The 288358-nt window shown below is 35.5% G+C and overlaps 6 protein-coding genes and 1 long non-coding RNA gene across 10 annotated transcripts in view; 2 read left to right on the top strand and 5 right to left on the bottom strand.

The window, feature by feature from the left end:
* Positions 1–392: 392 nt before the first annotated feature.
* On the top strand, positions 393–15340 carry LOC129259212 (E3 ubiquitin-protein ligase XIAP-like). Of its 2 annotated transcripts, XM_064098033.1 has the most exons (7): positions 393–1944; positions 4521–4699; positions 6403–6474; positions 7600–7903; positions 9347–9636; positions 10267–10384; positions 11235–15340. In XM_064098033.1, the coding sequence occupies exons 1-7, from the start codon at positions 717–719 to the stop codon at positions 11420–11422; spliced, it is 2379 nt and encodes a 792-aa protein (XP_063954103.1). In that variant the 5' UTR covers positions 393–716; the 3' UTR covers positions 11423–15340. The 2 variants fall into 2 exon arrangements, with proteins under 2 accessions (XP_063954103.1, XP_063954104.1); XM_064098034.1 differs by lacking the exon at positions 6403–6474.
* Positions 15341–19417: 4077 nt separating this feature from the next.
* Positions 19418–40564, bottom strand: LOC129259213 (cilia- and flagella-associated protein 298-like). 3 transcript variants are annotated; one of them, XM_064098036.1, is made up of 8 exons: positions 40498–40564; positions 31989–32161; positions 30442–30609; positions 29126–29193; positions 27509–27667; positions 26071–26202; positions 23611–23706; positions 19418–23124 (listed from the first exon to the last, which is right to left on the bottom strand). In XM_064098036.1, exons 2-8 carry the CDS (start codon positions 32125–32127, stop codon positions 23014–23016), a joined length of 873 nt encoding a protein of 290 aa, XP_063954106.1. In that variant the 5' UTR covers positions 32128–32161; positions 40498–40564; the 3' UTR covers positions 19418–23013. The 3 variants fall into 3 exon arrangements, with proteins under 3 accessions (XP_063954106.1, XP_063954108.1, XP_063954107.1); XM_064098038.1 differs by having other exon boundaries at positions 40322–40501; XM_064098037.1 differs by having other exon boundaries at positions 40440–40501.
* A 35416-nt stretch (positions 40565–75980) lies between these two features.
* LOC129259214 (WD repeat-containing protein 3-like) lies at positions 75981–100168 on the top strand. Its single transcript, XM_054897518.2, has 24 exons — positions 75981–76280; positions 77144–77353; positions 77828–77946; positions 79216–79294; positions 80299–80394; positions 80939–81058; positions 82532–82633; positions 83209–83306; positions 83962–84060; positions 85019–85249; positions 86449–86542; positions 86978–87079; positions 88296–88384; positions 89069–89210; positions 90319–90375; positions 90916–91128; positions 91611–91664; positions 92229–92357; positions 93069–93230; positions 93583–93633; positions 94110–94153; positions 94483–94611; positions 95791–95884; positions 96340–100168. Exons 1-24 carry the CDS (start codon positions 76122–76124, stop codon positions 96493–96495), a joined length of 2829 nt encoding a protein of 942 aa, XP_054753493.2. The 5' UTR covers positions 75981–76121; the 3' UTR covers positions 96496–100168.
* Positions 100169–105264: 5096 nt separating this feature from the next.
* On the bottom strand, positions 105265–215448 carry LOC129259215 (metabotropic glutamate receptor 1-like). Its single transcript, XM_054897519.2, has 8 exons — positions 214758–215448; positions 140386–140632; positions 139131–139384; positions 120705–120954; positions 119171–119348; positions 111925–112048; positions 108765–109683; positions 105265–108127 (listed from the first exon to the last, which is right to left on the bottom strand). Exons 1-8 carry the CDS (start codon positions 215446–215448, stop codon positions 106975–106977), a joined length of 3816 nt encoding a protein of 1271 aa, XP_054753494.2. The 3' UTR covers positions 105265–106974.
* A 5909-nt stretch (positions 215449–221357) lies between these two features.
* On the bottom strand, positions 221358–228985 carry LOC129259217 (uncharacterized). Its single transcript, XR_008584351.2, has 2 exons — positions 228847–228985; positions 221358–223881 (listed from the first exon to the last, which is right to left on the bottom strand). It is a non-coding gene; the product is annotated as an uncharacterized LOC129259217 (long non-coding RNA).
* Positions 228986–242407: 13422 nt separating this feature from the next.
* LOC129259745 (uncharacterized) lies at positions 242408–263600 on the bottom strand. Its single transcript, XM_064098032.1, has 5 exons — positions 263436–263600; positions 253484–253578; positions 249687–249804; positions 248287–248368; positions 242408–245355 (listed from the first exon to the last, which is right to left on the bottom strand). The coding sequence occupies exons 1-5, from the start codon at positions 263558–263560 to the stop codon at positions 243451–243453; spliced, it is 2325 nt and encodes a 774-aa protein (XP_063954102.1). The 5' UTR covers positions 263561–263600; the 3' UTR covers positions 242408–243450.
* Positions 263601–270204: 6604 nt separating this feature from the next.
* LOC129259746 (dnaJ homolog subfamily B member 13-like) overlaps positions 270205–288358 on the bottom strand; it is a 29528-nt gene continuing 11374 nt past the window's right edge. Inside the window, exons 2-6 of the mRNA XM_054898006.2 lie at positions 280961–281064; positions 279350–279514; positions 278348–278505; positions 272585–272889; positions 270205–272083 (exon numbers count right to left, since the gene is read on the bottom strand). Of these exons, the coding sequence (XP_054753981.2) occupies positions 271933–272083; positions 272585–272889; positions 278348–278505; positions 279350–279514; positions 280961–281064 (883 nt within the window). The 3' untranslated portion in view covers positions 270205–271932. The remainder of the gene's footprint in view (positions 272084–272584; positions 272890–278347; positions 278506–279349; positions 279515–280960; positions 281065–288358) is intronic.

The following is a 288358-nucleotide window of genomic DNA, read 5'->3' as shown; positions in this document are numbered from 1 at the left end:
TTTTAATGTTGACCAAAAACATCTGATGACGTTAACTTTCTCTTCTGTAGAACTACCGGTATACGAAACAGGATTAGGTTCCAGGAAGAAGATATTTCCTTTTAGGCTGTAAAAAATGAATACCACGGGAAAACATCAGTGGGAGTTGTGCAAATTACAAGGGTTAATAAAGTTTCACTGTCACTTTCATTCAATTTTACTCAAGAATGTTTTTATATTCTGTTTCAGTATTGTTCAGAGAGTTATGAGTGACTTTTAAAAGACAAGACCTTGAGATTTCCCTCTCATAAAGGTGAATGCAGTATGCAGTTTGAGATAACACTTCTATCACAGAAAGTAAGTTGTATTCAGTTTCATGACTCCCTTTTCTCTGTGTTTTTTATTCCACCCAGGATTCAGAGCCAAATGACACTTCCAGTTGTAGATGATCAGATACAGTATTGCCAGAACAACATTTAAGCAACCAAAGGTAACAATAATAATAATCGCAAATTTAGTCAGTGAAAAGAAACAGCCAGTTCATCATCTTACTGTAGAACACAAATTTTATTCAAGTTCTTTATTAGAAAACAATAAATGTTCATAGTCAATTGTCTGGAGACTCTAGAAATTTCAGGATCACATCTCAACATCCATCGGTATCTTATCTTGGGTGTTTCTTAAATTAAGAAGTGGATCATTACATGTAGATATGAACATACACATAGCATTGGAACATGTCAGCTGCTGTGTGTCTACAGTTTAATGGCCAGAGACAGTCATTGAAGTCTATCCTCTGTGAAATTAAATCTGATTTATACACCATGAAAGAGGGTGTGGAAATCATGGAACTTCATAAAAAGTTTTATGATGAAGCTGACTGTCACGGACCTGCGTCTATGCATTCTAGTGAACCTAGGACTCTTCCGGACGGAAGGATTTGCATAGACAAATTGGGAAGTAGAGGCTCTAGAAGTGGAATGAACAAAGAAGTCAATAGGCTGGCAACGTTTCAGAACTGGCCAGAAAACTCTCCAGTGAATTATTCACATCTTGCAAGGGCAGGGTTTTACTTTACTGGTTTGAGGGATGTAGTGAAATGCTTCTTTTGTGGAGGTGAAGTAGAAGGATGGGAATATGGGGACACAGCTATGGGGGAACATAAAAAACACTTTCCGGATTGTGAATTTGTAAATGGAAGGACTACTAGCAACATATCGCTGTTGGAGTTGAATGAGAGACCGGAGTTAGAAAGGAAACTGAGCAGTAAGATTGAACAGTCACAAAGAGATATTGAAAGACGAGCAAAGGAAAAAGAAGCAATGTTAGAAAGAAGTGACCCTAGTGAAATGAAGAAAGATTTAGTAAGGCCTAATTCTGCAGGCAGTAGTTTTTCAGCAATGAGTGAACAAATGGAAGAGGAGGAAGAATCATCAGCTACATTGTTTGGAAAATACAACCAGGAACATGTTCGTTTGCAGTCATTTAAAAATTGGCCTAGGACGAGTCCCATAGAGCCAAGAGATTTAGCCAAGGCTGGATTTTACTATGTTGGGCAGGACGATTCTGTTCAATGTTTTGCTTGTTTTGGTCAAATAAGTAGATGGAAACCATGTGATGTACCCGCAGTAGAACACAAAACACATTTCCCAAACTGCCCTTTTGTGCAAGGTTTGGATGTAGGGAATTTACCTATTTCAACTCCACCAGTGATGCATGTGGGTATGGCGCCGCCAATCCGAAGTTACTCAACGCCTGGACCCAGTCCAGATCAGTTAAGAGCTGGTCAATTTCTGCAGCAGCAGAGGAACCTGAGGGCGTCTATGGGACCATTGAATAATTGCAAACATCCTAATTTTGTGCAGGAAGATGCAAGGTTAGGAACCTTTAGGAATTGGCCGGGAAAGCTTGGCTATCATCATGTGACTCCGCGTGTTCTTGCCAAGGCTGGGTTCTATTACTCAGGTAAGAATCACTCTGAATCTCCAGGCCCATTTACTAATGTTTGCACTTGATCTTATTAACCATGGAAAGACGAGAGCCCAACAAACTCATCTAGGATTTATGTCCCTTGGACACCATTATAAATATTTTCCTGTAGATTTGTTTACAAAATAATGATGCTGGCTTTCCATAAGTTTAGAACTCTAGATCGATTGGATCAGTCATGTTCATTTTTCAGACAAGCCCTGGGTAGGGTTTTCTTAAAGGTCAAGTCCACCCCAGAAAAATGTAGATTTGAATAAATTAGAGAAAAATCAAACTAGCATAACGCTGAAAATTTCATTTAAATCGGATGTAAAATAAGAAAGTTATAACATTTTAAAGTTTCATTTATTTTTCACAAAACAGTGATATGCACAACTAAGTGACATGCAAATGAGACAGTCGATGATGTCTACATATACTATTTGTGCAGGATCTATCTGCTGATCTCCGAAGCTAACGGAGGAAGAAGAAGAAGATGTCCCTCACTCACTATTTCTTTTGTTTTTTATTGTTGGAAAATACAATATTTCATTTTTTTACAGATTTGACAACAAGGACCAACTTGACTGAACCATATAATATTTATAAACAGTGCTAATTCCACACGTTCAGGGAGGAATTAATCTTTTTTTCACTTGACAATGGGGAGAAAATTAGAATATTTCGTATTTCACATAATAAAACACAAAAGAAATAGTGAGTGGATGACGTCATCAGTCTCCTCATTTGCATACCGACCAGGATGTGCTTTAATATAACTACATGTATTATGTGAAATTAAATGAAACTTTAGAATGTCATAACTTTCTTATTTTACATCCGATTTTGATGAAATTTTCTGTGTTTTGTTTGTTGGATATTTCTCTTTTTATTCAAATCAACTGTTTGTTGGGGTGGACTTGTCCTTTAATATTTCCCATCCGACAAGTTGTCAGATCTGATAATATTCCTTGATTTTGATTGGTTTAGAAGCACTGTTACTATGGTAACTGTCTGATATTAAAACAAGACTTGTTGGATAAAATGTTGGATAATCCTTTCATGAAACTTTCCCCATTTGGTCTCTGTTTTATAAAGAATAGTCATTCAGGGATTTAACAAGGGGATGTTTCATAACACAATTCTTAAGTTAAGAGTGACTTTAAAGAATGACTGGTGAACCTTTCTTAGAGGCTGTTCTCACTACGTTCCTAAAACTAGTTTACTGGAAACTAGTTTAGTGGAAACTAGTTTATCGCGTAGTGAGAACGGTCGAAGCGGTCTTGGAAGCGATCTTCCAAACCAGTTTGGAAAACCACCTCGCGATGTAGTTTTCAAGATCGCTTTGCCTCGTTAAACTGTTTTTAGCGTAAGTGACGACACAACCGTTCTTCGGGAAGCGATCTTCGCACATTTTGAGCGCGCTACTCCACACGACAGGTGTAGAATGCCTATGCTGCGGTTTCGAATTTTGCGCGAAACTGTGTCACCCCACTGAGAGCGTTTCCACAGCAACAAGAGCGCTTTACGTGAAGTGATTTTGAAAACCACTTTCGTGTGATGAAGTGGGAACGCTAGCAAAGCGATCTTCCAAAGTGGTTTCCTGAATCGGTTTCCAGTAAACTAGTTTTAGAAAGCGTAATGAGAACGGCCTCTTCGTGCTATTAAAAATTGACAATGAATATTTTGTTATACCATTTAGCACAAGAATGGAACACTGGTCAGTTCTTAAAGTACTGTACATGTAGCTCTGTACAATAACTTTGATATATATATATCATGAAAGGCCTTGAAAAATACCCACCTGGTGTGTTCACTCAGTTTGGTATCAATTGGGCAAAATTAATTTTTGGATGATATCTATTTTTCAATCTGATTTTAATTTTGAACAATTATATATATGGATTTTATTTGATTCGAAGGCTAAAATGGATAATTACGTTTATATCAGACCACAAACATGTACTGTACAGCCTACATGTACATCCAATAGAGTTTCATTTTGAATATTGTTCATACATATTCCAAATGCAGTGTGTGAAAATTTTTACTATAGAAATTCCCTTTTTGAAAGTGCAACAAGGAGGATCCTGTCTTGTGTGGGTAGTCCAAGCAATTATTCAATAAGTACTATTAAAGCTTCCGTGTTGAATATGAAACTGAGAATTTAAGTTTTTCACACATGCACTGTCTGGTTTTCTGACGTATTATCATCTATTTTCCCAAGATTTCCTTCCATCAAGTACAACCTAATTGCTGGTCAATTTGAAAAATTGCATTAATTGGGGAAAAAAAAACATTTAGAAGGTTTGAAGGGTGAAAGTGCTTGGGTACTATTGTCACTAGATACATGTGTAGTTACACATGTATTTTTATATTCATTGCTTGAATTAAAGTTGTTTGGTTATTTCAGTACTTACATGTACATGTATATTCAAGATAAGCTCTTTGTAAACCATTGTAAATGGCAAACAGGTTTGTGCAAAGCCTGTAGATGGAATTTGAGGTACAGTATTGTATGAGGGGTGTGTTTACAAAGTTCTTCATTTTATAGGATTTTATTTATGATTTAGGATTAGTTGATGAGTGTAAATGCTTCTATTGCGATGGAGGACTTAAGAACTGGGAACCTACAGATGAACCATGGACGGAACATGCCAAATGGTTTCCAAGATGTGAATGGCTTATTCAACAACGAGGGCAGGCTTTTATTACTCACGTGCAGCAGGTCAACCCTCCACCTATCAGCTCAGTGAGTGGTCACTTTAATATTTGAAGGAGTTTTTTTTTCTCATAATGCTCAATGCATAATAATTTTTGTTTGTTTTGTTTTTAATGGGCCAATATTAAAACCTTGTCAGAACACATACGTGTACTACACTCTGCTGTACTGTTCATTTGATTATATTCCTCTTGATTATGACAAAACATTCTTCATGATTTTATGAAGAATGTTTTTTCATAATCAGGGGGAATATGATAGGGATGCATGCGGTTTTCATTTTGGGTAGTCATTAGAGATCTGCCAGATTTCAATAAAAAGGGTCAAAATAAACTGGGTTTTTTTATTCATTCTCCAATAATTTTAATTTAATTGCCATGACTACATAGCTGTACATGTGTTTTCACTGATTGAACCAGTTTTTGTCTCACCTGCATAGCAGAGTGAGACTATAGGCGCCGCTTTTCCGACGGCGGCGGCGGCGGCGTCAACACCAAATCTTAACCTGAGGTTAAGTTTTTGAAATGACAGCATAACTTAGAAAGTATATGGACCTAGTTCATGAAACTTGGCCATAAGGTTAATCAAGTATTACTGAACATCCTGCCTGAGTTTCATGTCACATGACCAAGGTCAAAGGTCATTTAGGGTCAATGAACTTAGACCATGTTGGGGGAATCAACATCAAAATCTTAACCTAAGGTTAAGTTTTTGAAATGTCATCATAACTTAGAAAATATATGGACCTAGTTCATGAAACTTATACATAAGGTTAATCAAGTATCACTGAACATCCTGCATGAGTTTCACATCACATGACCAAGGTCAAAGGTCATTTAGGGTCAATGAACTTTGGCCGAATTGGGGGTATCTGTTGAATTACCATCATAACTTTGAAAGTTTATGGATCTGATTCATGAAACTAGGACATAATAGTAATCAAGTATTACTAAACATCCTGTGCAAGTTTCAGGTCACATGATCAAGGTCAAAGGTCATTTAGGGTCAATGAACTTTGGCCAAATTGGGGTATTTGTTGAATTACAGCCATAAATTTGAAAGTGTGTTGGTCTAGTTCATAAAACTTGGACATAATAGTAATCAAGTATCACTGAACATCCTGTGCGAGTTTCAGGTCACATGATCAAGGTCAAAGGTCATGTAAGGTCAAAGAACTTTGGCCACGTTGGGGGTATTTGTTGAATTGCCATCATATCTCTATAAGTGTATTGGTCTAGTTCATAAAACGTGGAAATAAGAGTAACCAAGTATCACTGAACATCTTGTGCGAGTTATAGTAGTTTTCAAAATCAGCACTGCTGCTATATTGAATCGCGTGATGCAGGTGAGACGGCCAGAGGCATTCCACTTGTTTCCTTGTAGTTTTACATGTACATGAGAACTACTGTAAAATAGCAACTTGATGACAAAACTAATTTTAGAGATAGTTGGTTTTAATAGTCTCTTCACTCACAAACAAATTTATCTCAATGTGCAAAAATATCTCGGGCTGTGGAGTGTTTGTTTTACAATGTACATGGTTATGGTAGAAACGAGCTGCTGTACTTTAATGAGATACTTTCAATTCATGTTTCCAGAACCAGCATGTTACAGGTACTATTTCCCTCTTTAGTTTCCTTCATTACCGTATTTCAGAAAATTGTAAACAAATGTAGATAGCGTTCAAGTTCCTCTTTCTACATGTAACTGGGGACTTTTTGGAATTCTTGTAGGGAAATAAAACTACAACCCAAGTCAAGAATGAGCCGGATTACGCTGAGACAGATCATCATTATTATGTTAAGGTATGTCTTTGGGTGCCTGCTGTGAAATAAATCCATTGATTATGATCACCCCTTGCGATAGAAACAAGAAATTGAAACAAAATTATAAAAATTATTTGAAAGAGGGAAATATTACATGTACCTGTAGCATGTCACATTGTGTGTAATAATTGATGCCTTTTAAAGTTACATGTATCTTTATGACGTTAAGAATTGCTCTCCTAATGCTGTACTGTACATGTATGTGTTAACTTGGGCCCCATCTTACAAAGAGTTACAATTGATCCGTTCAATTAAAACTGTGGATGGCTAGCAACATCTACCTAAAATGCCAATTTTGTCCAAGTTATTTATAGGTACTGGTATGATTTACATGTATATTCATCATTCTCTTGAAGATTCAGTGCGATTCTCTTTTATATACTAAGGAGTAAAAAAAATGATATGGATGGATTTCCGTACAGTTGAGATTGATCAGATTAATTTCAGGTATATTCAAATCCATCAACTTCATAATTTTCTTTCATGAAATTTGCACAAAAATCTTTGTAAACAAAGAGAAGGACACTGAGTTTTCAAGAGAACTATGAATGTATAAATGTACATGGTTGTACATCATCATGTACATCATATCTAAACAAATATTTTGAACAAAACATGCATTTTTTTATGTTGATGTTGCTGGCTTTCCATAGTCCGGGTTGATTGGATCAATTGTAACTCTTAGACAGGGCCCAGGTGGAAACTGATGTTCATCCCAAACTACACTTTTACTCTTTGTTCTTCTACAGGGTAATCCCTTCTCATGAATCAATTTTTACATGTAGTTTCATTCAGAGGAGAAAAATATTATTTCTTCTAAGAAGGATGATACATCCTGTTGGGTATTCTTACATACATGTACAGTGTATGGCTCACATATGAGTTTCAATGAATCAATCCCAGAACCACCTATGAAGTTGTAAAAAAAAAATCTTCATGGTATGAAAAAAAATATAATTTTAATCTCATCTTTTGTAGGTCTACATTTATATAGTGCTATATATACAAAGTAAATAGACTCCATTGGAAGAGAATCAAAGTCACAAAGAGCTCTATAAAGTGACAATGTACATGTATTGTATTTTTCTTGCTCGTATCTTACAGCCTCTATCGTTCAGTGATCCTCCTATTGGAAGAGAAGAGCCATACTCTCAGGTCCAACCACCACACAGCTTCCACACTTCATACCAAGAAAGACAACCTCTACCCTCTCCACCCTTGAACTGGTCAAACAAAGAGATGACCATTGAGGAAGAGAAAGAAGCAGCTTTGAGGGAGTATGAATCCAGGCACAGGGAACCAGAAGCTGCAGCTGAATTCAACTTCAGACAGAAGACAAAGAAGCTTGAGGAAGCAGAACCATCTGATTTGAAATCAAAGCTTGCAGATGAGATGAGTAATACTGCTTGTAAGTAATGCCTCCTTGCGTAAAATAATTACACACTCAGGAGGCATTCTTGAACAATAGTTTATGCTTGACTTAACACTCAGTCACTTGCTAGAACAAAATAAGTAGTCCAAGTGTGCCCATTTTTCTCGCTCTGAGCATAAAGCAAAGTTAAACTATTCAATGGATGCCGCCTGCCCATATAATAATTATGGCCTGTATATAGCATATGAGACAGAACAGCTTCTTATACAGATAGTCCTATAATTCTGGCTAGCCCACAGGTGAATAAATGGACTGTCATATTATCTGTATTAATTATAGCAGAGGAAGTGGAACACTCCTGATAGCATGATCATTATAAAAAAAGGAAGGAATGGATTAATTCATAACAATTTCAAATTGGATCTGTATTAAAGCAAGTTTTTAGGGCTCTGATTGTGTTTGCATCATTTTATTTGTAAGATCTTTATGTTCATAACTTCTTTAGAAGTACATGTATATTATTGGGGAATGGTGATATTAATAAAATCCATCGCATTTCAACAAAAACCCTCATTTCTATTCACAGATTATCTTTGTGGTATGATTTCCTGCTGACTTATATTTTCATGAGATTAAATAAGATTTACTGTATCTTGCATTGATTAGCAAAAGTCAACAGTATCATAATTTTGAGATCAGTGATCAAGCTTTATGCAATGTCACAGTTCACCATCTTTTTAACCTATTCCATGCTACTTTTTTTCTGAATTTAACATCTACATGTAATTAATTTACAAAGACTATGCAATTCCATTTGCTTTGCTGTACACGTAGTTTTACCCACTCTTTCACTATCAAGTTCTGTGGGTTTATTTTAAGAAAAGAAATATGATTGATACTGTATAATTGAATGTAATGTCTTATATATGGGTTATTATATAGACTTACAATTATGCTCAATTGTAATTTTATTGTACATGTAGGTGATATGTTACAGGGCCCCAGTACGATATGTAATAATGATAATAGATGGGATTTGTAACGTGCCAGGCGGAGGTTTCGTAAAGCTTTTCGTAAAGAGCAACTATAAGAATGAGTCACTGAACTTTACATGCATGTACTCACTAAATAATCACCAATGAACATTTAATGGTGAATATCATTTACTACAAGAAAGGATCACCAGTCGTTGTTAAAGTCACTCTTAACTTACACACAGCTTTATGAAACGGCCCCCACATCCACAAGGCACAGTGAAAGAATGAAAAGAGAGAGAAAAGTTCATATAGTGATAAATTAAGGAACTGACAATTGAGAATAGGAAACAATGAATAGACGCATTTTACGGTAATATTTGAAATTAAATGTGTCAATGGAAGTGCATTTACAGATACACAGGGGACGATATATGTTCTAAATTTTGCAATTAATGTGCATAATATATTTGATAAAAGAGAATCTTTTGATTTGCCCCTCAAGCGTCCATTGATAATTTCATGGAGAGCCCTACCGCTCAGATGGCTGTTGAGATGGGTTACCACACTGATCTGATCCGCTATGTCGTAACCAAACACTTCAAGAAGACTGGTAAAGAATTCTCATCAGCTGATGATCTTCTTGAATCAATCTGGGAAGCACAAGGTCAAGGGATTGATCCTACTCTATCTGTAGGCAAGGCTGTAGGAGGTCAGGATCTAGATTATCTTAGGAAACCACCCAAGGACCTGGAGAGTGCCGCAGCAATGCCATCAAGCATTGTCGAAATTCAGGTAATCTTTGCTTTCAAATAGGCCAGGGTCATAACGAGTCCTAGTAGGGTTTGGGATGAATTAAATTGTTTCCCTGGCAGTGAAAATCTAATTGAGATGCAGTAATGATTTTGATCGTCCAATGGCATGTAGTGATTGTTATATTACAGATTCCTGATATATTGTAATGTGCATATGAATTTTTTTTGTAAAGGAAAAGTTTTTAAAATCAACGATATGTCACACAATGTACATGATGATACAGATACAATGATCATGATAATAATGTAGTATTCAAGCACACACAAATAGTTGATGTAATGAATGATGATCACAATCGATTATTCCTTCGTGCACTGTGCAGGGGGCCGTTTCATAAAGCTGTTCGTAAGTTAAGAGCGACTTTAAGAACGACTAGTGAACCTAATAACAATGAACATTAATGGTGAATTACCATAAGAAAGGATCACCAGTCTTTCTTAAAGTCACTCTTAACTTACGAACAGCTTTATGAAACACATACCAGGTTTCTTAAGTTTTTCTTTTTCATTTCATATTCATATGTGACCTATGAAAAGGTCAGAATCATTACCTATTGTGTGAAAACAACTATAGCAGATATTTTAATGTCATTCTCATTTTCATTTGTAGGCATTGAAGCTTGCCGGATTGAGCATCCATGATGATGATGAGCCGGCTCCAAGAAGAAACCAATCTCTTAAAACTGTTGCACCAGTCACTCATATTGGGAGCCTGAAACCACAAACTTGTAAGTATTTTATCTGGTACTTCCCTTTGTATTTCACATCCCTTCCTTTCTCAGGGAAGAAACCAATCTCCTAAAACTGTTGCACCGGTTACTCCTATTGGGAGCCTGAAACCTCAAACATGTATGTATTTATATTAGGCCCATCTCAAAAAGAGTTGTGAATAACCTTATCAATTACAACTATGGAAAGCCAGCAATGTCCATTCAAATTATTTACTGAATTATGATGTTTAATCGTTCATGCATCGCTATGCTGACAATGCAATGCGATCCCTTTGCTGTATGGAGGATTATGACGGTGACAGCTTTCTGTCTATGCCGAGATTGAAAAGGTCGATCAAGATCAGTTGGGATTGTTATAGGCTTTATACTTAAATCTGTTTTTCTTTGCCTGTATTATTGGCTAGTGGGAGCCTGGTTGAACGATGCTGGAATCAGAGAATTTTGTATTCTTTTCACATTGTTAATTACAGAAAGATTTGATTTAGAGATTGTGCTTTGTAGTGTTGATAATATAAACCTAGATGGGTTTAACCCTAATACCGCCGGGGGGGACGGGGGTTGAATCACCCCCTCCCTCAACATTTGATTGATTCAGCCCCAGTCATATAACACAAAAAATGCCCGGTTTGGTAAGGGTTAAAATTAATTTTTATCAAGCGTAAGTCCTCAGCTTGAGTTTCAATTGGTTGAAAATCCAGTTGTGATTGATTTTTGAAGTTGGTTTGGTTGCAACTCATTATTACTGTTCTCTGAATCTCATCAGTGTTATCACAGTTATATCAAATTTAATCGTCTTAATAGATAACTTACCTTTTTATGATTCCTTTTTGCATTTCTTTATCTGTAGCTGTATCCAGTTCTGAGTCGAGTGTTCTTGATAAGCAGCTTTGCAAGATCTGTTTGGATAATGAACTCAGTACGGTATTTCTACCATGTAAACATCTTGCTACATGTAGTGAGTGTGCAGCTAGGGTTACTGAGTGCCCTATGTGTAGACAACCAATCATTGATTCATTAACAGTTTACATGCCATGAATGTATCGCATCATTGCAAAATGTACAATACTATTTTAAAGAGAAATATGTGTATAGACTTTCATTTAATTTATTGTCTCACCCACCAGAGGTGAAGGCGAGACTTTATAGGGATCCATATGTTGTCCGTCGGTCACAAACCTGTAATGACACATACATGTAACTCCACAACCGTAAGTCGCTTTTCAACCAAACTTGGATGGTAGATGGACTTGTGGGACCTGCATGTTATGCTGCAGTCTGAGGTCACATGGTAAGGTCAAAGGCCATTTTAGGTCAACATTAAAGTTTACATGCAAGACTCTTATGACACCCAACTCCGCAACCGTAAGTCACTTGTCAACCAAACTTGGATGGTAGATGGACTTGGGGGACCTGCATGTTATGCTGCAGTTGGAGGTCACATGGTTAGGTCAAAGGTCATTTTGAGGTCAACGTTAAAGTTTACATGCAAGACTCTCTTATGACACCTAACTCCGCAACCGTAATTTACTTTTTAACAAAACTTGGATGGTAGATCTACTTAGGCGACCTGCATGTTATGCTGCAGTCGGAGGTCACATGGTAAGGTCAAAGGTCATTTTCAGGTCAACATTAAAGTTTATGTGCAAGACTCTTATGACAAGTGTTATTCCATCCCAGTCATTTCACAATGAAGTTTTGATATAATTCTCTTGCGTGCCCTCGCAAATCATGATATTTCTGGTTATTTTCATAAGTGGGCGAGACACAAAATTACTTTTCCCTTGTTGATTTAGTCATGATTGTTTTACAAATTTTGCAAGTAATGAACAATGTACATATGATATGTCAGTTATAACACATAATGTTTATATAACAAAAATATAGAAGGAAAAATAATTCACTGTACGCTTCCATGCCTTTTCTATTATTAACTTTTCTTACATGTATTTTATTATACCCACCAAATGAAGTTTGAAGGGGGTATATGTAGGAATCAGCGTAAGGTCGGTCCATTGCAAATCTTGCGCATCGAACTACTTTAACTCAGTTTTAACCGATATTCATGAAATTGATGATTGGTATTGATGTAAAGATGTGCAAGACATGTTTTGCGTGTGTCAGAAATCATGCTGCCTTGGTAACGGCATATTATGACAAAAATTAGTATAAAGATTTCAGTTTCAATTACTTCATCAATTTTCAACCAATTCTTATGAAATTTGGCTCACACATTTTGAGGGAAAGGTGTGAGAGACACATATTTTGTATGTGTTGGGAATTGTGTTGCCATGGTAACAATATATTATAGGCCCCAAATTAGGTAAGAATTTATTGGTTCGAACCACTTGATTAGTTTTTAACCAATTCTCATGAAATTTGGTCTCTAGGTGAAGATGTACAGGACATATTATTGCATGTGTCGGAAACCGTGTTGGCAAAAATACGTCATCAGTAAATCTCATATTTTGCTCACACATATGTCTGTAGGTACTAAAGCTGGGCAAACATATTTTTGTATGTGTTGGGAACTGTTGCCATGGTAACGGCGTAGGGTGGGGGTATTAATCACCTTCAGTGATAGATCTAGTTATCTACATGTATTTACAGTGTACAACATCATGCATGGATATCTGTATTATTTTATTAAAGACAAACTAAACCTACATGATAATGCACACACACTATGTTTAGTATTGAAAATAGATATACATATATATATATATACCTGTGCATATAATCCTGATAAAGTTATATCTTTATCTTTCTTGATGAGTGTGAAATTTGTTATTTGGTAGTAATTTTCTGCCCAATATTTTAAGATAAATTTGTTTTCATCAGGTTATATACTTGGATTAAACATAAAATCTTGGGAGTATTTCATGAAAGGACTTTTGAGACGTGTTATCCGACTAGTATTGTTTTATCGGACTGTTACTATGGTAACAGTGACTCTCGGCCAATCATCATCAAGGAAAGTTGTCAGACCTGACAACTGGTTGGACGAAAATGTTGGCGAAAGGCTCTCCAGTATACATTATATTTCACATACTAAAGACCATACAGTGTTTATTATAAATTTAGTCAAGTATACTACCTTTGTACTTCATGTGTAGTATTATTTACCAAGTAGAAAAAAAGCATGTACTTGAACTTAAAACTTTAGGAGACTAGAATTACAACCTCTATGTGTAACCAAGTTATTATCAGTTTCTTTTATTGATATAATATGATCTCTTTATTGATTTAAGATGCATTTTATTTGTATGTATTGGCGTTGGTGTGATGAGCTAGATGTTCAATGCATAAAGTACTTGTAATACAATGTATGTACATGTATCATCATGATTATATTCTATACTGTATATGTATCACATCTCTCAAATAGATCTTTATGTTTTTATATTTGAATAAATACACCTGATAATAGTATTGACAAATAAGTTGAAGTTTATATAAGTGATATACTGTACTGTAATATCCATGGCCGTATTCAGATTCGTTTTGCTGGGTAGGCAGGACGCATAAACTTTTTCGAAAAAACTTGAAAGCAAGGGAGCATTTTGTAATTGGTGAATTTTGTGAAATTTTTCAGTAAGAAATGTAAGTTTTCACAAATTTCTAGGAGGGCAACTCCCCCCCCCCCCTTGCTGCATATCACCATGGTAATATCAATAAAGTTTTGTTTTTTAGTATTTAGGGTATGTGAGTCTAAGCTTAGAAGGTAGAATAAATTCTCAAAATGTCTTTTTATAACCTACAATTCATTCAGTTTTGGGTTTGTTAGTTTCAGTTTTGAACAGATATAGGCCTACTTGTTTTCATGCATAGTTAATTTTTAGTTTGATATGTTTTATATTACGCTGTATGCTCATAATATTCACTGATGTCCAATAGAGACATAGTTGAATACATTGTGCATTGTTAATACAACCTGGTGGGTGTTTCATAAAGCTGTTCGTAATTTGAGAGCATCATTTAATGGTGAATATCATTTACCACAAGAAAGGATCACCAGTCGTTCTTAAAGTTGTTCAACTGACAAACGGCTTTATGAAACACCAACCATGGTTGAAATATTTCATTATTAGATTTTGCAGACAGATGATGAGTTTTAAAATAATTAGGGTACTTATGACTTATATGACTGTAAATAATGGTCCTTACATTTTTCTGCAGTGTTAATATTCTGAGCCTTCAGGCTATTTCATATCTATGCAAAGATCTTAACAGGAAATATCAATCCCACCAATTCATTAGTGTAGTTAACCTGATAGTAAATATCAATGCCACTGATTGATTCATTAGTGTAGTTTACTTGATAGTAAATATCAATGCCACTGATTGATTCATTAGTGTAGTTTACTTGATAGTAAATATCAATGCCATTGATTGATTCATTAGTGTAGTTTACCTGATAGTAAATATCAATGCCACTGATTCATTAGTGTAGTTTACCTGATAGTAAATATCAATGCCACTGATTGATTCATTAGTGTAGTTAACCTGATAGTAAATATCAATGCCACTGATTCATTAGTGTAGTTTACCTGATAGTAAATATCAATGCCACTGATTCATTAGTGTAGTTTACCTGATAGTAAATATCAATGCCACTGATTGATTCATTAGTGTAGTTAACCTGATAGTAAATATCAATGCCACTGATTCATTAGTGTAGTTTACCTGATAGTAAATATCAATGCCACTGATTCATTAGTGTAGTTTACCTGATAGTAAATATCAATGCCACTGATTCATTAGTGTAGTTTACCTGATAGTAAATATCTATGCCACTGATTCATTAGTGTAGTTTACCTGATAGTAAATATCAATGCCACTGATTGATTCATTCATTAGTGTAGTTTATCTGATAGAGATATGTGTATGCCTAGGTTTATAAAAAAATAATAATTGGGTTATAAATGACTGAGGGTGACTTGAATAGTACCCCCCAAAAAAAAAAATAATAATAATAAATGAAAAAATAATAAATGAAAAAAAAATAAATAAAAAAATAAAAATATATATATATATACACATCACGGTGTATTTACTCTTCATGCATCAAAATAGCCAAGCTGTTTATTTTCATTCAATTTCATAAAAAGATGATTTATAATATCTGCCCTACTTCTACTAATAAAGAAGGAAGCAAGTAGAAAGAGTGCAATATCCTGTAAAATATAAAAATATGACTGATTGTATGACCCTTAGCAGCATCAAATTTTTTTCTATGAAAGATTGACCTAAAGAAGAAATAATTAAGAACTGATTTTTGGTTAATGCAAAGCCTACTTCCTTTTTGTAATATTGGTGCATAGCAGAAAATGCATATGTCAAAACTTAAAAATCTTAGTACTCGCTCTTCACACTAAAATTTATATATATTATATGAAGTTATAAATATATGGATAGGGTTGAACATATTGATTATAGGAATAGGATTGCATTATTTTGTGCATCAAGGATGTATATTGTACACAAGCACTTGTCCTTGTTGTCCTTGTTCTGTATGATACAGTGTTTTCATTTAAGATTCATGCTTTGGATGAGGATGGGGTTTATTTGTATGACCAGTGTTAAAACATCCAATACAGTATGTAACTTTACATGTAATTATTTTTTCATGAATACTCATGTTTTTGTTTCCAGTTGCTTTTGAATAGGAGAGTGACATTAAACCTTATTGGTAGTAGTACATGTTGAATAGATTATTTAACAAGATAAATGTCACTCTATAAATGCCCATTTCTACTGTTTCAGCATAATGTCTTTCCTTTTAGTATTTGAAATGAGTGTTATCTTAAGAATTTTGTGTTGTTACAATTACATGCATGTACAAGTGTTGATATTCATGCCAGAAAGCCTAGTACAGATATACTGACCGACAACATGTTCTTTGCAGAGTTTATTGTAGCAGGTGTGTGTAGTACATAAGGAAGTTCTTTGCTTGTTTAACTTTTTTCATGAATATTTTTTTATTCAATGTGTATCCCTTCAATTAAATATTGATAGAATATGCCTGTCCATATGTACAGTGTATAAAATATATTTAATTATATGAAAAGCTTCAAATTTAATTTGATCTGGGCTCCGTAACACAAAGATTAGTGATCAATCGCTAAATGAATTGACCAATCAAGATCAATGTTACACGCGCATTTGTCGCAAAATACTGACTAGGAACCAATCAGAAGTGCTCTTTCATATTTGCTATTCATCGCAAACCTTTGTGTTACGGAGCCCTGCACTTGATGCAGTGTTGCTGAGAGCATAGTTTGGGGTCAACCAAAAGCATGCTAGAAACAGTGATATGACATTTGCTCCTGCAACAATTTCTTCAGGCTTAATTTCATGTAAGATGTAGGGTTAGGGTTGCAATGGGGTTTCATGTTAGGTTTCGGGTGGTGTATGGTATAGTGTTAAACGTTTATTGGAATTTAGTCATTTTATTAGTGTGTGGAATTTAGAGCGGAGCAATTGTTGCCAGAGAAAATGATCTGGAACCACTCGAAACAGATCAATTTTTATGTCATCTATTGTATATTGCTTGACTACTGAGTATTCACATTTCTTTTGTAGATAGATTATTCATTCTGAAACTGAAAGATCAAGGCAGTGCCAATTTGTATTAAAAGTAATTGTTCTTACATTTATTTGCTTTTAATACTCAGCGGTGGTGGATATTGATTTATTTCGTGCATATTGATATATACATGTTGAGCTAGCAATTGTGATCTCTAGACCTGTATTACAATATGATCTTCTATTAACTTTGTAAAAACACTTTAAATAAATTAATCCAAAGGTTTGAATGTAGAATAATAATCAGAGAAAGCAAACTATGTGACCTGCCACCCCAAAACCTTCTTCTGTGTTGAATTCCTCTGTTCACCGGAGAACTGCAAGCCTTTGGTTGCAGAACAGCAAGGTAAAATAAAATAATGAGCTATTAGTCACTGTTTGCAGCAGCTTGATCAACAAGGCACTGTCTTGAGAAATGTATATTAAGCACAAATTGGAGAGTAACCGGATGAAAATCAGGAAACTGACAACGAGACATTGCCAATTACCCCAAGGAGGATAAGTGTACAATAAATCACCCAAAATGAATATTGAGATTTTTATTGAGCTTGAAAGAGTACGTCCTAAGCATCTGAAATTACATATAGCTTGTCAAGATCTATCAACAATAACCCTCACAAGTACTTGATTAAATGCAGATGAAATTCAGCAAGTTTCAAAAATATGGAGAAAACAAGGTTTGAAGTTTGGGGTCCACTCAAGGAAGAGGTGTGCTCACTGGTCAATCTCAGTGAAACTTCCAAGCAGTCTACCAAAATGGTTTCAAAGATGCTCTTGTATCTTTTTTTTAATATTCATCTTTACAACTTTTAATTATGAAGAAGAAATATTTCAATAAAGCAAATTTTCTTATTTTTGCCTTTTGAGACTTTCATTTAATCTCTATTTAGGCTATTTACAGAGAACCCTCCCTTGCGACTTAGTGTTGTTTTTGTGGCTACTTGCATGTCTTCTTTTTAACGCAAAAGAGATGGTTTTGAAAGGGGGGGGGTTGTGAAACAGAGAGAGGAAGAGAAAGGGGATGGCGAGTGTTTGTCTGTCATGAAATAAAATGAAATGGGAATTTAGCCCAAATGCGAGTTGTTTTGCACTATCAATAAGGAGCAATGGATCATTTCTCAGCTAACCATAGGCAAGGATTTAAATGAAATTGGTGTAAGTTCAAAAAAAAAAATCTAACAAGTGATGTGAATTTATTAAATTTGTAATAAATTGTGGAAGATGTTCATGATACACCATGTGGTGATACCTAGATTGACTTAAGAAAAAGTGGAGAGGTAGATGTGACAAGGAGGGGGTCGAAAAAGTCAAAGGATGAAAGGTAGAGTATTCTTTTTTGGAGATGAGTAGTCTTTGAAAGGATTGTAAACCAGAAAATGTGAGAGGCTTGAGTAGTCGGAGAGATGAGAGTAGGTTGGCTTGAGTCAACAAGTAGAGTTGTATAGCACTAGAGAAGACTCAATGTTTCAGGCAGATTGACTTTCCCTGGGAGTATTAGGGATAAACGGGTACTCCCAAGCTGAATAGAATACCTAGATAATGTTCAAAGAGTAAAATTCTAAAAATTTCACCAAAGTCTGATAGAAAATAATGAAGCTATGGAATTCTAATGTTTGGCTATATTTTGTGAAAATAGTTAATGCATGACGTCATAGACTTGTTTCATAAACGTGATAAAAATTGATTTGCCATAATTTTCTGTTTCCTGGTTCAATTTTAAAGGGATACTCCAGACTGGAGATATTTATATCTCAATAAATAAAGAAAATTCACAAAGCAAAATGCTGAAATTTCATCAAAATCGGATAACAAATAACAGTAATTAAATTTAAAGATTTGCATTATTCCGTTGAAACAGTTCTAGGCATGTCTTTATGAATATCCATTAGATGGGCTGCTGATTTCATATCCCCACTTGTTCTTTTGTATTTTATTATATGAAATTAGGTTTATTCCAAACTTTTTCTACCAAGAACTATAACAATTGGATTGACAACTTATTAAGTGCAATAGTTATTTAAATTATTGCCGCAACTTATTTCATTATAATGGAGACACATCACTTGCACATGTATGAAATAATGAAACATTTATGATTTCATGTACCTGTAAATTACAAAGGAAAGTGGGGATGTGACATCAGCAGCCCACCTAATGAATATTCAGGATGAGTGCATATAACTGTTTTCACAGAATACTGATATACTTTAAGATTCAATAACTTTGTTATTTGTTATCCAATTTTGATGAAATTTCAGCATTTTGCTCTGTAAATTTTACTCTATTTATTTAGGTATAAATATTTTCAGCCCAGACCATCCCTTTAATGAATTTTTCTGTTTTGTTTGATTTTACCCTTTCTCTTCATATCAAATCACCCTGCAGTACCTCTCGACCTTTACCCTACTGAATAGTACTGATGATAGTAACTACAGACAAAATATGTGAAAAGTACATGAATATTTAATAAAGACACACTTAATAAAGATTTGAGGCAATTATTACTCAGAACACATTCACAGTGCATCTTAGATTAACAGTAGGATGGCATTCATAAACAGGATGAAATAAATATACAGGGGTGTAAGTGGTCACAAATAAAAAGATCTGAAAAAAGCTGAAGAGTGTTGAAAAAGTCTGAAATAGAAAGAGCTCCCATACTTTTTGTACAGAGGAAAGCCAAAAATAAGTTGAAATTAAGCTGAAAATCAAAACAAAAAAATCTGAACTCTCACACCCCTGAATATAACAATCAGAGCTTAGATATACATGTTAACACCAAGTCTAGTTTTATAGTGGGGTATTGGAATGATGTGAAATCACGACCAAAATGATAACAAGGTTTGCAGGCTCTTCTAACAACTGAATGCCATACTTAGCTTATAATGGTAAACCCAAGCACATACTTTGTCACTGCCTACAAGAACTAACCCGAGAGGTTAAATTTAATCAGAGATAATTAAACAAGTGGAACGCCTCTGGCAGTCTCGCCTGCATTACGCAATTTAATATAGCAGCAGTGCTAACTTTGAAAACTACTATAAAATAATCATTCACAAAAACACCATTCATATGGTCAAATACACCCATGTCCACATTTCATTCACTCTATCCATAAACTTTCAAAGTTATGATGGCAATTCAACAATTACCCCAACATGGCCTAAGTTTATTGACCTTAACTGACCTTTGACCTTGGTTTTGTGACCTGAAACTCACAGGGGATGTTTAGTGATACTTGATTACTCTTATATCCCAAGTTTTATGAAATAGATCCATAAACTTCAGAGTTAGGATGGTAATTCAACAAATACCCCCAACACGGCCAAAGTTCATTGACCTTAAATGACCTTTGACCATGGTCATGTGACCTGAAACTCGTACAAGATGTTCAGTGATACTCGATTACTCTTATGTCCAAGTTTTATGAACTAGATCCATAAACCTTCAGAGTTAGGATGGTAATTTAACAAAGACTCCCAACACGGCTAAAGTTCATTGACCTTAAATGACCATTGACCATTGACCATGGTCATGTGACCTGAAACTTGCACAGGATATTCAGTGGTACTTGATTAACCTAATGTCCAAGTTTCATGAACTAGATCCATAAATATTCAAAGTTATGATAGTAATTCAACAAATACCCCCAACTTGACCAAAGTTCATTGACCTTAAATGACCTTTGACCTTGGTCATGTGACCTGAAACTCAAGCAGGATGTTCACTAATACTTGATTAACCTTATGCCAAAGTTTCATGAACTAGGTCCATATACTTTCTAAGTTATGATGTCATTTCAAAAACTTAACCTTCGGTTAAGATTTTGAAAATAATTCTCCCAACATGGTCTAAGTTCATTGACCCTAAATGACCTTTGACCTTAGTCATGTGACCTGAAACTCAAGCAGGATGTTCAGTAATACTTGATTAACCTTATGTTTAAGTTTCATGAACTAGGTCCATATACTTTCTAAGTTATGATGTCATTTCAAAAACTTAACCTTAGGTTAAGATTTGATGTTGACGCCGCCGCCGTCGCCCTCGGAAAAGCGGCGCCTATAGTCTCGCTCTGCTATGCAGGCGAGACAAAAAAGTGAACCTATTTTTATATTCTAATTGGACTTGAGTATCTACAAATCTTGAAATATTCAATTGTATTAAATTGATTAGATAATGAACTATCATGGTACAAAAAGAAAGATTTAAACATATCAAATTCAATCACTTATTTCAGTGCTCCCCATAGCCTTTAAACATATTCCCGTCATCTGAAATTCTATTGGGACTGTTGATAAATTGGTGACAAGTTGTTGAAAATCACAAAAGAATACGAGGCTATGTTACCATGGCAACACAATTTCTGACACACGCACACAAAATGGATCTTGCACATCTTTACCCCAAGACCAATGTGTGTGCCAACTTTCAAGAGAATTCCTTAAAAACTGATGAAGTAGTTTAAACCACAAGACTTTTACCTAATTTTTGCAAGGGCAGCACAATTTCTGACAAATGCAAAAATGTGTGTTCCACATTTCATGAAAATTGGTTAAAAACTGACAAAGCAGTTTGATGCACAATATTTGGAATGGACTGCCCATACACTTATTCCTATATATGTACCACCTTCAACTTTGTAAGGGGAAGGTATAATACTGAGCAATACCATGGAATAAGGCTTGACAATTATTAAACAAACAGCAGAAGGGGGGGGGTATAAATTGACCCTCCCTTGTATAAAATTAAGCTATTTTCTTTGTGATAATGTACAGCTTTAGGTGCAATCATTGACTTTAAAATAATTGAAAAAGGAATGTTGGGGTCACTAAACATTATTCAATGTTTAGCAATTCAGTAAAGAAAAAAAAAACCTGCTGCAATTGCATAGCTTTGTGTACAAACTGATATGAAAACATGCAAAATAATCATCAATACAAATTCATATCAAATACATGATACCAAGATAGATCCTTGTCATTTGATTGGTTGTTTGATATCGATCATTTAGCCCATTTTACAATGACATCATCATTCATGCAATTTTGGATCCATTCATTGTGCAATTTTGGATCCATACGATTCTGTCCATTGCATGTCCGCCGAGACCTCAAGCACTGCACATAAAACATTTTGTTTACATTGAGTATGATACACAGACCAAATGTAATTACCTTCACTCTCATTTCAAAATTCATATTGCTAAATGACAAAGATTTATTTTTGTGGCATATAATGTTTTTTCATTTGTGCAATGAAAGATTACTTCATTCAAAGAGACAAGAAATATTCTGTCCATTGCACTCATAGACATTCATTATTTGTATAATAGTATAAACTTTCTCTTCATGACAGATAAAATTTCTAATATATCTCCAGAGATAACTAACGTAGGAACTCGCCACGACAACATTTTGCTGGTAAACGCCAAGCTGGTATGTAACCAATTAATTACCTGGGGAACATTTAATGCTAGGTTTATCTGTCATAGTGGCTGACCTTATAGTCGACAGATGTTACTCTCTGGCCTTTTTATAAAAGTGGAGACAATGGCAGAGTGGGGATTTGAACCCACAACCTTGCGATTATGAGTCCAATGCTCTCACCACTGGACCACACGACCCCATAGATCATTGTATACATGTACATCACAAGACGGCCCCAAGACTGCTTTTGTTTCCATTCCATCAATGATCAGTATCATTGGGAATGCTTCAAGAAAGGACTTGTCAGATATTTTATCTGAACGACAGTTACTGTAGTAACAGAGCTTCTAAGCTGATCAATCAAGGAAAGTTGTCAGATCTAACAACTTTTTGGACAAAAATGTTGATGAAACATTCCCCTGGTCATCAATCAGTAAACAGGTCCAAATACTTCCATGAGCTTTTGGTTCTACATTCACACTACCTCCAAACTTTATAGTTCCAAATCAATGGTCTGCAAAGTTAGTGCTCTTAGTAAAGATCTGCCTTGAAAGGACATTGACATTCCGGATTCTTCAGGTCATGTGGGAGAGTTCAGGTGAGGTCAGGTCAATCTCATCGAGGACCCCATTTGACGATATTGATCCCTTGCAGTTGACTTTTAAGCTGATTGGAATCTGCCCATGATGAATTCAGGTAAGCATCTTCACTTTCTTCTTGCATTTTCTGTAAATAAAAACGAAGTTCAAATAAATGTATTAAATTCCAAATAAAGTTGATTGCAGAATACAATGAGTTAACTCAGACATCTCTCTTTACATGTCATAGAGTTACATGTAAATAAGACATTCAACGAATAAAAAAATATGATAGTGGACAAGTCCATTGTTTTATAAATTCCTTTCGATAGCTTGAGCAAATCATAGAGTGAAACATACAACATGTACTTCTGTGTGAAATGAATCAAAATCAGAGACAAAAATTATAAAATTATGAAGTGATTCATTCTCTTCCCTTGTAACCACATATTGCACTCACAAAACTGCAATAATAACTGGCATTCTTCTTATGAAATCAATCCATTAGTATTGCAAACTTCATCCACTCAAAACTTCTATCTCTATAAATCTTCGACTAAGTAATCTCAAGAAAAGTCAAATAATTTCACCCTCCCCTTTCCCCTCTGGAATTAAGTCAAGTTTTTATTTTCACCTTCCATTCTTCTTGTTTTTTGTATGCATGTAACATCATCTGTTTTCTCTCGTCTTCACTGAATACAGCTTCTCTTGCTGGCGCTCCTTGTCCTTTCTATGAATATTACAAAAATATAATATAAGGAATGAAAGCCAGAGCCAAACCTTTCAGGATGGAATCTAGCAAGCATTGTTAATCTTCACAATTTGGTGGATTCACAATACTGTGTGCCAGCTATAGGTTGCAGCAGACAGGTCAAAATTCACAATGCTTTATGACAGCGGCGTAACAGGGGTCGGTGGCCAGGGGGGGCAAGAGTCAAAAATTTCCCGGTCATATCATGGAACAGGCAATGGCGTCATAAGGCAAAAATTTTGAGGGGGTGATATGGCGTATCGGGCAAATATATATATATATATATAAGCGAGCGAGCGAGCAAATTTTTTTTGACATTTTTTTTGCAAAAATCCAATTTTGTGATAGATTTTGACATAATGTTAAAAAGATGATACCATATTCACCCTCCTCTCTTTCCTTTTTTGTACGCCACAGTGAACAGGATTTTTGTTATGATTGTGAGCATCAGGGCGAAGCTCTATATGCTCGAGGGGGCCGAGTATGGCGCTCCTGGCAAGAAGTAGCTTAATATAGGTCCCGAGCGAGCGAAGCGAGCGAGATAAAAAATCACCTTTTCATGAGAATCTAACATGAAGATAGATTTTAACGTGATATTCAGAAAATATTCAGAACTTTTGGGGGACATGGTTCAAACTCATCCATATAACAGTGCTTTATGGGTGGGGTCCACGGCAGAGCCCCGGAACCTCTTGATATCAAAGCCATTTTAAACCTTACAGATGGCCACTTATTTTAATCAAATTGCGTGTATATTTTTATATAGCTTTAACACAACACATAAATTCAATGCAGTTGTGTATCGTAATCATCCAAATATTGTGAGGGGCACACCATAGCAAATGTGGGAAAATTTGTAAAAAGTCGCCAGCGAGCGAAGCGAGCCAGAAAAAAAAAGGCCTGTTAAAATTAAATTCTAATTATGTGATAGATTTTTACATCATTATAGCAAATATCATGTCATATATTTTTTTTCATTCATCTCATTTCGCTGCCTCCTTTATTTTCTTTTATTTCCCCTTGGCTGTGGAACCATCCCCCGGTACGCCAGTGCTTCAACGTAAAGCTTAATGCAGGAAGGGTCCATATAGGGGCCCGTTATAGAACCCATTAAAGGTTACAGAGGAAGAGCCCCCACTGCACGGGGTCTTGACTCTTGGACAGAGCCTTTGGAGATTTAGCAAGTTTATGATAGACTTTCATACGACATTATGCTATATACCATCCATTTTTCTTCCCGCTCGTTATCTCAATCCTCGGCAGCCCGGTAGTGTACGTTATCTTGTCCCTATTCTTTATTTTCCAATTTAGATTTTGGCTAATTCCATTCTGCCTTTATTTCCCGCTTTTGTTTGCCTTTTTGTCATCTTTAATTTATTTCCCTGTCTTACTAATCATGCTAACGTATTTGTATATCGGGCGAACTTTTCTTTCTCACTTGTTGTTTTTTCCTTCCTTTTCGCGTTATCTTTCCGTTTTCCCTTTTTTAATGTTTTTTCTTAGTTTTCTTTTCCCTTTCCCTTTACCCTTTCCCTTTTTTTCTTTCCTTTCCCTTTCCCTTTTTTTCTTTCCTTTCCCTTTCCCCCCTCTTTTTATTTTTCCAGTTTTTTATTTATTTTCCCGGTGAGCTCCGCCAGGGGGGGCAGCTTGCCCCCCTGCCCCCCTGCCCCCCCGCCTGTTACGCCACTGCTTTATGAGTAAAAGTCAACATCTGTTGCATGCTATGCATGCATGCCATACGATATGCTGTTTACCAGGGTCCAGGAGAGCTTGGAGAGAAATTTATTTGCGAAATTTAGACCATTTTCAATGAGTTTTTCCTCCGCTTTTGACTTATGGTTTTCATTATATCATAGTCACAGTGTGCGCTGCCTGCACCTGCTTGCGATGTCGACCCGAAGTTAGATATTAGCCTGTCCACTGCAACCGATAGATGGTACACCGTATTGTGAATCCACCGAATTGCAAGAGTCAATATGGGGAGTGTGGGAAGGCTGCCAAGAAAGAGACATGGTGCCTTATAGTAGGATTCCTGCTAAAAGATGAAAAATGGAATTATGCTAAGGTGCTTTACAAACATCAATTCAGTCAAAATAAAACAGATACACAGACACGCAATTAAAAAAAAAATATATAAAAGTAAGATATGTTAAGGAGATGCTTTGTACAAGATAAAATAGGAAATAAAACTAGAAAATTATGCTATTTTTGATTAAAATATACATGCTTGACATTAATTACTCTCTTGTATCCAAGCGCATAAATATAGAACTGCAAAGAGGCTAGATACTGTATGGTTTGAAAAATAAAATGTTACACTATGATTACAAGTACAATACATACCTTTTGCAATTTAGCAATGATCTTTGTCTTTTCATTCTTTCCAATATAATCACAAAGTTTTTTCCCTCTGTGCATCTCTTTACCAGAAAACCAGAGTGATGTGCTGTCTTCCTCAAGGATTGATAAAGATGCCTGAAAAAAAGTCACATAACAAAATTGGTTCAGCATCTTTATAAATAGTCAGAGCTCTATCTTTTCTGCAGGAATCCTATAGGTGTCTTTCAATCTTATTTTATCCTCATTTTTCACCATAAAAAAACAATGGGCGTCTGGCAAAGTTGGGCAGAGGCTCATCACAGGAAAACAGTTTCAAAAGCCTCAAAAGGCTTTCAAAGAACCCAATTGCCTTGTTTATAATAAAAGTCTGAGGATCAGCGACAGAAAGGTTCTTGGGGGATTCCTGCAAGAAAGATGTTTGGTAAAGTACCTTATGATATAATGTATACCAGTATGTAAACGTAATGCAAACTATCAAAGGACTGCCAACATTGTAAGCCTACAGACAGGGACAAAGGATTACAAAAACATTTTTAAAATAAGGGCATTTTTCTATGGACAAACTCACAAAAATATGGACAAAAGTAGATTACTATTTATAGTCCCTATTAAAAAGGGGTAATTGAGAAGTATGATATGCCCATGTTTCTGTACAAGATGGAAAGTATGAAAATAATCTTTCATATTCATTATTTCATGTTTAATACCGACATCAGTAACATACTGTACTGATCATTATTTGTATTACAAACTCGAACATAACAAGTTTCAGTATAAAGTTAATATGTACACATGTACATGTATGCTACATCTGTGACCAACTTGAATGACTGTTTTGTTTAAGTTTGTAGATTTATTCAATTTATTGATTTATTTAATTTATTTACCACTTGTGGGATGGAACCCCCTATCAGCACATGCTGTTTTTCGTAGGGGTCCATACACACAACAATAAAAATGTACAATATACAATCAAACATGGTAATGACAAAAACACAAAATCATATGACATAAATCATAAGAACATACAATAATGGTGAAAGAAAACAAAAAAAAAACAATATGATAATAAAAGCAAAATGTAATATATTCAACACAATAAATGTACATGTACACTCAAAGTAAAGGAAGCTGGTTATAACAAAATTCATATTGTTTTGGTTACATCTTTTATACATATGAATCAGTGTCATCCTGTGTCTTTGACTATTGGATAGCTTGGACTTTGCCTTGGCATTGAGGCTAGGTCCTCGGACGTTACCGCAAAATATTGACCTTGGTATCAGCTATCTGGCTTTACACACAACACTGAAAAAGAATTTACAGAATAGAAGTGATATGCAATTGTTATGTGGATGACAGATAATACACAGAATGTTCTGCTTCTTGTAGCTTTTACACACAGGAATCACATCAGATATTAAAAAGGCATGATACAAACCTGAGTTCCATCCAGTTCTTCACTGCCTTCAAACTCCATCCTAATAGGATCATGAGGGGGTAATCCCATGGGGTAAACAATGGTAACTGCACCCCTTAACTGGTCTAAAGCATCCTTTATCATTGGTTGTGTTACACACACATTAGCAGATGCTTGGTTCTATATTGTGAGAAAAGTATTTAAAAAACATGCAAAGATGTTCTGACAATAGTTGAATCTGAAATTGTATAAAAAAATTTCAAGGAGTGTTTACACATGGCCATACCATCCCAAATATATGTGACTCTGGTAACAATTGTTTATAAACTCAAATTACATATTATTGTCACCATTTTAGTGTCCCAAAAGCCCAAAATATGAAAGTCTTTTTTTTTTAAATCTCCAATGCAGGGTTCCCATAGAAATTTGAAAACAGAATTTCATGACTTTTTCATGAATAAATAGCTTCTTTCCATGACTTCCTTTCTGGCACGGTTTTCAAAATCACACATGTTATGATGGCCTCCACCTCTCCTCACAGCCATCTGTTCCACATCTTACTCATGCCATGTATGTACATCTATTATCATTTGTATATGGGCTGTTTTTGACCAGGATACCATTTTAGTTTTACCAACACCCAAAATTTAAAATTCTCTAGAAATGAAAATGAAAATGACTTTTCACAAACTATCCAAATTCCCTGACTTTCCATGACCACAAATTTTTCCAGGATTTTCCATGACTGGTTACCCTGCAATGGTTACACCCGACTCCTTATGTATTGTACTACCAATGTACAGGAATCAACAATTAAATTAACTCAAATATCTATGGGCCCCGTCTTACAAAGATTTAACGAATGATCTGATCAACCACAAATATGGAAAGCCAGCAACGTCAACATCTAAAATGCATATTTGTTCAAAACATTTTCTAGCTATGATGGTAAGTCATACATGTATATTAATTGCTTTCTAGAAAATACAGTGTGCTTTTCATTGCTTACAAAGGACGTTGTGCAAATTTCCTGGAGAAAAATTATGACATTGTTGGATTTCCATGTAATTTTGGTTGATCGAATCAATCGTAACTCTTTGTAAGAACCGTCTTACAAAGAACGCTAAACTTCAAACACATTTATCTCAATATTTGATTCTCTGTCTCTTGAGTCAGTATGTGGAAATGGTGATCAATTATATTATTTAGATACCAGTGAGAGATTGATAAGAGGTACTGAAACTTATCACAACTATTATGTATTAGCTTATTTCAACTTTGAGTTCAATTAGCTGCTGAAAAACTACTGCATGACAGACATATGGGATAGGAATGTCTAATATGAGTCTCTTATAGGAAAATGAAATGCAAACCAAACCTATGTATAAATAAAAGGCACAAGTACATGTACTGTACATACAGTTTGTATACTCTGTATACTCTTTGGTATACTCTGATCATGAGAGAGATATTGGATCTCAAAGCTCAGCTTACATGTACTTCCCACCATGTGTGAACTACTGTAAGAACCTCTAATATTACTTCATTTTCAGTATACAACTGATTCAAGGCTCTTGCACAAATGATTTATCATTGCACTCTGTTAACATAATGATAAAGACAATAAAAGGATCTTACTTTTGAAATGATTTTCTTGGCTTCACTGACTGTCTTTGTCAAAACTTCTTTCATTTTCTCATTTGGAGCTGAAAAAAAGAAAACATTCCAAAATAGATTAAGCACATTCTAGTGTCAACCTGTATCCGAGAACAGAAACAATCAACTTAAATACTATTTTCGGATTGAAAACATTTTCTATATCAATACTATACATGTATGTCAACCAATGAAATATCAGAAGCAGATATGATAGCAATGTTAGACTCCCAACTGAGTGGAGAAAGTGCATAACACTGAATAACCAGAAAGGAATTATCCTTTATACTACATGTAGAACTAACCAGAAAATTTTATCAGAGTGAATTTGAGACAGCAAGAACCAGACATAGAAATAAATAACACATGAGCAATACCCAAGTTTAACAGTTGACAATATCAGGACTATGGGGTCAGATATGGGGAGGAATATTGACAGATTATTGGATTAACTCTGCATCTGGATAACCTGACCTTGATATGCACCTGCTATTTCTGTTTGTAAATAATGTATTAAAAACAATAGTCGTGTAGTACATGTAGTAGTAGTAGTAGTAGTAGTAATAAAATTTACAATAATATTAAAGGGGAATGAAACATTTGGAAGAAGTAGGCTTGTGTCGAAACACAAAAGTCAGAGAATAAGAACAAAGAAAGTTTGAGAAAAATCAGACAAATAATGAGAAAGTTATTAGAGCATTTGAATATTGCAATCACTAATGCTATAGAGATCCTCCCATTGTCAATGCGACAAGGATGTGTGATGTCACATGTGAACAACTTTCCCTTTGATGGACTAAAAAATACCCCCAAAATGTCAATTTTTTCCTTTTTCTTATGGTGATACAAACTCTTTATCCATGATGTATTTAAAAATCTGCATTACATGCCCTCCTATGGAAAGAACACATGATCTACTGATAGATGTGATAAAAGAGGCAGATATAAGGTAATGGGGAGAGTTGTTCACAAGTGACATCACACATCTTTGTTGCATTGCCAATGTGAGGATCTCCATAGCATTAGTGATCGCAATATTCAAATGCTCATAACTTTCTCATTATTTGTTAGATTTTTCTCAAATTTTCGTTGATCTGTTTCTTTGATTTTTCTGTTTTCACACAAACTATCTTGTTCTATAGGTTTCATTCTCCTTTAACAATAATCTTTTTACAAAATACCATACCAATTCCATTGACATGACTGTCAATCATGAATTTAGTAACAAGAACTTGAGGAGAATAAAAGAAAGAGACAGACACAAAGCAGAGAGGAGGTTGTGTGAGGGGATGGTTTACCTTTGCCGTTTCTCCTGCCAATAGGATCCTTACATTCAACTGAACCTCCACTTGGTTCACACTTCTGTCCCCATTCATCAACTAGCTTGAGATCAATGATCTGATCATCAGTCAAACCTTGCATGTTAGGAGGTAGTGTAGTACCATGCTCAGACAATTCATTGATTTCTACAATCACACAAAAAAATTAGAAATACATATTCAATATCACACAGTATCAATACAGTCTGCTGTGCAAACTCTAGTTTAGGGTCTGAATGTGCAGTCTATAATGCCTTGTACAGTATACTGAATGCCCTCTTAGCAAGTTTTGTATGTGCTAGTCTTTGCACGGAGACCCACTTGTTGATTAAAGTTTCAATCAGGGTCTGTGCCTGCAGACTAGTATTAACATCAAAGTCTACCTCCACAGCATATAACCATTTGGTCTACATCATACTTTCCATTTGGTATCATCAAAGTGGGTCTGTTTAAATCAAGACCATACCAATTAACCTGACATGGAATCTGTAACACGGAGCTTACCAATCATCGTAGAACATTTTTTTCTATGATAAATTCCATTGACTATGTATGCGCAATCAATCATAGATATCAAGCGGACAATCAATCTCTAAACTTTGTGAGGAACATTACGGGACCCTGGTCTGACACCACTTCATCTCTATGATTAGATGAACTGCTTATGAATAAAATATTAATATGATTATTAAGGACTAAATGGATAAAGTGGAAAAGGATCATAGACCATCTGAGCATTTATAGGCTAAATGACAGTTAGCCCAAGTGATAAGTAATACATGAATTTGTAAAAATTAAACAAGCAGGGCAAATTGCACAAACAGCGATGCGAAACAATAATTATTCAATGGTTCATGAAAATTTTTTGGAAAAAAGAATGGCTCTTGAAAATTGAAAATGGCTCTGGTGATTTTCTTCAAAAGGCTACCTAAAAAATGGAATTTCAACACTGATAAGATCAAATCATGGTTGGACCAAACACTGATTGATTGTTATACAAAATTGGTTTAACCATTGTAATAGAGATGACATGAGAAATAGACTTTTAGAACAAGAGTCATATAACCACCTCCAACGCATATCCATGCAAATTGATTATCTTTATTAGAACATCACTCATTTTGAATCATTGGATAGATATATTTATCTTTAAGTTTTGTATGCCAATAGTTTCCTGAAACGAGAAACAAGAATGTTAGGGCATCGTTGGGGTGCAAATGAGATGGTAAATAATGTCATACACATATCACCAGTACATCTTTATTCAAATTTCTTGTTAAACCAATCTACATATATGCACAACATTGCTTCACTACCAACAGTGTTATTAAAATCAAAAAGGCTAAACTGAAACCCTAACCCAACATTCAGACTATGAATTGCAAACTTGATCAGAATTTTAGTGCCATCTGACGAGTCTACATGCAACTGACACATCAATAAGTATCCAAGATCATATGCCACCTCAATACCCTTCTGCTGCAGTACTAAAATAGGTTTTAGTAAAGAGTGCACTGTGAACTCACCCGAACATATTCTCTCCACTTTGAGTCTACCATTATGAATGAGGATAAGTTGTTTGATCAGATCATCCAATGGCTGCTGAACTGTTGTCTCAAACAAGAACTGGCTCTCATCGCCTCTCTTGATGTGTAACTTAACCATAGTGCCCTGGTAATCTAGAATCGAACATAAACACCTAAGAAAAAAAATGAAGTCAATACAAATTTGAAAGAGCATCCATGAAGTATACTTTGAACGTGCATAATTTTTAATGCCACTTTGCAGGTATAACCTTGTACTGAGTGACGCCTGTGTGATGAAATAATGTTACCCTTGACATGTACTCTTTTCAGTGCGAAATCTTTTTCCTTTTTTTAGCTTTTATGAGTTCAACAAAGTCAACCTGGCAACATATGTATATAGCATAGAAAGACTCTTGTAACATAATGAACTTGTAATGGCAGCACTTATCTGTTTTCTATAGAAAGACTTCTTGTCATAAAATAGCAGGTCAAAGATACTTAAAGGTCAAGTCCACCCCAGGAAAATGCTGACATGAATGAATAGAGAAAAATCAACCTAGCATATTGCTGAAAATTTCATCAAAATCGGATGTAAAATAAGAAAGTTATGACATTTTAAAGTTTCGCTTATTTTTCACAAAACAGCGTTACACAACTAGGTGAGTCAGTCGATGATGTCCATCACTCACTATTTCTTTTGTTTTTTATTGTGTAAATTATACAATATTTCATTTTTTTTTACAGATTTGACAATAAGGACCAACTTCACTAAACCATATAGTATTAAACAATGCTAATTCCATATGTTCAGGGAGGAATTGCTGTATCGCTTGATAATAAGGAGAAAATTAGAACATTTCATATTTCATATTTCATATAATAAAATACAAAATAAATAGTGAGTGGATGACATCATAGTCTCCTCATTTGCATACCAGCAAGGATGTGCATATAACTGTTTTGTGAAAATAAGCGAATCTTTAAAATGTCATAGCTTTCTTATTTTACATCCGATTTTGATGAAATTTTCAGTGTTATGCTTGTTGGATTTTTCTCTTTTTATTTAAATCAACTTTTTGTTGGGGTGGACTTGTCCTTTAATTGTATTAGTCTGGAAGATATGATCAAAATTATGGCATGACCATCAAGTTGGGTACGTGTGCAATTTTTTGTTGTTGAAAGTTGTAGTATAGGGTGTCTACTTCAAGAATCCGATGGGTGCCACCTGGGCACCCTTGGACAAATTTTTTTATTGACGTCATAGGCCACGCCCACTTTTACACATACCTCTTAAATATGAATTTGATATTTTACGGAATAAACAAGTCTGGTATCAAATTAAAGCTAATGAAAAATCAAATGCAAATCTGTGGATAACTGGGCATTTGAATTATTAAAGCATAGGTTAGCTGAAGGTCATAAAAGGTCAAACTGCATGACAAATATTAGACAGCTGGCAGCCGTCTGTTTCGAGCGTTTTTTTAACACTTTTTAAAAATTTGTATTTCTTCGCGTACACAACGGCTCACGATCGTGATTCGTTCAATGGTGTTTGATCGTGACAGATCGAAAAAGAAAAAAATATCACGAAATCATAGAGGTTCATCCACCCAGATGGATGAAACACTACTTGTGATGCATTCTGGTAAACACGATAGCCTCGCCAGATTGGCAATTTTGTTTCGTGTAGATAAACGTGTACAAGGAATTAAAAAGTCCAAATGGCTATTTTTTTTTTGCTTATCTATAAATCTAGTATGAGTATCCAGAGCATCATTTATCTGCTTTCCACTTCCCTTACCCTTTCTCTTTCTTTTTTTTCTTCCTTGCGAAATTGAGTTTCTTTTGATTTTTTTATTTCTTCCTTTTTCCTCAGTCTTGGTTCTTTTATTCTTATTTCTTTAGGGGAACACTCCCATCCTCCTGAAATGTAAGGGGTATTGTACGCCACATGTGACAACAATAATTCTAGTGTAAGAAAAAAATAGTGAACAAAATGTTAAGTGTCAGCTGAGAAAAAGACTACAGTCGCTGGATCACGGAGCTTCTTAATATTATGCTTCACCGGAAACAGGTAGAAGCTTTTTTTATCCAGCTCTGTGGTCGCCATGCCACTGTTCAGTGGGTAGCTTTCTTTTATTCAGCACACGAAGGCGTGTTACGGTCCTTACGTAGGAGACTATGGGCCAGACAAGAATAATGAAAAATTTCCTGATGATTATACACGATTTTGAAAACAATCTTACAATCAAGGACGATATTTCACTCATTGGAAATTGAAATCCTGTTAAATAAAAGTACACCAAATCTACGTTTGGGTCAACACAAAAATTGGTATGAGTCAGACTCTTTTACTTCGTGCGTTGCTATTAAAAAAAGAGACTGGAAGCGGCACTGGTCTAAGAACAGTCCCACCCTGTACCTTTCCCTGTATGGCGAATGGTCGGGGCCGGGGTGTACAAGTGGCTCACGTTAGTGAATGATTTTTACTCTCTAGGAGCCTTCTGGCTAGTCAACCTAAAACCCAGGATTAAAGTTGTAGAAACTTTGCACGCAAATATTTCAAATGGCTGTTTCAGTGTTTGAAAGCGATTGTCGGATACCTGTCCGGACAACTATACAAATTACGACAATGGCTTGCCATGCCCATGCCCACCATTTTTTTCAATTCGGGTACCTCAAGCGAATAATGTTCGTGCAGGCTCCACTCCACTTCACTACCGCTACACTACGCTCCACCTACCCGAACATCAAGACCCAAGTCTCGCTCTGACACTCCGAGTGACAAGAAAAGAAGTGAAATTACTTTGTGTAAAGTAAGAATATTACTAGTTTTAATTATTTTTAAAGATTGTGATGTTGCATGAATTTTATATTCCCCCCCCCCCCCTAAAATCCCATCTTTGTCACTCGGGAGTATCAGAGCGAGTTTTGGGTCTCGATGTTAGGTGGAGCGTAGTGTAGCGGAAGTGAAGTGGAATGGAGCCTGGAATGGAGCCTGCACGGGGTCTGGGGGTGCACGAACATCGCTTGAGGTATGATGGGGTGTCCAAACTTTGAGGACTTTTCAAAATTATTCATCAGGCTTAAATCTGTTCACAAAATATTAACAATTTATACAAAACCAATTCAAGTAATAGTTACATTGACAGCAAGATGGTAAACTATAAAATCTTTAATGAAAATGTGAAGTAGGTCAAGGGGTTTCGCCAGTATTGCGATCTCAAAATTCTATTCCGATGGACGAATCGGGCTGTGCTGGAAAACAGTTCTGAAAAAGTGTGACCCAACACTTCGCAGACCAAAGTTTGTGTGGAGATTTAAACAAAAACTCGAGCTCAAAAGGTGAGATATTTATATCAGATTGACGACAAAATGCTATAAAATCAGTTGGTACCACATTGAAGTCACATTTTTTATGATGTCTGCTTGCAAAATGAGAATATCAGATTTCTTCGAAACGGGCACTAACGGTGACAAATTTGCCGATCTTTTGTCAATATTTTCATGACTACTGAACTCATCCTAAAGAAACTTACATGGAAGGGTATTTTTAGGTCGCTTTTCATGTTGACGTCAGATTTTAAGGATATTGGCTAGATTTTGAGATAATGACCGTCCGCGAAGTATGGACACACACGAAATTTGGACTCACTGACACTGCCACTGGGACACTGCCATGACTGCCATACAATTCGGGTAGCCATCACAAAGCCAGGGAATTCTTCCTATCGGCATTGTTTGTTTCTAGATCTAAATCTATCTATTCCTTTCAAATTCTATATCATATTCTTCTCTCTCTCTCTCACTCACTTTTATTTAAAGGGAAATCCAACCCAAATAAAAACTTGTTTTTATAAGGAAAAGAAAAATCAGACAAGTTGATAGGTGAAAGTTTGAACAATATTGGACAAACAACAAGAAAGTTATGAATTTTTTAAAGTTGTAAATATTGGTAATCACTATACCCATGGAGACTTCAAATTGGCCCCATATGGGATGTCATAGTGATGTAAGGCAAGGACTACTCTTCCATGTACTCCAATACATATATTATTGTGGCTTTAATGTCATTTTTCCAAGAAGTTCTATTTCAAATTATATTCTTCTTTCATAAGGACATAAAACAATAAAAGTCAATGTACTAGTATACCTGGGTTATATTTAGATTACTGCCCCAGGGGAATGGGTACTTAGGACTAGGAGAAAACCACAAATCCCTGATAATAAAGTACATGGCCTATGCTATGGGAAAGTTGTCCTTGCCCCACCCACGGCTACATCTCAGCCGCAGAATACAGAATAATTGAAGGCACGGCGCATTCAACAAATAACGTTAATTTACGAAAAATTAATACGAGGACTTACAGAATGAAGTCCTCCTACGAAACTTACGAAACGATGTGAAGTCAATTCCTCATAATTTGATGAATATCCCTCAAAATGCGTCATTTAAGCGTTGATTTTTCTTCTCGTTGACAAAATACGCAAGCTACCTTTCTAGCTCTCAAATTTTTCGTCTAATGAGCAAAAAAGGGCGCGCGATTTATCTTCATATCAAAGACACTACAATTGAAAGACTAGACACAGAAATTATCTTACACGTAAATCGATGCAAAGCGTTACGCGAAGTCGGCAAAGTGTTCAATCTTTTTACTGCAAAGACTTTGGTGGAACGTTAATTGACAAACGAACGGTAGCACTTGCGGGGCTTTGTTCAAGGTACATAGAATTTTCTATATTTTATGTTTAATTTGTCATCGTTTTGAATATTTTCCAAATAGTATTATCGTCAGCAAAAATAATAAAAAAGTACGTTTTTTAAGTTATTGCATTTATTGGGGTCTCTTTTTTATCAAACAATTATTGGAATTGCGCATACAATGAATCATGAATCTAGTTTAAAAAATACCACCAAGCTGAATTAAGGTTGCGAACTGTATTAGCGCCACCAACGACCTTCCTTTTATTTCCGTGGAAGAGACGTGCGAAGCCACTTTCCAGGCGGAGGTAAGCGATTTTGCTCTTTTTTGTGTCCTTTTTAAATTAAAAAAATATGTTAAAAATTTATAATGGAACGCTTTCTACCAGAAAAAGCCCTGGTGAGTAGCGGAATGGGTTTCAGCTAAGATCATTCACGTTATGAAGCGATGTTAACGACAACTCTAAAATCGACTACAAAAACATGTTGGTTGTGCGAGGTCCGTATAGCATACATATACTAACCTCGCAATAGTGTGAGTGTCCTTGCCCCTTGTCATAATTTACTTACCTAATTGCCAATTTGAAATCTACATAACATAGCGATCTCAATTTTAAAGCAGCTATAACTATTATAAGTATGGTGAGACTACCACATATCGACCACCTCTTTTGAAACCGACCACCTTGCGTGCTTTAAAATTATTGCGTATTACAAACAATACGCGCGGGAGAGTAGGCGCAGTGTCCATAGAAACGGTAAGAATCGATTTTATGAGAAAAAAAAATCAACAAAAAGTAAAAATTTGGTAGAATTAATCAAAATTGTATTGACCAGACCCAAACCCCGCTGAAAAACCAAGAAAGCCGATAGGAAACGGCTTTAGAACAAATATCCGTCGTCAATCGTCGAATCATGTGCCGGAGCTCGCAGTGGAAGTAGTGAGACGATCATTTAGCATGTTGATATCATAGAACTGATTTGGAAGAGTAAAAATATTTCGCCATCGCGACAAGAATCGGCCGTAAACTTAGTGTATCGCTGGTGGTCGGTTTCAAAAGACAGGTGCAAATGAGCAAATGTAAAATCGTTGTATTCGTTGTTCGTCGATATATACGCGGATTAAATCGGAGTCGCCGAGCGAAACATGGGAATCTGATCTGCTCAATTTTCTGCACAAATGAGACGAAAACTGGGTAAAATTGATGAACATTTTCGCAGATACGATGCTTAACGTTAGAAGATTAGGTGGTCGATAAGGGGTAGTTCCAACCATAATAAAAATTATAACTTTCTTATTAATTATTGGCTATTGCTTGTCCGATTTCTTTCAAACTTTCACTATTCTGTTTAATTTATTTTTCTCCTTCCCAACACAACATTCTATGGCCAAGGCTGGATTCCCCTTTGAAACAGTGCTCACTGCACTGTCCCTCAGGCTCAGGCCTCACACCACAGTCACAGTACAGACTACAGCCTTAAAGTACAGCCAAGCCCCACTCTAGGCGACACCCCAATACTTACCCGCGTTAATAAACTGGGACTCCACTCACGCGCATTTGGGCCGCCCTAGCTTAGAACTAAGCAATATTATCTAGAAATTGTTAAACTCTAGTCATAAAATATGTTCTATTAAATAAATTGATAATGTTTAATCGGTACTCACCGGTTCTTTTGTTGCATTTTCAGACCATTTCTCACAATTCTTCGTAAATATTTGCGGCAAATTTTGTCGCCATAGACAGCTATACGTCCATCTTTATTAATAAATGGAGCGCCCTTTAAGATAGTTGTTAATGCCGCGGAGAAATCGTTAGGCATTTTGGCCTGTGTTCAAGGCGTTCTTTCTGTTTTATTTTTTATATTGAAGATTGTGCATTTGTTGAATAGCGCCGTCTACGTCAGGTATGAGATCGAGTGTATAAATACACTCTTCCAAAATAATTATGATTCCGACCTGGCGCTGTTTAACTTCAATCTCTTTCACCTAAATTAGCGATGAATACTAGCATTATAAAATATATATTATTAACGTCTGACAAAAAGAATAATCAACCGATCAGCTGACAAGAACGCGAATCACGTGATCTTCATATCAGCTTCGATCGCGAGTCAGAAGTGAAGAGCAACTGCCCAGAAAATCAGGAAAAAGCCGTGAAAATGTAAGTTCCCCTTCATTTCTTTCATTTTTTTGTTGTTGCTAACAATGCATTTACACTATAAAATTATAATTTAAATAAGAGAGAGAAATTTAGCTTGTACTTGTGATATAATATAGAAATATCCTGTTCTCAGAGATTTCTAACCAAAAATACTAGTGATGTCGCCTATGAGGTCCATACATGTAATGTTTGGACCTCATTGGTACTAGGAGTGCCAAGCCCAAGGCCACTCCTAGTACCAATGAGGTCCAAACATTACATGTATGGACCTCATAGGCGACATCACTAGTATTTTTGGTTAGAAATCTCTGAGAACAGGATATTTCTATATTATATCACAAGTACAAGCTATATTCCTTTCTCTTATTTAAATTATAATTTTATAGTGTAAATGCATCGTTAGCAACAACAAAAAAATGAAAGAAATGAAGGGGAACTTACATTTTCACGGCTTTTTCCTGATTTTCTGGGCAGTTGCTCTTCACTTCTGACTCGCGATCGAAGCTGATATGAAGATCACGTGATTCGCGTTCTCGTCAGCTGATCGGTTGATTATTCTTTTCGTCAGACGTTAATAATATATATTTTATAATCAGGGCTCGACATTAGCAGTGGCCCGGTGGCCCGGGGCAACCAAAAACGAGAGTCGGGCCACCAAAATTCTGTAAAAGCCAACACTTGGTGGCCCAGTCGGGCTACCAAAGTTTTGATAAATTGTAATGTTTCCTATTGTTTTAGGGCCACCAAATTCACTTTGCGGGCCACCAAAAATATGAAATTGATGATTTTGGTGGACTGATCGGGCCACCAAGAAAAAAAGTTAGTGTGGAGCCTTGTTATAATGCTAGCATTCATCGCTAATTTAGGTGAAAGAGATTGAAGTTAAACAGCGCCAGGTCGGAATCATAATTATTTTGGAAGAGTGTATTTATACACTCGATCTCATACCCGACGTAGACGGCGCTATTCAACAAATGCACAATCTTCAATATAAAAAATAAAACAGAAAGAACGCCTTGAACACAGGCCAAAATGCCTAACGATTTCTCCGCGGCATTAACAACTATCGTAAAGGGCGCTCCATTTATTAATAAAGATGGACGTATAGCTGTCTATGACTATGACTATGCCTATGGCGACAAAATTTGCCGCAAATATTTACGAAGAATTGTGAGAAATGGTCTGAAAATGCAACAAAAGAACCGGTGAGTACCGATTAAACATTATCAATTTATTTAATAGAACATATTTTATGACTAGAGTTTAACAATTTCTAGATAATATTGCTTAGTTCTAAGCTAGGGCGGCCCAAATGCGCGTGAGTGGAGTCCCAGTTTATTAACGCGGCTAAGTATTGGGGTGTCGCCTAGAGTGGCCCATGGCCCAAGAAAGGCCAGGGGCATGCACAGGCACAGCGCGCTCCAATTCCAAAATCAAGAAGGAAAAACATGACAACTTTTTCAACACACGGGACTTATCATCGAGAAATCACTGAAGTTATTCAGACAAGATGGAACACGGCATGAGCAAAATAGTGACTTGAAAATCAAAAATATGTGTGAATTGTGATATTTTAAACTGAAATACCACAGCTAAATGAATAATAAAACACCAAGTTCCTAAAATATTCAATTTCAATGCTTACCGGCGCGGCGGCGGCCTGTGTAACCACGGAAGCGAAAACCAAAATAGAAGCCTTGCGCATGCGTGATCGCGGCTCTTATATCTTTTTTTTTTTAATAAAGTAATTCACGGAGCAAAATACTAAAAATTTCATCAAAATCGTATAACAAATAACGAAGTTATTGATTTTCAAAGATTTGCATTATTCGGGTGAAACAGTTCTGGGCATATCTTCATGAATATTCATTAGGTGGGCTGATGTTGTCACATCCCCACTTTCATTTTTTAATGTTATTACATGAAATCATAATTGTTTTATTTTTTCATAAATGTCATGAATGTGTAAATGATGTGCATCCATCATGACGAAATAAGTTGCAGCAATAAATAACAAATGCACTTAATCAGTTGTCAAACAAATTGTTTTACTTCTTGGTAGAAAAATTTTGAATTAACCTAATTTCATATAATAAAATACAAAAGAACAAGTGGGGATATATGTGCAGTCCACTTGATTAATATTCATAAAGACATGCCCAGACCTGTTTGCTCTGTTAATTAATTATACTCTATATATTGAGATATAATGCAATGTATCTTCAGCCTGGAGCATCCCTTTAAAATTTAAAAAGAGAGTGAAGTTAGCATGGTTATTTATTGTACGATACAATACAAACAAAATAAGTTAAATTGCCATATAGGAAAATAAACAATAATAAACGAAATATCGCCCTTTTCTTTTATTTTCTATTTTTGTTCAAAAATTGTGGTTTGTTAAATGGAAGTTGATTTGAAATAGGCGCAGCGGAACCGCGGGGGGATGTTGCACTGAGCAAATGTATAGGGTAACGTTCATTTTTTTCAAAATGAAATGTGCCCTTAGTAAGGTAACACTTTTTTTTATTCACAGTTTCGTCCCTTAAGATTGAATTTCTTTTATTTGTAATATATTTCATATTGTGAAATACTAGCTTCCTTCTTATTTCATTCATTTTTTTTTCCTTTCTTTTGTCCCTGAAGGGGCAGTGATATGATTGTTTGATTGCATGATTGCATTTATCTTTTTTTTTTCATTCCAAAATTCAATGAAAGTTACATGTATAAAGGCAATGTAGTGTAGAGAAGACATTGCGAACATTAACTTGCCCAAAAAGGCCTATCATCTGCCGCTTTCGGGGAGGCAAAAAAACTCTCCACCATTTTCCATGATAAGATGACCTTTTGTTCCGTCCGCTTCAAGCGATAAAAATGGTCTGTCTTGAGAAAATTTCACGACCATTTTCTCGATCTTCTACAAACAAAGTCATTTGACACATTACACAATAATTCAGAGTAAAGAAAAAAATCAGGGCCTATACGTTGTAGGGCCTAGGTCTACATCATTAGCGCCAGTATAGAAAAAGGCCTATGTGTTTTTGCACTTAATTTCACTTTTGTAATGTCTTTTTTGGGGGGGTTAATCTCCCACCCCACCCCCGTTATTATTTTTGTTGTTTATAAATGATATTATTGAATCTTCAAAGAAATTACATTATATATTATATGCTGACGACACGAACATATTTTATTCAAATAAAAATTTGAAAAACTTGATTTCTGAAGCAAATGATGAACTGCAGAAGGTTGCTAATTGGTTTTCTGCAAATAAATTGAAAATTAATGAAACAAAAACCAAATACATGATTTTTAATTCCATAATGGTTAGTTTCGGTCATGTTCGCTCATTATTTTGGTTTACGTAGCAGACGATGCTAGCCTGCTAGTATATATAGCAGGGACCGCGGAACGGTTTTCAAAGTGGGGGGGGGGGCTGACCATGCAAACAATCACAATCGTATGGTAATTTTTGCGTTTTTGTATACATGGTTTTGGAAAAAAGTGGGGGGCTGAAGCCCCCCCCCCCCCCCCGCTTCCGCGGCCCCTGTATAGTATACATACGCAGACCCCCGGGGGGGGGGGCACTCTACCAAAAAAGTAGTGGGTATATATGTGCCGCGGATGAGACAAAAAGCGGGGGCCTTGGAGCGGGCTTATTGTAAAAAGGAGGCCCGGGGGGGCCACTTCCATTCACGAGTGGATACCATGGGGTCTCGAAAAGCACCCTAAACACGTAATTTCCATATTCTGAAAATGCACCCCTTAACAAGTATTGGCGCGTGAAACCCTACCCTTAACAAGTGTTGGAAACAAAACGATACTCTTGGCAAATATTCCCTGAAATGAACCCCTAAACAAGTACAGGAATGTTTTATTGTTATGGGTCCTTCGGTCGTCGGCTTTACCTTATTTGGTTTAGTACGACCCCACTTTCTACACCTCGCGCAAATCGGACTCTAAACACGAAGTGTTGGGGCAAAATGGACATCCTTTATAAAACAATTTAATTTTGTTTTATCATTCCCGCAAATTCGACCCTAAACACGTAATTTTCCTAGCGAAATAGACACCCTTTTTTCATTATTTTTGTGTTTTTGACACCCTTATCACGTTACGTACGTAACGTGCCCTATCGTGAAAAGGACATCCTTTTTACGTGTTTTTTTGGTCGCGCATGGTATCCACTCGTCAATGTAAGTGGCCCCCCCGGGAAAGGAGGGTCCTCGGAACGGGCTTCGGAACGACAAATGTTTGTGAAAACGGGGGTCCTTGGAACGGGTCGCCTGCGTGTGTGATTGCGTATTCATCCCTATATGGAACGGGCATATACGTCCATGCAGCTATAGCCCGGCGGCACGGGCGCCGGGTGCGCTAGCGCAGATGCGATGGTCGGACAGCGCTCTGCGACCGCTTTTCACCAAAACTGCGGCTCAGAACGGCAAAACGGAAAATATGCGAAGCTTTGGAGCGGATTTCTTTCTTCTTTTTTTCTCGATAAGAAGAAAATGCTATGCTTTGGAGCGGCTTTCTTTGTTCTTTTTCTCAATAAGACAAAAATGCTATGCCTTGGAACGAAAATTTGAGTGTAAAAATGGGGGTCCCCTCCGCGGCACATACCCACTATGCATTATATACTGAGTGCCCCCCCCCCCCCGGGCGCAGACCCTATTGCAAATCAAAATCAATTCCGGACTCGATATTTGCTTCCTCAAACTGTAGCTATATTATAAATATCAGTAGGCAAAGCTATTATGTTCCAAGAACATTGTTACTTCCAACATTAAATGCGTTAATTAAGTTTGTTTGGACTGTATTGATTGTTTCAAATAAAAAGGGTCTAGGAACGGAAACTATCATATGTTAGTCACGTGACATTATACACAGAAATATGCCATGTTCTGCCTGCCCGATCTCAAAGTTTGGGAGAAAATGAGATGTAACCATTATACCAGTTATAAATATCATACATCAAACTGTAGGTAATCTATTCAGCATTGAGATGACAATCAATCTCGATCTTTCTGACCCTTAGGGATATTCCAGGGGGAACACAGGTGCCAGTCAGTCTCGAAAATATGGATTATTTCAGACCGTTTGCCATTGCAAGAGTTGTGAATTGGTCGAAATAGCTTTGTCTAGTTTTGCCTATAATAAATTCAAGACCCGGGGGGGGGGCACTTACACTCGTGACGAGTGGATACCATGCACGACCAAAAAAACACGTAAAAAAGGATGTATTTTTCAAGATAGGGCACGTTACGTACGTAACGTATATTAAGGGTGTCAAAAACACTAAAATAATGAAAAAAGGGTATCCATTTTTGATAGGAAAGCTATGTGTTTAGGGTCAAATTTGCGAGGGTATAACAAATAAGACTAAAATGTTTTTATAAAGGATGTACTTGCCCAAAGAGTCAACACTCATACCCTTTTTACACAGGATTTTCTTAGCCCCGGACTATCGCTAATAACCCCGTACTATCCTTAACCACGTACTATTTGTTTTCCTTTTCACACATGCCAAATTGTTATTGCTAACCCCGGATAAGAAATGCTTGCTTTTCACACACGAAACTCGCTAACCCCGGACTAGTGGTAGCTCATGAATATTCACGAGCGCACTGAGGGGTCATTCGGGTCATATCTAAAATCGCGCGCGCTTTAAATACATTTGTCGATCATTCGTAGTACAAGTACCGGTACTTCACTCGGAATTGTTTACCGGCTATTATATACGATGTAATTACGTTATTTGCTTGATTCAGTTGTTCATGAATATTCATTATGCTTACCTCTGATTGGACAACAGGGCCGGCTTTGTTGCGGGGCATGAAGCACTTAACCCACTTTCGTTTTACACTAGCGATCTTAACCCCGTACTATCGCTCTTAGCACCGCAATTGCTGGGATAACCCTGCTTTTTTGCAGGGCCAAATAATCCCGTACTAAAGGTGGGGCTAAATGGCAATTTAGCCCCACCTATAGTACGGGGTTAAGGAGATTTTAGCGTGTGTAAAAAGGGTATCAGTGGCGTAACAGGCGGGGGGGGGGGCAGGCTGCCCCCCTGGCGGATTTCACCGGGAAAATAAAAAAAAAACGGGAAAAAGATAAAAGGGATGGAGAATTAAGAAAGGGAAAGGGGAAGGGAAGGGGAAAAGGAAAGGAGGAAATGGAAAGGCAAAGGGAAAAGTGAAAAGAAAACGAAGAAAAAATATTCTTTTTAAATGGAAAAGGAAGGAAAGCGGGAAAAGGAACCCGAAGAAGAACATTTGAGAAAGAACAAATCATTCCGAAATAGGCCTATGTAATGCAATAGCATGATGGGAAATAAATCAAAAGATGACAAAGTGGCAAACAATAGCGGGAAACAAAGGTAGAATGGAATTAGTCAAAAGCTTAATTGGTAAATAAAGAAAAGGGACAAATAAAAAAAACCTCAGTAACACGACCGGGCTGCCGAAGATAAAAGATGAAAATAAAGAGCGGGAAGAAAGATGGAGAGCATATACAACATTGTGCTATAAGCTTGCTAAATTTTATGCAGATAAATATACCGTGGGGCTTTGCCCCCTGATACCCCCACGCAGTAGGGGCTCTTCATCTATAACCTCCAAATGGCTCTATAACGCCCCCCTGTACTCGGACCCTTCCTACATTTAGCTTTACGTTCAATCACTGGCGTACAGGCGGGGGGGGGGGGGTCTTGGTTCCACACCCAAGAGGAAATAAAAATAGGAGACAGCGTATAATGAAATGAACGGAAACAATGAAATGTGTTATTTGCTGAATATAATGGAAAAATATATCGCATAATTAGAATTTTAATTTCAATAGGCAATATTTTTTCCTGCTCGCTGGCGATTTTTTTATCAAATTTCCCATATTCCTATGTTTTAGTGCCCCCTAAAAATATTTGGTTCATTACGCAACTGGGTTGAATAAATGTGTTATGTAAATTAACTAGCTATATTATGTATATATCCGCGATTTGATTAAAAATAGCGGCAATCTGCAATTGTTTAATGGCATTGATATCAAGAAGTCCCGGACCCCAACCGCATAGCACTGCCGTATAATAGTGAGTATGGAAGGGTTGGGCCATGGCCCCAAAAGTTCTACAACCAAGAACAAAAAAAAAAGGAGGAAGGAAAAGCAAAGGAAAAGTGTGGGATATGATTTTATTTACTGAATGTAATGTCAAAAAATATCTCAAAGTAATATTCTCATAAAAAGGTGATTTTTTCTCGCTCGCTCGGGACTTTACATCAAGCAGCTTTTTAGCACATGCGCCATATGCTGCGCCCTTCGTTTTTTTTAATCTTCACGCTACTGCCGCAAAGAATCCTGTTCACAGTGGCGTGCAGACCACAAGAAAGGAATGGAAAGAGAGAAGAGTGAAATATATTATTCTCTGGATATCATGTTAAAATCTATCACAAAATTTGATTTTTTATTAAAAAAGTCGAATTTTTTGCTTGCTCGCTTGCAACTTTTTTTTAAAAGATGAATTATGTCCGATACACAATATCTGGCCCTCTCAAAAGAGTCGCACCATTACGCCTTTTCATACCATGATATGACCGGGAAATGTTAGGTTCTTGCCCCCCCCCCCGGCCACCGACCCCTGTTACGCCGACGACATTACGTGTTTAGAGCCCTTATAATATGCTTTTCACACTGCACTTATTGTCCTTAACCCCGGGAAATTGGTGGGGCTAAGGGGGGGGGGGGGGTCTTAGCCCCATCAATTTCCCGGGGTTAAGCTTAGCCCACTTCGTTTTTACACTACGTTTTAGCAAAGTGGGCTAGCACGGTAAATAGTACGGTACTATTATGCTTTTCACACTGCATTTCCTTAACCCCATACTATCCTTAACCCCGTACTATTTGCTTAGCTGGGGTTAACGCCTAACCCCGGGCAATCACACAGCTCATAAATATTAATGATTTTACCATACAGAGCGCGATTAACGTGCAATTTCGACTTATGTGATTGGCTAATGCTTAGCCCCACTTTTGCTTAGCCCTGTTTCGTTTCACACTGCATCTCTTATCTCTTTAAGGGGCTTACAATTACAAGCTTCGCTTTTTAATAAGTCCCTCATTTTCATTTTCACATGCTAACTGTAATCTATAATTTGTCTAATCATCAAATTGTATCTTGAACAAAAATTGTATACATTTCATCTTTTTCCTACGAATTTGTTAATTGATTATTGAAGTATTCTTATGACACTCTGTTTTGTACATTTATACATATGTATATATATGTTTGTTATGTTTATTATCAGAAAATGGAAGTGAAATAAACTAAACTGAAACTTATAGCACCGCAATTGTGGTGCTAGCACCACAATAAGCCGGCTATAACCTGTAACCCCGGGAAATTGGTGGGGCTATAAGACCCCCCCCCCCTTAGCCCCACCAATTTCCTGGGGTTAAGGGAAAAAAAGTGCAGTGTGTAAAGCATATATCTGGCCCTGCAAAAAGGCAGGGTTAGCCGGCTTATTGCGGTGCTAGCACCACAATTGCGGTGCTAAGAGATGCAGTGTGAAACGAAACAGGGCTAAGCAAAAGTGGGGCTAAGCATTAGCCAATCACAGAAGTCGAAATTGCACGTTAATCGCACTCTGTATGGTAAAATAATCTGAGCTGTGTGATTGCCCGGGGTTTTAACCCCGGCTAAGCAAATAGTACGGGGTTAAGAAAGACAGTGTGAATCGAAAAAAAGATAGTATGGGGTTAAAGGGATGGTCCGGGCTGACAGTATTTATAGTTTAAAAAATAGAGTAGAATTCACTGAGCAAAATGCTGAAAATTTCATCAAAATCGGATAACAAATAACAAAGTTATTGAATTTTAAAGTTTAGCAATATTTTGTGAAAACAGTATATAGTCATGAATATTCATTAGGTGGGCTGATGATGTCACATCTCCACTTGTTCTTTTGTTATTTATTATATGAAATTAGGTTTATTCAAATTTTTTCCTCCAAGAACTAGAAAAATTGGATTGACATCTGATTTAGTGCATTAGATATTTATTGCTGCAACTTATTTCATTATAAGGGATCGAGACAGATTATTCACACAAGTATGAAATAATGAAAAAAATATGATTTTATGTAATAACATAAGAAAACGGAAAGTGGGGATGTGACATCATCAGCCCACCTAATGAATATTCATGACGACTGTTTTCACAAAATATTGCTAAATTCTAAACTTCAATAACTTTATTATTTGTTATCCGATTTTGATGAAATTTTCAGTATTTTGCTTAGTGAATTCTACTCTATGTATTAAGATATATATATTTTCACCGGGATATTTTCAGCCCGGACCATCCCTTTAAGGATAGTATGGGATTAAGGATAGTGTAAGAGTTGAATTTTGCCTTATTTAATATAATTGTTTATTTCACACTTTGCTTTCCATACTTCTCTTCACAACCATTTCTATGCCGCTGTCACACACCTGTTTCTCTCATTCCTTAGTTTCTTCATCACATCATTCCATTGCCATTCCAACTCCATACAGCTTCACATGTTTCTATTGTTATTTTCTCATTTACATTCAGAACATTCTTCTTCATTCATATCATCTTACCTCATCCTCATTGGTTCACCTTTCACCCTTGGTTCCTCCACTTTTCTGGGTTCTCCCATTCTCTGTTTCTCTATTGGTTGAATTTATCATGTGACATTATTTTTGAATATATTTGAATGTATTATTTGTGAAGGCAATGCCTAGTGAGGTCTGCATTGCAGACCAATAAAGCAGAGCACTACTAGACTTCATTTTGGTCAACATCTTTATTTTTGAGTTTAGTTCATTATAATATGAGTTTGCTTGTTTCTGACTGATTTGTGAGGTAGACATGATAGAACACTCGGCCACACTACAAACTGGTAGCAGCGGTGTCTCCCTAACTTCAGGCAGAGTTTGCAGCCAGTGATAGCCCTACCAAGCTAATTTCTCCCTGCTTCAACTGACATGTTAGCTCTTCCTCCTTCAGTAAAGCTATTTGCCTCCTACTTCATGTGCATAGACTTCAATATACTACTCATCGTGGGTTTAGTACTTCAAGCATTTTGCAACCTGCTTCAAGTCTTGATTTCTCCCTTCATCTTGAATTTTAGCGGAGTAAATTTGTCTACATATTTGAGTAAGTCTACCACCATTTTGTCAGATATCATATATATTTGATGTCATCCTTCATCATTTATTCTCCAGTTATTTATTAGTATGCAACTTATGAGATAGTATTTTCATCCTTTGCATGATTAGTAAGCTCCCTCCTTCATTAAGACACTTTTATGCTGTTAATGAAAGTTGATCACCCTTCTTCATTTACATGAACTTGTACAGCATTGTCTGGTAGTCTTAATTCATCATGGCAATGTTTCGCCTTGAATTACCAGAGACTTTCACTGGAGAAGGTCAAGATTTTCACCAATGGGTGAAAAGATTTGAAGTAGCAGTTGACTCAGTAGGCAGTAGTAATGCCCAGAAACATAGCTTACTTCCTTCCAGACTTTCAGGTTCAGCATTTACTGTCTGGGAAAATATTCCTGATTCTGATAAGAAAGACTTTGAGAAAGTAAAGACAATTCTTTCAGAAATATTTGGCAGAAAAACATACCTAACAAACTTCCGTTCTTGTGTTACTGCACGGACTAGACAGCCCCTAGAACCTATTGAAGTATTTGCAGCAGCTATTTCAACGTTAGTTGGTGAAGCTTTTCCCAAGTACGATGAGGAAGCTCAAGATGGAGAGAAGTTTCGTCGCTTCATGGCAGGCTTAGACTTACAGCTGAGGAGAAAGCTATATGAACACGGTGTCGAATCTTTCAAGCAAGCCGTTAATACTGCAGTTCGCATAGAACAAGCAACACTTTTGGGTCAGTCTGATAGTACTCAGATTCAAGTGGCTGCTACATCCAAGTCTGAGAACTCAAACGATGCACTCATGCAGCGTATTGCCTCCCTAGAGGAAAAGATTGAAACACTCACGATGTCAGGTCGCTCAAGATCTCCTTCCTCCTTCGAGAAAAGACCACATGACAGAAATTATCATCGGTCACCATACTCAAGTCCAAATAGGTACTCACATGGTGATGATAGATCATACCATCGTCAGTCAGCATACTCAAGTCCGACTAGATACTCCCGTCGTGATGAAAGGCCATATCATGGACATCGTTCACCCTCATCTAGTCCGACAAGATATGGGTACTACCACGATAAGCATACTTACCAGCAAGAGAGATCACGACATAGATCATATCCCCATTCTTATCATGATTCCTCCCTACATCGATCAGACTCACCTAGAAGGAATTTCTCGTCGCCCTCATCCAGTCCGACAAGATACTCGTCGCACTCACAGTCATCCTCCTTCAGACCAGATATGCTGAGTAGACGTCCCCCTACTCCGCCCAGAAGGCAACGGAATGTTCGCTTCAACGAACAAGCTGATAGAACTTACCAGGGAAACTACCTCTAGTTGGTGATGCGGGTCACTCATCAACTCCCACAACTACGGCCCAAGTAAACAAAGAAAATGGATCTGAGTGTTTGCCGCAACAACCACCCTTCATCCCTGTAATCCTAGACAACACATATGTCTTGGCGTATTTAGACTGCGGATCATACACCTCCCTTGTCAGCAGTGATTTCTATGACTCAATACCAAAGTCTCAGAGAAGCCCTCTAGTGAAATCCACTATTGCAGCAACGTCTGTCACCAAACAGCTTCTAGACATCATCGGTACCATTGACATCATCCTACATCTTGGTAATACTTCACGACGACATACGTTCATGGTCGCCAGAGGAATAAGCCACCCTGTCATCATAGGTTGGGATTTCTTTTGGAGAAACGACGCAGTACTCTCCACTACTACGTTCACCATGCCAGGTGTAACGATACCTCTAGTCGACAAGCACCGTTACCAAGCCCCTTTCAAGTGCAATGTTACACTGGTAGGACAAGTCTCTATACCAGCAATGAGTGAGATACATGTCCAAGGCAGACTAGAACCTCAACAACCAGACCTTATCCCGCAAGGATATGATGGTATCTTTGAGCCAACATTACAAGAATATCATCCTGTAGCTGGTGCCAGATCAGTGAACACAGCCCAAGACGGTCTCATCCTTGTTAGACTGGTCAATACATCTCAAGAAAAGGTTGATCTCACAGTGAACACCACCCTTGGTCACTTCCACTCACTGACCAGTGATCCAGAAGAAGAATACAAGATCTTCGATAAGGTGATTGCAGCTACCCAAGAGGCAAAACCAATCTTGCCAGTAGATGACATGCTTTCCAAATCAGACCTTACCAAGGAACAGTATGACAAGACCAAGCAAGTTCTAAATTCCTATGCTGATGTGTTTAGCTCATCTCAGGACGATATAGGACAGGCTGATGTCTACCACAAGATAACCACAACGAGTGACACACCCATCCGTCAAAGAGCTTATCGCACATCACCTACCATGCGATGTGAAATTCAGAGACAGGTCGATAATCTTCTTGAACGTGGAATTATCGAAGAAAGCCACAGTCCTTGGTCGAGTCCTATAGTGATGGTAAAGAAAAAGGACAACACATACAGATTCTGTGTCGATTACAGAGCTCTCAATGCCGTCACCATCAGAGACTCTCACCCGATACCTCGTCAAGATGATTCTGTTGACGCCCTCTCTTCGTCATCCTACTTCAGTGTCATGGATCTTTCAAGCGGGTATTGGCAGATTAGACTTGACCCAGAAAGTAAAGAGAAGACAGCCTTTACCACCGGTACTGGCTTATATCATTTTAATGTCATGCCATTCGGCTTAGTAAATGCACCAATGACATTTCAGCGTCTTATGGAATCTGTCTTACATGGTCTGCATTGGTCGACTTGTCTCATATACCTCGACGACTGTATTGTGATGGGTAGAAGCTTTGAAGAACATCTCCAAAACCTCCAAGAAGTCCTCCAGCGCTTCAAAGACGCCGGATTGAAGTTGAAACCTACCAAATGCCAATTTCTACAGAAGAAAGTCACCTATCTAGGCTATGTAATTGGTACACAAGGAGTGCTTCCAGATCCAAACAACACAGCCAAGGTTGCAGCATGGCCAAGACCCAAGAATCCTTCACAAATCAGATCGTTCTTAGGCCTTGCTTCATTCTATCGTCGATTTATTCCAGGCTTTGCCCAAGTTTCCACACCTCTTACCAATCTGACGCACAAAGGAACGCAATTCGTCTGGAATGCCGACTGTGAAAACGCCTTCATCAAACTGAAAATGGCACTTACCAATCCACCCATACTAGCATTTCCTAACTTCAACAAGACATTCAACATAGCCACAGATGCTTCTAGTGATGCTGTTGGAGCCATTCTCTCCCAAGTCCAAGATGGAAGAGAACACGTCATAGCCTACTACAGCCACAAACTATCAGAAAGTCAGAAGAGATGGTCTACATACGATCGAGAATTGTGGGCCATTGTCGCAGCTGTACGACACTTCCGCCACTATCTTAGAGGCCAGCCTTTCTCAGTATACACAGACCACCAACCACTTCTAGGATACATGAAAGTGCCAATCCAAGATGATGCAACTGGTAGACGTGCACGCTGGATAGTAGAATTGGATGCCTATTCCTTCAAGATCATACATCGCAAGGGACGCTCCAATCAGAATGCTGACGCACTCTCTCGACGTCCACACAACCACTCAAGAGATAACCAAACCAATCTCCTACATCAATACCAAACCAGTTGTAATGTAGTTCACACAAGGTCTACTATGAAGTCTTACACTACTCAAGGATCGACTGAACACAAGTCCCAAAGTACTTACCAGACGCAACCAGAAAATTTCATTCTAGCCGATCAGCAATCTGAGTTGCAAGAAAGCCAAGAACAAGACCCAGACATCAACCAAGTCATGGAGTATGTCAAGTTGGGATATCGACCATCTGTCAGAGAAATACGTCGCTTCAATCCCCGTACGAGACGACTACTCTGGGAATACCCTCGTCTGACAATTAAGGGAAACATACTCTATCGTATGAAATATGATAGACTTGGCACAACAATACTTCAGCCAGTCATACCTCAAAAGCTCATTCCTAAAGTACTTGAAGAACTCCATGGACATCCTTCATCAGGCCATTTCGGAATTCAGCGCACACTTCATCGAGCAGAAGCAACATGTTATTGGCCATTCATGAGACGAGATATTACCAACCATTGTTCTACTTGTATGGCATGCGAGTCGTTCAGGTCACCAAATCCAAAACACCAAGCCCCATTACGAAGTATCACGACTGATCACCCTTTTCAGATGATCTTCGCCGACATCGCTGAACTCCCTATTTCTCGCCGTGGATATCGCTACATACTAGTCATCATCGACCACTTCACAAAATATGTCAACATCTACCCTATGAGGAACCAAACTGCCGAGACGGTCGCCAAGCACATCTTCGAAGACTACGTCACAGAGCATGGTGTGCCAGAAACTCTGCACACTGACCAAGGTCGACAGTTTGAGTCAAGGCTCGTACAACAACTTTGCGAGAAACTTGGAATTCGCAAATCCAGATCTTCGCCTTACCATCCTCAAGGTGCTGGAATGGTCGAACGAGCAAATCGTGTGATCAAAGAACAATTAGCACGATATGTCGCTGACAAACGTGGAGATTGGGATTCTCACCTCCCTCAACTACAACTTGCATACAACTCAAGTGTCCACTCCACAACAGGACTTAGTCCCTACTTCCTTCTTCATGGAAGAGAAGCTCGAGTTCCAGTGAACATAACATGTCCAGTTCCAGCACAGCAACATACTACTTCACCAGAACAGTATGTTATGGATCTCCAACAACGTCTTAAGAAAGCATTTCATTATGCCAAGCAGAAATCTGAACTTGCCCAAAAGCAGCAGAAAGTAGGTTACGACATGAAGACTCGTACCATCAAGTACTCTGTTGGAGACTTAGTTTGGCTTCATGACCCAGCAAATGCCAGACACAAGCTACAACCAAACTGGACCGGACCATTTTCCATTATGTCTTCCTCAGAAGATGGTTTGAACTATCGTATTGAAGACATCCATAATCAGAGAATACAGAAGGTAGTACATCATAACAGACTGAAGCTCTTCAGATCGAAACTACCTCAACAACCTGAGTCTAGGAAAGAAGGTGGAACTCAACCAACCATCCCTCCTTCAAATTCAAAACCTTCAAACTCACAACCTCCTTCAAGTTCTCTATCTCATCCTCAAACTTCCTTCATCGAATGGTCAACTACCAAACCACAACTGACGACAGATACTGACCAACCATCATGGTCAGGGCAGTCTGTCTCTACACCTGATGCCCAACGTCCTCCTTCATCTGACCAACCTTCATGGTCAGGACAGTCTCGCTCCACACTAGATGTAAAACGTCCTCCTTCATCTGACCAACCTTCATGGTCAGGGCAGTCTCGCTCTACACCTGATGCCCAACGTCCTCCTTCATCTGACCAACCTTCATGGTCAGAATTGTCATCGCCAGATGTTCACCCCCAGTCTACATCTGACCAACCATCAAGGTCAGAGCCCATCCAGCCGAGGCGAGAAGTTCGTAGAACTGACCGGAATCAGTCAGATGACCAACTACTACCAAACCCCTCTGATGAGCGCACACCAGGTCTTCCTAACCAAACCCCAGGTCCATCCGATGTCAGACACCATAATGCCCCTCAAACTCAACCCCATGGACGTCCACCAGATGAGAACATCACAACTACGCGTTATGGACGAAGAGTAAAAATACCAACAAGATTTCGCGACGTTGAAAAATGATAATTGTGAATTTATTGATTTCAGCTTTTACATTTACAATTTTAACCATTCAAAGAAATAGCAACAATGAGAGTAAATTCAGCGAAATCTTCCAAAATTTAATGATTCCCATGCTTCAATCTTCGAACTGGTACATTTTAAACTTTTTTGAAGAAATATCAAGCATCAAAATATTAAAGAGACTGAACTTATTTGAAAACGTAATCTTCAACAGTCGACGTCGTGATGATATAGAACTTTTTCCAAGAAGAAAGAAGATAGTGAAATGTTGTAACAAGAATCAACAAATATATTCTATTTCTAGAACGACATTTAAAAGTGATATAATTTTAATAGAAAATAATCATCAATTAAAATCAACTACTAAATGAGCAAATATCTCAACCGAACTGTAAGAACATTTGAAGAAAATGAACATTTGGAACGTTGAATATTTTAAAACATTTTGATCGAGCAATCGTTTGAAATTTGTGCTATTTTTCATGTTATATTATGTGACATTTGAATTAATTGCATGTGTATCATGTATTTTCATAAATGCCTCAATATTTTCATATTATTACAAAACCATTGTATGCTCTTGTTACATAACGGGATATTTTTTTTCCCTGCAGTGCGAAAATTAGATATTTTGCTTGTATACATTGTACCAAGTCATCTGGTACATGTACAAAAATATTGGACGATTTTGATATACAAGGTTTTAACAAAAATTTTTTTTTTTTTTCACTTTTATACTAGGTTACCAATTACAGATTGTACAAGTTGATGCAGTTCAATACCTTTAGTAGTTAGTGTTTTTAAAGAACCAAGTTATTCAACTTGTAATTTTCAAATCAAATCAAATCATTTATTTCCACAATAATATAAAAACATTGGAAATATGTACAAAAATAGGAAACAAACAAACATAACTGAAAAAAGGAAAGTGAACCGAGTTGTTTAAAAGTAATACAAAGAAATGTATATTACTGTGGGGGAGCCAAAGAAGACAAGATAAAGTCTTAAAGTCAGGCACCCAACATAAAATAAACAGATAAGTGCTATTAAAATATACATTTCTTAACAATATGTAGCATGTAAATATGGCTCTCATTCATAACTTTCAAGATAATAGTTAAGAAAAATTAACACATTCATAAAACAAAATCAAATAACGTTACGTATGGGAAAAGAATTTAGAATAATAACTTTGATAATGACATAAACAATACAAAAAAAGAAAGGATAAGTTTGATTTTTAAGCTCTACTGTTATTTTTTTAATTTGTATCAATCAGGTACTTTTTGAAATTACGTTTAAAGGAATGGAGTGATACTGAGTTTTTTATTTCTTTTGGTAAGGAACTCCACAGTTTAGGGCCAGTGAATAAAAGAGTGGATTTAGCATATGATGTTCGAACCTTTGGAAAATGAAAGTCATTGGCAGAACGGGTTTCATAAGAATGTAAATCTAGATTAAGGGGAAATAAATCAGAGATATGAGGAGGGTGTAGACGATGTTTGCATTTATACATAAAAATTCCGATTTGTAAATTCTTGATATCATATAAAGTTAATAGTTTGAGTTTATGAAATAATGGAGCAGAGTGGGAATAATATGAAGAATTGGAAATAAGGCGAACCGCTCTTTTTTGCAATTTGAATACTCTATCAGATAGATATTTTGGACAACAAGCCCAGATAATGTTACAATATGAGATATGTGGGAGAAACAAGGTATTATAAATGGAAAGAAGTATTTTAGGCGGGAGAACGTGACGTAAGCGATACAATACACCGACAACTTGAGATATTTTAACACAGACATCTTCGATATGATATTTCCATGACATGAGTTCATCAATATGGATACCTAGAAATTTTGAATGATTTGTATGTAATAATTCAGATCCATTCATGTGTAATTTAATATCCTTAATATCATAATTAATGTTACTAAATACCATAAAATTTGTTTTAGACATATTTATAACTAATTTATTACATTTTAACCAATTGCTTAAATTTTGAAGTTCATTGTTTAAAGTATAGGTTATAAAGGAAATATCATTATGAGTAAAAAAAATACTAGTATCATCTGCAAATTGTATAAAATTTAAAATATTTGAGGAGCATTGAATATCATTTATGTAAATAAGAAATAACAATGGGCCCAATATGGATCCTTGTGGAATCCCACAAACAATATTTAACATAACTGAATTAATTGAATCAACAGAGACAAATTGTTTTCTATTTGTTAGATAATTCACAATCCACTGGTAGGGCGTTCCCCGTATACCACAGTGATAAAGTTTTTGTTTTAGAATATGATGATCTATGGTGTCGAATGCTTTGGACAAGTCGATGAAAATTCCTACGGTTGTTTTTTTATTTTCAATGGAATTTGTAATATCTTTAGTAAATTTATTTAGAGCCAATGACGTTGAGAGACCCTCCCTAAATCCATATTGTGTACTATTGAGAATGTTATGAGACGATAAAAAATGGGATACCCTGGTATATACACATTTTTCAATTATTTTTGAGAAGACAGTAAGAACAGATATTGGTCTATAATTCGTTACAGTTTCTTTTGATCCTGACTTGAATACAGGTATCACTTTTGCTATCTTAAGTTTATCAGGTACGATTCCTGTAGAAATTGATTCATTAAAAATATAGCATAGTTGTTTACATATAAATGGAATAACTTTCTTAATAACTTGTATGTCTACGTTGTCGAACCCAGAAGAAGTATTATGTTTCAATTTATCTACAACAGATATGATTTCACTTTCAGATATTGGTTGAAAATATATTGAAAAAGGACATCGATTTAAAAGGTATTTTGAAGGAGGTTCGTTAGTTACATCACTTGTGTTTTTTATTTCTTCCTGCAAATTTGGACCAATAGAAGTAAAAAAGTTATTGAATTCGTTGGCTATTTCTTTTTGATCCGTAATAATGTTATTATTGTCGACAATTTTTGAAATTTTATTATGATTCTTTTTTCTGTTTAGTACAAAATTTATTTCTTTCCATGTTGCTTTGGTATTCCCTTTTAAAGAAGTAAATTTAGAATAAAAATATTGCTGTTTAGTTTTTTTAATGGCCTTAGTACATTTATTACGGAAAATTTTATAATTTCTTTCATTAACTGCTGTTCTGTTAACAATATACTTTTTATAAAGATTTTGTCTCTTTCTGCACATTTTTTTAAGGTCTTGTGTGAACCAGTTATTTTTTAACTTAGGTTTTATTTTTATACTTTTGAGAGGGAAACAACTATTATATAACTCTAAGAACTTATCAAAAAAATTATTGAACATATCATTTACATTAGTTTCATGAAAGTCCCAGTCAAAATCTATTAAAGCTCTGCAAAATTCACAGATATTATCTTCAGTAATTAATCGTTTACTTATATAAACTGGAGGAGAATATGAAGTCAAATAAGAAGAGGAGATGATACAGAAAATAGGTAAATGATCGCTGACATCTCCATAGAGGATACCACATTCCCTAACTGTTTCTAATCTATTAGTGAATATATTATCTATCAGTGTACTCGAGTGCGAAGTGATGCGCGTGGGCTTGTTTATAAGTGGATAAAAAGAAAATGAGGAATATGTGTCCGTGAAGCTATTACTAAGAAGACTACCGTCTAATGATATAAGATTTATGTTATAATCTCCGAGCAGGTAACATGGCTTAGAATTTGGAATAAGCAGAAGGGTGTTTTGTAAAATATTCAGAAAATAATCAATGGGTTGACCAGGTGGTCTATATATGCAACCAATTATTATACTTTTATTTATTTCTACAAAAATTGCCTCACAGTTTTCGTTACTGATATAAAAATCATTTTTTGTTTCATACTCTAAAGAATCTGAAATGTAAAACCCAACGCCACCACCACGTTTATTTTCTCTCTCTTGTCCTATAAAGGAATAATTATTGAGGTTACATAGATTTGGATGGGATTTTTTCAACCATGTTTCAGATAAAGCAATAACACTGAACTGTTTTTCGAAGTTATCTAGATATAAAGATAGACTTTCAAAATTCTTAGTTAAGCTACGACAATTTAAATGCATTATTGATATAAGTTTAGTGCTGTCAATATTTGAATTAAGTTTATTATATTTTCCTACTGTGAAGTATGACGTCTCTCCAAAGACATTGTTATTAGACATATTATATCATTAAGTACACACAGTTTCCAAACTAGTAATAAATATGGTAGAGTAAAGTGAATCAAGAACAATAATTTGCATTGACAGAAAAATCATGCATAAGTTACACAAAACAGGCAAAAAACATAAATTTATATATATATGTAAACAAGTAAATGATTAAAAGGAAACAACAACAATCATAGGGTAAGTCTGGAATGCATAAAAATAAATTAGGAATGATTATAAGGAATATTTTTTAATGCATCACAATATGATAATCTCGATTGATTATTTTGATTAAAAAATGAATATAATAAACAATAATACCAATGCACTTTTTGTTCTGTATGTAAAAAAACTTTTTTTTTTCTTTAATTCTTAATCAGTAAATTGTATGCAATGTTCAATGAACAATGAAAAAAAAGGGGAAGTTTGATATGAAAATCTGTAAGATGTATGCTTAAAGTAATGAAATGTTCGTAAATGAGTCTTCCAAAACCGTTATACACTCGGGAATGTATACAATGAATTAACCATTTCATAAAGAATAATAAGAACATTATCTGTAAAATCCTAGGTTTTTTTTAAAGCAACGAAATGTTCCTACATAATTATGCTTTCCAATACAAATATGCGTTGGAGCATTTAATGCATGGCAAAGAGTTTATATTATATCCAAGTCCTCTCTACATGTAATAAAGAATCATAAAGAATAATCCCAAATACACGTTTTTTATATGTACAAAACTCTTTTTTTTTTTTTTTTATTCTTAATCAATGAATAAATGAACAGTGAGAACAAATCACAAATCACAAATTGCAAACTTGGAAGTCTGATTTAAAAATCTGTGAATTATATAATACGTTTTAAAAATAGCATATACATATACATATGCCCTCCGAAACAAAAATGCATTGGGGAATTTAATGCATGACAAAGAGTTCATATCATGTCCAAGTCTTCTGTACATGTAATAACTTTTTTAACTGTCCGACCACCAGTCGCAGGCAGTAGGGCAATTACCCTACCGTCTGATGTCCAGGCTGAAAGGACCTTAGAATATGCTTTAGTTTCACGCAAGAGGGCAGCATTTGTTTTTGTTAGGTCTTCATCTATACCCATCTTACTTCCTTTCAACTCACGACGTTTTGAGATAATTGCCTTTCTCATCCGATAGCTGACAAGTTTTACAATTATGGGACGCGGGGTATCTTTATTCGCTGTTCGCGATGCTGATCGGGTCTTCACTCCTTGATTGTTGGACCCATCCCTTTTCTTGGAGATTCGATGAGAGCGTTCAATGTCGGCTTTGTTGATGGGTATTTTCAATTTGTTGGTGACAATATCCTGGATTAAATCATCAGTGTTTTCATTCATAGATTCTTGTACACCGTAGAATCTGAGGCAATTACGCCTCGAATATTGTTCTTGTGTGTTCAACTCTCTTTTAAGTTCTGAGACTGTGCTTTCTCTATGATCAATGTTGCGTTTTAGTTGAACAATATCTAAAGAGAGTGCATCTACCTTGATCTCCAAATCCATTATCTTTGCTTCATTGCGATCGATTCTGTCTATTATCCTCCCTAATTCCTTTTGTACACCTTCACGAACGGCCTGATGGACGGTCTTAAAGGAGAATGAAACTCTTGGAGCAAGTTAGCTTTTGTGAAAGCAGAAAAATCAAAGAATAAGATCAACAAAACTTTGAGTAAAATAGGACTAGCAATAAAAGAGTTATGAGCATTTGAATGTCGAGATCACTAATGCTATGGAGATCCTCCCATTGGCAATGCGACCAAGATCTGTGATGTCACACACGTACAACTCTCCCATTCGGACACTGAAAATATACCCCAAAACATCTCTTTTTGCTCATTCTAATCATATGACAAACGATTCATCAATGATATAATTTTGTGAAACCTCTGTACTTGTCATCTCATAAAGAAAACACCTAACCTTGTGATAGACTCTATAAAAGTGAGAATATAAGTGAAATAAGTACTAAAGTAATGAGGGAGTTGTACGTGTGTGATATCACAGATCTTGGTCGCATTGCCGATGGGAGGATCTACATGGCACTAGTGATCTCAATATTCAAATGCTCATAACTTTCTTATTATTCATTCAATCTTCCTCAAACTTTCAACAATATGTTTCTTTGATTTTTCTCTTTGATATGGATTCAGCTAGTTTCAAGGGTTTCATTCTCCTTTAAGGAATGCGTCTCCATTAAAGAAGGACTGTACGACATTTTGGGCAATGGTTTCGACCTCTGCCGAAGACATGGGGGATACTGATGACATAATGGCAGAAGATAGGCCAACATGTATAATGATGTCAAGATATGATGCAAAGTACTCAACAGAATCTATGCAATAAAAATATTCTATTTCACCGTAATTCTGTATCAAAAGTCATTTGATGAATATTTGAAGATAAAAAGTGTTAAACCAGAGGTGGCTATAAATTCAATCAAGATAGAATCGTGTAACAAATTGTAACATTTTGCGAACAATAACAAGAACAGTTCAAAAGTTATATAATAGAAACTGAATTTTCTTTCATTTTGAAATTTTCCAAATAAAAGATCATGTGATGTATAGTTTATTTAACAGAAAAGAAAAGTTCAGTATTATGTATGTTTCTTTTCATATTCAAGCACATTCAAACATATTTCTGAAGTTTCTTTGAGAAAGTCAATTTAGTGATCTGAGGATTTCATTTTAAATCCGCAAAAGAAAATAGTTGTATAAAAAGAATACTTTGATGTTATTCAGTTCTAGTTATCGTACAGATTACTGTATATTGTGCTTTATAGATAACAGGCAAAACAAAAAAAGAAGTTATATTTCTTGCTGTGTCAGCAACATGTATATTGAAAAGGGACTAAACGACTTTGCCATGTATATATAAATTTATGTTTAAAAATTTGCATTCATTGAAATGAAAGAAATACAGATGTAATTCATGTTCTTGTATTTCTATTGCAACTGACAGAAGAACAACATTCATTGATCTTATATTTTGTTCAAATAAACAAGTAAAACGTTTTCATTTGTAAAATAAGAAAAAAATGATTGATGTTCTTTCTGGATAATTTCATTTTGGCAAATTTCAAATTATCAAAAAAAAAATTTGTTTTACTGACAGTTGCAAAAGTTGCAGATAATGCTTAAAAATATATATATTTATGGATTTCCTTCATCAAAGAAAGTACTCATCCTCAATTTTTTAATCCAAAAGTTTTCGGAAAACTACTTTGGACAAATATGTATCAATGTGAAACTTATAAAAATGAGGACATTTTTAGCGAAGAAGGAAGTTTATGTAAGAGTTGAATTTTGCCTTATTTAATATAATTGTTTATTTCACACTTTGCTTTCCATACTTCTCTTCACAACCATTTCTATGCCGCTGTCACACACCTGTTTCTCTCATTCCTTAGTTTCTTCATCACATCATTCCATTGCCATTCCAACTCCATACAGCTTCACATGTTTCTATTGTTATTTTCTCATTTACATTCAGAACATTCTTCTTCATTCATATCATCTTACCTCATCCTCATTGGTTCACCTTTCACCCTTGGTTCCTCCACTTTTCTGGGTTCTCCCATTCTCTGTTTCTCTATTGGTTGAATTTATCATGTGACATTATTTTTGAATATATTTGAATGTATTATTTGTGAAGGCAATGCCTAGTGAGGTCTGCATTGCAGACCAATAAAGCAGAGCACTACTAGACTTCATTTTGGTCAACATCTTTATTTTTGAGTTTAGTTCATTATAATATGAGTTTGCTTGTTTCTGACTGATTTGTGAGGTAGACATGATAGAACACTCGGCCACACTACACAAGTATGAAATAATGAAAAAAATATGATTTTATGTAATAACATAAGAAAACGGAAAGTGGGGATGTGACATCATCAGCCCACCTAATGAATATTCATGACGACTGTTTTCACAAAATATTGCTAAATTCTAAACTTCAATAACTTTATTATTTGTTATCCGATTTTGATGAAATTTTCAGTATTTTGCTTAGTGAATTCTACTCTATGTATTAAGATATATATATTTTCACCGGGATATTTTCAGCCCGGACCATCCCTTTAAGGATAGTATGGGATTAAGGATAGTATGGGGTTAAGGAAATGCAGTGTGAAAAGCATATTAGAGTACGATTTGCGCGAGGTGTGGGAGGTGCCGAGGTGGGCTGTACTAATTAAACCCAATGATGCAGGTAAAGGTAAAACCGATCGACGACCATCCATGACATAACAATTGAAATATCGCTGTACTAGCTTGTTCCAATTCAGGGAATACTTGCCAAGTATCGACATTACTTGTTAAGGGGTGCATTTTCAGAGGATGGAAAATACGTGCCTGATTAGGATGCTTTTCGAGACCCCATGGTCGCGCATGGTATCCACTCGACAATGGGAGTGCCCCTCCCCCCGGGATTCGGGAGAAACTAATAATATTGGTTGGGTTTCAAAGAACATGTGGAGATATGACGTGCACGTGCACTCATTATGCATAATATAGATCTACAAAATGACAACGTGCACGGGGCCGATTGCACGAGAGTGTCCTTCCAAGGACCGTCTTTTGTGTCGCTCATTTCTTATGATGCGCTATAAGCGGGGTATCTCTGAAATTTATGATAAAAAATGAAATTCGTAAGTTTGATCTTAGATCAATTTTTAAACAATTTTATGAGATATCCAATCATTTTATAGACATAAATTTTGTTTATTTTAACGGACGAACAAAATATATTGCAGAACTAGATAATTTATTTAAAATACCGGTACGTTTCACATGGCGCATCATAAGAAATGGGCGACACGAAAGACGGTCCCTTCTTGCAGACCGTTTCTTGCAAATGACCCCAGCTTGCAGGATCTAGAGCCACGGAAATCCATCGGCTGTCAGGCTGTTGTCTCAGTCGTGAGAAAAATTGACTTGAGGAAAACATCAATTCATTCATCACATATTATTCGTAAGTAAATTTCTTGAAGTGAGCCATCTGTATTTGAAATCGATTGATTAAACAGGAAAGAGCATGGAAGTAACGTAGGGTCTACCCTGAAATCGTAGTCTTTTTATAATATTAGTCCCATGTGTTGAAATTTATGTTATGTTTAAAATTTAGGTGATTGATGATACTGATAGCCTGTAGTGTACTGTAGTACTATAACCTCGTTCGTAGGATGACAGGGGCGGATCCAGATTTTTATAAAGGGGGGGGGTTGGGGTGGTATGCGAGGGAGCGTAGCGACCGAGTCCAAGCGAGCGGAGCGAGTGAGGGGGGAGGGTAAGCTTGTAACCGATTTTGCAATCGGCAACCGATTCCATTCGATTTCACCACAATCGGCAATCACTTGCCGATCTTCGATCATGCCCCTTGAAGGAAAAAATCGAAAATAAAAAATCGGCGTAGATCTGGTTACAGTGCGTGATCGCTCAGAACATATTTCAAGATTGTGTTTGAGGTGCTAGCTATTTAGAGGTCGCATTATTCAGGGAGAAAGTCGCGGTATTATCTATGGCAATGTTTAAGGGGATAGATATCTTCTCTTCCAACTCATGGTGATAGCGGATGCCGCCGTGAACTTTGAAAGGTCGTATTACCGACGGAGCTCACTGCGTTACTCTCTTACATCGTTTATGATTATATACATTTTATTTTCAACCTCGTGGTGATAGCGGATGCCGCCGTGAACTTTGAAAGGTCGTATTACCGACGGAGCTCACTGCGCTACTCTCTTACCCACTTTATAATGATATAAATCTTCTCTTCAACCTCGTGGTGATAGCGGACCCCGCCATTAACTTTTAAAGACTGTACTATTGACGGAGCTTATTGCGTTGCTCTCTTACATCGTTTATGATGATATTCATTTTATTTTCAACCTCGTGGTGATAGCGGATGCCGCCGTGAACTTTGAAAGGTCGTATTACCGACGGAGCTCACTGCGCTACTCTCTTACCCCCTTTATAATGATATAAATCTTCTCTTCAACCTCGTGGTGATAGCGGACCCCGCCATTAACTTTTAAAGACTGTACTATTGACGGAGCTTATTGCGTTGCTCTCTTACATCGTTTATGATGATATTCATTTTATTTTCAACCTCGTGGTGATAGCGGAAGCCGCCGTGAACTTTGAAAGGTCGTATTATTGACGGAGCTCATTGCGTTACTCTCTTACATCGTTTATGATGATTTACATTTTATTTTCAACCTCGTGGTGATAGCGGACCCCGCCGTGAACTTTTAAAGATCGTGCTACTGACGGAGCATATTGTGTTACTCTCTTACATCGTTTATGATGATATACATTTTATTTTCAATCTCGTGGTGAAAGCGGATGCCGCCGTGAACTTTGAAAGGTCGTATTACCGACGGAGCTCACTGCGTTACTCTCTTACATCGTTTATGATGATATACATTTTATTTTCAACCTCGTGGTGATAGCGGATGCCGCCGTGAACTTTGAAAGGTCGTATTACCGACGGAGCTCACTGCGCTACTCTCTTACCTCCCTTATAATGATATAAATCTTCTCTTCAACCTCGTGGTGATAGCGGACCCCGCCATAAACTTTTAAAGACTGTACTATTGACGGAGCTTATTGCGTTACTCTCTTACATCGTTTATGATGATATACATTTTATTTTCAATCTCGTGGTGATAGCGGATGCCGCCGTGAACTTTGAAAGGTCGTATTACCGACGGAGCTCACTGCGCTACTCTCTTACCCCCTTTATGATGATAGACATCTTCTCTTCAACCTCGTGGTGATAGCGGACCCCGCCGTGAACTTCAAATTGATTTGAAAACGCTAGCTACCCAAAACATTTTAATAACATATTTCAAATCATCGTGCGTGCTTGCGTCGTCTACTTCATTTTAATTGCACTTGCGACTTTAAGATGATGCGTCGTAAGAGATCATTCCAATAATTCTAAATCGCTAGCACCTAAAAATACTTCTAAAAGATGTCCCGCCGATCGTTCATTAACCTGTGATCTATGAGAAATATTTTCATTTTATTTTCCTTTGCGCCTTCGCTCGGAAGATGCGTCTTTCGTTTATCTTTCTAATAAAAATCACTCGGTTATTTTAAAGCAATAACACCTCAAAACCCCTGGCTTTAAAACATGTTCCAAACGATCGCGCATGTTGGCGACTTCCATTCCAATGCATTCGTCTTTGTGACTTTGTCAGGAAGATGCGCGCGACCGCGAACAACATTTTGATGTATTCCTTTGTTTTTAAACATCGCCGATTCGATTTTCGATTCGATTTCGATTTTAGAAGCTTAACTGCCGATCCGATTTTCGATCTGATTTTTGATCCGATTTACAACATTAGGGGAGGGTGTGGGAGGGGGGTGTCCCCCCTCCCACAGTAGGGAAAATTTTTGAAATAAATACATAGAAATAGAATAAAATAAAATTACAAGTTTAAAAAAAAAGATAAGATTTAAAAAAATGGTCCCCGGATTTTTTTTTTGGGGGGGTTGCAACCCCCCCAACCCCCCCTCTAGATCCGCTTCTGGATGAGTGGTACCATCCATCTAACGTAATCTATTTCTAGCGCTAATCCTAATGCAGTTTCGATTCGTAACGGCCGGCCTCGTGCTAATTTCCCAGCTTTATACTTAGAATATTAGATCTAGGTTTTGTTCACTCTAGGCGACACCCCAATACTTACCCGTGCTAATATTAATAAACTGGGACTCCACTCACGCGCATTTGGGCCGCCCTAGCTTAGAACTAAGCAATATTATCTAGAAATTGTTACATTGTAGTCATTAAATATGTTCTATTAAATAAATTGATAATGTTTAATCGGTACTCACCGGTTCTTTTGTTGCATTTTCAGACCATTTCTCACAATTCTTCGTAAATATTTGCGGCAAATTTTGTCGCCATAGACAGCTTAGCATCCATCTTTATTGATAAATGGAGCGCCCTTTACGATAGTTGTTAATGCCGCGGAGAAATCGTTAGGCATTTTGGCCTGTGTTCAAGGCGTTCTTTCTGTTTTATTTTTATATTGAAGATTGTGCATTTGTTGAATAGCGCCGTCTACGTCAGGTATGAGATCGAGTGTATAAATACACTCTTCCAAAATAATTATGATTCCGACCTGGCGCTGTTTAACTTCAATCTCCTTCACCTAAATTAGCGATGAATGCTAGCATTATAAAATATATATTATTAACGTCTGACAAAAAGAATAACCAACCGATCAGCTGACGAGAACGCGAATCACGTGATCTTCATATCAGCTTCGATCGCGAGTCAGAAGAGAAGAGCAGCTGCCCAGAAAATCAGGAAAAAGCCGTGAAAATGTAAGTTCCCCTTCATTTCTTTCATTTTTTTTTGTTGCTAACGATGCATTTACACTATAAAATTATAATTTAAATAAGAGAAAGGAATATAGCTTGTACTTGTGATATAATATATAAATATCCTGTTCTCAGAGATTTCTAACCAAAAATACTACTGATGTCGCCTATGAGGTCCATACATGTAATGTTGGACCTCATTGGTACTAGGAGTGGGTTTTGTTTGTGAATGTCAGTTGTCAAAAGACAAAAGAAAATAAAAGATTGCTGGTTAGCGACTGACATGACAGGTTTCGGCACTATGCAATTTCGCACCGGCCGATTACCAGCATACCTGATCACTGATACTTGTTCCCAAATGTCATGACGAGTCTCTCAGTAACATTTCGAGGTCAATTTACCCACCTCTTTTCCAAATATCGCGATCGGGAACGGCTGTATTTCAGCTTTGATCTCGATGTCGTTCGAATCCTCAGACTCAGAGTAGACATTACTTCGCGGATCGCTTGGATTCGCTGTGCGCCGTATTGTTGATATGGACTGAAGTTAGCAACCAAATTATGCGAACATGTGGCGAACAAACTGCCAGCATGCTGCAGGCGAATTTTTTGGTTGCTAACTTCACTTCAGTTCAGTGTTGCCTTTCTTACCAAAAAGTGACACTAGTAAGACTAGTCTAGAGTAGAGAAAGATTTGGAGAAAATCAGGCCAAATAAATTATTTCAATCCTTTCATGTTATTCCTTCATTTATAATAATTCATGTAATGTACATGTTCACAACCAGAATAATTTCATTTTAATCATCTATACTGCATTATTTGCCCACATTATTTCACAGTTATGCATTTAGGATAATAAACCAACTGCTACTTTTCTTTCTACCTCTATGGTTCGAGTCGTAACACAGGAAACATGCATGTCTTTGATTGCACAATGAGTTGACCTTTTTTACATGACGTGTTGCCTTTCTTACCAAAAAGTGACACAGTTTGTTACTGGTTTTTGAGAGAGAGTATTTGTCGCCCGATGGTTCGGGTAGGTGTAGCGGAGGGTAGCAGTAGTGAAGTGTAGTGGAGCCTACACAAACCATACCTGCCAACATTTGAAAATTTGAAATGGGAACATCCTTGGACGGGGGTCCAGGGGCAGCGTCTCTGACAGGGTTTTCTTTAAATGATACCAGAATTACACTCTATACATATATAAACACACCTGTAGGGTCATTTTATGTCTCTAATGGCCCTCCATAATTCCTTTCAACTTCAAGCCATTTGGAAATTTGAAAGAGAAACATTTTGCAGTCCCTTTTGGTGGACCAACAGCAGTGCCCCAGCATGCACTCCTGATAGCAACACCCCTGAAGGTACAGGGTTTGAAGATATTGAGAACATGATTGTGGGTTCTAATTAACACAAAAACTATATTTTCATCAATGTTTTCTTGCAAACTTACATACTTATGATAACTAAGATGAATGTGCAAGGTATGTTGCACGTTTTGCACTCCTGAGAATATCACTTGGGTAGCTTGATGTGCTACACTCTCTCCCTCTGCTCTGCATTGCCATCTTGTGGCAGAGGAGAGCTCCAAGAGTAGCAGTGCCAAGACTAGCTCTTTGCTTTGTTTTGTTCTTCTCAACTACAGAGAAAATTCGTTCTCAGTCACTGTTACTATGAAAGATCACTAACACAGCTTTCATCACTGATGAAAGGATAGCATATTTATAGCAACCTTTCTGATCTTTCAGTTGGCTAATTTTATGCCACTTCACATCAATTCTCTCACTTTCTTCACTGATAGCAGAAACTCCCTCATCAAATTGGTAGAGGTTAAACTCTGTCTGCACTCTATCCATCTTTTCAGGAGGTACAAGGTGGAATATGTCAATGAAGTATTCTACAGACTTAAACTTTCTGTCAGCCCTTATGGAAATATCCAGTATTTTTGCATTAACCAGCACATCATCATTATAAGGGTATATGTGCAGCATGTATGTAGAAGAAGAAATGAGAAAGCTCTTAACACTGGTGTAAAATGCTGGCAAGTCCAATCTATCTTTATTGTCACGAAGAAACATTTTACACTCATATCCAATCTGAATATCCTCATTATCTTCATGAATGCTCTCCTTCTCCAATTCAAGCTTGGTAATATACCAATATCAACAGCTTCAGTGATAGCAGAAGGCTTGACAAACTTTGTTAACATCGATGCCAGCTGGTCAAGCAGTATTCCATGAATTCTATGTATCTGGGGTTCATCACTTTGTAGAACCTGACAAAGTACAAATGAATACATTAGAGACCATTTAGAGTACATGCATCTACACTGGAAATAAGCCTGAACTTAAACACATAAGAAAAACTCCTTTAAATGTACATGTATTACTTTACTTCTATGCAAATTTTATCTATTTAAATGTATGTTGAAATCGTGTACCGATATATCTGTGTTTTCTGCCTAAAGAATGTAAAGAAATAAGCTTCAACTGAAAATAAAAAAAATTGTTTTGTGTACAATAAACTGAAGAAAAAAATTTGTTAACAATAACATTACCAATAACAGCATCTGAACTGATCGGCAACAGCAACAGGTAAGTCTGAATGAAAATAAAGAACAATAAGCATCTGAACTGATCGGCAACAGCAACAGGTAAGTCTGAATGAAAATAAAGAACAATAACATGCATGCATGCTTATTACAATGTAAAGGTTACATGATCTATGTTTATAACAATGTAAAGGTCACATGATCTATGTTTATTACAATGTAAAGGTTACATGATCTTAAACTGGAATAACATATTATTCAAAACAGAAAGTGTCAATACATTTGCACAATCCATTATCCAACAGTAAGTTGAAAACAGACAAATTTATTCAAGACTGGAAATCTTCCATGTCATATGTCCCAATCTCATTTTTAAAGCTTTTTATAACCATTAGTACATGCATAACAAATGAAAACACTGTGGTAGACATTCAATTATTTTCTGCCATATGAATGTAAGGCCAGAAGATATTTTTTAAAGAAAGTAGTAGTTAATACGAAATAGCAGTGATGAAAAAATGTAATTAAAATGGGTGAAAATAAGAAATGGCAAAAAGAAGCTGCTGAAGACTGCTTATCTAATAAAAGAGAGCCAATGGAGTAAATTAGAAAGTCAAAAGGGGCCTAAGCTTTCGATCCTAGCAGAATCTAAAATCGAAAAATCGAAAATAAGAAATGTTAGTCAATATGAAAATGCTGTAACAAAACTAGAGAACTAAAATAAACATGCAAAAACTCTCAAATGAAACTTACTGCATTTGCATTCTCAAAAACTGGCAAGGTTGCTTTTAGAAAGAGAGCTTCAAGCTTGCAGCTTGGATCATTCAGCTGCTGGGAGACCCGAGAGGCTTTCCCCTGAAGGCACTTGTAGTCACTTGTAGTCTTAGTAGATGCCTTCCCCTGATGCCTGGAGTCACTTGTAGTCTTAGTAGAAGCCTTCCCCTGATGCCTGGAGTCACTTGTAGTCTTAGTAGAAGCCTTCCCCTGATGCCTGGAGTCACTTGTAGTCTTAGAAGATGCCTTCCCCTGACGCTTAGAGTCACTTGTAGTTGTAGTAGATGCTTTGACACAAGTATTGATGGATGTATGTGTATCCTGAGTGGCAGTACTTGTTGATTTGTTCCCCTTTGAACACTTGTCTGCCAGTTCCTTTTGTTTGAATAAGTACCTGTTGAGATCAAACTGTTTTGTCCTCTGTGTTGCACTTGTACCTGGTCTATCTGTCTTCTCACTTCCATCATGAGGAATAAGAGTTTCATTACCTGCAATGCTGAGAGTACCTTTATCTGTGGGTGCTGTTGTTACAGGGCCTGCAGTTTTCTTTTCTGCACCAGACAAAGTCCTAGCCATCTTGCCAAATGAAGCACTCTTTGGAACTTGCTTGCTTCCCTTAGGTTTGTCCTTTGAAGATGATGGAGGCTTAGTGTTCTTGCTTACACTAATCTTGATTCCCTTGCTTTGCTCATTGTCAATATCTGAAGGTTTCCTCTTCCTCTTCCTGCTCTCCTCTGTCGCCTCATTTTGGAAGAAATCTTGAAGAGCAGCCCAATTTTCAAGAAGGCGGTCAATCACTTTGCCAAAGGACAGCCATCTGAGTAGAAAAATAAACAATGGATTGGCATACAGTTAGGTTGTAATATGATTCAGTTTAATGAAGGAAAATAATATGACAAAAGGACAAAACAATGTTTTCTAATCAATTAATTTGTAACTATTGATTAAACATAAGGCACACACACAGTAGATATGACCAAGAGATATAAGTATATATAATGAATGCATACACAATAAATTGAGACTTGAAGCTCACATACGTGAACATAAAGAGTTTGTCAAAACAATTTCCCTTTTGATGGTGAATATCACTCCCTGGCACAATTAACTGTTATACAGAAAAGAGTTGAACATATCAAAGGGAAGACAAATATTTACCTTGTTGAAACATGTTTCAAGATCTTTTTGGCAGGTATGCCATGTTCCTGTTGCAACTTGATGATGGCCTGGTGACGTAGTCGCCCCTCCATGACTGATTTTTATGTCACTGCGACAAATTTTGCAAAAAGCGAAGTATTCTCCTTTAGTAGACGATGCAATGCAAGGGTAAGGCAGTGCATACTCATCACGAAATTTCTGCCATCTTTTTCCAGCCTTCTGTTGTCCTGCCATTTTACAACTGCATAAAAACACAAGAAAACAAATGAAAAATTAAATTTATGATGAAAAGGAAAAAAAAAAAAAAATCTTGATATTCTAAGTTCATTAACCCTAAATGACCTTTGACCTTGATCATGTGACCTGAAATGCACGCAGGATGATCAGTGATACTTGGTTACCCTTATGTCCAAGTTTCATGAACTACATGTAGGTCCATAATAATTCCTTAGTTATGACATTTAAAAAAAAATTGAACATATTCTAAGTTCATTGACCCTAAAATGACCTTTGACCTTGATCATGTGACCTGAAACACACGCATGATAACCAGTGATACTTGGTTACCCTTATGTCTAAGTTACATGAACTAGGTCCATATACTTCTTAAGTTATGAATATGATGACATTTCAAAAACTTAATTTGGCTTGGTTAATGAGATTTCAATGATGACGCCCTCACCGGCAAGTGGCACCTAAGTCTCGCTCTGCTATGCAGGCAAGACAAAAAATTAATAACTCTTCAATTCTCGCTACCCCAAATAGCGATTTCGCCGAGATCCGGGAAAATCCCTGTAATGCGCATTGCATTATGGGATAGCTTTTCGGTATTACAACTTCCTGTTCGGAAGTCCAATGCACTGTTTTGCCATTCAGATCAACAGTGCCGTCATGCACAACAACACAACGTCGCTTTCGCTCGGAAAGTTCGTGATCACAACCCTCTCTTTCACGATACAGTTTAACGGCCTTTTCTGCTAAAGTCACTAATTCTGCCCGACGCTTTCCATTGCACGGTATTCATCTGTCAGTTAAGATTTGTTTAAGTTCCGAAACTGATTTTTATCCATTTTGTGGTCGACGAAAAATTGAACGAAATGAATGCTGTATATATTTAGCGTCTAGTTGAATACGATCGTGATGTCAGGCCGGTCGCTAAATAAAAACATGAATAAAAATTATTTTCACGTGAAATATATTTTTTATTTTTATTTATAATTCAAATGGAATCAAGATTGACCAAATGTAATAAAAAGTATTATAATCTGTACATATTACGCTGATTGGCATCGATTTCAGCGTGGTGGAAAACTCAGTATCGCGAACCTCGCGCGAGCATGACTCTAAACCGGAAGTGGTGATGACGACCCGACGGAGTGAAAATTATCTCGTCTCGCGCGTTATGAGATTTTTGTTCCTATTTGGGGTAGCAAGAATTTAAAAAAAAAGGTGTTGAACGATCTTAAATTCTTTTTTTTTTAATATAAAATCAACTGATCTGGGGGCCGGACTGCGAGCGCAGGCGCAGACCCCACTTTTGAACCATTCATTCATTTCATCTTTCTCAAACAAACTTCAAACTAAAGTCATGAAAGTAGAACTACAGTCTAAATAGATCAAATGAAAGAGAACCTCACTTCAATCCAAATATCATGCTTAGGATTATAAAATCTTTTGTATCCGCTGTGAGAGGGATATATTTTCATGTTGAAATACGTTTTCGCATTTCAGACTGTTCGCTGGATGGCCAATGCCATGCCATGATGGTAGACTTGGCCAAGCACTTCACCATAAATCACGAATCACGACCCCCAGAGTTGCGGCCAACACAAGGCCTATCGAGCCGCTCGCACTGGCGATGGCCATGCGTGCTTTCAACGACTGCGCGTGATTTCACTTAGTGACAGAGCCGGAACGAAAAACACATTACAAAGACTCAACATACGAAAAAATATACGTGTAAGGGTCCAAACATAAATCATCACACAAATAAAAAGAAAGTAACAATGACGAACCTGTTTTGGGAGTTCCAGCTGTAATCACGGTTCACAGTCACGTCTTCGCTGCACTTGGATATAGGCGCTAGACTGGTTACCATTTCTTAATGAACTACATCAATGCCATGATTGTGTCATTTACGAAAGAAAGGATACCAGTCTCTGAGCCGTATACACGGACAAATAAGCCATCGGGGCTGCGCTGGCGGGAAACCTATCAATACCTGCACATTCAGGGGATACTGTTGTGCGAGAGAAACACATCGCGGTGGCGAGAAATATCTCTCAGCCCGCCAACTCGCTGGATCCTCGCGATAAATACGCCAAACAACCGCAATTTCGGGTGGATTTGGCTTATGACGAAATCTCTCCTTCAAAAATTGGAAAAAACGGGACATTCCGATTTTGGGGGGTCTAAAATTTCGAAAAATCATATTTTTCCGATTTAATCGGGACAGTTGACAGGTATGACAAATCATCATGACGAAAGAGCTCCGTTTGATAACACTATACCCCTCTTCTCCAAGTACGAAAACCCTACTGCCCCAGGCATGCAATGTAAGTATCAAAACACCTGTTTCTTGACCTCGGTCCGAAGATAACACAACAGCCCGAGTGCGGTCCGGGAAAACATGTCGCCATTTTTTATTCACTTACTTTCCTTATTTCGAGGTTGATTTTCTTTGTTCGAAATTGAAAATGGGCTAGCATTGAATTTCTGAATACAATATGCCTTTGAAAACGTGATTAAATATCGAATACAATAATTTAATTCCGAAGGTCCTTCTACAGGCAGAGAAGACTTACGTAATAGCACAGCTGTTGTTATCATTTCGTCCTTGGCTCAACGCTCATAATCTGGCCTGTGGGGATTACCTGGCCAAGCGGGGTTGATCAGGCGGGTGTTTCATAAAGCTGTTCGTAAGTTAAGAGCGACTGGTGATCATGTCTTGCGGTAAATGGTACAATTGGCGATGATCACCAGTCGTTGTTAAAGTCGCTCTTAACTTACGAACAGCTTTATGAAACGACCCCCAGGGCTTGGAAATGATGTTTTAGATTTTCAAACGCAAAATGGGGTGAAATACCGCAGTTTGCAATCCGAACTGCGGTCCGTTCCCAAACGGGGGTAAGACGTAATGTCACCTGAGGTAGATCTCAACATAATCGTTTGAATTCTCAGTCAGACATCCCTTTGCTTGGCTTTGCCAAACTTTACCGTAAATGCTCGTAGATCTCATTTGATATGGACTGAAGCTAGAGACCAAATCTTGCGAACATGTGGTGAACAAAAGGGTGAGCGGCTGCTTTGTTTTCATGTACAGGCAACGATAGTGGATGGTGTAGTGTAGAAAGTAAGCATCTAGAAGGCGTTGGGGCCTCAATAAGGTTGAAAAAAGCCACGAGAAGTTAGACTTTCAAGCACCATTGTGCAAAATCCACAGACAATTACCAGTAATCATTTTTTTTCTTATCTAATCTTCAATAAACAGCAAATTACACAATTAAAATAGGAAAAAAGTAGGATCACTAGACAAGGCTTGTTGGCGGGTGATTCTTTTGAATGAAATTAATTATTGTTGATTGCATTTAAAACTTTAGTCTTCAGATATCACAAATTACTGTATATCTGAGGTAAATTTTTTTATTAAAATCTGTAGAATTTGTATAATGGTGCTTGAAAGTCAGACTATCCTGGGTTCCTTTCAACGTTATTGAGGTCCCTTTGCCCCCTTGAGTGGATAAATAATTAGGCCAAAGTCCTGACTTAAAGGTAAATTCTAGTTTTGGTAACGATATCAAAATGAGTTCGTACATAATCCAATGAAATGACCACCAAAGTGTCTGTTTGTATAAATAAAACGCATTTGCCAAAGGATTCTGGAAGAAATTGTGTAATTGCTGAGAAATCAGCAAATAAGCACAGGATTCGGGTAGAGCGTCGGGCCCGACGCTCAAAGCAATAATTATACACTGTCCCACGTGCGCTTATCTGTGTTGGGGAAGTACAGTCTGAACATTTTTCAGCGTAGATTTCAAGATTTCACAAAGTTCAGTTTATGTAACTGTACCAGATCTAGATCCTCGATGATATACTGACAATTAAGCCTGGTTTTACAGACTTTCTCATGAAATCAGTGTTTACTGCAACTACTGGAATTTCTCTTTAAGTCCTACCCTCTCGGTGATTGGTAGAAATCACACTAGACCTATAGAATAGGACTTTGGTCTGTGTAATATGCCTAAAAGAAAGGCACATTTGTTTTTGAAAATATGAAATAGCCCACAATGACATTTTACTTCTTTTCTCATGACTTTCATCTTAATATGAAGATTGGAATCATTTGTCACCCTCTGCAGGTCCATCACTGGTCTTCTCTATGTTAATTATTTAGGATGGGGTTGACTAAACAATACCTACGCTTTGTACAGAGTGCTGTATTTGGAGTAGTTGGAACAACCAAAGCTAATGTGGTGTTCACCAAAGATCATCAGTTTGTTGCAGTATCTGCTGTAGAACATGTTATCATCTGGAGCTTAAAGAGAGCAGAGAAGGTATTCACTAAAACTGACTTTTAGTACTAGTGATCATTGGTACAGATAATTGCCAATTTGTCTACTGCCGACTTGTTCAATCACCACATGGTCTACTTCATTTAGTCTAATGCCATTTTGTCCATAAACATTACATCTAACACAACTATTTGTTCCAATAACCATTCGGTCCAATCATCACTTTGTCTAATCACCAGTTTGTGTATGACCATTTCGGTCTAATACTTAGTCTAATTAGACTAAATGGTATATGGACTAAATGGCTATTGAACCAACTGGTTAGTAGATGAAACAGAGTGGCCGAAATGGCAATTAGACCATGTGGATAGTGGAAGAACTGATGGTAGGACAAATGGAAGTCGACGAGTTGGCAATTCGACAAATTGGCAGTAGACCAAATGAAAATAGACCATTGGTACAATCAATTACTAAGTTTTGTGTTATGATATTACATACTGCAGCTAAACTGGAACTGGTGTTTCATCAATCCAAACTTGGTTATGAAATGAATGTCTAGTAGAGAAGAAAATTAGCAAAACAGATGTTGTGAAGGTTTGGAAGAAATCAGACAAGGAATAAGAAATAGGTGAATGTGTGTAGTGAGGTTGAATAATGAAAAATATTTTTTATTTTGATATTCATAATTCAACAAATAAATGTACACATGCTGTAATGTGATTTTTGGAACCAACAAAGTAATCAGAAATTCATTTCCAGAAATGCACACACATTCTTTGAACTAAAGACAAATATTTTACTAGAAATTTTTAGTTGCTCTTAATCACATTTTGAATGTTGGTTCTTCTGAATAGCAGTCCTTTGCTTTTATTAACTTCATTCATTCTTTCTTTCTGTCCATGTAGGTACTATTACTTGAAGGCAGCAAACATGAGGTCACTTGTCTTGCTCAGACAGATGCTCGTCCAATCATTGCTGTTGGTTATTCAGATGGTTCTATTAAGCTCTTTGATAGTAATAATGGAGATATGATTGTTACATTTAATGGTCATAAGACAGCTGTATCTACAATGCATTTTGATGAACATGCTCTTCGCCTTGCTTCTGGCTCAAAGGTCAGCTCATATAAAACTTGTTATAAATACAGATTTGAAATAACAGTTTAAAGCTACTGAAATCATTCAATTTGATTGGCTGATTATGAACTTGTTATATAAAGTCTTCTTGAAACAGTACCCTTTTCAATATATACAGATAAAAGCTGTACCAGGCTCTAAAACTAGTTTTCAGGACTAAATTCTAGTTGATTGAACTGTATTGATAAATTTAATTTGGAACTTGTTATTGTTATCAATATTTATGTACTGAGCTTTCCCAGAATTGCTGAAAACACATCAAGAAAATGAATTTGTTATTAAAAATATAAAATGAAATCTTGCAGTCCTAAAAATCTTGATTGACAAAATTAATATATTTAAGTCCATGTATTACACGTATCTGATACTGAAAAAATGTCTACTCTTCTTGTCTTGTTTTATGATATAATTTTTTTTCTCATTTGTTTTTCAATTGATGACTTTATTGTACAGGACACTGATGTAATCATATGGGATGTTGTTAATGAGAGTGGTCTGTATAGATTAAAAGGTCATCGTGGTATGGTGACCAGGGTTAACTTCATGGCACATCACAATATAGTCATCTCAAGGTGAGTAGGCATCATCTTTTTACTTCTTTTTTCATTGTGCTATATGTGAGACAGTTTCTTATTTATCATGGGGTCATTACGGTCTAGTAGTTAAGACTCGTCTTTCAATCAGAGGGACATGGGTTCGATTCATGGCATGTTTTCCTTCAGCAAGAAATTCACCCACATTATGCTGCACTCAACCAAGGTGAGATACATGTAAATGGATACTGGCAGGAAGTCATTCCTGAGAAAGCTTTGCACACCAGAATGGGTAGACTTGAGCACCTAACAGGGTGGATATGTGCGCTATATAAATCCTATGTTATTTATTTGTATTGTTATTTGATGAAGTGGATTTTGATAGGATAGTGCTGGTACGAGTATGTTGCCTCAGTTGGTAGTGCGTCCGTCTCACAACCAGGAGGTCGGGAGTTCAATTTCCGGCCTCGTCAGACCAAAAGACGTTAAAAGATGGGAAATGCTGCAGCTACCCTGTTTGGCGTTCAACGACTGAAGGGATAGAGTCTTGTTGATCTGGTCCTGCACAGCAGCTGCCAGGTCTATGATCAATTGGGCAAAACAAATTTTTCGGAGTATTTCATTTCTTGTCTATTTCGGACAATAAAATATGAATTTTCATTTAAGGGTCTTGTTAGTAGGTTTACTGCGCACACAAAGAGATGAATGAGTAGTGACCTTTTGCATTGATGTCATGTAGAGGTCAAAGCCTTTACCTTGTATGCATTGGTGATTGACAGCTGGTGTATCTCTGACAATTTTGTACATGTATTCCTGTATATCCTCTGAGGGAGGGCATTATGAGATTATGACGTTAAATGCATAAGGTCTATAGAGATAGAAGTGCCTATCAAACAAGAGTTTTGGCATGCTACAATGAGAAATTACTTTATAGTGATTGTTTTTTTATTTTAAGAAAGGAATACAAATATTTGTTTTATGCTATGACCTTTTTTATACTAAAAAACATTCAGAAAAAATACAAATCAACCAAATAGATTACCATTGTCACCTCATCAATTATGTTTTTTATTTGAACTCATGTATGTTTTAATATTAATAGATTAATACTGAGTATATATTAGTCTGCATACAATGTCTCTTCATGGGACTGTTGGGTCTTTTTCATGAGACACAATGAAAGGAAAAAAAAATTAAATGAAAGTCATGAAAATGAATATATTTCCTCAAATTGCCCTTCCCACAACGATGAAAACACAAGGGGGTTGGATTTTTTGTAGCAATTTGTTTTCTTTCATTTATCCTTAGTTCCAAGGATACATTTGTGAAGTTCTGGGATTTAGACACACAGCATTGCTTCAAGACACTGGTTGGACACAGAAGTGAGGTGAGCAATTGTCATAATCAATAATATGATTGTAGACATTAAAAGAAAGACAACAAGCATTGTGAAGGTAGTAATTTTGGAGTACTGCCAGTGAAAGTTATTGTAAATCAAAAGTTTTATTTTTTTCGGTGAATTGAGATGATAATACGGGTTTCCACAAAGAATCAACACCGACCAAAAGCTTGCAGAAGTGCATCATTAATTGAACAATGCAGTTGTCAAATATTGGAATCTTATTCTTTGTGAATCACCCCTCCCCCAAAATTTTACTTCAATTGTTCTACCCCGGTCTTCCCAATTCAGATCAGTCTCCATCAACCTAATTCAATACTCCTGGTTCTGTTTATTATCGAGTTCTTTGAAGAAAAAATTGTAAGAGGGACATTTACATGTAGATTTGAATATCGGCATAATTTGCTTCTACAGTGTGACATCATTTAAAGGCATTGTGCATGCATCATTGCATCATCCGCTTTCCATTATTCTCAGGTCAAATTAAATCAAGGACAACTTGCCCTTGTTTCCTTGTATGTGTGAAATCATCTTAACCTGGCTTGCTATGTCTCTTCATGTCCAGTGTGATGTAAAAGATTTCAATCTGTAGTCAACGGGTATACTGTACCATGTTGACAAGCATGGAAGTGTTCCATCAATAATTTTCTTCTGACAACTGGTAGCACTGACTGCATTCATGATTTTTGATTGGCTAAGAAGCAGATGCCTCTAACTGTTACTATAGCAACTACCAGAGAATGACCATTAAAAAAAAAATGTTTTTGATGCTGACAACTTTCATGAAATGGTCTCATGATCAGTGGATATGCACCTTGTTCTTGTCTACTCTAAAAGTCCTAAATGTTGAAATTGAACAATCAAAATTATTGAACAAAAGTGGGGATGATAATAGTATGATAGACAATATTATGTTTTAATCAATTGAAAGAGTGATTTAATCATTTATTGTAGTAATTGTGCAGCTAATAAGAATCTTTTGTTGATTTCAGGTATGGGACTTTGCTCTGCTCCCTGATGATAAAGGACTAGTGACTGGAACATCTGGGAGCGATCTTCAAGTATGGGATATCACCTTCCAAGATGAGGTAAGCCAATTCATTGGCAGTTATTATTATTCTCTTGTTGGAGTGAAATCTCAAAGAAAATGTCTGATTCTCATGTTATATATTAATAAAGTTAATAAATTGAAAGTTGTAAATTCATTTCAGTAACGATAATAAAAGTGTAAATGATGGCTATTAGTGAACTCTTAATTATTGCAATATTTTTTAAAGGATGGGGTCTTTTACAGAAAAATAACATTTCTTTCAATGATACAATTTTGAAAGTTACGATTAGAAATATAAATTACCTCTTTTGCTGTGTTTGATCATCTCGCTAATTTGTGTTATGTTTTTCTTAATATTGCACATGGAAACCAATTTATTTGTTACAAATTTTATTTATTTTTATTTATTCATTTATATATTCATATTCTTCAAATCATCAAAGTACATTTTGTAATAAATAAATATATTTGCAGAGACCAAATAAAACATTTTGCATCTTGTATTTTCTTAATTTCTTCTACTTTTCTCTTCCTCATCATGATGTTGCTTTTAAATTGTAATTGTGATTTTTGTGGAACAGCTAGAAGGTGATGATGGAGAGAACAAAGGACCATCTCCTGCCAAGAGACAAAGAAGGACAATGAATGAAGATGATGATGATGAGGAGGATGATGATGATGATGAAGAAGGTGATGATAATGTAAGCACCCCTGCATTCTTTCTCTTATGTGACTTAACTTCGTAATGGTCAAATGAAGTCTCAATGCAGGACAAACGGTTCCATGAAAATTGCTCCGGCAGCATTAATTACTCTGCTATAAGTTCCACACACTAATCAAATGACTACGTTTACCCCTTGATTCAACACTATACCCTATCCTAAACCTAACATAAAACCCCGTTGCAACCCTAACCTTAACCCTAATTCTCCCGGGGGGGGGGGGGGGGGGCCATTATGGCCCCCCCCTCGACAATTTTCGCAATATATCTGCTGCGCAAAATTTTTTGACCTCGCCGCTCACTGACTTTTTACTTTCAAGTCTTGAGCAAATTTGAGACCAAATTTGTGACGCCCGGGTACGCGGTTACGACATTACGCAACATTATGTAAGTGCATGTCAGACCCAAAATTGCTCATAAACGTGATTTCATGTACAAATCCAATGCAAATTGTGTATTTGGCCAAAATTCATAAATGTATCATTATTTCTACTTTTAATGATTAAACTTAATTAATTTTGTCTTGTTTATGATTAGAATTAAGTCTGGAACAATTTCCATCGAAAAAACAATAAAAAATAAAAAGTAAAAAAACAAGGAAATACATAAGAAATTAAAAAAACAATAAAATACATAAGAAATCGGTCTTGGTACCAGAATTTTTTTCATTCACAATTGTTAGGAATGCTATAAAGAATATTTTCACCAAAAAATAGCATTCTAGGAGCTTTATTTAGTGAATCAGAGCAAAAAGTATGATTTCATGAATAAATTAGCATAATTAATTCATATAAAATAAAAATATATGAATTCAGTGAAATTTACCAATGCAACTGCATAGATTACGTCATTCTCTACCATCATGCAAATTTTCGTTGTGATCGCGCAATCCACGGCTGAGATCTTAAGGGGGGGCCATAATGCCCCCCCCCCCCCCCCCCCCCGGGAATGACAAGAATCAAAATACCCCGGGAGATTGAGGGTTAACCCTACATCTTAAACAAAATAAAGCCTGCAGCATTTGTCGCCTTAGCAAATGACATGTCACTGGACAAACATGATATCAAAACTTTAATATGTGAACTTTCACAAATTCCACAGTTCCTGTAATAGCATTCTATCTTTGCTTAATTCAATTGTACTGTAAACCCTTTCTCCTCTGATTATGCCCATCATAGTGCTTTTGAATAGCCCTTCAAACTTCTTTTGTCTGATCAATCCAAAGAGTACTCACAGCTTAAGAAAAAAATAGACACGTTCTTGCAGCCGTGGTTTATGGAAATAATTGATATGTCGCTATTGTATTTTATGTTCAGTCTTTGATGATAATTTTTATGTACCTGTAGTTAGATGTTTAGTGCTGACTTGAAGGTTATTTGCTTCTTCCATTTACAATTTTACTCTGTTTCGAGTCATCTGACCTGTACTTATGTTTCTACTGATTGTTTTACAGAGTATATTAACCTGTACCAAAGCTGGAACCATCCTAAGGAAGGGAAGTGATAGAGTAGTATCCTTACACATTGATTCCACAGGAAGAATACTGGGATGCCATGTAAGTATCCTACAAGCCTTGTCTGACGTCATCAATAAAAGGGGAGGTACTTTTTTTTACCTCTTCTATGAAAAAGCAGGTTAGACTGTCATGATAGTTTAATGTTCAGTTTCAATTTAAAGTGACCCTGAGTAAAGACATGCTCAACATTTCTTTTGTCTTGCAATCCAAACAAGGCATGAGCTCAAATGAAGAAATAGTGTGAACAAATTCAGAGCTATCATATGCCGTCAGAAAATAATGGTGAAATCAAGGATTAGTGCCAGAGTCTTTTACCATAGAAGTCGCTAGAATGCTAAAAGCAAGAACAATAGATATTTCTGTCTGAATAGAATAGTGTCTGTTCAAATAGGTATGTTACTTCAATAATGCACAGATGACTAAAGTTTCTCACAAGGCTGAGAACTTGGAACCAAAGTGAAGAATATTGTATCATTTATGTGGAGACAAGTGTTATTTCTAAATAACACTTGTCTCAACTTAAATGATACAATACTCTTATCAAAGCATGATATTCCTTTATAGCATTTTTCATTACACATGCTACCCCTTTATATTTTGCTCTAATCTTTTAGGGTCCAAGCCCCAATCTTGAGCTTTTCAAAGTTTGTAATGCTCAGGAGCAGAAGAAGAAACTACTCAAGAAGCAGAAGAGAGAAAGAAAACGATCAAGGTTAGTCAGTATTTTTATGTGATCACTTTATTTGCAATTCCATGAAACTTCCCACCAAGCATTTTCTCAATTGAGTTAGAGGGGTGACATGGAGTTGTAACCTTCATTGTCTACCTCTCTTTCCATGCTCTTCTTTCTTCTCCCATTTTCTTTCCTTCGTATTTTTCTGCTTGAAAAATTATAGGGTGGGGTTTTACCTATACCCACCCTGTAGCACTGCCCCTGTACGTGGGATCGTGAAATAATTTGTCTGCTCCTATTTCATATGAAAATTTTAATTGCTGTCAAATTATCTTACTGAAGTATTAAGAATAGAAGAAACTTTGAATTAGTTATAATGCGGAAAGGATTATTTTTTAAAATGGAGTTTGACTTATATTTGTGAATAACAGCATTACTGTCCAGATTACTTTCAAATTGGAAATTTTATTGATTTGGAACTTAATACATTGTATGCCTTTTCTTCCCAGAAGAAGATTATTGAAATTACTTGGGAGTGAGTACTAGAACCTCATGCCAAAATCCTGCAAGTGGCTTTCCATTGCTCACAGTTACTCAGAAACAAAACATTGGTACCTGTAATACTGAAATGCAAAAAAATGTTGAGACATGTTGGCTTGATTACTCTTGTTTTATTTTATATTTGTGTGTTTAGAGGTGAAGATGGTGATGAAGTAGATGTATCTAACGTCAAGCTGACAGCGGAAGATAAGATTCAACCTATTACAAATATCAAAGCTTCGGCAAAACTCAGGTAAAACTCATTTTATTCTGAAATAACCTATTGCTTCATAGGACTGTGAGGAGTAGTCTATATGATACGCAAAGAGAGAGTATGCATTAGTATGATGGTATAAGATTTCACATGAGGTCATAGAAAGATGCTCGATTCAACCAGGTGTCTCTCTTTCACCAAAAACAGAATCTTGTACTATCATGCAATTAGGAATGTTTGCTGTAGTATGAATGATTCTTTTTTCCCCTTTCATAATATGCAAGCTAACTAAGCATTGCACAATCTTACTACATCTTTTGCAATTGTCTGTAAAATAATGTATAACAAAGCACAGGATGTAGTAGTAGTAGTACATCATGTCTTTATTAGAGATCAAGAATAACAAGAACCAGGCGCGGCAACCTATCAGGTTGGCCGGCAGGTTAAATTTACATTATTACATGATACATAAATCACAGTACATTATACATTATAATCATAATACATTATTATATTACTGTTCGATACAGTAATATAACGATAATATTATTAAATATCTAAAATACATTACAAATAAATTCAAACAACGATGGATGCATACACATGGTACGCAGTAAGATACAGAGAGATAGTGAGAGATAGAGACAAATAGAGGGAAAGAAGAAGTGAGAGAGGGGGAGAGCAAGAGAAAGAAACAAAAGAGCATTAGATAGATAGGATCGGGGTAGAGAGATTGGAATAATACATTATGATACAGTTCAATACAATTATATACAACAATGTTATGGAATAGTAAAAACAAGCAATATATATAGGGGTAATAATAGGGGTTAATAGGGGTAAATTCAGGACAATGGGATAATCTAGACATTTAATCCACCTTTTGTCCCTTTTGCCAATACCTTATTAAAACAGAATGCTTGAAAAGACTTCCAAAACATCTTTTCTCTAGAGGGAAGTTTGATATTGGCATTTATCATGTCTATTGCTTGTTTAGATCCTTCCATTCTCACATGGATAGAAATGGAGAAGTGCATCTGGTAACCCTTTTGCAGAACAACACCCTAGAAGCATACAACGTGGATCTTACAGCTGATAAACCTGTTGGGAATAAAGAACATGTTATCAGTCTTGCTGGCCATCGTCATGATGTCAGGACTCTATCAATAAGCTCTGATAATACAGCTTTGCTTTCTGCAGGAGGGAATGCTGTCAAAATATGGAACAGGTAAGATCATCTTAGAGGCAGTTGCATGTTGGTCTTATTTGCATGTTTAAGAGAATCTAACCATGGTAATAAAATTATATAGTGTGAAAAAAGTAGACCCAAAGAAGATGTTAGCTAACACTTCCAATTTGATTTAAATTCTGAGAGTAAATCTCTGAAAAGATCTTTTAGATTTACTGCAATAGATCTTCAATCACACTGTAGCTGTATGGCATTGCATGGAGTTGTATTTGTTGGTCTGTGTTGCATGATTAAGAGAAGTCAAACTTCAGTAATAAAGTGATTTGTGTGAAAGTAAATAGATAAACCAAAGAAGAAGTTCTGGTTATTTGAAAACTATATAACCATGATAAAGTATGGGCCTAACAATTGTCCTGTACTTTTTTTGACATGAGATGGACACGAATGCAAGTTAGAGGGAACAGGGGGTGATGGGGAGGGGGGGGGGTTGAGGGGCATGAAGTGACTGATTATTTTTATCTCTCAACTTCCCTCTGTATAACATGTAGACTAAAAAAATGCTCACTGATGAAGCTTGCAACCACGCTATCCGATCTCTTGTGCTTTGTAGGCTAGATTACTCAAATTCTCTATTGATCAATATTAATAAACCAGATCGTGAAAGGTTGCAGCGCATTCAAAATCGTGCCGCGAGGATCATCTTGAAAGCGCGGAAGTATGATTGAGACACTCTTTTGTTGAAACATTTGCACTGGTTACGAGTTGACAAAAGTATTTCTTACAAAGTCGCATTGTTAGTCTATACATGTAAGTGTATGCATAAAATGGCACCCGAATACCTCTATAGTTTACTCAGATCGCCACTCCGGTCACATTACAGACTTCGTTCTAGTGAAGACACTTCAATTTTACACATTCCTAGGGTTGTTTCAAAAGGAGGGGAAGCTAGCTTCGATTTTTGCGGTCCCAAATTATGGAATAGTTTACCAATCCATATTTGGTCCTGTACTTCTGTTGATTCATTTATAAGATATTTGAAAACATACTTATTTTTGTTGTAGTGTAATTGTAGTATTGTAATATTGGAGAGAAAGTTGTATATGTGAAGTGCCTAGAGCAGTTTTCATTGATAATGCTTTATATAAGCACCAATTTATTATTATTATTATTTTTTATTTTCATCTCCCATTACTGCACCATTTTCTTATAATGTAATCTTCTTTATTCATTGTTTGTAGATCCAACCAGCAGTGTATCCGAACCATGAAGTGTGGTCATGTATTATCATCTATCTTTGCTCCAGGAAACAGGCATTGCATTGTGGGTAATAAGGTAAGTCACAGATTTGTATACTGTGCAACCAAAAACATAAGGTAATTTCAAGTTTGGTGTTGTCCTTTTGATATAGGTGTTAGGCCATTTCTACATCAGCATGGTGCCAAACTGTAAATGAAACTGACCTTTGGTCTTTGAACGAATTAGGCTACTAATGTTGTGATTGGAGCATAATTTACCATTCAACTCACAATTTTTTTTGCATTCTTTCTCTTCAATTCAATTGTAAGTAGCAGTATCTTTATTATGTACATGTATTATGTAGGTAAGAGTATCTCTTTAGTGATTTATTTGATTTATGATGTACGTAGATGAAAAAAATATTTCGGAAGCAAATTTATCCATTTAAAATGAAAAAAAATTATGCCTTGAATCTTACCAATAATTTCAAATTTCTGTCATATTTTCTTGATTTTGATTGAAACCTTATAGGCAGGTCAACTTGAAATGTTTGATATTGCGTCTGGTTCATTGATGGAATCATTCGAGGCACACGAGGGTGCTGTTTGGTCTATCTGTTTATCACCTGATAAGGTAAGTTTCCCCTTTCGGTATGTAACTATTATTGATATGAGCACACTGACTATCATTACTTTGTTATTGCTAATTTCCATAAGAGGAACGTATGGTACACTACTGTGTGAGTAAAAAAAAACTTGATACCTCACAAATCTCCAATTTAAAGAAAAGATATGTCATGAACACATAATTATTATTTATGGCTTGAAAGAGTATATTCTCTTAAATAATTTGATACCATATATATGTGGTATATGTTAACGCTTGGATGATCAGGAGGTATTCTTTGCAGTGATGTAAATTTTGATTTGCAATGAATTAATCCAGATGTCAATGGTGTCATAATCCTACAAGGGTTGCATTAAAATTCATTTCAAAACACCTTGTCAATAATTTACATTAAAATTGTTTAATGAACACTTTTTGTGTATAAATTCTCAAGTTAACTTCATGGAAAAGGGATTTACAAAATATGTTTACTAAATCATGTAGGATTATGACATCATTAGCATCTGGATTCATTCTTTGCAGTCATTCCTTTGGCAAAAATCAAAATTTATATCACTGCAAAAAATACCTACTGAATATCCAAGTGTGAAGACATACCACATAAATATGGTATCAAATTATTTGGAAGAAGATACTCTTTCCAGCCAATTGTAATTATCACTCAAAGCTGCCAACTAATATGTTTCAACAATATTTAGTATGTTTTTTCATAATCAAAAGTGACAAAATATGATTTTTTTATTGCAAAATATGTTTTAGTTAAATTTGATATGTAAAATTTATCAATTTTTGTACCAAAATAAGGGTTTTCCTTCGAAATATGAATCTGTATATATATATATATAGAGAGAGAGAGAGAGAGAGAGAGAGGTCTGTATTGATAAATATACAGATAAATATGGATCTGTATGTTTTCTTTTTTTGTCATCAGAGATTGGCAGCGCTGAATAATTATGTATTCATGACATCTTTTTTTCTTAATTTGGGGATTTGTGAGGTGTCGTATGTTTTTTTACTCATGTGGTAGAGTATGTTATGTAGTTTTGCTTTATTTAGATTGTCCAATAACACCAAGATTCCACTTCGGTATTTGCACCAACATGAATATGAACAAAATCTAAATTCATGCAAACATTTATCAGAAATTCATTAGATGAACTTGATAAGCTATTGGGAAAGGATGTTAAAATGTTACTAATTGATTTTAAATTTTATCTTTCAGAGGGGCTTTGTGACAGGAAGTGCTGATAAGACTTTGAAGTTCTGGGAATTTGAACTTGTAAGCTCAGAGAATGATGAAGGCAGAACTGTGTAAGTACAAATTATTACTTTTTGCAACTCTAATTGATTTAAGAAACATTGATGGACACATTCTTTGTATTTAAAAAAATGCATAATTAAAAGAAATATGAAGTGAAGTATATCTCCCATATTTTTAAATTTTCTTTATGAACAGTCCTAAGATATTTAATTCCATATTTAGCAGGCCTTCATATTCATTACAAAATTTTATTCTTTGAACCCATTATTCACTTCATTGCTCTGAAGATTACTATAAACCAATCTCATTTGCTGTGTTGGGGATTTAACAGAAGTTTTGCCAATCCTCAATTTTATTCATGTATGTAAATTTAGCGAAATTGGAAAGGAAAAAAAATAACTCATTAATAAAAGTGGCTGATATTTAAGGTACCTACATGTAATGCATGGAAAGATTATGCATACAGTAGGCTGTGATAAGGTCAACCTTCCATAATCAAATAATTGCATAACTTGAAGCATAATTTCAGACTAGAATATGCAAAAAATAATATTCACATTTGATCATCTAAATTGATTTTTGTCAAAGTTGTTAATATTTATGTTGCCCTAAGAGATTTGAATTTGGCAACGTCACCCTATTTTGTTATTACTTAAGCAAATATTGTACTTATGAGTTTTTGTGATATGCATATTAATTCCTTTAAATGTTCTTTTGTTTACATATATGTATAGACGTGAATTGAGCATTGTTCACACCAGGACATTAAAGATGTCTGATGATGTGTTATGTGTGAAGTACTCTCCTGATGGTAGACTAGTAGCTGCATCACTCCTAGATAGCACTGTCAAAGTTTTCTTTGCAGACACACTCAAGGTAGGAAAATATTGAATTGGGCTTTGGATTATTATCTAAATAATTTGGCCAAACTTGGAATTTTGTTGATTATTTATGGTGGCTAAGGCAAGTCTATTCCTAACAAGGTTTGCTTTATTTATGAAATATGGTCAATCCATTAGCAGTTAATCTTATAAAAGTCTTGTATCTTTGATGATTCCTGGGCACCTTTTTACAACGATATACCATTGATCCGATCAACCTCAACAGTATGGAAATCTATCAGTGTCATGATTTTTCCTACACAAAATTTTTTGAATTTCCTTTGTAAACAAAGATAAGCCCAACAAATGTTTGAGAAAACAATGATTTGATGAATTTCTGATATATTTATTTGCATTATTTCAAATTTGATTCTGTTCAACATTGTGCATATACAAAAGAGGAATTTTGGTTTTGGCCCAGTGGATTAGTCTTTGGACTTTGAAACAGAGGGTCGTGGGTTCAAATCCCAGCCATGGCGTAGATTTCTTCAGCAATAAATTTACCCACATTGTGCTGCACTCAACCCAGGTGAGGTGAATGGGTTCCTGGTAGGAACTAACTCCTTAAAACACAGTGTACAAACAGCTGCTCTGCTACAGCAAGGGTAATCATGCTGCATTACTGTAGAGTGCTTAGAGACTTCTGATAAATAAAGTGTCATTTGCTATATGAACACATATGATGATTATTATTATAGTAATGCAATGTTCTTCGTTAGTAATTTAAGATCTAACGTTGATACAATTCTGTTGTGTGCCTCTGCATCTCGCGTTATTTCTTGTTATTTTCACAAGTGGATGAGACACACCATTGCTAGCTCATGCCTTGTGATTGGTAATGATAAAGATGCATGGGCTCAAAATCAAGAAAACCAAATGAGACAGTAATATTGGGCCTAAAATGCGAGCATCGTGCATTTTGAAAAATGAATGTGTATTTCTTTTCATCTCTTGCTTGAAGGTTGCCCAATTGTAGATTTGAGACATCAGTACATGATGTCTCATCAGTACGTGCGTATATTTTATGATACATTATATGATTGTGATATACCCAAGTTGAACATTATCCCTTATTACAAGTTAAGTACCCTCTTTCATTTCAGTTCTTTCTGTCTTTGTATGGACACAAACTACCAGTGCTCAACATGGATATCTCTTCAGTAAGTTATCTCTCTCCCTTTGTAGGATAATCATATATTTTGTAATGTAAGACCAAACAAGTTTTCAATTTTGTTCTTAATGTACAGTTAGCTAATCATTTCAACCAAGTTAAAAAAAATTTGATTGCATACAAAAAATTGTTATTGTGATTTATCAATATTGCAAAAAATGGGTTATTTCATTAATGTAGGCCTAATGCAATACAAGAAATGAGATAAATTGGTGTAAAGTGAGGATTAAGTGTTCCAAATAAGAAAAGTACAGTTGAATTGTCTCTTGTAAAAACCTTTAGGATTATCCCTTATTTGTTTAATTTTCTTTATCACAAGGGATAGCCAAGTGAAATGATATAGTCGAAATATGGCCAAACAATATATTTTTACTATGGCATGATTATAGAAAGTCAATATTTGTTTTGCATGTTTATCAAAATATCAAAAGTAGTTATCACAGTGCAATAGTAAAATTATAGGATGATTCAATTCACAGTAGTCATGATTTTAATCATTTTAATGATTATTGTCCCTGTTTGATTACAGGATAGTACATTGCTGGTAACTGGGTCAGCAGATCGGAATGTGAAGCTATGGGGTCTAGACTTTGGTGATTGTCATAAGTCTATGTTTGCTCATGATGATAGTGTAATGTGTATAGGGTTTCTACCTGATACTCATCTGTTCTTCACTGGAGGGAAAGATGGAAAGATTAAACAATGGGATGGAGATCACTTTCAACAGATAACTACATTAGAGGTTGGTTCCCTCCTATTTCCCTTTCTTCAAATTAATCAACAATACAAATTTCAAATGAAAGTTAAGTTTGGCTTGATTCATGAATGGTTATGTTTTTTTTTTGTGTGTGTTTGAAATCACTTGATATTGAAAAATATGGAAGGTGATGATGATGATGAAGTTAGTGATGATAATAATGATGGTAAGTAACAATGGTGGTGATGATGATGATGATTGTGATGAAGGCGATAATAATGATGGTGGTGGTTATGGTGATGTTAATGTCAATAATGATAGTAATAATAAGCTTGTAATAATTATTTCTGGCCATTTTTTAACATGTTTCCTATGACCTGCTAGTAAAAGAAGTTGGTTTGTTGTATATGTATAAGACGTTTTGTTCTTGATGTAAAACAAATGAATAGATGAATTGAAATAAATGAATTAAATTAGATGTGTAGTGTCATGATGATTATCGTTATTACAATTTTATTTATTTTTAGGGTCATCATGGGGAGGTTTGGTGTATGGCTATCAGTCCTGATGGTAGCTTTATGGTGAGTAAAGATACTAGCAAACAAACAGGAATTTGCACCAAAACAAAATTTTATCGTAAAAAATAACATTTTAATCTGAAATTCACTTATGTATTTCTATTTTGCTATTACTGACTCTTATTCCTTTTTACTTATGTGACTGTGATGTTGCTGCAAGTTTGGTTTTAAAAAAGATACAAAGATATTTATTTTTTGAAAAGAGTACCTTATTTTAATTACACAAAAAGGTTAAATTTGTTTTAAACAAAAAAAATGAAATTTTGTGATTGTGGGCAAATTCACTTCAGTGAGAATACATGTACATTCATAGAATAGCATAATTAACACAAATGTTTAGTAAAGGAACCTCATTTTATTTTATATTTTGTCACATGCAAGATGCTTGCCAATTTTTATCATGACTGTGCAGTTAACTTGTTCATATTTGTATGCATCAAAATAACCCAGTCATTATAGGGCTAACTTGTTAATGTTATGAATCATCCTCTTGAAAAGCAGGCATGTGATTTTAGTGCATCTTGTGATAATTAATGATTTTTATGTTTTGATCATGTGACTGATCAGGTGAGTGCATCACATGACAAATCTCTGAGGATATGGGAGAAGACTGAGGAGCCTTTGGTATTAGAAGAAGAACAGGAAATGGAAAGAGAGAGAAAATATGAAGAGAGTCTCAATAAGGAAGAACAACCGGTAAGAAAATGTGTCTTTTTCTCATTACTGAATTCAAAACTATACAATGATTTTGTGCTATCTTAGGTAATAGTGGGTTATCTGTTTGGTGAATATCTTGATGTCTTCTGTAGGTCTGTATGTGTTACATGTAGATATGACAATATTCACGCCTCTCTTTCATATCAAACCATGATAATTCCCAATTCAGACTTTTCAGCTTTATATTGTAGGGACATGAAGGGCTATGACATTTTCCTGCTTGTTTTCAGGTTGAGTTGTTAAATCTGACCGGCATCCCTCAACACTTTTGTTTTGTCTCTCTCTTCATTATGTTCTTGTGCAAGTCTTAAAAATGTTTATTGTGTGTTGCCAGCATGGAACATAAAAAACCTAAATTTTAAAACAATCTACTCTACCAACACAAACAATACAAAATAGAGTAGAAAGGGAGGGGGGGGGGGAGAACAACAATGATAATAGTAAGGCAATTCCATGTAATATGTATGTCCAACCTCCTATATGTGGGACCTTCATGAAATTTTCTGATTCTGATTTCTTGTTCTTATGACAGTCTATAATGCTCTCAAATGACCATGACTTGGTCATTGTAGGAAGTGAAGCAAGACTTGACAAAAATGGGGGTCGGACGTATAAAAATGTTAATCATTTTATGGACTTGCCCATTAATGAAATGAAATCTGGTTATTTTCTTTTTGTGTCTCCAACAAGATCGCAGGTGAACCTACAGGAGGAGAGGTATCCTTACCAGAGAAGAGAACAACAGAGACATTGAAAGGAGCAGAGAGATTGATGGAAGCTCTTAATCTTTACCAGGAAGAGACAGCTAAGATGGAAGATTATAAAGACAGGTGTAAGGCAGCAGGAAAAGAGGTGAGAAAAGATGGGGAGAGGAATGGGGAAGAGAGGTAGGGAGAAGAAGGGGTGGAGGGGGGGAAGAAGGAGAGAAAGAAAGAAATTGGTAGATGAATTAGTAAGAAGAAGGAAGAGGAGAAGAAGGGTGGGTAATACAGGTGCGAGGCAACATAATAAGAGGCAAGAAACAATGGAGAGAGGGGGAAGACGGGAGGAGGAGGAAGAGAAGGAAGAACAGAGAAGAAAAAATAAAATGAATGAAGGAGGAGAAAGAATAAAAAAGAACTAGCATCAGGAGATAAGTAAGACTATAGGATGATCATATCACCTATTGATGTTACAATGATCTTGTTATCTTTCTGTTTTTCAGCTTCCACCACCAGACCAGCATCCTATTCTCATGGCGTATGGAAACCTTTCAGTAAGTCTGCTCAACTTCTTCACATAACTATAGTTAAGCTGGTTATAGTTTCATCTCATTTAAGCAACTTACCATAAAGTAGAGATTGTTGAGGATGATGATAATTTACCCTTGTTGAATTACTGTAAAATTTACAAATTCATAGAGCCATCATCATCATCATCATAACATTTTTTTCACGATGAGTGAATCTGGCTAAGGATGCTATCCATAAATGGTGTTGTGGGTTATTTAACTATTGTGGGTTTTTCTTCTAGACCTTCACATGCAAATGTTGCAATTACATTTATAAGATTCAATTCAACAATCATAATCATTGATTTTCTTTGTCTTTATTATTCTAGAGAAGCTAATAATTGACTGATTCTTTTTAAGGTAGCATATGATAATTACCAGTATTCATTTTACCAATATTCATTCAGATTCATTCAGAGGGCAAGAGATTAATGACTGTTTTTTTTTCTCTTGTCTTACAGCCTCTCAGATATGTAGGGGATGTTATAAAGAAGATTAAATCAAGGTATGGTATTCATTCAATTGTAAATTTAATATTATCATTTGCATTGTTAAGACCTGAGGCCCATCATTTTGTGTGTATGTGTGTTGTGTGTTTCTTTGCAACTACAAAGTTGGGATTCCTCTCAAGTATTATGATCTCAGATGTTGGTCTTTCTCTGTCATGACATAGCTGTCAGTAAATGAAGTGATGAAGAATATGTTGCATGAAAAGAGATTAATTAATTTTGTAATGAAGAAAACTACAATATAAAATTGGTTCTAAAAGATAGACCAAGAGATAGATGAAATGAAATGAAATATTTACCCCTTTGCATTGGATTTTGATTTCAGTGAACTAGAAGAGAGCTTATTAGTATTACCTCTAGACTATGTGCTTCAGCTATTACCTCTGTTAGAGACTCTCATTCAAGAATCAAGAGAAGTGGAGCTTGCTTGTAGATGTCTTCTCTTCCTTCTCAGGTAATTTTTCCTCTGGCTGGAATTACACAAAGCTGTTCTCAAATTACAGAAAATGTATAGATGATGATTTTAACTCCTTTAACCTATTGTAGAACAATTTATATCACCAGAGAGCTTGAAATTAAATCACTCTTGATTTCCATGAACAAGAAGATGATTTTATCATACAAACTCCTAGAATTAGGTCAAATTCATATCAAAATCAATGTCATAAAGACTTCAGAGTGACATAGTAGTCATATGGGACAGTATTAATGACTGGTTGTTAATGAGAATGTTAAAACAGATAAGAAAGAATAAAGTTTCTTCAAAGTGTCTTGAAAAACAATTCAAACAGGCAAGAAGATACTGTAGTAGCATACCAAGTAAGTGTCATGATTAGAATAATGCACATGAAATAACCTAGAATGGTTCAGTACGATTGAGATTCATCAAATACATGAGGAATGCCATATTCTGACCTTGAAAGCCTTCATTCTGTCAGCATTAGTTACATTTGATCTGATGGAGAGTTGACACCAATATCATCTCTTGACACTGATCTTATCATGTATCAATCTTAAACATTTCAATGATATCAGGCAAGTCATTGAAATTGGAGAAATGAAATATGAATGAAAGTAATTCCAAACCATTTGATAAGTGGCTGATAAATAAGTTTCAATGTAGAGCTCAAGCACTATCAATGTACCCCAGTCATTAATACTGTTTATTTGGCTTTTGATCACCATGATAACATTCTGAAATGTTCATGAATTTCTATTTAAATTACTTTCAGAAGGTTGTACTGTTTGGTTGACATTCAGTTATTCAAGGACTCCAGTAAAGTGTTCATGTATGTCTCATATGACAATCTATGTTATTCAGTATCATTACTGTTGCTATGAAATCAATATTATTGGCATAGACAGGAAAAAAACTGTGATCCTTAACAGACAATGCGGATTAGTTGTATAACTAGGGGACAAAGGGGGTTATGTATGAGATAAAGTATATGTTAAAACAAGTAACCCCCCACAAAAAAAAAAAAAGTAAATAAAAAAAAGAATTTCAAGGGGTGTTAATTGCTTATCCAATCACTGTTCCTTTGAGAACTTGATCACGTGTACCATGGAGTGCAAAGATGAATGATATTCACTGAAATTTGCACTATGATTTGTTTTCTTTTGTTTACCATAGGATCCATCATGGTCAGATAACATCTAATCACAAATTGCTACCTATGATTGACAGACTGAGAAAGACAACATTAACAAAGGCTGATAAACTAAGGGTAAGTTATAGATGAAAGATACCCGGCAAGAATCCCAACATTTGTTTAAGTTAATACTTGGATCAAAGTTGGTTATTAATTACATCATGAATGTAAAATAATCAATAAAAATACTAATATTAAAATGCATAATGATATTAACTGGAATACAGACCCGAAAACTTGGAGTTCTGTAGTAAGAGATCATTAATAATATGAACCAACCGTCCAAGGAAATTGCTTTGTCCCTACCCTGATTCTAAGTTAAATGTTTTCAAAGTTGATTATTTGAATGTGATTTCCAAACATAGGTTTTCTGTTACTTGTGTCTTTGAGCTTGTGTGCATTTCTTATCATTGAGATATTAAAATAATTTTTTTTTCAAAGATTGCTTAGTAAAGTGGATGCGTTGGTGCTTTTTACTGGATTTTCCAGAATAATTAAATCAATCTTTGTGTCCTTTGTTGTTTTTCTAGGACACCATAGGATTCAATTTAGCTGGTCTTCGTTTCTTGAAGGATAAGCTAGAAGCTGAGAATGAAGTTCAACTCTTTGCTGATGCTACTGCTAATTACCAGACAAAGAAGAAGAAACAAAAGAAGAGAGCAGAAAGAGCAATTATTAAATTATGATGACATGAACTTTACCTCGTATGTTTTAAAGGTAATGAAAATAAAAAATTCAGCGGTAGTCAGAGATATCCTTTCCAATGGTAAATTGCTGATTGGTCTAATTGCACTGCATGTACTTTCTGTTTAGACCTGTCTAGCATGGCCTCATCCGAGTTTGTATACATCTAGCTTGTTTACAAACCATATGACTATTTTGGCTAATTGCCATTTAGCCTATTCTGCCCCTCCCCTCTGGGTTTTTCCATGTTGTTCAATTCCCACCTGACTTATATTCCCTTGGTCTTACACCACTGGGTGTTTATGGTAAGCTGAACTTTTAATAATCAAAATTTCATTTCACAAAGTAAAAAAATTAATAATAGACAAAAGTCAAAATTAGACCAACTGGGTATGAAGGAAAAAGAGAAGGATAAGTTGGTATTAGACCTTGGCCGTGTCTTACAAGAGTTGCGATTGATCTGATCAACCTCAACTATGGAAAGCCAACAATGCCAACATCTAAAATGCATGTTTGTTCAAAAGGTTTTCTAGATATGACGAATGTTACATAAATTCATTGTTTTCTTTAAAATGCTGTGTGTTCGCCTTTGTTTACAAAGGACATTTTGCAAATTTCATGTAGAAAAAATTATGCCACTGATGGATTTCCAGAGTTATGATTGATTGGATTGATAGTTACTCTGTAAGTCGGGGTTTAAGTGTAGTATCGATCGACTGAAGAACAAGAAGACAAGTGCATGTCACTATTGCTGGTTATTACTAGATTATATGAATGTGTGCACTTCAAAATGATTATGATGAGAAGGATGTATAATGAAAATGTTTATTGGATAAATCTTCAGATTTTACATTACATCTTTGGGGGGATCTGTTGCCCAATCAAAATAAGATATTTGCATATTTTACATCTTGTTTATATATTATATCCATCTCAACCATGGAATTGGCTAAAAATGTGTAAAGAAACTGCTCAAATTGATTTTTTGAATAAGAATTAAAATATTACTAAGATAGTGCACTAGATGCCAAATTTAAATTATTACAGCTATAAAAAGGGTCAAATTTTTAAGGGTTGAAAAAAAAAAGAATGCCCACTACACTTTTGGAGCATTGTAATGATAGTTAATACCTGAGTATAATTCACATTCCTGACCATTCAGTGACAATTTTGCTTCAAATTTGGTAAAATAAGATCAAAGGGAGAATAATGCAACATCACCATGATCATGCATAGAACAAGGCTCATAAACTAAAGAAAACTACATTCATTCAATACCAAACAGTAAAGTTCAATATGGTTCAACAAGTTTAATCTATATTAAATGATAATGTGTTATTCTCAGAATCAATACAACATAATACTCTATGCCATTTACTTTGATTTGAGAATCTTACAGACTGATACAAGCTGCACTCTAGTGGATTAAGGTTAATATAGCTCCAATCATTGAATTATAAAAGGAAGTCAGATTACATTAATGTATTGATCCTTAGGGAAGCCATTAGTCAGTAGTACATTGTGAATATTCAGTAAAAGGATACCTTGTCTCGTGAGAAACTGGGCTGAATGCACTGTGACCTACATGTATATGTATGGTTGTAGTTCTGTTTATGTGTATACCAATAGATATGCATACACTGTTTAAAGAGAGAGGATTCATGAAGCATATAATCAGTGATTTTAACTTGAAATACCAGTCAGATTTAGGGATGTGAATAGATTATGGCAGTGACTGTGAATACCTTAGGCACTGAGCCTTTAACCCTTTTCTAACTTGGGGGGGGGGGGTCAATTTAACCCCCCTCGACAAATTTTGTTACTACGCCTTCGCGCAAATTTTTTTGACCGCGCTGCTTACTGACTCTTTACTTTGATAAATTTGCGACCCTCCGGGTACGCGGTTCCGAAATTACACATTTTGTAAGTCAAAATTGCTGAAAAACGTGATTCCTTGTACAAAGTCAATGCAAATTGTGTTTTTCAACCAAAAATCATAAATCTATGATTATTTTTACTTTTGCTGGTTTAATTGGATTATTTATTCTATTAATGATCGCAACAGGGTCCTGACAAAGTTCATAGAAAAATAAAAAATAAAAAACAAAGGTTTGAAAAAACAGAAATACATAAAAATTAAAAAAACAATAAAATACATAAGAAATTTATTACCTTTGGGAAATTCTTTTTTGTCGAGATTTGTTAGAAATGTAAAAATTGATACTCTCACCAAATATTAGCATTCTACTAGCTATATACAGTGAGTTAAAGGCAAAAATATACACAGAAAAACAAATTAAGGGCAAATTTCACTATACAGTCTTGCAGTTTACATCCGGCTCTATGCGGATGCAAATTTTTGTGGCAATTGAGCAATCAGTGACCGAGATCTGGGGGGGGGGGGGTCAAATTGACCTCCCCCCAGTATATCCTGGTCTGGAATAGCCCAGTTGAAATAGGGTTAGGGTAAAAAATTTGCTTCTCTTCATTCTTATTTTTCGCATTGATCGAAACAGTGGCAAATAGGGAAACCCACTGTAACAGATGCATACCTCCATGTTCATGCCAGCTATGATCAGCGGGACATCACTGCAAATCCCAGTTTTTGTGCCGCAGTTTAGAAGAAGATACTCTATAATCTTGATATATTCCTATTCATACAGTAATTCAGAATATAAATGCAAACTTATTTACCTTGAAAATATTGTATCAGTCATCTTATCACAATTTATTTTTAAAAATCCAGTCACAGCCAGTTGCAAAGTGTGGGGCTGACTTTTGACCCCTTCTTCTGTTACCTTTTTTGCACATACATTGAACGCATTATGTTTTCATTTTCTTTAGGAAACAGAAAGCTTTTGGTCATCTTCTTAGGGACATAGAAATCATGTGTATTTGAAAAAAATCCTTGGTATGATATATACCTTCATGATCATGTTGATTATTGATTTGTATTATTTTTCTATTTTGCCTGCATATTACTGGTATTCAATCATAACTTTCTATGATGATGATTGCATCAATTTAAAGTTCTTTTAAACTATATCATGAATCAGATAGGTATCAAGCATTAAAATAATGATTGTAAAGAAGCCCTGAAACTTCAGGATTTCTACCATTTTCATTGTAATGGTATTTTGATTATCATTAGCTGTGATTTTAGATATGGATTATCAACATTAGTTACGTGACTTTGTATACATGTACATGTTGTCTGAATATCACTTATTGAAAATATTTCTTGAAAAAAAAATCATAGCAAGGTACATCTGTAATTCAAACCAAATATTGTCCATTGTTTCTGCAGTGATATCATGTCCCCTGTTCATGTCCCTTCGTCTGTTAGATCCATTTTAACACCCCCCCCTTTCTCTTCTGAAACACAATTTTTTTTTACAATGATTTTAATACTAAATGAAAAGTTTACGTAGTGTGAGTTATTCCTGGATTGAAGATTCCAAACATCACCCTTTGATGTTTCGTACAGTACATGTTAAAATGTAACATTCATTGTTATCAGGGTTGAATGTGTATTCTATTACATATGAGATACCTGTTTATATTTCATTCTAAAGAGTGGGATAAATCTCAATCTGTGGAAATGATTAAACCAATTGAAAATAGTGATATTCCAGTACTTCCATGTTTTCATCTGAATAAACAAGAAATATTAGAGATTTATTGATCATTTTCTGGTGTTTTTTTAATATTCTTGTTGGCACATTTGATTAAGCAGCTACATATATACCGGTACTCCTTTGTTTACAAATTACCTTATGAATTATTAGCACATATTAAATAAAGTGACAGAAATAAAACTGAGTAGAGCCATAAATCATGATTTCTATTTTTTTACCTTTAACTTCAGATCATCATCAGAAACTGATGATTGTCATCACGAACTGATGATGATCTGAAATAAAAGGTAAAAAATTTGAACTCTTGAATTATGGCACTACTCAGTTTCATTTCTGTCATTTTATACTGCTTTCGCACCAATGTACGAATGCTGGGTACAGTCGCCTCTACTGTTATCACATCAAGGTATTGTCGCAGCGACTGATGCAAGCTGAATGTGAATGCACATTGTACTCGTGCCCTATTCATCCTTTGCGACGTCAAATGCACATAGCGTAAAATATGCGGAGATCATGATGCGCACAAATTTACAGTTGGGACCTTTCGCAATCCTCACGGACGCTAATATTAGGGTCCCCTAACACAAAAGTTAACGCTTAATCATACACTTGTTTTTAAGATTGATTGTGCATTATAGTCAATAGAATCAAACGTAGAAAGCTGTTCTACAATCAATGCTAAGCTTTGTGTTACAGGGGGGTTACAGGCCCTACAAATCTGCTTTTCGTGTGCAAAATCCTTTTCCGCGACACCCGCACCATACATGCATGTATATTACGACTGATTGCTGGAGATATTCGAAATGCAGGACCTAAAATAGATTATGACATGGATAAGAAAGTGGTTTTTCAAACAAATCGAGTACATATTGAGTGAGGAAAAACTTGCTGAATGAAGGCTTAGATATAGATCATTACAGTCCATCGAATCGATATAACATTTAATGTGGATTATTGGTGGATCACTGGCAATTGATTTGATGGGTTAGATCAACCTCTCCAGCCGAACATTTCGCGTGCGTTGATATGTGCACAGCGTATGCAATACGTTGAACTCGTTTCTTTTTGTTTCTTTTGTTTCTATTGTTTACTCCTTCTACACAAACGATATGCCTCTCGCACACGATATAATGGGCATTATGTTTTACTTTCTCCAGAAATGGGGGATTAGATTCAAATTCCGGGGGACCACTTCCATTGATGAGTGGATACCAGGCACGACCATGGGGTTTCGAAAAGTACCCTAAACAAGAGAAGCAATTCTTTTCCAAATTATGAAAATGCATCTCTTAACAAGTATTTGGCTTGTGAAACCCTACAAGTATTGGATATATATCCCCTTTTTCTGCATTTTAAACATCGTTTTGACACCCTTATAACGTTACATAATCCTATACGTAACGTACCTGCCCACTCTGTCCCCTTTTACGCGTGGTCGCTCCTGGTATCTACTAATCAACGGAAGTAGGCCCCCCGGGCGGCTTCTCGAGCTCTGGGAGGAACCAAAAGTGGGTTTGGAAAGTCGTCCTCAATCGGATATATCGCTGTTACCATAGTATCAACCAGAATTTTGCACACGAAAGGCATATTGAATGCGAAACGAAAAAAAAAATCTCATGTCACACAATTTGCATTGCAGGACAGAATTTTACGACCATGATGACGGGCCCAAAAAGTCTCTTCCAAAATCAACTACCGTCGTAAATGAGCGTGCGCGTCCTCAAACGAAAGGTCGGGAGTGACTGATCGCTCTGGGCCTGACCCACTGATCTGTATTCAGATCAGTGGCCTGACCAAATTTTGACGTCGGTGTGAAAGCTAGGTACGGTCACTGCGACAGTACCCCGCAACGGTACCTTGATGTGAAAGCAGCATTAGATTCCCTTATGTATATTGACTTCCTGCTAAATCTTCCCATTATATCTTTTATACCTGGCATTTGAAATTGATATCTAAATTCTAAAAGGAGCTAAATCCAATTCTGAGACAAAAGTCATTTGTATAGCAAATTGTAAAATCAAGAATTTAGATTAGAAGACATCTACTCTCTCGCAAAGATAATGACTGTACATTTGTTTAATTAAAATAGATCTACCTCATTTTTTAATTAAGCTCTCCATATACTCCACTCATGCTTCCATATGAACACACCAATTCCTGGAAATTGACATGTAAAAAGAATCTTTATTTTATTGCATAATAAAACCTTTCTTTTGTAAATTTCAATTCAGACATTGCTCAGCAATACATTGTTACTGAATTATGTTGCATAATATACAATAATATACATTGATACAAGTTATAAGCATTTGTGAAGAAATTAGTTGTTTTTCTTAATTAAGCATTGATAAAATTTGCAGTGGACTATGGGAGTGTGTTTCATGGCATTTTTGTCAGTGATTTTCATAGACAAAATTAATGTTATAAGCTACTGTAAATCCTTGCTTCTGATTGGCTAAGAGCTATGTAGGCATGAAAACCACTAACAAATTCTTCATGAAATGTTCCCAGGTGACCGTAAATACTCAAACATGCAAGACTACGATAATAACCTTTGTAATCCATCACCATGGATGTTTTCTTCATTTTTTTCATCATATCTTGAAAAAAAAATTCAGATATACACAATTTTTTTAGCATGCATGGTATTTATGATTTTGTTTTATAGAGTAATCATAAACCCAACATTATTCATTAAATACAATATTAATGCTATAAATTATCCATTATTTCAGATACTACCATGGCTTATTCTTGGATGATTAACAAAATGGAAGTACGCTTTCTATTTTGTAAAAGTACAGTGCGTCCAATCTAAACGAAACTGAGAATAGTCGATGCTTTATCATTCCCGTCAACATTGAAATCTTGTCCAAGGCCAAGTTTTTGAAATGTCATCATAACTTAAAAAGTATAAGGACCTAGTTCATGAAACTTGGACATAAGGGTGATCACGTATTACTAAACATCCTGCCTGAGTTCAGGTCACATGATCAAGGTCAAAGGTCATTTAGGGTCAATGAACTTAGACCATGTTGGGGGAATCAATATCAAAATCTTAACCAATGTTCAGTTTTTGAAATGTCATAACTTCGAAATTATATGGACCTAGTGAAATATCGACATAAGGGTAATCAAGTATGAATGATTGTTTTGGGCATGTCTTAGGTCACATGGTCAAAGGTCATTTTGGGTCAATATACATATATTTTATTATGCTGCTATATCGAATTGCGTAATGCAGGCAAGACTGCCAGAGGCGTTCCACTTGTTGACCCCTAAAAAAAGGGCCATCATGCCACTGGCATTCATAATTTGAAAATGCATATAACTGTGTTCTTTCATGGGGAATCTGCGAGTACATGGAACAGGCAATCTGTACTTACTTCGAAAACAATTGACTTGTAAACTTAGCCACACATCATTTCAAATACAAACCCAGCCAAGGTGAACAAAAAAGACAAAGCAATGACACAGAAAATAAGTTAAAGTAGCCCATAAAAAAGATAAAGCTCCACAATTTTCATATGCACACATCTAAATAGCAAACGCCTGTCCTACAAAGCAAGTAAGATCCACACAATGGTACTATAATACATGTATTAATAATATAAAAAGAGGCGAAAGGACGTGTACTGTTGGTCGTATGTAGGGGGTGGTTGTGGGGGGCAATGAATAATCCCAGCAATAATCTATTTCCGAAATTATTTAGGGTTGTTGATTTAAGAAAATTATTTAAGTTTAATGATAGACTAAATAGACTAAATATATAAACAAATAATAAGATGTTATATTTTTTAGTATGTGAGATCTCTAGACAAGTTTCGTTCAAACTTTCTTACCCTTGGCGCACCGGTCTGACGAGGGAAACATGTTTTACCTTGAGCAAACAAAATTCGGGTTTGGCTCATTGTTTGCAAATGTCATTAATTTTGGTCCTGTATGACCATGGCATGATTGCCCATAAGTTAATGGCGCGGATTTCAAATTTCGCTCTTTTCCATACTGATAAAAATAAATGCAGATCGTAAGGCTGTCAGAAGATATTGGTCAAGAGTCAAATTTTGAAAGTCGGGAATCTGGGGCCCGTTTCATAAAGGACTTGCAACTGTTGTATCTTTACCATTATGGCAACTACCATGGTAACCTTGATTCTGATGAGCCCTGTTACCATCGTATTTGCCATAATGGCAAAGTTAAAACAGTTTTAAGTCCTTCATGAAACGGGCCCTAGGAGGAGTCAAATTATATGCGTCACTTAATCTGCGTTGAAGTTTCAGTGGAGATGGTTAAAAAGAATGTAATTTCACCTAAAAATATCTGATAGTCATGTTCGTGCATGTATCTCGTCAAAAGTCTTGTCATTGGACGAAAATATAAATTTCTGCCAATTCATGTCAATAATGACGTAAAGGAAGGTAAAGGGACAGAGAGAGAGAGAGGGGGGAGCTAGGGGGAGACTGCCGGTGGTCTATTCTCGAGAGGGGCTTAGAAAGGAAAAAAAATCGCAAAGAGGGGTTTCAGACTACACGTATTTGCGTTCCGTTTTCAAAACTTATCAAACTTTGTGAGTAGTCAGTCGATCAGATTTTCAGTCATCTTTTTGATCAGGCAAAGAGTCATTCCTTTATTCAGTCGGTCGGTCAGTCAGTCTGCAATCTCTAATTCTGTCAATAAGCTAGTCTGTTAATAAACAACTTAATCTGTAAGTATGTCCCTCAATAAGTATTTTTCAGTTGATCAGTCAGTCACTAAAAGAAAAGGGTCCGTTTGAAGGTCATCAGTCCGTATATCGAGTAGTCAGTCAGTCAGTAAGAATGCGATTCGTTCAGTCATTGTGTAGGTTAGTCGGGCGAGTGAGTCTAACAATTGTACATTAATCAGTCAATCAGTAAGTCGGTGAATGTGGCCATGGAACAATTTGCCATTATGTTAGTCAGACTATCAGTGAGACTGTAAGTGATCGGTTAGTCATTTTAGGTAAGTCGGTCAGTCAGTGAATCTGTACTTAGCACCATTATATAGGATGGGGGTCGGGTGTCCGGACACTTCATATTTTTGAAGCCTTCATTTTTCTCTTTAAATTACACTAAAAATATGAATTCAATAGTTTTAATCATCTTCTTTTTTGTTCTCTATAATATTTCCTAACATTTTGTACTAAAAATTGATGAAACTTCGCTTGTAATTTTTTTCCAAATGACTTTCTAAATTTGATTGTCCGGACACACAACCTGTCTGGACACACAACCACTGGGTATACTATAAATCAATGAGTCTGTTATTGATTGGTAAGTTTATGTCCGTCGGTCAAGTCTGTCCAATAATGTTCGTTTATATCATTAAGACTGTAGACCTACATGGAACCGATAGCCGTAACGATAGCCAGTCAGTGAGTGTGTGAGTGGTTAGTAATTCTAGTAGTTAGTCAGTCTGTACATAGATCAATCAGTCATTCCGTAAGGCAGTCGATCGGTCAGTCTTAATATCGTTAGTCATTTTTTTAAAGTCAGTCAGCTAGTCTGTACATGCATAGATCATTTAGTAATCATGTAAGTTATTCGGTCAGTGGGGCAGTAGCCTGAATCGATAGCCATTCTATAAGTTGGCCAGTCAGTTAGTACTCTGTACATTAGTCAGTTTCTATTTTTTAGTCAGTCAGTTACTAAGTCTGTAAATGGATCAGTTTTTGGTCAGTAGTCAGTCGGTTAGTCAGTCATTCATTGGTTAGGTATTAAGAAGTCATATCAGAGTGGTCTGCAATTCGGAAGGCAGTCAACCATCACGGCAAAATTGATTGTTAAAACAATATAATATGGATTATACTCTGGTCAAACATTCATTATTTTTAACGTCACACCAGAGCTAGTACTGTAAACTGGTGGTAAATATAAACATGAATGAGATGAAATCATGCAATTTTTAATACATGCATCTGTTTTGGTAAGATTTCACTTGCGAGGTTGAAAACTTCCTCAGACCTTCGATATCGATTTAGTTAAAGATGTAGCACGTAGAGGAGTTATGATTATGAAAAAGTGCATTTTCTGGAGTGATATCACTAATACCATTAATATTTACAGTAATCATGGATGGGTATACTAGCATAACAGAATAATAATGGTATACCACTAAATCCTATTTCTTTTTACGAAAAAAAACCCTTGTTATCTTGATCATCTTGCTTTGAAATGTATTATGAAATTAATATTACGAAAGGTAAACATAGCTGATGGCTGATGAACAGAGAAATAAAGAAAGTCAAGTGAATCTTACAAAAAGATTTGAAATTATTTACAATCCTTAGTAAAAATTCGATATAATCAAAGCATGATAAATGCAGGTATAGCTTACTACCTGAAGAGTGAAATAAAGACATATACTCTTGATGTGGTGGTTTAAGTACAAACATATCATATTATGAAAGAACCTAAGTTTAGCATCAATAAATGTGATGAAAGTGATTTTTGAATGGTAAAAATTAATTTTTTTCATCATGATGTGTTACACTTCTATTTAGGAAAAGACAAATGCATTATACAATATACGTTAGAATTTTTGATGTCTGTATGCTTTCGTACTTTCAGCATCACAAATATTTAATTGTTCTCATTCTTAAACTCCTTTTTTCAGTCAATATGAACAATCTAATTCTTGTTTTTACCGCTTCTCTTTTTCTTAAAAACTGAATATGAACTCGAAATAAATTAAAAGAATAGGTTCGATACGATAAACCATATATAACTTTATCGAATAAATCAGAGGAAAAGATATGTCAGATAAAACAATAAAACATTTGCTCGACCGCAACAAAATCATGACTATCAATAATTTCCATGGATGTCATACATCCGATGATTTGATAGAAGTGAGAACACCAAGAATCTCATTGGGTATTGTAACAACATGATCACCCTCACTCCATAGAGACAAATCAATGTTGCGAGTGTCACCTGATTCAAGACTATCATCACCTTCTGCGAGCGTTCTCTCGTCAAAACGGACACTTCTTTTCACACTTTCGCACGGCAAAACATCGCTTTGCGTGTGAATGCGATCGCTCGAGGGATTGTTGCTTTGACCTTCATCAGTTCGCTGTCCGCGGGAGGGAGCCCCTGGAGACGACCCAGCATCAGTCGTCGGTAACACTTGGAGAAGATCAGGGTAAATTTGGTTAAAAGAACCGCCAGCGGTGTGTGTATGTTGTTGTCTATCAACACCTAGGAATCTGGAATCACCCCCAGTGTTGGTTGATGATGATGGTCGTGATAAACATTGTTTCTTATTAATGGTTTCATCGCTAAATGAGCGTCGAACTCTAAGCGGAAGAACATGAGCCTGAGGTTTAGAATCGCTTTGTCCCACTGCGCCCTTTGAAGTAGATGATCCCTGTCCAAGCGGTGGACGTGGGTTGGATATTCTAGAACCAGAAGGTGCTTTCATACACCCTCCTGATGCACATGTCCTTTCATTAGATTGCGAATTTTTCATAATTGACCTTTGACCCTGGTTGATTGTTCCACTGCTCCTCCTTACTGGTACCTCCATTTCAACATCTAATGCTGATTGTGAATGTACATCATTCTTCACATCTCCTTCCCGACCCTGTACTGTCCTTGATGGTTTTAAGCACCCCATGGCTCGACTAGCTTCCTCAGCCCTACTTAATCTCTCTTCCAATGCTTTCTCCATACTACTATCTCCTTCTTCAACGGGTGAGGGGTGTTGGTGAGAGGATGGCGTCACGTTGGTTGAATTCCCATACCGATAAAGAGGTTGTTTTCGTTTTGAAAGTAGTCTATCCCTTTGTACAGCCTTCATGTGTTTGGTATTGTTTGGTCTCTTTCTTCTCCGAAGTGCTGAGAATATCCCAGGAGACCTGTCCCGGTTTCTCTCTCGCGATTTGTCTCGATGAGACGAACCTGACAAAGGGCTATTCTTCTTGCGGTTTCCCCTCACTCCAACAGCGTTTCTCTCGCCTCCCAGGAGCTTTTCGCTGATGAGGAAAAAAAAACAAGAACATTTAAAAGCAATTGATACAGACGATTGATGACTTTCTATGGTATGTTCAGACGAATATGATTGAACAGGGTTAGGGTATAAGGTTCTGGTCAAATGTAAACTCGATGATTAGTACGACATAAACACCACAACGTTTCGTACAATGATCAATCATTAACAGCAGGCAGGAATACATTCATTGGAAATTTTCATCCGGTAGGATATTTCATACATTCAGGGTGATATTGGATCAGTGTGGAAAGGACAATATACGTAACAATGTTATATTGGTTTGACAAATATAATATTGACGTATCTGATACGATATTGTAGAGAACAGGAGAATACCTCATCCCCATCCGAAAAAAATCTTAGTTACTTGCCCCTAAATTAAATATAAATCCAGAACAATTCAAATAATGTACGATGGGGTGGATATTCGTATAAACCAGCTGAACTTTCAAGAACATATGTCAAGATCTAAATCATGATCCGTTTTTTTTTTAGTATAATGCATAAGTTTCACATCTATAATATAGGGAATGCAAGATCGCTATGTCATTGTTCTAATTATTGAAGCGTATAGAAAGTTTATTTGATAAATATGTAAGATGTAATAAATAAGAACTTACTTGCATCCGTCCATAGTGCCATTGCTACTGCTGTTACTTCGGCACGGAGCTAATTCACTGAAGCTCCCAACGTGCATACGAACAAGGTTAGATGTCGTCATTGAACTACGTCGGTTTCTCTCAGGTTTCAAAAGGATAATATATGTCTTAGGAAAAAACAAACATCCTAGGGTTACAGTCGCACTGAGACTGACTGCAAAACAAACTACGATCTCTTTCAAATCACTTCCAAAGTAGAGAGGAATAAAGGCTAACCACACTATACACGTAGTGTACATGGTAAATGCGATGTATTTTGCTTCATTGAAATTCTCTGGTAGGTTTCTGGTTTTAAAGGCATATAGTGTGCAGAGTGAAATGAGCAGCGCGTCATAACCTAATGGTGCTGCAAACCCGAATGTAGTGGTATTACAGATGAGACGGACCCGACGTAAGTCTGGATAGTTCAGGATAGCTGCAGGTCTTTCCAGAACCAAGGTTGCCACAATGATGCCGATCTCGAAGCTGATGACGCCGAATGTCATCACGACCTGCGCCGTGCTTCCAAGAAAGCGAGGCTTCCGCGTCAAGATCTTCTTCTTGCTGCCTGCTAGGATTCGAGCCATACGGTTGGTCCGGACGACGAGTCCCGCGTAGCAGATGCAGAAGCTTAGTCCCAACCCAATACGTCTGAAGTAGCAGACAACTGTCGATGGTTTCGCGATGTAGGGAAAAGTCACAAGGAAGCACAAGTAAATACCAGATAGGAGGATATAGCTGTTCTCTCGACTAGATGCCTTAACGAGTGCGGTATCGTTATGGCGTATGAAGGTGACTGTTACAAAGATAGTCATGAGGATTCCCACGCAGGAGAAGCACATGGCAGCTATGGCTTGAACCTCATGCCATTTCATGTACTCAGCCTTGATCTCGTAACAATCTGGGAGAAGATAAAAGAATCAGAAAGATCAAGGAGTTAGCGCTAAAAATATCAGTAATCATGATAAGCACGAGGACGTAGATGGCATGGTCCTGTTTTTAATTGACTTTTAATCTATCCCAAAGAAGTCAATTAAAGCTTTCAAGTTAATTAATGTATATTATAAATAACTATCATGAATTGAGAACATACATGAATGTGATTGGAGATGACCTTTGTTTTCATCCTGTGTAACAAAGAAATTAATGAATACCTATGCCATAGCATTTGACAAAATAATTGATTTAATAAAGCGTTCTTTAATATCATTCTACTGTTATTTAGTCCACATTGCGTGTCATATCCCGTGCAATAAAAAAAACTATATACATGATGTGGGTAATTCGACCATTATTTCACTTGATACTCTATTTTCCACCCTTTGCACACTACCTTCGAGGTCGACTACATTTGTCGACTTTCACTTCTTACAAAATTGAATCCCCGCCCATACAAAAGAAAGAGCTTCTCAAAGGGACGGTGTGTTTGCCTTTATATTCCCATGCAAATAGCTGATACGTATTGCACACATATTTCAATAACATTTTCCACCTTTTGATATCACGATATTATGCTTAACCTATTTTCCATTGATTAAATGAAGAAAACTTGGAATTAAGTGAATGACGTTGTAATTAGTGAAACGTGATAAACAGTTTATGTTCCTTCTTGTTCACCATCTTTAATCGAATCATAAGAGTCTGATAACCATGAGTCTGATAACATCTTTAAATCCGTGTCAGAATTGCCACATTAAGTGACTGACTATTAGACTTAATAGGTGGAATCCCTTTTCCTGTTTCATAATTATTATAGCAAACGGTGTTACTTTCGTCTTAGAAATACAACTTAGTCTTCCCCAACGCGTTTTCCAATTATTGATCTTGGTTCATCAAAATAAAAGCTTTCGAGAAAAAAGGGCGACTTCGGTCTCGAATTACCAGATGGGATATTTTTAACTTAGGCAAAGTGGAGCATGCGGCCAAATAATTTCGATATCATGTCACAATTAATTTCATCACAATTTCGTGTAGAAGCGGTGTGTAATAGAGCTACTTGGATGATTTAATTCAATGCGTTTTAATTAGACATTGGATAGAATGTAGAGAGACGGGCCAAGTACTGCATCATACGTGAATTTTTTTTTAAAAAGTAGTTTCAGGTCAAGGTTGCAGGCCTATATACGATAAGTCAACAGGATATGGTTTTGACTTCTAAAAGCGATAAGAAAAGATAATTAGGAAAAGGGATCCTATGAGGTCATCATTTACAGGTAATCCGGGGTATTTAATCTTAATCCGAAGCCCTCATTTTTTACAATATTATAAGGAATAAGCTAAAAAAAAAGCATTGCGTGATTCAATTGTAATCATCACTATAGATTACTAAATTTTGCCTTCAACCTTAATTCACTTCCCACTCTGTTTTTCACCCCTTACTCTATTTCTCGTGTTCTTCTTTTACCTCTTATTTGATATTCGCATCATTGAATGTATTCTCTTAGCAAATGTATACTTTATGTATCATGTGTATGCATTTTTTTCTTGGAACATCGTTCTCAAGCTCATAGAGCTTATGATGCTCCAATCATGTATATATATATATATATAATATGAATGATTATACTAATATGAATATTATGTAATGTTGAAAATGATGTATTTATGTATATGAATAAATCAATAAATCAATCAATCAATCAATCAATCACTTTCCATGTGAGTGTCTTCATCATTGAAAACCCGTCTGATATTAATTGCAAAACTATCTTCGGATGAAATATTTCTGATATTGGCCTAGATGCAGTCTCAGTGTCACTAGATATAATTTTGAGCTGTTTAAATTATCATTAATTTATAAGTTTTGATGGGTAAGATTATAAACTGCATAGAGATATCGAACTTAGGATTTAAATCCTCCCAAGAAAATTTGACTATATAGACCTAATGAAAACTGTATTCCACAAATGCATTTCGAAATAACCCCCACTCACCATGGCAAGGTAATTGAGAACAAGTTTGTTTTTTCCCCCATCTCACCATTGCTCACTTTATCTTATCATAGTTAGTGTGATAATGCATGGAATGCTTTAACACCATAATAAGCTTGAATATGAATTTGATTGATTTGACAAATTGCCCGTCATAATTCATCTATTTGTAATTGAATCTAACTTAAAGACGGAAAAGAGAATATTCTTACCGTTCAGTTGTGAATTTGGCCACCATCCTCTGTCACATGACTTACATGTATACTCATCGAGCATGTATTCATTATCCTTGCAAGGTACACAGGCCCAACAACACTTGACATTATCACGAATGTTCTGGAAAGATAAAAGAAACAATTGTTAAAACTTAAAGGCACAACCATTCATGGGATATTTACAATGTTCACCCTTTCTCTGTAATTTTCCTCGCACAATTCGCTCACTTACATCCCCTGTATTTTCTTCCGTCATCCCACTCATCCTTTTTATTCATGATTTCGCCGATACGACATTTACATGATCATTTATTTGAGTTGTATCCGTCATTGCCTCTTACAATCTAGAAGACACCCTTTCTAAACGCCGCGTTCATAATATATTAAAAAAATAAAAATTAACTGGAAGTTGAGGGGCGCAAGATCCATTTACGTCACTAAAATATTCAGTTCAGTTCATTTATTTTCTCAGCATAAAAAAATGATATATTCACAATATGTACAGGAATTACAAATAATATAATATAAAATTGGATACTACAGAATAGTTTTAAAAACTTGTGATGGTGTGCATTTGAAAAAAAAAACACAGTAATATAATATTTGTTACAAGTATTGCTCTTATAACCGGTGTGTTGGCTCAGTTGGTGGAGCGACAGTCTCTCAACCGGGAGGTCGGGAGTTCAAACCCCTTCCGCGTTAGACCAATATACCCTAAAACATTTAATGGATAGAGCCTCGTCGATCTGGCGCTGCTCAGTGGCTGCCGGGCCCATGATCAATAAATTGGGCGATTTTTTTTCTGGAATATTTCTATTCTCAGAATTTTATTTTGAAAAAAAAAAATAAATATGGATTTTCATTTCCATTTTTTTTTCATTTCATTCATTTTGATGTGAAAAACGTGTACTTAAACATCATTTAACCCCCACCCCCTCGGTTTTGATCAAAGGATGTAGCCTTAATAATTTTGAATTCATATTTGACAATTCATTATCAATTTTTACCAGAGTTATTACCCCTCCTCCCTCCCCCGAAAAAAATAAACCCGAAACATTTGTTCATTCATCTTGTTTTAGGCCCGTGATTAATGTAATAAAAGTAAAAATCATTAATTTCATTGAAGTGATACCTGCCTTTTCTCCATTTTGACTTCTAAGAACTATAATAGTGATGCATTTTAATTGAACAATTTGATCTTCTCTATTTAGAAGTGAACCGCCCCTAGCGTACCGGACAGTGTGTTTCAAGGAAAATGTCTTTAAAAAACATCGTTCGCATTCACATTATCTTAATTTCACCTCTGGGTCTGTTGATTTGTTTTTACTTTCAAAGTTTTATAGTACAATCAATAAGGACAGTATGGGATAACGGTACAATAAAAATAAAAACTGTCATGCATCATAAATTATATAAAAGTAGCTGAAGAAGCATGAAAACATGATACATGACACATACTATTTCAAATATGATGACAAGGGGATAAATGCCTTTTATGTGTTTGTATATTTCTGTATTTTGTGCTTTTAATGCTTCTGTTTTAAGTCTTATCTTCAATTCATGGAAGAAAGAAAGACGGAATCTTAATATATAGGCTAATCCACGGGTCTTGATAGCGATACATCTATTCAGCCAGTCACTTTAACCTCTCTCATGCTAGAGGCACACATTTAACCACCTAGCTTTCCATGCAGAGGCACTGGTCATGGACGTGTCAAAGAAACACAAATAATCTTCCCCTACTCCATTCATCCTTCTTCGATGAATCCGTTCACATTTGCATTTTGCGAAGACAATATATCTTTTACCGGCCTATTTTGGAGACAGTTGTATTCTCCACACTTACTCGTTGATTTGCGTGGCATCTGAGGTGGTTTTATCGTCTTTATGTGAACGTTAATAACCTAAATGTTGGGTTGAAAAGTCATCCGTGATCAACTGAAAAACCTTTCTTACTCCACGAAATATAGAGTTATATATATATATATGGAATACATGATGCCCGTAATCAGTAACTTCTGGCGAAGGTTTATAGGGATTACCTTAAAAGCTCGGATCGCCAGTATTGATTTGACCATAAAGGCTCACAGGGGAAGTAATTCATCTTAGTATCCCTACAATCTCATGAATATTCATATTAGCTTGAGGCATGTATAACAATACGAAAATGGTATATAAATGTATGAGAAATCTCAACAAGGGCTGATATCATTATCAGTTCAGCATACTTATAAAGATTGATTAAAGAACATCAGAAATTATCAAACAAATTCATAATTCTGTAAAGCAGGCTTTACAAAATGGTTGGATCATTATTCGACGATAAAAAAAAATCTTCACCGTTTCAAAGAGTAGAAAAACCATTGCTATTATCTGCAAATGAACTTTCGATTGATTTGAACTTTCCTTATAGAACATGGCAAATTGCTTAATTAGTAATTGCAATACGAAATATAATATTCATCGAAGATAATCATCCTGGTTATCGATGATTGCACAATATCTATTCACAAATCTGTTTCTATGATGAAAAAATATTTTGAGTTCTTCAGGGAAAAAAATCATCTCTTCTGTCTTTTCATCATGCAGGAAGAGTATATTAATCTGATACTCTTTAACAGATATGCTTGACTCAGAGACATAAAAAAAAAATCAAAATGGCAGTTTATTTTTATTTTTTATTTTTTTATATCAGAATGGATGGCATGACCAATCGAACCAGTAGTTCATCAGACGTAACCATTCACAGAATGATGTGCACTTTAAAAAATCAGATAGCATTCATCATTTGGTGAAAACACTGGCGTCGTCAATCTTCATGAAGAGAGGGAAACGATTTAACGAGCGATTTTAGTGAATGAAAGCCATATCAAAAGCAATAGATGATGGTTATCGGCACTTACTATGATACTAAGCTTTACGACAGACTATCTTCAAGACTTACAAAGTGACTTAAACTGGCTATCTATTTATACAATGAAACATTCCAATAGTAAAAATCGCCATTTCATTTAATCTGCATCAACTGTAATGTGCATTGTTTACTTTATCTTATTTTACCTTTACATGAATACCCTAGAACGATCCAACCGTATCATTTTAAGTATTGTCTATTGATATTAGGATTTTAACTTTTCCACCGTACATTGTCAAAAATTGTTAGTCTTTAAATATAACGAAACGAAACATTCATGTCCTGTCCTTTTTATAACAATCATGAACCACATAAACATGTATTTCCTTCATTTCATTACAGCCTACTCGGCATGAACGTTTGAAATCTTAATGTCATGGATTATCAGTATTTCATTTGAAATAGGGCTAATAAAAACAAATATACAATAATGTTTTATGGCTTTAATAAAATCCATGTTTTAGTTTGATAAATGAAATCATATGTAAGCATATCTATACAGAATTTGTATGTTTATCAACTAAGTGAATTGTAGTATTAATTGTATTAATGAGGAAACTTGAAAAAAAAATAACAAGTAACATGAAATATTGTTTTCACACTTCTAAATAAAAAGACTTTTCTCATGCATTTTTTATCGCTATATTTGACATTCTAGTGTTTATGTTATTGTATGCTCTTGAAAAATAATTGACTAAACAAAGTTAAACTAAGCTAAACTGAAGTGCACTATAAATGTACCCTTAGGCGTAACCAGTTCTAGGATCGTAGAGTGATATTAATAGGGGCATGTCTCCATGTCTCTTTACAAGATTACGAGTCTTTCACGTGGCGCCAAGATAGAACATTCACACTGAATCAAGCAGGTCTCGTGGTCAGTTATATACCTGGAGTATCGATGATACAATCTACATTTCTCTTTTTTTAATATATTTATGTTTTTATCATAAATTATCAAGAATCGCAATATTAACAAAAAATTGGCACGATACGAAAGTAAAAATAAAAAACACGAAAAGATATATTTCATATGATTATTTATTTTCGTTCACAAGGGGGTACCTATATACGTACACCTATACTCCTCTCAACCCCCCCCCCCCAAGGCATTTGGATATAATACCAACATATCTAATACCTAAAATGGTTATTTCTAATAAACAACATAGCTCTATATGAAATAGTGTTTATTGTGAAGGGTGACCGTTTTTCGATCAAAATTTACCCATATCATGAATCCCCTTAAGGTCTTGAAATTTAATAATTCAATCAAAGTTTTTTCCTTTGTTGGTTAGAACCTAACATGTCTGTAGAGTAACTTAGGAGGTGCATTTTAGATTCAAGTTATGAAAACCCTATTATAAAAGTAAAATAACTCTACACAATGTCCTACGAATTATGCTTTCATATTGAGGAGGTAAAGAGGGCACTATTGACATGATTGATGTTGACAAATTTCATCGTGAGTAAGGGTGTGTTAGTATGTGTGTGTGAGAGGATATTGAAAAAAAAAATGTGAGGGAGGGTGTGTGTGTGTGTGCATGTGCGTGCGTGTAAAGATTGGGATGGATGATGAGGGAATAGCATGCATGGGTTAGTAGTTATCAATGTGTGGTCAATAGAAAATGGGAAATTAAGCCGCGTATACTTAAAAACAGAGAATAAAAATACCATTATATGTTTTTTTTTTTTGGGGGGGGGGTAGTGTTGGGGAGCGTGGGGAGTGTATGCGTGCCTTTTAACCATTTGCCTTCATGAAAAGCATGAGTATTGTCCTCGAAATTCGACCAATGACTGTGTACCTTTTGTGTCTACCGTCCGAGGTCGAAGGGGAGGGGGAATAATAGAGGAACAAAGCAATGCAAAGGTACATGTGAGTAAAGGCGTACTAATGTATCGTGTCTCTTTTCATGAGAGCGATGCATATGTTTATATTATTATTGTTCCCCTTTTTTTTCTCTCTTCCTTTCTCTCTGTATCTGCAACTCACTCTCCTCGTCTCTCGCGACTGGGAAAAATTTGTACATGCTATATGGTAAAAAAATTATCAACCGTAGCTCCATAAACCAGGAACAGATTGAAGAACTTGATAAATTTTCCCTTGAACTGCATTTCCTAAAATAAGTTCAATTTAATATATGAGATCCGTTGGAGCTATATTTAACAATCAGAATATTTTCTAACATCGTGGACTGAAAATATGACCCATAGACATAAAGCTTATACACGATTCATTAGATATGGACAAAGAGAGAGGTATACCCAAGGCTGAGATTAGCGGTACTTTGGACCGTAATCTCATTCTCATATTACAACTGGATTAGAGAAAATGTCAGCTTATGAACGAAATCAAGTCCCTCTCTTACATTGTGACCCATTATACTTAGCTTTCATCGAATCTACCTTGCCATGAGGTTTAGCCTAAAAATGATATTCTTTCCTAACACAAAAAAGTGGAATTCCGATAAGACTTCTGTACTGAAGTCCATTCCGTTGTCGGTAAAAACAAAACAAAATTACATTTTTGTGCAGCGCATATTTTTCGTTCCTATCAATCACATTATTCCTTATTGAATAACTAGAACAAATTCACTGAGCAAAATACTAAAATTCCATATATTTGTTTCTATTCCGCTTTTATATAGAACTTTTAACAGCTCATAGTCGATATACTTCCTGATCAATAAAAAGGGAAATGAAGAAAGAAAGGGAAATAAATGGGTGAAATGTGATATCCTCTTCTGACAATTATGTTGAAATCTATCACAAAATTAGATTTTCGTGTTCAAAATATCAACATTTGGGCTCGCTCGCAGATTTTTTTTTCTATAACGTTTGTCCCACTGGCTCCATTATGATTATTTTAATATTGATTGCAGGTTGGATGAGGATAATTTTAAAAAAGATAAACATAGCAAGGGCACAAACGACTGAAGATAAATTCCGAATGGAAGATTTTCTGAAGGTTCCAGAGAGACTTACAAAGCGATTTCTGGACGCAGTAGTCATGGTAGTTAGGTTCTAAACAGGTTTTAAATGTTTTTTGACGTCCGCACAACGTCCATGGGAACTGGTGAAGTTTGTAATCGATGATTCAAAATTTTCAATTCAAATGATCATTCGTTTTCTTCAATTTTTCACAAAATATCATTTTCAATATAAATCATACAACATCATTTATCTTAAACACATAAAGAATATAACGTATTTGTTACGAGAATAAAGCGTAGTTCCCTGAAAGCAAAAGCTTGTGACGGGATTCGCCTGGAAAACATGAGTAATATTTACTGCATAAAATAAACTATCACCTTGCAGTCATTTTATGTTACCTTTTCTGTCTATAGTTCACCCGTCAGGATGGCAAAAGCAACATGGAGCGCTGTTTCAGCGATAATTCCTCTGATATCATATCTTATACATTTAACTGAAAATAGTAGAACATTGATCGTATTTTATGGGCGAGGCATCTTATACCCCTTTCATAAACCCAATAAAACATATCCTCCAATTTGCCGCCTTAAGAGTAATGCGGATAATTCAATAAAAATTGCGTTCACAAACTCCGAAAATTATCCGCATTATTTTTACGAGCGCCCGTCCTGAAAAAGGCGGATAATCGTCATGACAACTGGACACGCCCCCTCCGATGCGGTTGTGTTGGAAAAGGGTGACCTTGTGACCGCACCATGGCAATTGTCCGCATTATTTGGAAATACGTTCATAAACTCAAAATCTTGTCCCGATGCCGCTATTATGCGGATAATAGCAGCATCAGAATAATGCGGATAACTCTTGTCCTCCTCTGATTTTACGACCAAATTATGCTGCTATTAGCCGCATAATTGGGTTTTATTGGGTTTATGAAAGGGGTATTACTGTTTTGGTCTGACGTAATATCATTTAACGAACACCAATCCTGTCGGTCAAGAGGGTGCATTCATAATACGAGTTAGCCGACAAACTTGCCTCAATAAATGACACCAACATTGGTCGATATAAATTCCGTATTATCAATGCGTCGATTTGTGAAGTACGTGTGCTAAAATACTGACAAATTAAGTTTTACTCATGATTCACTTTTGGCTAAGCTTTGAGACGTTTTTTTTTTGTGATAGAGAAGAGGCAAAAACATATTTTCTATTGGATCTTGCTCTGTCGAAGAATAATGAGTTTGGCTGGTTTGAAAACACTGCCAAACTGCAAAGTTAAATTCAGCTCGTTTGCTTAGTTACGGACACCCAAGTATGTCATTTCATTTTTTTTAATACTCTGCCTTTTCCATTTCTACTTTGACTTTTTTTCGGGTAAATCGTCATTAGAATACGTTACCTTTGCATGATGAGGAGGGCATGGTTGACTACAGAATGACCTAGAAGTAATGTCTGATCCATTATTCCACATCATGATAGAATCATTCAAAGTAAGAATGCCATCTTCCCAAGCCCCTACTGTGACGTAATTATAGGACCTGCCGTCTGACGATCGCTGGAAATTATAGATATCGTACCTGTACAATGCAAATGACAATTATTTTAGATAAGAATAAATAGTTAGGGTTCAACATGTGGTATTCCGGTTATTAATGCTGAAAATTTCATCAGAATCTGATAATAACGAATGTTTTTCTTTGTCCAATTTCGATGAAACTTTCAACGCTTCGTTTGTATAATTTTCTTTTGTCTGTTTCAATCATATTATTTCAACATGGAGTACCCCTATAGGAATGCCTAGTTTTATCCCTACATGTCGTAAATTGGTTCAAATTGTGAGGAAAATCTATCTCACAAAATTAGTAGCGCTTAAAACTGTTACAATGGTAGGTTACACTTCGTAATTCCGAAGGTTCGTAACTCCGAAGGTTCTTTATTCCGAAGGTTCGTAATTCCGAAACACGTAAATTGCCTATACCTCGATGTTCGTTAATCCGAAAACGTAAAAGGTTTCGTTAATCCGAACATTTGTGGCGTTAGTCCGAAGGTTCGATAATCCGAAAACGAAATAAGGTTCGATGTTCCGAAGGTTTGTTAATCCAAAAACGAAATAAGGTTTGTTGTTCCGAAGGTTCCTTAATCTGAAAGCGAAATAAGGTTCGTTGTTCCGAAGGTTCGTTAGTCCGAAAACGAAATAAGGTTCGTTTATCATTTCGTTTTCGGACTAACGAACCTTCGGAATTACGAACCTCATTTCGTTTCGGATTAACGAACCTTCGGAATTACGAACCTCACTTCGTTTTCGGACAAACGAACTTCGTAATTACGAACCTCATTTCGTTTTCGGAATAACGAACCTTCGTAATATCCGAACCTTCGGAATAACGAAGCTTCGGAATTACGAATGTATGCGCAAAGGTATACGTTGACGACATGAATCTATTTAATTGTTCGCTTGAGTAATATTAAATCCCTGTTATTGGTTAGTCGTGATACTAGGATGTAAATCAGTTTAATGATAATATGACAGGTATGATTCAAGTAGGTGTTAACATTTCCACCCAGCAAGCTTTTACTTACAATATATATTTATTAGGTAATTAGTTCAAACAACCAAACTATGACGTTTTTTTCCAAAAAAAAGTGGACAGAGCAGTTAAAAAGGATGAGTATATTTGACAGTTCGCAGAGGGATCGTAAAGACGAATATCGCAATAAATACTCTTCAAATATTTCTAAAGGAAATATTCTCCTGCAGAGTTAGCCAAAATTACAAATATGTTGGTTAATAGTGTCTGAGTAAAACTATTGTGTTTTATAGACAAAATACTTTAGTTGATAAACAAACAATTAAGGAGGAGGGGCTCGGACACGATTGGTAGATTTAAAAAAAAGATTTCTTTAAGGGGGCAAGGACACAATTATTCACTTACTTCCCAGGTGGGTCTCCATCTTCATCAAACTTAATATGATCTCCTGACATACCAACGAATGAAACATTGAATAAAGCATCAAGTAATTCACGACCATCTATAGGCTGCATCTCAGGACATAAACCAACCGTACCAACACCACAGATCCTCTGCTGTAGATTATGTAATCCATAGGCTACTGTGTAGATAGCATTAACTACGAAGCTCATCTTGGTATCTTGGTTATAACCATCCTCAAGACTCTCCTCACCTGTAATGATATAGAACAAAATACAGATTATCATTAAAGAAAACACTCATACACACGACACCAGGCTTAAACCTAATATTACTCTTGATGATCCCCTTGTATCCTTACTGTCTAGGTTTCAATACTTATAAATTATCATTACAGTTTGACCCCGACAATAACCAGTTGACAAGTCGATTTGAATGGATAGAGAAAGTCACACAGGCAAAATGCTGACAATATCATCAAAATCGTATGTATAATACACAAATTTATGGAATTTTAAATTTTCGCTAATTTTTTACAAAAACGGTTCTTCGCACATCACAGAGGTATTAAAATTGGAAAGTGGATGATGCCACTCACTCGCTCTTTCGTTTTTTGTAGTATATTTTGGTATTTATATAGAATCTTTCAATTTTCGCAGATCTAATGATAATGAATCTCTTCTTCATTGAAGCACAATACGTTACAATGGCAATTCCACATTTTTAGCGAGAAATCAAACCTTATTTTACAATGAAGTAAAGAAAACAAAAATGGTTAGAATTATAGACTAAAGAATTACCAAAATTCTAACCATATAACCATAATTATTTTGATTGATTTTGCCTTTTATTTTTATCGGACACAAAAAATTATTCACCAACAAATTTATTAATTTGACCAGTCACACGCATACATTGATATTAATCACGAACAAATTGATTATTTTGACCAGTCATACACATACATTGATATTAATCCTTGTCTCACCAGCTAGTAATAATATAACTTATTATTTTGACCAGTCATACACATACATTAATATTATAATAATATAATAATATTCCGCATTCATATAGCGCTTAATACATCGGAACGACGTCTCTCTGCGCTTTACAGACATACTATTACCCCGGCCATCGGATCCTTGCATGCCCGCATACAATGTATGCATCTTCTCCACTCCCTGGGGAGCATTCCAACAAGAGTTCCAAGACTCAATTGCTAGGCATACTACATATAGGCTTTCACATCCTACCGGGTACCCATTTAACACCTGGGTGGAGAGTGGCAAAGTGTGGATTAACACCTTGCCAAAGGACGCTAGGCCATGGTGGGATTCGAACACACGACCCTCTGATTACAAGGCGAGAGTCAGAACCACTACACCACGACGCTTCCAAATATATAAACACGAACAAATTGATCATTTTGACCAGTCATACACATACATTAACATTAATCCTTGTCTCACCAGCTAGTAATAATATAACTTATTATTTTGACCAGTCATACGCATACATTGATATTAATCACGAACAAATTGATCATTTTGACCAGTCATACACACACATTGATATTAATCCTTGTCTCACCAGCTAGTAATAATATCATTTATTATTTTGACCAGTCATATGCATACATTGATATCAATCCTTGTCTCACCAGTTACTAATAATATGTGTTCGAAAAAGGCTCGTAAATCACCTGGGAGTAATTAGTTTTCAATGGTAGAATATTTCAACGTAATATGATATGAAGGATCTTCCAATTGCGTATTTATATAATAAGAGCTTAGGGAATAATTATGGTGGCTGTATTACACAAATCAGACCAATTGTATAGTTTAATTCATGATTATAGACAAAATATGTTAAAATAATATAAAAATACAAATGTTTGATGAAAAATATATATTTCCCATTATGTTTATTACTGGGAGACTTGTGATACGTGTGCTATTTCTAAAGTTCCCTTTTATACATTTTCGAGGAGGTGTGGAGTGGGCGTGTGAATATGCAAGAAACGAACTTGAAATAAAGTGATGGGCCAAACGAAAACATCAGTTTTACATGACCCCAAACACTGCCAAAATGTTGATATAATCACATCTGAAAACATACCCATGATATAATATTCCCATGCTAATTGGAATATTGTTGCTTTAGGATGATGTATTAAGGCACATCATCGTATCACCCACATAGCATCAATGTGAAAGTGATTAATGTCTTTTTACACGATTGGACGCCTTTCTGTACCACTGTCAAACATATATTTTCCATCATGCAGAGTTAGACTAATTAACATCTTGAGTTAACCGTTGAATGTTTGTTAACACGGTTAGAATCATTTAGTAGAACAGTATGATACCCTCTCATGGGTGATGTCATAAGCTAACGCCTGCTGTGGGATATACATGTTTTCTTTACATGTTCTGGTAAACGAACATGGCGCGCGAACATCGCTGTGATGAGAGTGATATAATCAAGCTCATTTCAACGCGAGGCAGGTGAACCAATATATTGTTAAGAGTCTTTGACCGAAGATGTCCATTATTGTAAAATCGAAGATGTCTGATGCCGGGAGGTGAAGGATGGCGCAGAGTTGAGATAGACATAAAACGTCCATATATTGGAAATGTTGATCAAGCATAAGGTTTTTAAAGAAAATATGACGCGCAGACGGAGAAAGTTACGTTCTGCGGTACTAAATCGGCAATAAACAATGTATTTGATCTACTTAAAACTAATGAATGACATAGACAGTCTGACGGGAAAATGTAAAACACTAGAGTCATTAATTCAATGGAGCAAAATGTTTCTGAGTCGCTTCACCATGATGCTACCGACAAAACATGGCATGATGGCCTGAATAGGAAGGTTTCGATTGAGTAATACTTGGTTTAAATCTTCCTGCTCGATTTGGGTCACGTTCATTACTGATGAGAATCAAGTTGTGCCCTTGGGAATTTTAAAAAGGAATAGTGTCCTTTATTTCATATATTTTTTCCTTTGTTTCAATATTATTCATGTATATTGCTTCCTTTATTCCCGTAAATATCACGGTGTCTGTCTCCGTCTCTTTCCTTCTTTTTTTTCTCAGTCTCTCTCTCCGGTTTCGGCATTCCTTTGTTCAATATCTTCAACATGTTCGATATACACCCATACGTCCATGGGAGCCATTGTGTCTGTTTGTCTGTCTGTATCTCTCTCCCTTCTTTAACCATCTTCTTCATCAGTCATGAATTGAATAAATAACCCTTTTTTTACAACTTCACAGAGTAATCTTTGTATTTAATGCTCAACGGCTTATTCATGTTTGTCACTCTCCACCCAGGTGTTAAATGGGTACCCGGTCGGATGTGATAGTCAATGTGATTAGATTGGCATAAAATATGTGCACCGATAAACGGTTGCCTGGCCAGGATACTCCCCAGGGAGTGGAGATGGTGCACTTTATGTGTGGAACAGTGCTGGATCCTATGACCGGGTAATAATAATTACAATGTAAAGCACTTAGAAACCAAAGTATGAAGCACAATATAAAACAATATAACTTTTATTATCATTTTTATTATTATAATGAAAATAATAAAAATAGTAATAGTAATGATAATAATAACAATAATAACAACTATTGTCGTTATTATTATTATTATCATCATTATTAATACCAGATTATCAAAACATATGCACAGTATAATAACCAATATTAATAAGGCGTTTTTTGTTGTTGTTGTAACCTTCCTTCGCAAATTCCATCATTTTCATTGGCGTTATCATAATATCTAGCAAGGAGGATTTGTTAAATCGTTAATTTCTGAAAGTAACTTCAATAACGGATAATTGAAGATTTTGAGAAGTGAGAACCGTCTCACGCCATTCTGACGAGATTGGCAGAGTCAGTTTTCTTTCAGAATAGATGGTCCAGGAGTGGCATAGCTATTCCTCAATAGAGCTTAGGGGTGGGTAACGTCGGGAACGATAACAAAAAAAGTTTCCTGTATACATGATTTGATGTCGTCCAAACTTACAATTTTCTCTTTGGCAGAAGAAGACGAAGAAGAAAAGCGGATTCAGAGGAAAGGGAGGAGGGGAGGAGGAAAGGATTAGAAGATAAGGCAGAAGAACAAAAGGAAAAAGAAGAAGAAGAAAGAAGAAGAAGAAGAAGGAGAAGAAAGAAATAAAGAAAGAAAGAAAGAAAGAAAAAGTAGGACAAGTTGCACAAAAAATGATACATGATTTCTTATTCTGTCTTCGTCATGTAATATTTACAAAGAAGAAGAAGAAGAGGAGAAGGACGAAGAAGAAAAAGAAGAAGAAGATAAATGCTTTATCATCAATATTGAAATATCAATACTTCTGTTGTTTTGCTGATGGTTTTCATTAAAATTGTTATAGTCTATATGAATTGATAATCTCATTTCCTTCATAATATCTTTATTGGTGAAAGCTCTGGGCAATGTTTCCTTACGCCCCCGCCAGAAATGAAAGAGAAACTACGTTTATTTAGCTTGGTGACAATTGTTACTCCATCTTGTTTGTACATCGTGATGTACAAACCATTCTAACGTTCATTAAACTACTACCGTTCGATTCCTTATTTAAACACAAACGCAGCATACTCACAATTTGTCTCCACCCCCCCCCCCCACTCCCCGACGTGATCTAGGTATAGAAGATACAATCAATAAAATATTCAATAAAATATATATTTATGTAAATCAAGTCTGAGGTTCATTTTGTTTTATGCAAAAGAGTTTTATGATTGATCGTAATTTCCCAGACATTATTCTTATTTCGAGAAAATAGAGTATTGTTATTTAGCTATGATATTCTGCAATTCTGTAAAATGAATTACCAATTAGCCATGTTAGTTGGACAATAAACAGTCAAAATGGTCAAAATCAAAGTAGTGGTTAGATATTAATATGTGGTTTTATTTTTTTTTATCAAGCTATCCCTATCATGCCTACGGTGAAAAAAATGTATTCAGTACATTTGTATTTACACCATCTTATTTAGTCAACGTTGGAAAACTTATGCAGGGCTTGACAATTCCTTGGGCTCAGCTGACCAAAAAGGGGCTGCTTTAAAATCAGGAAAATCATGATCACGTTACAAAAAAATAATAATAGTAAAAAAGAAATTACCGTATAGACGTAAGGCCGCTATCGAGATTTGCCAGTTAATGACCATTGTGAGAGAGGTCGAGATATTATTTTCATGAAGTCATTTTGAGAACCAGTAATATATGGGGTTTTCACAAAGGATTTACTCCCAAGATCTACGAAGCAAGTGATGCACAGGATAACAACTTTTCGGAGTATCACTAACAACAATAATTATGAAAACTGATGAATTTACTATATTTACAGACTTGTCTGGGCATGGATCTATAATAATAACGTGGCACAGGGATTCGAACCTCGGCCCTTTGAATCGGTGTATAACTTGCAGCTTTAAAAGAGACGCCCTCTAGACTGAGGTACATGTAACACCGATCGCGAGATGCATACATCCTATTCCTGCCTACATGGGAGTACATATTGAGGTGACGTGACAAATTTAGGTGTTCCAATGCTCCCGTTCTGAATTGCTTGGTAAACATAAGAGATAACGGGCAGTTGTCATGTTTCGGCCTAAAATGCTTCGAGATATGTGTTTGGGATATGAAGAAGAGATATGTGTTTGGGATATGAAGACTTATGCCAAGACTATCCAATATAAAGACCATTAGTGCACCCAAGTTGTTAGATGGCGATCATTACGACATACATTCAACCATCTTTAGGGCAGGATAATAAGAATTATCGAGTTCATATTCTGAATCCATCTATGCGATATATGACAGGTGACATAAAGCCTGAAAGGTCGGAATCGGTTTCATCTGTTCATGATAAAGAATGCTGCTCAAAAAGCTTTTATCATCGTAAAAATTTAACAGTTTGGAAGTGATATTACTGATGTAATAAGCAGTTAATAATCATAGTATATTTTATCAAATTTGAATCCAGACAATAACACTCCGGGGGCTATGTCATTTTACTGAGTATTTTCTGTACTCCTTTTATTCAAACAGTTGACTAGCACGTAAAATGAAATGCACGCATATCTACAAACTACAAATATTTGCGGCTGACTGTAACGTTTATAATAATGATAAAAAGCAATCAGGTTTGTTGTTCTTAGCGTGTACGAATACTCCTAAAAGTGCTTAATATTTCGTTATGACAGCGAATTGATAAAAAAACCCATAAATTACCTATGTATTTCACAAAAAGAAGAAACAAAAGTTGTGTTTTCAAAATAGGCATACATGTTCTTAATGCCGGACCCTTGGTGGATTGAGTGTGCAAAGGCCTGTCGTATTCTTTGTTTGATCAGATAGTCCCAGCGACCGTGTTTCAAATTCGTGTTCAAATACCCGATGGGAAATGTCATCATGGCCTATGGTAAATAACAAGAATCATTGGTCACCAAGGGGAGATAAGAAAAATCAGACAGATCTTCCTTTAGACGCTGACCACAGACTCTTAAACAAATACTTTACCATAGCAATGCTGAATGCCGATTGTGAGGTGTTGCTTATTATATCAACCAATTAGTGGTAATTGCCTTCAAACCCCGTTTTTATTTACATAAGAGAGAGATTACATAATCAAGCAACGAACTCGTTTATAAATTAGAAAGTAAAATGTAAATACTCGACTAAGACTAAGTCTATCGATCTAACTGTCGTTATGATGTATATTAAATCTTATCTCATAAGTCTTATTATTTATGTTTTAATAATTCACACGATTCAATTTGATTTAAATTATTTCTAATTTTATGATCATGAATGTAATGTTTTACCATGTTCAAAGATGTTTGATGTGAGAAGAGAATAAAAGATCGTTTAAAAATATCGATCTACCGAAGATATGAACACACTGCATTAAATCTACCTGCAAATTCTAAATGGTAAAAAATATGAACTTACGAGGAATTCTGATCAGATGTTGTGAATTGTGATATCACTCAAACAAACAAAATGAGAAGACTTGTTCTTCTTTCTCAACTTGATTGTTCTTTGAAATCACCCCAGCCTGCCATTGCTAAGTCGGAGGAAATGGTGATGACTACCAGAATGGCCAATTGTAACCAAACATGTTTTCTTTGGGGACTCTCTTTTCACGAGGCGGTACTTATGGCATTTAGTATTTTTTTCTCGAATATGACGGATGATCTGCTCCTGAAGACAAGCCAAACGTTTTATTCTGCAAATATATAGTTTGCATTTCTCCTCATATATATGTTCAAGTAAATATCTTGGTTTAGAAGAAAATCATATCATATATAAAACCTAAAAGATTACCTTACTTCCTACAGACTTTCTAATATATATAGATTAAAATCAGGTAGACATTATTTACTAACATCAGGCTATTCGCAAGTCATAGTTGAACAATGACGTGGTAAATATGTTTTCCAATGGTTGTTTCCAAAAAACGGATATGCTTTTCGAATGATAAAACGTACAGTTCTGCAACGTTCAAATGCAACCATTGGAGCTCTTTCTGGCAGTGGCGTAATGAGCCAAACAAAATAATGAAGGGGCCAGATGTGGTGTATCAGGCAAACTTAACAAAAACTTTTAAAAAAGTTGCGAGCGAGAGGAGCGAGACATCAAAAATTTTGACCTTTTTTTTATGCAAAAATCAAATTTGGTGATACATTTTGACATAACATTCAGAAGATAATATCAAATTTCACACTTCTCTCTTTCTTTTTTTTTCTTGGTCGTGATTTTATTATTATTATTATTATTTTTTTTTTTTTTTGGGGGGGGGGCAAGCCCCCCAAGTAGCCCCCCTTCCCACTCCATCTGTACGCTACTGCTTTTGGCGATGCAATTTTATCATGTTACTTAGCGTTTTGTACTCGCAAGTCTACGGTTAGTTTACACTGCATCCTTTTAGGGTGCCGAGTTTTACCATTCCAATAGGGAAGGTGCAGTTTCCACGATTTAAAAGTCATGCACCCTGAAAGGCTGATGGAAAGATGTGCCTTTAAAGGTGCATACGGGCATTTCTAATGTAAGGAACAAAATTCATTTTTCACCACTCTTCAACTTCTGGTACGAGATTGCACCAAAGAAGGTGCTACCGCTACCAGTATAGATTCGAATAGGGGGTAAACTGGTACTTTTTGCTACTATGAATGGATCCATCGCTCAAAACAAAATTGACATGTAGAATTGGATTTTACTTTATAGGATAAATCATGTCCGGTATTTTATGGTGCACCCTCGATATTTAGCGCACGGCATACTAGGCATCACTTCCTTTATTCTGAGTCCCCATTTTTCATTTTTGTGTTTGTAGGTCGTGGTATTCATTTGATAATGACAGGTGTTATCTTTCAGTTTCATCATCGCTATGGCTGTGTTTGGGTTTACATACCTGTCAATGCCTTCACGTTGTACCAACAGACATGGTTATATTAAACTATTTAAAGGACGTGGTTGAAAATCACCCTGCCCTATAGGATTTCCCCCACAGAACCCACTTTAAGAATGGAAAACAAATTCCATTGTGAATTCTACAGTAATACCGTATGGAGTAAGTTATTTTCACCAGTTAAGTTTAAACAATATTTTTTTCATCATTATTTTGTAGCAATGATAAATTTTATTTTGTCATGATTGTCAATTTCCGCCAAAAAATCAAAAGATCAAAAAATCAATCGCTTCTTACTCTTTCGTTGGAAATATTCATTTGAATGAGCGAGTTTTTTTTTTAAATAATCATTATTATTTGGAATGCTATTTCTTTTCTAAGATTTATGGTTGCGTTTTTTGTAAGAATATTTCGATCAAAGTCAAATGGGAGGAAATCCACTCGTAACATCCCATCAACTAAACCATTGGAAAATATGTCACGGGTATCCATCTGAGAAATACTATATGATAGGTGTTATCCTTCTAAATCAAAATGACAACACGATCTGTGAATTTCAAAACATTCAAGACAACATATCGTTCATGGTTTCCTTGTTAGAAATCACAGGACGATGGATTCAAGGTAGCACACATAGTACACTGACCAGGAACACTTTTCATAAAACAAATTTGCAATAATAGTTTAAAGTTACTGAAATCTTTCAATCTGATAGGCTGACACTTGTTAATATATTATAACAAGTCTTTATGACACCAAACACAGAGCTTGACAGATGATCGCAGAGTTAATTTCATCTTTTTACTGATAAATAATCAAATATGTGTAACCAAGGATTGAATCGTCACCCCTCTTTCATTCAAATCAGCAAATCGCAAGTCCTAAAATCATACCACCATACTACTTACTAATTTCCTTCATTTTCGTTCTCTTTTTAAAACGTTTTTTCTATATTTCTTTACTTTATTGACTGTTGCTTTATTTACGCTGTGATATAATGTATTGTGGAGGGCCTACTAAATGCATATTATTTTCAGTGTTATACAATGACCGATATTAGTGGTATCATTATTATTATATTTCTTAAATTGCTATTATCATTAATATTCTTATGTTTAAAAATTGTTAGTATCATTATCATTCTTCTTATTTTTAATAATATCATTATAACTAACACTATATTCATACCTCCATGATTGCACATATACACCGCTGCGTGTTCAACCCCCCACCCCCACCCCCCTCCTCCCAAGGAACAGGGTTCCACCATGATCACATTAAAGTCACCTGATTGATGTCTGCTAAAAACGAAAAAATAAATAAATATATGAAACTTATTCCTGAATGTGCCGTAACATTGGGTGTTTAGAATGATAAAAGAATTATGAACAATTAAGACATCAAGATGGCGCGTAGAGGACAAACGCCACCACAGTCCTTCTTTAACAGCTTGTTAACATTTGGAAATAAGTACATCTCAGCTGGTGAAAGTGACAGACCTTGTGTTATCTGATTATAACCATGTGGATAATTACCACACACACCCATTAATAGAGGACACTGAAAGATGAATCTTGCAATAAGGTGCTCATCCAAAGATTGATTGAGAATGATGTCTTGTATCTCCCTTCAACGCTATACCATACTGTTTCTAGATCGACAGTGATTATTATTTCAAAGTATGCCATCCTAGCTCTGCCCACAATGTTATCATTTGTCCTTGATGCAGGATGAGGACCGGTAACATGCACAGTATATTCAACACTTAATATTATATTGATATTTTATTCGGTTGATGTTCATGTGTTCACTTATTAAACAAATAAAAAAAGTAAATAATTGTGACATAACATTTCTTGTCATTTTAACAAAAAAGAACGAAAGAGCCCATTCATCAGGTAAGTATAAACAGAGAAGTGGTATGTGATAGATATCAGAGACAATGATGATTGATATAACATGGTCAAATCTATCCATTATCAGTGGCATAAAGCTATGTGGATCCATCACAACCGTCTCTAGGTTTGATGGATTAAACTTATCGATCACTAACAATTTAAAGGTTTGATAGTTAACGAAGCCAAACCATATTTGACCATTATCAGTATGCTTTTCAATGTAAGGCAGACAAAATACACCTGGCAATATCTACGTTACATGGAAATCTTACCCCTAAATAGTACTTCGATTTTAGAATTTAAATGATATACAAGAATTTTTTTTTCCAAAGTATCATTTTTGTTAAAATGCTGAAAATATATTACAACGAATGACCGGTATTATGATTATTTCAAGATTAAGGTCATAATCACTGAGCTATATCTGCTAAAACATGCCAATATACTACAGGAAGATAATTATTCATTTTTTAAAGAATAATGTTCATGTGGACAGTGAATTCCAAAGTAAAAGTGACATTCATTCATGGCGTGCATGATGTACTGATTGATCACATCCATCTACCATGTCTACGCTTTGCAAAAAAACATACAAACACAGAAAAAAATGTGTTAATTGAGCACCAACACAATAGCTGTATGGAATATGTGACTATACCAGAACAAGTTCTTATAATCAGTAAAAGTGCAAATGAAAATATAAACACATGCTCGGCATGCCACGGGTGGATCCAACAAGGCTTAGGAAAGGTAGGGGCTCACATTTTGGGAACAAAAAAGACGGGCATAACAATGATGATAAACCTTGAACCTTTAAGAATAATCCCTTTCAGCAGCTTCAAAGCTAGCGCCCCCTAGTACCCCTTTTTCTAAAACGGAAGACCAAAATATGTTTCTCTTTGAGTGATGATAACTTTTAATTATTACTACTGTTATTACTATTATTATTACTAGTACTGTTATTATTATTACCAATAATAATATTAATAATAATTGCGAAAAGTAATCATCACTCAAAGAGGAAAATATGTTGGTCTTCCATTTAGGAAAAAAAAAAATAGGGACTAGGGGGGGGGGGGGGGGCTAATTCCCTTCACGTTCAACGCGCCAGCCGTTTTCCCATACATGTAATACAGGAATATCACGGTAAATATTAAGTTGATCATGAATACCATGGAAACAGTCGTCGTTTCTCATGACGATAGTGGACAAGCCTGACCGGCTAACTCACAATTCATTGATTTCCATTTTTATCCCCAAATCCCTGGTTACCAAACTTCCTCTTCCTCTATTTACACCGACACGACTGTTTGTAACTCTATACTGCTTCGATTTTCCTGATTTTAAAGCACGGCCATATCAATAACACTCTCCTCGTTATAATACATGCTTAGAGTTTATGAATGAACTGATACTTGCACTTATTTCACGAGAAAATTTTCATCATGGATACTTTCCCAAGAAAGAGAGGAAGACGACGAAGAATATGTTAATAAGCAAATAAATCTAGGCCTTTAATTAAATTGGTTTTTATTATGTGAATATTGAATATCCAATGATTATCAAATAATCCAAGGGGAGGGGGAGGAACATCGAAGGGAGGATAATAATTAAACTTATTCCATTTAGATATACATTGCGCTCCTGCATACATTTCCTAAACTTTGGGGGTTTCTTATCGGAGTTTGTTAAATGAGCCTTCATTTCTTCAATAGCTGCAGTAATTTTCTTATTCACCCTTTTGTTTACTTGTCCTATCATTTTCGCTATTTCGCCTCGTCTTGGATTTGGTGTGGCTCAATTTATTGTACACAAATTGAAACAATGTAAATCCTAAATAAAGACGAATAATGACAAATGATGCGGATATTCCACATATTTCAGAGGGCTTTATTCAAAGCGTTCTATATATCTAAGCGCCAAAATATCGCAACGAGAGAACTAAATAAAAAGTACTTGAATATAGTTTTTGCATAATTTTTCGGTATACAATTTACCCTTTCCTTTTCTTTTTCCTGATTTTTTTAAATTAAAGATTGTACAATGCAAAACAGCTTTGAGAATCGAAAATTGCAAAAGTAAAAATACGTTGAAAAATGAAGGGGGTTGCTAAAAACGCGATAGGCCTACACTTAATACAAACATAATGCCTCGTGTAATGTGATATTCAATAACTGATAGGCATACTCCATATCAGAGATTTATTATTCAAGGTTAAAATGATAATCTATGTGAGAGTCAATAGTCACTTGAATGAAGCTGGAAGGTCAATATACTTTTAGCATTGTGCATGGCGTCCTATAATACACGCATCACTCATCTTATGGAGTGAAGTCCCATTATCTTCATTCCCTTCCTTCCTCTCTCCATCTCGTTCATTTACTCTTCAGTCTCTTCGTCCGTCCGTTACCTTTAATTCATAGCAATTGTTACCTTTATATTACTCTTCATTTAAATCCAAGTCCGTATCACCATCAAGTTAATTTGAATAAAAGGAGAAAGATTTGATGAGCTTAACATTATCAGAATCGGATGTAAAATAAGAAAGTAGTGGTTTTGGCAATTTGCACAATCTGGTTAACTTCACAAAAAGTGATATGCATATTTCATTTTCCATCCCATAACACAATACATGATTTGAGTCTTCTTGTACATTTAGAATAACTTAAATGTAATGTTATTCGGGAGTTCTTTCAGACAACTTACCCTGAAATTATATTTTTGAAGGAAATTCAAAGGAAATATAGTGAGAGATTTATATTAAGAGTTCTCTATATTTCTATATCACATGTATATAAATGCCTTGTGAAACTTAGTAAAACTTAAAAAAATCAAATACTTTCACATTTCATATAATCTGTTTTGATTTATTTTGTTGTTGTGCTGATTTGAACTTTCTTTGTTTCTAGATATATATTTGGTATTGGGGTGGTTTGGACTTTGATAAATATTTGAATCGTAATGCAAGGGCTTATTTATCGCATTTGGGTGAGTTTGTAGAAACGTTTCTCCTCTTTGACATGAGCACTCGTTCATTCATACAAACACTGGCGTACAGATTTGGGGGTTAGGGGAGGGGACTCTTATCCCTCCCCCACCCCACCTCCCGAATTTTTCACGACCAAGAAAAAAAGAGAAGATAAAAAGGAAAGAGAGAAGGGTGAAATATCATATTATTTCCTGAATGTTGTGTCAAAATCTATCACAATTTGGATTTTTGTTACAAACAGGTCAAAATTTTTGCTCGCAACATTAAAAAAAAAATTACGCGATACGCAAAATCTAGCCCCCCCCCCCAAAAAAAAAAAAAAGGTTTGCCTCATTACGCCACTGTAAATAAATAGTCCAAAAACAAAAGGTCATATGTACGTTACCTCTTAAATATGTATTAATTCATTTTCCACGATTTTACTTTTAATAGAGTGGATTATTTTTTAAAGCGACTTTTTCTACATAATATCATCTCTCATTATCTTAAAAGTAAATCTTGTCGTGTTCATGCAAAGCGTGGGAACGATGTTAAGGTTCTAGAATAAAATTAAAAATGATATTATTTCAAATCAGCTGCATGCATTGATTATTGTAATTGTAATTAATAACAGCTTGTAAGGAAACAAAAAGATTCAAATCACCTGCTACTGTCTCTTCTTTGATTGCTATCGTGTTCAAGTATGTACCTCTTTGTTTTTGTAGAAATAATATCGTTATCCTCCAGAAACCACACCCCTAATATAATCATTATTATTTGAACGCTTGTGTTTGATTAATTACCCCTCTCTCTTTCTACCCCCCCCCCCTCCCAGCCCTATTATGTTCCATGAGAGTCTATTTAATCAAGTCAAAGTACTTTTCCTCTTTTATGTTCAAATCACATACTGTACATTATCAGTACTGTTGTCAATGACGCCACATTATGACAAGAGAAGGGCGTCGCCCAAACCTGGACACCAGCTCTTCGAGGCGTGACGGAGGCACAGACCTGGAAGTGGTGCTGTATTTGTCAGGGATAAGGGGATGCCCTTTCTTTCTACGGATGAATAATAATAATAATAATTGGCATTTATATAGCGCTTTATCAATCTACGACTGTTCAAAGCGCTTCACCCGGTCACTGGATAAATAAGGATGAGATGGACATGCAGGTCGCCCCTTCCACTTTGACATACATGCACACAAAATATGGAAATCGAGGGCATTCAGAAAAGTATGTTCATTACATAACTGTGGACGTTTGGGCAAGTAGAAATCTCGTACACAGAAAATCATAATGAAAATTCTAAATAGTCCTACAATTGCGGACATCTTGTAATATTGCACATCATTGCCATTTACCTTATCCCCACTGTGAATTTGGGACCGTTGCAATTGATTTGCGTAACGCGGACGTAAACGGTGTTTGTGTGTGTCCTCGGTTCCTTGAGCATGGAATTCATCCACAGTGTGCTGCACTCGACCCAGGTGAGGGAAAGTGGTACCGGCAGGAAGTAATTCCTCAAAAAGCTGTGTGCACCTGACAGGTAGCCTAGCTTAGCCGGGGTAATAATAATAGCAGGGCCCGCTGGGAGAACAGTTTTCGGAACTGAAGTGGCTACCTTGGGTAAATGTACCGTTTATTATTATCATTATAATTATTATTATTATCATTATTATTATTATTATCATCATCATCACTATTGTTAAAAGTGAAGTTTGCTTGTGTATTCTCGCTCGTCCACCATGGATAGACCCTAGTGTAGCCTTTGTTTCCCGCTCCACCTATCGCTCTTACAATGCTTATATACTTTCCGTCTAGCTTCTTGGCAGATGAGATAAGAACTTAACGGCTCTGCCCATTACCTCGCTACACCCTAGAAACTTAATAGGCAAATAGTCCACATTCCTTTTTTAAATATGTATATACGTAACGATCATTTTTCTTTTAAATTTACGCCTTTTATATATTGACATTAATTATTTTCTCATATCGAATTTCTATCTATATCTCTTAAGGCATAGAGACTTCTTTTACTTGGTAATGTACCGATTCTCGTTCAGTAAAGCATCAGCCCTTGGGTGTAATGAAGGAAAGCCCTTCTATTATTCATAGAAAGTCACATACCAATCCCTAATGGAATCAATGTGATTATTTCATTCTAAACTTAAAACATGTCAATGATAATATTCCGAAGTGAAAGCACATTGTATTGACTGATCACGTGATATGTACGAGTGGTTTGGTCCCAGTAGTATAAGGATCAATATATCTTGGTTCGAATTTCAACCATATTATTCATGTCATCATCAAGTTCTCAAATCTATATCTGTCAGCTTTATAGTGGGAAATCTTAAAGGCGTGCATCCCATTCAGTATAACTCTACATACTTTGATGTTTTCGCTCTTGTTTATTTAATGCTTTATCAAAATTTGAAAGCTCAATATGACCTGTGAATTTAAAACATAAAACGATGGTAAAATTGTCACAATGACTTGGGTCAGATAAAAGGCACTTACACAGTCATGCTCAATGAACGATTTCGAAGTTAAAAAAATGATTGTTTTCATTGTTTCAATTACCCTATTAATCATTAATGGTCCTGGGTCTTTCACCTTCCCCACAATCGTCATGATTTTGGGTCTACAGACACGTGGAGGAATAAGAATAAATTTACAGTAATGTCATTTGGCACGGAGCTACGTTTGCCACACTCACCCCAGGTGATGTAATAGGGTATGCAACATATGTATTCCTTAAAATGCCAGAAAGGCCGACTAGGCAGTTATTCTAAGGGCGGGTAGCAAAATAAGGAGCACTAATAAACATTGCATTAGGCGCTATGGAAACGTTGCATATCATAATCATTATTACAAGTGTGTCATGACTGAAATAAATAATATATTACTCTTTGTAGTTCGATTGAGGGGTCGCGAAAATGTTTTGAAAGCGGAGGGGGGGGGGTCTTGTGTAAAGTCACAATTTTTTTTTCATTTTTGCACATTTTTAATGAACAATAATGGGAAAGGGGCTGAAGACCGCCGGACCCTTCAAGCTCCACCTCGTAACCGGCGCGGCCGCGTCTCTGGGAATCCCGACCTTTCGTTGGAGAACGCGAACGCTTATTTACGACGTTAGTTGATTTTGGAAGAGACTTTTGGGCCCGTCGTCATGGTCGTAAAACTCTGTCCTGCAATGCAAATTGTGTTACATGAGATTTTTTTTTTCGTTTCGCATCTGCAACGGAAACATTCAACATGCGTTTCGTGTGCAAAATTCTGGTTGCTACTATGGTAACAGCGATATATCCGATCTAGGACGACTTTCCAAAGCCACATTTGGTTCCTCCCAGAGCTCGAGAGGCCGCCCGGGGGGCCCACTTCCATTGAAGAGTTGATACCAGGCGCGACCACGCGTAAAAAGGGAAAGAGTGGGCAAGTACGTTACGTATAGGCCTAAGTAACGTTATAAGGGTGCAAAAACGATGTTTAAAATACTGAAAAGGAGGATATGTTTTCAATACTTGTAGGGTTTCACAAGCTAAATACTTGTTAAGAGGTGCATTTTCATAATCTGGAAAAGCATTGCTTCCCTTGTTTAGGGTGCTTTTCGAAACCGCATGGTCTCGCCTGGTATCCACTCATCAATCATTCAATGGAAGTGGTCTCCCCGGGAATTCGAATCTAATCCCCCATTTCTGGGGAAAGTAAAGCATAATGCCCATTACATTGTGTGCTAGAGGCATATCGTTTGTGTAGGAGTAAACAAAAGATAAAACACCGCACGTATACATGCTGTGTACATAATCAACGCATGCGAAATGGTTTCGGCTGGAGAGGTGATTTGACCCATGGAATCAATTGCCAGAGAGCCACCAATAATCCACATTAAATGCAATATCGATTCGATGGACTGTAATGATCTATATCTAAGCCTTAATTTGGTAACTTTTTTCTCACTCAATATGTACTCGATTTGTTTGAAAAAAACACTTTCTTATCCATGCCATGGTCTATTTTAGGTCCTGCATTTCGAATATCTCCAGCCATCAGTCGTAATGTACATGCATTTATGGTGCGGGTGTCGCGGGGAAGAATTTTGCACACGAAAAGCAGATCTGTAGGGCATGTAACCCCCCTGTAACACAAAGCTTAGCATTGATTGTAGAGCAGTTTTCTACGTTTGATTCTATTGACTATAATGTACAATCAATCTTACAAATCAAGTGTATGATTAAGCTTTAACTTTTGTGTTAGGGGACCCTAATATTAGCGTCCGTGAGGATTGCGAAAGGTGGCAAATATCATTTATAAGCCCTTCCACTTATATCTTTGTCTGAAGATACCGTATGCCATCCCTTAGACGGTTCTCGATATACACACATTGGATTTGAGAATTTGAACATACCTATATCCTGTGTCTGTATAGGACAGTAGAAGAACGAGTGAAAAGTCATATGGACGTATACACGCCATGTTTCTCAACCAGTATTGTCTAACAATAACATGTGAAAGGAGTTTAGAGGAATGGCCGGGGGGGGGGGGGCACTTCCATTGACGAGTGTATACCATGCGCGACAATTGGGTCTCGAAAAGCACCCTAAACACGTATTATCCATATTCTGAAAATGCAAGTATTGGCATGTGAAACCCTATACCCTTAACAAGTATTGGAAACACAACGATACTCCCGGTAAGTATTCCCTGAATTGGACCCCTAAACAAGTACAGCGATCGTCGGTTTTACCTTTACTACATCATTGGGTTTAGTACGGCCCCACCTCCCACACCTCGCGCAAATCGTACTCTAAACACGTAGTGTTGACTGTTTGGGCAAAAAGTACATCCTTTATAAAACATTTTAGTCTTGATTTTTTTATACCCTCGCCAATTTGACCCTAAACACGTAGCTTTCCTAGCGAAATAGATACCCCTTTTTCATTATTTTAGTGTTTTTGACACCCTTAATACGTTACGTACGTAACGTGCCCTATCTTGAAAAAGACATAATTTGTACGTGTTTTTTTTTTTGGTCGCGCATGGTATCCACTCGTCAATGTAAGTGCCCCCCCCCCCGGAGGAATGGAAATGAGGCAAGCTCAGCTGCAATACATACCTGTACAGTTGGATGGTGAATCTAGATGGAATGTTGATATGGGTGGATCTATATCTGATGGTGGTAAGAGACAGTTGAATCTCTCCTGCCAGAATCCACGAAACCATGGATTCCTAGTATTGTTTTCAGGACGTAGATTAAAGTAATATGAATCGAAGTCATGGTAGTGTTCGGTGTGGGGTTTGATGGAGATAGCTCCTATTGCTTCTTCCTCGACGTTCCGTACCACTTCCTTACGATTTGCCCATCCGTCACTATACATAAGGGGAGGGAAAGAATTAAGCATGCCATTTTAAGTATCCATGCAAGTCAAATCCTATTGTTGATTCAAAACTTACTGGTGGTAGATTCCTATAGATGACATGGACCTATCCACGGAGGATTAATCTATTGTTACTGGGGTTGCTGAGCATTGTCACAGCACCCCAGTAACAATAGATAATCCTCCGTGGATAGATCCATGATAGATGAGGTATACTGAAATCAACTCACGTTTTGTTGTTTTTAAAGAATATTGCGAAAACTTTCTACTGTAACTCCATCCCTAAATGAGAGGAGCTTCGGGTCATATTGACATCATCAACCAATTGTTATAATGGGCAAATTGACAAAGGGACATTGGTATGTGACTTTACCAGAGCTAGCTGACCAGTCCTATTAAAAGTTTTAACAAACGGACAATGTCAGCATTACCATCGAACGAAAAGCAACAAGGATGTACGAAAGCATAGAATTATATTGTGAGCATACCCTGAGCTGTGGAAAGTTCTTAGCAACTTTAATATGAGCTGTTTCAGGACTGCGCATTCAGCACTGAAATCGATATATAGAATAAATTTAGATTTTGATTAAATGGCCCCTTTCAGTTTATTCGGGTCTATACCATTAACATGAGGTTAATACTTTAAGATTATGTTTTAAACGAATAAAAAGATATTCATATGCATATGTTATTTTCCTTATACATTTTTTAATGAAGTATGCAAACTTAAAATCATACCTTATTTTCATTAAAAAAATATTTTTTTCTCAAATATCCGGGAGGGAAAGTTGTTGGCATGATCTTTTCCCTGTTATATAACTTAAGAGTTCTCATGATGTGTTTTCAGCCGTAAGAAATTCAATAGCAAGTTTGTAATCACCTTTAACATAAAATATCGAAGCAGAATTAAGTCTTGATAGACATGGATCATGTTTAAAGATGTTGAAGATTTCACACTAAACCAAAATTAAAAGGAATGCTCATTTAACTCACCTTCCTATGACGAGATATTTGCCAATCTTATCTTTCCTTCGTGTGGCCTTTAAGAGCTTAGTAACAGTGATCCCCTCACAGAAACATACTACAACATGAGCTGTAGGTGCGCTATCCAAGGTATCAACGATCTTATCAAATTCAGAAGGTTTAGATCCACTGGAGATACTAGCCGATGCTGCAATACATATTCCTCGTTCTTCAGCTAGGGCACGAAACGCCTGCATTCCACTCTCACCGTAGTTACCTAAAGGAAAATAGGTGTATGGAGGGTATGAGTTACATGTAGTGCATCATAATTATGGAATAATTTATATAACAGGGGCCATAGATTTGATTCTTTACAACATGTGATTGATAAAGAAATACTAACAATAGTAATAATTATATATGCAACATTTATATAGCGCTTAATACGAATGTTTCTAAGCGCTGCATACTATTACCCCGGCTTTAGCACGGCTTTCCTGACCAGACGCTCGAGCATTCAAGGAATTCTTTCCTACCGGGCACCGATTTACTACACCTGGGTGGAGAGTGACAAAATGTAGATAAACGCCTTGCCAAAGGACGCGAGTACTGCGATGGGGTTTGATCGAACCCCGGACCTTGTGGATCGAAATCCGGAGACTTATCAACTGAGCCACAACACTTCTACATAATAAATGTATATTATTTGTTATTGAATTGCTTTCCCCAGCATGAATGCTCCAATTCCTATATATACCAATTATGATTCTATTCCGGTTTAGTTTTTTATATTAATGATGAAAGAGTTACAAACTGTTATAGCTTAAACCGTTAACACAGAATACGCATTCAGTCAATTAATTAAAACGTATCATAAATGCCCATGGTGATAATTTTAGCTATAAAACTGCTTTACTTACAAGCCATACAGATAATTAAAAATATCATATGTTATTACAACCCTTCTCTAATCTAAATCCCGAGGGCCAAACTAAGAGGCAAGTTGTCGATTTTTTTTAAAGAAAAGTTTAGTATTGGTATTGTAAAAAAATATTCTAGAAAATGATAATAAAAATGGTTGGGGAGGGGAGGGCTATGTGCTTCCCGAATCAAAACTATACTTTGATTTGTTTAAATGTCATGAAACTTGGTCATTTGTTTATTGTTCAGACGTTCTAGAAAAAAGTCAAAATAAATATTATAAACATAAGGTTCTATAAGCAATATCAATATGTCCATGGATTTTTAAACTAAAACACTCGAAAAACATGTTGGAAAGAAATACGTTTATTGCACCAAATATACCATCAGACCTATCCTGGATCTGCGGAGTAGAAATTTAGTATATATACAATCCACTAGATAAACAATTTGAAGAATAAAATTGAGTTGATAGACTCTATTCCTTTCCATCATCATAAAGAGCTTGCATCTAGCCGCTTAAGAGACCATAACTCTGAATTCTCAAAATGATCAAAGGCAATTTTCTGATAAACTTGCTAAAAGGAGCTGCACAGATGTTGTTTAAAATACTGTGCAATAGAAAGGACATAATGTATATCGAGATGGGTTCATTCTTTCATGAAAGCAGGACATTGTTGAAGATGTAAATTGTTTTTTAATATTTTGACGGATTAACACAGACAGGTGGCAATAAGCAAGGCACTTGGTGACGTAATGATGAAGTCACTGCAACATACGTGACATTCGCAAGTAAATTCAACTAGTATATATCCATATGTAGTCGTGAATAGGATCATGGAATATAGCTTCAGAAAAGAAATACTTGAACAGTTTTATTTATTCATAAATTTATTTATTTTCTCCATTATTCCACTTGTATTTTATTACTCCATAATAGTGATTATATCTTTTTTACTTCTTTATTGTTTTTTGATGGGGCAGAATCAAATCAATTGAGGAGAGATTTTACATATATTTTTTAAAGGTTATAACAGACCTACTCCATTTCCGCCATCAGCATAACCAGTGCATTTTAAATCCAAAACTGTGGCTTGATTAATCTTTTTGTTTGAACATCATAACGTCATAATAATGCCTTATTGACATAAGGGTAGCTACTTAAAGGACAAGTCCATCCCATCAAAAAGTTGATTTGAAAAACAGGAGAAAAATCCAACAAGCAAAACACTGAAAATGTCATCAAAATCGGATGTAAAATAAGAAAGTTATGAAATTTTTAAGTTTCGCTTGATTTTACAAAACAGTTATATGCACATCCTAGTCGGTATGCAAATTGGCAGACTGATGGCGTCACCCACTCACTATTAATTTTGTATTTAATTATGTGAAATATAAAGTATTCTAATTTTCTCCTCCTAGTCAAGTGAAAAAAAGTTTTCCCTGAACATGTGGAATTACCATTATTTTTAACAGTTTATGGTTAAGTTAAGTTGGTCCTTATTGTCAAATATGTAAAAATTGAAATATTGTATTATTCAAACAATAAAAAACAAAAGAAATAGTGAGTGATGGACATCATCGACTCTCTCATTTGCATATCGCTGAATTGTGCATTTAACTGTTTTGTGAAAAATAAGCGAAACTCAAAATGTCATAACTTTCTTTTTTTACATCCGATTTCGATGAAATTTGCAGCGTTATGTCTGTTTGATTTTTCTCTATCGATTCAAATCAACAATTTTCTGGGGTGGACTTGACCTTTGAATTACAAAACATAAAATCTTCCCAGAGGGTTCTGCCTAACATGGTAATCATAGTTTGCACTTATTCAAACTATGCAAAGTTCAAAAAGTTTGTCTAGTTTTAAATCCTTTTCTGAATTGCAATTACGTCAAATTTCTTGCAGAACTATCGAGTGATAAAAAACGATCCAACTTGAATCTTTGGAAATGATTGGATAAACATAAGGCTATGTTATTTAATTTTGATCCAAATATGGTCAGATGTAATAAAGATGCAGTATTTGTTTTTTCTGTTTTTATCGAAATAATGCAATTTCTTTTTTCCCATTTGACGAAATGGTTATTGAGGTTTTTTTTCCATTTGACAAAATGGCTATTAAAGCTGCATGAAAATATTTTTGTACAAAGTTTTTTTTTTCTATTCATTTTTATTCAGCATTAACAAATGATATATCATTCAACAATATTCTTTCAAATTCCCAATTTGGATTTAGGGAAAAGCATAGCACCACACATGCTTTATTGAGTTTCATTGAAAAAGCGGCACATTCAATCGATAAATCTTCTCATTTAATTGGTTTGTTCCTGGACTTCTCCAAGGCCTTCGACACCATTAATCATGATATTTTACTTAACAAATTACATCATTATGGAGTGCGTGGGAAGGCCTTGGAGTGGTTCAGGAGCTACCTCTTGAATAGGAAGCAATATGTCTTTTTAAACGGTTGCAATTCTCAAATGAAAAAAAATAATTGTGGAGTTCCCCAGGGTAGTATCTTAGGCCCGATTTTGTTTATAGTTTATATTAATGATTTTTGTAGATCATCAGACGTTCTTTCTTTCATTCTCTTTGCGGACGACTCTAACTTATTTTTTTCACATAAAAATCCTCTTCACCTTGCTAATATAATCAACTCTGAACTAGAAAATGTTACCGAATGGATAAGAGCAAATAAATTGTCACTAAATCTTCAAAAAACAAAATACATGTTGTTTAGCAACTCCATAAATACACTTCCTGTTGATATTATTTTGGATGGAACTCCCTTGGAAAATGTATCCCATATTAAGTTTCTTGGAATAACAGTCGATAATAAGCTCTCATGGAAATTTCACATAGATAACATATGTAAAACTATTTCACGCAACATTGGTATAATTAACAAGCTTAAATTTTGTTTACCATTATCGTCCCTGCTTACATTATATTCATCCCTTATATTGCCTTATTTAAATTATGGAATTTTAGCGTGGGGTAACACACAACAAACACTCTTAGACAAATTACTCCTATTACAAAAGAAGTCTCTACGTATTATATGTCACACGGCATATTTGTCTCATACTGACCCATTATTTTTTGAACATAGAATATTGAAAATTAAGGACTTATATTTGTTTAATCTCGGTCAATTTATGTATAACTATAACAACAACAACCTCCCAAATGTATTCAATTCAATGTTTCCAAAAAATCAATCCATTCACAACTATCCAACAAGGCGATTGGGTGAATTTCATTTACCACTTTTAAGAACTTTGCGGGCTCAGAACACATTTATATACGATGGACCGAAGTTATGGAACTCACTTCATAATGATATAACAAATGCAAAATCTTTGAACTCTTTTAAGACTAAATTCAAATTATCTCTATTAAAACCTTATAATATACTCCCAAATTAATTTTAATTCATCATTTCTGTCAAGTCATCATCATTATTATGTCAAGTCATCATCATTATTACTTTAAACTAAAATTAAAACATAAAATTATTATCCTTTTTTTATTAAAAAAATCTGACACAAGTCCTTCTCAGATGTGCTCATTATTGTGTCTATCCTCTCCTCTATTTTCTCCTCTCCAGTCCGCTTATCCGCCTTCCTACCGGTTATTTGTTTAACGGCATCAATCACATTTTCGTGCATTATATTCTTTCCAGGTTATTTTATATATTTTTTCTCCTCTTATACACATCATTGAATCCAGTTTGCTTGAGTCCACGACGGCATGTGTTCTATCTACGTACAGCAGCACCCATCCATCTTCTCAGGGCATTCTCCCCCTTTTTCCCTTTTTTTTTTTTTTTTTTTTTCTTCTCAAGTTTTTCTGGGGGGGGGGGGGTGGGAAGGGTAGATATTTTTAGGACGGGTTGTTTTGTCCTTCACCAAACTGTATATTTTTTATTACCTTGTATTTATTTTGTGAGTATTTCCCTCTCATTTATTCATTCTTTTCTCATTTGATTATCTGTATTTATACTTTGTCATTTTGTTATTTGTTGTGTTATCTATTTTTTGAGGGGCCCACATTGTACAAGCATTGCTTTTTAGTGGGTCCCTCCATTTCCATCTTAATTTAATTTATATTGAAAAATAGTATATATATTTAAAACCTACAATGTGTTGCCCAAATCGTCTAAGTGTTTTTTTTTTTTTTTTTTTCACTACATATGTATAATTAATTTTGTTTGCAACGGATACAAATATTTATGTTTTATATATGGTATACAATTTTTTTTTTTTTTTTTGATGGAAGTGAAATAAATGAATTTGAATTGAATTTGAATTGAATCATTAATCGATAAGATTCATTTAATAGTAAAAAAGAACAACAAATACTTTTATTTTGAAGAGTCATGTAAATTTGTCATGACAATGGTATGCTAACCAATAAAATTGTATTTGAACTGCAGGAAAATAAAAAAAATCATCGATATGAACTTTTGAAACACCTTAAGCCTTCCCCAAGAGATATGAAGGACTTAGCAGGTGAAGAACAATAAATCTTGAAATTGACGTCCATGACATTTAAGAAGAATTAGCCCCTCTCTCTCTCTCTCTCTCTCTCTCTCACTCTCTTCCCCTTTCTGTCTCCCTCATTCTTTCTGTTTTTTTATTTCCGTGGATCGCCAGCAGTTTGAAACCACAGAACATTCATGTTTTAGCTCTATTTAAGAAAACAAAGACGAAACAAATAGCTTCCAAAGTATTATAATTATTTAAATTGAAATATGTTCATTGCGTTTTTTGTGTGCATCGTAATTTATTACCTATATGTATTTTATGTTTTGATAATTTGTATGTTTTGTATATGCTGTATCATGTAGCATGAATGCTTATAGTTATAACGCAATATCCGATTCAACAATTTGAAATAGATAGGCACAAATCTTTGAACTTTCATCCTAAAACTTAACAAGGAATTACCCAAAACCTAGCTTCTGTGGACGATTTTTATATTTTGGAAAAGAACCTACAAAATTCAAGGTCAGGAAAAAGTAAATGCGGGATATGAGATTGACAGTGACAATGGGGACAGCAGTACGTCGAGTAGAAAAGGAAAGCCACGTTCTGCTTCTTTTTAAAAATGGAGAAGGAAATATAGAAATAGTTGAGACTGTGGGAGGGGTGATGGTGACCACAAACAGAGCGGAGATAAAAGGTGACACGAGAGGAGAGAGTCAAGCAGGTTCTGATTAACCTCTGAAAACAAGGAATCAGGCTCATCAATCCATCTTATGCTCTTTTAATCCGTCACAAGATAGCTAGGTAACATTGCTCACAGCTATCTCTCTGTTTGCATGTCAAACAAACCTACCTACCAACCAATGACGTACCAATCACTTATAATACTACTACAACTCGTTTAAAATGAATTAAAGGGGATGGAACAATGTGATCCACAAGCCTTTAATTGTCATACTTCTTTTTTTCTTTTATTCATCATTTCGAAGAGAAAGAAAAGAAGGGACTACAGCTCCGGATGTATACCATCCCTTACATCTCTTATCAGACATCAGTCTTCTATCTATCTATCTCTCCCCCTCTCTCTCTTTCTCTCTGACCCTGCCCCCCCCCCCCCCTCTACTGCCCCTTTTAGCATCTCGAAAAGACACAAATGGGGTTTCATATGGACATGTATCATTGAAGTCTCTATACAAGTGAACTATCAGTTACCATACTTAAATAAAAGATTATGGTGTATGCCATTCACTTAGTGTATGCCAAATACCGACGACAATTTTAAGAAATTTGCAAGCAATATTTCAACAACAAAATTTAGTATCAAACAACCACAAACCTTCACCACGAAGTATTTTATTTGAAACAAATTCATACTTGCCCTATATGCCTATATGTTGTTTACACGAATCGTTGACTTCGGGGAATGACACTTTCTTTGTTCTTGTGGCATTTTTTTCTTAATCATGCACTTTACATAAAAAGAATATTTTGGACACGTTGATGAAACGTATCTGATGAAAGAATTTTAGAGTAATTACCATAATACAATTAAATTCACTTCTTTAAATGTGTGCAGTTTCATTGAGTAAATACGTCAATATATATGCAGGTAAGGGTATGTGTTGATACATCCCAGAGCATAAAAATAATGTAAAAATATATTTTGTTTGTTTTAGATTCTGAACTTTACTGTACCCCTATCCTACTACAAAGTTTTGCAGGCGATTTAATATTATGAGACCAGTGGTCCTAACGCTTAACTGACAGGATGCAAGTATCGGTGTGAATACCCATTTATTATGAAAACTAGCTATTTATTATTCATCGCTCGATGATGACACAAGTATAGACCCCTTGACTTAGCAGCTCACCTGTATGTTTATATTTTTAGATCTATGCTTTAATGGAGTCATCCGACATCCAATTACTTTTTGTTTGACTCATCGCTCACTTAAAGGGGTAGTCCTGGCTGAAAATATATATATCTGAATAAAAAGAGTAAAATTCACAAAGCAAAATAATGAAAATTTCATCAAAATCGGAAAACAAATAACAAAATGATTGAGTTTAAAAGTTTAGCACTATTTTGTGAAAATAGTTATGTGCACGTCATCATGAATATTCATTAGATGGGCTGATGATGTCACATCCCCACTTTCCTTTTTCTTATGTTATTACATGAAATCATAAATGTTTCCTTTTTTATACACGTGTGAATAATGTGTCTCCTTTATATTGAAATAAGTTGCAGTCATCATGGTCATGAATATCTAATGTACTTAATCAGTTGTCGATCCAATTTTTTCAGTTCTTTGTAGAAAAAAATTGAATAAATCTAATTTTATAAAATACAAAAGAATAATTGGGGATATGATATCATCAATTTGGTCACTGAATATTGATGAAGACATGCCTAGAACCTTTTCACCGGAATAATGCAAATCTTTATAATGCCATAACTTTGTTATTCCTTGTTCAATTTTGATGAAATTTTCAGTGTTTTGTTTGTCTGATTTTTCTCTTTCTATTAATCATATTGTTCTATACCATAACCCAATCCCAATCCCAATCCCTTTAAGATAGAAGCTCGTGCGGCATGCTACTTATATATAAAAAAAAAAAATATTTTTGTGAATGCATTGAACTTGATTGAAGATAGTGTATATATCTGAATGAATATTACTAAGAATGTTACTGCTGTGTTATCCACGGAAGCAAAAAGGTTATCATTATTTATTATTATTATTCAAGATCAGTAACGATCTAATGTTCAAGTGAAGCATATTTCTCAACTGACGCCTTCACGGAAACATGACTAAATTAATGCTAAGCTAAGAGATATAATACTTACATTAATCGTGGGTAATGGTAATAACTGTTCTAATACTTTCGCTATCTTTATGGGTGAGAATAGTACTCAGTTCAACAAGCTTTTATCTAAGTTAGTACACGATGCGAAACACTTTCATTTCACACTTACTCCAGAGGATCATTCACGAGAAGGATCTGAAGACAACCACCCTGATATCGCTATTATTCTTATGTATTCTTCGATCACTGAAGATATTCACTGAAACAGGCGAAAAAATTATAAGAATATTCTCATTTCAATTACTCACACATTAGGAAATATATATTCTTACTATTAGTAACACGTACTGAACTAATTGAACATGTGTCTGAAGGTACCGTACGTACGTCGTTGATGTGATTTATCAGTAATATCAATCAATTTAAGCATCTCATCGGTCAATGCTAACAGTTACTAAGATCACAAAAGTCCGTAGAAAAATATATCTAGTAATAAGTAGTCATGTAAGCTCTCAATCTAAGTCATCTTATGGTTGCTTATCAGTGAAGCAATTATCAAATTTTGGCTATTGGCGGGTGACATTACTATTTAGTCGTTTAAATTTTATAATTGAAATATCCTAAGTAATTATGAAAATTGTTTTTTATATCCACAATACCGTTGTGCTCTTGGGTGCGATTGTTTTAGCATGATAATAAGCCATGTACCAATCTTAATGAAAAGAAAATGTTATCAACCCAGGCTATTTCACTTTTCAAGGTTTAATCCTTGAGATTATAACTGTCGAATCGAGGTGATAGTACCTTCATTAACAGCTAGATCGTGAGATCGTGAGTACATGTATGTTATAATACACGTTTGTCATGACCTGTCTCTTAATTACTAGTATAATATAAACATGTCACGCTCATGGGGCCAGTGACAATAGCATTTTCAAACCAAGTGAATTCAATATACATCTCTGCGTAATGAGCCAAAATTTAGAGGGGGCTTGATATGGCGTATCGCGTAAAATCTATAAGATGTGGCGAGCGAGAGAAGCGAGTGAGCAAAACTTTCAAAACTCTTATTACAAAAATCCAATTTTGTGATAGATGTTGACATAATATTATGAAAAAATCAGGCCAGGATGATTAAATTATTAAGATATATACTAACATATTCGTAAATCTACAATCTACAGATTTGATAGGAAAAATAAAAAAACTTGTTTGTTCTGTATGATGGAAAGAAGCATTTAATACTGTTTGTTACCGGCGTGGAGATGGTGGAGCTTGGAAGGTCATAACCCCCCCCCCCAAGAAAAAGGAGATATAATACAATAAATAACGACTAAGAAAAAACAAGAGAGAAAGGGGAAAAAAAGGAAAAGTTGAAATATGATGTCATATTCTGAATATTATGTCAATTCGATCACAAAATTGAATGTTGTAATTAGCAGGTCAAATATTTTTATCGCTTGCTTCGGTTTCGTAGTTTTTTTTTGTTAATTGCCCGATACACCACGTCTGGTTTCTCGTTTACAAAGTGTGTTCCCTCATTACGTAACTGGTGCCTTTAAATCATGTAAAGCTTACAGAAATTGTTTGAAATAACCATGGCCAATGTGTTACCGACTTTATTTTTTTTCAATTAAGTAATTAAACAAAAGTTAATCAGTGAGAATTTTGATTAATTTTAACATGTTTGGGGGAAAGACATGTATTTACCAACAAAGAGTTTTTGATTGACATAAAGATAAAATCTACTATAAAATATTTCATCAGTGTACTATTATCATTATTATACAGTCTATACAAATACACATATGGATAAATGGGCATTCAGTAGAAGAAATAAATCGTATACAATTAGAGCATTATGGTTAGAACATTGTCAATCTATCGGCGTTAAAGAACGGAAATTGTTTTTATATCTACGAATTATTGCGTTATCTATGATGTGTTGCTAAGACCGTAACCACGATGATTTTATGTTTAATTAAACATGACATATGAATTCAAATGAAAATGTTTTGAGATTATGAAGAATCGTCCTTTCTTGACAGAACACATTGTCACATCTTTACAGTATGGAAGACACTGTGAAATCACACTGTTAAACATTTTATCAGTATGAATCACATGATCTTCACATGTGAAGCTAATGTGGAGCGTTGTGGCCCAGTGGATTAGTCTTCGGACTTTGAAACAGAGGGTAGTGGGTTCGTATCCCAGCAGTGGCGTAATTTCCTTCAGCAAGAAATTCATCCACATTGTGATGCACTCAACACAGGTGAGATGAAGGGGTACTAGTCCAGGATAGAAGGGGTCGAACCTTGTTTTTTTATATATACAATGTTTTTTGATGGTTTTTTGTCAATTCGAGGGTGCTGATTCCGAATCTGAATGATGCCACTCGTGTAACCTTGAGCATTTTCTGCAAATTGGCAAAATCCAATATGGCCGCCAAAATATTCAAATTACCCATGAAAATCATAAAATTGTCCACACATTGGCTATAAAGTACATGCAATTGTGCTGCCGGAGTGAAATAATATCTGAAAAAATGATTTTGTCAAAATATTTATTTTCTTGATATCAAAATGGCCGCCATCATAGACCCCTGTACAATATGAATGGGGAAAATTAATTTTTACAAAATTGAGCACTGAAATGCAAGTAATTATGATCTATGAGTGAAGCAATGTCTGAAAACATGATTGCTAACGATATATATCATTTGTTATGTCAGTTATGTGATAAATCCTGTATTTTGATATTCAAAATGTCCTCCCAAAGCCCTAACACTATTATGTACAATGTGAATTGTGACACAAAAAAATCACAAGAGTGAGCACTAAAATGCATTTTGTTAAGATAAACGAGTGGAATACTGACTAAAAACATTATTGTTAACGAAATTTATTATTTAACATGCCATGTATGTGATAAATCCTGTGTTTTGATATTTAATATGGCCGCCAAAGGCCCTAAAATTATGATCTACGATGTGAGAGAGGACAAAAACAATCACAAGGTGAGCACTAAAACGTATTTTTCGTGGTAAATTAGTGGAATACTGTCTTCAAATATAATTTGCAACGAAATATATTATTCGGGTTTCATATTTGGGTTAAATATTGTATTTTGACTTTCAAAATGGCCGCCAAAAGACATTGACTGTATTATGTACAATCGATCTGGGAAACCAATTTTCACAGGAGTCAGCACCATAACATGCATATAATTGTGATTTAAGAGTGAAATATTGTCTGAAAACATAATTTCTAACAAGATATATCATTCATTCTGCCAGGTAGGTGATAAATATTGTATTTTGAAAGTCAAAATGGCCGCTACAGGCCCTAACGGTAGGCCTATTATGTACTTTATGAATAGGAACATATAATTTTAACAGAATTTGGCTTTGCTTGACTAAATGGTGTTGCATGTATGAGTGAAATACCGTCTGAAAATATGATTTCTAACCAAATAGATAATTTCTTATGTTATTTAGGTGATAAATGCTATATTTAAATTTCAAAATGGCTGCAATATGTTTCTTTGTGGAAATTATCTTTCCCCATTCAAAGTTTACATATTAAGATAAGGGACTAAAGCTATGATATATTTCGTTAGAAATCATTGGGTTTAGACAATACTTAATACTTACATCAAAATTAAGCCATTTTCATAGTAAAAATTTTGTCAAAATGATCTGTCCCCAGTTACAATGTACATACTACTTTGGGCTATGGCAGCAATTTTGAATTTCAAAGTAAGGCCTTTATTACCTTCTCAACCATTATGTGATGTATTTAGTCAAAAATCATGTTCAAGACCAAATTTTACCTATACATCACATAGTTACGTGCGATTTTGGTTCTCATTCTGGTGATTATTAGTTTCCCTATATGCATGTTACAGAATTTGTAGGGGCTTGTGCGGCCGTTTTGAAAGTCAAAATATAGTATTTATCACCTACATGGGAGAGGAAATGTTATGTTTCATTAAAAAAATCAAACAATATTTTCCTTATACAACAAAATTATATGGATTTCATAGTCAGGCTAATCCTAATTCTTTCAAAAGTATTTGTCCCCATTTACATTGTAGATAATACTGTAAGGGCCCATAGGGGCCATTTGGAATTTTACAATACAGCATTTATCTCATGCATGAAAAAGGAAATGATATATTTCGCCAGAAAACATGTTTTTAGACAATATTTCACTCGTAGATTACAATTACATTCATTTTATTTTTTTTACTCTTGTGAAAATTAGTTTCTTCATTCGCTTTTTTCATAATACAGATATGGCCTATGGCAGCCATTTTGAATGTCAACATGCAGCATAATTACCGAAATTGCAAGGGAAATTATATGTTTTGTTAGAAATCCTTGTTGTCAGACAGTGTTACACCAATATTTCGCAGTTATTGGCATTTTAAAGTCAAACATATTCAAAGGTTGTGAAAATTATTTGTCCCCTTTTATATATTGTACACAGTATAAGGGGTCTATGACAGCCATTTTGAATATCATAATACAGCATTTATCACATTAGATAGTATACAAATGACATAGTTTTGTTAATAGTCATGTTTTCAGACAGTAGTCCACTCGCAGGTCACAATCACATGCAATAATAGTGCTCTTGTTTAAAAAAAATGTTTTTCCTCATTCATATTCTACATAATAAAGTATACAGGGGTCATGGCGGCCATTTTGAATATCAATAAAATAAATATTTTGTCAAATATCGCTTTTCCAATTGGTATTTCACTTCTGCACAACAACTACATGCATTTTACAGCTAATGTGTGGGCAATTTTATGATTTTCATGGGTAATTTGCATATTTTGGCGGCCATATTGGATTTTGCCAATTTGCGGAAAATGCTCAAGGTTACAAAAGTGGCATCATTCAGATTCGGAATCAGCACCCTCGAATTGACAAGAAACCATAAAAAACATTGTATATCTAAAAAAACAAGGTTCGACCCCTTGTCTATGGGGCCTATCCTGGACTATACTCGGCAGGAATTAATTCCTTGAAATGCCACGGCGCTGGGAAAGGCTATGGGGCGAAAGACAGTTTAATAATATCCCAGTCCTTTGGAAGCGCATAGGGACGTTATGACATAATGTGATATACGCTATACAAGGACTGCGTTATTATCATTCTTTTTTTTAAATGTTTTTCTCGTGCTTTTTATGTAAATGTTTTTTTTTTGCTGTACATGCACGTGACTGTTTAATCCCTGTTATTTTGTATTAGTCTGTTTTTAACCATTGCGCAGAACTAAGGGGAATTGGCCTCGATAGGTCTTTGGCCTTTGCCAATCTCCTACATCCACTGCATTTTGGTTTTACCCTTTTTTGGTCATTATATTGATCTTTTTTATGTATTGATTAATTTCATCATTGTTTATGGAGCTATTGAAAGTGTTATTGAACCTTTTTAATGGATGTGAATAAAGTGAATTTGAATTCACATGGTCCACTTTCTGAACACACTATGAATACTCAGAGAAACAATATATCATTTGTTTATAATTTTTGTTTCTGATTTTACTCGTACTTTATCCACAAGAATTATATTGTGGCTACAAATGTGCCAGGTTACTATAATCCAATATATATAAATTATTAAATTCCTTTTTTTATTTCACCATATAACTATGATTTTATTCCTTTGACATGTCATTTTTGTTATGATTATATCGTATATATTTTGTGTTTCACTTTGTAAACAATTCGCAATTTATCCATTGGTTGCTATGATATTTTTTTATCAATTAAATTTCAATAAAAAAAAGGATGATACTGGTTTTAAACCCTCTTATCTCCATATCGTTATGATATAATAATGTAAAGGCTATGAATTGATGGGGTATATTATATCTGTCCGTCACATAATTCCAATATGCTGTTATGATAGATAACTCGGCACAAAATAAATTTTAGTCTCTCAGCTAGTGCATGTTTTCGTCCAATGACGAAATAAGCGCTGTCGCTTTTCATTCCAGAGTAAAATGACTGAGCGAAAAGTACTAATGAAAGGTTGGCCGTCCAATGTCATCAAATTCCCCCTCTCTTTTCAATCTAATCCGTTTATAATTTACAGAATTAATTACGCTAAGTGAACCCGTCACGATAGGGGACATATCTACCAAGGGGGAAAATCCATAATCAAACTTCTATATTTGATTTGTTTCCCAACCAATTACAAATCATCTCCAGTCGGCAATCTTAAAAATTCATTTGAACCTTATATTATAATAATGATAATGAATGGTATTGAATTGATATTGTGATTTATCGTTTCCATACGTCTCTGATATAAATTTGAAAAGCAAAAAAAGAAAGGTTTCACTACAATATGAAGGCCATTTTGGTTGCATTTTACATTTTTACACATCTTCAAAAATATCAGGGGGTGCTGCCTATGGAGAATAATACAGCACCCCAGCACCCCCGCTTCCCAGGGCAATGCGAAATTAGATCTAGCACCTTAGACACGGGCAGAGTTGTTTGATAAAACTTAACTTGTTAAAATGATTTTAATAGATTAATAGCCTACTTTTTGAAGGAAGAACAAAAGACTAAAACCAAAATGAATAAATTAAATAATATATGAATTAATGTGGGGCGTCGTGGTTCATTGGTTAAGACTCTCGTCTTTCAATATGAAGGACGTGGGTTCGATTCCAAGCCATGGCGTGTTTTCTTTCAGCAAGAAATTTACCCATATTTCGTTGCACTCAACCAAGGTGAGGTAAATGGGTACCGGCAGGAAATAATTCCTCAAAAAGCAATGCGCACCGAAATCGGTAGACTATAGCTTAGCCGGGGTAATATAGGAGCGCCTTGAGCGCCTAGCAAGGTGGATACGTGCACTATACAAATTTTATTATTACTGATATAATGCGATTTTTTTTTCATCATGATGAATACGAAGTGAAGCAAGAAAGTGAAAGGGACAAAGTACAATAAATGAAAAAGGGTGATTTTCATTCGAATTAAACTAAGATTGATAGACATGTTTTAATCTCAAACTAAGACGGAACCAGGAAACTTCTTCGCATATACGACATTTGAATGAGAATTGATGAAAGGATTTTATGCTTAGAGGATGCGATATAATCACACTATCTTTGTTTATAGATTCAGTCTAGTTTCATGATTTCAATCGTGTTAAAAAACAATTAACTTGTATAACATCCTGCTTTATCATAAAAAAACAAAAACTATAAGAATTTAAACAGCGATGTTAAATTTTAATCAATAAATATGTGTACATTAAAACAAAACAACAAAAATATTCAGATTTGAACTAGTACCCGGCTGTATATAGTACACCAGGTTACATAGATATTTTTTTTTAGAAGTAATACTACTTGAATTAAAATGGAGAAGAAACATAATGCTCAAGATGATTTTCCTTTAGCATGTTCAGAGTGTTCGGGATTACAAGATCAAATATATCTTGGTTTGAGTAAGTGTTTCGATGAGTACTCTCGGGTGTGATGAGATGAAGTTAGATGGGCTGGCTTTAATCTATTGACTGTCGCACACCAAGTAATTCAACATCAAATCGTCCGTGAAGCTCCAAGCCATATTTACAAGCTCCTAAATGGACCGCAAGTAATACATTTTTTTCTTCTTCCTGACTGGCCTTTTCGTTATGATTAAAATAGGATTGATGGGTAGAGTTCTGTCCCCTGGGATTTGATTAGAATATAGGATGACATTCCCATGGGGCTCGGTGTTTGGTAAAGATAAAAGAACAGAGGTAAATTAATGGCAGGATTGCTGACCTCTGTCTGGTTATATGGCGGGTTGAAATAAGGAGTTACACACCGAATAGATTATGCACGTTATTCAAATTCGTCCGACTTTGAAACTGTTCCCCCAACAATTTCTCCGTATGTAAAGTGTATAAAATATACCCATTGCCTCCAAAGTTCCTTTGCACGTTCCCTCATGGCCCTCTTTTTTTCCTTCCGTCTGTCTGTCCGCGTTTCTATCGTCTGTAGTATGTCTTTCAGCCTCTGTTTATCTTCTTTGCCCTCCCCCTTCTCCTCTTGTTCTTTTTCTTCTTGTTCTTCTTCTTATTATTATTACTTCTACTATACTGCTACATTCTCACTGCTCCATGCAAATGTTTGTTTTGTAAATTGGAAAATATTCATTTTTTTTAAAATTTGTGTATGTAATTTTGTAATGCAAATAAACAAGACTTTGATTTTAATTATTATTATTATTCTCTCTCTGTCTATCCGTCAGTCTCTGTCCCTCCCTCATTTCCCTCCCCCTCTCTCCTAGTCTCCCTACCTTTCTCTCTGCCTATTTTGTACTCCCCCTCTCTCTCTCTGTATCTCCTCTCTTTGTCTCTTTATCGCGTTATGTCTGTTTATATTATGTCTGTCTCTCAGTATCTTTCTGTTTCTCCTCCTCCTTCTCCTCTCAACGACTCTTCCTCTTTGTATATTCTCATATAATTACATTCTCACTGCTTCAAATGACAAATCATCTGAATATATCTCAATCTAGTAGCAAAGGCACGATATGTGACGCCATGGGTAATCTACCCTAGCTAGTTGGGAAGCTATAAGGGATATCCTTCCAAGTCAAACATGACTGTCAGTAATATACCGTTATTGGGGCAGCAGGGAACTCTTTGAAATACCCTTAGTAGTAAACAATTTGTCATGTTAATAGATAATATCAATGAAATATATGAGATTATTAAGGTGATGATTTCGCTTTAAAACTGTAGGCTTACATCATAATGAATTACAGCCTACTGCTTTTGGGTCTCTATCACCCCCCCCCCCCTCCGCATGGCTGCAGCTCTGCCCATAAATAACGACTATCAATATGTCTGTCAGCCCTCTATCTCTCCCTCTTTGTCAGTCTGTCTATCTCTTTCATATCTCTTACCTCATTTCTCTCTCTCCCTCTTATTTTCTCTCTCCACACCAATCTCTTTTGTTTGTTGTTATAATCAGTTCTTTCCATGTTTAACAATCCCCTATTTCATCAGGCACACAAGGTGACGCCATTGATTATCTGATGTAGATATGAAGTTATTCTTATCATTTTGTTGAAAAGACTAAAGATGAATGTAGTTATATTATTGATTCCTTAGTACAAGAATGTACAAGTCTACCACCTTGAATTTTATAATCATCGGAATACTTCCCTAACGCATTTAAATTAAGGCTATATTTCATCCTACAACATAATCCTTTTAATAGCCTAAACCAATCTTTAAAAATCTGAACTCACATTCGTAGCATAATGTTGAACCGTAAAGAAAAACCGAGAGAAAACTATAAGATTGCACTTGTCAGTGGTCTTCATACTATTTTCACCTTGAAAAAAGAAAGAAAAGACGTATTGCCGCACATTTTTGTTGGGACTCTTGACATTTTTAAGGCGGCTCAGATCAAAAGGGAGCAAATAAGAATCTTATACTTGGTGTCAAGATATAAAGTGCATTAGATCATGTACTGTAATGGAAACACTGCCTAGTGTGTTGATTCCCTGTGCACGTTTTATCCCAATTCCATTTAACGTACATCAACCCCATTAGCGAATGAGAAAATGAAAGAACGTTAACATTGCCCATCATACCCAATCAATATTAGGCGTAACCATGCGTCATATTTTGCTCGATATTCATTGTAGCAAAAGATAGACGCAGATTTTACGATATAGGGTCGTAGGTGGAATATACGGATGATCGCACAATACAGCGTAATACTCAATTTCTACACTAGTTTTATAAATATGCTCGATTAAAAGTTAAGATGTTACAAAATGTGTTACCCTTTTTTGTCAGCATTATTACACCAATTTTCCATGATACAAGCATACAGAGTACAAAAAAGAACTATTTTGATTGGATAGGGGTATAAAGGCCAACACGTGACCTTTTTTATTTCTTTTATTGAATGGCACGAGTAATGCAGGGTTATATACTCCTTTTCATTCTGTTATTCTCCTCCCTTTTCACTACTGTTACAATTAAAGGGGTTCCCTCTGCCCCATACGTCCCTGATTAAGTAGCACTACTGGACATGTAATAATCTACAAACCCTTTTTTTTGTTCACCTTGATCAGTATAGGACATTTTCATGTTTAACTATTTAGTGTGCTTTGATTTGACTAAACATTGTATCATTAGTTCATGAGAAGGAAGCCGGAAATATAATAAATTCTCTAAATACATTTTCCTTTGCGATATGTATGTTCATACCATTATAATTTAATACTAAATTGAATTGATATTGAATATTCAATTATCGACTTAAAAAGATGGCTAGATTTACAGCAATGTACGAGCGTAAACTGAATTTACCAGACCATTCATCACAAGCACGTTGTATCATAATTCTTTGTAGCAATGTGAAAAAACCCGAAGGAAGGTTCAGTAGACTCTGTCAATAGAGATGAGTTGTCTCCTAAAGGTATAATCGCTATATTAGTCTTCTTGAGAATCCGAAGAAAAATAACACATATATGGAGTTTACCAGTCTCTATCAAATGTTTAAAAATAATGACATTAATCGTCTGAATGTAGCAAATAATAATTGGTGACGTAGCAAATTTGGCTGTTAATGTAAGATACTAATTAGTGTGAATTCATAAAATTAATGATTTTGTCAGTGAGACCAAAGATGTATGATTGTAAAGCAGTCTATTATGTAAAGATCTAAACTAAATTCTGTATTATCCCGATGCCGATATCCTAATTTATTTCATTGATATCGCCTCTCCATTTCCAACCCTTGTTTTGGGTTTTTTGCGATTGTGTCAAATTCATTATGCGTATAGTACGAGATGTATTTTGGAAGGGGAAAATGACGTGGAAAATAAACAGCGTAATAAAAATATGGCGCCTCAAACTGTTTTTCTTTGGTTTTGAATTTATTAAGATACAATAAATACTTGGATTGTTATAGTGAAGACAGTCTGCTTCATTTCGCAAATCACTCAACTTTTGAACAAAAATACATCATTAGGATCATCCTTTTTGGTTTTAGAACCAGCATAATTGCTCTAACAATGGTAGCCTTAAAGCTTTTGCAATATCTCTCGCAATTATATCCTTTATATCCTTTGGCAATCATTACAGATCGAGCATACTGATCTTAAACAAATGGGAGTAATGCCGAAAATTTGTTAACAAATTATAATTTCCTCCTATTAAAAAGCCTCTTAATTTACTATCTATTGTCCACGGCGGACTAGTCCAGGAAAAATAAGGTTTGACCTCAAACAAATTGCAACAGAATTTTTTTCACCGCAATGCATTTCCATGAAGTCCCCAAAATGACATACTAAAAGTCCAGAAAAATCCAAGTGGTGGAAAGACGTCTAATTTGCATAAATCCAAAATGGCGGCCATCGTGATAACTTTTCATAATTATTATTAGTTGTACAAACACTCATCTGATCATAGCACTTTTAAAAATTATAATTAAAGCATGAAAAGTTCTCCAGTGTTATATCTTACCATAGGCTTCATTTTAAAATTATTATGCAAGTCAGATTTGACCTCTGCTGACCTCTAGAGGTCAATGACCTCAAAATATCAGAAAATTGATGTTTTGCATCATAAGTTCATGATAAATAAGGTTATAATGCTAAAAAATATTCAATATTGATTTCAGGGTATCCTGATATTCTAGAATGAAGTTTGTGTATTATAAAAAACTTTTGACCTTTGACCCCGGAGCACTGGCAAAGGTCAATGACCTTAACATATTAGAATATTGACACTTAGCATCAGTGGTTTATGAGAAATAGGCCTCTTGTGTAAAATTGCAATACAATTTATTTCAGCATGAAAATATTGTAATGCATTTCCATGAAGTCTCAAAAATGACATACTAAAAGTCCATGTCGTGGAAAGACGTCTAATTTGCATAAATCCAAAATGGCTGCCATCGTGAGTATTTTTCATATCTATTAATAGTAGTACGTATAGTGATCTGATCATAGTTCTTTCAAAAATTATTATTAAAGCATTAAACTTTCACCAACTGGTATTATATCTCACCATGTATGCTTAATTCCAAAATTAGGATGCAAGTCAGATTTGACCTATGCTGACCTCTAGAGGTCACTGACCTTAAGTTCAATAACCTCAAAATATCAGAAAATTGACGTTTTGCATCATTAGCTCATGATAAAAATGGTTTTAATGCAAACAAAGTCATCCAATATTGACTTTCAAAGTAACCTGATATTCTATAAAGAATTTGATGGGTTATAAGATTTGAACTTTGACCCTGCAGAGCTAGAAAAGGTCAATGTCCTTAATATATTGGAGTATTGACGCTTAGTGCTCATTGTTTTATGATAGGCTTAAATAGGCCTCTCTGTACAAAAAAAATTGCAATACTATTTATTTCAACACAATGCATATCCATGAAGTCTCTAAAATGACATACATGCACGTACCAAAAGTCCAGAAAAACCCAAGTGGTGGAAAGGCGTCTAATTTGCATATATCCAAAGTGATCCAAAATGATTAATCGTAGTAGTACAAACACTGGTCTAATCATAACACTGAAATTATGATTAAGGCAATGAACTTTCACCAGTGGTATATTTTATCATAGATTTCATTTAAAAATTCATTTCATATGAAAGTCAGATTTGACGTCTGCTGGACTTTGGAGGCAATGACCTAAATGATCATTGACGTCGAAATATCATAAAAATTGATGTTTTGCATAATAAGTTCGTTATAAACATTGTTAGTTTGTGAGAATAGTTAATCTTAACTTGTAAGCTCCTTTGATTTTCATGAGAAAATAGGTGAGTATTAAAAGTTGTGACCTTTAACCTTGAGGGCTTCAAAGGTCACTGGATTTAAAATATGAAACTTAACTAGTTTACTAACCAGCTTCTGCTGAATAGAGCAACCCGGTACAAGCCACAGCAAAGTGAATATCTTCCATGGTACCAATCGCTTTGCAGCATGCTTTGCTATACAGTCCCATCTTCCAGAAATTTGGTGGAATTAAGGGTAGAGCAATTGCTATCCTCAAACCTGGGCAAGATCCAAATGTGCCTAAAAGCTACAGGCCGATCCCCCTACTCTGATATCTCTACAAGCTACTTGAGCATCTCATCCTGAACAAAAGATCGTCCCATTATAGAACAGCATCCTTTTCCTAACCAGGCTGGTTTTTAACTTGGGAAATAATATACAGGCTAGGTTCTCAACCAGACTCAGTTAACTAACTAACGGGTGTAGAACATTTTGTTGAATTAACAACTGCATCTGACACTGGTCTACTCATATAATGGTATAACACATTGAAGACATTCATCTGACCAAACTCATCAAACTTCTACTAGAAAACAAACATCTCTTTATGGAGCTCAACAGGAAGACCAGCTGTGAAGAATTGAAAAGAATTGAGTCTTTCAAGGTAATGTTCTCGCTGGAGTCCCATGTTCTTCAAACCCAACCAAACCAATGTTAGCTTGTTTCATCCCCGCAATCCTCATGCTTGGAGGAAACTCAAAACAACCTATGGTTGGAATTGTAGGGCCTACATGTAAATGATGGGCAAAAAAATAACTTTTAAATAGTCAGAATAATTAAGAGAGTGTTAATGAGTATGGCAGGTTTTGATCCTTGACATCGGAGGGCCTTCAGAGATCATTTTCAGAGGTCAATGACCTAAAAAATGTGATAATGTTGGTACTTAGCATCATTGGTTCATACAAAAATGATACAAATGATATACAAATGATACAGTTTTGTTATTTTTCAACAGATCATTTGGGTAAAGATCGCAGACCTCAGCATTTGACTGCTGAGAAAAGTGAAAGGTCAAATATCTCAAAATATCATATCAACCAGTGATGCCGAGTACCAATATTTTTACATTATTTTTAAGGACAATTATCTTTAGAGGTCCTCAAATTTCAAAACTCAAAGCCTGTAGCAATTATCTCTGGAATTTTCAGGCACATAAGCGTTGATATGACAAATATTTTAACACGCTAATCAAGAACTATCGATGCAAAACATCAATATTCTGATATTTTAAAGTCGTTGACCTTGAGGCCATTGACCCGTAGAGGTTAGCAAAGGTCAAATTTGACTTATACGCTAATTCTAAAAGGAAGTTTATGACAGGATGTAACCACAGAGCTACTAAGGCTTTTATTTTTAAAAGGGTTATGATAAGACCAGTGTTTATACTATACCTGGAATGGGATAATCATGTAAAATTGTAATGATGACAGCCATTTTGGATTTAGGCAAATTGGCATCTTTCCACCTCTTGGATTTTACTGGACTTCAAGTATATCATCTTGGAAACTTGTATTGCAATATTTTTAAATGAAAGTCTTGTATATCACTAACCAGTCAGTGCCAATATTCTAAAACTTATAGCTCATTGACCTTTGTCATCTCTCCAGACAGTGTCAGAGGTCAGAACTTCCAATTCACAAAATTCTCTCTAGAATATCAGGATCGATACATTGAAAGTCAATAAAACATGTTCATTTTTCATTTTAACCATTGTTTTATGAAATATTGATGCCTTATACAAAACATAAATTGTCTGATATTTCAAAGTCATTGAATTATGATCAGACCAGTGTTGCAATGGAACTGCTAATATAGTAATCATGAACAATTCTAACGACGGCCTCCATTTTTTTATTTATGTAAATTAGATGTCTTTCCACTACATTGGTTTTTCTGGACTTTTAGTATGTCACTTTGCAGACTTAGTGAAAATGCATTGTGCTGAAATAAATTGTATTGTAATTTTTACACGAGAGGCCCGTTTATCATATACTACTGAAGCTAAGTATCGATATTCTAACATGTTAAGGTTATTGACCTTTGCCAGTGCTCCGGGGTCAAAGGTCAGAAGTTATAGTACACAAAATTCTTTCTAGTATACCTTGAAAATCAATATCGAATAATTCTGTTTGCTTTATAACTATTATAATATTCATCATGAACTAAAAATGTAAAACATCAATTTTCTGATATTTTGAGGTCGTTGACCTTAAGGTCATTGACCTCTAGAGGTCAGCAGAGGTTAAATCTGATTTTAATATGAAGCGTATGGTAAGATATAACACTGATGAACGTTAAATGCTTAAATCGTAATTTTTTGAAAGTGCTATGATCATACCAGTGTTTGTACTAATCATGAAAAATTCTCATGGCCGCCATTTTGAATGTATGCAAATTAGACGTCTTTCCACTACGTGGATTTTTCTGGACTTTTAATATGTCATATTGGGGACTTAAGGGAAATGCATTGCGGTGAAAATTTTTTGTTGCAATTTGTTTGCGGTTCACCCCCCAAATCAGTTTTTTTTCCTGGACTATAAAGCTAACACAATTTTTACAAATTTGAAATGAAATGGGGTTGCGTTTATTTTTATACACACTGTACAACATGATATAGCCAGGGGCGTGACTTCGACAGCCCCCCCCCCCCCCCCCGCACGAGAGGGCTAGGCCTTGATGTGCCAGGACTTTTTATGTAGCTAACAGAGAAACAGCTAATCTTATCTATCCAAGTGGTTAAAAAGGAGTATATAAATACATACAATTTGTAACTATACACTATACATTATACATATAGTCTTCGAAAATGCTTACAAAAGCGACATTTGTGAAATTTGAGTAGTCAACTTTGATACCTTGTAAATTTATCAAAAAGAAAGAGACCAAGTTAGAATTTCATACACATGCTAATAGTATATCAATAAAGTTTTCTGGAACATTTCAAGGTAATTGCTCTATTTTTCTTAGATTTATGTAAAATCACGTATTTCCAAAATTTTCAATTTTTGGTAAAAATGACAAAAAAATTTAGTTTTCCACTTAAAATATCATCTAAATGACCTATTTATCCCCTATAAATAATACCAAATTGTAGGAAATTTAATTTTCTTTCATATGACACCAATTTTGTGGCAATTAAATGTTCATGTCAAAATCTATGTACAAAATATCAAATTTTCTGAAAATTTGGCGGCCATTTTGGATTTATGCAAATTAGGCGTCTTTCCACCACTGGGATTTTCCTGGACTTTTAGTATGTCATTTTGGGGACTTCAGGGAAATGCATTGTGGTGAAAAAAATTCTGTTGCAATTTGTTTGAGGTTGACCCCCCAAATCGGCTATTTTTCCTGGACTAGACGGCATTTGAAGACTATTGAGTCAGAAAGAAGAGGATCGAGGGTATTTGAATTCCAGTTCATCGTGGCTTAGCCGTGAACCAGAATAGCCTGGTGGTTGAGTCGCTGCCCGGAAAGCAGTAGATGGCAGGTTCGAATCCCACTGGTTCCAATTTTTCTGACTTATGATCTTATGATCTTCATTACAGATCGAGCATACTGATCTTATGATTTTCATTACAGATCGAGCATACTGATCTTAAACAAATGGGAGTAATGCCGAAAATTTGTTAACAAATTATAATTTCCTCCTATTAAAAAGCCTCTTAATTTACTGCTTCATTTCGCAAATCACTCAACGTTTTGAACAAAAATACATCATTAGGATCATCCTTTTTGGTTTTGGAACCAGCATAAATTATTGCTCTAACAATGGTAGCCTTAAAGCTTTTGCAATATCTCTCGCAATTATAACCTTTGGCAATGCTCTGACTTTCACTTGTCACTCTCTATCAGTCATTTCAACCCATAGAGATATGGAGATCCGCTGAATGTATGGAGGACTAAGATGTATTCAAAGTTCAAATAGATAAAGAAGGGAAAATATTTTCGCATTAATTGGTACAATGTCTTATCACACGGTGAGCTATGTGCTCTTATTCTGATGAATACTTGTATATTGCAATTGTTTCATAATAGTCCATACATTTTATTTCAAGACCGTACAAGGCTTTTTGTTCACCTTGTCAACAAAGTAGTTTTCGTCGTCTCCTTGAAGAAACGGTCGACATTTTTTTTCTCCTAGAAAATCAAACAGGCAAGAACCCCCCCCCCAAAAAAAAAAAGGATGTTGCCGATGTTGAAAAATGGGGAGGAAGGGAGGGGGTGCCGGGTGTGAAAAACCATCCACTATTTTTTCTTGGCAAAATAAATGCTTAACAAATGAATATCCCAAAAGCATATATGCAGAAAAGATTTCTGTTCTTTAAAAAAACGTTTTACGAAAATAAAACTTTTAGAGATATCTATTATATACACAAATTCAAGTGCATGCACGGTTAAATTTGCTTTTGGGAATAACCAATAATGATTATCATTGTTGTAAAGAAATTCGTCAAACATTTCTAAACCAAGATTTGTTTGACACAGAATAAATTTATTGCATCTTTATATACCAGAAGTCATAGTATGTATATAGATTAAGGCGGCTGTTGCTTAGAAATATTTTACACCAAATAAAATAGAGAAAGCATAATTCGAGAAAAAAGGTCTACTGTGTGATGATAAAATTAAGATGATATAGTTCGATGAATGAATTTGAAACATAAAAAAACTATTTTTGTTAATCAATAAACATGAAAGCTTCAGTCTAGTTGCATGTCATTAATTTTTTCCAAGCAGTTTTACAAAATGTAGTATGAAATAACATACAGAATTCTTCGAAAACCCAAAGCAATCCAATTCAAAACATTTGGTCTCCCGATTCATGTCTGGTTTTTGGTCGATTTATATCACAATTTCATGTGAAAAAACATGAATTTTCCTCTCATCCTGAATGTCGTTTCTTAAATGTCATTGTCATGATTGTGGTGTCGAGTTAGAAACAGAAAACATCAAGTTCGTGATTTTGTTTGAAGGAGGATTTGGCGCCAAATTGTGAAATATTCCACCATCTGACCGTAACTTTCAAAGTAATCTCTCCTCTCAATGAAAAGATCAGATTTAAGTTAACCCACATAACGAATAATCCCCGAAACGTACTATCTTTCTTCGTAATCAAAGACTCTCGTTACCGCCGCCGCCCCCCCCCCCCCGCTTTTTGCTTTGAGTTTCAAAGTTTGAATTTATTTCAACCATTCAAGGTAAAAAAATGCTTTCAATTATTCAAGAAAATGTGTTATATTTACTTAACTGAGTTGTTTATTCCTGTACTCTTTTTTTTTTCGAAAATTCGTTTGTAATCATCACCACCATCATCATTATTATTTTACGAAATGAATTAAATATAGATTTGAAAACTGATCAAAATTGCCTGATAATATGAGTTTCTACAATTAATTCCCTTATCCTTCGTTAACTTCTTTGGTTTTTTTTTTTGGTTCACGTATACAGTTAAATGCAATAATATATAGTTTCTTTGTTCAGGTTTCAAAATAAGAATCAATGATTTAGCTGCTAATTCAATACTTATAATCCTTTTAAGTTAGCCAGGAATGTTTTCTCTTCGTTTTATGATTGGTTCAGCAATAAATTCATGTTAAATTTAGCAGGAACATATTGGAAATGAAGTCATTTAAACGATGTCAAGTTGAAAAGATGATAATATATAAACACAATCACAATTAAGATCATGCATTAATACGTATCTTTTACCATGTTTACGCGATCAATGAAAAAGCGAAATTTGAAAGTTACGCATTGTAAGCAAACTGGCAGGGGAAACAAACAAACTTATCACAAAAATTAAAACAGAGCCTTTTAGTTCAAAGTCACATTTCTTCAGCTCCTCGTCCTCTATAGTCTCAATTTCACATTGGCCATGAGCTAAATTTTTTGAATATTTATTTCCATGATCTCTGAATCATTAAATATCGAGTTTAATGAATTTAATGGAAGGCAATTTTGGAAATACCGAACATTAAGGATTGTGAGGATGAACTTATAATTTGAGTGTTATATTTCTTCTTAGCATTGTTTTATCTGTGATATTTATTGTATTATTTCATGCACATCACATAAACGTATATAATATTTTATGCTATGTGTTTTTTCATGTTTTTTTCTTTGCCAAGATTTGGACTTTTTTCACTTCCAATTGCTCTATAATAATCCTGTTTGATTAGTCTCTTCTGATCGAACGGAAATACATAGAGTATAATACTACTAAATTGTTTTTCAACTCTTTTCTTTCTGCCTCCGGCTTTTTTTTTATCTGATCAATATACATATCTCTATGTTGTTTAGTGTCAAAATATCACACAAGTGTCATTGCTTCTTCAAAGAATATGTTTAATGTTTTGTTATCACTATCAATTTTACACGAACGGTTCATACGTGATTCACCGTCATTTAACTTGTACACACCAAGAAATAAGGGTTCAAATTTAAACACTGGGTTGGTACAATAGCAGCTTCCCAATGGTGATGGGTGCAATTGTGCTCATTTGTGCATCATTATTTTAAGCGTGTAGTTAATACATTAGGAATCGAAATAAGAAGCAGAAACAACCATGTGATAGAGGTGCAAATTTGAACCTTTCTTATCGTCTAGTATTATAAACTTTGAAAGGTAAAAAATTGCGCCTTTTTGGGTGCAAAAGGTAATTTCTTTGCAAAGAATGATGAAAAAAGGGTGAGTTTTTGCACCTTTCCACTCAGGATGGAAGATTACACCCAAAAGATGCTACCAGATTGTTTCATTCAGACTGCAAACTTGACACTTCATTTCTTCATGTGATACTTCAAGTTTCATTTAAGATAAAAAAAAAATCGAATTAAGAAAAGACACACCGTGCTACAACAAGAGAGTCCCTTCGCAGTATTCGACTGATCTATATATCACATCCTTACATTATTCTCACTCCTTGACCTCTTTTCTCTTTTTGCCTCTCTAAATTCATGTTGACATTTTAGAATGTGTAATCTTTCACGCCATGCTCGTCCGGAGACATTTCTAAACCATCGTAAAGTACCCGTGAAAATAAGACCAGCGTGAAAAGTGACATTTTGTATAAAGGGATCATCCATCTTTAAATAATTCTAGTCAACATTTTAAGATTGATTAAATCAATAGAAAACCGAAATAGCTTGTATATTGGTGCAATGTCAAGGGAGGACTAATAAATGCGGTCACAGGACGGAAGCATTCACAAGAAAATCTAGTTTTCTTATTGATCAATACATGAGAGTAATCTGTTCAGATTTCTCTGAAACAATCCTATAGTGTTCGTTCTATATATCCCTCTCCCCCTTCGGTCTTCTCAAATTCTTGACACTAAAGCTTTTCATTTCGGGATCAGGTTCGTTTCGCTGACTCCCTTGTTTCATTAGAGATTCAACGTGACCGTACATTCAGCGAACCTGATTAACCATGGAATCGCTCAGAGGGGTCTTCTTCATATTAAAGGCCGGGTGATTTACTCTCACTTGCTAGACGCCAGACTATAGCAAAAACGTTGTTACATAAATGCCACAATAATTATGAAAATTATACAAGAGAAATTATCATGATATTGCATTTTAGTGACCTTTAAGTCTATATTTGAGTTTTGATGTTCTCAAAACGACCTGGAATATTGAAGTATTATGAATCAGTACTGAAAATGTCCTTATCAATACGCAGTACATTACTCAATAATGCTGAAGTACTAGTATATCTTTTCCAACTTTGTCATTGTCTAAATTTGAAAAGAGAAGAATGGAGCAAACATGAGATTACAAAGAGACAAGCATCCATTATTTCTCTTTCCCACCCTCTCTCCATATTTTCTTGTTGTACCTGCCCCTCTATACTCGTCTACCCCCCCCCCCCTCATTCTCTCTCTCTCTCTCTCTCATTCTCACACAGCTACCTCTAGCTAGTACCCCTTTGTTCGATGGGAGAGTAAGTAAATCTTATCATGAGCATTCAAGCACTGAGCTGTGAATTATGTTGAATGTCAAAACATCCTTGGAGAGATTAATGTTCTATCTATCATGTCTATTAATACTTGTTAAGATAAAGGCTACCTGGTAGATTTGATTCGTTACGAACGATTGACAAACTGAACAGAAAATCATAAAAGAATGTCAAAAGACAAAATGTTTCAAAAACAGTGATATTCGTTATCTCAAAAAGAAAGAGGTTTATAAAAGAGTTAAAAAGGGATGAGTGTTTAAGGGAACTTGTTAAAATACTTATAAATTTATTTAATTTATACAAATTAAGATATAGGAATTCATAATGCTGTAACATGCTGCAACTAAAGGACAACATGATTTAGCAACAAAACTTCACACTACTTTCAACAATGGAACTACTAACTACGCAAGAAGTATATATACCACGGGACGGAGGTATTAATTCATACCAATTATTCCGTATCATAACTTCTGAAACTGCATGAACTATGAGACCTTGTTTATCTGGGTGCGCCAAATTTCTTCTTTTGTTTATTATATGTCATTATAATGTTTGAATAACATTTAAAATGAAACGTTGAGTCGAGGAGAAAAGTATTGACAATCTTTCAAAAAAGCAGTGTTCATATACATACATCAAGAAACCTCCCATGAAGTCTCGACCTGTCTGGAATTGGAGTATGAAGTTTGTGGGTTACATACCAGCACCCAAGATATGTCTTGTTAACAGAGGCCCTGCTACTTAACTAGGATCTGAATGTATCTCTAAAGAGGAGAGAGGTGTTGGATATGCGAGGGTACATCACTGGAGCTATTAGTAGATCAATGGGTTTCGGGTTGTAGATATATATTTTCTTTGATTGAAAAAAAAGCATTCCTTTACTCAACAAGTACACAATTTTCATATTCCCCTTCTGTTGCTCTTGCCCTTAACGTTTACTTTGACCATATCTCTTGGAATGATTTAGACACGGATGTAATTCAATGGCCCTCATTTTATTCTTTGACCATGTTGACAGGTAGGTTTAAAAGGTTTACATTACTTGGAGAGAGGGAGAGAGAGAGAGAGAGAGAGAGAGAGAGAGAGAGAGAGAGAGAGAGAAGCTTTCACCCTTAAAGATGAAATGATAAGTTACTTGTAACATTTTTTTTTATTCAGAACACTTCCGGCGGTTTTGGGTATATAATGTAATGTCCTTTTTTTATTGACTTACTATTTATTAAAAAGATCGTTCACTTCTGTTTACCTAAACATTTAAAACATTTAAATGTCAAGTCCACCCCAGACAAAATGTTGATTTGAATCAATAGAGAACAATCTAACAAGCATAATGCCAAAAAAATCATCAAAATCGGATGTAAAATAAGATAGTTGTAACATTTTAAATTTTTGCTTATTTTTCTCAAAACAGTTATATTATGCACAACTTTTTTATATGTAAATGAGAGAGTCGGTGATGTCCATCACTGACTATTACCTTTCATTTTTATTGTTTGAATTATACAATATTTCACAGAATATTTTACAGAATTGACAATAATGTGGAACTTGACTGACCACCTAATGTTAAACAATGTTAATTCCACATGTTCAGGGAGGAATAAAACTTGATTTAACATGACAAGGGGAAGAAAATCACAATATTTCATATTTCATATAGTAGAATACAAACAAAATAGTGAGTGGGTGACGTCATCAGTCCCCTCATTTGCATAACAACCAGGGTGTGCAAATAACTGTTTTGTGAAATAAAGCGAAACCATAAAAAAAACATAACTTTCTTATTTTACATCTGATTTCAGTGTTACGTTTGTTGGATTTTTCTATTTTTATTCAAATCCACTTTTTGATGGAGTGGACTTGTCCTTTAAAGTTATTATTCAAAGTTTTTATTTTACTACGAACTGACGAATATCAATGATTAATTGTAATTGACAGAATGTGATGATTATGGTGTCGAAGGGAACTTTATTACCCCAAAAAATCAACTTAAATCTCTCTACTCGATGCAAATCATATTGGATAATGATTCCATAAATGCGTCGGGATAATAATGTTAAAATGCTCGATGTAAGGTCACATAACTCAGCGGTTATAATCTTATTAACGTAAATTCCCACCATATTGCTCATAATTCTACGGCAAACGTGGCGGCTTTTGGATGAGGATATCAGAGATATTTCATCATCACAGCTCACTGAAATATCGCAGCTTAATCTCGGATAAAATCTTCTTAATAAAATAAAGGTGACGAGTGCAGCGACTTCCAATAAAAGTGTCAATGTCATAAACCAATATCATTATATCGGCCTTGAGGAAACTCTCATAGACATGACTTGCATGTTATGAACGTCAATAGCTCCATCTTCTCGCGTTCCAATCTCTAATACATTCTGATTACAATTTCAAAATATGACGAGAATTAATAAGGACATTGTAAAGCATTTCATTTATATTTCAGTAAGTGTCAAACGATCAAAAACAATTATTTTGATTAGTTATTCATTGTTTGGAAAGATGCAAAGAAAAAAAAAACACATGCAAATGAAGAGTAATGATCTTGTACAACGAATGTCCTTAATCATGAGGTACATAACAGATAGTAAATAAAGCACAATTAGATTTCCTTCTGTGGTTTCAGTTGTTTACAGTACAAAGGGCTGTTCATCGGTCCTATTCTTGTGATCTGCCCTTTATGATACAACCGTCAATAACGAGTTGCAACTTTAAGAATTTAGGCATGAAATAGAAGCACTGCGTGTATCTTACATAAAAAAAACTTGTATCAACAATTTGAGCCTTCTGTACTCCCCCATGCACTATACTTTGACTTGCTGACATGTCCGATACATAGTTTATACTATAAGACGTGAATAGAAATTAGAAACAATTGCCCTATCCCTAGACATCAATTTCAATTTAGCGATTTGGTCGATGACATATCTATCAATCCACTTCTGTTTATTATGACACACTGATTAACTACAATTGAATTATTTTGATGTGAAGTCGACAAGGTATCCAGTCTGTCATGACTGAAGCGTGTCAAGGAAGGTTGTCGACATACGATCTGGCAATCCTAACATTCCATCTGATGAAAGTAGCAGTGAAGATTGGCAATACATTCATTAAGATCATCATAAACAATTAAGTACAATAGTATGGAAATTTATAGACAAGAACATCGGATAGAAAACCTTACTTCAAATTTACCCATTATAGCCTTTGAATGCATATTGTTTCTAAATGACTCTTGTACAGTAAAGTACTTACTGTTGGCTTGGTTCGTGATCAATAGTGAACAAATATTTTATTGAAATCCCCCTGATTATAGAAAGCTAAGCAGAATAAAATATTTATTTTTGTTTAACCATAATGTCTTATTTAGAATCTCTCCATCTAATTTGTCTTTCAATCTTTTTTTTTTTTCTTTCTTTCTTTCTTTCTTTCGTTCTTTCTCTCTCTTTCTTTCTTTCTTTGTCATACTGTCTTATTTAGAATCTCTCCATCTATCTTTCTTTCATTTTTTCCTTTCTTTCTTTCTTTCTTTCTTTCTTTCTTTCTGTCTTCTTTCCTTCCTTACTTCCTTCCTTCCTTCATTCCTTCCTTTCTTTCTTTCTTTCTTTCTCTCTTTCTTTCTTTCTTTTTTTCTTAGGTGTATCCCGTCACAAGCCTTTACTTTTAGGGTATACGCCTTCTTCTACAAACCTAACACGTACATATTTATATTCTTCATAACAAACTTATTTTTGTATGAGTTTATATTAATGAAAAATTTAGAAATATGTGAAATGGAAGAAAATAAATGTTTATCTGAATTGAATTGAAAAGTTCTTTCTTTCTTTCCTTCCTTTCCTCTTCCTTTCAATCTTTCCTTCCTTCTTTCTTTTATTCATTCATTGTTTCTTTCTCTCTTTTTATTTTTTTTTGCATTTGTTATTTACTTCCCCCTTTCTATTATCTTCCTATTTTTTTTTCAACACATTTTTCTCGTTTTCATCCTAAAAGCTTTCTTCATTCATGTTACTCTAATCATTTTCTCGTTTCAACGCCATAGCAGTTCATGATGAAAGTACATCAGTGGTTTGAACATGTGTGTTTCCAATCCGATGACAGTTGAAGAACTGGCAACATAATAACCATAACACAATTAATGTGATTGTCATATATATATTATTTTTCAAAGTTGGCATGTAATATTTCAAGCTATGAACATTGCACAAATTATGAGCAACCCCATTAATATACCTTAATCTCATTTCATCTAAGGTCTTTCATGAATGCATCACGTGACTGTGATGTAAATCACATGATAAGGTGATAGAACATAATAATGACAATGTGTATTACAGATGTATTTAGAAGATATGACATTTCTTCTAGAATCATAATGATATAAAAATGGTCTGTTATTAAGATTATTACCTTCCGATGTGTCGGATATGGCTGGGAATTCTAAAAATCAACAACATGCATGGCGCCTCATTAAGTACTATTATTGTCTCTACGATTAACTGTGCATAATTCACATACTTGTATCAGCGTGTGAGATTTCCAAGATTAAATTTTGAGCAAATTAAAACCTTAAAACGGTCATCACCCTCTTTCAATGGTATCCTTTCTAATAATTTGGAGAAGAATAGTAATAAATCAATCAACCGATAGTTCATAATGCTATGTTCGTCACCCTTGGCTAATTATCATGCTCTGGCTATTGATTTTTTTGGTGTTTAACATGCATAAAGTGGTAATTTGGACCCCTCCACATAACTTGTTATGTCAATGATTTTGTTTATTTATTTTGTAATTGTGGAAAATACATTGAATTGAAATGAACTGACTATCCAGTTATTGTTATGTTCTGCTAAAGACGATCTTTTGAAATATAATAATATTTTTCGCATTTATAGTTATATTATCATATTTTTTCACCATGTGAACTTTAGTTTGGTAGTAAATCATCCTTTGTACGACTCCTTTTACATCACCACAAAACAAATTAATTACAACAAGTATTGTAGTAAAGAGAAAGAGAGAGAGAGAGGGGGGGAGAAGGAGAAAGGGAGTGAAAAGCTTTAAAATAAAACACAGCAAAAATTCTACAAATTTTTTATCTTTATCTGATTCATGAAAATAAATATTTCTTTTTGTATACTTCTTCAAATTACACTATTCTGAATAACATTTATTTCAATTATGCGTGTTGTGTCTTATGATAAATTTTTAGTAGTCATATTATACACATCTTTCTTTACTCAGCTCAGCATAAAGCTATCAATGATTCTTAGTGTATTAATGGTATTTCATCGTGCTTTACGAATATACTTTAGCTCCTAGAGTTGCTGTGGAGCTTTGAAACATTCCAAGGAGTACATATTAATTGACTCTAATTGATTTCAGGCATCTTGTGCAATCATAGTGCGTTTGTTAATTAGTGTAACCAGCGTGTCGTAAGAGTGTCTGTCAAGACCAATAAAAAGCTCTTTATAATAAGCCTTATTCATTCAAAATGCCAGACGATGTCACACCACAACAGCCACGTCAAAGATGAAGATGTTCTCGTATCCATTGCATTTACTATTGCAATTTCAGTATAGAGGCTGCTTCTATATATATATTGTTCTCATTATTTCATAATACCATCCAAATTTCCAAAAGTTCAACCATTAAATAAATAGAAAAAAGGGTTTGAAATATAAATTGCAATATTCCTTGCTGAGAATAATCTTGGTAGGCTGACGACGCTGCGTGGTGCAGGAGAGTACGGCCAACCCACAGAGACCAATTACTCTCGTTTTACAAAATCATCTAACACCTATCTAATAAAAGAGAGTTATGACCCATCAAACATAGAGTGATTTATTAAGTATATAGGTTGACCCAATTTTCTTCTTCTTAAGTGAGTTATATTGGACAACTGTCAGCTAGTCTTGAGTTATACTCCGACCATGGACCTACTACTCCGACAGTTCATTCTTAAAATGACTTACACAATGTAGTGTAGAGTAGTCACTCATCATTATTTTGTTAAGTGTGAATCACCGAGGACAGAAAATAAAGATCTTAACCCTAAAAGGACTGGGGAGGCCATGATGACCCCCTCGACACTTTGCGCAATATTTCCAAAACGCCATGCCGAAAATGGCTCATTTTTATACTTTGTGTACAAAGTCTATGGGAGACGAAATTCATAAAAGGGTGATTATTTTTCATTCTAATTGTTCTGCTTAATTAATTTAGGACTTAATTTAGTTGTTGAATGGTCTGTAGTAATCAAACTAATTATTCTTTCGAATTTCAAGAAATCAAATCTGAATTTGTCAAAAACGAACTACGCAATATTGATTGTAAAAAGGCTGTAGGAATGGATGGTCTACACCCTAAGTAACTAAAAGTATCTGCTGATATAATTGCGGAACCACTTTCTAAATTGTTTAACGTATCATTAAAAACTTCACAATTTCAATCTGATTTCAAAGTCGCAAAAATCACGCAAAATCACAAGGGTGGCTCGCTCAGTGTTGACAATTTCAGGCCCATTTCAATACTGCCCTCTATGTCAAAAATCCTTGAGAAAGCAGTACACAAACAATTGTATTCGTATCTTAACCAAAATAGTTTATTATCGGAACGTCAATCTGGATTCAAACCACTCCATTCCACAGCCACGTGCCTTACAGAAATTACTGACTACCTGTTTGAAAATATGAATCATGGTCAGATTACGGGAGCTATATTTTATGATCTAAAATAAGCATATGACGTAATTCCACACGAAATAATACTTGATAAACTGATTTTCTATGGTATGAATAATAAGGTACAAGAATGGTTTAAATCGTACTTGGTCAGAAGACAACAATGTGTTAATATAGATCATTATTGTAGTGAGTTTTTAACTGTGAAATCAGGGGTGCCCCAGGGGTCAATCCTGGGCCCCTTGATCTTTTGTTTATATATTAACGATATTAACAACTTATGAATTCATAAAAATACCAAGATTTCACTTTATGCAGATGATACCGTTATTTTTAACAATTCTCATAACTTTTCTGAAGTTCAGTTGAATTTACAAAATGACTTTGATTTAATATGCAAATGGTTTGTTATTAATAAGATGTATATTCATCCACAGAAAACCATGGTCAAGCTTTTCGGCACTAAAAGCTAGATAATCACCAATTTAAGATCAAATTATACGATACATACCTGCAGTGTGTTGATAAAATGAAATATCTTGGGGTTATACTTGACTCACAACTGACCAGGTCTGAGCATATATAAGATAGATAAGTACTAAAATATCACGTACAATTGGATGTATTCGCCGCATAAAGCAATTCATACCTCATAAAACTCTTGTAACCTTATATTTTGCTACATATTGATTGTTGTTGCACTGCATGGGAAGTTGTTCAAAAATAAATTTATCCACACTACAAAAATTACAAAATAGATATGCAAGATTAATATTAAATAAGGATTATAACACACCGCAGTGTACACTTCTTACAACCCTAAATTAGCAATCTGTTGAACAAAGACTAAAATATCACTACTGTTTATTAGTATTCAAAATAATTAATATAAAAGCCCCTAATTATTTAAATTCGCTTATTACTTATCGCATCTTTAAATATTGTTCCCGCTATGCACTAAATTCTCTCCTCGACATTCCATTCCCCAAAACTGAATTCAAAAGAAAGTCATTCTCTTATAAAGGAAGCTCCCTATTCAATAAACTCACATTTTCAGTTCAATCCACCAATTCTATAATTTATTTTAAACGAGGTTACCAATTGGCCAAATATTTATTATAACAAAGTATCTTCTAGTATTCCTTCCTTTTTGTTTGTTTTTGTTTTCTTTTTTATGTTTATTTTATAGATTATAACTTTTTACGTTAATTTTCACTTGTATTTATATATATATATTATCATGTTTATGTTCTATTTTATGTTTGTAAAGGGGAGGGCTTCGTTGTAAAGGATTTTTATAACTGAACCGAACTACCCTCCACCTTAGTTTATCATTTGTTATAAATAAAACATGAACAAATAAATAAATAGATAAATGAATAAATAAATAAATAAATAAATAAATAAATAAATAAATAAATAAATAAATAAATTTTAAAAAACTAATAAATAAATAAATAAATGAATAAATAAATAAATAAATAAATAAAGAAAGAAAGAAATAGGTACAACATCATCATTCGCGAGTTCATTCTCTTACCTTTTTTTTATTAATGTTTTTGTTTTCTCTTTCCTTATACAGCTCCCATCGGGTAAAATAATGTTTCGTTAAGCCATTCAGTGGAATGCTACGGTGTCGGACTTTGTCATTACCATTGCTCCCATGAATTCATTATAAAGCATTACGCACACAAAGTATATTAAGTAGAGGAATGCCACTAGCTTAAGTATAGAATATTAAATATAATGTATGAATAGAAAGACTAGAGATGAATTGATTTTATCATCCACAGTGAAGGAAACGTGTGGAACTGTCATCAAAGTGCAATGACCGTAACCAAGTTCATCTCTATTATGTCATCCCATACGCAAGAGATAGGAATATTAAATGCATCACGTGACACTACATGTCCGAGCAGCGAGCGGAGGAACTAGCCGGTATGGAGTGAGGATGTATACGATGTATACACCCTGGTGCGATGTTATGTAGGATACTGATGTGAGTTGGTAGGGTGCAGTGGCGTTTGGTATCTTGGACATTCCCGATAGGCAATGAATGATGACATTCTTGTCACGTTTAAAGGGTATGAGGAAAAGATATATCAAGTTTGATGAAGGATGTCGACCACGTTCAATAAGATAAAGTTGGAGATGAAATTAGGAAGATCAATTGCAAAAACATTTTGAAAGTGGGAGTGAGGGCTGACCATGCAAAAAAAAGAACAAAAAAAAAAAGAGTTTCATTCCTTAGGATTCGCCAGTCTTTGAGTGTTACCCCTGGATCCAAAAAGGCCCAAGCTTTATGAGTGTCGCATATGTTTCCCCCAAAGCTTGCTAAACACACTGTCGACTCGCGCTATTTTGGATGTCAATCTGGCGCTATTTCATGTCGACACGATGACGAAAACTATTGACTAGATTATGATTCATGCCACCATAATTTATTCTCATTTATTTTTAGAGAAGCTGAATTGACAAGATAATAATTATGTCTCGCTATGACATTATAATTCCGTTAAGTCGACCTGGTAAGAAAATTTATGTCGCCATATAGACTTACTAAAGTTAGCAAGTCGACCGGGTTCGAAAAAAATGATTAAATGTCGATAAGGATATATTAGGTCAAATTATCAAAATACAATCTCTTGACTAGGCAATCTAGAGGTAGGGGGCTGTCTAACGCTTTGTGAGTATTAGATAAGTGTTATCATTAAAGTGTGCCTATATAATAAGAATAAACTGCAAAGCTGAGAATGATGCATCATGGGTTTAGAACCTGGTCAGAATTGAATAATTTTAAGACTTGACAAGGTGCTCTATAAAGCTGCTGGTTTGTTTTGCGATAAAGATTTCATAGAGAATTATGGAAAACAGCAGATAGTTGGGTTGCTCTTTATTTTGATTTTATTTAACGTTTTGCTTTAGCTGCAGTTGCTGATGTTGGATGTGGGCCACTGGGTTAGGGTTAGGGTATCATAATAATAAAGTAGGCTTAATATGGTGAAATTCCCCCAGAATGTACTCTCGTCGACAAAGATACGTAGGAACATTTGTTGTGATATTTTATTCGGTTGAGAGACAGTAAAGAGGGACTATCTTGGATACACTTTTCATAGAACGTTTGCCAATACAATATTACTCATGCGCATGATCAAAAGGGGAGGCACCGCGCTATTGAACCATGTAGTCCTCTTCCGGTAAAGAGATTAGAAGACATATCAATCTTGTTTCCAATGAATAATAAAAGAAGCCTTAGATATAATACAATGATTGCCCGGAGATGAAGAGGAATCAAAGGAAAGAGACGACGAAGCGTTCGGGGTTTGCAGGAGAAGTTTAAAACTTGATACTGTCCGTGAGTTTGAATGGATAGGTAGCACTCTTGATTATTGACTCGCATTGCAATGACTCAACGAGCGAGGGCAATAATATATATGGGGAAAAATAATAAGTTATCGAAACATATGCAAATTATCTATTTTATAGAATAATCCAATTGAAAATTTCTCCATCAATAATTTTAGATGAAGATTAAGGCAAAATCATGTATGACCGTAAATGAGATTTTGGTATCAAATATTAAGCAACACTGAACCACGTTTATGACAACTCAGATAAAATGGTACTCACTTTCCAACTTCAAGCTTGACACAGAAAAAAAACCTTTTAAAAAGCAAAAAAAGTATTTTTACTGCCATTTCGTTTATCAAATGTTTTCAAAGTTCATACATTTTGACCCAAAATTTACACATATTTACCCCAATCAGTATTCAGTGAATAAAAGTCTAGGTCTCTTACAAACTTCAGACACAGTATCAACAATAAAACAAAATTAATGATCACTGAGATTACATTAATAATATAGGGTATTTATTGCGCACATATCCACCTTGTTAGGTGCTCAAGGCGCTCCTATATTACCCGGCTAAGCTAGGCGTTCATAGCGCACACAGCTTTTTAAGGAATTACTTCCTACCGGTACCCATTTACCTCACCTGGGTTGAGTGCAGCACACTGTGGATCAGTTTCTTGCTGAAGGAAATTACGCCATGGCTGGGATTCGAACCCACGACCCTCTGTTTCAAAGTCCGAAGACTAATCCACTGGGCCACAACGCTCCACGTAAACATTCATACATTCATAAACAAAAGAAAATTATATTTTGGAAAATAACAATTTCTCGTTTATTTTAAGTCATATTAATAAGAGAAAAGCCAGAACAACCAAAGCTAATACGTTATTTCAAATGACGTAGCATTGGCAAGTTTAGAGTCAGTTTCGTGTAGACTGTGTGTCCAAAGTGAAAAAGGCGTCACCGCCACAGAGTACAGGCTCATAACATGCACGAGCTAAAACATACACGCACGATTGGTATCATTGCGGAGTACGGCGACGTATATGGGTGAATTAGGGCGGCAAATATAATCTTAATCATTTAACTCACTCACAAATTGGATAACATCATCGTCTTAACTTCAGCATACATAATCCTTTCCCATCGCCGCCGTCTAGTACGTGCCTTACTAATGTAAGAGCTTATAGGGCGGATTCGTCATTTGGAGAAAGAGGGGATGGAGGAGTTTTGGATCGATTTCTTAGGATTTTTTCAACAAATTGGCATCTTTTCAGAATGTTGAAAGGATAACATTGCCAGTGCCCCAATGTGCAGTGCGCCGATGACCCAATGATCGGCCCCCTCATTGACTTTAAGGAAAGTGGACAAGAAGGGAGCTATTAAGGATTATTTAAAAAATGTATTCTCTGAGCTAAACAAAATCGTAGACCATGTAGACGCTACGACGATCGTGAATACGTATGAAAATCGTACGATCATCGCCTGCCACCATGAGTGGATCGTACGATTCGTAGAAAATTATTACCATACGATGATCGTTAACCCAATATAAACAGGGCACAATGCATAAAAGAATGATCTATCTTAGAACGGTAATTGAGCTTATTGATCATTATTCAAACATGTACTTTAGAGGCGAAATAAAGTACATTCAACTTGATAGTAATGTTTCACGCTACTTTTATCTAGGTCTTATGCTAATAGCTTTATCGTCTATCAGAAATCCAATTTAAAAGAGACGAAAATCGTTTTAAAAATATATATAATGCGTCGGCCTTCTAGTGAATTCTTCTCACACAGAGTTGCTTTCTTGGAACTGGGTTAATGGTTGACTAAAATGCATTAGAATATGATAATATACGGCCTTAACGAGAAGAAAATAATATCCTGTGATTAGCTTCAGATGGGTTACAGTCACACCAACGAAACCAATAGAAGACTGAAGTACTGTTATAGAGTCGGTTTCTTTTGTATAAACTGCAGCGGCATGAACACCAAATATGAACGGATTCTTTCCATAACATGCCGATGTATTTTATCGAGTGCTATCCCTTAAATCTTTTCTTTTTTCATGTTTTTGGTTTAAATGTCCGTTGCAGCCGATTATGGAATTGGAATATTGGACAAAAGGCAATGAAAGGCCTACGTGCTAGTTGAAAACTCGAGAATACAACGGATCAAGGCTTAGCTGGGGGAGGGGGGGGGGGTCACCGACCTCTCTCATTAGTTGGGAACCAAATTGCATTGACTTATAATGTATTTCTATGATATACATGGATGGTGGAAGCTTTTTCAACTACAGATTCAATACACAATTTCGTACAAGGCTAAATAACACATTATGACTTACTTCCGGTAGTTATACCATCACAAGGGAGTAAAACCAATTGATTTTAATTAAATAAAAAACCACATCGTCCCATCATGCGCTAAATTATCATTCCCAAAATGATTTAAATTTTCAAATTTTGCATCAGCAATTAAGATTAATATGAATCATTGACACTTACCTCTAGCTTATAGATCTAACATTACGGTAAACACATGTAAGATTTTTACTCGATAAAGATTGGATAAATAATTTTTTGAAGTACACACTAGGCGTTGTGGATCTATAGCCATTTCCAATATTCAGGTGGAGATTTACATAATTGTGTTAAATAAAATGATAAATCTTCTGAAAATGTAAGTGATTTTTTTTCGTAAAATCTGATTAAGGTCAAATTTCGAATAAAATATTGCACCAAAATCACACTTAAAGGACAAGTCCATCCCTACAGAAAGTTGATTTGAATAAAAAGAGAAAAATCCAACAAGCAAAACACTAAAAATTTCATCAAAATCGGATGTAAAATAAAAAGTGATGACATTTTAAAGTTTTGCTTATTGTCACAAACGCTTATTCTACACATCCTGGTCTGTATGCAAATAAGGGGACTGATGACATCACTCACTCAATATTTTGTTTTGTATTTTATTATGTGAAATATGAAAATTATTTTTTTCCCTCATTGTCCTGCGAAACAAAGTTTTATTCCTCCCTGAACATGTGTACTTATTTAAACACTTTATGGTTCCGGAGGATGCCATTAAAGTCTTTCAAATACAGACTCCCTGGACAGACTCCTATCTTGGTGTCATTGGCAATGCCTTGTATCAGATTCCTGACTTTCATCTTGTCACTCTTCAATTTGTGTATTATATACATTTCTCAAGACAGCGCCTTGTTGATCAAGCTGCTGCAAACAGTGACTTATAGTCAGCCAATTATTTTACTCTGCTTTTACTGAAACTCAAGGATTGCAGTTCTCCTGACCAGTGAATGGAGGAATTCAACATAAAATAAGAAGATGAAGGTTCAGTCAAGTTGGTCATTATTGCCAAATCTCTAACAATTGAAATATTGTAAAATTCAAACAATAAAAAACAAAAGAAATAGTGAGTGTGGGACATCATCGACTGTCTCATTTGCATGTCACTGAATTGTGCATAAAACTGATTTGTGGAAAAAGAAGCAAAATTTCAAAATGTCATAACTTTCTTATTTTACATCCGATTTTGATGAAATTTTATGCATAATTCTTGTTTGATTTTCCTCCATTGATTCAAATCAACATCTTTCTGGGTGGACTTTTTCGGCAGTAGAATTATGACGAATTCTAGCAGGAATTGGCGTTAGAGGTAGGGTAGATGACCTTACCTTCATATGCATGCATGGATCTATTCCCAATAATGTATGTAATGACCGGTAATAAACAATTACCAATATAAATTAATGGTCCGATTCAAATTGAGTGACCTCGTCAAACAAACGTCGATTCTAGCTTCATTTCTCGCAATCAGTCTAAAAACCATCACAATGTTTGACCATATCAAAATTAGTTGGAAACTATTAAAGAGAACGGGAGAAAATAGTGTCATTCTCACACCAGTATACTAACTCTTATCAATATTGCAGAGCGTATAACCTTACAGACACTGCCATAAGTCAAACGAATCGTTTCAAAGAAAAGAAAGGCTTTATCAAATTTATGAGGTCAAAGTGTTCACTTCATATATCAAATGCAACTCTCTTTCTCTTCTTAATTCAGCTACTTTTAATTTGGACGAGCTCGTCCGGAAAATTGTTTCGGGTGTACCTAATATGTCATCTATAAATACTACATTATTTCTTGAGAGTGATCGGATGGGCCTCATTGCGAAATAAAATATAGGTACACAGAAAAATGTACCACGTATATGATAAAAGTTCATAATACATGCACAAAGATAAAAGCAGTCTTCAGTTATTGTTCTATTCTTGTATTTTTCATTTTGTTGTTGCTCTTACTCTCCATATTTTTCTGCGTCTTTTTCGATTTTTTCTTTTAATCGTTTCTTTTCTCCTTCTCTCCTAATTTTCCATCTTCTCCTTTCTCCTACCGCTACTGAGTCTCTGATGACTTTTAATCCTTTACCTTATACGTATTTCACACCTTTGCTCCCTTTCATTCCTTTTCTGGTCTTCTACTATACCCTTTATATATCAACCTTATATGAGATGTTAATGGAGAAGCTATAATTTCAGCTATTTTGACATTTGCAAAATGAAATTAGGACGGCGATCACATACCTGCGAGTAACATTACAGGAATACTGTACTTTAATTGGGCGGTATACCACGTTTTACTTATACATGTATTTGCATAGTGATCAACATTGAGCTATTACAAATTCGAAGTAAAACGTTATCAAAACGGTTAAACAATATAGTTGCAATAAACCTAATACTAGGATTTTACAGAATGATAAATCTTTGATTCTTTGATCCGATTATGGGAAATTGGCCGGACAGCGTTCAAGAAGAGCAAAGGTATTCGAGATAAAAATGCTCCGCTGGGAAAAAAAACAAGATAAATGTTTACTTTTATCTGTTTATGTGCTGTCCTTTTCCTACGTAATCACATTGTGTTAACTTTGCATATCAAAGACATGCTAATTCATATACACACCATTATATATGAATGAATAATTTGATTAATAATGAATGAACATGAGAAAAAATAACTTTATTCAATCTATATTACTTGACATATGTGGTGCAACTGCACCCCGAGACGTCGCAAATCAAAAATCCATAAGCCTTATTATATAATGGGTTTGGGTCCAAAATTCATCAATATTTTCTAAAGTTTTTGTGATTTTCTCAAAACCAACTTGCTATACGGATATATCCCATATTTAATCTCACCTTAAATTTTGTACAAGCTCTGCTTCTCTTTTTTAGTGTCTCATTTCTTGTGTTTTCTATAATTATTATGTGTAATCAAACTATTGTTTTTGTATATTTACGATTTATTGCCTACTTGATTCAATTTTTATGTACCATTTTTTTATGTTTTTATATTGTATTCTTCAACTGTTCATTTGACAAAGAAAAACGTTCGAACTAATGTGGAAAGTGATTTTAATGTGCCAACTCATGACAATAAATATTCCAATAGACTTGTGTGGATGTAAGAAATAACGGGAGAGATTTAATACTGGCAATTACATTTTTCCTATTTCAAAATAAACTGGAAAATGTCAACATGAATACAGAGTATGTTCACATCTACTACTGAAAGCAATTCGAACTCCTAATCGTATGGTTTATATGATGAAAGATATTTGAACATATAGATATGATAAAATGTATTTGAACCGGACGGTTTATATGGATATGGTAAAATGTATTTGAACCAGCTTATATGGATGTGATAAAATGTATTTGAACCGGTTTATATTGATATAATAAAAGGTATTTGAACTGGTTTATATGGATATGATAAAATGTATTTGAACCGGACGTTTATATGGATATGATAAAAAACATTTTAACTGGTTTATATGGATATGATAAGAGGTATTTTAACCGGACGTTTATATGGATATGATAAAAGGTATTTTAACTGGTTTATATGGATATGATAAAATGTATTTGAACTGGTTTATATGGATATGATGAAATATATTTGAACTGGTTTATATGGATATGATAAAATGTATTTTAACTGGTTTATATGGATATGATAAAAGGTATTTGAACTGGTTTATATGGATATGATAAAAGGTATTTGAACCGATTTATATTGAACTATATCTGGATCATTCATTTTTTAAAGGAAAGAAAATCGATTCACCTTCCATTCATTTATACAAGCAGAATGAACATTATTTCATGACGGTCAGTAAAGTTGCATATGAGGATAAAAACATTATTGGGATTGTGAATATTGGATGGACGAAAGCAATAATACAGAAAAAAATGACACAGATGATAAAAGGTGAGATAAGAAGATATTCAAGAGCGAGAATTACGGAAGAAATCGAATACTTTTATTTGCCTGTCACTCGCTGGGAAACTCTCTTACGCTGGCCAGCATTCACAAACGCTTTTTACAAGATTGACGCGTTGGCTAGTGCCCAGCTCTGATGAAATTTCGACGGGTAAATGAGTGGTAATATTACACGACAGACAACAATTTCCCTCTTCGCGCCAAAATTGAATTGAAGCAGTAAATTGATTCGTTCGTTTTATTACGTGTGATATACTCAACCCTAGGGATCAGTGTGATTACTGTGAGCTTTGTGGTTAACAGTACCTTAGTTACAAATCGTGTAGTCTTTTACATCGTAAAGGTGGTTGCTAGGGAAAGGTTATGCAGTAAAACGATCAAGGTCGTGTTTGAGGTGTTAAGGAGAGATTTATTAATATCGATTACATTTCAGGTACATTCCTCAATGGACCTAATAACTTCACTTCACTAAAGCAATAAACCAATATAACCAACATACCTCTTGCCGCTGTTCATTCTCATTTAAGAGGTTGGATGTCATGTTTCCCCCTATCTTTCTATGTTCAGATCAATCTCACAATATTTCAAAACCAGCTTTTCCGTTTTCAACCTCTTCCCCTCTTGTATTTAATTTTTTTCTCTCCACGATTTCTTTTGCAATGATTCGTGTCTTCCGGTATGGCCATAATATGAAACTTTGGATTCCTTTATAACCAACATAAGCCAATGTAAGCATATATATTTCGTTTATATAACTTGTATAAATCAGAGAGTCTGACCGCTGATAACTTTTTATCACCGTCATAATACTACCACTACTACTACTACTAATAATAATATTAATAATAATAATAATAATAATAATAATAATAGTAATAACGTCATATTTTACCAAGGGTCGCCACTTCAGTTCCGAAAACTGTTCGCCCAGCGGGTCGTGCATGCTTATAACATGATAATGTTATTACTGCCATCCACCTTCTTTTGATTTTCTTTATCCACTCATTTCGAAAACCAACTGCCCGTCTGTCTCTCAAACGAGAGTGGAGCGGAGGCAGGTAATTTCCAGTCATGAGGATGTTGGAAAACACCTTCGCCCTTTGACTCGGGCCAAGGCCGGCAAATGCGGCCTCAAGATTGGCTTCAACTTCGTCCCTACGGTCAGCCGACTAATAACTGAATTTATATAACGTTCTTGATCAGTCTGGAATCAGTTTGGTGTGACTATATGGAATATAGGTTGTTTTCTATATTCAACAAGAAAAAAAAGCTTATGCCATGACTTTCATAAAGGGAGGATATCGATATTTTATCCGCAAAATCTATCTTATCCGACAGTTACCATAGTAACATTCAGACTCCTGTGTTTCACAGCCAATCGAAACAAGAAAAGCTGTCTGATCTGATAATTATTTTCAGACAACAGGTGCTGATAATTAAGCCCCTTATATATCATAAAATGAAGTATATTATATGCTTCATTAGGGTCTGGATTTAGGTACACCTGGGACCAATCAGCTTGTGCTAAACATTCTCTAAATTTATATAAATTGTCTTCAGAAAAGTTACGGGTCATAGACCTGGAGCAGTCTATGATATGGTCGGGGCTGGGGGAAGTAAATACAGGGAAGTTATCAGACATACTCCTTCATCAAACAGATTGGCTGCTTAAATGGTGCAGGAAACTTTCCATTAAACAACAAAATTATGTGAACATTTTGAACCTGCATATTCCTCTAAAACTATATGCACCTTGCCAGTGTTCAGTGGTTAAATATTATACGGTATTACACACTGTCTTTCCAGTCAGACACCGATGAGGTGCACTTGAAAGGTGCTAGATTAAAATATTTCAGCGGGCACATAATTATCTGCATAATAGGTCATAATATATCATTTTTAGTATATCAACCAGGGAAGGATATCCAGCGAAAAGTTAAAATTGACCACCGCCTAAAGAGCTGTAATATTTCACAAGAGGATAAAACTTATAACCTCTAAAAAGCTTTACTTTTCCGTTCAATGTGTGTGTTTTACGCATCTGCACCTGTAGTTTATCACCACGTCGTATCCAATCATTCGTGACATGAGAGCGAAGTCTTCTAACCTTGAATTAAGCCTTGCCTCATTAAGCACCCCGTTTAATTAGACTTAAATAGAGCGAGAAGTAGACTATAAGAAAGATTTTAATGACATTTCCTGCCACTGCCCTTGCCGTTGTTTTAGGATTTTACTTTATTATTTTTTGCTTTAATTATAATTAAATAGCTCCATTAAATTAATTAATCAGTAAGCGTTAATGTATTATGACAAATATTATTTTACAGCACGAATTATAAGGTGATTGTAATAAGTAACCTAGCACATTTTCGAATAGAAAGGTTTATCAAAATGATGAAGCATTCAAATCTAGTTTAATTCATATTGAAGCAAGATTGTGGTGGGCGTGAATAAAGAATTATTAAATGGATTGAAATGATGGGTGTATACTGTTTAACATGTATGTATTGCCTTTCAATCTAACCTATATTTTATATCATCCCATTGAATGGTAGATTGCAATAGAGACTTCCACTCCCATTCACCCCACCCTCTTCCCCCCCCCCGCTCTCTCTCTCCCTCTCTCTCCCCATATCCTTCTCTTTTTCTCGGTCTCTCTTAGTCTCTTTCTCACTCTCCCATGTTTTCCCCGCTCTCTGGATCCTTGTCTGTATTTATGTCCTTTTCATCGATAATGTTTTATACCATTTTTATTCATAACTATTTAGGCTCTGTGTGTACGGTGTATGAGGCGTATTCTTGAATTGGAAAGCAGAGAGTGAGCTTTTCTGACGTCCTTGCCACTGCATCTGAGTTAATATGGTTAAAGATTCAAGATTTATTAAAAACATGTGATCGCAGCTTCAAAGCTGAATTGACAGATGTTTTACAATCTAAAAAAACAATGACAAACAATCAAGAAATTTACAGAAATTACAATATAAATTCAAAATATTTTGGTATTCTCAAGGTAATAGTGGTAATGCAAGATGATATTTGAAAATCTATGAGAAGATGCACATTAACTAACGATTTGAAAGACCGTCTGAGAAGGTTGAACAGAACTTCGATAAGAAATTATAATGATGCAAAATGTATATATTAAAAAAAACAATGAATAAACGAAATATTGTATGAACCTGTCTATAAGAACATTAGTTAACTTGTAAGGTAACCTGGTAGGATAACATGGTATGCTACTTACCGGCCTATTTATTTAACTTGGCATAACAAGTCTTGGCATTTCAACAAGTATTAAAGTTTCCGTCTAATCCCTTTAAAAGTATTCGTCTGTCGTATTACGTATTATCTGCCTTAATTTTCAAGTAGATGAATGTGGGCTTACCTTTTACGTACATTAGTTAGTATGGTTTTGAGAGAAAAAGGGTGATATGTAGCAACAGAGTACTGTTTATTGTATGAACAGGGAGTATATACACGGTGTGGGGGTAATGTTTCAAGATTTCCAGCTAGCATGGCTAATGCCAAGTCGTAAAAGCATTCTTCCTGCAGCGATTATAACCAAGAAATATTAAACAAGACTCTAGCAAAACAGAAGCCTTACACCGACATCATTTGTTGTATCAACATACTCACTTAATCGTATTTATTAATTCGCTGATCCCCCGCTAATCATACACGTCAACACCTACCCATCATGAATGAGCTCATATGACAGCAGGTGCAGGCAAACCATTCCACTCTGTACTTAACTGGGGTAAAGAAATGTAAGGTTCCTTTTTAAAACCGAATTAAAACGCTTCCAATCCAAAAAAGGCATGAAAGAGACAAATTGAAAGACCTACTATAATTTTTCAACTGATGGAAAATATCAAAAGAGATTTTAAAAAATAAAAGGGGGGACAGTGGATAACAGTGGAGAATAAATAAAAAGCAATAGAGAGACACAAAGAGAGAAAGGAGGAAAGAGAGAACGTTCATACTTCCTTAATTCAAAGTGACGTTTCTCTCTCCCTCCTTATGAATACCCTTACCCCCACACATTTTCACCACCATCAACACCTCCCATCAAATACCCTGGCCCCACCCTTTATCACCACCATCACTATGTCATCTCAATCCCCTCCCATCAAATACCCTAGCCCCGCCCATTATCACCACCATCACTATGTCATCTCAATCCCCCTCCCATTATATACCCTAGTCCCACCCATTATCACCACCATCACTATGTCATCTCAATCCCCCTCCCATCAAATACCCTAGCCCCTCTCCTTATCACCACCATCACTATGTCATCTCAATCCCCCTCCCATCAAATACCCTAGTCCCACCCCTTATCACCACCATCTCTATGTCATCTCAATCCCCCTCCCATCAAATGCCCTAGCCCCACCCCTTATCACCACCATCACTATGTCATCTCAATCCCCCTCCCATCAAATACCCTGGCCCCACCCCTTATCACCACCATCACTATGTCATCTCAATCCCCCTCCCATCAAATACCATAGTCCCACCCCTTATCACCACCATCACTATGTCATCTCAATTCCCCTCCCATCAAATATCATAGTCCCGCCCCTTATCACCACCATCACTATGCCATCTCAATCCCCTCCCATCAAATACCCTAGCCCGCCCATTATCATCACCATCACTATGTCATATCAATCCCCCTCCCATCAAATACTCTAGCCCCACCCCTTATCACCACCATCACTATGTCATCTCAATCCCCTCCCATCAAATACCCTGTCCCCACCCCTTATCATCACCATCATTATGTCATCTCAATCCCCCTCCCATCAAATACCCTAGCCCCACCCCTTATCATCACCATCACTATGTCATCTCAATCCCCCTCCCATCAAATACCCTAGCCCCACCCCTTATCACCACCATCACTATGTCATCTCAATTCCCCTCCCATCAAATACCCTAGCCCGCCCATTATCACCACCATCACTATGTCATCTCAATCCCCCTCCCATTAAATATCCTGGCCCCACCCCTTATCACCACCATCACTATGTCATCTCAATCCCCCTCCCATCAACTACCGTGTACCCGCCCTTTGTCACCGCAAAACCAATGCACTCTGAAAGGTTGCTTTTAAAATCACTCTCAAAGTCAAGCGCAATTGCCAAAGGCATTATAAAATGATCCACACACCAAACCGCTTCGTGGCCAAAAATCAATTGGCGAAAAGAAAAAAATCATAACGGGGATGATTCGCTTTAACACGTCAGGCGCCGCTGCGGGCATTTCAGCGAGCTTCATTTTGAGTCTTTATTTTCATTATGATTTCATCGCAATTGTTATCATCACGGTCCCGAATGGATGAGATAGACGAAGAGAGAAGAACTTATTTGTTGGCATGTCAGTTAGCCAGGCGAATGTCATATCTATTCAAGTGAGGATTTAGCTTCAAATGCATTTATATTGGCAGTTGATGGAATCGGTGGTACGTAGAGATAATGAATTGACGGTTACCGTTGAAGTAACAAAGGATGGAATAAAGAAATACAATATAGTACACTTTTCCTCAATAAAGTAATTTGCTTCTCCCGATTTATATTGCATATTTTGTCCCACTTTCAAAAAGGGTTTAACAAAAATCGAAATTTTCCTGAGAGTGCCTAGTACTCCATATCTCAGTGAGGGAGATTCCATAATGAGGTCCAGAAAAATCATACATGCATCACTATAAAAGCACAAAGAAGCTATGGGGGAAAAACGTCCTCATTGTGGCTGAAAGTTATTTCTAAATATTTTCCAAAATAAGGATAAAAATATGATTGAAGTTTCCAAGTCCAATGTGAGATTTTATTCAATTCATATTCTATTTTTAAACAAGCATTATGACTAAAACAAAGCTGGGTTGATGAAGATGTGACACTTTCGGTATGCGTTCAAAATCAGGAAGAGTTGATATGAATCCATGATTAGAACTTACTATTGAATTTCACAACGTTTTGATGGGCATCCACCTTCTGTCTGACACCAAAGACTGTTCCGGAAACGTGAATTTGAATAGTAAGCTTGGATAATAGAATCATAATTCACCAGAAGCTGCCATTTTATTTTACACAAATCATCACATTAAAAGGGAAGTTCACCCTGTTACTGCTATTTTATAAAAACAGCAGAAAAACTAATAAAAACATTGTCCAAGGTTTAAGTAAAATCCATCAAAGAATAAAAAAGTTATTAAAATCTTAATTATTTGATTTATGACGTCATATGCGAGCAGCTTTCCTAATATCGTATGGTAAAAAATCAAAGAAATATCATTTTCTCAAAAAAATTGAAATAGTTTTTACTTTTCAAAAATAAGTCATCACGAACCACTACAAAATTAAATTTATGCATTTTATAAAACGTAACATATTATGAGACAGCTGCTCGTTTATGACGTCACAAATCCCAAATTTAGAATTCTAATAACTTTTTTTTTTCTTTAATGGATTTTCTTATCTGCTATTTTTACAACAAACCTTTCTTCAAGGTGAGGTTCCCCTTCAAGACGAATTTTCTCCTCTATAAAAACAAAATTTTACCATTTTTCAAAATAAATATAAATTGCTTATCATAATTTTGTTTGCACATTTATATAAGGCTCCATAAAAATTACATTCTGAAACGTATTTTGTATAACACATTGTATGTTTTAATCATTCAATCATGATTTTGTTATTCAATAATTTTTCGCTTCGATACATAAAAACAGTTTAAATGGGGTATTCTAAAAACGACTGAGCCACCCCTTCCTCACTCACTTGTCTTATACCCTTGATGGAGAAATATCTTTATTCAACCATATACATTTTGTGAATATGTCAGGATTATAATTTGCATTTGACATTTTCCTTTTTATACCGAGCATTCCAAAATCCGAATTCCACTACTGTTGTCCCGCCCACATCTCTCCTACGACTGATTATCAGTTCGTTGAGGGTAGTCATGGCGTCATATAACCTGGCGCCTATTGCTGCGTTAGTGACAGCCTGGTTACAAGATGACCACCATCTGGACATAGGATTACTCATTCATATCTTAAGAAAAAAAAGTTTACTATAATAAAAATCTATGATTTTGGGTAGATACCATGAAAGCAAGAATGTCTTTTTCAAAACAGATGACAGACATGACAGTGCATGGCCAGATAATTAGGATTTCTCCCCCATTCTAAATTTGGTAGTCGTGCACAACTGAGAATTTAGCATTAAAGAAAAAAAAAGAACATTAAAGAGGTGGTTCTTAGGCCTAGTAGACCCCCCCCCCCCCAGTCTCACGCATCTTTTAAGATCAAATTTCCGAACCCCAGGCATAGGGTTCTGAAAATAACACAATATTTCATAAATGCATGTCAGATCCAAACATTGCTCAAAAAACAGATTGTATCAAGAAATCAAGAAACATATAATTATTTATGATTTTGATGATTAAACTTAACAAGTAATCTCATCTTGTGTCAGTACAGAATGAATTTTGCTGAAGATTTTCATGAAAAAAAAACAAATGAAAAATTATTCTAAAAACATAAAAGTATATAGGCATAAATAAGAAATGAAAATTATGCTGTCAAATGAAAACAATACTTTTGGATCAGGATCATACAAAAAATTCGTAGATTGAGAAAATAGCATTGCGTGGCCTTGATTAGAGCCAAGCTCTGATTATTTTACACTTTGGCGTAATATCGCAAGGAGACTTTGCGAAGGAAGTTGATCTGACAGTTTTGTATATTATAACGTGCGTGCCGATTTTCGTCGTGATCGCGCGGTCGACAGCCGACTAGCCGAGATAAGGGGAAGGCTAAGACCCCCAAGTCTTTTAGAGTTAACACTCACAAATCGCATTGTAGCACATAGACTTAATGTATGAATAATGCAATAGTCATGTTAGTTGACGACAAACATAATTTTACTTTTTGACAATTTGTTAACACTTGCTTAATATTGAGCATGAATTATTTCTCATAGAATTACAAAAACCTTTACTATTAATCAGTTATAGTAACATTCATTGGAAAGTAATGAAAAAGGTAATCATGAGCACCTCCCTTCAAAATCTTGAATTTTGATATAAGAGTAAAAAAAAAATGTAAATTTAAGTTTACAATTCTTATGTTAATGCGTTTGAATTGGTTTCAAGAATCATAAGCTATTCTTGTCTAACATGAATGACTCAGAAAATGTTCATGTGCGTAATATAGTTTATTATTTTGACGGGCAACTGACTTAATGGCTGCGATGCATTTTCCGTATACACCTAGAAATATGTCAACAACCTTAAGCAATTATGTGCTGCATAATATATTATAACGAAACAATAGAAAGCCCATTTAATTCATGTATATTAAATGTCTCACTAATAAATCAGTTCTATACAAGCTAAAGAAAACGAACATCGTGAATACAAGCATTGGATGAAAGGCATAATTGTAAACCAATAAACATGTTACAGCATTTTATATGCACGGCTATCTTTAAGGCAAAGCATTCAATAAATCAAGGATGCAGAAATTCATTCGACAAATTTGCTCGAAATTTACTCCGTTTGTGATTTTTTCCCGCGTCTAATTGGAAAAAGGGTATTGTACTTTCAATTATCATTAAATAGATTAAGTGTGCGGAATATGAAATTTATTTTCATTTTACAAGGAAATCATACAAGATGAGGATCGAGGACCGACCTCGGCAAGTGCTATTCCTAATTCAGTTGGTGAATTTTGCATATTAAACGAACATTTGCAGATGATTTCAGAAATAATATAAACTCAATATTTTTTGTTAGAATTCAGCTCTCGCATAGAGAAATAAAGACAGAAACAATCTAATTACTAGCTTCCAAATTACACAAGTCACTTTAGCATAGAAATAAAGTTATATCTATAGGGCCTACGTTTCGTGATAGTTTTTCTCGCTTGGCCTAGCAGCTTTAGAACAGTTTCCCTCTGCATGCGTTTACATTACCAACAAATCTACAGTGTCTCAAAACATTCATTTATATGAGTCCACATAGCAGCTTCAGAAGAGGGCCCCTCTGCATGCGTTTACATTACCATCAGATCTACACAGTGTCTCAAAACATTCATTTAAATGAGTCAACATGTCACACAAATTGGGACTGTTCACACTAATTACGTTCCTTTATAATGATAAAACTGACAGTGTTCTTTAATCTTTCATAATAAGGTGAGAAGGACGTCAGATAATTAGGGAATGAAACCATTTTTCTGTTAGCCTATAAGATAATGAACGAATAGACAATAGAAAACACACTCATGGAAATGTATACTTTAAAGAGCTTTATTTCGCGGGCGCTATAGGGCTAAGATACCTCAACTAAGATAGGTTTGCATGCTCGCCTATATCATGGATTACAATTTTTGTTATACCTATTGCTTGTGTTCGTTTTAGAGCAAATTCCTGTAAGTATTTATAATGTTATGCATTCAGCATATAGCTTTTTCTTAATTTGCTTACTTTCCGGAGGCTTAAAAATGCATTGTGGAAATGTCACGTGATCAATCCTAGTCCTGATAATAGTTGTTACAATTATTGCTCCCTGTTCATGCTATTAAAAATCACATGATAAATCACATAAATGTAGTTTCACATTGTAGTAACACTTATATTTAAAACGACCATTAATAGTTTATTCGTATTACTTTCTGTCTCGGTTATTGATTGATTATTTCACTTTGATTTATTGACAGTATTACAAAAAATTATTTCTGGGACAATCGAAACAAGATTTCCTGTTTTATGTCCTTCTTAGATCTAATAAAGACATATTAAAGCTATGCTTAATCAATAGATTTATAACAAAACCGATAATGAGACTCACAATTAAAATCATTATCAAATGGTATTCTGATATACTGTGGGTAAGTGGGTAAGTATATAGGACATAAAATTGACAGTCAGGTAATTAAACACTCGACTTCCTATAACATGCGGACTTTCTAAAATGATCTGTTTTCTATACTTCATACATAATTATTATGGAAAGTTTAATATTATGAAATTACAATGGCTTGAGCATTTGCGAGCTGATGATGTAAAATCACCCTTTCCCTTTTCTTATATTTATTAGGATGTGCATATATTTGTTTTAACGAAATTTCCTTGACCTTGCCCAATTTTGATGAAATTTTCTGTGCTTTGTACTTCTGATTTTAATTAATTTGTTCAAATCATATTATTTTCAGCCTTACTATTTTAAATAAATGATATTATCAATATATTGATAAATCGGGTCTTTCGATTCATTTGGAATGTTTTAATATGAGAATCAATGATGTTTAATTTATTGAAGATTAGATATATTGAAAATTAAACTGTGTTGCTTAAGATTTAAAAACTTGTTTAAACTGTTTAAACAATTACTGTAAGGTTCATATAGTAAACAGCGTTGTATAATTTGTTTTTACTGTGTACTTTCCTTTTAATGATTTATTGGCATTGTAGTGGCAGACTTAAAAAAAATGAAAAAAACATAAGAAAAATAGCAAAGCATAGATTTATTTTGTTTCTTCTTAAATGTATTCCTTGCAAAAAAGGTATATTGTATGCACATTGAACGAGTTTTAAGATGGCTAATATGCGGAGCTCTGGATATAACCTGCATGGGTATATTATGTGGTAGAGCATGTAGAGTATGGGATAGAAGATAAATTCAATCACGTTCATAAATGTTTTTCAGTCGAGTTATCCTCTTTATGACTCAAATCTCCCATATCCCCGATGTTTGTATTAGATAGTGTTACCTATTACTCCATACGTGCGATGGATAGAGACTCTCCATCGAGTATATTCTTGATTGTTCATTCGAGAAGTTATTATACAGATATTGCATACCTAGAGTTTGAATATAACATTACCTCTCCCCAACGGAGTTATATTTTTCCCAAGGGATTATATTTTGCCCGAAGCGCGCAGCGCTGAGGGAAAATATTCTCCCGAGTGAAAAATATAGCTTTGGAGGGGAGTTGAAATGGTATTTATTAAAAAGATAGACCAGGCAATATCTGTTGGATTCGCCATCAGAAATAGCATTCATCATCATTCTCGCTCTCTGATAAACCTGAAATTCTAATTGCTGCAGCTCTGATCCATCTACGTCATAATAGAAAATTTTTGGAAAATACCTCAAACGCGTTCTTCATGCAATCGACGCGTTAGCACTAGCGCGCACATTAAAATAAACTACAATTTAAACACGATTAGACGATATATATTCTCAAAATTGGCATGCTGAAATGTTTTCTAATTCACTTTGCTTAAACTATCGCATTTTCAAAAAAAAATGGCAGTTGTGATTTATCTCTTCTACAATTGCCTTTCAAATACAGAATTAATTTAACAAGATTCCGGTGTGGAAACCACCGTCTGCCAATAGCATCTGGTAGATTTGCAAATATTGAGCGATCACTGAGAATATGCACTATATGTAATACAACAAAGCTGGGTGATGAATTTCATTATTTGTTCGAGTGCCCTGCATTTCTTAAAGCAAGAAAGAAATATATTGATGGTTCCTATACAAGCCGTCCAAATGCATTAAAAATGTTTAAGCTTTTCGATTCTTCCAAAATGTCAACATTAATAAATTTATCAAAATTTTGCAGCATTATAATGGATAAGTTTAATAAATAAATAAATAAAATATTTATGTTAACATTTTCTTTTTGAAAACATGTTCATGTATATATGTAAATAAACAATAATTAGGTAAAGGGAAAATAAGTCTTAATTCTCTCAAATTTTTAAAAAATTTTATCAATTTTTAGCCAAAGTCCAATATATATTAGAATTAAATATTCACTTTTTATTCACATATCGCTGCCTTTGCATTGCAGTTCCAACTTTTTCAATCCTATAACACGCATTCATTCGTCTATTTATCTATCTACCGTTATTGTTATCATGTAATATTATTGTTGTTAGTATTGTTTCTTTTAACATTATTGTGATTGTTAGTACCATCATTTATCTTTTTGTTCTTTTCTTTTTTCTCTTCCCCTTTTGTTTTTCCTTCTTTCTTTTCTTCTTTTTCTTTTTTGTCTCTCCCCTTTTTCTCACCAATCGATTTGGAGACACATCATTCCTTTCACTGACTGTTACGTCTCTAAAGTAATTTCATGTAGTATTTATTACATTACTCTGTAAATATGTGATTGTATATATTTGTATATACTTTGTAAATATAATTGAAATGATTTTGAATATGTTATGTTCTATGAGTGTCCCCAATACCCGAATTAGGGTGACAAGGGTAAATAAAATCATTGTCATTGTCATTGTCAAAATCATTGTTATTGTCATTGTCATTGTCACCTGATTACGCAATTTGTAAGTGTGTGTGTGTGTATTTGAGTTTTGTCAGACGTGTATCAATCAGATATGATTATTTACGTCTGGGACCGACCTTTAACGTCACCATCCGAAAGACGTGACCAGGGCTCGAACCTCTGCATCAATTTGTAACTTCCCCGCATAGCTTGGATTACAGGCGCACGCCACAACGCCACAACGCCCACAAAGCAGCAAGTGACGTCACTTTAGTGAATGTAACGCCGCAATTGGCAATACAACGCAGTTATATTCACTGAGGTGACGTCAAAACCTTGAATATAACAAATGCATTCCTCGCAACTATGGTCACGTGATGGCGTATTGACCTATAACTGATTCGAATCTACATAACCTATGTAATATAACTGTATATTGCAGATATTAATGTGTGTATCTCCGTTGAGAAACGTGACGGTAAATGATATAACATGTGATTGTCCTTAACTCTAAGAAGCTTGGAAACAATTAAAGTTAATTAATCAGGTAACAACATCTTTACAGTGAATCAGAATTTCAGTTGATAATATGGATCTTCTGTCTGAATTGTAACTCAATTCAATTCGTATGCTTTGTTCTTCAATGCATGCAAGAATTAGTAGGTTCATTATACAACATGCACTGTGCCAATGCTACCAGATTAACAACATTGACCTGCTTAATCTATAGACGATTAAAAGTCACAATATTATTTCATTTTTACGATCAATGGTATTATTTGTTTAAATATACAAGCTCTGTTTCTTCTTTTAGAGCCTTATTTCTCATGTTTTCTACATCAAGTGTAATCAACTATAGATTGTGTATGCTTATCAAAGATTTATTTCCAATTTAGCTCAATTCTTTAGATTTTTTTGTGTTGTATTGTTACATTGTAACTTTTAACTGTTCTTTTGACAATTGAGAAATAAACGCTTGAACTTGAACTTAAAAGTCTAACACGGAACTACTGTATAACATTTTATTTCATTACTAGAGGCGACAACATCTAATGCTTATTGAGTAATTTAATACAGATAATGCCCTAAATGGTAGTTGCCCACAATTTATTTCAGATTTGTTTATCAAATTATCAAACACCCACTCATACCGTACCAGAAATGCTGATAGTAATGGGATAATAATACAAAAGTGTAAAACAGAGAAGGGAAAGAAAATGATTTCAGTACACGGTTCAATTCTGTGGAATAATATTCCATCTACAGTAAGAAGGGCTGCAACCTTGCAATCATTTTATTTCATCTTATTGGAGGAATCGAACATCTTATTTCAGGTTTTAAGACACAATTCGCTAAACTTTATTCTGTTTGTATCGTTCTAATTTTGTTGTCCTTTGTTTTTTTTCTTTTTATGTGTTTAAATGTAGCAGGGCCCTCTGGGAGAACGGCGTACGTCACTGATGAGGCTTCCCTGGATAAATAAGACTTTATGATAGTAATGATAATAATAATATAATAATATAATAATAATGATAATTTGAAAGGTTTCCTTAACTATTATTCTATCAATATTTTAGGTAAAATGAATGTTACCAAATATTTACCATTTGTATACCATTTGTACGCAGCAATCAGGCAACGGAAGAGAAATATGTCATAACACTGATTAATCTATCAGCACCATTATTCCCTAGTAGGATGTATGTGATACTGTGATGTTTATTGACTTGGGTTCAAGTATTGGGTCATTGAGGTCGCTGAAATGACATTTCAACAAATAGCGAAGTTTGGTATAAATTGAGTATGACGGCTGGATCTAGATCTTGATGATGTACATGATGATATGCTTACATTTCTCAACATGAAATCTCCTGCACATGATTATACTATATGCCTATCCATATACATGCATAATTATGATCTGCTTAATAAAAGACACTCGGTTATCCGGGCACTCGATCTATCTTCTTTATAACTACATGTATAAAGGGTTTTTTTCCGGCATAACTAAGCAATTTACCCAAATTCTCTGACAAATTAGCAAAATAATAATAACAATAATAATAATAAAAAGATGAAGAGGAGGAGGGGCATTGTGGAAGAAAAGTAAAATAAATAAATATTGAAATAATTTGATTTTTTTCATAATAACGTGAAACATATATCGTACTTTGCTTTTCTATCCTACTTTAAGGGATCCCTTGGTGAACATCTTTCATGTGAACACGTTTCGTCACAACGAAAATACAGGCTTGTGCTACAAAGCCAGAGGTCGATGGGGGGGGGGGGGGGGGCTCGCACCACCCTCGCCCTCTGCTCGCATTGCCTGTTTTGTGAGATACATATCCCGTACGAGAGGATTAAACGGTGCTCAAAGCATTCCATTTTCAGCGACAACGTTTTCGTTTTGCACTTCCAGCTTTAATCGATATTTTAGTGACCTACGCATCTATTTCATGGTTGCTTAAAGTGCTCAAAATGTCCCTATTTAACGTGTGAATATCAAATAATTTCAAGTGACCGTCGCACTTTGCGTTCGCGATATCTTATTAGTTTTAGGTCTCATTCTAAACATTTCAGCTCGCGCTTCGTTTTCGCATTTTTATCAATTCTAATATAATTATTTTTGTTGAGATACGTATTTTTTCATATTTTTTTATAGAGGCTAAACATTTCTTAACACGTTCCTTTTTCATGTAAAAAAAATATATTTTAGCTCACGCTTCGTGTTAGCATCGGTTTGATTACAAAAATGCTTAAGACGTCATTTCCATCCATTTGGATTCAAATAGAGAACAAATCATTTTATATTCAATAATATATTTACTTGAATATTGTTTATAATCATCTCAATTTCATCGATCATGCCGATGTTCATCTGTAGTAAACAATCAACCACTAAGTCTATACACCCCCCCCCCCCCCTCTAATGTAATTCGCTTTGTACCTTTCAATAGACGCTACAAAAATGATATCATTACTATCACACGAGGGTAACAAACGAATTGGAACAAAATCTAGACATGTTCTTGCCTAAATTTAGTTGTTTGCCCGTCTGGGTTAGCTGGCCTTTGATACTAGTCGAGTTCTATTTGATTATAGTAAACATGGTAAAGGAATGAGAGGGGGAAAGATCGAGGGAGTTACAAGCCAAATGTTGACTCATACATTTTCTTTATAATTTATTTATAATTCATCATGCACCTTTTTTTGTTTTATAAAGTCAAGTTGTAAATTATATAGGGCCTAAACATCGTGATCAGGGGCGGACCAAGGATTTTTTTTTCCAAAAGGGGATGGGCACAATTCCCGAGGAAAACTTGACGAGCATAAAAAAGGTCCTCACTTGTGTATGAACGACATATTCCCATTAAAAATGTATGACTTCCAAAGGGGGAGGGGTACACCTGTGAAAGAACGGCATATTTACATAAGAAATGTTGATAATGGCTCTCAAGGGGGGCACATCCGGCCAGTGCCCCCCCCCCCCCCCTCCAGATCAGCCACTGGTCGTGATGGTAGGGCCTATGTCAGATGTACACTGTACATAGCACGCCCTCATGTGTTCATTCAACGTGGTTTTCAATGTGTAATAATAACACAATTTTTTGTAATGATAATACAGACAGTCATATTGAGAATCATTATTAAATCCTCGTTCATATTTCGTTCATGATGGTACATTGCAGCAAATGAATACTGCATCGCGCAATTTTAATGAAAATGTGTGAAAAGAATGGAATATATATTAACAGATTTCAATAGTATTAGACTGTTTTTACTTCAAGGTGACTTTCATAGAGCAGATAAAAAATGGGTCAGGGAAGGTCCAACTAAAGAATCATCAAAGAAGTCATATACTGTTTTGAAACTGAGAAGAATGTCTATTAGTAGACTTTTGTTCCAAGTTAGACCATTCTACCATCATTTTCATGAGAAATACAGTATGCTTCAACAATTTCAATATATCGACTCCAATTTGAACACATATCTTATTTTTTCTTGTAACCTACTGAAGCAATGACCTGCCATCTGGGGAAGGGGGAGGACTTGGTTTAGAAAATCATAGACAGAGGTTTTAAAATAATGACTGAAAGATCTTGAAATCTTTATCTTAAAGACAAATAACTTCCACACTTCATTAAAGGACAAGTCCAACCCAACAAAAGTTTATTTGAATAAAAAGAAATGAATCCAATTAAGTAGACACTAAAAATTTCATCGAAATCGGATGTAAAATAAGAAAATTATGACATTTCAAATTTGTGCTTATTTTTTATAAAAAAGAGATATGCACAACTCAGTGACATGCAAATGAGACAGTCGATGATGTCCCTCACTCACTATTGCTTTTGTTTTTCATTGTTTGAATTATACAATATTTCATATTCACAGATTTGACAGTAAGGACAAACTTGATTGAACCATATAGTATTAAACAATTATAATTCTACATGTTGAGGGAGGAATCAATCGTTTCACAGGACAACAGGGAGAAAATTAGAATATTTAATATTTCATATAATAAAATACAAAAGAAATAGTGAGTGATGCCATCAGTCTCCTCATTTGCATACCGACAAGGATTTGTATGCAACCATTTTATGAAATTAAAGGACAAGTCCACCCCAACTAAAAGATGATTCGAATAAAAAGAGAAAAATCCAACAAGCATAACACTGAAAATTTCATCAAAATCGGATGTAAAATAAGAAAGTTATGACATTTTAAAGTTTCGCTTAATTTCACAAAACAGTTATATGTACATCCTGGTCGGTATGCAGATGAGGATACTGATGACGTCATCCACTCACTATTTCTTTTGTATTTTATTATATGAAATATTCTAATTTTCTCTTCATTTTCAAGTGAAAAAAAAATTAATTTATCCCTGAACATGTGGTATTAGCATTGTTTAATACTATATGGTTGAGTCAAGTTGGTCCTTATTGTCAAATCTGTAAGAAGTGAAATATTGTATAATTCAAACAATAAAAAACAAAAGAAATAGTGAGTGAGGGACATCATCGACTGTGACATTTGCATGTCACTCATTTGTGCATATCACTGTTTTGCGAAAAATAAGCGAAACTTTAAAATGTCATAACTTTCTTATTTTACATCCGATTTTGATGAAATTTTCAGTTTTATGCTATCTTGATTTTTCTCTATTTATTCAAATCAAAATTTTTCTGGGGTGGACTAAACTTTTAATTTATATTTAAAAAATAGTAACTTGTGTCCGCTGTAATAGACATTCAGTTCCCCTCTGAAATATATATATATATTTTTTTTTAATTTGAAAATTGTTTTATTTTTGAAAATACTGAATAGCAGATGATCTACCTTAATATTGACATTAGAACTACATTTCCAGCTATCATGAGTAAATCCCAAGACGAATTAATTGGTTTAGAATTGACGGATTATGTCCCATTTTCATGTTTATCATGTTTCTACTTTGCTTTCTAAACTTTGTATCTACATGTCTATATACTCATTCCTGTTTAGATCTCTATGCTGTCCCTATGTACTTAACACACACGCCAATGGCAATTCTCGTCGAGTATTCGTCTATTTATTTCTCTGATGTCAGCCATCATGATGTCGGCTACACCATGATGAGCCTGTACACAAGGAGGTCATGAAGTTACATATGCTCAACAAATAATCCGTATTTTTTACACCCCTCTGCTCCTACCTCCTTTCTCCCTCAGGCTGGATATGGGATCATTTCTCGTCAGATTGCAGTAAAAAGGGAGCGGAAATCACGAATGTCATAGTTAACATTTCTTCAGGCCTACTATTAAAAGTTACAAACATTAACCCATAATGTGCGTGAGGATTTTCTTTTTTATTCTTTTTTCTAATGATGTTTGAAAGCTACTATATATGAGAAGTGACGGTTGAGAGAGAATCCTGCCTAAAGAAAGAGTCGAATGTAAAAAAGGAATTCGTATTCCGTGGAGTGAGGTTACGTGTCCTGAAGATCTTCTTGGGTTTATTTAACAAACAAGGCAAAAGCGATTTTGTGTCTCGCCCACTCATGAAAATAACCAGAAATATCATGATTTGCGAGGGCACGCAACAGAATTGTATCGAAACTTCATTGTGAAATGACTGGGATGGAATAACACTTGTCATAAGAGTCTTGCACGTAAACTTTAATGTTGACCTCAAAATGAACTTTGACCGTACCATGTGACCTCCCAACACAATAGCATGCAGGTCCCCTAAGTACATCTACCATCCAAGTTTGGTTGAAAAGTGATTTACGGTTGCAGAGTTATGTGTCATAATAGAGTCTTGCACGGAAACTTTAACGTTGGCCTGAAAATGACCTTTGAGCTTACCATGTGACCTCCTAGTGCATCATGACATGCAGGTCTCATAACTACATCGACAATCCAAGTTTTGGTGAAAAGTGACTTGCGGTTGCGGAGTTAGGTACGTGTCATAAGAGAGTCTTGCATGTAAACGTTAACGTTGACCTGAAAATGACCTTTGACATTACCATGTGACCTCCGACTGTGCAGCCTAACATGCAGGTCCCTCAAGTCCATCTATCTTCCAAGTTTGGTTGAAGAGTGACTTACGGTTGCGGAGTTATAGGTGTCATAAGAGAGTTTTGCATGTAAACTTTAACGTTGACCTGAAAATGACCTTTGACCTTACCATGTGACCTCCGACTGCAGCATACCATGCAGGTCCCCCAAGTCCATCTATCATCCAGGTTTGGTTGAAAAGTGATTTATGGTTGCGGAGTTAGGTGTCATAAGAGAGTCTTGCATGTAAACTTTAACGTTGACCTGAAAATGACCTTTGACCTTACCATGTGACTTCCGACTGCAGCATAACATGCAGGTTCCCCTAGTCCATCTACTATCCAAGTTTGGTTGAAAAGTGAATTACGGTTGTGGATTTATGTGTCATAAAGTTGTGACCGACGGACGGACGACGGACGGACGACAGGCGGACGACGGACGACATTTGGATCCCTAAGTCTCGCCTTCACCTCTGGTGGGCGAGACAACAAATGCAAGAAGGAGAGGAGAAAAGTGTTTAAAAATACAGGTGACTTATCATTTAAGAAACAATATTTTATAGCTTAAAACTATAGAGAATAATGGGCATTAACAAACAACATATGGCAGAATGTAAGCTTTTTTTCATCTTGACCTTAGACTCCCTTTCTCGTTACAGACAATAACTGATCACCCCCTGAGATAATATTATTCGACTGCAAACTATAGCACTTACACATAAACCTCGATCAATCCGGATTTCCTTAAAAGGGACAACAATAACAGGTTCAACATGATACTAAAAGCGTATCTTGAACCCCTCAAAAATGAAAAGCTTGTCATTCTTCATATATAGGCATATAATTTACACTCTTGGCAGTACGTTATAGCTCCTTTTAGAGTGAAGAGTGTATTTGTTTAGACATTTTCACTCTAAAAAGAGGTAAATCCACTCTCAAAAGATGTAAATCCCACTCCAAAACGGCTGGTCCCTCTTCTCATTCAGCAGGAGTGTGATTATGGGACAAGATTAGCTCTTTTGTATTTAGAGTGTAAATCTCCTGCATTTTTCTTCTTTTATCCAAATTAATAAAACAGAAAATCATGAATAAGATTTCACAATTCACCAAGATGATTTTTTGTTTTAACTTGTTTGGTTTATAGTAGTAAACGATCCGCAGTTCTATTCAGATCAGACCCCTTGGTTCAATTCGATTCATTAAGTTAGGATATGACAGTACATGTAAACAATTCAAGTTTACTATCATTCCTATCACGTACCATGTTTCACCGAAGTACAACATCTGCAGATTCTAGCCCCTTGTCTGTATATGCAATCATCAACTTTGAACATGAAATATTCATAAACTATTCAACGCCAGTCGGGACCATATAGTATTTCCCCCTACCTAATGGGCTAATACCACCGACTAAAAGTATACACCGCTCCTTACAGGACAGGATCTATATGGACATCATGTCAAATTTAATTGAAGTGAAACCCAACGTCATCCAATCGTTTTTATGATAAAAACACATCTGCCACCGTTCTACTTACACCGGACCGCCAATTAATCATTTCATAATTTATTCATATTTTGTTATCAATAGGTCATGCCCCTCTCCGACATCGCTCCGGGGACACCATCGGCATATTCATGTAAAACTGATAATATATTTGCTGCTCAATTTAACTCTAGTCTAGCTCAATGCATGCATGGATGTAATAACCAAAAGGAAGAATTCAATATATTTTATTGGTGAAAAAATAATAAAAAAGGGAAAAGGAAAGAAAAGGGAAGAGTTGCAAAATGGTACAGTAATTGATTAAATTTGAATTGAAACTAGCGAATGAAGATTTTGCATTAAGAATAGTAACAAAACAATCTTAACTTGTTCCATTATCTGGTAGATCAATGAATACGAGTTCACCCTTTTTCATTTTGTTTTACCATCCATTAATTCAATACTAAAAAAGCCCAATAATGATGTTGATACGTCTACTCCTACTACGATGACTACTATACTACTTCTGCTACTACTACTACTTCTACTACTACTACTACTACTACTACTACTTCTACTACTACTACTACTACTACTACTACTACTACTACTACTACTACTACTGCTGCTGCTGTTACTTCTACTACTGCTGCTACTAATACTGCTGCTGCTACTGCTACTGCTGCTGCTGCTGCTGCTGCTACCTCTACTACTTCTACTACTACTACTAATAATAATAACAATGATAATAATTATAATAATGATAATAACAATGTTAATAATGATAATGATAATAATAATAATAGCAATATAATGATGATAATAATAACAATAACAATAATAATAATAATAGTAATAATACTTATGATAATAATAATATGATAATAATGAGAATGATAACGATAATAACAATAAGAATAATAATCAAGAATGACAATAATTACTTAGATTAGAACAATTTTTTGCCCTTGTTGCAATTATGTGATGAATAAATGAATGAATTGAGCTTCATTGTCCCTTAAGTGAAATTTGTAATTGTAAACACAAATATAAACAAATTATATATAAGAACATGAGATTTACAAGTGAGATGACAGGTATTATGAATCAACATGTCAGCAGAAATAATCAACATTTAACATAGGGTTAATGACCAATATCTCGTGTAGAAGAAGTCTAGGATCCGGAAAACATTTCAATAATAGATGTTGAATTTCCAAACTATATTTCTGTCAGTTATGTAGATATGTATAAATCGATTCCTAAATTGAAGGCTTATTTTTTCCAAGAAAACATCTTGCCTTTCTTCGCCTGATTGTAGAAGCAAATAGATGTTCGCAAACGATATAATTATTACATCTTTGACATGTGGTTCTAGTATTTCTCGTATAGATGTATAGTCGTCTACATTATAATTTATGTGAATTCTAGTTCTAACAAATTCTTTTCATTTAATGTCATTTCTTAATTCGGTAGAATCTTATAAACTATTAGGACAGAATAACATGCATAATAACATAACATAATAATAATAGCATAATAACATGCATAATAACATGCATAATAACAACCAAAGTTCAACAAAATCGTTAACATGCATAATAATGAACTACCATAACTATCATATCTGCCTGATGAATAAGGAGAACATATCATTGTTGCATGCTTGGTCTTATGTGGTAGCCAGTGTGTGTTCATATTCCAATGTCATTTTTTTTTCTTCTTTTAATATATTTCAGAATCTTATTAGAATGTGCTAAAACTCAGCTAGCAATGCTCTGTTAATGAAACACATTTATTTGCCAGTTTTAATAAGGATATGGAGTAGGCGTAGGTTTGGGGAGCGAAAATGGGATCAACTGATCTATTCATCTCTTATTTTTCAGAACAATTCATTTCGAGATGACAAGGTAATACTGATGCACATAGGTATATTTTCCCCCATATCATTAATATTCAATGTTGTGTGATGATGAAAGTGCGTTCACTCTTAACGTCACTCCTATCTAGTCTATTTATAATCGTCTATTCTTCAGCAGAATAGAGAGTGGCAATGTGTTTATTTTATGCCCGCTTTTAAACAAACATTCCATTAAGAATAATTATTGCGATTGTTTATTATATTTTTATTATTTGACTGTATTGTTTATTTTGTATTTGATCTTCTTAACAAATACGAACAACCACAATAAACATGAAAACAAAACAATTTGAATACATCATCATTATGGAAAAGTAATAGGTTTAGGAAAATCGATTCCTCACAGTGGCGGCACCAGAGGGGGGGGGGGCCTCCCCAGAAATTTTGAGAACTGAAAAAAAAATATTAGTAATGCTTTCACAACATCCTACTCAAGTTGTAAAGTGCTCCAATGCAGCATTTTTCACTCTTCAAATTATGAAAATTTTCTCATCCAGTCACTGTTAGCTCCCAACAATATTTTTCACTAACATAACTCTTTCAGGTCTATCCAAAATTTCGCTCGCGCTTCGCAGTGGCTGTTGATTGAGATAAATAAACAATAAGTTTAATAGGATATCATGGGGCTCAAAATCTAGTGTTTCAGTCAATGTGCACATGTCATTTTTCTTGTGATTCGATTTTTAATTATTTGTTTATCGAGATACGCATCATGTTGTTCATATTTACAAACAAAATGCTGAATATAAACAAAAAGTGTTCGCGCTACGCGCTCGAATCATTATTTTTTAATTAGATATCTATCTTGTTAATGGTTACAGAAAGTGCCTAGATCGTGCAGTTATAACCTCAGGATAATATAAATTTTCAGCTTGCGCTTCGCGCTCGCATTACTTATTTGGTGAGATATCATCGTCACTGCAACCAGTCCCTTAGACGTCCCTTTTTAGGTATAGGGCCTGTGTAACAAAAAAGAAACAGGTCACAATTCGCGCTTATTTTGTGAAACAGGCAATAAAAAAATCGTGTCCGCGTCCCTTTTTAGGTATAGGGCCTATATAACAAAAAATATGTCACAATTCGCGCTTTATTTTGTAAAACAGGCAATAAAAAAATCGTGTCTGCCTTTGCCCTCCCCAAAAATGTTCTTTTGCCCCCGTTTGTCCCCTAAAAAAATACTGGTGCCGCCATTGATTCCTCACGTATACTTTCGTTCTTTTCAGAAAAAATACATGTCGTATTGCAGTAACAAAATTTATCTTTCTTTTTTTTTCACACAGACTTAGCATATGCATCTTGCAATACCACAAACCGGGGGGGGGGGGGGCATTCAACCATCTAAGGTGAGCGTGCATACAAGCACAAGCACATCTATATCATCGGGGGGAAAAAAGCCAATGACGTTAAGATATCAGTTTATATTATGTTTGTAAAAAAAAATATTTCGCGCCCCCTATTTTAAATAGTGACCGGGGCAAGGCCATTCATCCTAACAGGATTTAAGGTTTCAATCGAAATGAATGAACCAACATTACACCGAAGGAAAATGTAATATTAGAAATATTCAGTATCGTTTATTGTGATTGGGAAATATAATTGCATTTGACAGCAATGGCAAGGTCCCTTTTTAAAAAGACATCTTAATCTACAGCTTACTCTCCAGTTCACTTACCGGCTTTATCATTTTCTTTCACGGAAATCCTTTTAGGAGTGTCGCGAGTGAAGGTATAAATAACATAGGGTTTCATTGATGAGGCTTCGGTAGAAATGGGTTTAACGTAGATTTTGAAATTGCAATTATTTCATTAGACTATGATATGGTTTAATTAAGAAACCACTTCACCTTTATCCGACCCTAGCTTCAATTGCGATTAGTGTATGTCATTTTTTAGTGGAGATATTTCATTCACTGGCTCTATCCTTCAATCTCCTTGGTTGGTTTATTAGTCGATTGGTTGATTAATCAATAATTAGTTGATTAGTTGATTGATTGGTTGATTGATTATTTGATTGCTTGCTTGCTTGCTTGATTGATTGGTTGGTTGGTTGGTTGGTTGGTTGGTTGGTTGATTGATTGATTGATTGATTGATTGAATTTGTTGGTTGGTTGGTTGATTGATTGTATTATAAAGTATTGATAAACTTCATTCATACGGATAAAGACTTTGTTTCATAATACAATTTAAACAAACTAAAAAGAATATACGCGTTAAATTAGCGTTTGGGAGTCGAATGACCTAGGAATTACGATGATTATGAGATTCTGTAATGTATGGATTGATTAAATAGAATGTTCGAAATAGTCCTGGATCAAAATGAAAGTTGTCAGGCAAGGTGGGGATGGGTCATGGTGAACTGTAATCAGATAGTATTACAGGAAAGAGGAATGTTAGTCCTTTTCCTATTAGAATTTCCCTAGGAATTTCTGATTGGATTTGAGCAATTCATTTTCTACAAATATAAATAGCGTAACATTTTGATCAATACATAATTCAATGTAATATTGCGGTTGGTTGTTCCCATTCTTGCAAAGAGCAATCCGACAATATCCGGCTATATTCGTGATTATTCTCTTTCACAGCGCATGTGCACTAAGGTTGCAGAAATATATTATACCAATTATAATTATGTTCCCTGTATTTGCTACAATGCATAACCTAATCTTGAATTGAATAATTGTGTGTTGGTGTTTTGTGACCTTCTTAAAAATGACATCATATTGTGAAATGTCGTTTGACTTTCTTATAAGAGTAATAACATAAATTCTTATCTAAATGTTCTCGCTCGATAATTATTTATATGTCATTTATGCATCATAGTGTGATGCGCAAAAAAAATAAATAAATAGGGGGCAGACATGGTGCATGGGGCAAATTTCTAAAAAGCTGCAATTCAGCAAAGCAAGCCATCAAGAGTTGACCTTTCAAACTAAAAATAGATAATTTTGTGATAGATTTTGACATAATATTGATCCATCTCCGTTCCTTTTTTCCCCTTTTTTATGAAAATTTTGGGGCCCATGACCCCAAAGTTCCCTTCTCCTGCACGCCAGTAATGTTCTGGTGACCTCATTATTCTCTCTGAAATCCCGGGGGGGGGGGGCAGTCAAATATATTGCTGTACAGACGCGTGACCCAAAAAACGCGTTTAAAGGGGTGTTTTTCAGTTTTGGACGCGGTCCGCGCGTGGACTCGTTAAGGGTATCAAAAACACCAATTTTCAAGAAAAAAGGGTGGTTTTGAAAAACTGGTCAATGGTCAATCGCGGGGTCAAACGTATTTAGGGTACGTTTTTCCCCAAAGGTTTTTTTAAGACTAGCCAAACGTGTAAGGGCATGTTTTTTTTGTTCCCAAGCGGCTATTTCACCGAGGTCATATTTTGGCGACATCTTGTTTAAGGGCAAAAATGTGTAAATAAAGCCCGCGAAAAACTTGTTAAGGGGATTATTTTGCACACAGAGAAAAACACGTTTAGGGAGTGTTTGGAAATTTGTTGTTCACGCGTGTGTACAGCAATATATTTGACTCCCCCCCCCCCGGGTCTGAAATATCATAATGTTCATGATGTTAGCAAGTAAGTAAAAATATCGACATCTTTCACTGTAATATGAATACAGTGAGTTTTAGATTTGACCGAACATATTGCTAAATCGTATTTTATCAAACATTAATTGATAAATGACACATGAACCGATTAACTGCGTGTTTATGCGGCTTTAATTTCATACATACTTTTTATGTGTGCAGTTTCTTTCAAATCTAAGCTTCTCAAAATTGAGTGTTTAATGAAGGGACTTGACGGATGCTTTATCCAAAAAATCAAGGAAAGTTGTCATAATTACCTGACAACGTGTCGGACAAAAAATGGACTGCAGCACCCCTCACCCTATTTAAAGTGCGATTTTCCAATCATCCATCATTGCCTGCTTACAAGTTTAAGGGTTAGTATACATATTATCAGCAGACATCATTTTTATTATGTTTATCATTTATGTTTAGTCACCATAGCAACTCACATTCCGCACACTCTACCGTCACTGTGAATACTATAAGATTTTATATCAAATTCACCTGTCATTAGGTACAGAGAATAATGATATTGATAAACGGATGTTAGGGGAAGGTGAATGTACGTCCAATGCTTACAAATTTATTGATTATGAGAAAGTGCTACAGATCTGTGTGTCAAGATTGATGTGAAGGTCAAGTGAATATCAAGGATGAGCGCGGGGGACAGGAGATGGTAGTTGCGCATTGGAGAGAAAGAGGGGCAGGATTTCATCTGTTGATTAGTATCCTATTAAGGATCTTCAAATCAACAAATGTGAGATTTATGGATTGAGAATATTATAGACAGCATTAAAGGGGTGGTACCATCAAGTCTTAGACCCCTTCTATCACTCCCTTCCACCCACTACCACCAACACACCAATACCACCATCAACCTGATTCAGTTATCTGGTCATACTGGTATACAGTGCGTCCCACAAAAAACGAAACCGAGATTTATCGATGATTTATCATCAGGGGCCGCGGAACCGGGGGGGGGGGCTGGGGGGTCTTCAGCCCCCCACACTTTTTTCCAAAACCGTGTACAAAAACGTAAAGATTACCATATGATTGTGATTTTTAGCATGGTCAGCCCCCCCACACTTTTGGCTCAGCCCCCCCCCCCCCCACTTTGAAAACCGTTCCGCGGCCCCTGATCATAACTTAATCACAAATACAATAGACAAATGACCTACCATTGTAAAGCTTAGAATCTCCTCTTTCATCTGAAATTACTTAGATGATTTCTCATTCACGCATGAGTGAGCAAAAACAATTTGAAGAGGGGATACCAAAAAGTCATTTGGCGGGCTGTATCTGGGTTTCAAAAAGAAAACCACATTTCTAAAAAGTTCAATATCTGCTCTTTAATTTGATACCTCAATTACAGAAAATGGTCAAAAAAATAAGAAAGTTCTGGTTATTTGAAATAAGGCTTGAATTTCAATAATTTCATAAAATGAAGAGGTTTTACAGGCTAGCGTTCAAACTCACTCGACACTCCGTTTTGTTGACGATCAGCCATGCATGAAGTCTTTTGTTAACCATGCGATAGCTTCTGTGGGAAACTGGTGAAAACACGTTTATTTAATGAAATTATGGAAATACAAGCATTGTTTCGAGGGAACGTAACTTTTTTACTTCTTGACCATTTTTTTGTGATTAAGGTATCAAATTAAAGAGCAGATATTGAACTTTTTAGGCATGTGATTTTCTTTTTAAAATTCAGATACCCCCCGCCAAATGAGTTTTTGGTATCCTTTCTTCAAATTGTCTCTGCTCACTCATGCGTGAATGGGGAATAATCTAAGTAATATCAGATGAAAGAGGAGATTCTAAGCTTTACATTGGTAGGTCATTTGTCTATTGTATTTGTGATTAAGTTATGATTAATCATCGCTAAATCTCGGTTTCGTTTTTTCTGGGACGCACTGTGTAGTGTCTTGGTGGTTTTGAAGGGAGTGGGTGACAAGTAGCAGGTGATTCGCAAGGTAATCTCTCATACTTTCCTATAATTGTCATGATTTTCTTGGTTGGCGTTGAAAGCAGGTGAACATAATTACCACCACTGTCAATGGTATAAATACATTTACAAAATAATATCACTGGGAAATAAATCCTCACGAGCTTCGAAGTAGAAGGGTTCGTTTTTAAAGGTCAAGTCCACCCTAGAAAGTTGTTACTTTGAATCGATAGAGAAAAATCAAACAAACATAACGCTGCAAATTTCATTAGAATCGGATGTAAAATAAGAAGGTTATGACATTTTTAAGTTTCGCTCATTTTTCACAAAACTTTTAAATGCACAACTCAGCGATATGCAAATGAGAGAGTCGATGATGTCCATCACTCACTATTTCTTTTGTTTTTTATTGTTTGAATAATACAATATTTCAATGTTTACGAATTTGACAATAAAGACCAACTTAACTTAACCATAAACTGTTAAAATAATGGTAATTCCACAGCATGTTCAGGGAGAAATAAGACTTCGTTTCACTTGACAAGGAGAAAATTATAATATTTCATATAATAAAATATAAAAGAAATAGTGAGTGGGTGACTTCATCAGTCTGCCAATTTGCATACTGACCAGGATATGCATATATATCTGTTTTGTGAAATTAAGCGAAACTTTAAAATGTCATAACTTTCTTATTTTACATCCGATTTTGATGAAATTTTCAGTGTTTTGCTTGTTGGATTTTTTCCTTTTTTTCAAATCAACTTTTTGTTGGGGTGGACTTGTCCTTTAGGGAACCAGACAGTGATTTTAAAACAAAACAAAAATTTAAGAAAATGTTTTACCTCCTCCTTCATCCTTTTCATTCCACCCTATCTCTCACCAGCCCCCCCCCCCCCTCTCTCTCCCTACTTTATATCTGAATTAATCACTACCTATATACGTCTTTAATCTCTTCCGTCACATCTTCTCTCCAAACGCTTTACATGTATATTCTGTTCTTTCACATTTCCTCCTTCACTCTCCAGCAAACTGGAATGTTAGTTTTCATTTAACATAACTATCACTACATTAATGAACCCTTTTCTTTGATACATTTGAAATCAATTTATAAAAAATAAAAAAAAATATTATGTAATTAAATGTGGATGTGCGTTGAGTTGAACATTATTTTTGGAAATACTTTGGAAGCTTTCTTGAAATAAAAGAAAAAGGGTATTTAAGATTGCAAAAAATGTTTACTTACCTATTGTATGCACCACAGAAACGTATGTCCAGTTATATCTCAGTACAATATCCACCATAGCTTGTGCTTGTAGTGTATCAGATGGACAAACTCTTAAGAAGTATTCGTAGAGCGTCTTATCACTGAGGTCACGACTGGTTGCAGAGTAGGCTACCTGTGGTATATTGAAGAGCTGAAGTAGATTTTGGACCTGGATCGCTACTTCACTAGATCCTGGTCCTATCACTGCTGTGATTTGTTTCCTAGAGACATCTTGAGACCCACTGCATTCTGGATTGGTAGCTTTCTTACTCGACCTCTCAGACTCTAGATTATCGCTTATAAATTGAAGACTCTGCTCAAGGGCTACGGATGAATACCAGCAAGAATCTCGGATCTCACAGCCTAAAGTCACTTCAGGAAGGATTGCCGGGTCTTTGTTGATCTTCTCTAAGGTATGAAGCATGACTTCAACTCGATGGATCCCATACTGTTCCCGTACCCGACCACACTGTCGTGCCGTAGCTTCCACCTCGGTAGGCGGTGGAGCGTGAACCGAAAACAAAGTTCCAATTATCAAATCTCCATCCATACGAAGAACTTCCCTATCGCTACTCGACACCCCACTTGATGTCGAGATCAAAGAACATATCGTGATCGAAGCAATCAAACTCAGATTTATCCATCGATATACTCTTAAGGTAAATTCCATGTCGTTGTTAGATGATACAAATCCAATAGAAATAGGGTGATCAAGAATTCAGTCTTGGCTCATGTTGTAAGAGCATCTTCACTTAATGGAGGGAAGAAATACGAAAGCATAAAATGACAAACATTTCATTGCAAAGACGTTTTATTGTCATGTCGACAGGGGTCTTTTTTAAAGCCCGTGATCAGTGATTTCCACATCCAGCATTCGACGAATGATCTATACTTTTTATAACCTTAACAATGTTGGGAATTATAATCCTTCACAGCAGACAGACATAACAATCAAGAAAACTTTTATCCTTACTTTGGGGAAGGTGAAACTATTGGCCCATCCGATTCCTTGGTGCATGCGCTACAGAGTAGTAGAGTAAGGGTGCGAGCAATAGTTCGCTTCTACTGTCGTCTGCTATATGAGAAGACAGACGATTTTGATTGGCTGCTTGAGTACGAACGACTTGCGTGACATGAAAACAGAAAAGTGAAATGAAAGCTGTCTTGTCTAACACTAGAGAGGGCGACATCGTGCGTGAATATCCAGAGTCAATTTGTGTAAAACATTCCCCATAGGCTTGTGTGTTAAAATGGCACTTCTGAAAAATTCATAAGAAATAAACGTGAAATTAGAGGGTTAAATGTTTACTACCATTGGATAGGATATATATCTGACTTCCATATCTGACCAGAGAAGCGTATCGTAGCCAGCTTATTTAAAATTAAAAAAAAAATCGCCATTTATGAAGATAACTATGATGGGATCAAACTACTGAAACAGTAAAATGGCCCTAATTCTTCCGCCAGTCAAAAATAGTTCCAGTCATTGATATATCTTCCCAATTTGGGGAAATGAAGTTCAGTAGTTACCATTTCTAGAATCAGTGTTAGATTTTCAATTATATTCATACACTTTTGCCAATCAGCAATATCAAATTGAATAAAATTTAAATGGGTTGGGTCGAACGAATATAGCCTTCCTGTTGTTAGGCTCATGGAACCATGATATAGGCCTACTGATTATCAACCATCAATCAGAAAATGCGGCGTAGATGGCTAGCATAATAAAAGGAATAGAGTCGAAACGACGGGGAAGGGGGCACCGCCCTTCTGATTTTCAAAGTGACTGAAAAAGGAGTACAAATTTCAATAGAAATTGTTGATAGGAGAATGCCGAGTCGTGGGGTGTAAAAATTTAGATCCATGGCTGAAGTGTATAGTCCCCATGTTGTAATAAGTAAATGAAATTAAGTGAAAATATATCTTGTTACGCATTAGAAGTTTGAAGACATTGATAAAAATGGTTACGCATTTCATGATAACTACGCTCTACATTAAAACTTATTTCAAGTAAGAGGATGATTTGGAACAAACAAAATATTTGCTTTATTTTTTCACAAGTTATTCTCGGGAGTGTATCAAAATGGAAAATCAATATTTTGACCAAAATCCATCGTCGCACGTTGACTATGAAATCTGTCGTCTATCACCATGCCATCGCTTAACTTACTTTCATTTGGGGGGGGGGGCGTTTTATTTTAACCCTTCCAATTATTAAAAAGAAATTATTCTAAAATAATTATAAAATGCACACTGTCTTGATAGCAAAGTATGCATTCAATCGCTATGCTTCCTCTGTGAATGTAACTGTCTTTCTCTCTTTGTTAAGGCGACGTACGCTACAGCCCCCTTCAATATTGTACACTATGGATACTGTCATCGCTTCGGAATAGGATCGATACAGAATCCTTGCATGGCTCTTTGCAAAAAAAATCCCCACTATGAACTTCAATGCCCCCCCCCCCTTCCCGAACCCCAACCGCCGTATTAGATATTTAAAGTGCAACCACATTATCTTCATAAGTGAAAATAGCCGGGTTTTTCCCCCTTAATATTCTTTTTTTTTTAATTCGTGGATACGTCTTTAGACATAATAGGGACCTGCATGCCGCTCGTCATGGAGATTCCTTTCATGTATTTCCTCCTTCCTTTTGTTTTTTCCTTTTCCACTTTCTTTATTTTTTTTTGTGGTGGGTGCCCCTTGTCCCTGTTTCTTTCTTTTATTCTTTTTCGTTTTAAGTTTTCCTCGAAGTTGAACATCGGCACTCTGCCCAACCCCCCCCCCCCCCGTTGATTATAGGGAGAGGAAATATCCAGACCCTCTGAACGCTTAACATCTGTAGTGGCGTAATGAGCCCCCCCCCCCGCCCCTAAAAAGGGGGGGTCACAACGCGACGTCTGTGATCAAATATTTTTAAAGATTAAAGAGGGCAACAAAATGACCTTTTTAAAATTAAAATGCAATTTTGTGATAGATTTTTTCATAATATTCAGAAAGTAACATTACATATCCCCCTTTTCGTTTCTCCTCTTCAGTCTTTTCTTTAGGGGGGGGGGGGTGGGGTCTTGGTCGTGGAACCTTTAGCGGGTCATGGTCCCAAGCCCATTCCCTATCTGTATACCCGTGAACATCTGCATTATTAGAAACTGTTTGAAGAAGAAAAGCAATAGACACAGAAGAGAAAGGATGCCGAACCCCCTGATTTGAATCCAATATGTACCAATAGTCAAAGAGATTAAAGTACCCCCATGTTTCCACCGATCCCACGCAAGAAAATGGAAATGAGTCGGTTTTGACGATCGATGTCATAAGCCGTGGAATGTGATAAACACACACATCTAGGACGATTCGACATTTTACTCTGGGACAGCACTTTAATGGTGGGGGTTGACCACCTTCTGTGATTCTTTTTTAAACAAATTAAAAAAAGGGAAAAGTAAAATGAGAAGAAAACTGAGAATAACAAGAGATTTATATAGGTAGTCATGGTGCTGTAACGCTATGGAATTCAAATGAGAAAATTTTTAGATCGCCTTGCGCTCTATCAAAATGGCACCACCCTTATTTCAGCTTATTATCTTCATCATACCCCAAATATCCGATTTTATCAGAAATATATGTCTCAATTTCAAGCCAAGTTAGTGTTTGTTTAACAATACGGTTAAAAAATTGATATCAGCCGACAAGGCTGTTTTTCAGCAAGTCCGTAAAAACAAGTTACAAGATAATTTTTTAATAATAGCTTTAATTCATTACACGCACATCCACGCAATACATATACACAAAAATACAGCATCTCAATGTGCTTAAAAACACCATGGGAAATACGTTTGATATGCCTCTGATGACATTCCGAATCAGTTGAGGAAGTTAATTAAAATTTTGCGATACGTTATAAAAGGTGCTTAATTTCAAAATGTTTGTATTTGGTTTATCTAAAACTATTGTTCTTTCTATATATATTTCTTAATGAGTATGAACTAGTTTTTGTTCATAACCTGGAGCAGGTGCTTGATGATTTAACAGTTTGAAAATAAAAGTAACTAAATTCGTTCTTATTATTACATTCAGGCAGTCAACTCTATTATAATACTGAAAATCTACTTGCAAAACATTACGCAAAGCCGTTCTGAACAACTTGTATTCTTTTTAACGATTGGGAATTGGGATGCATCCAAATAACATTACAGTATTCGAAATGGGGCTGTATCATTGTTTGACCTAAAACCATCGTAGTTCTTTCGTCAATGTACAGCCTCGCTCTTCTTAGCATGACATGCTTTCGAAGTAATTTAGACTTGACATTATCTATTTGGCCTTTCCAGAACAAATGTTTATCTATCACAATGCCCTAATAATTGCACTCATCGACAACCTCCAACGGCTGACCATTTGTATGAAAGAAAACACCAGTCTGCGTCTTGTGCCTAACAACACATTAACAAATGACAAGAAAATATTATCAGAGTCTCTTAATTATGTAGCCTATAATCGAATTGATTGATTTCACAATAATGGCGTTATGAAACAAATTCTTATTCCATGAATACATTCAGCATTATTAAAAGATTGTACAGAGATAGTTCTTTGAATGATTTATATGACATAAGAATACACAATTTATTTTGAATACGATGGAAAGAAAGGGGGAGGGCATGCATTTGATCTTTTTCGCTCGCTGCAAGAAAGGTAAAAATTTCCCTTTTCACAAATGAAGACATAAAATGTGTATTTTAGGATAATAATAGTTGAAGTGCACTTAGGGCAAAATAAAGATTTCTCTGTCCTTCATATTTCCGAAGCCGAGTATAGCAATGAGATGGATGGAGAAGCTATCTTCCTAATCTAGCTATATTTCACTCGAGGAATTAGAGTTTGTTAAAAACCTGTTCTATTTCGCTACTGACAGCCTGCGAGTGATTCATTACAGAGCGCCTAATGTACAATGGCAGTCAGTATCAGTCATTCCATTCATCCAGATAGCGGCTAAAAAGCTTCCAAAAAAAAATAAATAATAATTTTGAATGGATAGTCAACATGAATTCCCCCACATACGATTGGTGGCTTGTAAAGATGATGTGTAAAGATGACGCGGTTTCCTTCTCACAATATTTGTTTCCTACCTTAATTATTGAAAAAAAAATATGTTAAAAGAATGTAGAGTATATATGATACCAAAGAAACTGTATTCACTAATCTAAAATCTGATTACTTCAATTTCAGGCTCATATTCTCTTTTCTTTTAAATCTTTTATAAGTGGTTTCGAATTTCTACTCATAAAAAGAAGGCAAAAACACGAAATACATAAATATAGCCTGCTGTCGAATAATGCATATCAAACCACATCTTGTCTGTATTATTATAACATCTTGACACCTCAGTGCTGTTTGTTAATGTTTAATTGGATATATCAATGGTTGAGAATCAGTTTTGATTTTCGCCCTATACATACAGGATCTCATGAATCTATTTTTATCTTGTATAATTTCTCTTTCTTTCTCTCATAAGCGAACTTCTGACTATTCATCATTCTAATCGCGATGACGGGGGTTTCCTTTCGATTTTACCACATTGTCAATTTGTTCTGTATGCCTTTATAATTTATTCAGAGAATATATTTGAAGGATGCGTTGATAAAAAATGTATCATATTAATGAGAGCGCATTAGTAATCAACATTCATCATGTTCTTTCCCTCCGTTTTTAGCACGTAAGGGGCAACCATCCCGGTTTAACGATGATAAGAATATAAAAACAACTCGATGAGAACATATTGCGAAATATAATTGAATATGGCACTTCAAGTATCTGAGGATTGTCGATGCTGTTCGAGAACTTTATGTTTTCACTTCAAATATCAAAGTGTTATTCTTCAGAATATTCAGATGAATTATCTTTAGTTTAGGCAAGGGACAATTGGTTGAGTTTATCGAGATAGACTCATCTCTTTCTCAGTCAGGGCCTACATCGATCGAAAAATTACGCTCTCCACTTGTCAACTCGCCCACTGATCACATAGTCTATCTTCATTTTAAATGAATGGCATTAGACTAAGTCTAACGCCATTCCGTCTATAAACATTTCGTCTAACAGCCATTTGGTCCAATAATCACTTCATCTAATCACCAGTTCATCTATGACCACTTCGTCTTATAACCAGTTGGTCTTATACCCAATTCATTTTTAATCATTTCGCCCAATAAACACTGTCTTAATCAAATTAGGCCAAATGGCTATTTGACCAACTGTTTATTAGACGAAATGTTGAGTGGACAAGTTGGTATTTGGACGAATTGGTATTAGACCAATTGAAAATAAACCCCCTCTCCCCTCTCTTTTACCAATATTCCCTCCCTATTTCTGAGTACTTCGTTAGAGACCCTATTCATAAATCATCTCCTATAACATGTATAACCAACCCCCCCCCCCTCTCTCTCTAGCCCCCCCCCCCCCCGCCCTCCCCTTCCACAATTGCTCTGGGAATGCTACAAAATTTTGTGTACAAAATAATACCTTAATCTCCACATCTTTTCTAATCTCTCCTTTAAATGAAGACATCTTTAACAAAACAAATCAAATACTTTTACACTTCAAGCAAAGTCTATTTCATTCCCAATTCAGAAAGATAATTGCAACAATAATTATAAACATGACAAGATGTGTTTTTTTCTATCTGTTGATTCATGCCCTTTACTACACTAATACAATTTATAATTTATTTGTATGACTGTATTCACACAGCAGCAGTAATTTCATGAACTTTAATTTCAAGATTTGGAATGAGTTTAAAACATGTTATTCAATCTCCAATCAAGAGGAACATTTTCTTCATGTTCACAACGAGATCTTAACATATTACAAAGAAAATTAGGGGATAGCTTGAAATTTTGAGATGTTTATGTGCATAAAGTTGAATTTCTAAATAATTATAATATTTCTTCAATTATTTGTGACAGAGGGAAACAAAGTCGACTTTACTATTTAAAGTACTGTTACAACCAAACAAGTTAGAATTTATTTAAAACTATTTCAGCACCTCCTAGAAAAATCTACTAAACATTTTCAAAATGGTGGAAAGAAAATCGGATTGTAAGTTTGAGTAAAAAACGCAAATATTGTTTGGAACTCATTTCAGTACAGCATCAAACCATTAATAAAATTATATCTCAGCAACCATTATCTTCACAGCACTTTTTTTCATAAAATAATACTTGTTTCATAGTAATATTAAGAAATTTCCTACATTAGTCATTTCAATTTGTACAATTAAAAAGCAAGACCACACAGTGAAACAAAGTAAAAGGAGAAAACCCATGAAAAGATCAGGACCCCATCAGAGTCGTGATAGATGCAATCAATTACAACTATGGACGGCCAGCAACATCCCAAATGGAAGTTTGTTCAAAATATCTTCTAGATACGATGTATATTCAGACATCCATCGCTCTCTTGAAAATTCAGTGTGCTCCACTTTGTTTAACAAAGGATATTAGGCACATTTAGAAAAAAAATATGACTATGATGGATTTTGATATAGTTGAGCTTGATCAGATCAATCATTAACTCTTTGCAAGATGGGAACCAGGGCCCCTTTACAAGATCAATACTCAATTAAGATCAAGACCCACAGTTATGTTCATTTTACCCTTGTGATAGTAATCAGATAGAAATCATGATGATTCAGTTTTATGATTTCTAGACAAGCTAAATATTGTAGTACCTTCTGGACTAATACTAGCAGAAATGACAACTGCAATGTTCTAATTTACAGGACATCAAATGCAATCTACCCCATTGGTTTAAAGAGAGCAGTACTTTTACATGTACACATGTAACTGTAATTCTTAAATGACAGAAGTTTTGAATCAAACACAAAGTATGCGTCTAAAATTATTGAAGTAACATTACTTTATTACAGTACATGTTAGTGAATGTTACGTCAACTCGCAAGAGTACACATTTGAACTTCATGCATTAAGTCAAAGGTACAAATCTATAAACAACATAGCTCTCTTTAATTTACGTACAATGCAGTGTTACAAACCGGTGATTGAATTTGAAGTATTACTGCAAGCAATTGCCGGCTCCAAGCATAGGGGAGTCCCCAAATACATGAATTCAAGCTTGATTTGTATAAACTCATCTACAGCTTATATTTGAAGGAGGCTTAATTTATAAAATTTAATATCAAACAAAAGAATTGATCTAGCAAAATCAATGATTTCAAGCAAATATTTCCAGTTTTAAATGACGTTATGAGTCAACATAATCCTGCACACACACCCTGACGCTTGATAGCAATGGAATTTCAAAGATACAAATGAGTATAGGATTACCCGTAATGTTATTATGCTTGAACCAATTGTCTACTGACATCAGATGGTACATGCCTATAAATTACAAATATCAGTAGTCAATAAGGAACTTATTACAAAACAAAAAATATATCCAATGAAAGCAAGAAAAAAACAGTGTGCAGCTCTAACCTCTCCAGATGGCCCTCTTAACAATCACAATGGAAGTGGGAGAGCCCCTGCAGTTGAGGGGGGGGGGTATCTTTTTTTGTTTGCATCTTCCTAGTCACATTTTTTTATTGAAATGTAAAGCAATTTATAGTAAGATTTATGATACATAAACTATTGATTACACTCCCTTTGGCTAATTTGGATTTTTTTTCTGTGAGTAATCAGGGAGTGTTTCACAAAGATTATTTGCATGCATTATAAAACGCATCGATGCATATATGTCAGATCATGCCAGTTAAGAGATATGATACTGTGTATTAATCAATGAGATTACACGTTATTTACTATCATATACCTGCCAGCAGTTTTAGGTTTTGAACTGCTCTAGCAAGGACCTTGCTGTCATTCAGAACTAATGCAGAATGTGACTACTAAGAATGTCCTTGCTGTAAAACCTATAATAATGCATCATATGGTGGCATTATTTTGAATACACATCAAACATGATTTTTATATGTGTTGTGTTGTGTAGCAATGGTGTAGAGTACAGCACCAATCATCAGGTGTAAAGTGAACCGGTGTCTTTCATAAAAGATGTCAACTGCTTCTGCTCAGCTTCAAGTTGTTGAGATACATCCTGAAAAGTGTGGAAGAATAAGACCGATTAACCCATTGCCTACTGGAACCAGATGATCCCTGTATAAAGTCTATGGACATTACAGAATTCAGTAATCAAGAGGTTAAACCCATTACGTACTGGAACCAAGTGGTAACCTGTACAAGATCTATTGGAATTACAGAAATCAGTAGTCAACAGGTTAACCCATTGTCTACTGGAAACAGATGATCCCTGTACAAAGCCTCTGGGAATTACAGAATTCAGAAGTCCACTGGTTAAACAATTGACAGTGAATTGAAGATATAACAAGTGGAACGCCTCTGGCAGTCTCGCCTGCATTACACGATTCAATATAGCAGCAGTACTGACTTTGAAAACAGCTTTTTTATTCACAAAAGAAAACAATATATGATTATAAGATACTACATGTATGTCCGTTGACAAAAAATGACCTTTGACCATGATCATGTGATCTAAGATGTGTGCAACACAATCATTTATACTTGATTACCCTTACATGTACATGTATGTCTATGTTTCATAAACTAGATCCATAAACTTTCTAAGTTATGATACCAATAAAAAAAACTATACACCCTATATGACTAATGTTCATTGACCCTAAATGACCTTTGACCTTTATCATGTGACCTGCAACTCGCACGGGATGTTTAGTGGGTTTACTTGATTACTCTTATGCCTAAGTTTTATGAAATAGTTCCATAAAATAGTAAAGTTACGATGGAAACTCAACAAATACCCCTAACATGCCTAAAGTTCATTGACCGTAAATGACCTTTGACCTCGGTCAGGTGACCTGAAACTTGGGCAGCATGTTCAGTAACACTTCATAACCCTTAATGTGTAAGTTTCATGAACTAGGTCTATATACTTAAAGGTCAAGTCCACCCCAGAAAAATGGGTATTTGAATAAATAGAGAAAAAATCAAATTAGCATAACACTGAAAATGTCATCAAAATCGGATGTAAAATAAGAAAGTTATGACATTTTAAAGTTTTGCTTATTTTTAACAAAACAGTGATATGCACAATTCAGTGTCATGCAAATGAGTCAGTCCATGATGTCCATCACTTACTATTTCTTTTGTTTTTTATTGTTTGAATTATACAATATTTCATTTTTTTACAGATTTGACAATAATGACCAAGTTGACTGAACCATAGATACCGTGTTTACATGTGATCGGCTTTTGGTTCAGAACCGCGAGCCGATACAGAATCGGCTTTTGGGTTTATCTTGCACCGCGTTTACACGCTGCATCGGCTCGTGGTTCACAATCGGCTTTTGGGGCAAAAACCTGAAATGATCCACGCACCAACAATATACGTCATAATAAAGACAACGCTGGATCCGTGCGCTTACAAGTACGTCATAATAGTAAAGAACCTGATTGGTCTTCTCTACTCACTAATGCCCCTTTTGTCTCCTTGTTTCTAGTGTTGCTGTAGCTTGTTTGTGGTCTATATTATGGTTGTTCCACTTTATATGTTTGTCATTTTGCCTCCGACGAAGATTCTGCTAGGATCGAAAGCTTAGGCCCCTTTTTGACTTTCTATAATAGTAAAGAAAATGAAATACGCGCCAATTGCCGATGCAGAATCGGCTTTCTGTTTACACGTAGTAAAAAAGCCGATTCTGAACCTACTACTTTGGTGGTGCAAAATTGCTGATTCCGAACCGAGAGCCGATGCAAGTTAATCGTGTTTACACGCTATGAAAAAGCCGATGCACGATGCTGCATCGGCTCGCGGTTCAGAACCGCGAGCCGATGCAAAAGCCGATCACATGTAAACACGGTAATAGTATCAAACAATGCTAATTTCAGATGTTCAGGGAGGAATTGATCGTTGTTTCACTTGACAATGAGGAGAACATTAGAATATTTCATATAATAAAATACAAAAGAAATAGTGAGTGGATGACATCATCAGTTTCCTCATTTGCATACCGACCAGGATGTGCATATAACTGTTTTGTGAAATTAAGCGAAACTTTAAAATGTCATTGACTCATAACTTTCTTATTCTTCATCCGATTTTGATGAAATTTTTAGTGTTATGCTTGTTGGATTTTTCTCTTTTTATTCAAATCAGCTTTTTGTTGGGGTGGACTTGTTCTTTAAAGTTATGATGACATTTCAAAAACTTAACCTTAGGTTAGGATTTTGATATTGATTCCCCAACATGGTCTATTGTTCATTGACCCTAAATGACCTTTGACCTTGGTCACGTGATCAATAACCAAGGCAGGATGTTCGGTAATACTTGATTACCCATATGGAAAAGCGGCGCTGTAGTCTCGCTCTGCTATGCAGGCGAGACCAAAATGAGAGGAGGGGAAAACCAAAGGAAAGTGATGAATACATAAAACAACAATTCATTAATTGCTGCTGATATTAACACCTCTCCTACATTTGGGGAAATCCACCTCAGTGTACATTACATGTGCATGTGAAACAGTTTGGTGTGCACAAAATATGAAATAAAACATGTTTTAGTGAATTATGTGTTGTGACTTTGAATTATTCGTCATTTTGGTCTGGAGCGCAGTCAAATAAAATTGATAAAAAATAATGGTCTGGTTTACAAATTCTAAACTATAGAATTTGCTGAAAATTTCTGGATATAATCTCCATTTGTAGTCTTCTGCAATACAACCACTTAATTTCATCAAAATACTCTTTTACCAAAAACTCCCTAGAAAAGGTACTAAAGGGAAAATTCAAATAGGTATTAAAAGAAAGATCAACAATTATACCTTGTTTGCAAGATTAAATTTTGGATGACACCCCAAAGTCCCCAATCTAATCAACCTTTACTATTAAAAGCTCTTGACAGGCTTTGGATAATGAAACAAAAAAAGAATCTAATGTAGGGGGCCTATCTAGGAAACATAATGATTCAAAATGAATATTACCTATTATATCCCTTACTTAAGATTGTTGTATTCAGAGTGTACACAAGGAGAAAAAGAATAGTTTTACTACGAAAAACGTTTGCCATGAAATAGTTCATTTTCCTTGCTGACGTCACGCATAGTCCATTTTTTCCCTAGGGAAAAAGTGAACTATACGTTTTTTTACCCCCCCCCACCTCGATTTGCGAGCTGTGCGGCGCGATGCGAGCAGAGCTCTGCTCAGCCTAACGGTACTCTCCACTGCATGCCAAGAGAAACTTTTGGCGAGCTGCACTAACCAGGTGCGCTCGCTGAACAGACGATCCATACGGCAAGGCTTTTTATTTTCTCAACTTCTCAACGATTGTTCTATATCGACTTATTAAACATCGTTTCGCTGTAAAAGTCGGGTATCAACGAAGAATATCGTATGAAGAATACATATGAGTGGAAGGGATATAAAACAAATATACAATGACCCATTTTCGGAACAGGCTAAAACGTATTCGCACTCAGGAACATCACATTGTACTATTCTCCCTCGGGCCGATGGCCCTCGGGAGAATAGTACTATGTGATGTTCCTTCGATGCGAAAAATTTTAGCCAGATCCTCGAGTGTCATTGTATATTTGTATATTATCTTGGAGAGAAAAAATGTCAAGGAGTATTTTGAGTACTATAATAAAATAAAAAAAGAATATCCTCATCGCTATTATTGCGAAACTCCTGCTCTCTCTTTATCTAAAGAGCACCATTATTAATTATAATTTACATAAGAAATGAAATATTCACATGATTGAATATTATGATTAAAGGAATCATATAATACATATGGACTGTTACGAGAGGCATGATTGTTTCTTAAGGCTCAAGGGAATCTTCCTAATCTAACGTTAGATGTAACTTACGCCTATACATGTACAACAAAAATCTCAAATCAAAGCAGTGGCATTATGTTTTAGATCTACATGTTAACTTTAGAGTATATCTTTTATGTACTGAATTCATAATAAGTCTAACTCTCCAAAATAGTGGACTAAAAATGTCAAAATCTAACGTTAAGTTAGTAAAATTAAACGGAACATCAAATGTTAGATCTAAATAACATTTAAAGACTAATAGCTGTTAGGCTTAGTACTGACATTCTGTTTTAACATTATAAAGAGGTAGATCCAACATTGGGCCTATCAAGAATCTGTATTGTCCTATATGTATGTCACGCGCAGGGTGTCTAAAATTTTTAATTAAATTGCGCTCATAATTACGGTATTCATGCGCAATCACCTCAGAAAGAAACATTTTGCATACAATCAAATGGCGATCTCAGCCAAATTTAATTACATGTATGCCCATTACTATGGGGCGGGTCAGGCGGAAATGGGCAGAAAATCTTAACTTTGCCCGACGTCCTTTGTAAACATCCTGGCTTATTGTTTTGCGGGCATGGTATGACCACACTTTGACCAATCAGGAAACAGATTATTCAACATAATTAGAGAGGTTTATAACTGATATAGTATTATTTACCGTAACACTAATAAACACTACTCAATCAAGTTTATGCAACCTAACCCTAGTTTTAGCAGAAAAGGGGACCATGTTACAAAAAAAGTGTGATTAATACAAACACAAACAATCTCAAATATGGAAAGCCATAAGCATCATAATCCTTTGTCTTCTACTCCCTATGAAAGCAGACAGATTCAGACAGATGACATCTACATGTATGCATCCCCAAGGAATGCTGCGTGTATTATTTACCATAAGCACCCCCTGGAATTCTGGAAGGTATGAATAAAATAACCCAAATGACCTTCATTTTGTAGTGAAACCCCTTTTCCCCCTTTTTTTTGCTTTTCAAATTTCTCGGAAACAATATTTTGTAGTGATAAGCTTTTTTTTGGGGGGGGGGAGGTTGCTTTTCAAATTTACACCAGCACCCGACCCCACTAAAAAAAATCCTTCCCAGGGCCCTGCATGTTTGTTATCTATCTTAATAGAGAAAGGGTTATGCATTCTAATGATTTCGCTAAAATATAAAAATAAATAAGAAAACTTGTTTTACCTTTATGTATGGTTGTAGAATAGAGCATGATAATAGAGGCATGAAGGATGCTATGAGAAGAGCTAATGGCTCCCTATCAGATATAAAGGTAACGTAGAGAACACCTGGTAATCGCTTCACTTCACAATAAGTAAGAACTATGGAGAACAATAGAAACAACATTACTCACATAACATATTTCATAAATTGTAGTAGGATGCACAAGTAGAATATTAAATCTAATTTTATTCAACAGAACAGCAACTTAATAAAGGATTAATTGATAATTGTAATCCTCAGACATAAAAAAGTGTTTCTAAGCCAATCAACACCAACAATTTCAATAACATTGACAATAAATAATAACCTCAATAAAGTGACACTGTGTCCAAAGATTTGTACTACTACTAGTAAAAAAAAAAAAAAAACAGAAAAACATTTCAGAGTCGCACAGTTCAATTCACAGAGGTGGTTGGAAATGATACAGATTTCATTTTCATAATTTCAAAATATAATTTCACATGAGCTTATTGGGAAAGGTATATCAGAAAGAAGAAAAAAATAAAAATCAAGAAAAAAGAAAACAATATATTCACAATCCAATCTTAATCACTTTTTTCATACATGTACAGGGGTGTATGCTGTGAAACTGAAAAGTACATTGATGGAAGGCAGGGACACATAATGTTCTACAAACATGAACATTACCCTCATTTTTGTAATCCCTTACTAATTATGATTTTTAAACAGATGAAACCCAAATCTTTCTGAATTGCTTCCGGCATTCAGTCTGCATGCATGGAGTGTACAGCAACAATACTGTTTTTACTGTAGCCTATAGTTGAAAATGATGGATTCAAGCAGCTTAAACAGATAATCCATTTCTCTTATTTGACCTATGCTCATGGCATAAGTGGTTTTTTGGCTCAGGAAAGTCAAAATGAGAAATGCACAGGTGCTTAAATGGCCCATTCACACAAGCTAGAGTTAACGTGATACACAAAACAAACATGTATATCATTACCATTTTATTACATGTATTATAATTATTTACCAATGTACATGTAATTATTACTATACATTATATTGAATAATAGTCATTATTACTATCATTGTTATTATTCATTGTTTGTTTTTTACATTTACCATAATTATGCTATACTATTGCAAATGAAATTATCATTTACATGTAAAACTTACACCAGGCTTCAGGAAACACAAGTTGTGGTAAAAACTTGTTTTTTTCAATATGTTCAAACAACCCAATGACGATCCTGAGTTCTGTATTAACCCTCCTGCTTTTATCCATTCATACTATAGTCTTGCATTTATAACAGACAGATTATTATGTGTAATTACATAATCCCATTGCAAATTGAGAACATGATTCAATTTCCACATGGTTTGGGTCTTGTATTCCCCTTTAAAGCACTTTTGTGGTTCTGAATGTAAATGTTCTTTATCATGTTTTGAAGCAAACCATACTGACCATGTCACAAATCTTTCTGAAAATTCTGTTAGTGTGAAGTCCCCAAGTACAGGTGCTTGTACTTGGAGAATTCCCTGGCAGTTGGCTTTATATGATGGATGACTACGATCATAAAACTGAGCTAAAAACAGTCCCATGTGAACACTATCATCCATTATTCATATTATTTGAACAGAGTTATAAAGTAAGATGGACACCGTTCTCACTACGTTTCTAAAACTAGTTTACTGGAAACTAGTTTTAGTGGAAACTAGTTTTAGTGGAAACTAGTTTTAGTGGAAACTAGTTTAACACGTAGTGAAAACGGTCGAAGCAGTCTTGGAAGCAATCTTCCAAACCAGTTCGGAAAACCGCCTCGCAATGTAGTTTTCAAGATCACTTCGCCTCGGTAAACTGAATTTAGCGCAAGTGAGGACACAACCATTCTTCGTGAAGCGATCTTCACACATTAGGTGGGCTGATGTCACATCTCCACTTTCCGTTTTCTTATGTTATTACATAAAATCACAATTTTTTCATTGTTTCATACTTGTGTGAATAATATGTCTCCCTTATAATGAAATAAGTTGCAGCAATAAATATCTAATGCACTAAATCAGTTGTCAATCCAATTTTTCTAGTTCTTGGAGGAAAAAATTTGAATAAACCTAATTTCATATAATAAAAAACAAAAGAACAAGTGGAGATGTGACATCATCAGCCCACCTAATGAATATTCATGACAACTGTTTTCACAAAATATTGCTAAACTTTAAAGTTCAATAACTTTGTTATTTGTTATCCGATTTTGATGAAATTTTCGGCATTTTGCTCAGTGAAATCTACTCTATTTATTAAGCTATACATGCTTTCAGCCCGGACCATCCCTTTAAGGTGTAATACTCTCAATGACTGTATAATTTTTCTTCATTTTCATTTCAATATTTGGAGCTTATATTCACCTAGAAATATTGCTGAAATGAACATCCCAGAGATAAAATAGCCCCCACCCTATTTTAAATTTATTTTAATTTTTCTTCAAAGTAAACATGAGCGCAAGCACATCATCCGCGTTGCAAAGGTTAGATATGTCTACACAGGCACTGCTTTGTCGCGTATCATCTTCAGATATACAAGATGAAATTTATGGAATATAAAATTTCAAATTTTATCTGGAGAGATAAACTGTCATCTCAGAATACTCAATTTCATTTTAAGAGATAAAATAAAATACTAAAATATTAAATAAGAATACCACCCCAGACTGTATACATGTACAATTAGGCCTAACCACTTCCAATTTAAAATTGCAAAATACAAGCCATGTAAAATGGACATAATTACACTGCACGTTGTTGATACTTGACTAGCGACTTTTAATTTTATTTTGAAGAAGTCATCCATAAATATGTAAAAGTGGTTTAAAGTCTTATTTTGTGTGTGTGTCTGTGTTTAGCGTTGGAATGCAAAATGGCTGTGATTTTTATTTTACATACATGTACAAACACTTTTGCAAAGGATCAAAATTGCACTCCCGGAATTTGTCTGAGTATTATTATTTGAAAACATGAAGACTTGCAGCAGATGGTCTTGTGTCTCACATGTTATAAGGAAATATAATGAGAATATATTGATTTCAGCTGTAAGCTTATATTAAAAAAGAACAAAATTACTTGTATACATTTCCAGCTTCTTTTGTTTTTGTTGAAAGACAATAATTTTTTTTTTTTTTTCATCAGTCATGATAGTCTAATTGTTTTTCTATTTTTCTTCTTTTAAATACATGTTATGTAGGTGTTGTGTATTAAAAGCTTTAATTTGCTCTTTCTTGGTCGCCGCACTACTGCCGTTTTAACTTTCGCCACATTCATGAAATAATTTCTGTTACTATTTTAATATATAGATGAAATGAATGAACTCATTGGTAGATGTACAGTGTGTACTATTCCCCTCCTCCAACATACTGCACCTAAATTAATGTAATAATTACTACTGTCAGCAGTCATCCGAACCATCGTATCACACAAACGACAGTGCAAACCCATTTCAGAGGAAATCGACTTAAAAGTTTACTTTAATTTTCACACTGTAGTTCCCCTGCCTTACAACATATTCATTGCTAGAAAATACATGGTTGGAAAGACCAAGACAATTGCTTGACTTTGGTATCTTTATTTTTACACAAAAGCAAGGACCAGAGAAAATATCGCAAAACAGTTACATGCTTGTTGTAATTCCGGCTTGAGCAGTTTAGATTTTCCCTGTACAAAAACGCCATACATGTAGGCGATACAACCCTAAAGTGATTTCAATGTGCACGGTCAGTCATATATCGCTTTTTCACGAGCTAAGTCAATGCAGTATCTATCAGACGGTTTGACTGACCGCGCATTTGCATATTGAGTACGTGCAGCTGTATACTTTGCTACAGTACACGTTTCCTATCGGATTGCACATTTTATCAACAATGTGCATGGCATTGCTGTGAAAATCCCCACATATCTAAGAAACTACAATAAATTGCTGCCTAGAAATTTAGTTACATAGGCTACATATTCTGCAAAAATCTCAAAATCAAATTTTTTTTTTTTGGGGGGGGACCAAAATTGACCGATACTACGGTTCGAATGAACGCAGAAGATACAATCCAAGGCAGTATAAAAGCAGGAACTACATCTACATGTAGTTTGGGATAATTGCACCCACCATACCCCAAAGTTACTTCATGTATTTTATATCATCATGAGCCCATCTCTCTTCCCTAATTCATAAATTATAAAAATAATATTCTTGCTATCATCAAACACAAGAGGGAGCTCTTTCATCTATGGCTCTGACCACATTCATTTCAAGTACTATAAGTAGGAGTGGGCTATAAATGGGTGATTTTTTATTTTACTGTGGCAACAGTTTTTTTGTGTTTCTTTTATCTTATCTCAATATGAAATGACAATATTTTTGGTCTTGGGTCCGAGAAAAGTTTGCAGGGCCAAAAATCCAAAATGGTTGCCAAAACCCCCCAAATCACAAAACAGCTTCTTTATTTGGTGATCTTTTTCTCTAGTTTTGGTGTCTATTCATATGGTGATTTTACTTCAATTTACCAATTTTTATAGCCTTTTTTCAACCAAAAAAGTAGGTTTCATCGCTGTGTGGTTCTTGGATATTAGACGATACCACTTGAACAGTAGCAAGCAGCTTCATATAGCTATATTGCTTTTATTCCTCTAAATTGGGGTTTACGGATATTTGCAAAATATATCTTATCAAATATTAGGAAAATGTCATTTATCCATAGGGGCTATACAGTAGGGGAAGGCGGGGTAAGTTGTGACACTTTTTGCATTTTGCATGTTAGAATTGATATGAATAGTAATATTGTAAAAATAAGTACCTTGCCTTTAAATTTGATTCTTGGGAAATATTTTTCACCTATATATAACTTTCTACCCCACACTGAAAATCGTTGTGACCTTTGAAAAAACTGATGTCAAATGGCTCAACTTGCCCCATCTGTGGGGTAAGTTGTGCCACCGTCTGGGGTAAGTTGAGCCACAAAAACTATGTACAAATTGTATGCGGGAGAACCAGGATGTCAATTTTTCATTTAAAGTCTTTTCACTTGCTATTTCTCTATAAATACTAACATCTTCTATTAAAAAGTAAAAGAACTGTCATGTGAATTTGCTCCTTTCTGCCTGCATATCAATGGCTTTTTATGTTTTTTAATTTTTTATTATATATTACCATAAGAGTTACCATGGCTCAACTTGCCCCATGTTGGTTGGCTTAAATCAGCCCCGCCCGAACTTTTTGCGATATTTTCACATCCACACATTTCTTATGCATCCAACATGTAAAAGACTATGACAAGAGTGAGAATCCATACCTGGACTAACAATATTGTTCTTATTTCTATAATATATTTAAAGACGTGTGTGGGTAAAAAGCACTTATCTATTTCACACCCTTTTTTTTTGTTTTTTGGGCTGAAATTTGTATTTTTCCCTCTAAAAAAGTACTTTTTGTTTGAAAGTTGAAAACAATGTGGTGGGGTTGAGGGTTATGCAATGGGTCATCAATAAATGACACCACCACAATGTCTGACTCATTCATTATTAGCCTGGGGGTGGTGGCTCAACTTGTCCCTATGCTCAACTTACCCCGCCTTCCCCTATACAATGTACTGTACTGCCTGTACATATTACACTGCATTATATATCTATGCACTGACCACCATGACATATAATAAGGCCTGTATATAAATTATAGTGTCACAGAAATGAGCTCCTGAGGTTAAGAATTAGATTGTGAATTGATTGCTTGTCAACTGATGTAACATGATGTAACCCGATGTAACATAAATTGCACATAAACATCATGTATATCATATATAGGTAAATGCACATCACATTTTTAGCTATATCTTCTTCATTTGGAAGTTTTTTTGTTTTTTTACCTGGTTGCGATGTCTAACCCTATGTTTATGGGGTCAGGTAACTGCCATGGCAACGCTGATCAATAGCCAATCAGAATCAAGGATTCCATGAAAGTTAACATTGGATGGCAAAGTTACAATAATGGTGACTTTTATGCAACGGGGCCCTGAATAGCTACAGTACAGTATAAATGCCATAATGTATTGTTGACTATATTGATATTTACCTCACTCCGCCCTGAATTAGCAGCATATTTGACAATATGTCTTCAATTTCTGAAACAAAAAATAACTTAAATTTCTGAGGCATCTAATCCTAAACCAATAAGGAGCTCATTTCTATGACACTACAGTTTATATACAGACCTTGTGTCATGGTGGTCAATGCATGGACATACATGTATGCAGTGCAGTACCCAGTACCCCAGTACATTGTATAGTGTATACTGTATAGCCCCTATGGATAAATGACATTTTTTATTCATTTCGCAAATATCCGTAAAACCCAAAGTAGGAATTAAAGCAAAATACATTGTAGATATATGAAGCTGCTTGCTATTGTTTAACTTGTATCGTCTAATATCCAAGAACCACAAGACGATGAAACCTACTTTTTGGCTAAATAAAGGCTCTAAAAATTTGTAAATTTACATAAAATCACCTTTTAACTCTAAAAATAATGGTTTAAAAGTTCTAATTTTAGGAAAAACAAATTGCCTGCCCCAAAAAGCATATGAATAGACGCCAAAACCAGAGATAAAGATCACCAAAAAAAGAAGCTGTGGCAAAAAATGTGATTTTGGGGGGTTTTGGCGGCCATTTTGGATTTTGGCCCGGCACACTTTTCTCTCGGACTCGAGACAAAAAATATTGTCATTTCATGTCGAGATACATTACAAGGAATAACAAAAAAAGTATTTTTAACCCATGTATAGCCCACTCCTACACGTTTTCATTGCAGAGACAGAATCAGCATTTTCAAATGTCGTTTCAGAACGCCGATCACAAACGTCGTTTCAGAACGCCGATCACAAACGTAGTTCTGGGAGTGCTGCTTATGCTTAGTTTTTCAGAGGCGAAGTCACGATCTGTAGCTGGTCATTTTCAAACTAAAGTAGACACGGGGGTGAAAATCAAAACTTGTTAGAAATCAATAGGCTTTAATGTTTTTTTAAACAAGACATCTTAAAGTACATTTACCATTTCAGTTACATGAAATTATTCATTGTGTCTTGAAATACAGTGAATTCTAATAGTGCAAGGAAAATTTAGCGTTACAAAATGTTGATTTTTGCATTAAAATTCAAATATTGCCTATCACAATATAACACTTGTATAAGAAGCATATTTGTTGGAAAGATACAAGCTCTGTATTGTATCTAATTCCTAAATAGCAAAAAAAAAAATTATCTGAAGTGTTTTTCTGAAAAAAATAGGGCTTTAAAGTTTTCAAAACTGGTTGTTGTGTCACTCACATAAAAAAAAAAAAAAGTTTTCTAGAGCTGTGTATTCTGAAAATTAATTTATCCAAGTACAGGAGCAAATACAGTTTTCCCATATCTTATTGTACATGTATATAAAGTAACTTGGTCCAATGTGTTTAAAGGTAAAGCTAAAATTAACTGTTAAAGTTGTGTCGTGTCACTCACAAAATGTTGTGTCACTCACAGTATCACATTGTGTTACAGGACATCAAACAAAATTTGAAGCATTTTACTATATAACTTCAGGGATGGAGTAAAAATGTTCCTGACTACATTTAGGCCTATTTTAGGCTATTCATTTTCTCCATATTTTCCTAACTTCAATCCATAAAAGGGATGGTCCAGGCTGGAGATATTTATATCTCAATAAATAGAGTAAAATTCACAGAGCACAATGCTGAAAATCTGATCAAAATCGGATAACAAATAACAAAGTTATTGAATTTTAAAGATTTGCATTATTCCGGTAAAACAGTTCTAGGCATGTCTTTGTGAATATTCATTAGGTGGGCTGATGTCATATCCCCACTTGTTCTTTTGTATTTTTTTATATGAAATTAGGTATATTCAAAAATTTTCTACCAAGAACTAAAACAATTGGAATGACAACTGATGCATTAGTTATTTATTGCCGCAGCTTAATTCATCATAATGGAGACATATCATAAATAACATAAGAAAAGGAAAGTGGAGAATGGGGATATGACATCATCAGCCCACCTAATGAATATCCATGACGATGTGCATGTAACTGTTTTCACAAAATATAGATCTACACTTTGAAATTCAATAACTTTGTTATTTGTTATCCGATTTTGATGAAATTTTCAGCATTTTGCTCTATTATTAAGATACATGTATGAATAATTTCAGCCTGGACCATCCCTTTAAATGGAAATATTTGATTTGATGTTGAGTTCATCTATTTTCTCTCCTCTCCATGGTCGCCTCAGTTTAAAAAATCCTGACAAATTTCCATTGGTGTGAAAAATCAGATCCTAATTCATATTTTGATGATTTACTGAGATTAAGAACATAGCATAATCAATCAACACAAAATTATGAATGTATCAAGAGAACAAGTGGAACGCCTCTGGCAGTCTCGCCTGCATTACGCGATTTAATATACCAGGTAGCAGCAGTGCTAACTTTGAAAACTACTATAAAATAATCATTCACAAAAACACCATTCATATAATGACATAATACCACGTTCATTGACCATAAATGACATTTGAACGGTGATTTAAGACTTGTCAACTACACCCATGTCCACATTTCATTCACTCTATCTATAAACTTTCAAAGTTATGATGGCAATTCAACAATTACCCCAACATGGCCTAAGTTTATTGACCTTAACTGACCTTTGACCTTGGTTTTGTGACCTGAAACTCACAGGGGATGTTCAGTGATACTTGATTACTCTTATATCCCAAGTTTTATGAACTAGATCTATAAACTTTCAGAGTTAGGATGGTAATTCAGCAAATACCCCCAACACGGCCAAAGTTCATTGACCTTTAATGACCTTTGACCATGGTCATGTGACCTGAAACTCGTATTGGATGTTCAGTGATACTTGATTACTCTTATGTCCAAGTTTTATGAACTAGATCCGTAAACTTTCAGAGTTAGGATGGTAATTTAACAAATACCCCCAACACGGCCAAAGTTCATTGACCTTAATTGACCATTGACCATGGTTATGTGACCTGAAACTCGCACAGGATATTCAGTGGTACTTGATTAACCTAATGTCCAAGTTTCATGAACTAGATCCATAAATTTTCAAAGTTATGATGGTAATTCAACAAATACCCCCAACTTGGCCAAAGTTCATTGCCCCTAAATGACCTTTGACCTTGGTCATGTGACCTGAAACTCAGGCAGGATGTTCACTAATACTTGATTAACCTTATGTCTAAGTTTCATGAACTAGATCCATAAATTTTCAAAGTTATGATAGTAATTCAACAAATACCCCCAACTTGACCAAAGTTCATTGACCCTAAATGGCCTTTGACCCTGGTCACGTGACCTGAAACTCGAGCAGGATGTTCACTAATACTTGATTAACCTTATGCCTAAGTTTCATGAACTAGGTCCATATACTATTTAAGTTATGATGTCATTTCAAAAACTTAACCTTCGGTTAAGATTTTGAAAATAATTCTCCCAACATGGTCAAAGTTCATTGACCCTAAATGACCTTTGACCTTGGTCATGTGACCTGAAACTCAGGCAGGATGTTCAGTAATACTTGATTAACCTCATGTCCAAGTTTCATGAACTAGGTCCATATACTTTCTAAGTTATGATGTCATTTCAAAAACTTAACCTTAGGTTAAGATTTGATGTTGACGCCGCCGCCGTCGCCGTCGGAAAAGCGGCGCCGCTGTGCTATGCAGGCGAGACAAAAACCACTATACATAATTATAGTAATGGACATATTTAGAAATGCTTAAAAAGTTGGTGATGGTTCAAGTCATACAGGTATGTATTCCACCAGTTGTGGATGTTGAGTTGTAAACCTGTAAACTGTCACAAAAAAAATGTATGAGTTGATGTCAATGCCAAGGCCACATAACACTACCTTCAAGTGCCTCCTCCTTCAAAGAGGAGAGTGGTAATAGCCCGAGTGTGACAATGATGCGGTATGGTATAGGGAATGTGAGTTGATGGGCAAATATGACCATGAACCAAGAATAAACCATCAGGATGACATATTAACTTTAAAGTAGGCAGTTGTTACGTAATTAAGCTTGTTTTTTGGTTGATTGTATTTTACTCTTACAAGTACATCATGCCAAAAATACTTTCATTGTTGAGATAAATGTCACTCAGAGGGTACCATTTTCCATAGAGAAGGTTCGATTGATTTTGACTGCATGTGTTAGATACATGTAGGTACACTATTTACGTCCACTGGAACTCACAGTAGTCCTGGACTTGTTACATGTACTTTGGCACAAATCCAATCAAAAGTGCTAATGGTCAGAAATCCATGTCCCAAATTTGTTGTGTCACTCACGCACCATTTTTCAATCTTATCTACTAAACAAATTGTAGAATTCAAATCAAACTGGTAGTGGCCCATGCCAGTCCTACATTGTATATAATAGTCATGACTGTTTCATAACTTTTAAGTTTAAAGATGTGAGCCCTTAACCCTCTCCGATCGTCGTGTCACTCACGTTTGAAAATGACCAGCTGGCTTCGCATCATAATTTTCGTTGAGCAGGAAAGAAAGGTTAAATTGGGCGCGCCCTTTTTCAATTTTTTTTTTCTGGTTGTTATGGTCGACTATTATTTAAACTTCGAACAATTTCGATATTTTACAAATTGCATGGAGCTACTTGACAGAGCCATAAAATTTCTAACATGGTGAGGATTATAGTTCAGGCAAAGTAAAGAATATTAAAGTATAAATAAGAAAGTAATACGACATCGATTTCTTTTATGCAATGACTCCTCATCATAACTCATGTTCCGTTCTTTTCTAAATCCCTCATTATTCATCGTGATGGCAAATTAACCCTAACTAGGCCGGGCTTTTTTGGCTGTTCTGTGGCCGGGGGGGTTGATTCAACCCCCCCTGAGATCTCGGCCGCCGATCGCGCGAGCGCCACAAAAATTTGCACACTGGTAGTATGCGATGTAATCTACAAGGCTGTATGGTAAAATTTTCCAAAATAATGAGATTTTATTTTATATGAATTAATTATGCTAATTTATGCATAAATCATACTTTTTGCTCTAATTCACTAAATAAAGCTCCTAGAATGCTAATTTTTGGAAAAAATATTCTTTGTAGCATTCTTAACAATGGCAATTGAAAAAAACTTCGATTTGGAAATCAGTTTCTTATGTATTTTATTGTTTTATGAATTTCTTATGTATTTCTTTGTTTTTCAACCTTTTGTTTTTCTTTGTTTTTTTCACCAGATTTATTGCACAACCTTTTTGAAGCATAATTATGCTAAAATCAATTGCTTTCAGCTGTTTAAAGTAAAAATAATCATATCTTTATGAATAAGATGAAAAAACTCAATTTGCATTGACTTTGTACACAAAATCACGTTTTGGAACAATTTTTGGTCTGACATGCACGTACAAAATGTTGCGTAATTTCGTAACCGCGTACCCGGGCGTCGTAAATTTGGTCTCAAAAGATGCGCGAGACTTAAAAGTATAAACTCTGCGAGTGGCGTGGTCAAAAAAATTTGCGCGGCGGAAGGATCGCAGAAAATGTTGAGGGGGGGGTTGATTCAACCCCCCCCCCCCCCCCGGCCATTTTAGGGTTAAAGGGATGGTCCGGGCTGAACGTATTTATAGCTTAATAAATAGAGTAGATTTCACTGAGCAAAATGCCAAAAATTTCATCAAAATAATAAAATAACAAATAACAAAGTTATTGAATTTTAAAGTTTAGCAATATTTTGTGAAAACAGTCGTCATGAATATTCATTAGGTGGGCTAATGATGTCACATCCCCACTTGTTCTTTTGTATTTTATTATATGAAATTAGGTTTATTCAAATTTTTTCCTCCAACAACTAGAAAAATTGGATTGACAACTGAATTTAATAGTGAATTGGATATTTATTGCTGCAACTTATTTCATTATAAGGGAGACATATTATTCACACAAGTATGAAATAATGAAAAAAAATATGATTTTATGTATAAGAAAACGGAAAGTGGGGATGTGACATCATCAGCCCACCTAATGAATATTCATGACGACTGTTTTCACAAAATATTGTTAAACTTTAAACTTCAATAACTTTATTATTTGTTATCCGATTTTGATGAAATTTTCGGCATTTTGCTCAGTGAATTCTACTTTATGTATTAAGATATAAATATTTTCAGCCCGGACCATCCCTTTAAAGGAGTTTAGTTATAGTGACAGTACGTAACTTTAATCACAACAAGTCATGCAAATATACAGAACCAGGGATATAAGAGGTAATTCAGTAGAGGTAAGTCCCTGTTCAAACCATGCGACTGTATTTGCCCCCAGATTTTCATCTCACCGGAAGCATACTAACTTTAATACATCATTTAAACACGTTTACGATTGTGGTTCTGTTTATACTTCCCCAGAAACCTTGATTCTGGTCAAACAACATTTTGAAAATACATGTTTGTGAGTTAACGATCAGTGTTCTGAAACATCGTTTAAATGAAAGTAAACATGGACGCAACCATGTTTTGGACTATTAAATCACATATGAAAACGCTGATTCTGGCCTTAAAAATGGAAGCATAAACACGCCCTTAGACTGATATCGAATCGTTTCTGATGACTGTGTAACACACCATATGTTACGGTTGCATAAAAGTTACTATTATGGTATATTTGTCATCCGATGGTAACTGCCATGGTAACAATGCTCAACAGCCAATCAGAATCATGGATTTCATGAAAGAAACCACTAGATAACAAAGTTACTAACTTTTATGCACAGGTGCCCTGGTTGGTGCTCCAAAGCTGTTTGCATACATGTACACAAAACATGCATTTTAACAGGGAATCATTTTCTTGGTATTGCATCAAAATTCGACATTTTTCAAAGGGATGCTCCAGGCTGAAGATATTTTTATCTAAAAAAATGAAGTAAAATTCACAGAGCGAATTGCTGAAAATTTGCTCAAAATCGGATAACAAATAACGAAGTTATTGAATTTTTAAGATTTGTATTATTATTATGAAACAATTCTAGGCATGTCTTCATGAATATTCACTAGGTGGGCTGATGATGTCATATCCCCGCTTGTTCTTTTTGTATTTCATTATATGAAATTGGGTTTATTCAAAATTTTTCTACCAAGAACTATTTTTATTGGATTGACAATTGATGAAGTGCAGTAGTGGAGACACATCATTTACGAAAAAATGAAACAATGATTTCATGTAATAACATAAGAAAAAGGAGAGTGGGGATGTGACATCATCAGCTAGCCTAATGAATATTCATGAAGACATGCCCAGATCTGTTTCACCGGAATAATGCAAATCTTTAAAATTCAATATCTTCGTTATTTGTTATCTGATTTTGATGAAATTTTCAGCATTTTGCCCTGTGAATTTTACCCTATTTATATTTAGAAATAAATATTTTCAGTCCGGAGCATCCCTTAAAGACTGCTACATAAAAATTCTTTAAATTGACTTTTTTTTTTGGGGGGGGGGGGGCTGAATGTAGCAAATCTATACACAGGAATGGACAGAACATGAGAGCTTTTCTCTTACAACCAAAAAAAGAGTGTCACTAAAGTGAGCACATAACACACCTACCAGTAGAGTGGAAAATGGAGTTATTGGTCAAGCAAGAAAAGTGGAAGGTGGCGACTTCACCTTTGAACATCTGACCTCAAAATCAAAAGAATTGCCGAGAAAATAGTATCATATCAGCCTAGGTTAAGTTAAATTAAAGTTATCGCGTTTCCAAGGACTACAGAAGGGTAAGATGAAAACATGTTAGGGTGACCTTGACCTTTGTACCTCAAAATCAATAGGCTTCCTGGGATCCATGCTAGTATCATACACACCGAATTATATGAGCCTAGGTTAAGTCAAACTGCAGTTATCACGTTTACAAGGAAAACTTAACTGACGGACAGACGGAAGGACAAATGGACTTACACCGATACCATAATACGTCACATCTAGGACAGGCGTATTAAAACATTATTCCCTGGGAATGCACTACCGTTCAACCCTTTCATGTGCTAAATTATTTTCTCTATTATCAGTAATAGTATTCAGACTATTCCCACTGTCCAAGCTTTTTATAGGTAAGCATTTGAAGGCAATTTTCCTTTCATTATTGTCAAGATTTAACCAATATAATTATAGATATAAGTACATAGATATTGGTTACCTTCTGCTCCTTGTCCACCTACAGTGTAAGGAGGCTCTAGATACGGACAGAACTCACTGGTTGTAAGAGGTGATGACATAAAACAATGGATACATAGATATTGCTTACCTTCTGCTCCTAGTCCACCTACAGTGTAAGGAGGCTCTAGATACGGACAGAACTCACTGGTTGTAAGAGGTGATGACATAAAACAATGGATACATAGATATTGCTTACCTTCTGCTCCTAGTCCACCTACAGTGTTAGGAGGCTCTAGATACGGACAGAACTCACTGGTTGTAAGAGGTGATGACATAAAACAATGGATACATAGATATTGCTTACCTTCTGCTCCTAGTCCACCTACAGTGTAAGGAGGCTCTGATACGGACAGAACTCACTGGTTGTAAGAGGTGATGACATAAAACAATGGATACATAGATATTGCTTACCTTCTGCTCCTAGTCCACCTACAGTGTTAGGAGGCTCTAGATACGGACAGAACTCACTGGTTGTAAGTGGTGATGACATAAAACAATGGATACATAGATATTGCTTACCTTCTGCTCCTAGTCCACCTACAGTGTTAGGAGGCTCTAGATACGGACAGAACTCACTGGTTGTAAGTGGTGATGACATAAAACAATGGATACATAGATATTGCTTACCTTCTGCTCCTAGTCCACCTACAGTGTTAGGAGGCTCTAGATACGGACAGAACTCACTGGTTGTAAGTGGTGATGACATAAAACAATGGATACATAGATATTGCTTACCTTCTGCTCCTAGTCCACCTACAGTGTAAGGAGGCTCTAGATATGGACAGCACTCACTGGTTGTAAGAGGTGATGACATAAAACAATGGATACATAGATATTGCTTACCTTCTGCTCCTAGTCCACCTACAGTGTAAGGAGGCTCTAGATACGGACAGAACTCACATGTTGTAAGAGGTGATGACATAAAACAATGGATACATAGATATTGCTTACCTTCTGCTCCTAGTCCACCTACAGTGTAAGGAGGCTCTAGATACGGACAGAACTCACTGGTTGTAAGAGGTGATGACATAAAACAATGGATACATAGATATTGCTTACCTTCCGCTCCTAGTCCACCTACAGTGTAAGGAGGCTCTAGATACGGACAGAACTCACTGGTAGTAAGAGGTGATGACATAAAACAATGGATACATAGATATTGCTTACCTTCTGCTCCTAGTCCACCTACAGTGTTAGGAGGCTCTAGATACGGACAGAACTCACTGGTTGTAAGAGGTGATGACATAAAACAATGGATACATAGATATTGCTTCCCTTCTGCTCCTAGTCCACCTACAGTGTTAGGAGGCTCTAGATACGGACAGAACTCACTGGTTGTAAGTGGTGATGACATAAAACAATGGATACATAGATATTGCTTACCTTCTGCTCCTAGTCCACCTACAGTGTTAGGAGGCTCTAGATATGGACAGCACTCACTGGTTGTAAGAGGTGATGACATAAAACAATGGATACATAGATATTGCTTACCTTCTGCACCTAGTCCACCTACAGTGTTAGGAGGCTCTAGATACGGACAGAACTCACTGGTTGTAAGTGGTGATGACATAAAACAATGGATACATAGATATTGCTTACCTTCTGCTCCTAGTCCACCTACAGTGTTAGGAGGCTCTAGATATGGACAGCACTCACTGGTTGTAAGAGGTGATGACATAAAACAATGGATACATAGATATTGCTTACCTTCTGCTCCTAGTCCACCTACAGTGTTAGGAGGCTCTAGATATGGACAGCACGGTCTGGTTGTAAGAGGTGATGACATAAAACAATGGATACATAGATATTGCTTACCTTCTGCTCCTAGTCCACCTACAGTGTTAGGAGGCTCTAGATACGGACAGAACTCACTGGTTGTAAGAGGTGATGACATAAAACAATGGATACATAGATATTGCTTACCTTCTGCTCCTAGTCCACCTACAGTGTTAGGAGGCTCTAGATATGGACAGCACGGTCTGGTTGTAAGAGGTGATGACATAAAACAATGGATACATAGATATTGCTTACCTTCTGCTCCTAGTCCACCTACAGTGTTAGGAGGCTCTAGATATGGACAGCACGGTCTGGTTGTAAGAGGTGATGATCGAAGGGAGAATAATGGATAACTATCCCCTCTAGAAAGTAGATCCAAATCAGTTTTTAGTTCTCCGACTCTATGACTGCTTAGGATCATTACTGTAGAAGGCTTGGCTGTTGAAAATAGCTGAAATAATTGAATGAAACGAGCTTGAAAGTGATAAAATCCCTCTAATATCAACTAAACTTTGTTTTGATGTGACATATAAAGCATATAGGATAATAATATAATGTGCTCAATAATGTAAATCCTAACACTGCTGATTACAAATTCAACTAAATCATGTAACTTTCCAAAGCATTTTGAAATATCATATTAGCATTACATTACTGGGATATTTACACATGTAGTGCCTTACTCTAGCAATGTCATGATGGCAAATCTCTATAATATTTTCAACTTTAAAAACACATTTTGACAAAAACATCAGTACCTACATGATCAGGGGTGTGAGTGGTCACAAATAAAAAAATCCGAAAAAGCTGAAGAGTGTTCAAAAAGTCTGAAAAAGAAAGAGCTCCCATACTTTTTGCACAGAGGAAAGCCAAAAATAAGCTGAACTTAAGCTGAAAATTAAAAAAAAAAAAAATCTGAACTCTCACACCCCTGCATGATTTACATTCTACTGGATCAGGGTAGTTTCTGTATAATTTCAGAATCCAAAAGGTTAACTCAGGTACCTATAGCCACCCCCCCCCCCTCCCCAGGTTTGATACATCACACAATAAATAAGTCTTAATTTTGAAAAGGTTTCGCCAAAACATTTTCTGACTTTGTGTTTCCACTTTTGAGACCAAATTGACAGTACTTGAGTATGCTATTTCAAGCTACATGTGGGTGATTCCATACGTGTCGTACGGGACATTTAGAGAACATTTGACAGTTTTTTTACAAGAAAAACAAAAAATATTCCAGTAACTAAATGTGATCATCAAGTACTACCAGAGTGTTCGGAAAACCAAGACTTAACATGACTTGAATTCACATCCTGTATAATACAGATTTAAAATAGTAATGTGTCGTACGGACGCAGAAAAGTGGCTTTTTTAGAAACCTCAAGTTTGTACTCTAAAGTCTGTGAGTTGAACAGATAATTTTCATAGAAACCAAACTTAAATTGATATTCAATTACCCAAGAACAAACGCATCTATGAAAGATAGCAAAATAAACATTCATGAATAAATAAAGCAAATTACAATTTTTGAGAACATTGTGGCATACGGGACACTCAAAATGTGTCGTACGGGACATCTCTAAATTGAAGCCAAACTTTCCTACTTTATGTCTCTTTGACTTCTTCAATCACTTTATTTGGCTGATGATAATGATAATCCTATCAAACTTAATACATTCATTATGTTAGAAACCGCTTTTGGCTGAATATTTCTGTCAATATATCATAAATAAAATATTGTGTCGTACGGGACACCTGTGTGTCGTACGGGACACCTGTGTGTCGTACGGGACACTTGTGTGTTGAACAGGCACTTGCGTGTTGTATTGGACAGCCTGAATAAAACAATGAACTTTTTATCAATTAGAAGGGGAGCATTGCCCCTAAATTCTTCCTTTTTAATGAAAAGCCTATTAATAAGTAGTCAGTCAGGACAATATAATTAATTAACCTCAATATACATGTATACAATCGGGAGCAATATATCATCATTTTTTTCATGATGGGAAATGTACAATGGTTCACAGCATTTTTACCAGCTGAAAAACTTGAGGTTTTGTGTGAAGTTATATTTTAGTGAATCAATTGATGATTTCCAATACACTATTTAAACAATGAATGAATGAAACTGTTTGTGTAAATTATGGGGCAAAAATTTTATGATTTTTTTTCATATAAAATGTATATATACATGATATGTCACAACTGTCACTTGAAATTCTACAAAATATTTTTTTTCTAAAGAAATGCGATTCTACTTTTTCAAACCTTTCTGCATTTCATGAAACCATATGATTTGAACAACATGGTTTGTCTTATTTTCCAGATTTTTTTTCACAACTTAAAAAAGTAAGGAGTTTCAATACTGTATATAAAAAAATTAGTGATCATCAAGAAAAGTCCACATAGATGATTGTTATGTAAATATTTTTTTTTTACATCTTATAATAATTTCACATTAGCATGCAAGAGGAAGTCATCTTCCAGGCTAGGGTGAATCAATTATTAATGTTTTCTTTTCATGCTCAATGACAAAGAAATTAACTGCTCTGACCAGTGAAAATCACCAGTTTAGCTGAAGGGATTCACAAGAGAATACGCCTACATAAAGTCAATTAAAATGGTTAGAATCACCTATTTCATGTTCTATGTTGATAAATAAAGTACTTTTTCAGTTCACTTTATGTCAAATCAATTACTTAAATTAAAATAGGCCTACTATTTATAGTTTCTGAATCCAAATCCTGCAATTAGATGCAGTATAATATTGTGTGTCGTACGGGACAACTTTTAATAGGACAATTATTGAAAAATGAAGGGCAGTAATTAGATCCTTATGGGATAAATCGATCACCCATGGGTCAAAGATAGAGAAACTGATATCGTGAAATTACATCATCAAAAATAAAATTGTAGGAAAAACTTTTGCATTTTCATGTGTCGTACAGGACATTGTCCAAAAATAGGTTCAGAAAAATCAGGGCTGCCCCTATTATGGATCATGAAAATGTTGTAGATATTATTTGGAACCATCAATGATACATTATTCCATTGACTCGCAATATTTTCAATCTTCTCTTGCTTTACCAATAATCGTTTCAGGCAGTATTTGTACTTGACTATTTATTTAGCAAAATTATTGAAAATTGAAAATGCCATTGTTTCCCCCCAAAAAAATATATATCTGACTTCACTTTTGGTTAAAACCCATAATTTTCATAAAATTTAGGTATCATAGAAAAATATTACGCTACTTATGACTTATTGAAAGCATGTTGAAATTTATGATATTTTTGAAGTTCTAGTGTGGAATCGCCCATGTAAGTATGCCTCCTGAGAGCACCCCCCCCCCTTACATGTATGATGCAAAGTCTATTCTTACCTGATGCACCCATGAATGTGTTTGTTGGGTTGAGATAGTTTCTCTGCATTGACACAAGGCTAACAAAGTTCTTCCCTTCCGTCTACAAACAAAAACAGCAACAAATATAACCTGACATGTGACAAAAATAGTAGTGAACTCTATCAAACAATTGGCACCCTAAAAATTCCAAAATTGGTTTGGACAGAACAGGATTCTCTGAGTATGTCTTCCATTATTTCAATACATTATTTCAATACAAAGGACACAAAGCACATTCTGTTTGACACAAGCTGTAGACGAACACATTTTGTCTCCTAATTTCACCTGTATTTGCAGAACTACCTCCATTCAGGAGATGAGCCTTTCACAGATTGTCTGTAGTGTATAAAACCTTATTGTCTCAAACAGAAAAACTTGCAGTACATGATTTGGAAAAAAAAACTAAAGACTATCTCATCCAATGCTAATTCCTGTTCCATAAAGAACTATAAATTTGCTGTTTTCCATTAGAATCTTAATTGTGATTGGCTGCTGAGCCCTGTTACCATCATAGTCACTGTTACGACAGGGATACAATAAATGGGCCTCTGGTCTGATTGGGTTTAACCCTATTACATACAACATTGTAGACTGGGCTATTTCGATGCCTAGATTCAGCCCCCCCCCCCCTTATGACCTCAGCCGTCAATCGTTACAAAGATTGGCACACACGTTACCTACGTATGGCATACAAATCTAATGGATAAGATCAAATTCTGCGAAAAATCTCATTGCTATTAATTATGCTAATTTATGTGTAAAATTAAAAAAGTTTGTTCTAGATAATTAACTAGAAAATACCCCTAAAATTCGAATTTTTGGTTAACAGAATCTTTAAAGGAATCTGATCAAATTTACTTTAAAAAATGTCAACATCACATTTATTTTATTTTTTTCAGTGTTTTCTATAAATATGTATTTCTTTGTTTTCGACTTTTTGTTCTTTTTCAATTTTTTCAATGAAAATTGTCAGGGACTTTCTTTTCACCATAAACAAGATGAAAAGAATTGATTTTAATCATCAAAATCAAAAATAATTATAGATTTATGAATTTTGGCTTTAAAAAAAAACACTATTTGCATTGGATTTGTACACAAATTAATGTTTTTTGAGCAATTTTGGGTCTGCATGCACTTCCGTGTACGAAATGTTGCGTAATTTCGGAATCGCGTACCTGGCGGACGCAATTTTTATCTCTAAAGTTGCATGAGACTTAAAAGTGATACGTTAGGGAGCGATGCGTTAAAAAAAAATTGTGCAGATTTATCGCGAAAAATACCGAGGGGGGGGCTGAATCAGCACCCCCCCCCCTTCTCATTACGGTTAAGAGACTAATATCTACATGTCCAAGGGATTCAATGTGAAATATACATCTTACCTCCATATGATAGAAGATGACTCAGATGCATGTTTCCTAGTCTGTTTATCATCTCTTTCACATGATATACTACACAGAGTCTCTCTCTCCTCAGAGCCAAATAAACTATCTATAAAACCTACAACAAAACATCATAGATAACATAATTATGCACTGAATGGTATAGTAAACATTAACAAAAGGAAGGATGAATGCCCTATACTTATGAGTCTGGCCTCAGAGGGTAGTAATTTTTGTCTTTCCTGAATATCGGAGCAAGAATATAGGCACCACTTTTAACGGCAACGGCATCGTCAACATTGAAATCTGAACCAAGGTGAAGTTTTTGAAATGTCAAAAGTATGAACATAGTTCATGAAACTACAATGTAGTGCTGCGGCACTCAAGACTCGACCTTGGTATAAAGGTGAATGGGTACCTGGTAGGAAGAAAATCCTTGAATGCTTGAGCACCCAGGTAGCCAAGCTAAAGCCAGCAGGGTGACAATAGCAGGGCCCGCTGGGAGAACAGTTTCTTGAACTGAAGTAGCTACATGTACCCTGGGTATACTATTATCATTATTATCATTATCATATACCGGTACATGTACATACATGTAAGAGTAATCAAGTATTATGAACATCCTGGATAGGTTACAGGTCACGTTACCATGGTCAAAGGTAATTTCTGACCAGTATATACGGGGGGGGGGGGGGGGGGGGGGGGAGCTCCGATCTCGGCCGCTGATTGCGTGATTGCCACAAAAATTTGCATGCGAGCAGAGCCGGATATAAACTGCAAGACTTACTGTGTAGTAAAATTTTGAAAAAATTAATTGCTTACATATTTTTTATTACTTAAAGGACAAGTCCACCCCAACAAAGAGTTGATTTGAATAAAAAGAGAAAATCCAACAAGCATAACACTGAAAATTTCATCAAAATTGGATGTAAAATAAGTTATGACATTTAAAAGTTTCGCTTGATTTCACAAAACAATTATATGCACATCCTGGTTGGTATGCAAATGAGGAGACTGATGACGTCATCCACTCACTATTTCTTTTGTATTTTATTATACAGTCAGACGGCAGGTCCCAAGAAAGTGGCTTCTTTCATCCAAGTGATATTCATGACTTGAGATGATTTGCATATTTAATGAGCTTGATGCGGACCAAAACACCTCTTTTCATTCGGCCATTGCTGCTCTAATTGTGCATCGAATTTAATGAATTTGGTATCATTGTAAAGAAGAAGAACTATTCTTTCAGGTCATGTGTTTGAATTTATTCAAAGATTTTGTAATATAGGTTAAAATTTTGATCTAAAATATGCTACAAAATAATTATTTTCACCTGACAAAAGCTGCTATTTTCACACTTTATTTTTGTTTGAGCCCAAATGATTTTTTAGATCATGATAAAGCTGAATATGTATGCTTTAAAATGGTATAGGTTTCAAAATAAGAATTGGTTTAATCGGGTCAAGATCACACTTTTCATTGGCCAAGTACATAAAGCAGCTTGAAAACAAGAATACTGCACTCTGATTGGTCAAAGGGACCACACACTGGCAAATTCCAACGGTTCCAGTGCCTGGGTTCATGGGAAGGTCACACTTCCTACATGTATGTGGTAATCTCCTCAAATACCCCGCGCCTGTTGTTCTGTGAACCTTATCCAGCCAATCAGAACTCTGGATTTCATGCAAGTACAAAATTTCAGAAATCTCGTCTTGTACCTTGGTGGGAAGTATGATCTTGACCCGATTAAAAGGTGCCGCATATCAAGAGTGGCATTGTGAGAAAATACAGAAGTTCAGCTTTATGGTGATATAGATATCATTGAGGCTCAAAATAAAAAGTTTTGCACAATTTGCAAAAGAAAACAGAGGAAGAAAATTCAGTTTTGAGGCACATTTTCAGGCCAGAAATGTACTTTTATTTAACAAAATATTGTATACAAAATAAATGACCAATGATATGAAAGAGTAACATATACTCTATCTGATGGTGCAATAATATTTAATTTAACTTGAGGTTAAAACAGGTAAATTCTTAGAGAAAGAAAGTCTCACGAATCATGAGATTTTGCAAGAAGGATGATTCAGCCACGAGATGATTTGGATGAATCTGGCCTTTTTGCTCATTAGCATAGGGACCTGCGGTCTGACTGTATATGAAATATGAAATATTCTAATTTTCTCCTCATTGTCAAGTGATACAGCGATTAATTCTTCCCTGAACATGTGGAATTAGCATTGTTTAATACTATATGTTTCAGTCAAGTTGGTCCTTATTGTCAAATCTTTAAAAAATGAAATATTGTATAATTCAAACAATAAAAAACAAAAGAAATAGTGAGTGATGGACATCATCAACTGAATCACCTAGTGCATATCACTGTTTTGTGAAAAATAAGCGAAACTTAAAAATGTCATTTTACATCCGATTTTGATGAAATTTTCAGCACTATGCTAGTTTGATTTTTCTCTATTTATTCAATTCATTTTCCTGGGGTGGACTTGACCTTTAATTATGCAAATACCCTATTAAAGCGCATGAAATTTGCTATAAATTTGTTTTTATTTTTGTTTTTGCCTTGAACTCACTCTATATATACATGTACAGTAGCTAGAAGAATGCTAATTTTTGGTGTAGTATCAATTTTTATATAATTTCTAACAAATATTGACAAAAAATTGCCAAAATATACTTAATTTCGTACGGTATGTATTTTTTGTCTCTTTCTTTGTTTACTTTGTATTTGTATTGTTTTTTCTAATGAACGTTGTCGGGGAACCCCTTTTGCAATCATAAATATCATATCCATTTAAGCCAACAAAAGTGAAAAATAATCATTTTGAAAAACACAATTTGCATTGACTTTGTACACAGAATAACGTTTCTGAGCAATTTTGGGACTGACATGCGCTTACAAAATGGTGCGTAATTTTGAAATCGCGTACCGGGGAGTCGCAAATTTGGTCTCAAAAGATGCGCAAGACTTGAAAGTAAAAAGTTAGCAAGCGGCGCAGTCAAAAAAATTTGTGCGGCGGCGTAGCGATGGAATTTGTCGAGTGGGGGGGTCAATATTACCCTCCCCCCAGTTTCATAAGGGTAAAAAAAAAAGAACTTTGTCCATGATGGTTTTTTATTGAATTGCTATAAGTTAAAGCATTTATGGATCTACATTGTAGTTCATGAAATGTTGACATACAGGGTGCAAGGGTAATGAAGCATCACTGATCATCTTGCACAAGACTTAGGTCACATGATCAAGGTCAAATGTCATTTACATGTAGGGTCAATGAACATAATATTTGATTAGCACATGAATAATGTTTTTTGTGTGAATTATTCAATAGTTATTTTCAAAGTCAGCACTGTTACTACATGTACGTGTAGGTAGTGTATATCTAATTATGCAATTCCGGCAAGACTGCAAGAGGTGTTCTGACAATTTACTTTCTATTATTTAGCAGGAGAGGTCACATATATGTGATCAGCTTGAGAACGTGAGAATGGGGTGAACTGCATGATATTTAGCAGCCCTGCATCTTGGTCACATTGCCAACTGAAAGATCTCCGCAACACACACTCCATTTCTTATTGTTTGTCCAAATTTGTCACACTAAAATTATTGATATTTAGATTTTTGTTGTTTGTTTTCACACTTGTTCCAAAGTTTTCATTCTTGTTCGACACAATCTTTATAGTTCTAAAATCACAAGCAATGTCATCTACATGTAGGCCTACATCTGTTAAAAGTCAGTCCCCTTTTCTAAAGTTTCTAAATGAGACTGGAAGAGCAATCTTACCTGATGCAACAGGCCCAATTGCAATGAGAAGACATTCACACTCCAGCTTTCTAGCACCATTGAGAAGTTTTTCATTCCATCTAAACACAGGAGCTCTGGAAGCAAAGATAATAAATCATTATCAAACATGACAATGACATTATCAAACATGACAATGACATTGTCAATGGGAGCTTTTAAAAGTTCATGATGAACTGAAAATGATAACAGGAACATGATTGGCTGGCGCATTTGTATGCGCAAGCTGCAAAAAAAACATGACTGCGAATAATCTTAGGAACCCCACATAGGCTCTTTGGAATCAAAATTTTGAAAATTAAATCCCATATTTCATGAAGTTTATTTATTTTTTTCAATTCAATTCAATTATTTTTATTGTCATGTTCAATTAAAAGACACAAAAATTATCATCAGACTCTTAATAACAAAAAGTGCATAAGAACAAAGAATAATCAATCACAAACTATAAATACATCAAAATTATATATATAAATATATTAATAAAATAAAAATACCGTACATAAATATACCGTTGGCATGCTTGAGCACCCACAACACGACACCAACCACAGACCCACTGTACGAAACAAAAGTGTCACCCGCAGTGGAACCATGCAGTCTTAATAAGGTGGGTACTCAAGCATGCAAATAGGCACTGGAAGCTACATGTATTCCATGTATACATGCATAAATCAAATTAACTCCCAGAGTCATTAACCGGTAATTTTATTTCAACAGGGTAGCCCTATCAGTAAATAGTTTTACAAGGGGGCCCTGCATAAAAGAACAAGTGTCTCTTGGGCGAGCACATAATACGCCTGCCTACATGTATATCGCGGAAAATGGAGTTATTGGTCAAGCAAGAAAAGTGGAAGGTGGCAACTTGACCTTTGACTGTCTGACCTCAAAATCAATAGAATTCCTGGGATCTACATGTACATGTATGCTAGTATCACACACACCAAATAATATGAGCCTAGGTTAAGTTAAACTGAAGTTATCGCATTTACAAGGAAAAGTTAACGGACGGACGGACAGACAGACAGACGGACACCAAGCGTGATACCCTAATACGTCCCGTCTAGACGGGCGTATAAAAACACATAGAATTTAAAAATACATTATACTAGTATAAACAAAGTCAATTGCAATCTCTGATCCACTGAATTAATGGGTATTCATAAACATGGTTACGGAGTGACGCAAAATGGACATGCATATTTGAGGAGAAAACATATTGCTCAAACTTTGTGAACTTTAACTTGCTATCACAATTTTTTCGGATTCTCTTTCTATGTTGTTCTAGCTTTAATATGCTGCATTATGTAAAAAATCTGTGTATTATTTCATTGATTACGACTTAAAACGTAAACCCAAACCCGGTTATGGAGAGACGGTTACAGAGTGACATCAGAAATATCCACACACAGGCAACGTAAAATGGACTTACTGTACATTTTAAAATTTTCTTTTGACATGATGTAAAATGATGACCTTCAGATTATCCAAAAGAAAATTTTACAAAACAAGCAATAGTTTTCTGTTGAATTGAAAGTAAGTAAGAAACAAAATATGTAGTCCCATATAGAATTTCTTGTATGGTTTGGATTCTCCTATAAGGAGATGCGTATTAAAGAAAAAATATTTGTGGCTATTTTATGTTCCCCTTGTTTATGAAATCCCATATGAGCTTTGATAGAAAAATTTTATCCAGATTTGAAATAGAGCCAATATAAATATTTGGAAAATGTCCACTTTTGCTTGGAATTGCCCACATAGAATTTTCTATTTTTTTTTAAATTTGTCATCATCACTTTGAATGTTTTCCAAAAAAATATTATCATCAGCAAAAATAATATAAAAAGTATGTTTTTTAAGTTATTGCATAATTTATTGGTGTCTATATTTTATCAAACAATCATGGGAATAATCGCTAGAGGGTATTCATTTGTCTCGCAATCTACTATGGTCAACAAGGAAATTCGTGATCACTCTCGCAAAAAGTGTTCACTGGCTTTGTAGGAAATTCGTGATCACTCTCGCAAAAAGTGTTCACTAGCTTACAAGTTCACGAGCTTTCGAGTGCCGCTGCAACTCTTTATCAAGTGACGAAAATTATCATGGGAATAATCATGGGAATTGCGCATACAATGAATCTAGAATCTACAATGTAGAAAATACCGACAAGCTGAATTAAGGTTGTGAATTGTATTAGCGCCACCAACAACCTTCCTTTTATTTCCGTGGAAGAGACATGCAAAGCCACTTTCCAGGCTGAGGTAAGCGATTTTGCTCTTTTTTATGTGCTTTTTATACAAAAAAATATTTACACAATTGAAAATGGAATGCTTTTCACCAGAAAAAGCCCTGGTGAGTAGCAGAATGAGTTTCGGCTAACATTATTCCTGTTATTGTTAAGGTGTTATGAAGTGATGTTAACCGACAACTCTAAAATCCATTGCGTAAACACGTTTGTAGTGCGAAGTTAATAATATCTATCAGGGTGACCAGATTTCACAAAATGAAATACGGGACAATAAAAAAAAAAAGATCATCAAAGAAGGCTATGTGTGTTAGACTTGTGAAAAAATATAAAGAATTGGAAGGGAGGGTGAACAAAAGAATGGAGGAGAGAAAGAAAAGACGAAAGAAAAGAGATGAATTGAGAAGAAAGAAAGAAAAAATGAAGGGGAAAATGAAGGAAAAATGAAAAAAAAAAAGAATACAAGAAAGTTAGAATAAAAGGATGAAAGAAAGAATAAAAGTGAGAAAAAGGTTTCCGTCATTCTTTGAATTGAATTTATAAAAAAAGAAAAAGAAACGAAGGGAAGATGAGTAAATGTGTGAAAGACAAAATTAAGGAGAGAAAGAGAAAAAAAGTTTTAAAAATGGAGGAAAGAAAGAAAGGAGGAAAGAAAGAATGAAGAAAAGAAAATGTTTCCTTCATTCTTTGAAAGAAACATACAAAGAAAGGAGAAAAAGGGTAGGGAGGAAGGAGGGAAGGAAGGAAAGAAGGAAGGAAGGGAGGGAAAGAAAGAATAAGGGAAAAGAATAGAAGGAAAAATAAAATAAAGAATGAAAGAAAGGAGGAAAGAGAGGGAGGAAATAATGCAGGGAGGAGAGAATGAAAAAAAAAAAAAAAGTAATGGAAGGAGAGAAAGAACGAACAAGAAAAAGGAGAGGAAGGGAGTAGGAAGCAAAAAAAAAAGGTTTAAGGAAAGAAAAGAACCGAAGGAAATAAAAAAGAGGAAATTTAATAAAGGCAGGAAGAGAAAGGAGAGAAAGCAAAATGAACACAGAGAGAAAGGATCAGGAAAGAAAGATAGCAAATAAAGATAGATGGAACAAAAAGGGCAAGCAGGAAGGACAGAAGGATGGAGAAAGAAGGATAGAAAAGAACGAAAGAGAAAAAAGTTCAATTTTCAAGCAAACACAAACAATCCAATCATCTAACAAAATCATGATATTTGGTGTTTTTTAAATATATTTTTTAAAGTTTTTTAAAACTAAAATGTTTGAGAAGTGAATAAAATTTCAAAGTGAAACATTGTCAACTTAAAAATGAGATGAAACATTGCATCATCATACACAACAAGACTCAAAACGAAAGTTTGCAATGTATTTTAGGTTTGCAAGAAAATCACAGCAGAACTTGCATAAATTTAGTTATAGATTTTATTGTTGTGTCTGCTTCGTCATCTGTTGGTTATTTGATGAAAATTCGTCACTTTTAAATGTATTAACATGATTAATTAAATAAATATACGGGCCAATAGCCGTCCCGGGAAGGGTTTGTCGTGACGCCGGGACAAGGGAGCAAAATACGGGACGTCTGCATCTGGTCACCCTGATATCTATAGCATACTAACCTCGCAATACGTGTGAGTGTATGCATCCCTATATGGCATACGTGCATGCAGCTTGCCCGGGTGCACTGGCGCAGAGGCGATGGTCGGACAGCGCTCTGCGGCTGCTTTTCGCCCAAATTACAGCTCATTGTAGCGGATCAATGCGGCCGGAACGGCGTAACAAAAATATTGAAGCTTTGGAACAGATTTCTTTCTTCTTTTACTCAAAAAAAAAAAAATGCTGTGCCTTGGAACAGAAATTTAATATGAAAATGGGGGTCTCCTCCGCGGCACACACCACCACGCATATCGAGTGCACCCCCCCCCCCCCCCGGGATCTACGTACTACAATAGTATACATTGTAGTGAGTGATTGTATTACCGACCAGACTTGTATTACCGAACGCACGCATCATACGCATCAGAAAATTAATTCATACGCTAAAAATTTTGCAACATCCTTCCAAAGAGAACTTGAATAGAAATTGATGAAAAATGGTCAAAAACACATTTTCAAAGTCTTAATATTCTAACAATAATACATGTATAATATGGTCAAAATAGCTCTAAGTGTTTTTGTTGTTTTCTCAACTTTTCCCATAGAAAACACACGTTCGGTAATAGTAATACGATACCTTTTTCAAGTGACCAAAATATTTCACGTGCGAAGAGGGGTCCGATTAGAAGCTAATAATTTAAAAAGGAAAAACAATTTCGGCAAAATTTTCACATATTTATATTTTGTAGGTAATTGTGTATTTATGTTAAAAGTTTGGTGAATTTTATGAGAATAATGTGTTTGATATGATTGAATTCATGAAAAGTGTTCGGTAATATGATCCACTACCATACTACTACTAGATCTAACGTTAGATCTACAGTAGATCACTCATTCTAGCATGAACAAGGTTATGATATAAATAACCTTGTTCTCTGTTACAGTGTTACTACTCCCTGTGCACTTACACGTATTGCGAGGTTAGTATTAGTATAATAATGAAATAAGGTTGGCAATGTTTGGCTTATTTTCTCTTTTTCTTTTTTAGTTTTGGACAAATGCTTGATTTTTTTGTCACTGTCAGTTTTCATTACAGCTATTCATTATATAACTTGGCTCTTAGTAAATTAGATTCTTTGAATTATTTTTTCTTAATTAAAAATAGAGATTGAAAAATGACAATTGTCTTGCCATATTACTTTCCACCAATAGAGGGCGTACACAAAAATATGCCCAAAATTAAAGTTTTCAAGCGTTCTGGTGTAAACAAAAATTACTCCCAAGTTACTAATGAAAAATAAATTGTAACTGTATCGAAATTTGTATTTTTGGTCACAAAAGTGTATTTTAATGATTTTTTTAAATTGTGTGCTGTGTACAGCATTGGCATACCATAGACATAGTCCTACCTGTAGATTCCCCACAATTACAAGCGGGATGGTATTGTCTAAATGAACCCTGGCTTGAGTGGATCTTGTCTTGTCTTGGGTTAAGTCGGCATATGCAGACTTGCTGTACTCCGCCAACTTTATTGATGTGTGTGAAATCACCAAGTAAGCAGGTCACTTGCTAGGTTTTTGATTGAGTTTGGATTTGAAAGAGTCTAATGAGTTTATCAATGTTGTGTCCATGTTTAACTCGTTCCAATCTTTGGTAGTTCGAGGGAAGAAGCTGTATCTATGAGCATCCCTTTTGACTAGTAGACGCTGGAGCTTGATACTATTTCCTCTAGTCTGCCGGGTGTTTTGCTGGATGAAGTTTTTGGGGTTGATGGCAACAAGACCTTTGATTATTTGGAACATTAGGCTCAGTCTACTGTATTTCCGTCTGTCTTCCAATGAGTCCCATTCTAAGGCCCGTAACATGGTTGGTTGTGACACTACTGGTTTGTCTGTAGTTCCCCATACAGAAACGAGCTGCTTTTCTCTGAATGGCTTCTATTTTCTGGGTATCCTTCTTGTAATGGGGATCCCATGCAGGGGAGGCGTATTCCAGGATTGGTCTCACCAACGTTTGGTAGGAAAGTTGTTTTATTTCCTTGGGAGCAGACCAAAAGTTCCTTCTCAGGAAACCGAGTACTCTGGAAGCTTTGGAGCAGACTTTGTTGATCTGGGCATCCCAGCGCATCCTGTTATCCATTTCAACACCAAGGTAAGAGCATGTAGACACTTCTTGTAGTTTTGGCCACAGAAGGTGTAATCTCTTTCTGTAGGAATCTGTACTGCCTTGGATGGTATTTTCATGATGACACATTTGGCTGGATTGAAGGACATGGCCCATTTATTCTGCCACTCTTCTAGTTTTGACAGATCGTCTTGGAGGATTTGAAAGTCATTAGAATTTGTGCCAGAAGTGTCAATGGCGAACAGCCTTGTCGTTGACAGGAGGCCATCAGGTAGATCATTGATGTACATAAGAAAATCTAGTGGGCCGGTTACTGTGCCCTGGGGCACTCCTGAGAGCACTGGCAACTCCTCGGAGGGAGATCCATTGACCAAGACTGTTTGGAAGCATCCTGTGAGGAAGTGTCTTTCCCACTTTAGGAGCGATCCAGTAATGCCTTATGATTGGAGTTTTCTCAGTAGTCGTTCGTGTGGAACCTTATCGAACGCTTTGGCAAAGTCTAGGAAAGCTATATGTACAGATTTTCCTTTCTCAAGAGCATTTGTTATGTCATGGATAGTAAGTACTAATTGGGTGGTACTAGAACGTTTTGCTCTAAAACCATGTTGGTTGTCAACCAAGATTTCATGCATTTCCAAATGCTTCATAATATGGGAATGTACAATGTGTTCGAGGATCTTACAAGCAATACAAGTCAATGATACTCCTCTATAATTATTTGGATCTGACTTTTCCCCTTTTTAAAGATACAATGTAGGACAAATATTAGCCCTTTTCCACTGTAAAGGTACATAACCCTCATTTATTGAGGACTGATATATATCAGTTAAAATTGGGGTTATTTCATTTGCTACCATTTTAAAGAGCCACGGAGGAAGGTCATCTGGTCCAGATGCCTTGTTAGGATTAATGTTCTGTAGTTGTTTAAGTACTCCAGATTCACTAATAACAAGTTTTTGTATTTCCAGTAGTTGAGTAGAGATTAGTGGTACATTTGTTACATCTTCTTTTGTGAAGTTGCTTACAAATACCTTGCTAAGAAGCACAGCTTTCTCTTTATCAGCACTTATTATTGATTAGAAAGTCATCAATACCAGTACTTTCTTTCTTTAAAGGACAAGTCCACCCCAACAAAAAGTTGATTTGAAAAAAAGGAGAAAAATCCAACAAGCAAAACACTTAAAATTTCATCAAAATCGGATGTAAAATAAGAAAGTTATGACATTTTAAAGTTTCGCTTAATTTCACAAAACAGTTATATGCACATCCTGGTCGGTATGCAAATTGGCAGACTGATGACGTCACCCACTCACTATTTCTTTTGTATTTTATTATATGAAATATGAAATATTCTAATTTTCTCCTCCTTGTCAAGTGAAACAAAGTTTTATTTCTCCCTGAAAATGTGGAATTACCATTATTTTAACAGTTTATGGTTAAGTTAAGTTGGTCCTTATTGTCACATCTGTAAAAATTGAAATATTGTATTATTCAAACAATAAAAAACAAAAGAAATAGTGTCTTTAGTGAGTGATGGACATCATCGACTCTCTCATTTCCATATCGCTGAGTTGTGCATTTAACTGTTTTGTGAAAAATAAGCGAAACTTGAAAGTGTCATAACTTTCTTATTTTACATCCGATTTCGATGAAATTTGCAGCGTTATGTTTGTTTGATTTTTCTCTATCGATTCAAATCAACAATTTTATGGGGTGGACTTGACCTTTAATTTTGCAAATATAGACCAAAAAACCTTTGGGTTTTCTTTTAATGACATTAGTAAATTGTCTGTTATATACCAGGGACTCGATTTTAAGGCGCGCGAGAGCGATCGCGCGCTACATGCGCGCCTTAATCCATTTTAGGTAGCGCGATTAATAGCGCGCCTCGCGATCGCTGAGCTGCACGGAAATGCCTAAAGTCGCCCTCGAAATCACCCAAAATCATTGCCGAGTGATAACAACTCAACGGCCCACTAACGCCATATGTTTAAGCTCCGCTTACCATTTAAAAATCATCCAATATCCACACTCAAAATCATGAATAAGCCTTGAAAATAGCGAGGAGCGCAGTTTCAAATTCCGAAGTTGCGTCTTTTTTTCTGTACCACGTATTTCCATACACATGGTACCAGGTATGGAAAAAAAAATCAACGCAACGGTCGGGAAAAAACAGGGGTCCATTATGACTACCACGCACGATGTGCAATTTCTAATGCACAATTCAGAGTCTAGTAACCTAGCATTGGTGAGTTGTCATTCGGCTTTGCTTTTCAAAACGGCCTATTAACATCCAAAATAAGTTACCTTATGTATTAATTATAACTAAAAAATCATTTATTTTCTTTTTCTAGGGGATGAGGTAAATATCAGAAAATAAATCATCAAACAAAGCTCCATCTATTTTAGAAGGCGGCGGCAGGCTCACGCACGAACACATTGGCGCATGTAGCCAGTCGGAGCTCTGTCTCTCTGCCAGAGCTCTGGGGGACGATTCGCTCAGTAAAGGCCTCAATGATGGTGATTTTCTGTTTCAGACAGAGTTTACATTTCATGTATATTATTCAAAACTGCCAATAAAATTTGATGATTTCTTCATTGTCATGTATATTTAAGTTCTTAATGAATACATTCTCACCGAATTTAGACTCCCCCATAGAGAAATGCAATTTTCGTGGAGATCTGCGTTTTCAAAGAACTTCAGGAAAAGTTAGGGTATGTGGGCCTTTATTACATGTACATGGCTGAGTACAGGGTATTGTACTGGAATAGACGGAGTAGAAATTAGATATTGAATTCATTTATATCCAAGTCCAACTCACAGTCACACACACACGCACAGTGCCACACACCCACACACACCCACATCCAAGATTCTAAGCATGAAAAAATAACTTAAAAAATCATACAATATTTTAATAACAAAAAGTAATAATTCATTAATAAGTGAACAGGTATTCCTGAAAATACAAAAAAGTAGCATTTAAAAAGAGCCCCCAAAATGCAAAATTAGCCCTAAAATTTGACAAAAAAATTAAAATGGAGCCCCCGAAAAAAAAAATTGTCAGTGACTTAACTTCTAGCCAAAGTCAAAACCTCACTCAAACAGGTTTTACAATCTAATTACAATACATTGTAAAACAATTATAAATATTGCATATTCGATTGTTTCCTTCCTTTGGTTGTTGATTGTAACTTAGTACATACATGTATATTTCCTCCATCTGTTTTGTTAATTGGACAAAAAGCTCCCCTTGTATGTTGAAGAAGAGCTTTTTGCAGTGCTCCTCTACCGCTCTCCTTAAAAGTTCTAGGAGAGCTTTTTATTGCTCCCCTCATAATTATAAAACTGAGTCCCTGATATACTCTGATTTAGATTTATTTAATTCTTTTCTAATTACATTGCAAAACTTTTTGAAGATATCCCAATCTTTGGGCAAACCAGATCTCTTTGCTTTATTATACAATCTTTGTTATTTCCTACACATTCTCCTGTGTGTTCTTGTGAACCATGGTAAATCTCGTCTATTATTATTAGAAGCCAACTTTACTGGTACATGGTCCTTCATTATGGATTTCAGCTCTTTTTCCAAATTATAATATCCCATTTATCCTGCGTTGAGCAGTTCATAAACCTTTCCCTGTACGGTACTTCTTACAAAACTGGTTTATTCTTTCTTTAATTCTTTCCTCATCAGCTTTATGTCTTTGAAAAATTTCTCGTTTAGGTTTACAATTCCTTCTTAAGATCTAGGCTACATGTAGTGTACCTCAGGCTCAGGCGATGTTCATGCAGGCTCCACTCCACTTCACTACCGCTACACTACGGTCCACCTTCGGGTAGGTGGAGCGTAGTGTAGCGGTAGTGAAGTGGAGTGGAGCCTGCACGAACATCGCCTGAGGTACCGTACATAGTGATGTACCGTAACGCCACGGTAATTGACCTCAGTCATGTCAATCATTGTCAATATTCTTCACTCACCGTGCCCTACATTTAGTATCGGCGTCATCAGAATCGTCATCTTCTCCAACAACTCGACTAACAGGAAAAACTACCTCACCCAGTCGGTTCATTTTTGGCAATGTCGGCCCAAATCCAGTGTGCATGCAGCTAGTTTGTCAGACCATAGAGCTAGAGCATAGCATGCAGCGCGCATATATATATATATATATATATATAGGGCCTATATATAATCAAAAAAAAAAAAAAAGTTACAATCAACGAACGTAGAGGGCAGCAACACAGATAACTCTGACTTCAGTCATCAGTGTTTATGTTGCTATGAGGAGGTTTCACAGGATGAATTCATTTCACATAGACTCGTGTGTTAAAGTGGCACTTTAAAAAAAAATCATTAAAAAATAAGGAGGAAATTCGAAGGTTGAATGTTTACTACCAGTGGACAGGATATATGTCTGACATTCCATATCTGCCCAGAAAAGGGTACCTCGACCCGCTCATTTTAAAAAAAAATCAGCATTTATGAAGACTACACCTGACAGGATCAAATTCATCACTTGAGAGAGTAAAATGGCCCTAATTCTTCCGCCAGCAAAAGTAGTGATATATCTTTCCAATTTGGAAAAAGGAAGTTCAGTAGGTACCCTCCCTAGAATCAGTGTTAGGTTGTCAATCATATTCATTCACTTTTGTCAATCAACAATATCAAATTAAAATTGAGCTATGGGTTGGCTCCGAGTGAATATCTTTTGCCAGCCAGTTGTAATTAGGCCCGAGAAACCTCCATGTTATTCAACATTAATCAGATTGTGTGGTCTTTCTTCTTTTTCTTTTCAATAATCCGGTCAGGAAAAAATTCTTTGTGCCTTTGCGCTATATGAATGCATTATTACAGGGTTTTACTTTAGAACAAATTCATCAAAAATATCCTTTCAAATTTATTACGTTTGTGAGTAAAGTCATTGTTATATTAATTTGTGGGTGATAAAAAATTATTACATTTGTGGGTAAAGTGCATTATTACATTTGTGGGTAAAGTATATAGTATTACCTTTGTGGGCGTTATTACATTTGTGGGTAAAGTCTTGTTACATTATTTTGTGGGCGTATTATTACATTTGTGGGAGTTATTACTTTTGTGGGTGTAACACCCCCCTCCCTTACAGTGGCGTAACAGGCGGGGGCAGGGGGGGCAAACTGCCCCCTGGCGGATTTCACCGGGAAAATTAAAAAAAAACGGGGAAAAAAAAGAAAAGGGAGGGGAAGAAAGGGAAGGGGGAAGGAAATAAGGGAAAAGGAAAGGAGGAAAGGGAAAGGAAAAATCAAAAGAAAACGAAGAAATTATTATTTTTTAATGGAAAAGGAAGAAAAGCGGGAAAAGGAACGAAAGAAGAACATAATTTGAGAAAGAACAAATCATTCCGAAATAGGCCTATGTAAAGCAATACCATGATGGGAAATAAATTTAAAGATGGCAAAATTTCAAACAATAGCGGGAAATGATGGGAGAATGGAATTAGTCAAAAGCCAACTTGGAAAACAAAGAACAAGAAAAAAAAAACACTTAATAACACACGACCGGGCTGCCGAGGATTGAAAATAAAGAGTGGGAAGAAAGATGGACTGCATGCATACAACATTGTGCTATGCATAAGCTTGCACAATTTTATGCAAAAAAAGCTACCAGGGCTTTGTCCCAGACCCCACGCAGTATAGGGCTCTTCATCTATAGGCCTAACATTCAAATGGCTCTATAACGCCCACCTGTATGAACCCTTCCTACATTAAGCTTTTCGTTCAATCACTGGCACACAGGCGGTTCCACACCCAAGGGGAAATAAAAGAAATTATAGGAGACATAGAAATGAAACGAATGGAAACAATGAAATGTGTTATTTGCTGAATATAATGGAAAAATCTATCACATAAACATAATTAATTTCAATAGGCAATTAATTTTTTTTCCAGCTTGCTTTGCTCGCTGGCGACTTTTTACAAATTTTCCCCACATGTGCCATACTGCGCCCCTCTTTTTATTGATTTTACTCTTCACGCTACTGCCGCAAAAAACCTGTTCACAGTGGCGTACAGACCACACAAAAAAAAGGAATGGAAAGAGAGAAGATTGAAATAAATTTTCTGGATATCATGTCAAAATCTATCCCAAAATTGATTTTTTTTGTATTATAAATGTCAAAAATTTTGTTCGCTCGCAACATTTTTTTTAAAAGATAAATTCTGCCCGATACGCAATATCTGGCTTTCTCAAAATTGTCGCCTCATTACACCATTGCGCCTGTTCATACCATTATGACCCACTCAACCCCCAGGCCTCCCCCTCACTCACACTAGTACGAGGTTAGTATGACCGGGAAATTTTTGGCTCTTGCCCCCCCCCCCCTGGCCACCGACCCCTGTTATTCTGCTGCCCTTACTTCCCCTCCCTACCGGCTCCTATCTCATCTGCCTCACTCATCTCTCCCCTTTTCTTCTCCATCCCTACTCCCCCCTCTATCTATCCTCTCTTCTTATTTCCCCTCCCTATATACTCATCCTCTGCCTCTATCTCTCATCTCTTCCCTTTTCTTCTCCATCCCTACCCCCCCCTCTATGATCCTCTCTTCTTATTTCCCCTCCCAACATCTATCTCCTCTGCCTCACTCATCTCTCCCCTTTTCTTCTCCATCCCTACCTCCCCCTCTATCTATCCTCTCTTCTTATTTCCCCTCCCTACTCATTCTCTGCCTCGATCTCTCATCTCTTCCCTTTTCTTCTCCATCCCTACCCCCCCCTCTTTCTATCCTCTCTTCTTATTTCCCCTCCCAACATCTATCTCCTCTGCCTCACTCATCTCTTCCCTTTTCTTCTCCATCCCTACCCCCTCTATCTATCCTCTCTTCTTGTTTCCCCTCCCATCATCTATCTCCTCTGCCTCACCCATCTCTCCCCTTTTCTTCTCCATCCCTACCCCCCTCTATCTATCCTCTCTTCTTATTTCCCCTCCCTACTCATCCTCTGCCTCGATCTCTCATCTCTTCCCTTTTCTTCTCCATCCCTACCCCCCTCTATGATCCTCTCTTCTTATTTCCCCTCCCAACATCTATCTCCTCTGCCTCACTCATCTCTCCCCTTTTCTTCTCTATCCCTACCCCCCTCTATGATCGATCTCTTCTTATTTCCCCTCCCTACTCATTCTCTGCCTCGATCTCTCATCTCTTCGCTTTTCTTCTCCATCCCTACCCCCCCCCCTCTATCTATCCTCTCTTCGTATTTCCCCTCCCTACTCATCCTCTGCCTCGATCTCTCACCTCTTCCCTTTTCTTCTCCATCCCTATACCCCCCTCTATACAGTGCGTATCAAAAAAAAGTTTACACTTTGAAAAAGCCCTGGGAATTAAACAAATATACAACATGTGGCTAATTTTTTCACATACATTCTTGGGTTTGGGTCTCATCTATCCAATGAAAGTAAAAGTTTTGACAGAATGTTACACTTGAGTGAGCACTGTCCATTTTTGTAAAGCTCGCAGAAATCTGTTTGCGCAGAAATGCTAATTTTCACGCTGTGTCAAGGGGAAAGGGTGAAATCAATCCTTCCCTGCGAAACATTTCTCATACATTTCCCTTGCACTTTTAGTTAATTGAAATAAAACGGATATATTCTAGCAATTTGTAACAATTTTGCCACCCAAATTTAGATTTCAACACTTAGTAAGCACAACCTTTACCCTTTTTGTGCCAGCTGGATCTGAGGACATAACTGAATCTGAACAAATGTTTATATCAGACATCTCCAGCATTTTTTCACTTAATTTCAATCATTTAAAGTGGGTTTACATTTCATTTTTCATTTAATACTTGTTTGTCCACACTTTTCCCAAGCTTGACAATGATTAACACATTGAAAATCCAGCCTAAGCCATTTCATGTAATCACAGTTCAGTGTAAAGCAAATCTCGTCACGATGGCCTCGGTGTTTGGGGGAGTGGATGGGGCACAGTGCACTCTTCGAAGTGTTTTGGGCAAGGAAACAAGTTAAAAAGGTAAAAGATATCTTTAAATCAATTTTATTAGCTAAATTACACGTGTTCTTCATGATTAAGGTCTACTTTTATTCGCATAACTATTTCAAAGTTCTGCACAAATCATTTTTCAATAACTTTTCAAAAGTAAGTGGTGCTCACTCAAGCGGAAATATTTTTCGACAGTTATATCGTCATTTGCTTAAATGGATCTGTACCAATGTTCAAATGTGGAAAAATCTTCAGGATCTTACAAATGTATAATTTTACAGGAATTTTTCTTAGTGTAAACTTTTTTATAATACGTACTATATATCCTCTCTTCTTATTTCCCCTCCCAACATCTATCTCATCTGCCTCACTCATCTCTCCCCTTTTCTTCTCCATCCCTACTCCCCCCTCTATCTATTCTCTCTTTTTATTTCCCCTCCCAACATCTGTCTCCTCTGCCTCACTCATCTCTTCCCTTTTCTTCTCCATCCCTACCCCCCTCTATCTATCCTCTCTTCTTATTTCCCCTCCCAACATCTGTCTCCTCTGCCTCACTCATTTCTTCCCTTTTCTTCTCCATCCCTACCCCCCTCTATCTATCCTCTCTTCTTATTCCCCCCCCCAACATCTATCTCCTCTGCCTCACTCATCTCTTCCCTTTTCTTCTCCATCCCTACTCCCCTCTCTATCTATTCTCTCTTCTTATTTCCCCTCCCAACATTTATCTCCTCTGCCTCACTCATCTCTTCCCTTTTCTTCTCCATCCCTACCCCCCTCTATCTATTTTTTCTTCTTATTTCCCCTCCCAACATCTATCTCCTCTGCCTCTCTCATCTCTTCCCTTTTTTCTCCATCCCTACACCCCCACCCTCTATCTATCCTCTCTTCTTATTTCCCCTCCGCATCCTCTGCCTCGATCTCCCGGTTACACTTCGTAATTCCGAAAAACGTAAATTGCCTATACCTCGATGTTCGTTAATCCGAAAACGTAAAAGGGTTCGTTAATCCGAACATTTGTGGCGTTATTCTGAAGGTTCGTTATTCCGAAGGTTCGATAATCCGAAAACGGAATAAAGTTTGTTGTTCCGAAGGTTCTTTAATCCGAAAACAAAATAAGGTTCGTTGTTCCGTAGGTTCATTAGTCCGAAAACGAAATAAGGTTCGTTAATCATTTCGTTTTCGGACTAACGAACCTTCGGAATTTCGAACCTCATTTCGTTTTCGGATTAACAAAACTTCGGAATTACGAACCTCACTTCGTTTTCGGACTAACGAACCTTCGGAATTACGAACCTTCAGAAATACGAACCTTCGGAATAACGAACCTTCGGAATATCCGAACCTCCGGAATAACGAAGCTTCGGAATTATGAATGTATGCGCGATCTCCCATCTCTTCCCTTTTCTTCTCCATCCCTACCCCCTTCTATCTATCCTCTCTTCTTATTTCCCCTCCCAACATCTATCTCCTCTGCCTCACTCATCTCTTCCCTTTTCTTCTCCATCCCTACCCCCTCTATCTATCCTCTCTTCTTATTTCCCCTCCCAACATCTATCTCTTCTGCCTCACTCATCTTTTCCCTTTTCTTCTCCATCCCTACCCCCCTCTATCTATCCTCTCTTCTTATTTCCCCTCCCAACATCTATCTCCTCTGCCTCACTCATCTCTTCCCTTTTCTTCTCCATCCCTACCCCCTCTATCTATCCTCTCTTCTTATTTCCCCTCCCAACATCTATCTCCTTTGCCTCACTCATCTCTTCCCTTTTCTTCTCCATCCCTACCCCCCTCTATCTATCCTCTCTTCTTATTTCCCCTCCCAATATCTATCTCCTCTGCCTCACTCATCTCTTCCCTTTTCTTCTCCATCCCTACCCCCCCCTCTATCTATCCTCTCTTTTTATTTCCCCTCCCAACATCTATCTATCCTCTCTTCTTATTTCCCCTCCCTACTCATCCTCTGCCTCGATCTCCCATCTCTTCCCTTTTCTTCTTCATCGCTACCCCCTTCTATCTATCCTCTCTTCTTATTTCCCCTCCCAACATCTATCTCCTCTGCCTCACTCATCTCTTCCCTTTTTTTCTCCATCCCTACCCTCCTCTATCTATCCTCTCTTCTTATTTCCCCTCCCAACATATATGTCCTCTGCCTCACTCATCTCTTCCCTTTTCTTCTCCATCCCTATACCCCCCTCTATCTATCATGTCTTCTTATTTACCCTTCCAACATCTATCTCCTCTGCCTCACTCATCTCTCCCCTATTTCTCCCCCCTCCTCTATCTCTCCGTATTTTCCCTTCCTATCCCCCTCTCCCTCTCTACACTTAACCATGGAAAACAAGCATTAAGTGGATATTCAGAATAACCTGTAGGTTTTTTTTTTTTTTAAATAAAGAAAATGTATCAAGAATAGGGCCTTGTTTCATAAAGTTTGTTGAAACAAATTTGAAATGACAGTTTAAGGACGCTCCCCAGTTATGTTTGTGCGCATCCCTATCTGTGCATATATTACATGTTTTACCCCATGCGCGTTGATGTCACAATTAGTGAACAGATAAGTTATCAGCTACTGTAGATTTGCTGTTAGAGTGCAGATGCTTGGAAAAATCAGCTGATATCTGTTACAGGTATCAGCTTTTGACTACTTTTTTTTAAAGCACATTTGCTCCAACAAAAGTGCTGATATTTTGAAAATAAGCACATGAACCCCAAATTTTTAATTTTCACACCTTTCTGGTATACCTTATTCTACAATCATGCAAAATTTTGTGAAAATGACATGGGTTTTAAATAAAGTTCAGCATTTATTATTCTTCTTAAATTTGTTATGTAAATATCAATTATTGTAGATGTTTTTGTCACCCTTCACATCTTATTTTTAGAATGGACGGTGCTACTACTCTTTTAAGAGCAAACGAATCGCAATATGAGTGGATTCTTCATCTTAAGTATATAATTCTGAACTATTATGTAAAATTTTGTGCAATTTAGATAGACTTTGACTGAGTAATAGAGGTTTACACTAAATTTTGTATTCTTGTGGGGTTTAAAGATGCAAAGTTATCTTTATTGCGTATTTCGAGACCCTGGAAATGAGTGAACTTCAAATCTCGATACCAAAAAATCAAGCACATGAACCCATATTAATTTTTGCATATTTGGAATAATTGGGTGCTAAAGTGACTCTATGCAAAATTTGGTGAAAATGAAATGGATTTCATTTCAACTGTGGAACGTCCTTAAAAGTACTGCAATCATTTGAATTGATTTATGGGTTAGACCACAGGTCGAGATATAAAACTGGAACTTAAAAAAAATCAGTACTTTGCATGAAACCATCAGTATTCTCATTTTCTGGAAAATCTGTAATCCTTGACAACTTTGAATGCTTACTTTGAATATGCACCTTTTGTTTTTATATGGAAAAAAAATAAGATACCACCCCCCTCCCCCCATTCCACTTCAGGGTTAGACTAGGCTCAAGAAGTAACATATACGAAAACAGTATATAAGAATGTAAGGTAACTGAATAATTATTTCAACATTTTATTTACAAGAATTTACATATGTATTTGTATTTACAAAATATACAAAGTTACTTTAAGATTACCAGGAAATGTTCCATCTTGTTGGTGAATAAAGTAAGTGTTCTCTTCTAAAAGTCAACAGAATATAAATAAATATTGGATGCTTATGCTGCACCAGCAAACTGGTCATATGGGAAACAATGTTTGATAACTGATCTGTTTGATTATTTTATATTATTATTTTCTCATTCTTTGCCAGTTATTTGAGACAAAATCAAATCATTTCATTATTCACCCCATTATCAAGAAATCCATATCCATAAAAAACAAAACAAAGCAGAAATTATTTTTCTTAGAATTCAAATACAAGTCAGACGACCATGAGACACTAGCATAGTCAGTCACAATAATTTCCTAAGATAAAAATGAAAGCTTTAAAAACAATCAATAAATGGGGAGACTACCTTTTTTTCCCTTTCAAATATTGAAAGTTGACAAACATTCAGGGGGGGGGGGGGGTGGGATGTGCCATTGTGATTCTCTTTAAAACCAGGAGTTGTAAAAAATTCATCAACCTAGGCTGGTTTTCACACTTAAAAAGTTTGCTTACCAAATTGCTTAAAAATACAGAAGAGCAGATTGGTATGAGTGAAAGTAATATTGTTAGCTGTATAATTTATCAGTAAGAGTGATCATGATTAAACATTTTAACTACTGATATTCCAATTTCCCATAGGATCAGTACATAATGTCATCATACAATCTGATCTGATATCTAACTATTGTAATGTGTAAATACAATTGTAATGTAAGCCAGAAGATGACTTTTCATTTCTCTTTTTTTTTATACAAAGTTAAAGACCTCCTGACTCTAAATTAAAGTAATATGACACTTTTCTTTGATGCAAAGCTGGGTTTTACTTAGAGTCGTTTCATCTTCCAGAATTTCTTGGATTGTCAGAATCTTGTGTATAGGTCCAATTATAAGAGAGCATCTTTGATGAGCTGTTTCTTGCCAGGAGTCAGTTGCCGTGGAAATTCAATATCAAAAGTGATGATGAGATTGCCTTTCAGTTCTGGGTTCTTTGAGATTGGCATCCCTTCTCCTGGAACAACCTTCCTGTAACCAGGGCTGTATTAGACAAAGAGAAAATATTTCAATCCTACATACATCTGAAGTAAAATAATGTCATCATATGACATTAATAACATATTTGACAAAATGAATTATTAGTTACATGTATTTCATGGTATGAAATGAAATAATCTCACCTTGCATGATCATATTTCTGGAGAGCATTTCATTACAGTACTTGTCAGGCATTTTATCTGACAAGTCTTACAGTTACCCAACAGGGACAGTGCTACTCAGTCAATCAAAATCAAGGAAAGTTGTCAGATCTGTCAACTTATTGGATGATAAATGTTGATGAAATGCTCCACTGATCTCCTTCAAATCAACTAAATATCAAGGATTTCAAAGAGCCTGTACCTGCAATTCATACTTAGTGCATTTATCTGAATGAAAATTAATGACATTAATTAAAAAAAAAAACATATTACAATGTTCAACTGGAACATTCAGCAACCTCCAATCCAGGGTTGGTCCACATTGAAACCATTTAATGCTTACCTAATAATGTCATTGATGGGAACATTCAGCAACCTCCCGTCCAGGGTTGGTACTTCTACACTGCAACCAGTCAGAGCTTTTCCAAGAAGAACCCTGGACACATAGACTAGATCATCACCTTCACGCTTGAATCGAGGATGAGGTTTATCTCTGACAATAAAGATGATATCCGCAGGTACAATATTGGGTCCCTGATCAGCTTCCTTAGGAAAGGTGATACGTGTTCCCTCTCTCCAGCCTTTATGAACAGTAATAGTAAGAATCTTATCCCTTGTACTTGATGTGTGACCATCCTCATTCATTACCTGAATGATAAAAAAAAGATTGAAGTTTATATATATTTACGGTTTGGCACAATGCCCAATGAGAAAAAGTTATTTGTGAACAGAGATGAAAAAACATAGGATTTGAATTATATGTCACAATAGTTGTTCCTATGTTCATAAATCATCATAATCTTTTAATATATATAATTAAATAATAATCATAATGTAGTGGGTTTCACGGTTCACCATGTATCTTTCTTGGGCAATTGTTGGTCCTGAGAAGGACCACCCTTACTCAACGTTTCAACAAGTCTGTTCTTGTCGTCTTCATGAGAAATCCTACTATCATTTGGTCAACCATCAGTTAATCCACTAACCCTATGCCATTTTGTTCACTCACCATTTCGTCTAATAACCAGTTGGTCATTAGATAACCAACTGTTAGATAACCGGTTGTTCCAACTTTCCCTATATGCAGGGTAAGTTGGAACATGGTATGGGGTAAGTTTGAACACTGCATGGCCAATTAAGAAAAACTACCTACAACTGTAATATTACATGGTTTTTAATATCCTATTTGCCTAATTTTGCACAAGTTCAAAACATTAAAGGTGTGTATTCTGATTTGTTGAACTTTATGTTTTCTATTTTATATAATACAGCTACTCGTGCAAGCCGATTGTGTACATGTAGTAGAATTCCTCCTATTTGTGTGCGTTTGATTTTACATGCAATTAAGTGTATCAGTAATTTCATGTACTTCTGCATCAAATTTACATGACAAAAAGTAATTGTTTATATTTTAAAATTAATTTTATGCAAATAAGCATATGGCATTTGCCCGAATTTTTTTGAATATTTTATTTATTTATTTATTTATTTTTCTTGCGGGGGTGGGTATGTTTTTGCCTTAACCCTAAAAGGACTGGGCTATTTGAGGTGTATTGAGGACTGGGGGGGCCATGGTGGCCCCCCTTCTGATCTCGGCCATCGTTCGCGCGAGCGGGCCGTAATTTGGCATGCACATTCTTTACCACATAAACTACAAGTCAGTATAAAAAAAAATCTGAATATGATTTTTTTTTTTATTTATCATGAATAAAATATGCAAATCTATTCGTTAAAAGCAATATTTGCATATTTAACTCCCAATTTCACTTCAATTTTTTTTTTTTCGGACGTCATCTTTGTAATCTAATTTTAAGGTTCCCCCCAAAAAATTGCGAAAGCCAATATTTTCCTTATGTTTTTCTTTGTTTTTAGAATTGCTTATGTATTTCTTTGTTTTTTCATCTTATTTTTTCATTGTTTTCTTCAATGGAAATTATCACAGACCATTCAACAACTAAATTAACCCCTATTTTAATCAAGCAGACCAATAACCAATTAGAATGTAAATTAATCACCCTTTTATAAATTTCATCTCCCATAGACTTTGTACACAAAGTATAAAAATGAGCCATTTTCGGTATGACATTGTCTCATAAAAAGTCATGTGACGTCACAATGCTATACCCGTATGTCGCAAATTTGGTCTCAAAAGTTGCGCGAGACTTCAAAGAAATAAGTCATCAAATTCCGCGGCGGTATATTTTTGCGTTTCGGAAATATCGCATGAAGCTTTGAGGGGGGGACATCATGCCCCCCAGTCCTTTTAGGGTTAACTCAATTTATTTAGCTAGTAGAAAGCTAATTTTTGGTGAGAGTATCAATTTTTACATAACAAATAATTATCTACGAAAAAATACAATTTCTTATGGAAAAAATTTCTTTCTTTCAATCTATATGTACTGTAGATTACGGTAGGAAGAAATTCCTTGAATGCTTGATCGCCTAGGCAACCCAGCTAAAGCCGGGGTAATATGTCATCAGTGATATCCTTCAGGCCTGGGAGTAAACATTGATTGATCAAATGGTTTGAATGGCTTGCCGCCGATTGCTAATCGATTTAACCCCGATTCCACAGAGAGCAAGACCAGCTGTAAGACCATGAAACTTGCTTGATCTTTCAAGGGTCTTTCAACAAACTTTCAAAGATCTCTGAGGTCTTTCAGGATTCTTGATGGATCTTTTAGTGGTCTTCGTGGTCCTCGTGAGTCCCAAAACTTTTTGAAACGGTTCAAAACAGTCTTTCAGCGGTCTTACAGGAAAATTGTCTTTTGATGGTCGTTCAGTGGTCTTTCAATAACCTTTCAAAGTTCTTATTAGTCTTTCCATGATCTTTTGGCAGTCTCTCAAGATTTTTGCTGAGATTACTATAAGACTCATGAGAGATCTTTGAAAGACCAGGCAAAGTCCATGGAAAGAATTCTGAAAGATGACTTGTTGCATAAAAGATCTCTGAAAGACCTTTGAAAGATCTCTATAGGACAAGTATATCCATCAGTCTTTCAGAGTTCTTTGAGGGGTCTTTCTGAGCCATTCCACAGAGATAACAAATTTCAGTGATCTTGGAGGCTGCTGTAAGATCTCAAGTGCAAATTTTTGGTCTTTCAAAGGTCCTTCAAAGGTCTCCCCTCTGTGGCCATTCCACAGAGGGGAAACTGTTTGAATGTTCGGCAGATCCCGATTAGACACTTGGGATAACTCGAATACTCAAGTAATAGTAACAAAATGACAAGATAACAATGATAATAATTGTTTTTAAATACTTGATACAGGTTTAACTAGAAATGTAACATGTCCAAAGGACACAGATGCCCCCGCTAATAATGCGATCAGGGGAGCGTTTCATCAACATTTTCATCCGACAAGTTGTCAGGGGGGCGTTTCATGAAAGGACTTGTCGGACGTTTTATCAGACAAGTCCCATTTTATCCGACAGTTACCATAGGAACAGTGCCTCTCTGCCAATCAAAATCATGGAAAGATGTCAGATCTGACAACTTGTTGGATGGAAATATTGATGAAACGCTCCCCCGATCTGACATCTTTCCTTGATTCTGATTGGCTGAGAGGCAATGTTACTATGGTAACTGTCGGATAAAATGGTACTTGTCAGATAAAACGTCCGACAAGTCCTTTCATGAAACGCTCCCCAGAAATTCATTCATCAATATGATTGAACTTAATATCGTGCAGAAACCAATATGCATATATCATCGGCGGTCATCTGAACCGTCGTATCAGTCAATTTTGGTCAAAAAATTCATTTTGAGATTTTTGCATAAAATGAAAGTACAAGTCCTACCGTAAGTAACGGTGTATTAACCGCACCTTTTTCTCGGCGGGATATAAGCAAAAGTCGGGGGTGCGGTTTATCCACGGTGACGGGTCTGAGCCCGCCCGTGTAACCCCTCCCGAACATGTAAGAAGTCTGCCAGTTCACAACACATCGAGTGGCCGGGCGTAGCCTCCCAGGGCAATGTCGTTTAGAGGGGTATGAGCCGCGGGTAATGGAAGCGATTATTACGATCTTAATCAAATAGTGTCCATAACAAATGCACCCACCTTCATGACACTAATTTCGACTTTATTCTCGATTCAAAGCAGCGAAGTTCCCTGGCTAAGTTCAAAGAGACGCCAAGCATTCTCGGTAATAATTTGTCACAGCCGAGCAAGAGCCGATAGCTAGCTTGCGTTGTATTGTGGTTGTAGTGCGACTTAAGCTGGCGCTATTCATTTTAACCCCTCAAAGTCCCGTTTCGCGCCAGCTTATTTTTTTCTTTCCTGTTTGCTTTTCATAAGATACCATGTACACCGTGCACCACGTATGAGAGAGACGGCACGAAGCCGTAAAACAACTGGAAAAAATGCCAATTTCTTTGTTTCTTGAACCTTCCTGTAATCCCGTATCCAAAATTCATGCTAAGCCATCGAATGCTAGACAAATTCTGAAAGTGATTGTGAGGTTGTGATGCAAGAAATGTGAAAGACACAGTTCACAATTTGATAAGATGTACTGGTAGTGGTACCGTATCGAAGTTTGCAATGTACCGTACATGTACAAGAACGGCAGTGCTGTGTGTGTGTACACTGTGACTGTGAGGTGAGTGAGTGTGTAAGTGGCCAATATTGTCGGGACCTTTCTTTCTTGCTAACATTTGTAGATGAATTGATCAAGAACAGATTTCCGCATACCGGTAATCTTTTTGAATACTTTGAAATCTTTAACTTAGTTTTTGTTTCTTCGTACCTCAAATATGCATGTAAATGTGAGAAGGATTTTTTTTTTAAGTCCAAAGTTGGGGGTGCGGTTAATACACGGGTGCAGTTAATACACCGTTACTTACGGTACTCTATTCATAACTAAATTTCTAGGCAGAAATTTATTTTATTTTCTGAGATGTGACAGGATTTTCACGGCGATGCCATACAAATTTTTAATAAAATGCGCAAATAGAGGCTGCCGGGCCCAAGATCAATTGGGAAAAGCAAATTTTCGGAGTATTTCATGTCTATTTCGAACAATAAAATATGGATTTTAACCCTAAAATGGCCGGGGGGGGGTTGATCAACATTTTCTGTGATCATTCTGCCGCACGAAATTTTTTGACCGCGCCACTCGCAGAGTTTATACTTTTAAGTCTCGCGCATCTTTTGAGACCAAATTTACGACGCCCGGGTACGCGGTTCCGAAATTACGCAACATTTTGTAAGTGCATGTCAGACCAAAAATTGTTCCAAAACGTGATTTTTTGTACAAAGTCAATGCAAATTGAGTTTTCTCATCTTATTCATAAAGATATGATTATTTTTACTTGAAAAAGCTGAAAGCAATTGATTTTAGAATAATTATACTTCAAAAAGGTTGTGCAATAAATCTGGTGAAAAAAACAAAGAAAAACAAAAGGTTGAAAAACAAAGAAATGCATAAGAAATTCATAAAACAATAAAATACATAAGAAATTTATTTCCAAACCGAAGTTTTTTTCAATTGCCATTGTTAAGAATGTTACAAAGAATATTTTTACCAAAAATTAGCATTCTAGGAGCTTTATTTAGTGAATTAGAGCAGAAAGTATGATTTATGCATAAATTAGCATAATTAATTCATATAAAATAAAATCCCATTATTTTGGAAAATTTTACCATACAGCCTTGTAGATTACATCGCACACTACCAGCGTGCAAATTTTTGCGGCGCTCGCGCGATCGGCGGCCGAGATCTCAGGGGGGGTTGAATCAACCCCCCCCCAGCCACAGAACAGCCAAAAAAGCCCGGCCTAGTTAGGGTTAAAGATTTTTTTTAAAGAAAAAGCAATTTCCCGCTATTTTTCACAAAATGGCAGGAACCAATATAAAACTACATCGTAGGTCAAAATGGTTGTCGGATTTGTGTTCAGCACCCAAAATCGCCATAGAATCCAAAAGAATGTTGTCATTTGCCCACCCATACTAAATGGCTATGGGACCAACAGGTTATAGACCAAATGGCAATTAGACCATGTGGGAAGTGGACGAAATTGATGATAGACCAAATGATAGTAGATGAGTTGGTAAATAGACGCATTGGCATTAGACCAATTGTAAACAAATCATAATATAAACCACTTACCCTCCTTGAGATCTTCATTTTCTTAGTACAACCATGGAATATTTCTTCAAGAGAAAGAACCAAGTCTCTTTCAATGGGAGGATCCTGCTTCTTTCTACCACGTCCTAACAAACCTCCAAAACCCATGCTCAAGTCTCCATCGATACCCTCATGAAATTCTACACAACAGAAATTAATGAGAAAAGTAGAACTTTAATTCAACTTTCAGCACGAATTAGATGATTTGTATTTCTGGATTCTCATGATCTGATTACCATAAGCATGGAAATGATTCACAAAGGGTATGAACTCATCAAAGCATTAACAAAATGAATTGATTGCCATTTATCAAAAAATGACTTGATTGATTTTTAATGATTGAGATACAATTGATACAAGACAGGAATGTACATCTGTAGGATCCAGTTTTGAGATAAAGACATCCCCATAGGGATTACATGTATGCAAAAAGAGCAAAAATGGCATGCTTCTACATGTATGTAGATTGCTAATTTTCAGGATGATCAATTAAAAAAAATTAGAAAATAAGGCATTATTCATACAGAGTATGGCATCAGCTACAACATATCGAAAATTGGGCATAAATAACTATTAAATATTTACAGAGTTAGAGTCGAATTAACATAATTATCAAGGCGTCATGATATAATTGAGGGTTAGAAAATCATATCTATGATTCATACTTTGTCCAAAAAAAAAATTGGGGTCCCCATGCAATGTATGTACTTTCTGTGAGTGACAATATTTTTAATTAACTTTTTATTAAAGAGTAAAATGCATTTTTTTTTACTTTTGTAGTACCGTATGTAAATTTTCAAACTCAATGAATCAGAACTTTCTAGAAAGATATGTCAATTTTCATACTCAATGAATCAGAATTTCATAAAGATGTACTAACAATCAAAGTATTGTATTCTGGGAAATAAGTAAAAAAAATGAAATCAAAATGTTACTATTGAGTGCAGCCTGAGTTACAATAGCTGGTTTATAACAGATTCTCACCACTAAATGGGTTGTTTCCACCAAAGAAATCCATGAAGACTTTGTTAGCATCGCCATGAAATGTGTAGCCTTGCGTCCAGGCCCCACTATCTTCATTAGAACCAGCAGGAACGCCATTTTTCAAACCTTCTTCACCAAATTGGTCATAGACTGCTTTCTTCTTGGCTGTAGAAGTATTAAATAATACTTTATCAACTACACAATGTAATGTGAATGGCAAACAACTGCACAACATAATGTGTCAATGGTATAGACAAATGGAATACATCTTGTTGTCCGAACTGCATTATGAAAACATGAGTTTTGACATTACAAAATTTAACTAGCCCATCAATCATGTGGAGCTTATCTGGCATCTCGTAACAAAATTTAACACAAGTTTCAATTTCAGCCCAGTTGACACTGTAGTGAAATATATTGGTGACATGAATTGAGGAATGAGAATTGAAATTGATTAAGAAATGACAGAGAAGCAATTTTTGTGATTTATGAATAAATCTCAAATAAACTAGCATAAATAATTTTCTAGTCAAAATTTCAAAATTCTGTACACAAGTTTGGTGAACCTCATGCATCTCTACCAGATGAAAGAACAAAAATTATAATCGGTCAATGAATATTAAAAGAAGAGGCATTTTCTGTGATTTATGAATAAATTTTGCATAACTTAGCATAAATAATTTTCTACTTAAAATTTAGAAATTCAGTGTAGAAGTCCGATGAAATTCTACCAGATGGGAGAAAAAAAAATCGGACAACAAATGAAGAAAAAGAAGCATTAATGTGAATTTTAAAAAATATGCATAAATTAATTTTGCACAAATAAGCATTTTTATAAACAAAATTTCAGGTCAAGATTTCAAAATTCTGAGTAGAAATTTGGTGAACCTCATGAAGCTCTACCAAATGGAACAAAAAAAAAATCAAAATCGGTCAACAAATAAAGGAGAATAATTTTTGTGAATTTTGAAAAATACGCATAAATTAGCATATTTTGAGTTTCAAAATTCTGTGTAGAAGTTTTGAATCCCCCACCTAGTGCTAAGTTTCATAATTTCATATGAGCAAACAGAAATGAAATCGGACTTGAAATGACGAAGAAGAAGCATTTTGAAATTGTGGACAGACAACAGACAACCGACACCACGCCACGGCATGAGCTCATGCCAGCTAAAAATATCACTATTTAATGTTCCATTCGCCCTTTAAATGTTCTGGGTGCCGCAAGACAAAGGTTAATGATTAATTGTACGCTTGATTTTCCCAATCGATTGTACATTGTAGTCAATGCAATCAATTGTAGAAAAAAAATTATAAGATGATTGCTAATCTTTGTGTTATGGGCCCCTGGATGTCATCTCACCTAGCTTCTTTGTCTCTCTTAATTTTCCTTGGAAAAAAATTGGTGCCCTTCTTGATTTTCCCCATTTATGATGTACATAATAAAACAAAATGTGTTGTAAAGAAACAAGCTTTTTACAAAGAATAACGGTTGAAAAAATAATGGCCACCAGATACCAGTATAAATTCATGGCAGAGGCCATTGAAGCTTCCAAGCTTGCAAATAGAAACAGTGGATAAAGTGATAATCAAAAAGTACACTGTACTCACGATCACTGAGAATGTCATACGCTTCTGAGACCTGTCTGAATTTCTCTGGTGCACTAATCTCTTGGTTCCTGTCTGGGTGATATTTTAAAGCAAGCTTGCGGTATCTGTGATGAAGAAAAAATCAAATGAAAAATGTTACACTTTTATCTTGGTTAATATTAAGATGATACTTTAAAGCAAGCTTGCAGCATATAAATAGAAGTGGGCTATAAATGAGGGATTTTTGGTTTAACTGTGGCAACAGATTTATTGCATTCCTTTTTCTTTATCTCAATATGAAATGACAATATCTTTTGTCTCGGGTCCGAGAAAAAAGTGTGCTGGGCCAAAATCCAAAATGCCAGACAACCCCCCCCCCCCCTCCAAAAAAAAAAAAAAATCAGTTTTGGCCACAATCATTCATACTTGATTACCCTTATGTCGATGTTTCATGAGCTAGATCCATAAACTTCCCAACTTATGATGCCAATTCATCACATACTCCCAACACAGCCAGAGTTCATTGACCTTTTAATGACCTTTGATCTTGGCCATGTTCCTGAAACGCACACAGGGTATTCAGGGCATTGGCAGGGTATGTGGAGCGTTGTGGCCCAGTGGATTAGTCTCCGGACTTTGAAACAGAGGGTCGTGGGTTCGAATCCCAGCCATGGTGCAATTTCCTTCAGCAAGAAATTTATCCACATTGTGCTGCACTCAACCCAGGTGAGGTGAATGGGTACCTGGCAGGAATTTATTCCTTGAAATGCGTGTGCGCTGTAATCTTAGTAATTACGGCAGCCAAGCTACAGCTGGGGTAATAATATCCAAGTCCTTTGGAAGCGCATAGACATTATTCATAATTGTGATATGCGCTATACAAGAACTGTTTGTTATTATTATCATTATTATTCAGGGATACATTGCTGCTCTTATGTCCTAGCTTCATGAACTAGATCCATAGACTTTTAAAGTTATGACAATTCCACAAATACCCCCAACATTACCAAAGTTTGTTGACCCTACATGTAAATGACATTTGATCTTGATCATGTGACCTGAAACTAGCACAGGATGTTCAAGGATACTTGATTGCTCTTATGTCCAGGTTTCATGAACTACAGTGCGTATCAAGAAATAGTTTACAATTAGAAAAATTCCTGTAAAATTATACATTTGTAAGATCCTGAAGATTTTTCCACATTTTAACATTGGTACAGATCCATTTAAGCAAATGACGATATAACTGTCGAAAAATATTTCTGCTTGAGTGAGCACCACTTACTTTTGAAAAGTTATTGAAAAATGATTTGCGCAGAACTTTGAAATAGTTATGCGAATAAAAGTAGACCTTAATCATGAAGAACACATGTAATTTAGCTAGTAAAATTGATTTGAAGATATCTCTTACCTTTTTTAACTTGTTTCCTTGCCCAAAACACTTCGAAGAATGCATTGCGCCCCACCCCACTCCCCCACACACCAAGGCCATTGTGACGATATTTGCTTTACACCGAGCTGTGATTTTAATACATGAAATGGCTTAGGCTTGATTTTCATTTTGTTAATCATTGTCAAGCTTGGGAAAAGTGTGGAGAAACAATATTGAATGAAAAATGAAATGTAAACCCACTTTAAATGATAAAACCTTAGTGAAAAATGCTGGAGATGTCTGATATAAACTTTTGTTCAGATTCAATTATGTCCTCAGATCCAGCTGGCACAAAAATGGTAAAGGTTGTGCTTACTAAGTGTTGAAATTTCAATTTGGGTGGCAAAATCGTTACAAAATGTTTGAATGTATCCGTTTTATTCAATTGACTAAAAGTGCAAGGGAAATGTTTGAGAAATGTATCGCAGGGTACGTTTGATTTCGCCCTTTTCCCTTGACACAGCGTGAAAACGAGCATTTCTGCGCAAACAGATTTCTGCAAGCTTTACAAAAATGGACAGTGCTCACTCACGTGTAACATTCTGTCAAAAAATTTCTTTCATTGGTTAGATGAGACCCAAACCCAAGATTATATGTGAAAAAATTAGCCACATGTTGTATATTTTTTAATTCCCAGGGCTTTTTCAAAGTGTAAACTTTTTTTTGATACGCACTGTAGATCTATAAAATTTCAAAGTTATGATGACAATTCCTCAAATACCCCCAATATGGCCAAAGTTTGTTGAACCTAAGTGACCTTTGACCTTGGTCATGTGCCCTGAAACTCGCACATGATAATCAGGGATACATGGTTCCTCTTATGTCCAAGTTTCATGAACTTCATGTAGATCCATAAAATTTTTAATTTATGACAATTCCTCAAATAACCCCAACATGGCCATTTAGTTTGTTGACCCAAAGTGACCTTTGACCTTAATCATGTGACCTGAAACCAAAGACCTTATGATATATTACTAGACCGTTCAGCACAAAACAAATGAAATTAGGCTCCGCCTACCGCGATCATTTGAAGATAAAAATAAGCCCTCATTGACATTCATGAGCATGAAGATATTCATAATCCGGCCTTTTCATTGGCTAAGAGCGTCATTAATACGCGATTTCCCTGATTCTTTGTCATCGATACTAGTGGTATCGTGTTAAAGAATTAATTATTCATTTGACCTCATTACGTCATCTAATTCATTCATTCTGAAACTTTTCTTTCCACACACAAAATGGACCTACATGAATTCAGTGGACTATTTACACATTTCACACTGTATTTTGTGATTTTAGGTTATTTCTTTAACAAATTAGAGAGTTTGCTATCATTCTTCTGTTAAAAGGAAAGCAGAATTTGGTCTTTGAAATTGAAGTTAGATTGTCATCGTCGCCCAGTGCAGCCTGTATGTTGCTTGCAGTGTTGTGGTTATGCCATTATGCCGCTGTTATGTATTTTGTACGGGCTCCTAGCCGGCTGGGAATCGAGAGATAATCGGGCTGGTTTGCTCCAACAAGGACCAACCCACGATTGATTTAAAAACAAGAAGAATGAGGCTTCTATTTGTACACTGTAACGTTAGACCTAGAGGGAGATCTGCATCTATCTTCAGTAGATCGAGACTCAGTCAGGAATAAACTGTGAAGCGGAGTGTGGCTGAAGATACGCCTGTAATTGTGTCAATCCTCAGTCCTCACTTTGTTTCAGATATCAAATTTATTTTGCATAACTTCAGGCTTCTGCATTTAGCCCCCACCCATTTTAACTCTTATTGTTATTTATAAATATAGTTAGACTCAGTCTTAGAAATAACATGCTGCTCTGCATGTTTGTCTTATTATCAATAGATCTAGGGCCTAGATCTTCTTAATCCTAGGCCCTACTTACTTTATACTTAGATCTAGCCTAGGCTACTTTACTCTTATTTATTCATCGATGCTATCAAGAGCTAGGCCTACCTAATTCAAATCTAGTCTAACTTATACTTTCCCAACCCTCGAAACTTACCCCCAGGGCTTATGATCTAGGTCTGTAATTTAGGTCTAGATCTAGGTCTGGGCCTAAACGACTCCGTTAACGTTGTATATGCAATAGCTGTGTAGCTATTAATTAATCTGTGGTGAAACTAGGCCTGGGTCAATACTTTAACAAAATATCACGCTCCTGCTAAAAAAAAAAAAAAAAAAAAAATTACAAAAATTTCACATTTTACATTTTTAAATCCATGAACACCATGGAAGTCTACATGTGGGACTAGTGCTGTAGCCGAACTGCCGAACTGAACGGAAGTTCGCCGAACTTGGCACTTCCGAACCGGACCGAACCGAACCGAACCGAACACAAAGGCCTGGTTCGGTAGTTCGGAAAAAAAAAAAATATATATTTGCAATGCAAAAGTGCAATGACTACATAGATTTAAGTATAAAATAAAATTAAAAAAATATTGGTTAGTGATTGTGCACAAAAAGAATTCCACTCTATATATTTTTTTAAATCCACTATGATAGCTCCCATCTCGTCTTTGATTGAACTGTTATCAACTTCAGAATATTTTATTAACATGAATATATTTTTTCTTGATAAAATGAGGGGACATTTTGAAGCTAAACTTGGTATAAAAGTGTGGTTTAATTACGTATTGCCGTAATCGATCGTGATCGTAATCGGACCTAATCATTTTGTATTTAATAAAGAAAAAGAACCAGACATAAATTCATTCCTTGTAAATGACAAAGTATGACAGCTTCGGTCTCGTGTTTGATTAAGTTTGTATCATTTTCAATTTTTTTTATAAACATGAATTTATTTTAACGTGGGGACATTTTAAGCTTAACTCAGTTAAAAAGTGTAGTTGAATTACGTATTGCTCTAATCCGACGTACATTTAATTGTTTTGTATTTAAAAAAGAAAAATACAAGACATAAATTAATTCCTTGTGACTGACAAAGTAATGGTAAAGTAAATATATTCCACCTTCTGAAATTTCCATATTAATATAAAAGATAAATAAATAAGAGATGAAGGAATGAGGTTGAAAAAAAAAAAGAAAAGATAAAAATTCAAACCAAATCAACGCATGTTCCCTGATCGATGTTCCGGAAATCAAATGGTTGGTAAGGAAAGTTGAAACAGGAAGTCCAAACAACCTGCTCTCAGTTGCTATTATACAGGTAAAATTCGTATTCCGAATTTCAAATGTTTTTCCGTTGTCAATATTTTCTAAAAAAGTGGTTTAATCTGGTCAATTACTGAAAATGAAATAATAAATTATCAGTTCCGTCTTGGTTCTGACGATCATCGCCGAGTGATTTCACAACACTAAAATACACAGTACAGTCCCATGTACTCATTTTCGTGTTGGAAATATGTTTGAAGTCGCGTAGCGTCGATCTTTCTGGACCAAGAATGGACTGATATTTTATCTTTTTAAAGTAATTGATTGACCAGATTTAACCACTTTTCAGAAAATAGGGACTTTCTAAAACATTTCATATTCTTTGGAATGTGAATTTTACCAGTATAATAACAGTTGAGTTGAGGTTGTTTGTCTACTGTTTCGACATTCCCGATCAACACTTTCCAATTTGAGAAGCTGCGTTGGCAATGCCATTGTAATCGATCATGGTCTTAGCTACATGAAATAATCATGAAAAAAAAATATTCTTTTCTTTGTAATTCTGTTAATGTCCTGATTCTCTCGTTATCAATATTTTTTTCTTTTGATTTTTTTTTTTGCATTTTAAAAATGAAAGTAGAAATGACTCATATTTTTTGTTTAAAGATTAAAACAAAAGAAAGTTATGCAACAATTTCATAACTATTCTTTTTAGAAACAAAATTTATTATAAATATATGACAGATCATCAAGGGTAATTATGTGTTCGTGGGTCGGCGAACTTAATTTTTTTATATGTTAAATTTAATTTGGCATTTATTTCCGAACCCCGAACCGAACCAAAGTTCGGAAAAAAATTGCGGAACCGTGCGGAACCGAACCGAACCCGAACATGCCGCCTGACTTGCAGCACTATGTGGGACTACAATATTTACCGATTTTAAATTCAAATCAGAGTCGGGAAAGAGATGAATATTCTTCATTTTTCTGATAGTTTTCAACTAAATCAAAATAATTTCAAGGAATTATGGAAAATAGATGGCCATTTCATGGATTTAAAGATGAAAATGTGAAATTTTAGCAATTTTTTTTTTTTTTTTTTTTTTTGAGAGCGATTTTTTGCTCTCCTTATTTTTTTTAGGAGCGCGGTAGGAGCGCCGGCGCGATCGCGCTCCTCAAAAATGAAGGTCTGATCTTATATAGCTACTAAAAATCTATACATTAAGACATAAGAATCAAGTTTGATGAAAACTGGACCTAACCCCTTTTGAAAATGAGCTCTACATATGTAGGAGAAAGGCGGCACAAAAGAATTTTGAGTGGGAAAATGATTAAATGGAAAAAAAAACAGATTAAGAAATGCTGGAGAATAAAGGGGACAGGAAACGTATTAAACATGATAAATTGGGGCCCGTTTCATCATGAGTTACAAGTATGGTAACTACAATTTAGGGATGGCAAAAGCACAAGAGACCTCTTTACCTAATCACGACTTGATCTACTCTTTTCATCTTCCCTTTTGGAATTAGCAAAGGCCTAAGAGACGCAATACAAACAATGCTTTGTTTTTAAGTGATATCGCTTGTGATATCGATACTTTATAGAGCGCAACGTATCGTCTGAGATTTGCGCTTGCTTGATTCGCTGAATCCTTCGCGTCACGAGTGCGTAACAAAATGAATACATTAATGAATTTGCCAAGTTGACCTTTGTCATTGCGCTGATGTGCGTATTGTCTAATACACGTACAAAACCACAGTTGACGAGGGAGCATAGTACGAAATTAATATTAATGAGGGCTTATTTTAGCATCTAATGGATTAAACAAAATGGCGGTAGCTTCGGGTGCTTGCCTGAAACTCAGGCAAGATCTTCAGTGATACACTATTACCCTTATGTCTCAGTTTTATGAACTAGGTCCATATACTTACTAAGTTATGATGACATTTCAAAAACTTAACTTTGGATAAGATTTCAATGTTGACGACGCCACCGTCGGAAAAGCAACGCCTATAGTCTCGCTACAAAAACTTCTGAAAATTTGTCCCCAAAAAGTGACTGCATTGTGGGATATGCATATGTCCTGTGATCCTAAATGAATTTTCCAACGTAAATTACATAATTTTAGTTTTTTTTCGTTATTTTGTCCATTTTTTACCCTCAAACAATTATTTGTACACTTCATTTTGAGTCCATTTTACCTGTTTACAGATCTTAAATACTCATTAAAGAATGGTTTATCTAGTGCCCCAAGTTTTCCGCTTTGCAGATTTTCCGCGGAAATCGCAGAAACCGGGGTAGAAAGCGGAAAACACAGTTTTGAAAAAACAGTGAATTCGGTGAGAAATCTTAGTTTTAAAGTATAAAAAAATTGGTTCCAAAAGCATCCTAATTGATAATACACTATACAGTCTATAAAATCCAGTCTAGGAATTGCACAAATTAAGCTCTGTGAAACCAGCCTACCGATCGCGATCGAACACCTTACCAGATTTGACCCACAATAAATTTATAAGTACAACACTACGTACTACTTACGCAATGCAGCTATCCCAGCAGCCTTTGTGCGCGATTTGTTCTGGAAATTTCCATGCATAGCGAAAGCAATATTCAAGTGCACGTCACGCTACTACGGTGATGGAACGCTTGGTCGCCCGTACTAGTAGCATGTATGCATCAACGAACGTAGAGGGCAGCAACAACACTGAAGTGTGTTGCTGCCCTCTATGTTCGTTCATGCAATATGCACATGTATTTACTGTGACGTGCACTGTTGTTGTTTTGATCATTCTGCTTGCATGCGCGTATGACTTTAGTTATTCGAATTCGCCCATGCTTTGGAGTACGTAGGAAGGGAAATCAGGTAA

This window comes from Lytechinus pictus, chromosome 4 (genome assembly GCF_037042905.1).
Source record: "Lytechinus pictus isolate F3 Inbred chromosome 4, Lp3.0, whole genome shotgun sequence".
NCBI lineage: Eukaryota > Metazoa > Echinodermata > Echinoidea > Temnopleuroida > Toxopneustidae > Lytechinus > Lytechinus pictus.
Note: the sequence above shows the minus strand (reverse complement) of the source record. Positions and strands in the feature narration are given on the sequence as shown.

Excerpts from the sequence above, each read along its gene's own strand:
- LOC129259212 (XM_064098033.1), top strand. The coding sequence starts at position 717 with ATGTCAGCTGCTGTGTGTCTACAGTTTAATGGCCAGAGACAGTCATTG. Across the intron at positions 1,945-4,520 it reads GGCTGGGTTCTATTACTCAG|GATTAGTTGATGAGTGTAAA; the intron begins GTAAGAATCACT and ends TTTATGATTTAG. Across the intron at positions 4,700-6,402 it reads ACCCTCCACCTATCAGCTCA|GGAAATAAAACTACAACCCA; the intron begins GTGAGTGGTCAC and ends GAATTCTTGTAG.
- LOC129259213 (XM_064098036.1), bottom strand. The coding sequence starts at position 32,127 with ATGGTTAAGTTACACATCAAGAGAGGCGATGAGAGCCAGTTCTTGTTT. Across the intron at positions 29,194-30,441 it reads TGGCAGGAGAAACGGCAAAG|CTCCAAATGAGAAAATGAAA; the intron begins GTAAACCATCCC and ends TCTTTTTTTCAG. Across the intron at positions 26,203-27,508 it reads AAGAACTGGATGGAACTCAG|GCATCTTTATCAATCCTTGA; the intron begins GTTTGTATCATG and ends ACTTTTTTTCAG.
- LOC129259214 (XM_054897518.2), top strand. The coding sequence starts at position 76,122 with ATGGGGTTGACTAAACAATACCTACGCTTTGTACAGAGTGCTGTATTT. Across the intron at positions 76,281-77,143 it reads GCTTAAAGAGAGCAGAGAAG|GTACTATTACTTGAAGGCAG; the intron begins GTATTCACTAAA and ends CTGTCCATGTAG. Across the intron at positions 86,543-86,977 it reads ATTGCATTGTGGGTAATAAG|GCAGGTCAACTTGAAATGTT; the intron begins GTAAGTCACAGA and ends GAAACCTTATAG.
- LOC129259215 (XM_054897519.2), bottom strand. The coding sequence starts at position 215,448 with ATGGAATTTACCTTAAGAGTATATCGATGGATAAATCTGAGTTTGATT. Across the intron at positions 139,385-140,385 it reads AAATATCTCGTCATAGGAAG|TGACGGATGGGCAAATCGTA; the intron begins GTGAGTTAAATG and ends CCTTATGTATAG. Across the intron at positions 120,955-139,130 it reads TTCACCATCCAACTGTACAG|GTGAGGAGAGTCTTGAGGAT; the intron begins GTATGTATTGCA and ends ATATCATTACAG.
- LOC129259745 (XM_064098032.1), bottom strand. The coding sequence starts at position 263,560 with ATGCACACTGGATTTGGGCCGACATTGCCAAAAATGAACCGACTGGGT. Across the intron at positions 248,369-249,686 it reads TCATCTTCTATCATATGGAG|ACGGAAGGGAAGAACTTTGT; the intron begins GTAAGATGTATA and ends TTTTGTTTGTAG. Across the intron at positions 245,356-248,286 it reads CACATTCATGGGTGCATCAG|CTATTTTCAACAGCCAAGCC; the intron begins GTAAGAATAGAC and ends CAATTATTTCAG.